The sequence below is a fragment of the Carcharodon carcharias genome, chromosome 16, assembly GCF_017639515.1.
Source record: "Carcharodon carcharias isolate sCarCar2 chromosome 16, sCarCar2.pri, whole genome shotgun sequence".
Lineage (NCBI taxonomy): Eukaryota > Metazoa > Chordata > Chondrichthyes > Lamniformes > Lamnidae > Carcharodon > Carcharodon carcharias.
Genome location: NC_054482.1, coordinates 100,964,044 through 101,224,726, shown reverse-complemented (window position 1 = coordinate 101,224,726; position 260,683 = coordinate 100,964,044). Strand labels below are relative to the sequence as shown.

Genomic DNA, 260,683 nt, shown 5'->3' with positions numbered 1-260,683 from the left:
AGCCATCCCCTTTTTAAAGATGTTACAATTCTCAGTTCACAACTTGAATTAATTACCTTTGTGAATAATGACTTCACTGATACCTTTTTAAGAAGAAAGCCAGAATTCTTAAACAGTATCCTCTTTATTTTAAGCCTGGGTGTGGCAATATTAAATGTACCGCACAAACATGTCCAATACATCATGGTTTGTATAGATGTATAGAGAACTTAAAATGCAGTTTTTAATGTCTTTTAATGCCTGCCTATGGAGTCTGAATTCAGGGGGTATACACAAACTGAAAAATACCAGCTGTAATCTGCATGACCACACTAAAATTTGGAAGGATACCTGTCCCTGTCCCTAATTAATTAATAGATAGCTTTATTGTTCTTCAGGCTAACCCTAAACTTCCAACCATATTCATTGCAGGCAATTTGTCCATACAGATATAAAAGCTTTTCACCCATGTGCAAAGGTTTACTGGCAGCTTTGGACCCTTTCTCTGACCCTTGCTCTTCCTGATATATATTAATGATCTCACGTGGTGTGCAGGGCATGATTTCAAAATTTGCTGATGATATGAAGATTGGAAATGTTGTCAGTTGTGACGGGGATAGTCTTGAACTTCAAAAGGACATAGACATGTTGGTGGATTGGGCAGACAAGTGGAAGATGAAGATCAATGCAGAGAAGTGTGAGGCGATTCATTTTGGCAGGAAAAATATGGTGAGACAGTATAAAATAAAGAGAAAGCCTCTAAAGGAGGTGCAGGAAGGTGTATATGTACATAAGTCATTGAAGATGGCAGGGCATGTTGAGAGAGCAGTTAATAAAGCGTATAGTGTCTTAGACTTTATTAATATGGGCATTGAGTACAAGAGGAAGGAGGTCATGTTGTATAAGACACTAGTTAGGCCTCATCTGGAGTACTGCATCCAGTTCTGGATGCCATACTTGAGGAAGTATATGAAGGCATTGGAGAGAGTACAGAGGAGATTCACAAGAATGATTCCAGGATAAAGAACTGTAGCTATGGGAATAGATTGGAGAGGTTAAGACTGTTTTCCTTGGAGAAAAGAAGGCTGAGAGGAGAGTTGATAGAAGAATGCAAGATACTGAGGAGTATGGACAGGGTAAATAGTAAGAAACTGTTCCCCCTCAAGAGAACATCAAGAACTAGAGGGCACATATTCAAAATAATTGGTAAAAGGAGTAAATGCAGCGTGAGGAATTTTTTTTTCATCTAGAGGGTGGACAGAATTTGGAACAAACTTCCTGATAAGGTGGTGAAGGCAGGTTCGTTTGAGGTATGCAAAAGGGAATTGGATTGCTACCTGAAAAGAGAGAACGTGCAAGTTTACGGGGATAAGACTGGGGAGTGGGACTAGGTGGAATGTTCTTTCAGAGAGCCAGTGTAGACTAAATGGGCTGAATGGCCTCTTTCTGCACTGTCATTATCAGGCCAGTGTGCACATGCAGATTGGCCATCTTGCGTTGGCAGGTGTTACAGTGGGAAAAGAAAGAAAGCTTATATGTACATAGTACCTTTAATGCTGAAAGCACTTTACAGCCAATGACATACCTTATGAAATGTTGTTATGGAAACCTAGCAGCCAATCTGTGCATATCAATGACCCACAAACAACCATGAGATTAATGACCAGGAAATCTGTTTTAGTTATGTCATTTGAGGAATAAATGTTGCACTGGGACAACTGCCCTGCTTTTTGAATGGTGCCATGGGATCTTTTATATCCATCTGAGAGAGAGCAGAAGGCACCTTGGTTTAATGTCTTATCTAAAAGACAGCACCAGCAACAATGCAGTACTTCTTCAGTAATGTACGGAAGTGTCAGCCTAGGTTGTGCATTCAAGTCTCTGGAATAGGTGTTGACCCCACAATCTCTGACTCAGAGATAAGAGTACTACCACTTGAGCCAATAAAAGAATGCATAAGCCCACTTTTACATGTGGGGTTCTGCCTTTCTTCTGTTTGGTACTTCTCACTGATTGCCCGATTGAGAATCAATTCTATTACTTTTACAGAAAACCTTAATTCCTCCCAAATAAAAACTGATTTTCCTAGCTTAGATCTAGCTTGTCAGGAGACTGATGGAGATCTATGGATGACAGTACTCTCAACAATGACCATGTCCAGTCATCACAGCGCAGCAATTTAATTAATAAATCTGGAATTGAAAGCTAGTCTCAGTAATGGTGACCATGAAACTATCATCAATTATCATTAAAAACCCATCTGGTTCACTAATGTCCTTTAGGGAAATAAATTTGCCATTCTTACCCGATCTGGCCTACATGTGACTCCAGACCCTCAGCAATGTGGTTGACTCTTAACTGCTCTCGGAAATGGCCTAGCAAGCCACTCAGTTTAAGGGCAATTATGAATGGGCAACAAATGTTGGCTTTGCCAGTGACACGCACACCCCATGAGAGGATAATTTTTTAAAAAATTAACAAAGCAACTGACTGCTGATCTGTAATGACAAATCAGTAGTTTATGCCTGAAACTGTATTACTAGCTCTGGTTTGGCCTCATGTTGTATTCAATTCTGTTGACCAAGACACAAAGGAGGATGCAGTGCAGAGAAAGGCTAAAATGTTGATCCCTAGTGTCAAAGGACTGCAAATCTGTAAAACACAAAAAGGCTGATATCTCAAAAAAGCCTCAAAAACAACAGCCCCGAATAAAGGTCTATGATTAAGGTCACTGAATAAACTAACTTCCCTCTCAGTGCATTGAATTTCAGGTTATTTCAGAGTTTTAGAATCACACTTCATAATTCAGTATTTTTGTGAAAACTGAAGCCCAATAGCCTCACACATAATAGAATTATAGAATGATACAGTACAGAAGGAGGCCACTTGGACCATCAGGCTTGTGTTGGCTTTTTGAAAGAGCTATCCGTTGTCCTTTTCCCATAGCCCTGCAAACTTTTCTAAGTATTTCTCAAATTCCCTTTTGAAAGTTATAATTGAACCTGCTTCGCCCACCAGATAATGAAGCAGTCTATGCCCACCTGCAGCAAGATCCAGGTAACATCCAGGGTTGAGCTGATAAATTGTAAGTAACGTTCACGCCATCCAAGTACCAGACATTGACCATCTCCAACAAGAGAAAGTCTAACCACCTCCTCTTGATATTCAATGGCATTAACATCATTGAATACCTCACCATCAACATCTTGGGCAGGTGAGGTGGGGGATGCTTACCATTGACCAAAAATGTAACTGGGCCAGGCACGTAAATACTATGGCTGCAAAAGAAGGCAGAGGCTGGGAATTCTGCAGCGAGTGATTCACTCCCTGACTCCCCAAAGCCTTCCCACCATTTAAAAAACACAAATTGAAAGTGTGACAGAATACTATTATCTTGCCTGGATGAGCGCAGCTTCAACAATACTCAAAGAGCTTGACACCATCCAGGACAAAGCAACCCATTTGATCAGCACCCTTCCACCAACCTAAACATTCATAGCCTCCACCAACAGTGCCATGTGGCTTCGGTGTGTCCTGTTACAATCCCCATAGAGACCAATAACTTCTTTAAAAAAAGGAATGCCTACGACACTAATGGAAAGAAAACTGTTGGTCAAGATTTTACTTTTAAAACTTTTACTGAGATAAACCAACTAAAACAAACTGTTACGGACAGGAGGGGGTTTAATTTAAACAGCCCTGATTTCTCCTCACACCACCCACCCAAAAACAGAAGGGTGCTTTGATTTTGATTTCCCCCTTTACAAGTGGTGCTGATTTTCCCCAAGCCCTCAGTTTTGGTGTGATCTAATTTCCATTAACAACTCCACAGTAAACCTGAGCTAGGGTAACCTCAGAGGGGTAGTTTATTTGCACATACTCAAACATGAGAGGTGGGGTTGCAATGTGTATGTTTTTTCCTCTTTGTTCCCTCACCACCTGCCACAGACCCAGTCTAGCAACTATGTCATTTAGGACTCGGCCAGCTCGGTCAGTAGAGGTGCTACTGAGCCACTCTTGATGATGGACATTGAAGTCCCCCACCCAGAGTAAATTCTGCACCCTTGTCACCGTCTGTGCTTCCTCCAAGTGATGGTCAACATGGAGGAGCACTGATTTACATGGTCATCAGCAGGAGGTTTCCTTGCCCATGTTTGACCTGGTGTCATGAGACTTCATGTGGTCCTGAGTCGATGTTGAGGACTCCCAGGGCAACTCCCTCCTGACTGTATACCACTGTGTCGCCACCTCTGCTGGGTCTGTCCTGCCGGTGGGAGAGGTCATACCCTGGGATGGTGATAGTGGAGAATTTTGCAGTCGGCATGCGGGAACGGGCCCGACACACCGATGCATAAAATGACCTGTGATGATGTCAGGTGTGTGACCCAACATCACCACGCGCCATCGCAATATTTTGGAGGGCAGGCGCACTATGACTTCTGAGGCACACCCGCTATTAACTAATGGGCCACTTAAGGCCTTTGAGGCAGAAATACACAGCAATTTTTTGCAGCCCGTGCGAATTTCAGTGCATCACATGGGCGCAACGGGCAGGTGGGTAGGCCACATTTTTAAAAACCTCATCCAAGGGCAGGATAAGAGGGGTGATTGGGTTCACGAATGCGAGTTGTTAGTGATTTACGTTTTAAGCTTACTGCTACTTGCTTGTGTGAACAGGAGAACTTCAAAGATAAAAGCAAAAAATTGCGGATGCTGGAAATTCAAAACAAAAATAAAAATAAAAATACCTGGAAAAACTCAACAGGTCTGGCAGCATCTGCAGGGAGGAACACAGTTAACGTTTCGAGTACGTACAAATCTCTTCAGAGTTGCTTAGACAGGGATAACAGGTTTCAGGTCAGGACTCTGGAGGAAACATAATTCTTGTGGCCATGCAGCTTTCAGACAGCCTTCCCTTACCCTGGGAATGGAGATTGTGCTTTCCACTGGAGGCACCTCCTCTGAGGAGGAGAGAGGACCAGAAGGGGGAGGAGGCCAGGAGTCCGTGTTCAGCCTCCAGGGGAGCCACTTTTGGGAGGACAGGCACAGGCTCAAGGGGCACAGGGCCAACAGGAAGTGCAAGGCGGAAGGGGCCGCAGAAGACGCCACTACCCTGCTGCCAGGGTTTACAGGCGGCAATGCAGCTACCTCAATATGTCTGAGGTTTAGTGCTGAAGGAGGCTCCATCTCTCAAGGGAGACAGTGACCTCCATCTGTCAGATGATAGGCCCTGAGATCAGCTCCAACTGTGTGGGTGGACACCCCATGTCAATGGCATTGAAGGTCACAGCTGCCCTCAATTTCTATGCCTCTGGCTCTTTCCAGGGGTCAGTGAGTGACCTTTGGGTGCAGTCTCCCAATCAGCTGTCCACTGTTGTGTCAAGTTGGTTACAGATGCTCTGTTCAGGTGTGCATTGACTTTCATCCACTACTTCTCAGGTGAGGCCAGCCAGGTGAAGCGAGCCAGAGGCTTTGCAGCGATTATTGGGTTCCCCGGCATCCAGGGTGCAATTCACTGCACACAAATGGCCATCTAGGTGCCAGTGGATGAGCCGGGTGCCTTCATCAACAGGAAGGGAGTCCACTCCATGAACGTGCAGATAGTGTGTGACCATAGGATGCAGATTCTGCAAGTCTGTGCAAGGTACCCAAGCAGCTCCCATGATGCTTACATCCTCAGACACTCCCAGGTGCTGAGGATCTTCAGTGCTCCAGGTAGATGGAATGGCTGCTAGGTGACAAGGGCTATCCCCTCAAAAGGTGGCTCATGACACCCCTCTGCCATCCAAGAACAGAGGCTGAGCAGCGGTACAATTGGAGCCATGCCTCCACAAGGGCCATGGTAGAGAGAACCATCAGTCTTCTCAGGATGTGCTTCCTATGCCTGGATCATTCAGGGGGCGCACTCCAATACCCTCCAGATCGTGTGTCGCTGACAGTGGTTGCATGCTGCGCTCTCCACAATTTGGCGCTGGGAAGGGGGGGGTGCGGTGGCGCAGTGGAGGAAGGAGATGTAGACGCAGATGCTCTGGCTGCAGATGATGTGCCCAGTAGTGAGTCCAAGGACAAGCACGGTCAGGAGAACGCTGAGGAGATAGACACTGACCCAGCCAACCTCCAGGGAGTCAGGGACACCTGGGAGGCTTTGATCCAATGTTTCTTCAGCTAGCCTACCAAAGATGAACCACCACCATATGCCAGTGCTGCAGGCTGTATACTCGATACCTGAGAGCAACATCTGCCTGGTTAGGAACGTTAAATATGTGCCTTGTCAATAAAGCTCAATGACAAACAAGTCACTCATAACATCATGGGTTCCCCCACGCCTGCAGAACTAATGAAGCACCCAGAGGCTTGTTGAGGACTAAAACATTTAATGATTGCATACTTGCATACAGAAATGAATGTGCATTAAAAGGTGTTGAGCAGCACACCTAATGAAAAACAACTGAAACAGGGGGGCAAAAGAAAACCACCAGTGATAAGCCCGCAGTATGCCTAAGGTGATTTACGTTTATGTTTGCGGGTGCTAAGTCTAGGTGCTTCCCCCTCTCTGGCACCAGCATTTGAGACAGCCTGCTTACTCTGCTGTCCTGTTGGCCTTGATGACCTCAGCGGGTGTCCTCTGGCCCGTGGAACCTGTGCTGGCCCCGACTGGGAGGGAGCGGCCAGTGGTACGGCTGGCATCTCCCCAGTTGTTATAGCCTCATCAGTTGCCACAGTTACTGGCAGAGAGATGGAGTAGCTGCTGGCCTCATCCAGAGTGCCCTGAGAGGAGCCCACAGAGACGACAGGCAGCTCGTGCGCCAACGTGAGGTTGCTTCAGACCTCCATGCTCACCATTGATGGATGGGCATCTAGCTGGGCTACTGGGTGCCCAATCCATCTCATACACTGACACTGACCACCTGAAGTCAATGCCACTGTGAGGGCTAGCAGATCCGAGTGCATCCCCAGGAAGCCCTGATTGTTCTCCTGTAGGAGCCTTTCCATGAGAGTCACCATGGTGGAGACATTGCGCTTGGCCATGAGGGTCATTGCATTGCTCGTGCTCCGCATGGACTCCTCCATCACAGAGACCCTGGCATGCATTCCCTCATGTATCTCCGCCAGATCCTCCCGCACACCCTGCTGCCCTTCCAGCATCTGCTGCCTCAGGGATGACTCCAGAGGCACATCATCAGCCATCGACTACGCATGTTCCTGGTCCCCAGCAGTCCTCCGAATGCTGGCACCCTGGGCACTCTCTGCCCCCACTTTCACCTCAAGCAAGTGTGAAGTGCTGTTACCACTGTGCACCGAGACACTAGCCAACGATCTTATCCCCACCGAGGTGCTGGTATTTGCATTGGTGCCTGCCTGGCTGAGAGGGTGTGACGCTGATGCGTTTATATCATCCAGGCCCTCAGGGGTTAGTGGCGGTCCCTCTACTTCCTGAGTATGGGCATACTCTGGAGATGCTGAAAGGAAGAACAAGGACATTTTATTATTTGGAGTTGTTACACTGTTAATGTGTGTGCCTGGCACCGGAATCAGGTGCTCCTCCTTCCATTATCAATGGGCAACACATGTTGGATGCTGAAAGCAATATACAGTCAACAGTGAAATGTTTTCACTCACAGACATTGTGACCTCAGGGCATGGCACTCTTACCTCCCAGTGGCACCCCAACTTCACTGCGGCTGGTAGACCTGGGCGCATGGCACCTCTGCAGCTTGAGAGCCTCCTGCTCGTATCTGGTCAGTATGAATAGGTGGGCCTGCTCTCCACCAGTCCGCATCCATTCAGCATTATTGTGTGCGGTCTCCTCCTGAAAGGGGAGAGGAGCATTGATTAGTCCATCCTGTACCTGCATTGCCATTGCAGCCTGGCCACCCCCACCTGAGGGAAACATTGCAGGGCTCATCCGATTTGTGACCCTGGAGCTGCAATACACTCACTCCAAGCAGCCAGGGTTGATCCCCTTGCCCAGATGCTGCCTCCATCACATTTGTCACTCATACTCTAAGACCTTACAAACAAACAAGCAATACCATCTAGAAGGACAAGGGCAGCAGATGGATGGCTACCCCGCCACCTGGAAGTTCCCTTCCAAGTCACTCAGCCTCCTGACTTTGAAATGTTTTGTGCTCCACCACTGTGCCTTGGTGTAGATCCTGGAGCTCACCCCAAGACAGTACTCTGGGTGTACCTGCACCAATTGCAGGGGATACAGAAGGCAGTTCACCACCACCCTCTCAGGGGCAACTAGGCATGGGCAATAAATGCTGGCCCACCCAGCGAAGGCCACATGCCATGAATGAATGAATGCAATAACAAAATGCTGAGTTGGTGGGCAGGGCCAACCTAACTGCTATGCTAAGTGATCCATGCCAACACGGTACTCACCCTTCCTGCTCGCAAGAGATCATTGAACCGCTTGCGCCATTGCACCCAGGTGCGTCTCACCACATCGTGGGAGCTGACCCTTTCTGCTGCGTCCTCCCAGGCAAGTTTCCTCCTCCCGTCCCTTGGCACAAGGAAGACGCAGTGTGTTGCCACCTGCTCGAGGAGGACAGCAAGGCACTCATCCAAAAATCTCAGGGCACACTGCCCCACCAACCTGCCCTCCCGCCTGGCCTGCTCCCCGAGAGCACTGTTGGACATCCTCCTGTGCGACATCGGTGGCAGTCTTTGGAAGGCTGCCTGCATCGTTTTTAAATAGGCCGCCGGGTCACCATTGGACCCGGCAATCATTGGACTCCTGCTGTTCTCAGGAGCCGCGCTTCAACTGGTCCGCCCGCGTAAAATGGCAGCACGGAGCCAATCACTGCCTGCCCGTGCCCGCGCCCCCTCCCGAATAGCCTGCCCACCATAGGAAAAATTCACCCCATTAGCTGTTATAAGGTATGATTTCATGAGGATGACTAGTTTGTGAGACAGCTCTCCAATTTTGGCACTAGCACCCAAATGTTATTAAAGAGGACCTTGCAGGGTTGACAGGGCTGTGATTGCCATTGTTGTTTCTGGTGCCTAGGTCGATGCTGGGTGGTCCATTTGATTTCATTCCTTTTTTGTGACTTTGTAGCAGTCTGTTATGGCTTGCAGAGTCAACCACGTTGCAGTGGGTCTGGAGTCACATGTAGGCCAGACCAGGTAAAGGCAGCAAATTTCCTTCGCTAGAGGGCATTGTTTTTACAACAATCAGCAATGGTTTCATGGTGATCATCAGGCCTTTAATTCCAGATTTTTATTGAACTCAAATTCTACCATCTGCTGTGTTGGGATTCAAACCCAGGTTCCCAGAGTATTACCTTGGGTCTCTGGGTTACCAGTCCAATGACAATAGCACTATTGCACCACCCCTCCTTATGCAAGACCAAAATCTTTAAAATAACCTCAGACAAATGCAATTTATTTGCCTACAGATCAGTGACTACACATCTAAAGTAATTAATTGGCTGCAAAGCCCTTTGATGTGCGATAATGATGTGAAGGATGTTATATCAAAGTAAGTTTTTTCTTAGGAAATACATATTCGCTTCCACAGTGGAAGTAAAAAAATGATGCAGCAAGCATAGTTATGGATTCCCCAAAAGTAATAGAGCACGTGTATATGCCTTTTTTAACCATAAGTGTCAAATGAAAAAGACACTTAACAAAAGTGAGCCTTTTTAGATGGTGACTTTCCATCTTAATATGCATATCTGAATAGCTTAAATCAATGAACAGGGCTTAAAGTTAGAAAGGATGGTGATGCCTTGCTGAATTGGGGAGTACAGCACGTTCTGGTTTAGCAACTGCAAGCAGTTCATTGCTTTATGGATTTGCTGGAGATGCAGCTGTGCATGCTGCTTTCTCTTGTGTGTGCACAGTGCTCCCATGTTCTCACTTCCTCTCTCTTGCTGCTCCTGCTATCTCTTTCTTGTGCACACTGTGTCTCTTGCATGCATATCTCTCTATCTTGCGTGTTCTCTTGCTTTCCCTCACTCTTGCACATGGATCTCTATCTTGCATGCATGCTTCTTTTGGTCTGTCCAGCACATGCTGCTCTCGCTTGCCCTCTTGTGCATGGGTCTCCCTCTTGTGCACGCTATTCTAGTGTCCTGCTCTCTACCTGTTCTGTGCTGATCTCTTGCATGCATTGTCCCTCTCTCCTTGCATGCTATACTCTTCTTCCTTGCACATGCTTCTCTCTCGGTCTCCTTCTTGATCTATTCACTCTTTCTCATACGAGCGTAGGAGCAGGAGTAGGCCATTCAGCCCCTTGAGGCTGCTCTGTCTTTCAACCAGATCACGGCTGACCATCTACCTCAACGGGCCAACCCCCATATCCCTTGATGTCATTAGTATCTAGAAATCTATCAATCTCTGCCTTGAACATACTCCACGACTGAGCTTCCATTGCCCTCTGGGGCAGAGAATTCCAAAGGTTCATTACCCTCTGAGGAAAGAAATTCCTCCTCATCTTGCCCTTCGTTCTAAGACAGTGTCCCCTGGCTTTAGACAGGGTAGATGTAGAAACATCCTTTCCACATGTACCATGTGTAGCCCTTTAAGAATTTCATAAGCTTCAATGAGAAATTATTCTAAATTATGATAATAATTAAAATAAATTAGTAAATACTGTAGTAAATGCTTTATATAAAGTATATAAGTTTATATGTCAGTGCAGCTCAACCATGTGGAATGTGCATCTTGAGGGATGTGGGAAATCATGCAAGCACAAAGTGCCCTCGATGACTACATCTGTAGGAAGTGTCACCAGTTGCAGAAACTTCAACTCTGAGTTGTGGAGCTTGAGCGGCAGCTGGAGTCACTGTGGTGCATCCACAAGACTGAGTATTATGTGGATAGCACATTTATAGAGGTAATCACACCACAGTTAACAAGTACACAGGCAGAGAGGGAATGGGTGACGGTGAGAGTATCTAAGAGAAACAGGCGCATTGTGCAGGAATCCCCTGAGGCTATCTTGCTCTCTAACTGCTTTTCCATTTTGCATACTGGTGAGTGCAATGGTTCCTCAGAGGACCGTAGCAGGAGCCAAGTCTGTGGCACCACGGGTGGCTCAGCTGCACTGGAGGGGAGGAAGAAGAGTGCAAGTGCTATAATAGTAGGGAATTTCATAGTTCAGAGAGCAGATAGGTATTTCTGCGGCCATAGACGTGACTCCAGGATGGTATGTTGCCTCCCTGGTGCCAGAGTCAAGGATGTCACAGAGTGAAACAGGACATTCTTTTGGGGGAGTGTGTAGTTCACATTGGGACCAATGACATAAGTAGGAAAAGGGATGAGGTCCTGAAAGCAGATTTTAGGGAGTTAGGAAGGGAGTTAAAAAGCAGGACCTCAAGAGCAGTAATCTCAGGATGACTCCCAGTGCCACATGCTAGTGAAAATAAAAATAGGAAGATTGAACAGTTTAACACATGACTGGAGAAATGGAGTAGAAGGGAGGGCTTTAGATTTCTGAGGCTTTGGGATTGGTTCTGGGGCAGGTGGGACCTGTACAGGAAGGACGGGTTTCACTTTAAAAGGACTGGGATAGTGTCCTTGCAGGGAGGTTTGCTATTGCTGTTGGGGAGGGTTTAAACTAGATTGGCAGGGAGATGGGAACCTCAGGGGAAATGGGGGGAGTGCAGAGGAGAAAAACTGGCAGTGGGAAGTAGTGAAATATCAACTGATAATGAGGATATATCAGAGAGTTGCATCAAGGTAGATAGAATACTTGGAGAGTTTGATAGAATTAGAGTAGGCAACAGTGTTATTAGATGAGGTGAGAATAAGAGGGAAATTAAAAAAAGCCTCAATCAGGGCTAATGTTCACATATGTGAATGCATGGAGTGTGATTAATAAGATTGGTGAACTGCAGGCACAGGTTGACAAATGGAATTATGATATTATTGCTATAAAGAGACCTGGCTCAAAGAAGGGCAGGACTGGGTGTTAAATATTCCTGGGTACAAGGTGTTTAGGAGAGACAGGAAGGGAAGAAAAGGAAGGGGAAGTGACAATATTGGTCAAAGATGGCGTAGTACTGGAGAGAGCAGATGTTCCAGAGGGGTCAATGGCAGAATCTTTCTGGCTAGAGGTAAGGAATTGGAAAAGTGCAATAACATAGACTAGTGTAGTATACAGACCACCAACTAGTGGAAGGGACGTGGAGAAACAAATTTGCAAAGAAATTACGGAGAGTTGCAAGAATTATAGAATAATCATAATGGGGGACTTCAGTTATCCAATTATAGCCTGGGATAGGAGTGAGGGTGAGAGTTCCTGGAATGTGTTCAAGGTAATTTTCTACAGCAGTATGTTTCCAGTCCAACGAGATGACATGCAATTTTGGACCTAGTTCTGGGGAATGAGTTGGCCCAAGTGGATCAGATATCAATGGGAGAGCCTCTAGGGGACAGTGGCCATTGTATCATAAGGTTTAGGTTAATCATGGTAAAGGGCAGAGAACAATTCAGTGCAGGGATAATTATTGGGGGAAGCCAACTGTGATGGGATGAAAATGCATCTGAGTCGAGTGAGTTGGAATTTCTGCCAAATGTTGGCAGAAAAGACAGTGGCTGAATAATGGTCTACCTTCAAAGAAAAGCTATTGCAGGCAATGCCAAGGTATATTCCCTTGAACGAGAAAGGTAGGACAAATAAATCCAGAGTGCCCTGGATGACGAGAGAGATAGCGGTAAAGATGAAAAGGAAGAAATGCGCGTGTGGCAGATGTCAGGTAGAAAATACAATGGAGAATCAGGCTGAATATGGAAGGACCAGAGGGGAAGTGAAAAAACTAAGAAGAAAAGCAAAGAAAGAGCATGTAAAAAGGCTGGCAGGGAACATAAAAGCAATCCCAACATATTCTATAAGTATGTAAATAATAAAAGGGTAGTAAAAGAAAGAGTAGGGACAAAAAAGGGACTTGCACGTGGGGGCTGGAGAAATAGTGGAGGTGTTGATGAGTACTTCTGCATCTGTTTTACAAAGGACGAAATTGCTATCCAGGCCGAGGTGATAGAGGAGGTAACTGGTACACTATTAGAACTTACATTCAAGAGGAAAGAGGTGTTGGAAAGGCTATCTTTACTTAAAAGGGATAAGGTACCAGGACTGGATGACATGCTTCCCAAGGGTACAGAGGGAAGTGAGAGTGGAAATTGCAGAGGTACTAGTGATAATCTTCCAGTCTTCCTTAGACACAGAGGAGGTGCCAGAGGACTGGAGAACTGTGAATGTTACAGCTTTGTTCTAAAAGGGCACAAGGATAAAGCTGGCAACTACAGGCCAGTCAGTTTGACCTCAGTGATAGGGAAACTTCTGGAAACTATAGTATGGGATAAAATTAATAATTACTTAGACAAGTGCAGGATAATTAAGGAAAGCCAGGAAGGGAGGTTGGGGTTGTTTCATCAAGGGAAAATCATGTTTAGCTAACTTGCTGGAGTTTTTTGAGGAGGTAACAGAGATGATTGATAAAGGAATGGCTGTTGATGCTGTGTATATGGATTTTCAAAAGGTATTTAATACAGTGCCACACAATAGATTTGTGAGCAAAATTCTAGGTCATGGAATAAAAGTGAAAGTAGGCACTTGGACTATAAATTGGCCGAGTGACAGGAAACAGAGAGTAGTGATAAATGATTGTTTTTCATATTGGAGTAAGGTTTGTGGTGGAGTTCCTCAGGGGTTAGTGTTGGGATCCTTGCTCTTCCTGATTTATATTAATGACCTAGACTGTGGTGTGCAGGGCATGAGTTCAAAATTTGCAGATGATACGAAGATTGGAAATATTGTCAACTCTGATGGGGATAGCCTTGAACTTAAAAAGGACATAGACCTGTTGGTGGATTGGGCAGACAAGTGGCAGATGAAATTCAATGCAGAGAAGTGTGAGGTGATTTGTTCTGGGAGGAAAGACATGGTGAGACAGTATAAAATAAAGGGAGAACCTCTAAAGGAGGTGAAGGAACAAAGGGACCTTGGTGTATACGTAAATAGATCATTGAAGATGGCAGGGCATGTTGAGAGAACAGTTAAAAAAGCATATAGTATCTTAGGCTTTAGTATTATGGGAATTGAGTACAAGAGTAAGGAGGTCATGTTGAACTTGTTTAAGACACTAGTTAGGCCTGTTGGGAGGTTGGGGTTGTTTCCTTGGAGAAAAGAAGGCTGAGAGGAGACTTGATAGAGGTTTTCAAGGTCCTGAGTGGTATGGATAAATAGTGAGAAACTTTTCCCACTCAAGAAAACTAGAGGGCACAGATTCAAAATAATTGGTAAAAGGAGTAAATATGATGTGAGGATTTTTTTTTCATCCAGAGGGTGGCTGGAGTCTGGAACAAACTTCCTGAAAGGGTGGTGGAGGCAGGTTTGATTGAGGTACTCCAAAGGGAATTGGATTGCTACCTGAAAAGAGAGAATGTGTAAGTTTATGGGAATAAGGCAGGGGTGTGGAACTAGGTGGAATGCTCTTTCAGAGAGCCAGTGCAGACTCAATAGGCCAAATGACCTCCTTCTGCATTGTAATGATACTGTGATACTGTGTGAAACATGATTTCCCTTTCAAAAATCTATGTTGACTCTGCCCAAACAGATCATTATTTTCCCTCTTTCCAGCTCTACTTGTCCCACCCCCCTTTAAACCAGTTTATATTTCACCTCTCTTCTAGTTTTACTTAGTTCTGTTGAAGAGTCATGCAGACTTGAAGCATTAGCTGTGTTCCTCTCCGCAGATGCTGCCAGACCTGCTGAGTTTTTCCAGGTATTTTTATTATTATTTTTTCTAAATGTCCAGTTATCACATCCTTTATAATAATTTCTAGTATTTCTCTACTGCCGTGTGAGAATTTTAATATTTTGGGTGTCTGTGCATGTGACTTAAATAAGCTGTGCAAGAGATTGATAGGAGTCAGGTAGTTGGGGAGTTGGAAACATGAAAAGGATAGAGGTGTTAAGTTGGAGGGACAAGTAAATAGTTTAGATCTGACATTTGCATTTTTAAAGTTGAGAGTTTGTTTGAATATCAAAGGGGAGTCAGAAGTACCAAGAAACACGTTTACATCTTGCAGGAGTTCCATACGTAAACAGTAGGGATATTATATTTTATTGACCTGAAAGCAAAGATAAGATAAATATCTTATACTTGGAAGGTTTTGAGTTACAAAGAGGTGTGAGAACAATGGAACTGAGATGAAAGGGGAAAAAAGGTTGCTGTTGTTGTTGAGCTGGAGCTATAGAGATAGCTGGAGCTGTTTGAGCTGTTGAGCTATAGCTGGAGCTCTGGGCTGGAAGAGGATGCAGTTTGAATCACCCATCCAGTCAAGCCAGTAAAATCTTGGGCTGCAGCAAGCTGTTTTATTCAGAAGTGGATTCCACCAGAGCGTGGAAGAGGATAAAGTTCATGCAGTACTCCTTTATTGAAGCTACAGCAGTTTGCCTTGAGTAATATTACTGAATTTCATAGGAAACATTTATAAGGGAGTGTTGCCTGGAAGATGTTTACATGTGTGTTTGACCAAGTAGGGAGTTTTGGGGGGAATGTTTTGTCAGTCTAACCTTATTTGTGTAACTTTAACTTGTGTGCTTAAGTTTTTTTTTATTTTTGTTAATAAAACTTTTACTTTTAATTTTTAAAATCCCAGATATGTTATTGGACCTCTTCCTACTAAGATCAGTATGTCTTCAGAATACAAAAAAAAGTTATGGCCCATAAACTAAGTGCCCCTCTGGGATTTGGTTTGCGCAGCAGTTAACACAGGCTGTGGTCACAACAACTGACATTAGGCTAACAGGTCTGTAGTTCCTTTTTCTCTTTCCACTGTTTCAGAATCTACAGAATTTTCAAGGATGACCACCAATGCATCCACTAACTCTATGGCCAGTTCTTTCAACACTCTGGGATGTCAATCATCAGGTCTCTGGGATTTATCACCTTTCAGTCTCCATTTATAATGGAGAATAGGGAAATGGCAGAGAAGCTAAATAATTACTTTGTGTCTATTTTTACAGAGGAAGATACAAGAAATCTCCCAGAAATAATAATGAACGAAGGGACTAGTGAGAATGAGGAACTGAAGGAAATTTCTGTAACTTTGTAATTTCCGTAAGGCTATGCACCACTCTACGCTACTTTGCTATTTTAATTAACTGCAGATACTACAAAAACATACCACAGCAAAGCTGTTCCTGTAACCAAAACAAAATGGTAAGCACCTGCCCTAATGTGAATTCTATGGGATACCTACACATCAATTAGATATTTGGAACCATGAACCCCGTAGTATAAGGGTATCTGGCATAGCTAGGGTTAATGTGGGAGTGGGAAATAGTACCACCCACAGTGTGGTACAAAGAGGCACATGACCTGAAACTCAAGTCAGTTGTAGACTGGACAGAGACCTTTGTAGAAGCATGGAGTTAGGTCATAGCTTGGGCTATACCCTGTATATGTACATAGTTATGTGCATAAATGGTTGAATATTAACTGTTTATTGGTAACACATTAATATACTTTGATTATTTGATGATTACACATAACAAAAGTACAAACTGATTGTCAATAATTATTAAACCTAAACTTTTCTACAGCTGTCTCTGCCTGTAATGGACCCACATTTGCTCTTGCTAATCTTTTCCTTTTCACATGCCTATAAAAGCTTCTAGTCTGATTTTATGTTTCTCAGTACTTTACATTCATACTCTATTCTTCCTTTATCAATTTATTGGTTCTCCTTTGCAGAATTCTAAAATGCTCCCGATCCTCAGACTTACAACTTCTTTGGCAACTTTATAAGCCTCTTCCTTTGATCTAATACAATGTTTAACTTCCTTCATTAACTAGTTGACGCAGTTTTCCTGATGGGTTTCTATGCCTTAAAGGAAGGTATATTTGTTGTGCTTCTCTTTCTTGCTCTCCATCTCGCTTGCATACGCAATACACTATTCTCTGTCCCACTCTCCCTCTCTTGCACCCAGTACTCGTTTTCCCTCTTGCGAGTGCTGTTCTCTTACTGTCTCCCGCACAAGATGTTCTCCCTCACTCTATCTCTTGCGTGCACACTATCCCGCATACGTTTTCTCTCTCACGCGCACTATTCTGTTCTCTCTCTCTCTGGCACGTGTTCTCTCCTTGCACACTGTTTACTCTCGTCCTCTTGCACGCACTGTTTTCGTGCGCAAGCTCTTCTCTGTCTCTTGAACATGCTGCTCTCCTCCGCACGGTGCTCCCGCACGCGCGCGCTGTTTTCTTCTCCGCCCTCCCTCGTGCACGCGCTGTCCCCTCCTCTCCCCTTTCTATCTCGTGCACGCGCTGCACTCACCCCGCCCCCTTTTATCCCCTCCCCACAATGCTTTGCCAGGCTCGCGGGAAACCAAAATGGCGCCGATGTGAACGGAGCTTTTGGTGAGAGTGAGTGAGTGAGTGAGGAGAAACAGCAGTGGCTTAAAATAGTTGGGGGGGAGGAGGGCAACCGCCCTGAAAGCCGCATGTTTAAAGAAAAACAAAGGAGGATTTCACCACAGTGGCCGAATGAGGTGAGCGCGGCTCTTAATATTATTTTCTTTTGCGTGTTTTGTTTGTTTAAAAAGAAGGATCGCTGGACCCGAGAGCGAGGCCTTTCTGTTCCCGTTTCTGGGGGAAAAGCAGCTCGGCGACGTCTCTTCAGCGGCTCGATTTAATAACCTTCCCAACCTGTTTCGATGCGGTTACCGTAAGCTGATTTTGGTGGCGTAGTTTTCTTCTACTTTGTTTACATTGGCCGACCTCCTTTGTTTGAAATGAGATCTAACAGGTTGTAAGGGCTTCATTTTCTGCCCCTTTAGTCGAGGGGTGGAGGAGGAAGCCACAGGGAGTTTACAGCTCGGAGCTTTTCTTTTTGATAGAAATTGTGGTGGGTTTCCATTTATAGAAGAGACACAATTTGTACTTTTGGAGTTCGTTGGATTGAATTTGGAAAGTGCGAATATTTTATTGACTGAGTTACGGTAATCTTTTAGTAAACTTACGTAAGTGAAATGAAATATAAAATGTAACAGATGCCATTGGGCGATCATTTGATAATATGACCATTTGACAATCTGATAATATTTGGTTCAATTTGTAATATTCGTGAATAGAATGATTGTACTAATTTATTAAACGCTGTCATTTAGCTTCTATATGAGAACCTGCACATATTGCGACAGTGCGTTGTAAGGCGCTAAAGTTGGTTTAGTTTTGATTCTGACATTCATGCAACATTGTGCCGTATTTTTACGTTCTAAGCCAATCCAAAAAACATTATGTTGACTTCTAGTGTCAATATTTTGAGCAAATCGATTTTAAATCTAAGTTCTATTCGAATTGTTAGTTGTTTAATTCATGTGGAGTGAGGCAAAAGACGGGAAATTACAGGCCGATTAGCCTGACCTCGGTCGTTGGTAAGATTTTAGAGTCCATTATTAAGGATGAGATTTCAGAATACTTGGAAGTGCATAGTAAAATAGGGCAAAGTCAGCATGGTTTCATCAAAGGCAGGTCATGCCTGACAAACCTGTTAGAATTCTTTGAGGAGGTAACGAGTAGGTTAGACAAAGGAGAGCCAATGGATGTTATCTACTTGGACTTCCAGAAGGCCTTTGACAAGATGCTGCACAGGAGGCTGCTCAGGAAGATAAGAGCCCATGGTGTTAGAGGCAAGGTACTAGCATGGATAAAAACAAAAATACCTGGAAAAACTCAGCAGGTCTGGCAGCATCGGTGGAGAGGAGCACAATTGATGTTTCGATTTCGCATGATTTCAACAGAACTAATTAAAAATAGAGAAGGGGTGAAATATAAGCTGGTTTAAGGGGGGAGGTGGTTAGGACAAGAAGAGCTAGGTAGAGGGCCAGTGATAGGTGGAGATAACCAACAGATGTCACAGGCAAAAGGACAAAGAGGTGTTGAAGGTATTATCTAAAGGAATGTGCTAATTAAGGGTAGAAAGCAAGACAAGCAAGGTACAGATAGCCCTAGTGGGGGTGGGGTGGGGGGAAGGAATCAAAAAGGCTAAAAGGTAGAGATAAAATAATGGATGGAAATACATTTAAAAATAATGGAAATAGGTGGGGAAAGAAAAATCTGTATAAATTATTGGAAAAAAACAAAAAAGAGGGGGAAAATCAGAAAGGGGGTGGGGATAATCTAAAGTTGTTGAACTCAACATTCAGTCCGGAAGGCTGTAAAGTGCCTAGTCGGAAGATGAGGTGCTATTCCTCCAGTTTGCGTTGAGCTTCACTGGAACAATGCAGCAAGCCAAGGATGGACATGTGGGCATGAGAGCATGGATAGAAGATTGGCTGTCTGGCAGGAGGCAAAGAGTGGGGATAAGGGGGTCCTTCTCAGGATGGTGGCTGGTGACTAGTGGAGTTCTGAAGGGGTCAGTGTTGGGACCACAACTTTTCACTTTATACATTAATGATCTAGATGAAGGAACTGAGGACATCCTGGCTAAGTTTACGGATGATACAAAGATAGGTGGAGGGACAGGTAGTATTGAGGAGGTGGGGAGGCTGCAGAAGGATTTGGACAGGTTAGGAGAATGGGCAAAGAAGTGGCAGATGGAATACAACGTGGGCAAGTGTGAGGTCATGCACTTTGGCAGGAAGAATAGGGGCATAGACTATTTTCTAAATGGGGAGAGAATTCAGAAATCTGGAGTGCAAAGGGATTTGGGAGTCCTAGTCCAGGATTCTCTTAAGGTTAACTTGCAGGTTGAGTCGGTATGTAGGAAGGCAAATGCAATGTTGGCATTTATTTCGAGAGGACTAGAATATAAAAGCAGGGATATGCTGCTGAGGCTTTATAAAGCTCTGGTCAGAACTCATTTAGAATATTGTGAGCAATTTTGGGCCCCGTATGTCAGGAAGGATGTTCTGGCCCTGGAGAGGGTCCAGAAGAGGTTCACGAGAACAATCCCAGGAATGGAAGGCTTAACAAATGAGGAATGTTTGAGGACTCTGGGTCTATACTCGATAGAATTTAGAAGGATATGTTTTTTTTGGGTGGGTGGGTGGGTGGGTGTGTGGGTGGTTGGGGGTGTGGGTGGGTGGGGGGGGTGGGGGGGGGGGTGGGTGGGGGTGGGGTGGGGGGGGGGGGGCGGTGGGGAGAGAGAGATCTGATTGAAAATTACAGAAAGGCCTGGATAGAGTGGACGTGGTGAAGATGTTTCCATTACTAGGAGAGACTAGGACCCGAGGGCACAGCCTCAGAGTAAAGGGAAGACCTTTTAGAACAGAGATGAGGAGAAACTTCTTTAGCCAGAGAGTGGTGAATCTATGGAATTCATTGCCACAGAAGACTGTGGAGGCCAGGTCATTGAGTGTATTTAAGACCGAGATAGATAGGTTCTTGATTGGAAAGAGGATCAAAGGTTACGGGGAGAAGGTGGGAGAATGGGGTTGAGAAACTTATCAGCCATGATTGAATGGCGGAGCAGACTCGATGGGCCGAATGGCCTAATTTCTGCTCCTATGTCTTATGGTCTAATACTTAAACGGGCAAGTAAACTTATGTAGTCTTTTCATTGTTACATTTTGTAAGTTAAAACATATTCTATAGCTACAGCATGGTTATCCAAACTTCAGCAGTGAACATGGCAGTCTGGCTTTCAAAACCTGAAGAACGGAGATAAAAACAGAATTACCTGGAAAAACTCAGCAGGTCTGGCAGCATCGGCGGAGAAGAACGAAGTTGATGTTTCGAGTCCTCATGACCCTTCAAGAAACGTCAACTTTGTTCTTCTCCGCCGATGCTGCTAGACCTGCTGAGTTTTTCCAGGTAATTCTGTTTTTGTTTTGGATTTCCAGCATCCGCAGTTTTTTGTTTTTATCCCTGAAGAACTGAGACCTAATTGGGTTTACACAGTTCATTCTTATTAATCCAAAATTGCTTAGTCTATTTTATTTGATAATTTGGCATTGGAACTGCCAAATTCTCACTCTACATTTCTTAATGCAAATTGTTGGCTAATTTGCAAATATACTGAATTATCAAGAGAAAACTGATAATAGGTTTGTCTGGCACTGCTTCATTAATGAATAAATTCTAAACTAGAAGGCCAAGATCTTAGTATCGATGTTAGATATAAATTGTTAGGTGTATATATTTAAACTTTTTACATGATCTTGAGGCTCTATGTTAGCACCTTTTCAGTTCAAAGACAAAAAAAAAGGACATCTGAATTAATATGAGCGAAGCTATTTCTGTTGGTTAGGAAGGAGTCTAGGACTAGGGTGCGTAGGCTAGAAATTAGAACCAGACTCCTCAGGAGTGAAATTAGGAAATACTTCTTCATAAAAAGGGTGGTAAAAGTTTGGAACTCCACCACTTTTGGTGATTGATGCTAGTTCAATTAATTTTTAACTTGAGATTGGTTAACAAATTCAAAAGTATTAAGGGTTATAGGGCAAAGATGGCATATGAAATGAGGTTCTAGATCAACTGCAAATTCACTGAATGACGGAACAGACTTGAGCCTACTCCTATTCCTATGATCCTAGCTCTCAGACCCATTTAGGCCTCCTGAATTTCCAGATATTTTGTCCCAAATTTTGAATAATAAGATTTAAGCACCTGGCAGTTCCCATGTATAGTTGATTTTCATCTATTGTGTTACTCAGGAGGAAGTTTTGGATATATTTAGTTCCTTGAATAATCTAATTTTTAAAAAGTGTTTCGCCGAGCACTGCAATGCACATATTTCTGGTGCCTTTAAATAGTTAAAATTGGATAACAGTTTGGAACAGAAAATGACATTCTCCATGGCTCTAGTTACAGAGACCATTTGTAATGCTCTTAATTGTTGATCCAAATGAAGATCAGCTAAATCGTGATAATGGATCTAGCATCATATCTGGGATTTTTTGTGTTTTATACTGGGTAGCGTAGATCACTGGGGGAACTGATAATTTTAAATGAAGGATTAATGTATGACACTCTCATTCTCTGTTTTGAGAAGGGGAGAAACTGGCAAGTAAAACTAAAGTCAGTTGTTTTACCTGCTGTTCATTAGACCACGACATACGACAGTGACTAGTACACTCCATACAAAGTACTTCATTGCCTGTGTTTTGGGACATTCCAAGACAGGGTTCAGAATACACGGGGATGCAGATGAATTCACTCTGGAAACCTCTCAAGTAGCTTCCAGAAACTTAATGATGGGGGCGAAACATTCAAGAAAGGTAGCTCCTGTGTATTTTGATCAGAGGAGCAGTGTCTCTCCTATGTTGCTGCTCCAGCTCTCCGAATCACAGGTATCCTCCCTCCTGTTTTTTTCTCTGATCCTGTCCTTTTACCTTGCTGGGGTGTCTGGTTTATTGGGCTGGACCCCACCCTAGACTATGGTCGGTCTTCCCAGCAGCTTGTTGAGCTCCTTGTCATTGTGGGCGGCCAGCGGAGAGAGATGATGTAAGTAGTCTTGTTGTCCCAGGCCATTTTATTTGCCAGCTTCAGGATCTCAATAGCATGGGGTAGATGGGGGCTCCAACCTTGATATGCTCAGCACAAGAGACCCTCACGCACTGCACAGTAGCTAGTGGATGTGGCTAGTGGGAAATTGGAGACCGGCAGTGGAAGAACGGGGTCGGCCTGAGCAGGGTACCAGCCGCTGCCCATCAGGGAGGAGCTGCTGTGGGCTCTGTGTGCTCTCTGTCTTGCATATGTTCCCGTGCCAGTAGAGACTTGGTAGGTCCCAGCTCCAGATCCTGGGGATCCACCTATAACTGTGTTCAGGTCTGGCTCAACTGGGGTAGGTTTGCTCCTTGAGAGTAGCTGACACAGGTAAGCATTCGCCCAGACTTGTAGTGTATGTCTCTAACTCTCCACCCCCGGCCCAATGGGGGAGGAGGTAGAATGTTTTGTGGTTATGTTTATTAAATTCTGTTCAGGAACTTGTTGGAAATGTCAGTTCAAAGTACCAAGGTGTCATAAACCTGAGTTGAGTTGCAAGATGTTATTTATTCTGCGCAGTGAGGAAACACTCAACTAAGTTGTCAGTGAAACTCAATTGGTTTACAAATGAAATTCCTGATTAGATTGCAACATTGAAACTCCTTCCTTCAGTTAAACGTTTTCTATTCTGTTTCTATTTGTGTTTTCTGTTCCACTGTGTCAAATAGTTGAAATTTGAGATGAATCTGACCTTTGTTTTATAATTGTAAATTGGGAGTTTTATTTTGAATCCAAATTTGAGAGAAAGTACCAAAGAACTAAGGAAGAATAGTATTCAGAACTCAACATGTGAAAATGAAAAATGAGCCTACAAAGACCAAAATGTAGCCTCTGAAACTCAAAGTAGCCCTCGAGAAAATCTCAAGAGCTCTCGGCTGGGGAAGGATATTTTGACCCCTGTTCCAAGGCTGTGAAAGACACACATGTTTCTTTTAAATCTTATTTTCAAATTGCTCATTCACTCCTTTTCTCCTCCTAAAGTTTCACAGGCATTGACTACCTTCTTGTCACTTGCCCAAATATTCATGTGAGCCTATTCCAAGTGTTGGGAGGTCATTTAAACATTTGACAGGGAATAATAGCTGAATCCAACCTTGGTTCCCTGGATGTGATGAACATTCCTTCCTCCTAACCCAGGGGGAACCCATCCACTTGTGTCCCTATTGCAGTCATAACTTGGGTTAGCTAACTCAGCATGGCTGAGAAATAAACTGGTATTTGTGATCAGTGCTGTTTTGATTACTTGCTAAACATTGAGCTGTTTGGGTTGGTGGAGGGTGGGATTGTGTTGGTAAAATTTTCTCCCTTGTGGGAAATTGTGTTAATGTGTCTTTCAAATGACCTCAGTGTGACCAAATTTACACTGTTACGCTGGGTATATGGTGACTTTGTACAGATGATTAGTGATTTACAATGGAATATGGTACAAAGATGAATTATTCTGGAATTGCTTAATTTTGAACTTTAAATTCCAGTTGATGATGCTATTTTCCTGATGGACAAAGACACTACGGGAGCAGGTAACTCATCCATCCACAAGCGATCTCCCTCTTGTCAAAACCAGAAGACACCAGTGTCCTCAGTTCAGTTATCACTGCAGGATGGACCAAAAGGCAAAAGACCTGTATGCAAGTTTGAGGAAGGGCAGGATGTCTTAGCCAGGTGGTCAGATGGCTTGTTTTACCTTGGAACAGTCAAAAAGGTAAATAAGTGATTTTATGCTTAACAATTTAATGCAGGGAGTGCATCATTTTGGAACATTGTTGGGTCATGTGGAGTGACTTGAGTGGGTTGTGTAAAATAAATCATTCCTGCATTGAGCAGGACAGTGATTAAGTGTCAAGTCCAATGTGATTGTTTACCTTTGTATTAAACATTTCAATGTTTATTGCAGAAACATTTCAAGTATCACAGGAATTCAGATTGCTGGTAACAATGTCCTGTTGGCAAGCGTTTACATAAAGGGTGGCTGGATATGAAGGAATTTGGGCAATAAAAATCAACTCTCCCCCATATATGTACAAAAATTGGCATGCTCTCTACTCTTTTTCCATTGGATTCAGCTGGTGCTCTCCTTTGGTTTTTACTGCCATCTGCAATCCTGTACTACCATCCAGTCTGCTTCATCATTGTCTGCTTTTCCTATTCTTGGCTATTCTTTATATGATGCTGGTTGTCTCCATTATGTTCTTTGCTGTCAATTATTGTTCTTTTGGCTGCAGTATTTTGAACTTTCTGGATGCCTGAAAGATTTATTGAAAGATTTGCCCTGATGGTTTAAAAAAAATGCTCCTCTTTCATTCATTTAACTCTACCAATAAAGGGACATCTACTTCAATCGTTTGGATCCTAAAGCTCAAAATATTGTAACTGAAGGTATATGTGTAAGAGTAGAAAATAACTCCCCAGGATTTCAAGGACAAAATATTGGGAGGTTGTGGACCATGCACTGATCGTCCCTGCTTTAAAGTATAGTCTCACGATTTCATGACTTGTATTGGCGGTTCTGCCTCAGTTTTGTAAAACATTAACTTGCTCACCCAAGCTTTTATCCATCGATCGAGGATGGTTAACTTGAGTAGAAATATTTTAAATAGCACTATTTTGTGTTGTGAATTTTTGTTTTATTTTTAGTTTTGCTCATCACTAAAAGCAAAAAAAGAGCAGTTTTATATTATTCTTTTCCTTAAGCCTTTAACTAGGGAGTGAGTTGCCCATGCTGTAATTGATGTTCACTGAGCTATGTGTAAAAGTGAAAAGCTGGACTTTTGTCTATGGGGAGAACAGAAGTATAAAAATGAAGATGGTAGCATTGAAATGCAGCAGATTATTTTTGTCTTCAAGAGAGCACATTGGGGAATCTTATGTTAGAAATCTAGTTTTATGGAATCAATTTGCATATTTCTGTCAAAAAAAACTGAAGTTCCTTCTAATTTTGATTAAAGGTGAACAAACAGAAAGAGAGCTGCTTTGTCATCTTTGAAGACAGTTCAAAGTCCTGGGTCTTGTGGAAAGACATACAGACTGGTAATTTTTTTTGAATTTCTTGATGTGACAGACTTGATTGGCTATAGTTTGTGGCGTCTACTGTTTGTGTTTTTGTGTGAACATGTGTTCAAGGATGAGAAGTTTCTGGCTTTTATCAACTGATCTGGCATTTTAATTGTGATCCTCATGTCCATGGAAGCTTGCAAAATTACAGTTGAGCATACAGATGGGACAAGATTAACCCATTAAGGGGAAATTGAAAATCAGTACTTAATTTTCTTTCACAATTTTCTTACTTCAGGAGATAGTGCTTTACAGTAAACTTAGTTACAGCTTAGGCAGTCCCTCAGGATTGAGATGACTTGCTTCCACTCCAATTTGATGTGTTCTGAGATGGCTGATAAGTCTAATGTGTGATCTACAGACTCTGCTGCATATGGAGCAGATTGTGCTTGAAGGGTTGGTGAATAAGGTGTTCGGAGGTATCTGCACCGACGCCTTGCCTTCCCTTCAGCGTGCTCCTGCAGAAGCGTCTTGATGTGTTTGGTGCCTTCCAGAATAAACCTTCTCCATTTCGGTTGATCACAAGCCAGAGACTCCCATGAGTAAGGATGTTTGAGGACATCCCTAAAGCATTTCTGCCGCAACTGATTTCTGAGGAGAATAGTTGTTTCGGGAGCCTAGTGTCAAGTATGCGAATGACATCCCAGCCCGCGGAGCTCGTTCTGAGTGATTAAGTGCCTCGACACAGCGCAACATGGCTTTGGAGAGTATACTGCTCTTGTTACCGCCTCTCTTTTCACTGGATTTGGAGGACCCTGCCAAGGCACCGCTGAGGATACATCTGCAGTGCTTTGAGGTGCCTGCTGAAAGTTGCCCAAGTCTTTGAGCATATAGGAGAGTGGAGATCACTGTTGTCCAATAAACCTTGGTCTCAGGTTGAGATCCTGATCCTCAATACTGTTTTCCAGTCAGCTGAAGGCTGAGCTGGCACATTGGAGGCGATGGTGAATTTTGTCATGAGTGTCTTCCTTCATCAAGAGGAGGGTCTCATGATACAAACAATGTTCCACGTTTTCCAGGAGCTTACTGTTAATCTTAATCTCATAGAGTCATAGAGGTCGAAAGCACAGAAAAAGGCCCTTTGGCCCATCAAATCTGCACCGGTCAAACAAATACCTGACTATTCTAATCCCATTTTCCAGCACTAGGCCCATAATCTTTGTATGCCATGGTATCACAAGTGCTTATCCAAATACCTCAATGTTATGAGGGTATCTGCCTCTATCACCTTTTCAGGCAGTGAGTTCCACATTCCCACCACCCTCTGGGTGAAAAAAACTCTTCCTCACATCCCCTCTAAACCTCCTGCCCCTTACCTTAAATCTATGGCCCTGGTTATTGATCCCTCCATCAAGGGGAAAAGTTCCTTCCTGTCTACCCTATCTATGTCCCTCATAATTTTATACACCTCAATCATGTCCCCCACCTCAATCTCCTGTGCTCCAGGGAAAATAACCCCAGCCTATCCAATCTCCTCATAACGAAAACTCTCCAGCCCAGGCAACATCCTGGTAAATCTCCTCTGCACTCTCTCTACTGCAATCACATCCTTCCTATAATATGGATTCCAGAACTGCGCACAATACTCTCATTGTGGCCTAACCAGTATTTTATACAGTTCCAGCATAACCTCCCTGCTCTTATATTCTATGCCTTGGCTAATAAAGGCAAGTATCCCATATTCCTTCTTAACCACCTTACCTACCTTTCCCGCTACCTAAAGGGACCTGTGGGCGTGCGCACCAAGGTTCCTCTGACCCTCGGTACTTCCCAGGGTCCTACTGTTCATCATGTATTCCCGCACCTTGATTGTCCTGCCTAAGTGCATCTCCTCACTATTTACCACCCCACTAATTTTCGTGTCATATGCAAACTTACTGATCAACCCTCCTAATTTAAGTCTATCGTTTATGTATACCACAAACAGCAAGGGACCCAACTCCGATCCCTGTGGAATCCCCACCGGACACAGGCACCCAGTCACAAAAACACCCCTCCACCATCACCCTCTGCTTCCTGCCACTCAACCAATCTTGGATCCAATTTGCCAAATTGCCTTGGATCCCATGGGCTCTTACCTTCGCTATCAGTCTCCCTTACAGGACCTTAATCAAAGCCTTGCTGAAGTCTACAAGTAGTCTACGTCAAATACATTGCCCTCATCTACACACCTGGTCACCTCTTTGAAAAATTCAATCAAATTGGTTAGACATGACCTCCCCTTAACAAAACCATGCTGACAGTCCTTGATTAATCCCTACCTCTCCAAGTGTAGATTAATTCTGCCCCTCTGAATTGCTTCCAATAGTTTCCCCACCACTGAGGTTAGACTGACTGGCCTGTAGTTCCTTGGTTTATCCCTTCCTCCCTTCTTGAATAACAGTACCACATTGGCTGTCCTCCAGTCCTCTGGCACCTCTCCTGTGACCAGAGAGGTATTGAAAATTATCGCCAGCGTCCTGCTTTCTCCTCCCTTGCCTCACTCAACAGCCTGGGATACATTTCATTTGGGCCTGGAGACTTATCTACTTTTAAGCCTGCCCCAGACCACGTAGAATCTCCTTCCTCCCTTTCTATGCTAATTTCTTTAATTATATCAGTCTTTCTATCTGATTTCCATACCCACGTTGTCCCTCTCACTTGTGAACGCCGACACAAAATATTCATTTAGAACCCTACCTACATCTTCTGGCTCCACACACTATGGCCCTTAATGGGCCCTACTCTTTCCCTAGTTATCCTCTTACTCTTAATGTACTTGTAAAATAACTTTAGATTTTCCTTTATTTTACCTGCCAATGTTTTTTCATGCCCCTCTTTGCTCTCCTGATTTCCTTTTTAAGTCTCCCCACCCCCACACACACATTCTATATGCCTCTAGGGCATCCACTGTTCTGCGCTCTCAGTATCTGCCATAAGCCTCCCTTTTTCTCTTTATCCAATCCTGTATATCTCTCGACATCCAGGGTTCCCTGAATTTGTTGGTCCCACCGTTTGTCTTTACTAGAATATGTTGGCCCTGCACTCTCCCTATTTCCTTCTTGAATGAATCCCACTGCTCTGACGCAGATTTACCTAAATGTAGCCGCTCCCAGTCCTCTGGCCAAATCATATCTGATCTTGTTAAAATCGGCCTTCCCCCAATTTAGAACTCTGATTTCTGGCCCATCCTTGTCCTTTTCCATAATGACCTTGAATCTAACGGAGTTATGATCACTATCTGCAAAATGGTCTCTTACTGATGCCTCTGCCACTTGCCTGGCTTCATTCCCTAAAATTAAGTCCAAAACCACCCCCTCTCTTGTTGGACCTTCTATGTACTGGCTTAAAAAGCTCACTGGGGGAAGATGTTATGCTGCGCGAGCTGGTTGGAAGAGAACTGTAGTTTCCTCAGCGTTTAGCAAAAGGCCCTTTTCTCATGTATTTCAGAGAAGGTGTCGACAATGACCTGAAGCTCAGTTTCTGATTGATTGCACACAAGTTTCACCCGCATACTGAAGTTCAGTGACTAAACTTGGAGTGATTTTGGTTTTGGATTAAAGGCAGCATAGGTTGAACAGTTTCTGTAGCTTATCTCCATAACTGTGGGTACTAGTAGAATTGGCCCATTGAACTGCAGTAGCCTCTTTAATCAATAAACCTACATGAGTAGATTTGTATTTCAATTTCTCTTGCACAACAATTCCTGTAAATCAAGCCCCACTCCCCGTTACTTGGTATTTTGAAATAACAATGTTATATTTGAGTTCTTCATAATGGTCTGATTTATCTTTTAAACAAACAACAGGGTAGGTGGTGGCGTAGTGGCATTTTCACTGGACTAGTAATCCAGAGTCCCAGGGTTATACTTCTTCCTTAACCGAGGTTTTCCACCCACGGTGGTTGACAGGGCTCTCAACTGTGTCTGGCCCATTTCCCGCTCATCCGTCCTCACATCTTCCTCTCCCTCCCAGAACCAAGATAGGGTCCCACTTGTCCTCACTTATCAGCCCACCAACCTCCGCATTCAAATGATCATACTCAGCCATTTTCACCAATTCAAGCATGATGCCACCACCAAACACATCTTCTCTTCAAACCCCCCCAACCACCACCACCCCGGTGGCATTCCGCAGGGATCGTTCCCTCCAGGACATCCTGGTCCACTCCTCCATCACCCCCTACACCTCAACCCCCTCCCACAGCACCTTCCCATGCAACCGCAGAAGGTGCAACACCTGCCCCTTTACTTCCCCCCTCCTCACCGTCCAAGGGCCCAAACACTCCTTTCAAGTGAAGCAGTATTTCACTTGCAATTCCCTCAATTTAGTCTACTGCATTCGCTGCTCCCAATGCAGTTTCCAAACGCAGACTGGGTGACCGCTTTGCGGAACACCTTCTCTCTGACTGCAAGCATGACCCAGACCTCCCTGTCGCTTGCCATTTCAACACACCACCCTGCTCTCATGCCCACATGTCTATCCTTGGCCTGCTGCAATGTTCCAGTGAAGCTCAACGCAAACTGGAGGAACAGCACCTCATCTTCCGACTAGGCACTTTACACACTTCCGGACTGAATATTGAACTCAACAACTTTAGATCATGAACTCTCTCCTCCATCCCCACCCCCTTTCCGATCCCCCTTTTTCCAATTTATATATATTTTTCTTTTCCCACCTATTTCCATTATTTTTAATTGTATTTCCATCCATTGTTTTATCTCTACCTTTTAGACTATTTTGATCCCTTCCCCACCACCCCATCCCCACTAGGGCTATCTGTATCTTGCTCGTCCTGCTTCATACCCTTAATGTCACCATTAGCACATTTCTTAGCTAATATCACCACCATCAACACCTCTTTGTCCTTTTGTCTATGACATCTTTTGGCAATCTCCACCTATCACTGGCCCTCTATCCAGCTTTACCTGTCCCACCCTCCCTTAAACCAGTTTATATTTCACCTCTTTTCTATTTTCCCTTAGTTCTGTTGAAGAGTCATACGGACTCGAAACGTTAACTGTGTTCCTCTCCGCAGATGCTGTCAGACTTGCTGAGTTTTTCCAGGTGTTTTTGTTTTGTAATACTTTGAGGACCTGGATTCGAATCCCACCATTGCAGCTGGTGAAATTTGTATTCATTAAATATCTGGAATTAAAAGCCAAATGAAACCATTGTCGATTGTTGTAAAAACCCACATGTTTCACTAGTGTTGTTTAGGGAAGGAAATCTGCCCTTACCTGGTCTGGCCTACATGTGACTCCAGACCCACAGCAATGTGGTTGACTCTTAGCTGTCCTCTGAAATGGCCTAGCAAGCCACTCAGTTGTTCTAAACTGCTAAAAGGTCTAAAAGGAACCAGACCACCTGACATTGACCTAGGCACTGGAAATGACAATGGCAAACTCAGCCCTGCAGAGTCCTCCTCCGCAGGCTAGTGCCAAAACTGGTAGAACTGTCTACTAGACTAGTCAAGCAACAGCCTGACATAGTCATACTCACAGAATCATTCCTTGCAGACACTGCCCCAGACGCCACCAACACCATCCCTGCCAAGACAGACACAGCAGAGATGGTGGCACAGTAGTGTACAGTCAGGAAGAAATTACCCTGAGAATCTTCAACGTCGACTCCAGGCCCCATGAAACCTCATGGCATCAGCTCCAATATGCTTAAGGAAACCTCATGCTGATTACCACATACCACTGCGCACCTTCCCCCCCACCCCCCGCACACTCTCTCTCTCACACACACACACACACACACACACACACACCTAATGAATAAGTATTCCTCCATGAGAAAGCACTGAGGGTGACAAGGGCACAGAATGTACTTTGGGTGGGGGACTTCCCACTCTAGCACCACTACTAACCAAGCCAGTCAAGTTCTAAAGGGCATAGCTGCTAGACTGGGTCTGCGGCAGGTGGCGAGGGGACCAAAAGAGGGAAAAACATACTTGGCCTCGCCCTTACCAACCTGCCTGTCACAAATTCATCTGTCCGTGAAGATATCAGTAGAAGTGACCACCACACTGTTCTTGTGGAGACGATGTCCCATCTTCACATTGAGGATATCCTCCATCATGTGTGGCACTAACACAATGTTAATTGGGATAGATTTCAAACAGATCTAGCAATGCATGATTGGGCATCTATGAGGCTCTGTGGGCCATCAGCAGCAGCAGAATTGTACTCAACCACAACCTGTAACCTCATGGCCTGGCATATCCCCCCCCACTACCATTACCATCAAGCCAGGGGATCAACCCTAGTTCAATGGAGAGTCCAGGAGGGCATGCCAGGAGCATTACCAGGTATACCTAAAAATGAGGTGTCAACCTGGTGAAGCAACAATGCATTCTGCTTGGCATACAAGTAGTCCTAAGCAGCAAATGATAGACAGAGCTAAGCAATTCCACAACCAATGGATTAGGCTTAAGTTCTGCAGTCCTGCCACATCCAGTCATGAATGATGGTGGGCAATTAAACAATTAACTGGAGGAGGAGGCTCCACAAATATCCCCATCCTCAATAATGAAGGAGTCCAGCCCATCGGTGCAAAAGACAAGGCTGAAGCTTTTGCAACAGTCTCCAGCCAGAAGTGCTAAGCGAATGATCCATCTCATCCTCCGGAGGCCCCCAGCATCACAGTTGCCAATCTTCAGTCAATTCGATTCACTCCACGTGATATCAAGAAACAGCTGAAGGCATTGGATATTGTAAAGGCTATGGGTCTTGACAATATTCCGGCAATAGTACTGAAGACTTGTGCTCCATTCCCCTGGCCGAGCTGTTCCGGTACAGCTCCAATACTGGCATCTACCCAGTGATGTGGAAATTGCCCAGGCATGTTTTGTACACAAAAAGCAGGACAAACCCAACCTGGCCAATTATTGCCTCATCAGTCTATTCAAAATCATGAGTAAAGTGATGGAAGGTGTCATCAACAGTGCTATCAAGTGGCTCTTGCTTCGCAATAACCTGCTCCCGGATGTTCAGTTTGGGTTTCACCAGAGCCACTCAGCTCCTGACCTCATTACAGCCTTGGTTCAAACATGGACAAAAGAGCTGAACTCCCAAGGCAAGGTGAGAGTGACTGCCCTTGACCAAGTATGGCATCAAGGAGCCCTAGCAAAGCTGGAGTCAATAGGAATCGGTGGTGGTGGGGGAGGTGGGAACATCTCTGCTCGTTGGAGTCATACCTAGCACAAAAGAACATGGTTGTGGTTGTTGTGGGTCAATCATCTCCATTCCAGGACATCACTGCAGGAGATCCTTAAAGTAGTGTCCTAGGCCCAACCATCTTCAGCTGCTCCATCAAAGACTTCCCTTCCATCATAAGGTCAGAAGTAGGGATGATCGCTGATGATTGCACCATTTGTGACTCATCATACTGAAGTAGTCCACGCCCAAATGCAGCAAGACCTGGACAATATCCAGGCTTGGGCTGACAAGTGGCAAGTAACATTCCTGCCACAGAAGTGCCAGGTAATGACCATTATCAAACAGAGAATCTAACCACTGCCCCATGACATTCAATGGCATTACCATCGCTGAATTCCCCCAACTGTCAACACCCTGGAGGCTAACATTGGTCTAAAACTGAACTGAACTAGCCACTAATGTGAACTAGCCACAAGAGCAGGCCAGAGGCTAGGGATTCTGTGGCAAGTAACTTGCCTTCTGACTTCCCAAAGCCTATCCGCCCTCTTCAAAACACAAGTCAGAAGCGTGATGGAACACTCTCTTTGCCTGTCAGCTCCAACACTCAAGAAACTTGACACCATCCAGGACAAAGCAGCCTGCTTGATTGGCACCCCAGCCACAAACATTCACTCCCTCCAACACACAGTGGCAGCAGTGTGTACTATCTACAAGATGCACAGCAAGAACCCTCTAATCCTCCTTAGGCAGCACCTTCCAAACCCATGACCTCTACCTCCTAGGACTAGGGCAGTAGATGCATGGTTACACTACCACCTGCAAATTCCCCTCCAAGTCGCACCATCCTGACTTGGAATTATATTGCCATTCCTTCACTGTTGCCGGGTCAAAATCCTGGAACTCCCTCCCTAACAGTACTGTAGGTGTACCTACACATTGTGGACTGCAGATGTTCAAGAAGGCAACCCACCACCACTATTCAACAGCAATTAGGGATGGGCAATAAATGCTGGCTTAGCCAGTGATGCCAACATCTCATGTACGATTTAAAAAAAAAAGTACTGGTCAAGATGGAACAGGTATGAGGCGGGCAGTAAAATTGAATTGCTAGGAGTTTGGGTCGGGGGGGTTGGTGGGTGGGGTTGGTGGTAAGGAGAAATCAACAAGGGTTAGCATGTAATTGCCATACAGTTATATCCATTTTTAATGAGTGCACTGGATAGCAATCAGCAATGGTAGATTCTTTATCACACCCTTCATCTCCATTGTTGAAAGTCACTGACTGATCTTGGCACCCCGTTTCTGTCCTGGCCAGTACTGTCTTATAAGGTTAAAAAAAAAATCAACATTGTTACAAAAAATTCTTGAATATTATATTCTTGGTTTGAATAGTGATTACTGTGTGGAGTTTTACTTTTATGAACATGCCAATTAAGATCAGAAGTAGGACACTCAGCCCCACTCAGCTCCACCATTCAATAAGATCATGGTTGGCCTGAATGTAATCTCAACCCCACATTCTTGCCTACCCCTGATATCCTTTCACCCCCTTGTTAATCAAGAACCTAACTAGCTCTGCCTTTTAAAGATATTCAAAGGCTCTACTTACACCGCATTTTGAGAAAGAGAGTTTCAAAGACATTCAGTCCTCTGAGAGAAAAAAAATTCTCCTCATCTCTGCCATAAATGAGTGATCCATAGTTCTAGGTTCTCCCACAAGAGGAATCATCCTCTCCACATCCCCCCAATCAAGACCCCTCAGGATTTTAAAGGTTTCAGTTGTCTCCTCTTACTCTTCTAAATTCCAGTGGATACAACCCTAACCTGTCCAGCCTTTCCTCATAAGACAACCCGCCCATTCTTAGTTTTCATCTAGTAAACCTTCTCTGAACTGATAATGCATTTACATCTTTCTTTAAATAAGGAGACCAGTACTGTGCACAATACTGCAGATTTGGTCTCACCAATGCCCTGTATAACTGAAGCATAACTTTTATAATCAATTCCCCTCACAATAAATGATAACATACTATTAGCTTTCCTAATTACCTGCTGCACCTGCATACTAACCTTTTGTGATTCATACACTAGGACGCCCAGATCCCCCTGAATCAGAGCTCTGCAATCTCTCACTATTTCGATAATCTTTTTTATTCTTCCTGCCAAAATGAATGATTTCACATTTGCGCACATGATACTGCATTTGCCAGATCTTTGCCAACACGCTGAACCCATCCATGTCACTTTGTAGCCTCCTTACGTCCTCTTCACAATTTACTTTCCTACCTATCTTTGTGTTGTCAGTAAATTTAGCAACCATTCATTCGGTCCCTTTAGAAGAGTTGCTGTGTTTAAACACGGGAAGGAGACAGAAATACTGTCAACACTTCTGCTTAAAATTAAAATTTTTTGTTGGCATGAACTTTATACTTTTGTATTTCACAAATTACTGATCAATTTAAAATTATTCTGTAGCAAAATAAAACCTCCAGTAATCAAGAGTAGTGATTTCAGAGTAGGAAGAATCATCGGCCAAATGAGTCTACTTTTGATAGTTCAATTCCCTCACATGATCAAGTTTAGGAAGTTCATCTCCCTTAAATGATCATATTTTGCAACTATTGCCAGCTGGTTCCCACAGTAATATTGCAAAACATGAAATTTATTGTAGAATTTTAAAATTCATTCTTGTGATGTGAGTGTTGCTGGGAATGCTGATATATTTTGTCTGTCGCTATTTTCCCTTGAGCTGCTGGTGGGCTTTCTTGAATCACTGTAGCCACTTGTGAACACACCCTGACAATGCTGTTAGGTAGGGAATTCCAGCAATTATGAAGGTAAGCATGCCAGTCACTTAACCATTCAGCCCCATTTACTGTGGTTTAGTTGTCTGTACAATATTTTCAGTTCATGCTCCCGTGTCTATATTTAGTGAGTTAGCAATTTTAGTTATGTGAATGAAGGAAATTGCTATCTTGACGTTTGGTACTTATTCCATAGGAGGATGATGAGAAAGCATGAACAGCTGCCACAGCGACTGTGCTTTCTTTTTTCAACCTCAACCACCTGATATTGTCGCAGGGCTAGGTTATACTTCTCGGTCTATGATTTAATACCACCAAAAGCCTTTCAAAGCTTGCCAAATCGTAGCAATTACAGTTCCACATGGCAGTTGTCTGAATGATGGAAAGTAATCTTTATACACATTCTAAAACAAGGGGATGTTTTAAATGTTAAATCCTCCAATGACGAATAATGTCAATAACTGTTTAAACTTATTATTTTTATTTAAATCTCTTGGGGTTGGCATCTAGGCATTTGGGAGGGAGCGCAAATGATAGGCAAGTTGAATAAGGCTGATGGGGCAGCTTTGCTGTAGAAACCTTAAAAGGTGATTATGGAAAAATGGATACAATCCTTTTGATATGTGCTTATGAAGTATATATTTATGTATATATATATTGTGTATTTAACCCCAGGAGCCAGTGGAAGTGGAGAGATGGTTTGTACAATATGCCAAGAGGAGTACTCTGAAGTACCCAATGAAATGGTTATTTGTGACAAGTGTGGACAAGGTAAATTGAAATTTGAAATTACATTTTTCTGAATTTTAAAAGCAGTCTTTAAACAATGAAGTATTACAACACTAATTTCAACAATAGGTTACCATCAGAAATGTCACATGCCTAACATAGACTCCAGTGTGATTGCATCAGATGCCAAGTGGCTGTGTCGCCAGTGTGTCTTTGCTACTACTACAAAGGTATGTATAACAACCTGAAGTATATTCCAAGTACTAGAAACTGGTAAGCAGAACATAGTGTGATGGCATGATGTACTGTGTCTCTCTTATTTAAAGTACTTGCATTTTGAAGGGAGAAAACTGCAAATAGTTTTAGTTAAGATAATGTACTGAAACATTTTACAGCCATAAAATTGTTTTTTTTTATGTTGTAGAGGGGTGGTGCTCTTAAGAAGGGACCAAATGCTAAAGCTCTGCAGGTCATGAAGCAGACGTTGCCGTACCAGTTGGAAGATCTTCAGTGGGATGTAGGCCACAAAACAAATCACGAGCAGTGTTACTGTTACTGTGGAGGCCCTGGAGAGTAAGTTAAAATATTTTATGTGGTTTAGATAAATAAATGGATATTTAGATATTATGTGGTATTAGCCTGGTTAGGCTTTGTAGTCAACTGGGAAAAATTGAAGAAGAATTTTTTTGGAGCTTTGTGAAGGAGAGCCTCCTTTTCTAAGTTTAGCGAATTCAGGGTGCTCAGTTACTCGTTGCCATAAAAATGAGAATGCTAGCCTAAGAAATACTTGCTAAGTGATGTTCTGTGTTACAACAATACATTCCAACAGTGCCTGCACATCAAAAATACTTTGTTGGAAAGTGTTTTTGGATGTCAGGTGGCTGTAAAAAGTATATAAATATAAAAACTATATAAGTGTCAGCTTTTCTTTTTTTTTCTACAACTCTCTAAAGAGAAGAAAAAGGATAGAAAATTTATCTCATTTAAACACAGTAAACTGTTTATCTGGCATTGTACCAGCTGGAATTCTCTACAAACCGAAATTTCTGATGTTCCCCTAAAATGCGTCATCACTACCAACCAGATGCAATTACAAAGTTATCCAGTATCCATACCTGTATACTGTATTTTATACTTTAATTTAAATTTTAGAGGTAAAAAGAATACTGTTCTTTGCTTCCTGAGTATTTGCATATTATTTTGTATATTGGGACTACTTCGCACAAGTATCGCACTGTAATCCATTGGTAATTGGAACTCTTTGTTAACCGGCATTTTTGATTAACTGGCAACACCCATTGCCCACATACGGCAGACAATAAAGATCTTACTGTATATTTAATTGAAAATGCTGTGTGCAACGAACAACTTTTTTTGACAATTTTCTCCTTTCCTCTTTCTGAAAGGTGTTGATCTCTTGCTTGGTACTGCTTTGAATTGAGTTCTTAAACTCACTGTCTCACAAGTGTTTTGCAGCAGTGAAGTAATTTTGAAATATAGTCACTAGTAATATAAGGAAACACAGCAGTCAGTTTGTGCACAGGAAAGTCTTGTAAATGGCAATGAAATTTTTCTTTTATGCAATACTGGTTGAGGAATAAAGGATATCAGAAAAACTCCCCCCTATAGTCTTCAAGTACTGCTCAGTGATTTTTTCTGTCCATCTGAAGTTACTGGCTCGGTTTAACTTCTTAGTAGAAAGACACCACCACTATAGAAATCCACCACCGTCAACATTTTTTCTGAGGGTTAAGTGCCTTTGGAGATCTCTGCTTCCACTACCTTTTGAGGAAAAGTCTTTGAATATTTTTAAGGCAAAGCTAGATAGATTCTTGATTAACCAGAGGGTGAAAGATTATCAGGGGTAGGCAGGAATGTGGGGTTGAGGTTACATTCAGAACAGCTCTGATGTTATTGAATGGTGGAACAGGCTCGAGAGGCCAAGTGGCCTCCTCCTGCCCCTGATTAATATGTTCGTTGTGTATGTAACAGTGCAGCACTGGAGTGTCAACAATGACTTTGTACTTGAGTTGAATTTGAGCTGAGCGAAGGCTGATGATCGAATTTTTAGTGTATCGACTTGTAGGCGTATCTAGAGCTAAGTGGGAAGAACCTCAGCTGCTCCCCATGAATTCATCAGCCCATCCAGTTTCCGTTAGTGAGCAAGGCTGTCCATTCGAGAGATGCACTAGGCCACCACAAACCTGCCTTCAGGTATTGCATTACCAAGTGCAATGCTTAATTATTTCCAAACATCATACAAAGTTTGCATAATTAGCCAGAAGTCCATTCATGGAAAATGTCCAGTGACTTACTGGATGTGTGTGCATAGAAAAAAATGCAAGGAGGGAAAGTTACATAAAGAGAGTGTGTACAGTTCCTGAAAGTAAAATAAATCAATATTTTTGAATGTGGTTTTTGCATTTGGGGTGAAGATGGATACCAATCTAGCCTTACCAGGCAGGATGCGTGGGTTTTCTCAGCGTTGCATGTCAGCATAGTTGTGTGACTGCTGATAGGGTGCATTACTATCTTGAATTAATATAGTAAAGGTGGTTTTTGCCAGCATAATTTGAAGTGCTCAGGCCATGCCTTCACAATTAATTAAATTACTTTTGAAGTGGAGTTATGCATGCACACATGAACATACACATTAGGAGCAGGAGTAGCCATTTGGCACCTCGCCTGCTCTGCCTTTCAACGAGATCATGGCTGACCTGATTGTGGCTTCAACTCCACGTTCCTACCTACCCGTGATATCCTTTGACTCACTTGTTCTTCAAGAATCTATCCATCTCTGCCTTAAAAATATGAGAGCCCATTGTACACACCAAGGTCCCACAAATAGAGAGATCTGTTTTGTTGATTTTTGTTTTAAATCTAATTTAACCAAGACATCTGAGGAACTCTTACACTCATGAATATTGAAATAGAATCTTTCATATGCTCTTGAACATGTAGACATCAGGTAGTTCAACATCACTGATGTGTTAATTAAAGTTACATGCTCAAGCCCTGGAGTGAGGCTTGAATACATGAACTTCTAATTCAGGCTGTGATTCAGAACCATGAAGTCTTACAAATAACTGCTATGGCCTTTGCGAAGGAAGGGAGTAATTGGGCCACAAGGTAAACAGTTGCTGGGCACAACTTGGCCTTTGCTCACTTAGTTCATCGTAACAAAGATATGTTATACAATTAGGCTAGGGAGAGATATATGTTAGCCATGATGATGTAGACAAGAGGGTTAGGCGTCAATATGAATACTCTCTATAGTCAGCAGTTGAATTTTAGTTTCATTGAGCGCATTAGAATAATGACTGCTTGGTTGTGTTACTGGAGGGGCTTCTAGTATTTTTGCAGTAGTACTCCAGCGCTTCAAAAGATTGAGGGGAAAAAAGTAAAATTATTGGCAAGGTCGGGTGTAAAAAGGAAACGCCAATGTATTGTGTAGTTGATCCTTTTCACACTATAACCCTTTCCGATTACCCTATTAAAAATGTTAGTTACCAGATAATAAACAAAGTGCAGCCCAGTATTGAATTACTTCCACCCACAGGGGTATAGTATTGCTTCACTTTCATGATTGAACCTAACCAAATGCATTCCATATGTCCAGTATTCGGTTCAACAGTCCAGAATATTTTAAGACTTGTAAGTATGCTACAGTGTTATTTTTGTCTTTAAGGGAGAACTTTGTCATCATGTTTGACAGTTATGCAATAATCAAATTTATATTCTCATTAAAGCTACTAACTAAACAAGAAGCATTTGATCATTGGCATTTTATGTGACCAACCCTGGCTGTCTCTAAAACCCAACTTTCTCAATTGCTCTTGCAATGTGGCAGCATTCAACTGTTGGGTATGAGGATGCAATGTAAGGTTTCGTAAAAGGCAATCTATGCCTGTGATATTAAGAATGTTTTCAATTTAGGTGTTTGTGAACATCAAGATACACAGCTCGATGCACAGTGTCTGTGGTCCAATTGGTTGGTATGGTGTTATGGATAAGCTCTTTTCCTGGAAGTGTGAAGCAGGGCACTTAATACCTGTGAGCAGTTTTGAAAAGCATATCTTTTTAAAGAAAATTTTTATTTGTTATAATGCTACTATTTTCATTATAGAAAATATTTAAATTTTGTATAAAGATATAATAATCTGCTTTGTTTCTGTTGTTAGCTGGTACCTAAAAATGCTGCAGTGCTGGAGATGTAAACAGTGGTTCCATGAAGCTTGTATACAATGCTTACAGAAGCCTATGCTTTATGGAGACAGGTGAAGTCATATGTTCATGTTTAAAGCAAATCTGTAAATTCTTTTACAACAGCTGTGACTTTTTTTAAACGGGTATCATGGCGCTAGCCCCATGTCCAAATCTGACTACATGCTCACTAGCATCTCTATATTGCATAACTCAATATAGGCAAACAGCTAACTATACAATTGACTTTTTGGTGATCGCCAATTTTTGGATTTCATTTTAAAAGTTGTGACTGACTGCGATGGATTATAATTAGTACATCATGTGGTGTAAAGTTGGAGCGTTGTTAGACTACTGCTTTGAGGTGATCTCTCATCATTTGCCAGAATGCTGACTTGTCATCATGGCAAAACTAAAACCTCACATCAGCAAAAAATGCATAGTTTAGCTGTCATATACTAAAGTCAGTTACTTATCATAAAATCTGAATTATAAATCTTTTTCCTTATTTAGAGGACAAAAATGCATATATGGGTCCAAATTTGCATGATTCAGCAAGAGTTATTTAAGAGGATGACACCAGAAATATGTGGATTATAACAGGAAAGGATTGACAGACTGAGTCTCCTCTCTCAAAAATAGAAGGCAGATGGGTGACCTAAAACTCTGTTTCAAGTGTATGTTAATGTTTAGACTAGATGTGCGGGAGTTATAGGCCACATACTTACCTCTAGCTCTGGCAATTGTGAAATTCTTTTTCTTGTCTGGGCCAACTGAAATGTCATTAAGTAGAGACAAAATGTCTCCAAGTAGGTGGATATATAAGAGAGAGAATCTGTTTGGATAATGTCACATAACCACCAGTTAACCTTTTCAGAAGTCTGAATTTAAGTTTCTGATTCACTACTTTGGTTGTAACAGGTGTGATTGGGGTACTGAGGATGAGTAAACATGAAGTAAATAACTCCATTATGGAGAGGAAAATAATTTTGCTTAACGAAAGAAATAATCTGATTATATAATACCTTTTACAAACTCAAGACATCCCAGAGTGCCTCACAGTCAATAAATAACCACTTAATTTGTTTTAGTGATGTTAGAGTCCTGGAGGCAAGGCCGCTGTTCTTTGAAAAGTGCTATGGGATATTTTATATCCATCTGAGAGAAGGCAAACGGCACCTTAGTTTAACGCCTTGTCCAAAAGACCACATCTCCAAAAGTGCAGCATTTCCTGAGTAATGCACTAAAATGTCAACCTAGCTCAAGTGTTTGAGTGATGCACAACCTATTGACTCAGTATGAGGCAAATGTCCCTTCATAGCTCCATGATAATGCAGCAACCAGAAGGTCCCCATGCACAAGTCGGCCCCTTTGAGTCACGACGCATGGCTTTGCAAATTTTAAAGAGCCCAAATTAATTGCATTAAAAAAAAATAAGGGATATGTAGTTATGAGGGTGACCACTGAGCCAAACCTGATTTTTGTTTGTTTTTGACTCGTAATCCTTGAGCTCAGCTTCAAATTTTTCCTTGTAATGGAAGGGTAGGAAGAATCAGACATGGAAGAATCTGAATGTTTACTTGAATGGGGAAAGACAGCCTCTCCTTCTGGTGGAAGCATTGACTCAAATGAGTTAAGATAATTGGATTGTCTATAATCTTTTATGTGCTCTATGCGATGAGTTGTACGTGGATACAAAAAGGGACATGAAATATAACCTCGGAACTATACACCAGCCCGTTTAATGTCAGTGATAAGGAAAGATATTTCTTTCCTAGAAGTTTTAAAGCACCTGGAGATAGAAAATACAACTAACAATAGCTAGCATGAATTCTGAAATCTTAAGTCATGCTTAACCATCCTCAGAGTAAAGAAGTAGCTGTCATTTGCTTGAATTTTAAAAAGACCTATCACATGTTAGGCTCTCGTCAAAGGTTAGGGTGTGTAGATTGAGACAATTAGCCAATTTGCTATCCATTCAGCTATAAAATAGAAAGCAGAGGGTAGGGGTAAGAGGTAGTCACTCAGACTGGAAGAAGGGGGAAAGTGGCATTCCACAAGGATTTGTGCTAGAACCACTGTTATAATTCGCCATCACAATTTGTAGATGATACCAAACTGGGAGATATAGCTAATAGAGGAAGAATACTCATGATATAAGACAACCAAAGAAAACTTGCAAACTAGGCAGTTAAGCAGCATAGAAAAATGTAAGGTAATGGACTTTTGTAGGGGAATGAGAAAACTGAGTGGGGTAGGTTTTGTTCCAGGTAAAGTTTTAAAATAATATTTTATTGCCCTTTTGCTTCATTAAGTTGGGCAGCCCCTTGTTATTCAATTTGTTTTCCTTGCCATTATTTTTCTTTTCTTGGTGGTTGTTGGGGACATTTAAATCACACCATACAAATGATGTGGATGTGTATCTCTTTAGAGGTGGCTTCCAATAACACTCCAAAATTAACATTTTGGAATAAAAGGATCTAGGGATTTAGATGAACAAATCAGTAAAAGTGGCATCATAGGTCAGCAAAACAGTTAAAAATGCTAACAAAGCACTGGGATTTCTCTAGAGATATAGAATTCAAAAGTAGTAAAATTATTGAACTTGTCAACAATAGGGTCCTCATCAGACTGCACTATGAGTACTGCACAATTCTGTTCTCAACTATAAAGGACATAGAAGCACAGGAGAAAATGCAAAACAAGATTTACAAGAATGGTAGTAGAATTGAAAGGGGATTGGAAAAGATTGAACAGGTTGGGGCTTTCTTTTCAGAAAAAACGACTTGGAGGAGACCGGTTGGAGGTCTTTAAAATAATGAATGGGTTGGACAGGGTGGATGTAGATGGTTAATAAATCCAGTAGGGAATTAAATATTTTTACTCAGAGTGGTTAAAATGTGGAACTCATGACTGCAGGAGATGGTTGAAGCAAAAAGCATAGATGCCCATCAGAAAAATGATTGATGGGTACACGTGAGAAAGGGGAATAGAAAGAAATGTTGAAAAGCTGAGGTGAGGAAAAGGAGTGGGAGGAGACATCTGTTGAGTACACACTCCAACTATTTGTGCTAAATGGTCTGTTATGTGCTTATATTCCAGTAGACATGAGAACTGTGTTTCCAAATTATGCTGCTAAAAATGAAGGGTTTTGTTTTCTCCCCTTTGTCCATTAGGTTCTATTTATTTATTTGTTCCGTTTGCAATTCTGGACCAGAATACCTCAAACGTCTACCTTTACGATGGTAAGGTATTGATTAATTGTTTGGTTTAGGGTTTTAAAACATGTAGTAGTGTTTTGCTCCAGTTTATCTAGTGTTTTCATAAATACTAGTTGACATTGATCGTAATTTCCTTTCATGCTCAGGAGATTAGATACAAACTTCATAAACAATAATACATTGTTCATACGTAATTTCCCTATGTCAGATGCATTTGAAGATCATGCACAAGATCTTCTAATTTACTTATGTCTAAAAATAGAGCTAATTTTCCAACCTAATTAATTATATAAATGATGAGTGTTAAATTACTGTTAGAAAGTACAAGCATTAAGAGTGCCCTAAATAAACTGAGCATTTTTTTTTGTAAATTGAAGTTTAATTCTGCGGTGTTCTGACTTAATTTAACCAATAGTATAATTGGACAAATTTGCATTGCTATTTGTCCAGTTTTCCAATGCACTGTGCATCAGTCCTTGGTTTTCAGTGTGCTGCGATTGGTAAACAAATGAACACTACTGAAGAAATGTGTTGAAAACCTTTTAAGATGTTTGCTCATGCGTGGATCTTAAAATGTATGTTAAACACTTTTTTCTCTCCCAGGGTTGACATAGCACACTTAAGCCTTTATAATCTAAGTGTTATTCATAAAAAGAAGTATTTTGATTCTGAGCTTGAATTGATGAATTACATTAATGAAAATTGGGACAAACTACAACCTGGTAAGGTAAGGTCTAGTTACAGTTTAGCACTGAATGTAATTGGTTAGTGGTGAGCAGAATCATGTTCCAGACTGTTGTTAGTCGCACCATATGATTGTTCAGCAATATTAATACATAATTTGGCCTCAAGTATTCCTTCACATAACTTTTCAGTGTAATTGTGGTTTGGTTTCTTTTGATACTTAATTTTACAATGGTTAAAATTGTTATTGAGCAAATTCAAAGCTGACTTTGTTTGGCTGGCACATGTTGACATTTATTTGTCTTTATTTCAAATATTTGACCTGCAAGTATGTTTATTATTCTGTTGAAGGGTTAATTTTCAGGAATCATACATTAATATAGTAGATTTGTGTTGAAGAATTGATGAACTTGAATTTAGAAATAATTAAAAGCACTTCGATTCACAATTTGTGTTCTAAAATAAATGAAAAATGCTTAATTTAAAGTCATGTATTGATTGTTACACATTAGAACTGGAAAATAATTATAAATTAAAATGTTGATATAAACTTAACATTTTAACTGAATTTACTAATATCAATCATAATTTTATGGGCTGTAACAATGAAACACATAACAAAAGGATGTTGAATTTATCTGTTTTCTTATTTGTTTGCAGCTTGTAGACACTCTAAAATCTGACCGATACGGTTATATTCGTGAAGCCCTAAATGAGAACAAATGCATGTAAGTGAGGTTATATCCCAAATAGAAATAATGGAATTAGCGATGTTTCAGGAGGAGAGAGATTTCTGCTCTTAACCCTGTTCACAAGTAGAGAAGTGGGGCAGGGAGTAGAAATCTGTTCTCAGTTATCAATTTTCATTCTAGCTTGTGTGCAGTCCTACTTGTCCATTACCCCAATTCTTGTTGACTTGTATTTGCACCATGTCCCTCAGCATGTTAAATTCAAAATCCCCATCCTTGTTTCAAATTCAGGTTAATATGGATGCCTTATGACTTGTGCTGCAGAGACTGCAATAACATTCCAAATGTAATCTGATAATTAGAATGGTTACTTCACAGAAAGAGGCCTTTTGGCCAGTTGTCATGAGTAAAGAACTACAATAGATATCGAAAAAGAAGGAAGACATTGAATGAAATAGTGATTAGGGGAAATGATGGGCCTAATAATGATATTTTCTGATTCCATTAAAAATTCTTGTTAGCTCCTGTTAACACATGCATACTTTCTTTATGCAGTTATCTTCTCTCATTGTAAATTTTAGCAAAGTTTTTGACAAGGTCCCATGAGGCAGTCTAGTCAGAAAATTAAAAGATCATGGGATCCAAGGAAAAGTGGCAAGTTGGATCCAAAATTGGCAAGAGGCAAAGGATTTTTAAAATTTTGTTTTTTGGTAATTGGAAAGTTTCTAGTTGGGCTCCATAAGGCTCAATTGTTGCTCATGGCATATATCAATGATTTAGACTTAAGTGTAGGGTGCATGATTAAGAAGTCTGCAGATGATATGAAAATCAACTGTGGTTGATAGTGAGGAAGAAAGCTGTAGACTGCAGAAAAATATCACTGGTCTAGTCAGGTAGGTAGAAAAGTGGCAAAATGGAATTCAATCCAGAGATGTGAGGCACTGGATTTGGAGACGGCAAAGAAGGCAAGGTAATGTAGAGTAAGTGGTACGGTATTGAGTAGTGTAGAGGAGTACAAGGACCTTGGAATGAATGTTAGAGATCCCTGTAGGTAACAGAGCTGGTAGATAAGGTGGCTAAGAAGGTATTTGAGATATTTTCCTTTATTGGCCAAGGCATGGAGTTTAAGAGCAGGGAGAATATGCTAGAACTGTATAAACCACTAGTTCAGTTGCAGCTCGAGTATTGTATACAGTTCTGATCACTGCATTACAGGATGGAAATGATTGCACCAGAGAGGATACAGAGGGGATTTACAAAGATGTTGCTAGGAATTGAGAATTTTAGCTATGAGAAAAGATTGGTTAGGCTGGTATTGTTTTCTTTGGAATAGAGGAGGCTGAGAGCAGATTTATTTGAGCTGTACAAAATTTGAGGGTCCAAGATAGTGAGTTGGAAGGACCTATTTCCTTTTGCAGGGATCAGTAACTGGGGGGGAGGGTGGGGAAAATAGATTTAAAGTAATCAGTAGAAGGCTTAGAGGGGAGCTGAGAGGATAGTGGGGTCTGGAGCTCAGTACCTGAAAGGGTGTTAGAGGCAGAAACTCTCATTGTATTAAAAAACTACTTCGATATGTACTTGAAATGTGGTAACCTATGAGGCTAAGAGCTAGAAAGTAGGATTGGGCTGGAGAGCTCTTTTTCAGCTGGAACGGACATGATGGGCTGAATAGCACCCTTCTGTTCATAGATCTTGGTAAACACTATGGAGTACAATAAGAGGAATGTATACCTTCTCCCTCTGGTGCACAACACAAAAATCTGAATGTCATTGTGTTTTGTTTTATATCTCACTGATCATTTAAAACTAATAATTTACTTAGGTTTATGTCTGGAAAAGAAATAAAGAAGAAGAAACATTTGTTTGGATTGCGAATTCGGGTGCCTCCCATCCCTCCCAATGGTGCAATGAAGGCTGAGGAAAGCACTGAGGAAGTTTCTCATGAATTTAAAATTAAAGGAAGAAAGTCCAGTAAATCCACACCTGTACCTGCACCAGTAGCTGCAAAAAGGTAAAGCACTTCACTATAATTGTTGTCCGTGGTTCTTTCAAGAAAGGTCTGAGACAAACTGATAGCTGTTAGAGGCAGTGAAAGTGCTCTCTGGACCAGCTATTGGGCCATTCTGGGATGCGCAGTGTCAGTAGTGCAAGAAGACCTGACTCTGTAGTTCCAAGTAGTGAGATTCTGCATTATGAAGATTTTAATAAGATAAAATAGGGTGTAAGACTGTAGATGTCTCTGCCACCTAAGATGCCATCCTGAAGTTAAAAGGCTATTGCCTCTTTTAAAATTTGATCCTTTTGTAATTTGGTATATCTTATTACCATTTTCCCCTTCCTTTCTAGTGTAACATTACTGAGTTTGGTCTTACTGCTATCCCAGATTGTATATTTTTAAAATTCTGTCATTTAAGTTATGATTGCATAGATTATTGTACTCCTGCATTTTTAACCTATGACTCAGATCATAGAGTAGTAAACCTTTGGGAAAATTATCCATTTCAAGATGTCTTAAGTAGATCTTGTAATTTCAGAATTAGTGGCCAGTGGTTGCAGAAAAGTAAATCAATAGCAGTGATTTAAGTGATTTTGTGTATTCAATATTAAAGCAAGAAGGCTTGAGAAATGCAAGGAGAAAATTGAGCTGAAACCTAAAAAATAGAGAAGGAAAGCAGCATCCAAGAAAAACAGCTGTTATCAAAATAAATAGGTCCAAACTATTTGGACTCTAGCTTTATGTATAATCGCTAATCTGCTTAATTAACAATTTATGATCACACTGGATCGCCATCTTGTTGTGATCAGGTGAGGAGGGGTCGACTGGCCCTCCTCTTTTCCCTCCTCTCATTTGACTGCAACGGTTTTTTTTGAAGAAGTTAAATTTCCCAATTCAGTAGGTATATAACTGTTTACGCGTTGGTTCTTTTATGATCACAATCAGGTTTTCTTGAGTTTAATAAAAAGCAGTTCGCTTTATTATACTTAAGCCGCTCTAAGTAAAATAATAATTATGCTTTGACAGTGCAAACACTTGAAGATCATGCAAGCACACCAATAGATTAAAGTGGGGAAGGGTAGATTTGTCAACTTAGTGCCCAGAGAAATAAAAGGGGTATACTGTCCATAGTTTGGTGAGTTGGCTGGTTTTGATGGTCCTGATGCTTCTGATTTAAAGATGTAGACTGCCGATTTGGCTATTCTCCTGGTAATGGTACTGCTGGATTGAATTCTTTTAAAAGTTTCTGTCTGTAGCAAGGGTGTCCCTGGATGGTCACGGCCAGTAAATGGTTGAAGCTTGCAAGGTGGGTTGGAGAGAAAAGCAGGAAGGAGGGACCCCGTTCTGTGTTCTCTCATCAGCTTCTTGTCCTCTTACTGCAGAGAAAGTAGATGTTTAAACACACAAAGGATGGGCCTGTCACATGACCAGTGATTCAGACATGGTTGTGACCAGTGTATTATCCCTTGGAACTTATCAGTTCACGTCTGACAACCCTCATACTCAGCCAGTGTCCCATTGTTCAAGTGGTTGGGTTGACCGTATTCCCACGGTAGCTTCCTTTATTCTTTCATGAGATGTAGGCATCTCTGGCAAGGGCAGCATTTGTTGCCCATCCCAAATTGCCCTTGAACCGAGTGGCTTTCCAGGCTGCTTCCGAAGGCATTTAAGCAATGCTTCCCAAACTTTTTCCCACTGTGACCCCATTTCGAGCTTCAAAATTTCTGTGATCTCTCAGTGGGAGCTGAGAGAGGTGGGTGGTTGAGAAACCTGAGAACAAGGCCGTTGTGGGCAGAATTTTTAATTTTCACATTTTTGAAAGCTTAGCTTTTCAGTGTCTTTTTTTTGGAGCAGGAATCAGGCCTCAAAGCATCACCCGCCGTTTTTTTTAAAAAGTGAGGATTTAAAGGGGCTGTTAACATTATCAGAGAGTTCCATTGCAGCTGGCGAGCTCGTGACCCCAAAGATGTGCTGGGACCCCGCCTCCCCACCAGAAGTGCCCACATAAGAATTGCATGGCAATTGCCTGGGAAGCTCAAACTTCCATTGGGCAATTGGCCTGCAATGGGAACCACCTAAAACTCTTACTTAAATCACAAACCTCGGATGGTTTGGACTGTCTTACAGGAATAATTAACCAGAAAAGGCTAGAATTAAAATTACTCCTAACTCCTGGCTAACTGCACTGTAATAGCACTGACCCCCTACTCACTTGGGGCATACTTATTTATCACCTTGTTCTGAAAGAACTCTTTTAGGTTCCATGTGTTTTCCCTTCCTAATAGCACTGTGGGTGTACCTACACCAGTAGCCTGCAGCAATTTAAGAAGATGGCTCACCACCTTCTTAAGGGCAATTAGGGATGCCCATTCCCTGTGAAAGAATACATTTTAAAAAGCCCTCTAAATGTTATGTAACAATTTTGTGTAGATTTTACATTATAATGACTCAATGTATTTTTCTCCCAATAGTGTATTAAATAATGGCATTGGCAAAAAAGGCAAGAAAAGGCCTTCAGTTGAGCCTTCTGAACAATACACAAAGTTGAAGGTCAAGAGATTTTCTGACTCAAATGTAGTAAGTATACTTTTTCCCATTAATGCCCCTCCATTACAGCTTGGCCAATGGCACTAATAAGATGTGAAGAAGTATAATTGAACAAGCAGAAACCATCTTAGTTAAATGATTCGTCACATGATCCTTTACAGATAAGGGTTCATAAGCCATGACTAACTACTTGAGTTGAGATTATTTTGACTGTGGAGGTCACACCTGTGATGTGTCTTCCTGTCTGTACCTGTGTATTTGTAGCAGGGATCAGTGGATACTGATCAAGGGTGGTAATTCTGACAGATTTTTGTGTATGTTCACAACTCAGTATGAGATTAGTTAAATTGGCTAAAAGGAGGAAACCTAGGAATGGAGTCCATATAGCTCAGTGCCGCTGTGTTAATAGTTGATAATTGAATTGAAACAAATTAATTCGTTCAGTGAGATAGAACCAGTTTAAGGAAACTGTGATAAGCAGCACAAATAATATTTTATTTATTTAGATAATTGGTTTGGAGATGATACAAAAATGAACAGCCATTTTATTGTGCATGTATTTGGACTAGGTCATTCAGCAAATATGAAATTATTTTTGAAGACTGCAGTTTGAACCAGCTGAAGCTTACTGCTATGCCCTCTCTGACCAACTTTGGTTGTTATGTATAATGAAGGCATATAAGGGAAGATGGCTGCATGGACACAGAGTTGGCTGGATGACAAGAAACAGAGTCATGGTAAAAGGTTGCCTTTTGGACTGGAGGAAGGTATACAGTATGATTCCCTGGGTGTTAGTAGACTTGGGTGTCCAGGTATTGTGAACTGTGAGGAAGGTATTGATGGGCTTCAAGAGGGCATATACAGGCTAGTGCAATGGGCAGAAAAGTGGCAGATGAAATATAATGCAGAGAAGTGTGAAATGATACATTTTGGTAGGAAGAATGAAGAGAGACAACATAAAATAAAGGGTACAATTCTAAAGGAGATGCAGGATAGGTGGGACCTGGATGTATATGTGCATAAGTCATTGAAGGTGGCAGGATGAGGTTGAAAGTGGTTAATAAAGTAAATGGCGCCGTAGGCTTTATCAATAGAGGCATAGAGCACAAATGCAAGAAAGTGTTGATGAGCCTATTAAAACACTGGTTCAGCCTCAACTGGAGTATAGTGTCCAATTCTGAGTGTCATGTTTTAGGAAGGATATGAAGGCATTAGTGAAGGTTTAAAAAAGATTTACCATTATGGCTCCAGAAATGAGTGTCTTCAGTTACATAAATCAGTTGGAAAATCTGGGCTGGTTCTCCTCAGAAGAGAAGTTTGAGAGGAGATTTGTGTGGTGCTCAAAATCATGAGTGTCTAGACAGATCAAATTTGTTCCTTTTGGTGGAAGGATAGAGAACCAGAGGAAACGGATTTATGGTGATTGGCAAAAGAACCAGAGGTAGCTTAGGTAAAACGTTTTTACATAGTGAGTGCTTAGGATCTGGAAAGCATTGCCTGAGAGTTTGGTGGGGCAGATTCAATCGTCGCTTTCTAAATGAACCTGGATAAGCACCTTAACAGACAATATTTACAGGGCTATGGGAAAGAGTGCAGGGAGAGGGACCAGCTTAATTCCTCATGCCAACTCTCTGCAAGGGCGTGATGGGCCCAATGGCCACCACCTCTGTTATCACCATTCTAATTCATTGTTTGAAAATTCCTAAACCAGTCCTAGCTGGAAAATTTTAGATGAATAATTTTAATGAATCTTTTTTCTATACAGTTCCTTACAAAATATACTAATAGATGATTGCTGTGTGAAATTAGTACTTTACTAAAGTATTAAAGTCTGATATTAGACTTTACTAAAGTCTAATATCAATCATCAAAACTGCATTATCTGCCATTAATCTCATTAAATGAACATTTGCTTATAGTCATGTAAATGTATACACAGAAATGGAAAGATTTTTAATGTTAAACTCATTCCTATCACTGGGAACAAAGGGAGGGTTTTAAAGGGAGAAGAACTTGATTAACAACTGGAACCCTAAATTAAAATTCAGGTCAAGAAGTAGACAAAAGTTTGGAAGGCTAACTTAAGATTTCCTTTCTGAAAGCAGTTAAGTCAAAATATTGAAGTAAGTTGCATTTGCGGCTAACTATTATTCTCATTAGTGTATTGAATTTGATGCCATTTAAAGCCTTGGTGATAGTAATGTGTAATTCACTGTGCCATGGTGTGGTGGGTGTGTTGTACTTTTGTGTAGATCATGAGTTCTTCATTTTGGCTGTGCATCTGAGGGGTAAAGCAGAGACTAGATGTAACCCACAGAATCTCACAGTGCAGAAGAGGCCTTTTGGCTCATCCAGCCTGCTCCTACACATGAGAAACACCTGACCTACCTACCTATTCCCATTTACCAGCACTTGGCCCATAGCCTTGAATGTTATGACGTACCAAGTGCTCATCCAGGTACTTTTTAAAAGATGTGAGGCAACCCGTCTCCACCACCCTCCCAGGCAGCGCATTCCAGACCATCACCACCCTCTGGGTAAAGAAGTTTTTCCTCGCATCCCCCCTAAACCTCCTGCCCCTCACCTTGAACTTAAGCCCCCTCGTGACTGACCCTTCAACTAAGGGGAACAGTTGCTCCCAATCCACCCTGTTCATGCCCCTCATAATCTTGTACACCTCGCCCCTCGGTCTTCTCTGCTCCAATGAAAACAACCCAAGTCTATCCAACCTCTCTTCATAACTTAAATGTTTCATCCCAGGCAACATCCTGGTGAATCTCCTCTGCACCCCTCCAGTGCAATCACATCCTTCCTATAATATGGCGACCAGAACTGCACACAGTACTCCAGCTGTGGCCTCACCAAGGTTCTATACAACTCCAACATGACCTCCCTACATTTGTAATCTGTGCCTCGATTGATAAAGGCAAGTGTCTCATATGCCTTTTTCACCACCCCCTCCGCCTTCAGAGATCTGTGGACACACACGCCAAGGTCTCTCTGTTCCTCAGAACTTCCGAGTGTCATGACAATAATTGAATACTTCCTTGTCAAATTACTCCTTCCAAAATGTACCACCTCACACTTTTCAGGGTTAAATTCCATCTGCCCGTTTGACCATCCCGTCTATATCTTCCTGTAGCCCAAGACACTCCACCTCACTGTTAACCACCCGGCCAATCTTTGTGTCATCTGCAAACTTACTAATCCTACCCCCCACATAGTCATCTATGTCATTTATATAAATGATGAATAATAGGGGATCCAGCACAGATCCCTGTGGTACACGACTGGACACGGGCTTCCATGTCACTAAAGCGTCCTTCTGTCATCACCCTCTGCCTCCTACAACTAAGCCTTTTATTTTTAGTTGTATTTAGAAATGCAGACATTTTTGAGGTTTGTTCTGAAATCTTATTTTTCATTTTCATTACTTCCAGGAAAGTGAGAAAAGCAACCAAAGCCACTGTGACATTCAGGACCAATCTGCAATGCTAGATACGCTTGCCTTGGATCTTCCTGGTCCCAAAAGGTAGTTGATGAGTTTTAAAAATATTTTGTAGAAAAGATATTCTTAACATAATGCTTAATCATTTTGACATGCTTTTACCAGAGTAATAATCATACTGAAGACTGTTAAGTTTATATACAACAATTTAACTTTCAAGTAAGAATATAAAAAATCAGATCATCCCTCAAGCTTGCTCTGCCATTCAGTAAGGTCATGGTTAAACCTCTACATTAATGTCACTTTCTTGTCCTATCTCCAGTTCCCTTTACTCCCTTAGTGCCCAAAAATATATTGATCTCCAATCTTGACTATCCTTGGTGGCTGTGAAAACTCAATTACTTTGAATAGAGAATTCCAATGTTTCAGAGTAATGGAATGCCACCTCATCTCAGTCCTAAATTGCTCACCACTTATCCTGAGGTTATGACACCCCTGGCATTAGACTCTCCAGCCAGGGGAAATAACCTCTGTGTTTACCCTATCAAACCTTCTTCGAAACCCCAGAGAATATTGGCCCATTCTATTCTTGGGCACCCCTCTTGTTTTGGGAATCAATCTAGTGAACCTAAGTCAACTATATCTTTCCTTGGGTAAAGTGACTAAAGCTACACAGTACTTCAGATGTGGTCTCACCAATGCCCCATATAATTGCAGAAGACTTTATTACTGCCATTACCTAGTAATGAAGGCTGAAAAACCATTTCCTTCCTAATTCCTTGCTGTAACTGCATGAATTTTTGATTCATATTCAAGCACGTAAGAATCCCTCTGAATCACATTTGTTCACCTTTTGTTTTTTTTAAAAATTCTGGTTTTCTATTCATCCTGCCAACATAAATAATTTCGCATTTTGCCACATTATACTCCATCTGCTACTTTTTTGCCAAGCCACTTAACTGCACCATATCCTTTTGCAGCCCTTTCCCTCACAGTTTACTTTCCCACCTACCTTTGTATTGTAGGCAAAATTGGATATATTACACTCGGCCCCTTCATTTTAAATCATTGACATTGCTTGAACCTCAGATGTTCGCAATCTATGATCCCTGCAGCACTCCACTAGTTTCACCCTGCATCCTGAGAATTACCTGTTCGTTCCTTCTGTGTTTTTTGTCTGTTAAACAATCTTCAATCCATGCTAATATATTACCTGCAATTCCATGAGCCCTAACCTTGCATAGCACCCTCTAGTATGGCACCTTATCAAAAGCCTCTGAAAATCAAAATATACTACATCCAATGGTGTCTCTTCTCTCTCTCTCTCTCCCCCCCCCCCCCCCCCCCCCCATATGCACCCTCATTGTTACACCCTCAAAAAAACACTAGGTTTGTCAAGCATGATTTTCCTTTCGTAAAACCATGTTGACTCTGATCATGCTCTGTTATTGGATCCTTAATAATGGATTCTAGCTTTTTCCCTCCCAATTGTGTCAGATTAACTGGCCTATAGTTCCCCATTTCCCCCCCCCATTCCTTTCTTGATCAGAAGGGTTACATTTGCTACTTTCCAATCAACAGGGACTATTTAGAATCAAGTGAATTCTGGAAGATCAAAAACAATATATGCACCATCTCTGCAGGCACCTCTTTTAAAACTCATCAGGTCCAGGGGATTTGTCAACTTTTAGTTCCATTAATTTATCCAGTACTTTTTTCTTTAATTACTTCAAATTGCTCTTTCATTAAACACTTGGTTCCCCACAATGTCCTTTTATATTCTTTGTGTCTTCTACTGTGAACACTGACACAATATTTAATGCCTTCTTCATTTCTTTATTTCCCATTATAATTTTTCCTGTTTCAACCTGAGACTCCAGTGTTTACTTTCACTAATCATTTCCTCTTTTTATGCTTATAAACAAATTCTTATTTGTTTTTATATTTCTTGCTAGTTTTTCTTCATTCAATTTCTTGGTTATCCTTTGCTGATTTTTAAAACCTTCCCAATTCTCAGGCTTGCTACGTTATTTGACAACATTGTAAATTTCTCCTTTTAATCCGTAACTTCTCTAGTTAGCCATGCTTGAACCACTCTTCTAATGTTTTTTTTATCAAGAAGTTGTCTATTTGTTAGTTATGAATTATTCATTTTATGTTTGCAATTGCTTACTTACCATCATATCTTTTAATCTAATTTCCTAATCTACTCAATTGACCAGCCCCCCTTAAATGTCTGTATAATTAGCTTTCTTTAAATTTAAGCCCCAATTTTGAACTTAACCACATCACTTTGAAATTTATGAAATTGTTCTTCAAAATATTGTTTTTTTTTTGCATTCTAGGAGGCTTGTTGAGAAAACTGCACAATCCTCTAATACCTCTGATGTAGAATCCACTGGTGCAGCCAGCACCACAGAAACTACCTCAACTAGTCTGTCTAGACAGTCCAGGTGATCAGCCATTACTTTCTTTAAAAAGATCTAATTGTAAGCTGCTGAGTATTTCAGCCCAATCAAAACAAAAACTTAATATTGGTAAAACTGATTGAGATTAGGGTTTAATCCACCTGTAAAACTGTATGCTCTTCACTAGCTGCAATGGTGCCTGGTGTTTTGAGGTTAATGTTGACTATATCATAAGAAATAGATGTCTGAACCACGGATTCACAACTGTTTACAGTTGCTCACATAGCAGGTGAGCCCTATTTTAAAGCAGTTTCTGTAACATTTAAGTTTATTTTTGTTTTATCACTTAAAAATTAATCCATGTTTATTACTTATGGGAAATAGATATTGACTTGTGTTTGGTAATAAAATCTAACACTGCATTGCCTTTAATGAGATGGCAAAGTTTATTTAGTTGATAACTATGTATGGAATGCATATTGCCAATACTTACAATTTCTTTGAGTGTCTCAATTTCTGTGATTTGGAAAAGTTCAAGTGTTTGCACTTTACACAGGGAATTTAAATCTAGCTTTTACATGTTTAAATGCTCTTGCCTCTTGAAAAATCTCTAAATTGCAAGCATTGGTAATACTGGGATTGTTTCACCAGCATTGATTGCGTGGAAGCAGCTGATCTGAGGCATCTTAGGAAAAGTCTGCTTTCTTTACTCAGAACCAACAATAACAGGAGAAATCTCTTAAGAACCCTACATTTTGCTTCCTTTATTAAGCTTATGTATGTACATTACACATTTCTTGCTTTCATGTTTTTGAATTCCTTTGTGCTGCTGGAGAATCTTGTTCGACATACTCTCTGCAATAATGAGTTACTTTGGCTGGCACTTGACAGACTACTGAAATCTAATGTAGGAATGGAAGGTATAATTGACCTGGATTTCATGGCAGTAATTATGTCAAAACTATCAACATTCTATTATTACCCCTCTGAAACCAACAGCAACTTCTGAAATCCACAAATATGCTGTTAAATGTGGAAATCCAAAAACTGGCATCAATGATTCTACTCTTTGCTGTTGAGGTCCCTGTACACACTGCAGCCGCTTAGAATCATTGAACTGATGAGAATTTGCCCTTTCACTCTGTGATATTGCTGTTAAAATCACCAAAAGTTACGCCTTCAGGGCAAACTAAATCATAGCTATTTCTGAAGAATCTCTATGGCCCTGGAAAACTAATTTCATAATTTTATAACGACATATTTTTCCATTCTGATAATTTCAACTTTTTAGTTTTTTAAGTTTGCTTCTATCTTTAAGCATCTTATGTGCCTCAATCGTTTATTTAACTCTGTAAAATTTATTTAATAAGTGAAGGATAAGCAGTACATTTTATTTTCTGGTTTGCTTCTGAGAACATTTCAATGTGGATTGCTTGCCTTGGTGACATCACTGTTGTTGGACTCCTAGAGATCCGCTTGACTTGGTGCCAAATTCAAATTAATGATGGAAGGGTAAAATACAAGCCATGTTGATCTCTAGATCTTTGTGGGCAGCTTTCTTTGAGATCAGTGACAAGGGCCATCGCTTCACCACTGACAGTGAAACCTGAGCCAATCTGATGCCAAAACGGCTTGATCTCAAAACTTTTAATTTGGTTTGTCTCAACAGTAAGTGATAGTGTTCCTTAATCTTGACCTGAAACATGAACTGTGTTTCCCTCCACAGATGCTGCCTGACCTGCTGAGTATTTCCAACATTTTTTGTTTTTATTTAAGATTTCCAGCATCTGCAGTATTTTGTTGTACTCCAGAATGGTCGTATGGTTTATTGCATATTTTATAGAAGCTAAAGTTAAAGCTGCATTTGTAATGAGTATCTCTGTAAAATGTTTATATTGGTATGTAAAGGTTAGATCCAGTTCTATGCTTTACTGGCTGCTTTCTGGAATAGAATTAATTACGTATTTTTATAAAAAACTTAATTTTATAAAATCAAATACTGGGAGTTGAAAGCAAAATATGAATAGTAAAAGCAGAGTACCGCGGATGCTGGAGATCTGAAATAAACAGAGTGGTGGAAAAACTCAGCAGTCTTCAGAGAGAGAAACAGTGTTAAAGTTTCGAGTCCAATATGACTTGTTTCTCTCTCTCCACAGATGTTACCAGACCTGCTGAGTTTTTCCAGCACTTTCTGTTTTTGTATTAGGAAAACGTGCATGCTTGCCACCTCCCTTCACTATATTGTATTAAGTTTCTGAATAGGTTTTGATCAATTCAGTGAATGTCAACTGCATCGAAATTCCTCATTTTTTGTGCTGTCATACCCTAAACTTTTGAAGTGACATGTTTTTTCTACATTTTGAGAATCTGTAAAACTTAATTGAATTATGTTTTATATGTGAAAATATAGGTGCAGTTTTAAAATAGCCCTTCATTTTAACTGTAGAAATGCCCTTTATGAGGAGAGAAATTAGAATTTATAAGCACTAATTTATGGAATAGTTTTTCTGCTGAACAAATAACTTCTATTAGTTTGCAAATTGAACTTGCATTTACATCTTCTCTCAAATCACGAATTTAGAAAATGGATTCTGGCTATTACAAGTTAATTCTGTCGTTAGAAACATTATGACAGACTGTTTTATAGCAGTACCTATGCAGTTAAATTGGATTAAACTTAATGTTCTTGAGATGTAAAATTATTACAGCAATTTTTGTTGAAAATTAGGCTTCTCAATGTTTTTTTTTAGGCCAAGTGTTACTTTTGAAAATTTCAGCTTATGTATCTTTTATTTTGATTTAGTCTCTCTGGTCCAAGAAGGAGAACTCGCACTGGTAGATCTTGGCCATTAACGTTGCAACGTTTGAAAAAAAGACGAGGCCGTGCTTCACCTAGAACCTTTCAGGCCCAGACGTCAGAAAGTGGAAATGATAATGATGAAAAAGATGATTGCCAGTATGAAGGACTTGATACGGAAATCATGAATGATCAGGATATGCACCTGAATCATTTAAAATCATCAATTACTAACTATTTTGGTGCTGCTGGTAGACTTGCCTGTGGTGAAAAGTATCGAATCCTGGCTCGTCGAGTAACTCTGGATGGCAAAGTGCAGTACCTAGTGGAATGGGAAGGAATAACTGCATCTTGATTCCTTGTAATATTCAAGTTTCTTTTAGAAGCTTAGTTTATCTTGTGAACTCTTGAACTTTTGAAGCTGATCTTCAGACAGACATTAAGGTCTTAATGTGTCTCTGCTCCTATGTATTTTTAGTAAATTTTATTCCTATGCAACTGAGATCTTTAAACCCTGGGAGTGGGTAATTTTGAGTGTAAATGTTAATTAGCCATAATCTTCAATATTTTCAGGAACCATTTGCAATATTTTACAGTGACTTTTTCCACTCAGGCTTGATCTAAGAATTTTGGTGCTACTGCTTACAACGGTGTACTTAAACAATACCTGCAGGGATTAATTGATCTGTAGGTCAGTCTGTACCAAAATGAAGTTTGAAGTTATGTAATTTTTTTATATTGTCTGTAGTGTTGGTAGATGTTCTCAGATTTTTATGTTGAATTCACAGGGTGAACAGAGTATTGCCTTTTGATGTAGCTGTACTGTACCTGGCAACTTTGTACCTTAATGATCACATTGATACCTCTGGAATTTTTAAAAATATTATCCAGGATTGTTTTTAAAACTGGCAACTTTTTGTAATGCTAGTGTAAGCAAATTTGTTAGTTATTGCCATGTGTTTCTAAATAATTTGAAATGGGCTGGTTTAGCCAAAGAATAAAGAATTAAATTCACACAGATTTTGAAGTAGAAATTGGGAAGCATATAGTTTTTCAAAGATTCACATTAAATTTACACACAATGTTGACCACCATCTCATTCCACAATCTGCACCGTTTTCCCCCTCTCTTCACTTCTGTTGTTCTGCCTTTTCGTATTTTAGTGAATCACCTTCATTTATTTCCAGGTGTCTAAGGTTCCAGTTCTTATTGGACTGAGATTCCATGGGCACTGGTGCACTGTCAGTTTTGCATCAGAGTTGCTGCCTTCAGCATTGGGACGTGGGTATTGCTAGCTGATTTTGCCCATCATTAGTTTCCCTGTGCTTGAGATGGTGAGCCTTTCTGAACCACTGTAGCCCTTGTGGTGAGTGTGCACCCAGAGTTCCAAGGGATTTCAATTCAGTGAGAGTGATGTATCTAATTCTGGATGGTTGGGAGTGTGGGTGAAACTTGGAGGCAATTATGCTCCCATGCACCTGCTACCCTTGCCTTTCCAGATGCTGGTTGCTCTGGGTTTAGGAGGTGCTTTCAAAGAAGCCCTCATGAGTTGCTGCAGTAGAAAGCAGATATTGCATCTATGGAAAGTGGAGAAATTAGGCTAGTGAAACTAACTCTACTTCATCTGCAAAATATATTTGCATTTCGCTCCCCCTTGTGCAATGCTGCAAGAGATTAACTAGTATTACTTCAAAAATTTGCTCTTGTGGGCTGCTTACCTTGGATGGTGTTGACTTTCATGCAGCTCCATCAAAACAGGCAAATGAAGAGATTCCATCACATGACTTGTTATTTTCAGAAGTTGGCGAGGTTCTGGGTTGTCAGGCAGTGAGCCAAAGGCACAAAATGGTTGGCCTCTGAACTGCACTAGTAGCTATGGAGTTTGTGGCTGATCTGGTTGAGTTTCTGTAAATGGTAACCTCCCAGGACATTAAGACTTCGTAAAAACCAAACTGAACCTCTGTGGTTATTGGTGGGTAAATGCTCTTTGAAAGCATTGTTGATGCCTCCTCCCCTCACTTGGATTTGGAGCAAGTTGACAGGGAAATAATTGGTGAGGGTGGGTAAATATTGTAGTAGTTACACTGGGACAGCTTTATCTGAGGCACAACCAGTGCTGGAACAACGTGCAAATAGGCATTACTCGGGTTTAAATGAATAATGGCAAAATTATAACTGACTAGCACAGGAAAAAGTATACACAGATAAATCAACCTCTGTAGTGCTACCTAATGGCCAGAGCAAGTAACTACATAATTTACAACAACTGTTTACATACAAGATTTCTATTCTAAATGCTTACAAAGATTGTTTCGACTTTGAATTGTTGACATAAAAACATGACCAAAAATTTTGATAAAGTACAGAAGTGCAAGATATGAATTAATATTAGTCAATCTCTTGAGGCATTGTGCAAGGGGGAGTGATGACCAAGTGTGGTCTTCAGATGAAGCAGGGTTAGATGATTGGACTAGAACATGCAGATACTATTCACTCACCAGTGTAAAGCCACCCATTCCATTTTATATACCATTGAACTCTATTGAAGTTTTATGTCATTTGGGAGGCAAAGTGAAGTTTGTTGGGCAATAGTTTTAGTATAGGCTGAGGAGCTGGGTAATACAAAACTTAGATGCCACGGTGCCGCTGGCATTAGGGTGTAATTTATATAGAATGTTTATACATGGGAATACACTAAGGGGTAAATGAAGTGAGAGATCTTGGCGTACAAGTACACAGGTCCCTGAAGGCAGCAGTTCAAGTAGACATGGTTGCAACAAAGGTATATGGAATGCTCTCCTTCATTGGCAGAGGTATAGAATATAAAAGTAAGGATATAATGTTGGAATTGTATAAAACACTAGTGAGGCCACAACTGGAGTATTGTGTGCAGTTCTGGTCACCACATTACAGGAAGGACGTAATAGCTCTGGAGAGAGTGCAGAGGAGGTTTACAAGAATGTTGCCCAGGTTAGAAAAGTGTAGCTATGAGGAGAGATTGGATAGATTGGGGTTATTTTCCTTAGAACAAAGAAGGCTGAGAGGTGACTTGATTAAAGTGCACAAAATTATGAGGGGAATAGATAGAGTGGACAGGGTAAAATTGTTTCTCTTGGTGGAGAATTCTAGAACCAGGGAACATAGATTCAAGATAAGTGGCAGAAGGTGTAGGGGGGACATGAGGAAGAACCTTTTTACGCAGAGGGTAGTGGGTGGCTGGAATTCACTGCCCAAGTTGGTGGTAGAGGCAGAAACTCTAAACTCTTTTAAAAAGTACCTTAAGTGCTGTAAGCTGCAGGGCAATGGGCTGGGTGCAGGAAGGTGAGATTAAAAAGGGCACCTGGGTGTTCTTGGGCTGGCATGATCAAGATGGGCTGAATGGCTTCCTTCTGTGCTGTAACTTTTCTATGGTTCTATATGGGCTGTTTCCATCATAAACATGGACCTAGGATTTTATAATAGAGAACTTCATGCAAATTTTTGATGATGACAAAATAAGGTGTAGAGGAAATCCACACAGGCATAATTATTTTAATAAAAATATAATCGAGGTTAAATCAATGACATAGAGGAATCCTTAGTGGAAAATTGTTTTTCTGGCGAAGCTATGCCATTAAAAGAGAACATGCAGCACTGAAAAAGGCCATTCAGTCCAACCACTTCATTCTTGTTTTCCACTAGACCCTAGTTTCTCAAGTGCATCTATCCTGTTTGCCTCAGCCGTTCCACATTGTCACCACTTTCTGGGAATAGAAATTCATTATTTGTTGGTGACTATCAAGTTTTACTCTACCCTTAAGTGCTCCTCTCCACAGATGCTGCCAGACCTGCTGAGTTTTTCCAGGAATTTTTGTTTTTGTTTTGGATTTCCAGCATCCGCAGTTTTTTGCTTTTATAAATGCAAGCCTCTATTTCTGTCTGTGTTTGGTTACATATGTAATATTTCACTGTTTCACAGCAGGCTACTAATCTATTTTCCCTTGTGTTTTGATAGGCTTGAATAAAGTGGGAACGCTGTATCCTACTCTTAAAACCTTATAATTTTAGAGACTACTAGGCCACCCCTTAGCCTTCTCTTTTCAGGAGAAAGGAGACACAGTCTTGTTCACCCTTTCCGAATAGGTGGAATTTCTGGTACCCTCCTTGTAATTCTTTTTTCAACTTTTCCAGTATCTTTATATCCTTTTTATACTACGGCAGTTCATAGTACTCCAAGTATAGTTTAATCCAGCAAGACTTTTCCTTTTGAAATCCATGTTGACAATACATTATAGTTTTGATTTTTCGATGATTGTTTAACAAATTCTACTTTGCAATTCTATATCTCTAGAGATAAATTCTAGTGCTTAGTTTGCATTTTAAGGTATCAATAACCATTTCTTTTAGTGATTTGTATATTTGTAATCCAAGATCCCTTTGATCCTCTACCTCATTTAAATTATTATTTTCTAAGTAATGTGTGACTTTATTTTCATTAGCCAAATGTGTTGAAATTCATTTGTCAATCATATGCCTGTTCTGCAAGTTTATTAATGTTTTGTAATTTGTTGCAGTCCTCCTTATATTGACCATCTCCAATTTGTTGTCACCCACAAATTTAGTTGCTTTTTATTCCAAAGTTTAAATGGTCAATATAATTTTTTTAAAAAATTGTCTGAGCAATGATCTCTGAGACTCTACTTTCCACCTTCTGCCACTCTGAATAGTGCCCCTTTACCCCTGCTCTTTGCTTTCTGCCTTGAAGCCAGCTGGCTATCCATTCTGCTACTTGTCCTCTAATGTTATTCCTTAATCTATTATGTTGGATTTTATTGACGACCTTTTGGAAATTTAGGTAACTTACATCTTCATTACCCTTGTCTAATCTCTTTTCAAAGAATACAATGCTCAGACAAGACTTTTCCTTATGAAATCCATATTGACTATGCATTATATTTTCAGTTTTTTGATGTTCTATTTACTGCTTTGATAGGGATTCCATTACTTTTCACAGCACTTATGTTGACTAGTCTATAGTTCCCTGAACATATTCTATCTCCCTTCTTAAATATAGATCTTGCATTAACTATCCACCAGCCTTCTGGCATTACATCGTCTAACAAATTATTAAGTACGTGTAATGGTGCCTCTTTCCTAGAATCTTTTAAAATATACTGATCTGTTTGAACCAGGCGTTTTATCCTGAGTTTTATTTTATTCATTTACAGGATGTGAGCTTCGCTGCTGAGGCTGGCATTTATCGCCCATCCCTAATTGTCCTTGAGAAGGTGGGTGAGCTGCCTTCTTGAATCATTGCAGTCCATGTGGCTTAGGTGGTGTTAGGGAGGGATCTCCAGGATTTTGACCCAGTGACAGTGAAGGAACGGTGATATAATTTCAAGTCAGGATAGTGAGTGACTTGGAGGGGAACTTGCAGGTGGTGGTGCTCCCATGTACCTGGTGCCCTTGTCCTTCTAGATTGTAGCAGTCGTGGGTTAGGAAGGTGCTGTCTGAGGAGACTTGGTTTTTGTAGTGCATCTTGTATTTGGTACACGTTACTGTTTGTCGGTGATGGAGGGAGAGAGTGAATGTTTGTGGAATGGGTGCCAATCAAGCTTTGTCCTGGATGGTGTCAAGCTTTTTGAGTGCTGTTGGAAATGCACTCATCCAGACAAATGGAGAGTATTCCACCACATTCCTGACTTGTGCCTTGCGGATGGTGGACAGGCTTTGGGGAGTCAGGAGGTGCGTTACTCGCCACAGGATTCCTAGCCCCTGACCTGCTCTTGCAGCCACAGTATTTATATGGCTAGTCCGGTTCCATTTCTCTTCAATGGTAACCCCCCAGGATGTTGATGGTGGAGTATTTAGTGATTGTAATACCATTGACTAACATGGGGTAATGGTTAGATTTTCTCTTGTTGGAGATAGTCATTACCTGGCATTTGTGTGGCGGTGATGGTGTAGTGGTATTGTTGCTGGACTCCGGGGACCCGGATTCAAATCCCGCCACAGCATTTGGTGGAATTTCAGTTCAATAAAAATTTGGAATTAAAAGTCTAATGATGACCATGAAACCATTGTTGATCGCTGTAAAAACCCATCTAGTTCACTAATGTCCTTTAGGGAAGGAAATCTGTTATCCTTACCTGGTCTGGCCTACATTGTGACTCTTAAATGTCTTCTGAAATGGCCTAGCAAGTTGTTCAGTTGCATCAAACTGCTCCAAAGTTTTAAAAAGGAATGAAACTGCCCAGCATCGACCTAGGCACCGAAAATGACAGCACTAATCTCAGCCCTGTTGCACCTGCAAAGTCCTCCTTACAAATATCTGGGGGCTAGTGCCAAAATTGGGAGACTCTCACAGACTAGACAAGCAACAGTCTGACATAGTCATCCTTATGGAATCATATCTTACAGATAATGTCCCAGACACCACCATCACCATCCCTGGGTAGGGCAGAACAAGCAGAGATGGTGGCACAGTGGTATACAGTTAGGCGGGAGTTGCCCTGGGAGGCCTCAACCTCGACTCCAGACCCCATGAAGTCTCATAGCATCAGGTCAAACATGGGCAAGGAAACCTCCTGCTGACCACATGCCGCCCTCCCTCAGCTGATGAATCAGAGCTCCTCCATATTGAACTCCACTTGGAGGAATCACTGAGGGTGGCAAGGGCACAGTACCCTGGTTGGGGGACCTCAAATGTTCATCACCAAGAGTGGCTCAGTAGCACCACTACTCACCAAGCTGGCAGAGTCCTAAATGACAAAGCTGTTAGACTGGGTCTGCGGCAGATGGTGAGGAAACCAACAAGAGGGAAAAATATACTTGAACTCATTCTCACCCACCTGCCTGCCACAGATGCATCTGTCCAAGACAGTAGAGGTAGGAGTGACCACCACACAGTCGTGGAGATGAAGTCCTGGTGAAGCTATAACAAAGGACTACTTGCATGCCAAACAGCATAAGCAGCAAGTAATAGACAGAGCTAAGCGATTCCACAACCAATGGATCAGATCTAAGCTTTGCAGTCCTGCAGCACCCAGTCATGAATGGTGGTGGACAATTAAACAGTTCACTGGAGGAGAAGGCTCTACAAATATCTGCATCCTCAATGATGGAGGAGCCCAGCACATCAGTGCAAAATATAAGGCTGAAGCATTTGCTACAATCTTCAGCCAGAAGTGCCGAGTGGATGATCCATCTCAGCCTCCTCCAGAGGTCCCCAGCATCACAGATGCCATTCTTCAGCCAATTCGCTTCACTCCTCGTGATATCAAGAAACGCTAACGGAACTGAATACTGCAAAGGCTATGGGCCCTGACAAAATTCTGGCATTAGTACTGAAGACTTGTGCTCCAGAACTTGCTGTACCCTAGCCAAGCTGTTCCAGTACAGCTACAACACTGGCATCTATCCAGCTATGTGTACACCCACCACCCACTCCCCACCCCCACCCCCCCCAACCTTAAACCAGCTTATATTTCACCCCTTCCTTATTCACCTAGTTCTGTCGAAGGGTCATGAGGACTCAAAACGTCAACTCTTTTCTTCTCCGCCGATGCTGCCAGACCTGCTGAGTTTTTCCAGGTAATTCTGTTTTTGTTTTGGATTTCCAGCATCCGCAGTTTTTTATTTTTATTTTTACAGCTATGTGGAAAATTGCCTAGGTATGTCCTGGACACAAAAAGGACAAATCCAATTCAACCAATCACAGCCCCATTAGTCTACTGTCAATCATCAGTAATGTAATGGAAGGGGTCATCAACAGTGCTATCAAGCAGCACTTGCTTAGCAATAATCTGCTCACTGACACCCAATTTGGGATCCGCCAGGGCCACTCAGCGCCTGACCTCATTACAGCCTTGGTTCAAACATGGGCAAAAGAGCTGAACTGCTGAGGTGAGGTGAGACATCACCTTGACATCAAGGCCACATTTGACCGAGTGTGGCATCAAGGAGCCCTGGCAAAACTGGAGTCAATGGGAATCGGGGGAAAACTCTCCGCTGGCTTGAGTCATACCCACACAAAGGAAGATGGTTGTGCTTGTTAGAGGTCAGTCATCTCAGCTCCAGGGCATCACTGCAGGAGTTCCTCAGGATAGCGTCCTCGGCCCAACCATCTACAGCTGCTTCATGAATGACCGTCCTTCCATCATGCGGCCAGAAGTGGGGATGTTCGCTAATGATTGCACAATGTTCATGACTCCTCAGATACAGAAGCCATCCTTGTCCAAATGCAGCAAGGCCTGGACAATATCCAGGTTTGGGCTGGCAAGTGGCAAGTAACATTTGCGCCACACAAATTTCAGGCAATGACCATCTCCAACAAGAGAGAATCCAAGCATCACCCCTTGATATTCAAAGGCATTCCCCCCATCACTGAATCCCCCACTATCATCATCCTGGGGGATTACCATTGACCAGAAACTGAACTGGAGCCATACAAATACTGTGGCTACAAGAGCAGGTCAGAAGCTAGGAATCGTATGGCAAGTAACTCACCTCCAGATTCCCCAAAGTCTGTCCACCATCTACAAGGCATAAGTCAGGAGTGTGATTGAATACTCCCCACTTGCCTGGATGAGTGCAGCTCTCATAGCACTCAAGAAGCTTAATATCGTACAGGACGAAGCAGCCCACTTGATCAACCTTAACCAGGGACAAATGAGATGCATCCAAGGATGCTGAGGCTAGTAAAGGTGGAAATTATGGTGGTACTAGCTTCCAATGTTCCTTAGGAACGGGAGTCGTGCCAGATAACTGGAGAATTGCAAATGTTATACTCCTGTTTGTTAAAGGGTGTAAGGACAAATTCCCCAACTATAGGCCAGTCAGTTTAGTACCAGTGGTGGGAAAGCTTTTAGAAACAATAACCTGAGACAAAATTAGCGGTCACTTGGATAGGTGTGGATTAATTGAGGACTGTCAGCATAGATTTATTAAAGGCCAATGAATGTATCTAACTTGATTAAGTTTTTTGTTGAGGCAATACATTGATGACATTAATGTAGTTGATGTGTAGGTGGACTTTCAAAAGGCATTTGATAAAAGTGTCACAAAAAAGGCTTACCAACAAGGTTGAAACCGATGTAATAAAAATGGCAATAGCATGGATAGTAAACTGGCTGAGTGACAGGAAGCAGAGTAGTGGCGACAGGTTGCTTTTGGACTGGAGAAAGGTCCAGCGGAGTTCCTTAGGGGTTGGTATGAGTAGCACTACTTTTCTTGATATATATTAATCACTTTGCAGGGTGTACAGGTGTAATTTCAAAATCTGGAGCTGACACAAAATTTTGAAGTATTGTGAATCATGAGTAGGATAGTGGTAGAATTTAAGAGTACATGGACTGGCTGGTGAAATGGGCAGATACCTGGCAGATGAAGTTTAATACAGAAAAATGTTAAATAATACATTTTGGCAGTAAAAGTGGAGAGAGACAGTGTAAAATAAAGAGGAAAGTTCTGATGGGAGTGCAGGAATAGAGATCTGCGGGTATATATGGGCAAATTGTTGAATGTAGCAGGGCAGGTTGGAAAAAATGTCTAGAGGGTTATATGGGATTGGGAGCTTTACAAATAGAAGCAGAGAGCGTGTACACAAGGGATCAAGTTACAATAAATCATGTGATCAGCCTCAACTGGAATATTGTGTCCAATTTTTAGAACCACATTTTAGGAAAGATGTGAAGGCAAGTTTTATGAGAATGATTCCAGAGATGAGCATCTTCAGTTGTGTGGATAAGCTGGAGGACCTGGGGTTGGGAAAATTTAATAGAGGTGTTCAAAACCATGAGGTGGTTGGTCTGAGTAGATAGAAGGAAGGGTCAAGAGGCAGAGAACAGATGTAAGGTGATCGATAAAAGGACTGAAGGCAATATGAGGAACAAAGCAGCAGGTGATTAGGATCTGGAATGCCCTGCCTGAGAGTGTGATGGGGTTTCAAAAGGGAATTGGATAAACATTTAAACAAAAAAAAAATGGAAGGTTTGTGATGGATAGGCAACAACAAGTTGAGTTCAAAAAGGGCATGGAGAGCTGCAGACAGTTTAGTTTAAAAGAGAGTGGAGAATAGCGGAAGCTTCAGTTTGAAAAGGTACAGAGGGAGGCAGAGACTTCAGTTTAAAAAGGGTGAGGGGAGCAGCCAGTCTGAGGACAGACCAGGTCCTGAAAAATGTCGAGGTCTGATGCCACAGGGAAACAAGTAAGTGGTTAGTGATTGGTTAGTGACTATTTTGCTCCTTTACCTTTCAAAACTCAGGTAAGTTATTATAATTGTGAGGGTTTATAAGTAAGGTTTATCACCATTGGTAAGGTGTACTAAGCATAGGTAGGGTTGATCAATATTACTAAGATTTATTATTGCTAAGTTTTATTGGTATTAGTAAAGTTTTATCAATATTGGTAAGGTTTATTACCAGTAGTAAAGTGTAATCTCAGTCACAAGGTTATCAGTTAACAAATAGAGAAGTGGCAGGGCTGCTCCAACCTCAAGCGTGCCCACCTTGTGCAATGTGGGGTTTTCAGGACACTTCCCTTGTCCTGGATAATGACTTGTGCAGGAATGATCATCATTTGCAGCAGCTTGAGCTTCAGGTTGTGGAATTTGAGCACAGCTGTTGTCACTGTGGAGAATCCGTGAGATTGAGAGTTATGATAATATGTTTATAGATGTGGTCAGACAGGGAGACAGGGAAGGGGTGACCACCAGACAATCAAAAAGGAACAGGCAGGTAAAGCAGGAGCCCCTGACTGCATCCCACTCTCCAACCAGCCTGATGAGAGTGATTGTTCATCTGGGGAGTACAGCCATAACCAAGTCCATTTCACCGCGGGTGGCTCAGCTGTACGGGGGTTGGGGGGCACAAGGAACTCTGGAAGATCAATAGTGATAGGTGATTCGATAAGAGAATAGAGAGGCATTTCTGTGGCCAAAGACATGAATCCAGTATGGTGTTTTTCCTCCCTGGAGCCAGGGTCAAGGATGTCAGCTGCAGGGAACCCTGAGGGGGAGGGTAAACAGCCAGCAGCCATGGTTCACATCAGTATCAATGACATATCTAGAAGGAGGGATGTTGTCCTGCAGTCTGATTTAGGGAACTAGGTTGAAAATTAGCAAGCAGGACCTGTAAAAAGTAATCTCTGGATTATTCCCAATACCTGCGTAAGAGAATACTGAAATAGGATAAGACAGATAAATGCATGGCTGGAAAGGTGCCCAGGAAGGAGGGCTTTATATTCTTAGGATGTTGGGGCCAGCTCTGTGGGAGATGAGACCTGTACAGGCTGGATGGGTTGCACCTGAACAAAGCTAGGATAGAAAACAAAAATAGAAACACCTGGAAAAACTCAGCAGGTCTGGCAGCATTGGCGGAGAACAAAGTTGATGTTTCAAGTCCTCATGACCCTTCAACAGAACTAAGTAGAAATAGGAAAGGGGTGAAATATAAGCTGGTTTAAGGGGGAGTGGGGGGAAGAAGGGGGGAGGCGTTGTTTGGACAAGCAAGCAGTGATAGGAGCAGATAACCAAAAGATGTCACAGACAAAAGAACAAAGAGGTGTTGAAGGTGGTGATATTATCTAAAAGAATGTGCTAATCAAGATTGGAGAGCAGGACGAGCAAGGTAGCTCTAGTGGGGGTGGGGCGAAATAAACCATTTAAAAATAATGGAAATAGGTGGGAAAAGAAAAATCTATATAAGTTATTGGAAAAACAAAAGGGAGGGGGAAGAAACGGAAAGGGGGTGGGGATGGAGGAGGGAGTTCAAAATCTAAACTTGTTGAACTCAATATTCAGTCGGGAAGGCTGTAAAGTGCCTAGTTGGAAGATGAGGTGCTGTTCCTCCAGTTTGCATTGAGCTTCACTGGAACAATGCAGCAAGCCAAGGACAGACATGTGGGCAAGAGAGCAGGGTGGTCCATACTGAATATTGAGTTCAACAACTTTAGACCTTGAACTCCCTCCTCCATCCCCACCCCCTTTCCATTTCTTCCCCCTCCTTTTTGTTTTTTCCAATAATTTATATAGATTTTTCTTTTCCCACCTATTTCCATTAGTTTTAAATGGTTTATTTCACTCCACCCCCACTAGAGCTACCTTGCTCGTCCTGCTCTCCAATCTTGATTAGCACATTCTTTTAGATAATATCACCACCTTCAACACCTCTTTGTTCTTTTGTCTGTGACATCTTTTGGTTATCTGCTCCTATCACTGCTTGCTTGTCCAAACAACGCCTCCCCACTTCTTCCCCCTGCTCCCCCTTAAACCAGCTTATATTTCACCCCTTTCCTATTTCTACTTAGTTCTGTTGAAGGGTCATGAGGACTCGAAACTTCAACTTTGTTCTTCTCTGCCGATGCTACCAGACCTGCTGACATTTTCCAGGTATTTCTGTTTTTGTTTTGGATTTCCAGCATCCGCAGTTTTTTGTTTTTATTAAAGCGAGGATAGAGTTTCTTACAGGGCTTTTTGCTGTTGTGGATGATTTAACTTACTCGGCAGGGGTGTAGGAGTCAGGGGATAAGATTAGAGAGTAAGGGGCACAGAATACGTATAGAGATAGATAGCACCAGAGGAGGGAATAATAAATTAATAGGTGGGGTCAGAATAAAGGCGACAGTAACAGAGTCTAAATCAGGGTTATTGTGCATGTATGCACATGCATGGAGTGTGGTAAATAAGACTGGTGAGTTACAAGCACAGAATTTCATGTGCAGATATGATGTGGCATTAACAGGCTGGCTCAAAGGAGCACAGGACTGGGTGTTAAATATCCCTATATACAAGGTAATCAGGAAAGAAAGGAAAGGAAGAAAAGGGGGAGGGGATGGTGGTATCGATAAATGAGAGCATTGCTGGAGAAATAGAATCTATCCTTGATCCCTCAGGGGCATCCTATTTGGCTAGAACTCAGGAACAAAAATTACAGTTACATTGCTCAGTGCATCCTATAGGCCACCAACTAGTTGGAATGATGTAGAAGAACAAGTTTGTAAAGAAATCACAGAGAGGTAAAAAAATTATCGAGTACTTAAATTGGGGCACTTTAATTATCTAAATATAGACTGGGAAAGGAACAGCGTAAAGGGCAGAAGGAGGCAAGAGTTCCTAGACTGTGTTCAGGAAAATTTTTTTCAGCATGTTTCCAGTCCAGTGAGGAAGGAGGCATTGCTAGACCTGGTTCTTGGAAATGAGGTGGGCCAATTAGACCAGGAGAACATTTAGGGGACAGTGAACATTTGTTATAAATACATATCTCCAAGAATGATTTTTTTTTTAAATTGGAAGGACATTGAGTTATTTGGATACTTTCTTTGCAACTGACTTATGTTGTTTTTACAACTCACTGGGGATAGTGTGCTATAATCAAGCCCCACTCTTCCCTGAGCTGTGACAATTGTGAAAAAGTTTGATCAAACCACCAGACTGCCCCAATTTTACCCAACTGTTGAATTTAGATTAAAATAATATGAGCACTAAATATTTAAACTTAATAAATTAATAATTTTTGATTGAACAAGCTATCATTAGCCAGTGGCAAAAGAAAGAAATATGAGCAGCTAATTTATAATTCTATAACCTAAACTCTACTCCTTCTTAAATCCCTATACACACACATACAAGACACAAAAGACACACAAAAATATGGATTTAAGGCTGGGATAAAACAGCTCCATAGCAGCACCACTGGAGGACAGGATTCCATAGTTTGATTTTGGTTGATGTCTTCCAAATTCCTTTCAGTTTTTGTTGATGACTTGAGGTGTTCTTCTAACACTTTCAGTATTTAGTTCACTGGTTGAGCACTTGCCTTTCAATGTCTCTAACAGTGATTTTCCCCTTTGCCTATTGACAGGGGTTTTCAGAGAGAGAGCAGGTTATAGAGATAGGAGAAGAAAACACAGCTAGCTATTATTGTGAAATTACTGGAATCCTCCACAGGAGAAGAGTTTTTAAGTCTTGTTCCTTTTAGGTTATGAGCTATTCTGCTGCACTGCTTCTCAAGTAAAACCTGATCACCTGGTCAGGAGCCAATTAAAATGTTGTTGCCAGGCGGCTTCCTTGGTCCAGAACTTCTTTCTGGTACCATCCTGTCTTTCATGGCACACTCTGTTCCAGGACAGCAACATTATATATATCTCTCATCCTGTTCCAGTGGACATGTCTTTCAAACTGTAGCCATTGTAATTTTAATTCACAGTGCAACAGAAAATAAAGAGATATGTTGTTTACAACAGTCCAACAGAAATAAAAAGATACATTGTTTACATGCCTCCACCCTTAAAAAAGATGAAATGCCATTTCAAAAATGCATTTCATCACAAGGCATGTGACATATGGACAACAAAACACGAGATTTACTTTCTTTAATCCTTCCTCCCCCTTTTACAATCTTATACGATCTTCAGCATTTCTTACCCCTTTAACTTATTTTAGTATTTTACACCGGGGACAATGCATCTACGATCACATTATCTTTACCAGCAATGTGAACAATCTTTACATTAAATGGTTGAAACAATAGACTCCATCTAAACAATCTCGCATTTCAAGTTCTAAACTTTTCAATGAATGCCAGTGGATTATGGTCAGTGTAGATTAGTGTTTCTTTGTTACCATGTCAGATATATGCTTCAAAGTGTTGACTTCCTCCTACTCCCCCTGGACCATGACCCCACCTCTGAACATTAAGCCATTGTTTCCAGGACTGTCACTGACCGCATCTCCTCTGGAAATCTTCCCTCCATAGCTTCCAATCTCATAGTCTCCCAACCTCAGACCGCTTCTACCTCCTCCCCAAAATCCACAGACAGGACTGTCCTGGTAGACCGATCATGTCAGCCTTTTCCTGCCCCACGGAACTCATTTCTTCCTATATTGACTCCGTTCTCTCTCCCCTTGTCCCATCTCTTCCCACCTACATCTGCAATTCCTCTGATGCCCTATATCATATCAACAATTTCCAGTTCCCTGGCCCCAACCACCTCCTCTTCACCATGGATGTCCAATCCCTCTATACCTCCATCCCCAACCAGGATGGTCTGAGGGCTCTCCGCTTCTTCCTTGAACAGAGGCCAGAACAATCCCCATCCACCACTGCTCTCCTCCGTCGGGCTGAGCGTGTTCTCTCACTAAACAATTTCTCCTTAAACTCGTCTCACTTCCTCCAAGTAAAAGGTGTGGCTATGGGTACCTGCATGGTCTCCAGTTATGCCTGTCTCTTTATGGGGTATGTGGAACATTCCTTGTTCCAGTCCTACTCAGGTTCCTTCCCACAACTCTTTCTCTTGTACACCGATGACTGTTTTGGTGCCGCTTCATGCTCTTGTCTGGACCTGAAAATTTTTTATTAATTTGGCTTCCAATTTCCACCCCTCCATCACTTTCACATGGTCCATTACTGACACTTCCCTTCCCTTCCTTGACCTTTCTGTCTCAATTTCTGGTGATAGACTGTCCACCAATATTCTTTACAAGCCCACCGACTCCCACAGCTACCTCAACTACAACTCCTCACACCCTGCTTCCTGTAAGGACTCCATCCCATTCTCTCAGTTCCTTTGCCTCTGTCGCATTTGTTCCAATGATACCACTTTCCAAAACAGTGCTTCTGACATGTCTCCCTTCTTCCTTAACTGAGGTTTCCCACCCACAGTGGTTGACAGGGTCCTCAACCGTGTCCGGCCCATCTCCCGCGCATCCGCCCTCAAACCTTCCTCTCCCTCCCAGAAACATGATAAGGTCCCCCTAGTACTCACTTTTCACTCCACCAGCCTCCGCATTCAAAGGATCATCCTTTGCCATTTCCAACAACTCCAGCATGATGCCACCACCAAATACTTCTTCCCTTCACCCCCCTGTCGGCATTCCATAGGGACCGTTCCCTCTGGGATACTCTGGTTCACTCCTCCATCACCCCCAACACCTCAACCTCCTCCCACAGCACCTTCCCATGTAATTGCAGAAGGTGCAACACGTGACCCTTTACTTCCTCCCTCCCCACCGTCCAAGGGCCCAAACATTCCTTTCAAATGAAGCAGTGCTTCACTTGCACTTCCCTCAATTTGGCCTACTGCATTCTCTGCTCCTAATGTGGTCTCCTCTACATTGGAGAGACCAAACGCAGACCAGGTGACTGCTGAAGATCTTCAGTTCTTCAGTCTGTCCGCAAGCATGACCCAGACCTCCCTGTCGCTTGCCATTTCAACACATCACCCTGCCCTCATGCCCGCATATCCATCCTTGGCCTGCTGCAATGTTCCAGTGAAGCTCAACTTAAGCTGGAGGAACAGCATGTCGTCTTCTGACTAGGCACTTTACAGCCTTCCGGACTTAACATTAAATTCAACAACTTCCAACCATGAAATCTCTCCTCCATCCTCACCCCTTTTTGATCCCCTTTTTTCAAATATTTATTTTTTAATTTTTATATATGTTTTTTCCCACCTTTTTTTAATATTATTTTTTAATTTTACTTCCATTTTTATTCAGTGTTTTATCCCCACCTTTTAGCATATTTCGATCTATTTCCCACACCTTCCCCTCCCCCACCCCACCCCCACCTAGGGCCATCTGTCACTTGCTCATCCTGCTTTCTACTCTTAATGTCACCATTAGCACCTCCTTTAGCCAGTATCACACTATCAACACCCCTTCGACCTTTTGTTTATGACATCTTTTGCAATCTCTCCTTTGCCTCCACCTACCGCTGGCCTTCTGTCCAGCTTCACCTGTCCCACCCCCCTTAGACAGTGTATATTTCACCATTTTTACTTCTCTTTAGTTCTGAAGAAGAGTGATACTGACTCAAAACGTTAACTTCCTCTTTCCCTCCACAGATGCTGTCTGACCTGTTGAGTTTTCCAGCACTTTTTGTTTTTATTTCAGATTTCCAGCATCCGCAGTATTTTGCCTTTATTATAACAATGCTAGAGTTTCTTTTTCTACTGTAGGGTACTTCCTCTGATATTGATTTAGTTTCTTGGAAAAGTACCCCACTGGCTTCTCTATCCCTAATTTATCATTTTGTAATAGGACTGCACCTACCTCCAGTTGCTAGCATCAATTACCATTTTAAAAGATTTGGTAAAGTCAGGGGTGGCCAACACTGGTTCATTTATTAAGATTGCCTCAGCTTTTCAAAGGCTGCTTGGCATTCTGCTGACCATACCACTTTTGCCTGTTTTCTTAACAAATTGCTGAGTGGTACAACCATTATGCTGAAGTTAGGCACAAACTTCCTAAGTAACTATATTAGACCTTTTCTTGGTCCTTCCTCTAACTATGAGAACACAGTATCTAACTGCCCCAGTATTGTCGTATTGGCTAGTCGAATTGTAGAAAGCTGGCTTTGGGCACTGTCTACTTCTCCTTCTACCTTGCCCTTATTGTCTCTGACATCCTCCACTACTCCTACCACCTGATACACTTGCTCTGTCTTACCATCTTCTCTGCGATCATATTACTTCAGCATGTTTATGTGACATAAACGTTTTTTCTTCCTCCCTCAGGGGTATCTATCAGATAAGTAACTTTACTAACTCTCCTGATGACCTTGTAGGGGCCACTGAAGTTCACATTCAGGGGTCCGCCCTGCAAAGGTAATAATACCAATACTTCTCCTGCTCGGAACATTCTAGTTGTAGCATGTTTGTCTGCCCATTCTTTCATTTTGGCTTGGGAAATTTTTAACTGCTCTCGTGCTACTTTACATGCTCCTGTGAGTCTTTCTAGAAACATGGACACGTAATCCAACATGGAGGATTCATCTTTCTACTTTAGGAACTTTTCCTTAATCATTTTTAATGGACCTCTTATTTCATGACCATAGATCAACTTGAATGGACTAAATCCAATAGATTCATTCGGAGAAACTCTGGTAGCAAATAGTAAGAAATCTAATCCTTTGTCCCAATGCTTTGGATATTCATGGCATTAGGTCTTAATCGTGGTTTTGAGAGTCTAATGGTATCTCCCTAAAGCTCCCTGTGTCTGTGGATCATAGGCAGTAGGCTTTAGTTGTTTAATACCCAAATTGCTGATTAAGTCCTGGAAAATTTTAGACATGAAGTTAGAACCTTGAACAGATTGTATTTCAATTGGTAGGCCATAACGAGTGAAAAATTGAGTTAACTTTTCCACTACCACCTTAGCTGTAATTGTCCTTAAAGGAATAGCTTCTGGAAATCGAGTTGTTGTATCCATGATTGTAAGGATATACTGATGTCCTGCTTTTGTTTTGGGTAATGGTCCGATACAATCTACTAATACCCCACTGAATGGTTCTTCAAAAATTGGTACGGGTATTAAAGGTGCTGGTTTGATTACATGTTGAGGTTTACCTACTACCTGACATGTATGACACATTTTACAAAATTGCACTACATCTTTATGAAGGCTTGGCCAGCTAAAATGCCTGTTTATCGATGCTTGGGTTTTTCCATATTCCTACATGTCCTGCGATAGGGATTTCATGTGCTACTCGCAATATCTCCTTACGATACTTGGACGGTACCACTATCTAATGGACAACCATCTATTCCTCACCTGCAGACCTGTGAGGGTGTCTCCACTTCCTCATCAGAATTCTGTTTTTAATGTAGTAGCACTCCAGAACTCCTTCTGCCTCAGCTTCAGCGTGAGCTGACTATGCTAACTTGTTTAACTTTGGATCTGCTTTCTGAGCCTCAATAATGAAGATATGCCAAACACTTCCCATGTATTATCCTCATCTTTAAAGAAAATTTTGGCTACTTTAACGTCTGTTTGTGGTATTACTTTGACCCCTGGTGATGGACTTTGTTTAGCTATTGCTCTGGTCACCACACACGATGGTAAAATACCAGGAACCTGTTCATGTAACTGTTTCGTCTCTTTAGCCTCTCTTGAAATTTCTGTAATTATGGGCAAAATTATAACCTTCACGCCTGCCAAATCATTCTCCAGGAGCAAATAAACTCCTGGGTAATTTCTTAACCACTCTTACAACCATCGATCTAGACATCAAATCAGACTCCAATTGCAATTTGTACAATGGAACTGGGTTATACTCTCCACTTATCCCATTTACCAATACTTTAGCTTTCATTGAACTCTCTGGAGGGAAAACTAGGTCCTTCCTAAACAAATGAGTTTAAGTAGCTCCTGTGTCCCTTAATATAGTTATGGGTTTAGTTACATCATTTGATGAAAAAGGGGTTATCTTTCTTTTAGACAAGAACCCTTTATATCTCATCTACCTTATTCACTTCACCTGCATTCACAACAGTGTTTACCTCCAGACCCTTATTTGTAGTTAAAGCTACAATTTGATCTGTGGCATTTCCTTTTTGAGTTCCCTTTTTGGACTCACTCTTATGAACCCCAATAAGTCCCATGGGCTTCCCTCGCAACTTCCAGAATTGTGAACAAATGTGTCCCACTTTATTGCAATGGAAACACTTAGGCCTTTGAGTTTCACCTCCACGCCCGTCAGTATTTTCTTTCCTGATCTGGGGAGGAGATCTCAAGGTATTCCCAGCTATCCATTCTTTACCCCAGCTACTTGCCTTCCTCTCACTCTCCCACTTTCTATCCTTTTCAAATTTATGGGTATGATGAAAAAAAGGTTTAGTTTTATGCATTAGCTCAGAATTGTCAGCCATCTACCCTTTGGTCTTCAACACGGGTTCTTATTACAGAAGGTGGGGAGTTTTTAAATTCTTCCATTAGAATAGTCTCTCTGAGAACTTCATAGGTAGTTTCAACTCTTAATGCTCATATCCACCTGTCAAAACTATGTTCTTTAATCCTTTCAAGTTTAATGTAAGTTTGCCCAAGCTGTTTCTTTAAATTTCAAACTTTTGCCTGAATGGTTCAGGGGCCAACTCATATGCACTCAAAATGGCCTTTTTCACCACATCATAATCCCTAGAAACCTCCTCTGACAGTGAAGCATAAATTTCCTGTGCTCGTCTTGTCAATTTGCTCTGCATGGGCAATGTCCAGTTTTCCTTTGGTTAGTTTATCTGTTTAGCTATCTTCTCAAATGAAATAAAGAATGCTTCAACATCCCTTTCCTCAAACTTTAGAAGAGCTTATACAAATTTAAATGTCTCTCCACTGGGTTCTGATCCTTGTTGTAACACATTGGCCAGAATTTTCCCGTCGGCGATTTGGGGGCGGTGCCCGCTCGCCAATGGGAAAGTGACATGGGATGATGTCGGGAGGACCCCCTGATGTCAACCCGATCCATTTAAATTTTTAGGAAGGCGGGCGGACAGCGAAATCAGCTTTCTGCCCGCTGACCTGTCAATGGCCAATTGAGGCCATTGACAGGATAATTAAGATTATTAAAGGCCCTGCCTGTCCAACCTTAAGGCTGGCGGGCAGGTCAGGAGCCCCAGCGGGCTTCTGAAAAAACATGAACCTTTAATAAAGTTTCAGTGCTTCTTATTAACATGTCCCATATCGTGTGACATTGTCACATGAGGGGGACATGTTAATAATGTCTTTATTTTTCTATTTTTAGAGTTTTTTTAACCTGTCATTAATCTCCCTGAGACAGCACTTAGTCTCAGGGAGCAGTGCGCTCTTTCGTATGTATCCGCAAAAGAGTGCACTTTGACAGTTGGGGAATCCCTCCACCACCCGCCCCCCCCCCCCCCCCCCCCCCCCCCCCCCACCACACGCTTCCCGTCGGGCAGACTACTGGGTGGGCCTTAATTGACCCAGCCACTCAAAATTGCAGTGGGGCCCGTTTCGGCATTGGAGTTCAGCTGCCCGCCCACCCATCAAGAGCTAAATTCTGCCCATTGTATACATTTTAGGCTGACTATGGAAAAGGACAAAGAACTAAGAAAAACAAAGAGTAAGAAAAATTAAATGGGGGAAAGCTAACTTCAATGGGGTAAGAATGGATCTGGGCTGAGTAAATTGAACTCAAGGATTGGCAGGAAAAACGGTAGCTAATGAATGGGCTACCTTCACAGAAGAGATGATTCAGGCACAGTCAAGGTATTTTCCCTCAAAAGGGAAATATAGGACAAAGAAATTCAAAGCTCCCTGGATGTCAAATGAGATAGAAATTAAGATAAAAAAGAAAAAATTGTGCTTATGATGGGTGTCAAGTTGAAAATGCAATTGAAAACCAAACTCAATACAGAAGGTTCAGAGGAGAAATGAAGAAGCAAATAAAAGAGACAAAGAGGGAGTGTGAAAAGAGACTGGGAGCTACCATAAAAGGGAATCCCAAAAGAAGTAACTGGCATACAAATAGTAAAAAGGTGGTAAAAGGAGGGGTACAGCCTGTTAGGGACCAAAAAGAGGATTTACACATGGAGGCAGAGGGCATAGCTGAGGAACAAAATGAATAGTTTGCATGTCTTTACGAAGGAAGAAGATGCTACCAGCAAAAATGGGGTAATTCAGGCACTAGATGAATTTAAAATTGACAAGGAGGGTGTCTTGGATAGGTTATCTTTTCTTAAGGTTTGTAAGGCTCCGGAACCATATGAAATGGATCTAAGGATACTGAGGGAAGTGAGAGTGGAATTTGCAGAGACACTAGCCATAATTTTTCAGTCTTTGTTAGACTCAGGGGTTGTCCCAGATGACTGGAGAATTGCAAATGTTACACCCTTGTTCAAAAAAGGGTGTAAAGATAAGCTCAGCAACTATAGGCCAGTCAGTTACTTTGGTGGTGGGAAAGCTTCTAGAAACGATGACTTGGGACACAATTAATCGTCACAAGGACAAATGCAGGTTAATTAAGGAAAGCCAGTATGGATTTCTTTGAGGAAATTCATGTTTAACTAACTCCTGGAACTGAGTTTTTTGAGGTGTTAACAGAGAGGGTTGATGAGGGCCATGCTGTTGATATCATGCACATTGTTATGATCCCAGCTGATGTTAATACTGGACAAGTCAGATCCCAAAGTGAAACCTGGTTTGATAGATCCTAACTTTTTTTATATAAACTGTGGAAGTAAATTACTGAACAGATTCACAGGAGTCTGCTGATGAACTTTTAATACAAAGAATAAAATATTTATTAAAACAAGAACTATATTACACCAGATAAAAAGCTGGAAAGATCTCAATACAAACACAAGAAGGTGATTCAAATTCCCACTATTCCTTTACTTCAGCAATATCTTTACAGACACATAAGCCAGTGAAGACTTACCACCATCCATGACACAAAGGCTTCTCGCTTGGGACTAGCACAGTTGCAAATGGTTTCCTTCAGTGAATTCCTGAGCATTCACTTGATGCTTCTCACCCAACTCGTATCGCTCCCTGAGACGCTGAAAAACCACAGTATACCCTCACTGTTTCTTCAACTGCAGAGCCAACAAATGAGTTGCCTAAACTCAGTCTTCCAGTAGCACCTTTGCTAAACTGATCACTTTACTGAGTTCTGTGACTGACTATTCAACTACTGTTCCCAATAGCCTTGTAGTCTTTCTCTCTGACACACACTGAACTCTCTTCTGTTTTTTATCTATGCCTGTGTCACTTGACCACTGTCGCTAGGCAACAGTAAAATTATTTTACTTTGCATTTTTCTCACACAATCACAAAACTTTTATTCCCTTGTAGCCTGTCTCTTTAACTTCAGGTGTTGTAAAACCTCATTAAAAGTGTATGTATACAAACAAACCCAAAAAATCTGACCTTTTAGTTCGGCATAAAAGCTCACAAATAACCTAAATGAAACTGAAACCATTTTACCTTTTTTAACACATGCATATATATATTCAACTTAAACATTGTACATTGTTCATAACACCTCCTCACAGAAAAAAAGTGAAAAGGCATCTTTGAGAGGCATTTTCATTTTCTATTAAACAATCCCCTTTGGTCGCTATCTCTATCTTACTTGTACAGACCTTACTTTAGCAGTAACAATGTACTTTCATCATATATACAAGGTAAATTACTTTTTAATAAAATTTATAGTTCACACAAGCCCGTTCTGATCATGACATCCATGTTCCTCCACATTTAAGCTCTTTATAAAGCATCTGCTATGATATTGTTTCTCACTGCTTAATAATCTTTAAATTATTGGTTGTAGCATTAAACTCCAATGAAATACTCTCAGAATCTTGGCATGAAACTTTGCTAAAATGGTTAAAGGATTATGGTCCGTATAAACAATAGTCTCTGCAGAGTTGTTAGATATGTAGATGTTAAAATGTTGTAGCGCCAACACCAAATTCAAAGTTAAAAGCAAGATACTGCAGATGCTGGAAATCTTCTGAAGAAGGGTCTTACGGACTCAAAATGTTAACTCTGTTTCTCTCTCCACAGATGCTACTAGGCCTGCTGAGTTTTTCCAGCATTTTCTGTTTTTGTAACAAACTCAAAGTCTCATTTTTCATGGTTGAATACTTTTGTTGGTAGAATTCAACTTTTGAGAAAAGTAACTAACTGGCTTTTCGATCCCCAACTTGTCTTCTGGTAATAAAACTGCATCTACACCTATGTTACTGGTGTCAACAGCCAGTTTAAATGGCTTAGCATAATTTGACACTCTAAAACATATGCAGTAGTAAGTACAACTTCCAAGCTGTCGAAGGCACTTTGACACTCCTTTGTCTACTCAAATTTCTTGCCTTTCTTTAACAAGCTTTTCAGGGGAGCGACTACAGTGCTGAAATTTGGAACAAACTTCTGATAGAATCTACTCAGCCTATATACTGCAAAATCTCTTGTTTTGTCTTAGGCACTGGAAAATCCAAAATAGTCCTTATTTTGCTTCTCTAGGCCTTGTCCCACAGTGTGGCCCAAATAAATTATTTTTGCTTTGGCAAATTCACTTTTTGCCAAGTTTATGACCAAATTGGATCTTTGTAACCAATTAAACAATTAATTCAAGTGTTTTAAATGTTTCTCCCGCGTTTAGTTGAACACAAACATATCATCAATATACCACACAGATGCATCATCCTTCAACTACCTTGCTGGTTAATCTTTGAAAAGTTGCTGTTGCATTCTTCATTCCAAAAGGAGTGACTTTGCATTGATAAAGACCATCAGAGGTTACAAAAGCTGATATTCCTTTGGCGATATTAATTAATAGAACTTGCCAATATCCCTTTGACAAATCAATTTTTGTAACGAGCATTGCTTGTTCAATCTTCTCAATACAATCTTCTAATCTGGAATTGGATATTAATCCACCTTTGTTACCACATTAACTTTGTAATAATCTATACATAATCGCTGTGCCCCATCTGGTTTCGGCACCATTAGAATAGTTGAGCTTCAGCTACTGTGACTTTGTTCAATAGTGTCATTTTCCATCATGAACTTGATCTCTTCCCTCATTTGGTCTAACTTCTCCTGATTTAGTCTCTAAAGATATTGCTTTATGAGTAATGCATCCCCTACATTAATATCACGCATGGCCAGAGTTGCTTTCCCAGGCCTATTCACACAAATACAATTTATGAGTTTGTATTAGCTTTTGTAAGTAAATTTTCTGAAAGATAGCTTAATATTTACATCTAAATTTTTAAGCACCTCCATATTCCCAATCTAATTACTGGAGGGTTGACCTTAGAATCTTCGATTTCTGATTCATTCTCAGAGTGTTCTGATGTCTTTATTTTACTCCCTACTTCTTTTACCATTGTAAACACAATCCTATCTTGATTATCTTCCCTGTCCTAATATTACTTTAACATATTAACATGACACATTTGCTGACTCTTCCTCCTGTTTGGAGTACTCACCATATAATTTACATCATTGAGTTTCTTTTTGATTTGATAAACGTGTTTCTCATGTGTCAGTGCAGAGTCGATGGGCTGAAGGGCCTCTTCTGCACTGTGTGATTCTGTGATTCTGTGATAAGTACAGTGAACTTTGCTTTTAATGCTTCACCGGTGACAGGTAATAATACTAATGCCTTGTCTCTAGCGACAAAATTTCGAGCTTTGGCATTTTTATCTGCTCTAACTTTCAATGTTCGTTGAGTGATTTTCAAATGCTCTTTGGCCAACTCACACACTTCGGTTAATCTTTCCTGGAAATTTGATACATAGGTCAAAAGTGTAGTCTCTGAGCTTTGGTTTATAAATTTTTCTTCAATTAATTTAAGGGACCCTCTCACCTTATGCCCATATTCAAAAGGACTGAAATCTATTGACTCGGTAGGGACACCCCTATGGCAAACAGTAAAAAGGGAATTCCTTTATCCCAATCATTAGGAACTTCCTGACAATAGGCTTTGATCATGGTCTTTAAAGTTTGATGCCATCTTCCTAATGCTCTTTGTGAATGCTGATGACAAGCTGAAGACTTAAATTGCTTTATTTCAAAATTATTCATTATTTCTTTCAATATTTGTGGTATAAAATTTGAGCTTTGATCTGATCGTATTTCCTTAGGTAATCCATATCTTGTAAAAAATTGAATTTACTCTTCCACTGTCACTTTTGCCATAATGTACCCCAAAAGCACCGCCTCGGGAAATCATGTTGAAATATCCTTAATTGTTAAAAGATATTGATTCCCATTTCTAGTTTTGGATAGGGGCCTTACACAGTCTAATGAGACCCTGCTAAACAGTTCTTCAAAAGCTGGTATCTGAATTAAAGGTGCTGGTTTAATTGTCGATTGGTGTTTCCCCTCTACCTGACATGTATGACATGTCTAGCAGAATTTAACTATAGCTTTATGTAATCCTGGCCAATAAAAATGTTTCATTATTTTAGCCTGTGTTTTCCTAATACCCAAGTGGAATTTTGTGACCTACTTGTAAAATTTTGTAAAGATACTCAGATGGAACCACCACCTGATGAATACTGCCCATTCCTCATCTGCTGATATTTGAGGTAGTCTCTATTACCTCATTAACACTGTGTTTTAAATAATAGTTCTCAGGTATTGATTCTGATTCAGTCTCTGAGTAGGCTGTTTGATACAGATCTTTCAACTCAGGATATGCCTGTAGCATTTCTATTAAAGAAGATGGGCCAAGCATGTTAGCCTCATTTTCTTTACCTTCCTACTTTTTCCTCAGGTTATCAAAAATAGTATCAGATAACTGAATTCCTCATTCATCTTCCTTTTTCATATACTCTTCCTTTTCCTGTCTGATTTTATGGGCCTGGAATCTAGTTAGGAAATAAACCGGAATGTTCCTCCTTTATCACCTGTTTCTTTCACTTCCGCTCGTTGTTTCAACACCCTCAGTGAGCCTAATATTTTTGTGCCAGCCAGGTCATTTCCAAGATAAAATCAATTCCTGCTATAGGCATTTTATGCACTACTCCAACTGTAACTTCTCAATTTACTAAATCATTCTTTAAGCCAACTCTATATAATTGTTATGACATGGCAGATGATGTGTGCTGGGCAGATCAAGTCCATGAGGGAAACTTGATTATGTGGTCACAACTGTTTTGCAATTTATATTTTATTTCAAGATGCATGCCCTGAATTCAGAAATAATAAGTCTACCACAACTTCAGAGGTTTTTTAGAAAACTAAATTAAACATTTATTAACAAAAGAAAAGATTTCAAGCACATACATAGGTCTACAAATTACCACTATAATAACTCCTAAAACCCCTAATTAATTTGGCTCCCAGTTACACCTCTGTTAAGGCAACAGTAAAAACAAAAAGATTTAAACAGGCCCAGGCAAAGCAACACAATACATTGGTTAGGAGAATTCAAAATGAGTTTTCTCAGCTTTGGTTCCTGTAGACAGCAACTTGATGGACAGAGGCTGGAGGCTTTTCACACTTGTTAGATCTTAGAATGCCTCTCCTCTGACACATAGCCTCATCGCCTCTATACATGTTTCTCCCTTTTTAATGCAAATTCCTTTGTTCCTATATATCTCTGGAACTTTACCTTTCTCATAATATAAACCTTTTCATAGTGTTCATATTATCAGTAACTTGGGAAAAATAAACATACTGTTTGGCTTAGCTTCTTCTAGCTAAGTGTAACATCCTACCACCTCTTTGAAATTCAAACTACCCCAATAGCCTTATAGTCTTTCTTATCAGTGAGCTTAGAATTCCTGTCCTCTCTCTCTCTGACACACACTGAACACTCTCTTCTGTCTTTTCTCCATGTCTGTGTCACTAGGCAACAGTAAATTGTTCTCTATTTTGTGTTTTTCTCCCCACAATCACCAAACCTTTAACCCCTTTTAACCTATCTCTTTAACTTCAGGGGTTGTAAAAGCTAATTAAAAATGTATATATACAAACAAACCCCAAACACCTGACCGTTTAGTCAGGAGTCTATCCAGGGTCCCAGGCACAAAGGCTCACAAATAACCTAAATGAAACTGAAACCATTTTACCTTTTTTAATACACACACACACACAAACATATATACATAAAACTTAAAAATTATACATTGTTCATAACAACATGGACTTCCAAAAGGTGTTTGAAACAATGCTACACAACAGACTTGTGAGCAAAGTTATAGCTCATGGAATGAAAAGAACAGTAGCAACATGGATTCATAATTGGCTGAGAAACAGGAAACTGAGAGTAGTGGTCAATGGATGATTTTCATGCTGAAGGAAGGTTTGTATTGGAGTTCACCAGGAGTCAGCTTTGGGACTCTTGCTTTTCTTGATTTATATTAATGATCTAGACCTTGGAGTACAGGGCACAATTTCAAAGTTTATGGATGATACGAAACTTGGAAGCATTGTGAACTGCGTGAAGGATAGTGCAGAAATTTAAAGGGATGTAGACAAGTTGGTGGAATGGGCTGACAAGTGGCAGAGGATGTTCAATGCAGAGAATTGTGATTTGTGAGGGGACTAAGACCTCATACTATATTTAAAAAAAAGATATAGATATCCTCATGGGTATTGCTAAAGTTTAAAAAACTGGAAAAGACCCTTTAAAAAGGCTGAACCTATGTCTGGCTGTGACTCCCGAACAAAATGAACTACCATGGCAGTATGAAAGAAACTTGCCCCTCGTTATCTCTGAAGAGACACTAACACCCCTGCTCTGCCTTGTAGGCCGTGCAGACCAAATTTAAAAATAACTATACAAAGGCCACTTGCATTTCATAACCCAGGTTGGCCAACTGGAGTCTACTCATCTGTTAGAACAAAGGGCTCTGCAACATTCCTTTCAATTTTTAATGGTTGGCTCATTGAACAATCTCAGAGACCCAGGCAAGGGATATATATCCCTTGTCAAAGGCAATGTGGAGAGGTGGGAGTCATGTGGCATGGCCCTCTAGTTTGTGAAACCAGTTATATTGCTTTGTGGAACTGCAAGCTCAGTCTGCTGTTTACCATCCCACAAGCAGCCTCACAGAAAAGGGGCTCTGCCCAAGTTTGGACAACTGGCCCCTATCTATGCTGCTACTACTGGGAATTCTGTACCGTTGCCTACAAGACTGATTAATCTCTGCATGCCTATCTCATTATGTGAAATCGACACCGCTGGAAAAGTGAGTTATATGGCATCGGTTTTCAGCCCACTGACCTCTGTAAAGCGACACTTCATTGGACTTTGATTTAGGACTCTGGAACCCATGTGAAACACTATTTAATTCCTCTGTGGTCTTGGCACTGTAAATCTTCCTTTTCTCCATTCTGCTTTGACGTATGACTGCAAAGCTTCTTCTGCTTTTTCAGTGCATGCAAAAAACCTAAACTTTTGAGTTCATCCTGTCTCGAGTTTGCTGTGGGGTTATTAATAGAAAACAGAAGCGATTCATTTTGGTAGGAAGAGCATGGTGAGACAATATAAAATAAAGGGTACAGACCTAATGGGGGTGGAGGAGCAGAGGGACCTGGCTGAACATGTGCATAAATCATTGAATGTAGCAGGACAGGTTGAGAGACCAGTTAATAAAACTTGCCCTAATTGCCCTTATTTAGAGGGCATATAAGAGTCAACCACATTGCTGTGGGTCCAGAGTCACATGTAGACCAGACCAGGTAAGGGCAGCAGATTTCCTTCTCTAAAGGAGACTAGTGAACCAGATGGGTTTTTACAACAATCAGCAATGGTTTCATGGTCATCATTGGTGAGTTTAAATTCCACCCTCTGCTGTGGTGGGATTCAAATCTGGGTCCCCAGAGCATTACCCTGGTATCCTGGGTTTTATTAATAGGGGCAGAGACTACAAGAGCAAGGAAGTTATGTTAATTAGTATAAGTCACTAGTTCGGCCTCAGTTAGCTAGAGTATTGCTTCCAGTTCTGTGTGCTGCACTTTAAAGAGGGTGCAGAAAAGATTAATGAGAATGGTTCTAGGGATGAGGAACTTAGGTTATTGGAGATAGACTGGAGAAGTTAGGACTGTTTTACTTGGAGAAGAGATGGCTGAGAAGGGATTTGATGGTGGTATTCAAAATCATGAGGGGTCTGGACAGAGTAAATAGGGAGAAACTGTTCCCACTCATGAAAGAATTGAGGACAAGACGGCACAGATTTAAAATAATTGGTAAAAGATGCAAAAGTAATATGAAAAGAAACTATTTTAGACAAGTGATTAGGGTCAGGAGTGACTGCCTGAGAGTGGAGTGGAGGCAGATTCAATTCAAGCTTTCAAAAGAGAATTAGCCTGTTATCAGTAAAGGAAGAACATGCAGTATTACAGGGAAAATGGGGATTTTTAAAAAAATTCATTCATGAGATGTGGATGTTACTAGCTAGGACAGCATTTATTGCCCACCCCTAATTGCCCTTGTTCAGAGGGCAAATAAGAGTCAACCACATTGCTATAGGTCCAGAGTCACATGTAGACCAGACCAGGTAAGGGCAGCAGATTTTCTTCTCTAAAGATTAGTGAACCAGATTTTTTTTTACAACAATTAGCAATGGTCATCATTGGTGAGTTCAAATTCCACCATCTGCTGTGGTGGGATTCAAACCTGGGTCCCCAGAGACTGGGTCTCTGGATTACTAGTCCAGTGACAATACTACTAGGCCACTGCCTCCCCAGGTGAGTTGCTCATTATGAGGGCTGGAGCAGACATGATGGGTCAGATTGCCTCCTTCTATGCTGTCGCAATTTTGTGAACTGAAACAAAAACAAAAATAGCTGTAAAAACTCAGCAGGTCTGACAGCATCTGCGGAGAGGAACACATTTGACGTTTTGAGTCCGAATGACTCATCAGAACTGAGGAAATGGAGAAATGAAGTGAAATATAAGCTGGTAGAGGGGCGTGGGACAGGTAGAGCTGAATAGAGGGCCAGATAGGTGGAGGCAAGGAAGAGATTGCCAAAGATGTCATAGACAAAAGGACAAAGGGGTGTTGACGGTGGTGATATTATCTAAGGAATGTACAAATGGGGACGTTAAGGGTAGCAAGCAGGACAAGCAAGTGGCAGTTGGCCCTAGTGGGGGTGGGGTGGGGGGAAGGGATCAGAATGGGCTAAAAGGTGGAGATAAAACAATAGATGGAAATAAATTTAAAAATAGGTGGGAAAAGAAAAATATATTAAAAATGATAAATTATTGGAAAAAGTGGGATCGGAAAGGGGTTGGGGATGGAGGAGAGAGTTCATGATCTGAAGTTGTTGAACTCAATATTCAGTCCGGAAGGCTGTAAAGTGCCTAGTCGGAAGATGAGGTGCTGTTCCTCCAGTTTGCGTTGAGCTTCACTGGAACAATGCAGCAAGCCAAGGACAGACATGTGGGCATGAGAGCAGGGTGGTGTGTTGAAATGGCAAGCGACAGGGAGGTCTGGGTCATGCTTGCGGACAGACCGAAGGTGTATGAAGAGTCATACGGACTCGAAATGTCAACTGTGTCGCTCTCCGCAGATGCTGTCAGACCTGCTGAGTTTTTCCGGCCGTTTTTGTTTCAGATTTCCAGCATCCGCAGTATTTTGACTTTATTTTGTGAACTGAGTTGCCCTGCCAACGATGGAGTGGCCCCCATAATTCTATGGTGAGCTCAGTACGATAGGGAAAGTGACTTTTGAGTATTTCTCTATCTTTGAACCCTTTATTGAGGGCACTCTCGCACGGCCCTCTGAACAGTTGTGGCGTCCACATTGTCCAACGCGTGCGCTTTCTGGCGTATCCCCTGGAGCCCAACCCGCGCCGCCCCGCCCCGCCCCACGCCGCCGCCATCTCGTTAACGGTCGTCCGCGGCCCCGCCTGAATTCGGCGAAAGCGCGCGCGATTGTGGGCGGGAAGGGGAGGGCCACGCTGACCAATCGGAAAGGAGGGATGGGGCCCACTTTGTCCAATCAGAAGGGAGGGGTGGCCCAAGACTGCCCAATTAGAAGTCGTTGCGCGCTGAGCTCAAAACGCAGCTTTCAGGCGAGTGGCAACAGCACTGAGTGGGAAGATGGCGGCGATTTGGTCATGTTGTTTTCGTGCTATGACACAAGCGTTGCATGTGTGGCCTTAAAACTGGTAATTACCGGCTTTATTTTCCTCGTGGTAAATTGCTGTGCTGGTTAGGTTAGTGCTGCAGGTAAATGCACTGAGGTAGCGGGTTTGTTGTGTTGATTAAACGCAAAATTTCCGCGGGTGCTGGAAATCTAGAACAGAAACAAAAATATCTGGAGAAACTCAGCAGGTTTGACAGCATCTGCGGAATCTTCTGATGAAGAGTCATACGGATTCGAAACGTGAACTGTGTCCCTCTCCGCAGATGCTGTCAGACCTGCTGAGTTTTTCCAGGTATTTTTGTTTTTGTTTTTGTTGTGTTGCTTCCCGTCTGACTCCCATTCACAAAACCAACCCGGGTTGATTTAGGTAATAAAGGTTCTGCGATATTTACATTGACAGTTGCTTTATGAATTCTAACTTTTTTTTTCAAACTCCGAGATTTGCTAATAATTACGTAAGTCTGAGTTATGTGCTCAGTTCAGCTTTTTGCGTCTTAGCCGGTTTTAATAACTTGAATAGCTGGCTAATTTCTCTTTGCTATTTATTCAATACTGCATTTTCATACGCAGAATTGTAACAGCATCTTGGAAATTGTTCTGCGGATGATTTCGTTGCTGAATTTAAGTAGTGAAGTTTTGAGGTTGATTATGGGTAAATAGAGGTAGCCATGGTTACTTGGTAGACACAATCATGGTTGGGAATAGACTAAGGTTTACAGGAATAAAACTCAGATAAATTCTCGTGGGTTTATGGATGTCAAATGGCTCTTGATATTAAATCACAGTCTGTTACTTTATACCACATTATTTTCACAATTTAAAAAATATCTGTAGCAAGTAGCATTGACCAGGAACTGGGAGATGCTTGCACAAAATATGTTTAGGTTATATTAGTGGTCTATGTACCTTTGATTTTTGTTGAATATTTTACTATATTTTAATTATTTTGTATTTTAATTTATATTTTTCATAAACTTTATAATTTAGTTACTAAATTTTCTATTCCATGTCAAAATAATTTTAAGAACTTAACCTTCATAAACCTTTTGGTGGGCCTTCATCAGGAAATCCTAAATATTTTCATTTTAAAATTAGATCTCTATCAATTTGGAAGGGCCCTCGTTGAGGAAATTGAATGTCACTGAAAAATTGTAAAGTACCTATAGCAGGTTTCTACAGGGTGAGAAAAATCAAATACAAAAGATGAGATTTTTTTTACAGTATTAAGTATGCCATACTAAATGGACCTGTGCTTTTCTTTAAGCATATTCATAGGAACAGGTCATTCATCCCGTTGAATCAATTCTGGCATTCAGTTAGATCAATGCTGATCTGCATTGAAATTACATCCACCCACTTCTGTCATCCTTAATTCCTTGCCTAACAAAAATCTATCAATGCTGATCTGTATTTTAATTACATCCACCCACCTTGGTTCTGTCATCCTTAATTCCTTGCCCATCAAAAATCTTATCAATCTCACTTCTTGAACTTTAAATTCACCAATTTCAACAGCTCTTTGTGGGAAGAGGTCTCTGGATTACCAATGCTTTTTGCATGAAGAAATATTTTTTGACATTACCCCTGAACAGCCTGGCTCTCATTTTAATGTTATGCCCCCATGTATTGGACCCCCGTACCAAAGGAAATATTTTCTCTCTCTTTATCCTTCTTTCTTTCTATTAATTCCTTTGATCATGAATTAGAAACCCTAATCTTCTTCTTGGGAATACAAGACAGGTCTATACGACCTGTCCTCATTATTTAAGCTGCTCGGTTAATTTGCCTTATTTTAAGACATCTTCTGTCACAGTATAATTTCACTAAGTTTGTACTGTTAATATATGTAAGATGTACAAAAATCATTTTAACTAACATGTTATGTATAAATAGATGTTGGATATGCTGGCCTAAAAGTAATTCTTTTGTGCAGTAGCAGCTACCATAAAGTGTCTTAATTAATTAGCTACTTTTATGGAATGTACTTATAATCATTGTGGAATTCACAAAAGGATATAATGGAATTTGTTCTAAAGTGAATTATAAGAAATTGAGAGCCTGCTCAGATGTTTTGAACTCAATTTCAGTTGTCAGGTTAATGGAAAAATAGTGGAGTCTTATGGTTTCAAAGTTCCATCACTGTGTCATAGAGAAAATGTGACCACATTAATTTGGTTGTTGGGTAGGTTGTCATGACTATGAAGAGACCAGTTCTAATGGTAGATTTAAATTGTCTGCATTATTGTGGGATTAAATGGAAATGTTTGTGAAGTAGTAGTGGAACTTCACTTTAAAATAAAATTTAATATATGAGATTTTATAGATGTCAGGTTGGCTCAGTTACAAGAAAAGTCACCAAGTTGGAAGTTTGTCTTCAAGCCACATGTAGGGATTTGAGCTCATAATTTGGCTTTACAATTTACTGCAGTGTTCAGGGCGAATTGTAGAAAGTGCTGTTCTTTAGATCTGCTCACGTGAAAGGATAGAGCAGGGTACTTTCTAAATGGTGAAAAAAGCTAGAAATGGTGGAGGCTCAAGAAACTTGGGGGTTTAGGTACACAGATCATTTAAAATGTCACGAACAAAAAATAATCAAAAAGGCTTTTATGCTGGCCTTTATCTCAAGAGAAATAGAATACAGGATATGGGGTAGAGGACATACTTCAGCCATACTAAACCCTGGTTAGATCACACCTGGAGCACAGAGCAGTCTGGTGTTATGACCAGGATGGGAGGACTGTGCATATTATCTATCCCACAATTCGGCAACCTGTACCATTAATTTAAAAGTTTAATTTTTTCACCAAAATGGCCAATTGTTTACCTTCAGTACTGGTACCCAGAATAAGAGAATTTAACCAGGCTTCTTTCAATAAACTCAGAACGATTGTTTATTATAAAACAAAACTTTTTTAACAAATTGCAAGAACTAGTTAACACACAATTGTGCTCTGGAAGTATAACTATCTATCTCTGTCTTTTTTAAAAAAAAAAGTCCCCCAGCACTTACACGCACAAACAGACAAAGGGAAAACAGTTAGTCTCTCTCTCTGCAGAGATGGGCTTGAGAAGGCAGGCGTAATAAAATAAAGTTCGCAGGGTTTCAACACTTGATCTGGAATTCCCTTGCGTGAAGATGGGGGTCAATGATGGAAGTCTGGAAGTTCTCACCAACAGAACTCGGTGTGGAGAAGAATATGTATGGCTGGATCAATTCTTCCTGTCTCAGTTTTTCAGGTCCAAAAATGCATACACTGTACACTTAGGTGAGGATTATCAGGCTACAGGTTGATAACTACGCACAATTTCAAGTAAGGCAGAGAGAGAGCCAGTTAGGTAGCCTTCCTTTCTCGGCTTATTCCTCAGTAAGACTGAGTTGAAACCCATAGGTTAAAAACTTAAAGCTTTCTTCTGCCATATGATTTCCAGTAAAAAACCTATAGCCTTTGTCTTCCAGTTTGCTTTGCCCCCATTATTTAAAGTGTTGCAGTTCAAAACGAACAACCAGCCCTTTCTCAAGTACAATGCAGATCAGGTGATTTATTGGAAGAGACCTGCTTGTTGACCCTTTCAAAAAAAAACTCCATGTCAGCATCCAAATGTCCAGATATTGCTACACCCTTCCATATTTTAAAAGAAAAATTCAATTTTGAAAGATATTATTCTAACACTGGACACCATGCTTGGGAAGTATAAATTGACCTTGGAGGGATTGCAGTGTAGATATTCTAGAATTATACCTAGACGTGAAGAGAGATTAAAGAAATTGGGTTGTAATCCCTGGAATATAGAATATAGAGGGTGATTTGATCAAAGTTTCACCGCATTAAATGGAGCACATAGGGTAAATTAAGAAAAGCTGTTCCTGCTAGTTGGGAAGGCTAGGACTGGAGGCAAAGTCAAAAAATTAGTGCCAGGCCTTTTGGCTATGAAGTTAAGAAGCATTTCTTCATGTAAAGGATGGTAGAATTTTGGATGTAAGTGCTTAATCGGAAGATGCAGTGTTGCTCCTCAAGCTTGGTGTCAAAACAATAGATGAGAATGCTGTTCCTTAAGCTTATGTTGAGCTGTTAGTGACTCCATATATAAAAATAAAGTACATGACTTAACCCACATACCATATCTTGTAATTAGGCATACAACACAAAATATTTAGTTATGAAAAAGGCCTTTCAGCATGTTAGTTTAATCATGCTGTAATGGCACTAGCCCCTCCCCAACACTTGCCCACCCCTGTTTAATAATTCCAGTGTTTTGGTATCTATTACTGTATGTATAAATCTATTCCATCAGTTAATCATCCTTTGCCTGAAAGAGAATATTCTGTTATCAGTTTTGAATCTGTGTCCCACATCTTAAGACCAGATTTAACTTAAAGTAACAGCCAGCGATTTTCTTTCTATTCCCTTGAATATTATTACCTCTACAAATATCACTTTTCAGAGGCCTCCTTTACAGGTAGGTATGCCTAATTTTTCTTAGTAATAAATGCAGAAAATGCTGGAAATGCTCAGCAGGTTTGGCAGGATCTGTGGGGACAGAAACAAGCTTAATGTTTCAGACTTGTGACTTTTCATCAGAATTTTATTTCAAACTTCCAGCATCTGCAGTATTGTGGTTTTGTCTAAATTCTTTCAGTGTTTCCTCATGACTGTACTCCTTGACATTGTCTTTGGTCCCTGGTACAAACTCTGCTTCCTACCCGTTGTTTCTGCCCCTTTCCCTGGCAGCTTTCTGAGGCTGAACCAGACAGTTTGCAACAACCTTGGTGTCATTTGATATTAAGTTAAGCTTCTGATCATATATCTACATCATCACTAAGATTGCCCATTTCCACTTCCGTAACATCTGTGACTTTGTTCCTACCTCCAAAGGTACCTCATTGTTACCTTTAGTGAAGTTATCTACTTTGACAGGAAGAGTAGAAATGCCGAATAGTTCATAAATGATGAGACGCTGGGAAACTTTCGTATTTAGAGGGACCTTGGTGTCTTTGTGCACTAAACATAGAAGGTGAACATATAGGTAAAGCAAGGAATTAGGAATGCAAATGGTGTGTTACCTTTTTATTACGAAGGGATTTGGGTGTAAGAGTAAAAAAGTGTAGCTACAAACCACACCAGGAATATTGTGTGCAGTTTGTTCTCCTTAATCAAAGCAAGATGACTTGCCCTAGAGGGAGCGCAGCAAACTCCCTCTCATTCCTGGGATGAGGGAATTGCCCTATGAGGAGAGATTGCGTGGTCTGTGCCTATGTTCCCTAGAACTTAGAAGGATAAGAAGTGATCTAATTGAAACATGCAAGATTATTAATAGGGTTGACAGGTAGATGCTTAGTGAATGTTTCCTTTAGCTAGGGAATCTAGAATTAGTTATTAATTATAGAATTAGAAATAACTCACTGGTGATTTAGGACTGAGATGAAGAAAAATTTCTTTACCCAGAGGGTTGTGAATCTTTGGAATTCTCTATCTCAGAGAGCTGTGGAAGCTCAGTTGTTGAGTATATTCAGGACAGAGATTGATAAATGTTGCAATACTAAGGAAGTTGGGATATTATTAATGCGGGAAGCTGGCGATGAGGTCCAAGATAAGCCATGGCCCTTTTGAATGGCGGAGCAGGCTCAAAATGGTCTACTCCTACCCCTTATCTTATGTTTTGACGACTATTCCAATGCACTGCTGGCCTATCTCCCATGTCCTATCATTCATAAAGTTGAGAGAATCCTCTGCTGCCCCATCCTAACTTGCCCTAAGTCCACTTCACCCATCACTGCTGTGCTTGTTGACTCACTTTGGCTCTGGTTAAGTAGTCCATCAGTTTTAAAATTCTCATTCTTGTTTTCACATTCCTCCATGTTTTTTCATGTTCCTTCTCTGTAATCTTCTCTGTAATCTTCTCTAGCTCTATGGCCCTCTAAAATACCTGCTCCTCTCTAATTCTGGCCTCTCGCACATCCCCCACCATTTTAATCGCTTCATCATTGGTGGGTGTCCCTTTAGCTGCCATGATCTTAAACTCTAGAATTCCCTCCCAAAACCTCTCTGCCTCTCTACCTCGCTATCCTCCTTTAACATTCCTTAAAACCTACTTCCTGTGAAGTGCCTTGGGATGTTTTTATTACATTAAAGGCACTTCACAAGTCGAATTGTTGTTGGGAGCAAACCAGTATTGGAGAATTTTTGAGGATGCTTGGCTGAAAGAGCGTGGTGAAGTAAGTGAGCAAGACCATGCAGGGATTTGAAAGTGACATTTATAAAATAATTTCAGAGGCAGAGTAAGCCTGCAGAGCTTGGTAAGGATGGGCCCAATTTTAATTTGAAGTGAAATGGTTTTGAACGAGTTAAAATCAGGCCTGATGTTTCAATTTGAGTAGGTGAAAGTTGGTGATTTGTAGGGTGGAGAATGAAATGTGTGATATTGTAAATTGTTTTTGGAGGTGAGGAGGAGGCTATTGGAAATATCAAGCCTTAAGATAATAAAGCCATACATCAGGATTTCAGTAACTGTGGAGGACAGTTGAAGGCAGAGACATGTGATATTTTGGAAGAGAAAGAACTTGATCATGAAAGCACATTTCAAAAACAGTTGATGTTAAAATTGAACTTGAAACTCCGTGCTATTAAATAAAACCTCAGTGTATAGCAATCCCTGTATATCCTTAAAACATTTTATGGAGTGAATTTCCAGTGGGAAAACTCATGTGCATAATCATTTGTCAATTAGGTAATTAGACATTACAATTGCTTCAAACCAGATCCCATCTGAGGTGCAAATTGAGTTTTCTATTTACAGTAAAATTACTGCATGCCCCAATGTTCAATAGCCTACAAAAAAAACATTAACAGCTGAACCCTTAGTTATTTAGCAACTATTGCATGCAGTCAGTTTCCATATGGACTATGTAGCAAGCACTGTCTGCCTTGTTCTTGAGTTTATTCAACCACTGATTCAGCCAAGTCCTTTCAAAGGGAGAAAGTGATTGTCCACTGCAGGTTGAACATTGCTGGATTGATCTTGCTCTGAAGGATGAGCTGGGGGAGCAAATATTGAGCCCTTCTGCAGTAATCATTGTGCTGTACTAAGTACTGGAAATCCTTAAGTCCACTTAAAAATGCATTTAATGTTGTGTAGGCTATACTGCTTGATATAGTTTAAACCCTTTTCCCAAAGCTTGCTAAATGATCATGATTACATGTCAGTTTCTGTAGCTGTTGGAGTCCCTTATGAATGAAATGTCTTTATTGATCACCATATGTATGCAGGTAACCTCCCACTTCCCTTGCTATTTGTGGTAAATGGTTATTATAAAATACATGATTACCTACCTAATTCTTCCATCATTTCCAAAGGAGATTAAATATTATATTGTCATTGTGTGCAGGCTAAACTACATGGCCAGATGTCGTCTTAGGCAGTCATTCGGGATCAGGGATAACGTGCTTCCATTCTGGTTTGATGGGTTCTGAAATGCCTGATAAGCCCAGTGCACAATCTGCAGACTCTGCCACATGTGGGGCAGGTGGTATTTGAAGGGTTGGGTAGATGGGTTGTTTGCGGGTTTCGCTCCCTCTGAAGCCTTGACTTTGCCTCTGCGTGTTCCTTGATGTCTACGTGTTCCTTGATGTACTCCGTGCCTTCTTATATGAGTCTTTCCATTTTGGTCAATCATAAGCCAGGGTCTTCCACTGGTCTTCCATTTTTTTTTATTCATTTATGGTACGTGGGCTAGGCCAGCATTTATTGCCCTTTCTCAGAGGGCATTTGAGAGTCAACCACATTGCTGTGGGTCTGGGGTCGCATGTAGGCCAGACCAGATAAGGACAGCAGATTTCCTCCTAAAGGGCGTTAATGAACCAGATGGGATTTTACGACAAGTGGCAATGGTTTCATGGGCATCGTGATACTTTTAATTCCAGGTTTTTATTGAATTCAAATTTCACCATCTGCTGTGGTGGGATTCGAACATTACCCTGGGTCTCTGGAATACCAGTCCAGTGAAAATACCACTAGTTGAGGTGAGAGTGACTGCCCTTGACATTAAAACAGCATTTGACTGAGTGTGGCATCAAGGAGCCCTACCAAAAGTGGAGTCAATGGGAATCGGGCAAAACTCTCCACTGGTTGGAATCATACCGTGGAACAAAGGAAGATGGTTGTGGTTGTTGGAGATCAGTCATCTCAGCTCCAGGACATCACTGCAGGAGTTCCTCAGGGTAGTGTCCTCGGCCCAACCATCTTCAGCTGCTTCATCAATGACCTTCCTTCCATCATAAAGTTAGAAATAGGGATATTTGCTGATGATTGCACGATGCTCAGCACCATTTGCAACTCCTCAGATACTGAAGCAGCCCATGTCCAAATGCAGCAAGATCTGGACAATATCCAGGCTTGGGCTGAGAAGTGGCAAGTAATATTCATGCCACGCAAATGTTAGGCAATGACCATCTCTGACAAGAAAGGATCCAACCATCGCCCCTTGATGTAATGACATTACCATCACTGAATCCCCCACTATCAACATCCTAGCGGGTTACCATTGACCAGAAACTGAACTGGACTAGCCATACAAATACTGTGGCTACAAGAGCAGGTCAGAGGCTAGGAATTGTGATGAGTAACTCACCTCCTGACTCCCCAAAGCCTGTCCACCATCTACAGGGTACAAGTCAGGAATGTAATGGAATACTCCACTTGCCTGGATGAGTGCAGCTCCCACAACACTGAAGAAGCTGGACACCACCCAGGACAAAGCAGTCTGCTTGATTGGCACCACATCCACAGACATTCACTCCCTCCACCACCAACACACAGTCACAGCAGTGTGTACAATCTACAAAATGCTCTGCAGGAATTCACCAAGGTTCCTTAGGCAGCACTTTTCAAACCCACAACCTTCTAGAAGGACAAGGGCAGCAGAGAGATGGGAACACCACCACCTGGAGGTTCCCCTCCAAGTCACTCACCATCCTGACTTGAAAATATGTTGCCATTCCTTCATTGTCGCTGGGTCATAATCCTGGAACTGCCTTCCTAACAGCACTGTGGGTGTATCTACACCACATGGACTGCAGCAGTTCAAGAAGGCAGCTCACCACCTTCTTAAGGGCAATTAGGGATGGGCAATAAATGCTGGCCCAGCCAGCAGAGTCTACATCCCTTGAATGAATGAAAACAAAAGGCCACAGCCTCCCCCATGAGTCAGAAGGTATGTGTGACCCCTTCAGGGATGCTTTGAAGATATCCCACTGTCCTCCTGGGAGTCTCTTGCCGTAACCAACTTCCGAGTAGAGCAGTTGTTTTGGGAGTCTGGTGTCAAGCATACAACAGTGTCCCGCCTAATGAAATTGATTTTGAGTGATTAGTACCTCAAAGCAAGTTAGCTTTGGAGAGAATACTGCTGTTGACTGCCTTTCTGATTTGGAGGATCTTGTGAAGGCACCACTGGTGGTACTTCTCCAGTGCATGGAGGTGCCTGCTGTAGGCTGTCAAGTCTCTGAAGCATGTCGAGATGCAGGGTCACTGCTGCCTGGTAAACCATGACCTTAGTCTCGGGTTTGAGATCCTGCTCCTCAGATACTCCTTTCCTCAGTTGGCCGAAGGATGAGCTGGCCCTTTGGAAGCGATGATGAATTTCTCATCTATGTCTGCCTTCATCAAGAGGAGGCTTCCAAGATATGGAAAATGATTCACAATTTTCAGGATCTTCCCGTTGATCTTAATCTGCAATGTGGGGTGAAGTGTTTTGCTGTGGAAGCTGATTGGAAGAGGACCTTAGTTCTTCATGTATTTAGTGAAAGGCCGATTTTCTCATTTGCATTGGGGAAGGAGTTGACAATGACCGAGAGCTCAGTTTCTGAGTGAGTGTGCACACAGTATCGTCTGCACACTGAAGCTATGTGAATGAGGGTGAAGTGATTTTTGGTTTTGGATTGAAGGTGGCGTGGATTGAATGCTTTCCTGTCTTCTGTAGGTTATCTCCATGCATATGGAAAATTTACTAGAGGTAAGATGCATTATTGCAAGGAGGAGAATGAAGAAGAGAGTTGTTGCAATTACACAGCCTTGTTTGACCCCAGTTTTGACTGAGATATGGTGTGTGGTGGTTCCATTGGTGAGGATCATGGCTTGCGTGTCATTGTAGAGTAGGCAGAGGATGGTGACAAATTTCTGAGGGCAGCCAAATTTGAGGAGGATACTCTATAAGCTTTCATGGTTGACAGAGTCAAAGGCTTTTATGAGGTTGAAAAAGGCGGTGTACAGTAGTTGGTGCTGTTTCTTGCACTTTTCTTGAATTTACTGCAGTGAAGATAATGTTTGCTGTGCCTCTCGATGGACAAAGACTGCACTGTGACTCTGGAAGGAATTCCTCAGCCACTGGGAGGAGGCAGTAGAGGAGAGTCCTTGCGATGATCTTTCTTGTGGCAGAGAGCTGGGAGATCTCTCTGTAATTATTACATCTAACTTCTTGAATATAATCATGATCACGGAGTCCCTGAGATCCCCCGGCATATGCTCCTCTTCCTAGATGAGGGATATGTGCTTGTGCAACCATGCCATCTTTGTGTTCAAATCCCTCCATAGCCACGCCACTCTCTCTTTGTAAAGAAAGACTTGCATTTATATAGCACATTTAACAACCATGGGACCTTCCTAAGTGCTTTACAGCCAATTAACTACCTTTCAGATGTAATTTTTGTAATATAAGAAACACAGCAGAGAATAAAAGCAAAATACTCTGGATGCTGGAGATCTGAAATAAAAATAGAAAGCGCTGGAAAAACTCAACAGGCCTGGCAGCACCTGTGGAGAGAGAAACAGTTAACATTTCGAGTCTGTAGGACTCTTCTCCGGAACTGGAACTTTGGAATTCTCATAGAGAATTTTTTTAAGTGATGTTTGTTACCCAATTAACTCTCATGTTCTTGGATGCCATGTGATCTTTTATGCTCATGAGAGACAAAGTCTCTGTTCAATCACACCTCTGACAAATCAGCATTGCAGTGAGGTGTCAGACTAGATTTATATGCTAAATTGTTTGAGTGGGATTTGAACCCACAACCTTCAGATTCGGAGGAGAGAGTGCTACCACTAACTTCCTCCAGCCCTATAACTCTTTGGAGGAACTCTGTGTTCCTCTTATTTTATTCTCTTGTACAGCTTCAGCATATGTCTCCTTTTTAAGGTGCTCCTAACTCTTTGACCTATCATCATATTTCCTTTTGTGGTTTGGTGCCAAATTTTGTGATAATTCTGGGTGTGATAATATTGTGGTTGTGATAACAGACCAGTAACCAGTTGGCCATGAGTTGAAATTCTAAATAGTGAACTTGAATTCTATAAATATGGTCATTTGTGAAGTAGCAATGGAAAAAATGACGATCGAAAACTGGCAGATTGTCATTAAAAACCCATGACTTTATTCATATCCTTTGAAGAGAATGTACTATCTTTATCATCTTTTGTCTCCTTGTAATTATGGAGCAAGCCACTCAGTTGTTCTAAAGTGGCCCACTGCAACCTTCTCAGGGTAACTTAGGATGGCCTGCCCAAGCCCAGAGAATATTTATTTTTTAAATTGCCTAAACCTTGCCAGTAGAACACAGCACTATGCTAACATTTTTAACATTAAACATAGCTGCATTTTAGCCAATGAAAAATTTCAATGGTTAAGTATGCATCTGAAACTTCAACTGAAAATGCTGAAAGTGTATATTTACAAATGTCTTTTCAAACTAGACTCGTGCCTGGAGAGGGTATTTTGAACTTTAAACGGTTAAGGGGAAGTATTTTTCATATGTATTGCTTATGGTGGGAACAATTTGAGGTAAGGAATTGTCCAAGAAGCCTATTTAATACAATATTGAAGTATATTGATGCTTTTTGTGTAGTGCATGGTGCCATTAGGAATCTATTATTTGACCAGTAACAGCATAAATTTAAATGTACAGAACTACAGCATATGTTTAGGGGAACAGTAGTGTAAGTGTTTAGTGTAATCATAACGTATTGATTTGTCACTCCATTGTTGTTTGAGGGATCTTGCTGTGCAAAAATTGGTTGCTGCATTTGATGACTGTAAAGTGCCTTGGAATGTCCTACTATGAAAGGTGCTAAATAAATGGAACCTATTTCTGTCTTTATTATTGCTTTTGTTTTGGGTTGATAATGGTACTACCATTTAATCCTTCAAAAAATTGCCAGTTGAATTTTGGTTTAATCAGGAGTTAATAGATATCCTATCCAGATGTTGTTCTGATTTAATTATTAATGCCTCCATTGTGAATTAACAAAATCAGTTGTAAATTGCCATTTTCTAAGTAGTTTGAACGCTTGCTTTTGTAGTGTGGCTAACATCTTCATGACGGACATTGATGCTTTGTTACCAAAGGGACAAGTGGATGGATAATTTGATAACTTTGAGGAAGAGGCTAATGAAGACTGAAAGAAGTTTACAAAGCCCAAGGACAGACTTTAGCAGGTCAGAATTTGAATAACAACTGTTGTCTCTGCAATTATCATAGAATCAGATAGTTACAGCACAAAAGCAGGAATTCTTGAAGTGAGCCTTCTAGTGCTTTCATATAAGTAGGTATTGGACAGTGAGAATCAATTCTCAACTCCAGCACATGGATTTTGTTGGAGGAGTGATTGATGCTACTGAGCTTAAGAAAACATCTCTTAACATCCTTCTGCATTAAATTCCATTTGCTAATTCTTGGTCCATTTACATAAGTTAGTTGATTAAAGTCCATTTGAATGCCTTCAATCATACTTGCACTGGGCACCTGAACTTCATTATTTTACAAAATCATGTGCCTTTCTCCATAAGACAGAGAAACTCAGTTTCATGATATCCTCTAGTCAAAGCCATGTGACTTTCTGTGCGACTGTAGTGTGTCATTCCTTATTGTGCTCCTTGATAGGTTTGAGATGGTTGACCAGGCCATCCTCTGCCACCGATGAACTGCAACCACGAGGAAGCAATGTGCAAGTCACAACTTTGCCAGCACACCTCCTACAATGACATCTCCTGTGCTCACATAGTCATCTCTGGTGGGCCCATGTTTACCTTCCTGGTCCCTTCATCTAGGTATTACTCCTTGGCAGAATTTTTGGCAAATATAGGGACAACTTTGACAGGTACTTTCATCCTCCAGCTTTACAATTATGCTAGAACCCTTGATTCCAAGAATGTCACCATGATGTCTGCTTGCATTTCTGTCAGCAATCCATAGATGGACCAAAATCTTTTTGTAGTTAAGCAGTGGCAAGACTGAATGAATCTATTGCATTAACTCCCTTTTTTAAAAAAAATTCTACACAATAAGCCACTAACAAACCTGGCATCTCAAAACTGGGAATACACGGAGGTGCTATAGGCCATCAGCAGCAGCAGAATTGTATTCACCCACAATGCATGATATCATGACCTGTCATATTCTCACTCTACGATTACCAGGGGACCAACCGTGGTTCAGTGAAGAGTTCAGGAGAGCATGCCAGGAGCAGCACCATGTATACCTGAAGTTGCAGCGTAGGGATGTATGCATTCTACACAGCTGAAGAAGCACGCTAGCGATAGATGGAGCTGTCCCACAACCAACATATCCAATCAAAGCTCTGTGGTACTGCCAAATCCAATTATGAATGGTAGTGGACAGTCAGTAACTAATGAACCTCTCCATCCTCAAGGAACTGAGCATGTGAATGCAAAAGACAAAGAGCATAGGGTTTTGGAGCTTAAGGGGCAGCTGGAGTCACCACGGAGCAACAGGGATGCTGAGAATTTCCTGGACCATATGTTCCAGGAGGTGCCACCCCATCCGTAGTAAGAATTCCAAGATAGTAGATGGGTGGCTATCTGCAAGGGTAGAAAGAGGCAGAAAGTGCAGGAATCTTCGGGTGTGTGTCACTCTTAAATTAGTCCTCTGCATTTGAGGCAACTGGGAGTGAAGACCCCTTGAAGGAGCGCAGTCCAGATCGTGGCACCAATGAGCAAGGGACTTCCCTGGATGGAACAACAAAGGGTAGAAATTCAGTTGTTATAGGAGATTCCATAGCTTGGGGGACTGATAGATTTTTCCGTAACTGTCATTATGTGACCCACTTGTGTGCTATCTCCCTGGTGTCAGGGTAGAGGACATCAGAGTGGGTGCAAGGAGTATGTGAGGAAGAGCTTTTTTTAGGCAGCAAATGGTAGTGGCTTGGCACTTGCTACCTACCTGTATGGTGGAAGCTGAGGCAGTCAATTATTTCAAAAGGAAATTAGATGGCCACTTGAAGGAAATAAGCTTGCAGGACTATGGGAATAGAGCAGGTGAATGGGACTGATTGGCTTTTTTCTCTGCTGTAATGACTATCTGACTATGACAAGGATGAAATATTTGGCATTTTTGGCTGAAGATGGCTAGAAATGGATGGATGATCCCATATCTGCTTCCTCCTGAGGTCACAAGTGAATTTTCACTCCACCTGATACCAAGAAGTGTTTAAGTACACTGGATACATCAAAAGCTTGGTCCATGTTCTTGGACCCCAAGAACATCCTGGCTGTGGTGCTGAAGACTGGTGCTCCAGAACTAGCTGTGCCCCTAGCTAAGCTGTTCTAGTACAGCTACTGCACGCATCTACCTGACAGGACATACCACTATCCATCAAAGGGACAAAATCAGTTGGGCCAATTACTTCCCTATCAGTCTACTCGATCATCAGCAAAGGGATGGAAAGTGTCGTCAAGCAGCACCTACTTGGCAATAAACTGCCCACCAGTGATCAATTCTGCCAGGGCCCACTTGCCTTCTGACTTCATTACAGCCTTAGTCCAAACATGGACAAAAGAACTGAATTCCAGAAGTGAGGTAAGAGTGGCTTCCCTTGACACCAATGCAGCATTTGACCATTGCATGGCATCAAGAAACCTAGCAAAATTGAAGTCAATGGGAATCGAGGAAAAGTTTTCATTGGCTGGAGTCATACCGCGCACAAAGAAAGATGGTTGTGATTGAAGGCCAATCATTTCAACTCCAGGGCATCACAGCTGGAGCTCCTAGGCCCAACCATCTTCTTCAATGGCGTTCCTTCCATCATATGGTCGAAGTGGGGATGATCGCTGATGACTGTACAGTGTTCATTTCCATTCACAACTTTCGGACAATGAAGCAGCCTGTACCCACTTTTAGCAAGACCTGGACAATGTTTTAGGCTTGGACTCATAAGCGGCAAGTAACATTCATGTCACCCAAGTGCTAGGATATGATCATCTCCAAAGAGAGAACCTAACCATCTCCCCTTGAAGTTCGATGTCATTACCATTGCTGAGTCCCTTGCCATCAACATCCTAGGGTTACCATTGACCTGAAACTCAACTGGACCAAGCCCACAAATGCTGGGACTAGAAGAACAGTAAAGTATAACTCATCAAAAAGTCCATTTTCATTCTACCCTCCTCACCTATCACCACTTAAGTTTCATTGGCTTCTGTCCTTTAGGTGATCAGTTTCAAACTCCTTATTGTCATCTTCAGGTCAACCTTGTTGTAAAATTTGCTAAGCCAGGATTCTAATAAGGAAGAGTTGAAGGCATTTCAGGATATTTACTTAAAAACTAGTTTATTCGCACTATTTACAGTATGTACAAGTGGGTTACAGGGAATGCACGTCTCCCCTCAGAGCTACCTGTCTGCTGCCTAGAGTACCTAGCACATGACTTTCTGATGTCAGTGTTCCATCATCATGTACCTTATAGATTAGCATATCCATTCTGCTAACCCTTTATACTACTGCCCTGATGCCTCATTTCTCCTTAGCCTTGCTCATGCTGGAGTTTTATAACCCTGCCTGTACCTTCTATTTCAAATCTGGTGTACTGCATGATCCTCCTTTCCCACTTCTTGCTCTACCTTCTAAAACACAGTTTTCTGACATTCTACCACCATACTCGAGTCACAGAATTCCCATGTTGGTATATAGCCTTCACCGTCTTCCTAACCTTCCTCTTGTGAAGGACTTTGGTACAGTATCAGTTTATTTTACTGTACTACCTAGCAATAACATTAGAGTAGGTGTAAAAGTGTCTTATAATACAGTATTAAAGTGAAAATACCCTTGCGCATTTCAGTGCTTTTATAAATATAAGTTTTATTCCAAGCCTGAATGTATAATTAAACTTAGAATGGTTTTCATTTTTCTCTCAGTGCTCGTTTAAGTGACCAGTCTGATGACTCTTCTCAGCAGGGTTATTTCCCCGCTTTGACCATGGAAGACCTCTTTCAACCTGATCCAGTAGTTCCTGCGATGAGCAATCGTCATTTGGCAACTGCTGAAAGAATACTACCTCAAAAAAGTGTTTTCAGCAACATAAGTCCAACCAGCAGTTTTGGAGGCAGGGTAAATGTTTAGCTTCTGATTAGTGTGTTTATATCTTGGATAATCTTCAATTGGCAACAGTAACTGTCAGTGTGTTATTTATTTGTGCAGCTATTATGAGCTCTGGAGTCTTCCCCCTGTGGTTGCTGCCAACTGCTATTTGAAGTTAAATATATAACTGTCCCTTCAACATGAGACGCCAGGAAATTCTTCCTTCTACATTAATTTTATGCAGTTCTCTGATGTCTTTTAAGATTTGGACTGGTTTGACACTGAGTCATACAGTTAAGGAGTTGCAGACCTCTTTGAGTCTGTAATAACTTAAATGATTTTAGTTAGGATGACAGTAGGAGTGCTGTAATTCAGTGGTTTTCAAACATTTTCTGTAAAACTGGCAAATATTCTCTTTCAAAAGTTAAGACAGATATATCAGATATTTGATGGGATGCTGTTGAGATATTAGTGTTTGTTCAGGGCAAAACAATAAGAATAATGATTATGGTAAACCAACAAATATAGAAATGTGTTTCATTGCTGATTATTTTTCTAATACTTGCTGTTTGTTTTTAAGCGTGATACATGGCAAGTTGGGTGAGATACTGGAGAACTCTTATTCCATCAAAAGTGATTGTCTTCAGGAGGGTGCGGGTGGAAAATTGTGAATAATGCCACATTTCAACACACATTTGTGCTTTTAGACATCCCAGTTGCCAGCTACATCTGCCATTGAGCAGGAAAATGAACAACTATGGAAAAAGCTCAGTACACTTCGAGAGGACAATGCTCGTTTGGTTTCCCAGAATCACAGTTTAGTGCGTGAGGTTGAAAGTATACAAGTGGAGTTGACTCAGTCAAAAGTTAAAGTGAGTATTCCAAATGTGTGTGTGTATATATGCATAACGACTGGATTCATATTCAGACAATCTCAAAAACCTTTATTTATACAGTAACCCTGAAGATTGCACTATAGACACTGCAGTTGATGGCATAATGGAGTGGGGGGTTGGTGGGGGATGCACGTGAGCAGTAATATATGGAAATGGAATAATGAATTATGCTTGAAATAATCCCGTAATTTATGCACATCAGTTGACCACCTTGTACACTGTAACCTTTCTAAGCTGAAACTTTGAAATCTGGAAACACCAGTTGTCCGGAATTTCTTTGAGCACACGTGCAACTTCAGGACTGGCCACATTGTTAATGGCATTAAATGTACGATAAAATCTTCGGAGCTTTCCAGGCATTACTTTTAATGGCCCTTGTCAAGTACGAGTGCCTCTAACGGATCCAAACAGGAGGATGAGAGAAGATAGAAGAGGATGCAATCAAAGAGGTATGTTTCAAGGAGGTTTCCAGGATGGGCAGAGATACATTTCTCAATAATCAGCCGCTCTTTCTCACCCCACACACATGCACTGACCAAAAACTTGAACTGGACTGGCCAGATACAAACTGTGCTGTAAGAGCTGGTCAGAGGATGGGTATTCTGATTCAGGTAACTCTCCTCTCCCCAAAGCCTGTCCACTATTTACAAGATATAGGTAAGGAATATGATGGAATATTCCCCACTTGACTGGATGAATGTGGCTCCGACAACACTTGAAGCTCAACACCATCCAGGACAAAGCAGCCCATATGATTGGCATGCCATCTACAACATTCACTCCCTCTGACACACACTCTGCGCCATCCATAAGATGCACTGCAGCAACTCCGTTGACAGCATCTTCCAAACCCGCGACATCTACATCTAGAAGGACGAGAGCAGCAAATGCAGGTGATGGTATTCCAATGCAAGTTACCCTCCAAGCCACGCGTCATCCTAACTTGGAACTACATCAGCGTTCCATGAATGTTGCCCTGGAATCTCATCCTAACAGCACTGTGGGTGCACCTGCACTGGATGGATTACTGTGGTTCGAGAAGGCTGCTCACCACCACTTCTCGAGGGTAACTTTCCAGTGACTTCTGCATACCATGAAATAATTTTAAAAAACATGTTTATATATAGTAATCAACCCTCTCCCTACACACATAGTGATCAGCTCCTCTCCCCATACATGTGTGCACACAAACAATAATCAGGCCCCCTCCCCAAATTTTGGTTTGGTTGCCAGTGCCTGTGATCCACAGTCACTAACCAAGTGTTTTCTAATGTCAAAGGTGCAATACTTTGGAAACATAGAAAATACAGTTTTTGAATAAATAAAACAATTTTTATCACCACTTTATAATGTTTGTCTCAGGTACTTATTTGTATCTGGTTCACAGACTTGTGGCTAGACGTTCCAACATTATCCAAAACCCAGGAACGCCTTGGTCTCAAGCATTCTGGGCGAGAAAGTTTGCTGCGCGTGTACTTTCGGAATAAAATAGTTGTCAGAGTTAGAGCAAATTTACTTTTGTTAATGCAGATGAGACTATTATTGAAGGGTGCTAGGTATCTTGCATAGGTTTTCTGTTAATAATATTACAGAAATAGGCTCTTCATGCCAACTGGCCCATGCCAGTGTTTAGGCTCCACAAGAGCCTCCTCCCATCTAACCTTATTAACATGACCTTCACTTCCTTTCTCCTTCGTGTTTGTGCAGCTTCCCCTTAAATTCCTGTGATGCAACAGTGACTACTCTTCAAAAGTATGTAATCACCTGCAAATCACCACCACTTTCTGTAAACAGAAAGGTGTTTTGATTTGTTTCCCTCTTTAAAAGTGGTGGCATATTTTCCCAACCCCTTGGTTTTTTTGTGCGATCCAAGTTCACACTCAAAATGCGGGAAGGAGGGTTCACACCATCACCTCCGCACTCAGACAGTGAAGAGCGGGGTAGAGAAAAATAGGTTTCACAGTACAGAAACCACAGAGAAAATAAATATTGGTTTACATGAGTTCAGAGTCCAGAATCAAAGTCCAATGAAGTATTCCTTCACAGTGGTTGGTGGACTGTAAACCAGTGCTGTATAATTTCACTTTTCCGGTGGTGTTGACTTCACAAGATTAAATGGGCACGCAGAGATGAATCAGCCTTGTAGGCGATGGTACAGAAGTTCTGACAGAAGCAGTCTAGATGGGACCAGGTGTTTAACCTGGGTAGAGGTCATTTTTTGTGGCTGCTAGTCAGATGTTAATGAGCAGTCTGAGCTATTCAGCCCAGAAAGGCAATATTAAGTTGTTCCACAAGCCAGATGCCTAGGTCACATGACACCACCCCACTAGGCCTTCAACAAGGGCAAAAACAGAATTACCTGGAAAAACTCAGCAGGTCTGGCAGCATCGGCGGAGAAGAAAAGAGTTGACGTTTCGAGTCCTCATGACCCTTCGACCGAACTGATTCAACAAGGGCTGTGTATCCATTGTCAAGAATTCGGCTGGGTCTCAAAGACTGCTAAACGTTTTGGTTATTGAGTTGAAAGGAATATTTGAGGGGCCTTTGCCTTAGCAACCCTGCGTCTCCTGCTGCCAAGCTAGGTTATCAAATGCAAATAGCCTTTGTATAGCTCTCTTTAAATTTGGGCTGTGCATTCTCCAGATGATCATTAGTGGCTTCTCTGAGATAACGAGGTGAGTTTCCCTGAAATTGCAAAGTGGCTTCTTTTGTTCTGGGATCACAGACCGACATAGGTTCAGCCATTTTAAGGATCTTGTTCAGCTAAGTTCCAGTTTTAAAATTTAGAAATAGAAACGGGTATAAGAGTATATTTTAAAAAATGTACAGTGAGGTCTTAGTCCATCACAGTAGTACTCTCATCTCGTTGCAAGGCGGGTTCAAGTCCCACTCGAGTTTAAGCATAAAAATCGAGGCTGACACTCCAATGCAGAAATGAGGAGTGTTGCACTGTCTTAGATGACAGTGATCTTTCGGGTGAGGTTTGTTAAACTATGACCCCATCTGCCTGCTGAGGTGGATGTGAAAGATCCCATTTGAAGGAGAGCAGAGGAGTTAGCTCTGGTGTGTTCTGGCCAATATTTATCCCTCAGTCAACATCACAAACCGATTGTAAAAAGGACACAATATTGCTGTTTGTGGGAGTTTGCTGTGTGCAAATTGGCTGCTGTGTTTCCTACATTACAAAAGTGACAATGCCTCAAAAGTATTTCACTGGCTGTAAAGTACTTTGAGACTTCCACTGGTCATGAAAAGTGCTATATAAATGCAAGTAAACCCAAATAGATGAAAACCCAAATCGATGGTGTAGCTATGGGATCCCCTCTAGGTCTAGTGCTCGCTAACATTTTTGTTGGTTTTCACGAGAAATGCATTTTTGATGGAAAATAGTCCTAACCTCCTACCCTGTGCATATTTCCGATACATGGATAATATGTTTGTGATCTATGAACCTGCAGCCGCCTGTGAGGATTTCCTCACATAATTTAATATGCTTCATCCCAAGTTCAAATTCCCTTTTGAGCTGGAGCACTCTAATGCTTCCTTTCCTCAATGTGCTAGTTGAGAAATCAGCTAACGGGTTCTCCACTACTGTCTACTGCAAGCCTATCTTCACCGGTCAGTATACATGTTGGGATTCGTATAGCTTCATGTGCCACAAGATTGGTCTTATCAGCAATCTTGTAAATAGGGCCCTAGCTGTTCACTCATTTTGTAAGCTTGACGCAGAAATAGAGCACATCGAAGCTATCCTGAAGGACAATCGCTATGCTGATCAGATCACTATTTGTTTGTATCTTGCAAATTGGCAAATGGGCCAAAGGCCTGGAAAATGCCTGGTCTAACTCAAATTACCTTGGAAAGGCAAAGTATTTAAAAAATTTGAACAACAGTTTAAGCAAACCGTTTCATGCTGCTACGGTGCAGTGGCTGTGTGAGTGGTATTTTCCACTGACAGGATAATGTCGTTAGTCCAAAAAAGGCATTCTGCCTACCACACAACTGAGCAATGTCATGTATGAATTTCGGTGCCTGTGCCAGTTACATAGGCCATATGTCCCAACGATTGGCTGAGCAAATCAAACAGCATGTTTCTCCAGTTGTTTGTAATAATCAGAATATGACCAGCCCACGTTTGCAAAACCCAAAACAAAACGTCTACTGTTAGATGTGATTCCGCAATTTGGCAGCATTTTCTGAATAATCCTGAGTGCGCTAATAGCTACTCTAACAAACAATTTAAGATAACCAGTTGATCTTGTAACGTGGCTTATTTACATTTGCTAGAAGTGTCATACGTTCAAACGCAGGGGCCTGTTCTCTTCAAACAAAAGGAATATGTTCAAGCCTTGTGCCTTTTTTTGAATTAACTGGGAGCTTGCGGAACCAATAGTTCCCTAGTGCTTTCTCCATGGCAACACATCAGCCAATCGGAGTTGACTTGTCAACCATTCAGCACCCTTTAGTCCTGTAGTATAAATTTTTGTGATGGTTTGAAATTTGGCATTCTTGCATTTGTCCTGATGAGTGCAAGACAAAAAGCTTTGGCAATATGTCTCTCTTTTCAGCAATATTCAATTATATTTAAGACTCTTGGTGGGATTTAAATTCAATTAATTAAATTTGCAATTAAAAGCTAGTCTCAGTAATGAAACCATGAAACTATCACCGATTGTTGTAAAAACCCACCTGGTTCACTAATGCCCTTTTTAGGGAAGGAAATCTGCTGCCCTTACCTGGTCTGGTCTACATGTGACTCCAGACTCTCAGCAGTGTGGTTGACTCTTAACTGCTCTCTGAAATGTTCATTTCAAGGGCAATTAGGGATGGATAACAAATGCTGGCCTTTCTAGCAATGCCCATATCCCATGCAAGAATAAATAAAAGCTTTGGATTCTCCCACAAGGGGAAACACTTGTATACCTACTCTGTGAATCCTTTTTCATAATTTTCCATCAGCTCAACCCTCAGCCTTCTCTTTTCTCAAGAAAAGAGCTGCAGCCTGTTAAATCTTTGCTGATTAGATATAACCATTCTATCAGCCACGTAAATACTTTTCTCACCTTCTCTAGCACCTGTATATCTTTTTTATAATGTGGAGACCAGAACTGTGCACAGTATTCAAACGTGGTCTAACCAAGATAGCCTACAATTTAAACTCTTAAACTAGTGCTTTTCACTCCTATTGCTTTAGAGAGGAACCCCGGTGTTTTTTTTAATGGCCTTATTAACTTGCATCACCACTTTGATTTGTCTATCTGCTCCCCAGGATCCCTTTTCTCCTTTTACCCCATTTAGACACTCATCTACCCAAGAGTATGTGGTCTCCTTGTTCTTCCTACCGAAATGCATCATCTCATGTTTGCCCATATTGAAATTCATTTGCAAATTACACATCTGTTCTGCAAATTTATTTGTCCTGTATTTTCACTGTCTTCCTCAATATTAAAAATTATGGTCACTTGTCATTTTCCTGCAGTGTATTTTCTGAAAATTTAAATTTTTTAATTCAAGTATATACGTTTTATATCCTTTGATTTTAATGAGTTTTTACAGAACTCAGATTGACCTAAGTCTGTGTGATGCCTAGTAGCATTTTCAAAGATAGCATATTTTTTGTTTAGAATGTCACAGTAAAGGATTAAATGGGAGAGAAATTGATTTGGATAAAAATTGATTTAAAAAAAAAAACAAGGTACCTATTAGATTGACTGTTCTCAAAGCAGAAAAATCACCTGGTTCACATGAAATGAATCCTAGGTTGCTGATGGAAGTGAGCATGGAAATAGTGGAGTGTCTAGGCATTTTCATTAGATTTGGGAGTGATGCTAGAGGACTGGAGGGATGCAAATGTTACATTCCTGTTCAAACAAATGGAGAGAGGGATAAACCCATGCCAATCAGCCTAATGTGGTGATGGAAAAACTTTTAGGGACAATAATACTGGAGCACATTAATTATCACTTGTTGCCAACATGGGCTAATAAATAACAGCACAGATTTGTTTAAAGTAAATCATGTCTGACAAATTTGATAGAGTTCTTTGATGAAGTAATGAAGAGTCTTTGAATATTCTTCCTCAAAAGATGGTGGAGGCAGAATCTTTGAATATTTTTAAGGCAGAGGTAGATATATTCTTAATAAGCAAGGGGGTGAAAGATTATCGGGGGTAGGCAGGAATGTTGAGTTGAGGTTAAAATCACATCAGCCATGATCTTATTGAATGGCGGAGTAGGATCAAGGGCCGAGTGGCCTACCCCTTGTATGTATGTATGTATATATGTATGTATGAGCCTCCTGGAAAGGGTCGATGAAGGCCATGCTGTTGATGATGTGTGCATGATTTCAAAAGGCATTTGGTAAAGTGCCACATAATACACTAGGTAGCAAAATTTAAAGCCCATGGGATTAAAGGGGTGGTGGCAGTATGGATATGAAATTGGTTTAAGAGCCAGAAAGTAGAGAATAATGGCAAACAGTTTTTCAGATTGGAGGGAAAGTGTGCAGAGGTGTCCCCCGGGGGTCAGTGTTGGGACCACAGGTCTTTTTGATTCATAAGCACTTGGGTATATAGTCCATCATTTCAAAGTTTGCAAGTGACATGAAACTCTGGAATGTAGTAAACAGTAAGAAGGATAGTGACAGATTTCAGGAGAACGCAGATAGACTGGTAAAATAAGAAAGCCCATGAAATATAATGCAGAGAAGTATGAAGTGATACATTTGGTAGGAGGAATGAGAGGCAATATAAACTAGGTGATACAAATTTAAAGGGTTATTTAGCAGTACTGAGTATTGCTGAAAAAAGAAACATGCTATTGGAGCTTTTTGTCTTATACTCATCAATACAGATTCGCAGGAATACAAAATCTCAAAGACGACAACAATTTATGCTGCATGAGAAGAGAATGCTGATTGGTTGAGAAGTAGACTGATTAGTAGAGGCATTGCCATGGAGAATGCACCAGGGAACAGTTAAATTCAGTTTAAATTCAAACCAGACAGGTCAACTCTGGTCAAGACATTGACATGGGGAATGAACCAGGAAATGGCTGTTCCTCCAGGCTTTTGTTTAGTTGAGAAAAGCGCAATGTGTGGACATGTTCTTGCTGCTTGCAAAGGACAGGGCCCTGTGTGAATATATGTAGCTTCTTGCATGCATAAGTAAGCTGATGCTGACTATCTTAAATTGGTTGTCAGTGTAATTCTTAGCACAATAAGGAATGTTCAGTAAGTAATGTCCAATGTTGGGCACTTCTGGATTTTACAGGCACAGGCTGGTTGAGTATGGTCAGCACTTTGCCCGTTGTAAACAGCCGAAGGGAATGCTGTTTGATACGATCCACTGCTTGTTAGGATGTATGGCCTAGATACCTGGCATCACATGGACACTTAAATTCTAACACTGCATTGTTCATTTGCTTTATAAGCAGATTGTCTTTTTGGCTTGATGGCAGCATCCTGTTAGTGAAGAATACCACTTGTGTTGCCACTGCATCATAGTAGGGTGCTGGAACAGAGAGACCTGGGAATTTGCATACATATACCTTTTGAAGGACAAGTTGATAAAGCTGTTAACAAATCATACACGATCCTTGGCTTTTTAAGTAGAGGCATAGAGTACAAAAGGTGGGAAGCTATTCTAAACCTTTATAAAACACTGGTTAGGTCACAGTTAGTGTGTTGCTCCAAACCTGGGCACCAAACTTTTTAGAAGGATGTTGAAGCTTTGGAGAGGTTGAAGAGGAGATTTACCAGACTGATACCAGGGATGAGGGACTTCAGCTCTGTGGATAGTGCAGAGAAGTTGGGATTGTTCTCCTTAGGACAGAGAAGGTTAAGGAGAGATTTAATAACGGTATTCAAGATTTTAATGGGGTTTTGATAAATTACGTTGGGGGGGGAACTGTTTCCAATGGCAGAATGTAAGTTAAGAGGACATAGACTTAAGGTAATTGGTAAAAGTCTCAGAGGGTGGATAAGAAGAATATTTTTTATGCAGTGAGTTATGATGATCTGGAATGCACTGTTTGAAAGGATAGCGGGTACAGATTCAATAGGAATTGTATAAATAATTGAAGGCAACAAAAATTGCAGGGGATGAAGAGCAGGCAGTGGAGTTAATTGAATATCTCCTCCAGAGAGCTGGCATGAGCATGATGGATGGAGTGGCCTCATTCTGTGCTGTATAATTCTATGATTGAACGTTTGTACATTTAAAAGTGTCCTGTTGCTGACCACCTATTTCCCTTTTGGTGTTTGCAAAGAAAACAAATATATGAATAAATTTGTATGCCTGATACACTCTTTATGCAAAGCCCAATATGAGTTGAGTTCCAAGTTTCTGCAGACCTGGGAATTGGTTCATTGGTTTGCTCATGGATCTTCAAGACTTTCAGGGCTGCTGTTTTATATGTAGCTGATTTCTTTCCTCCTTTATCCACTGGAGCCTAACCCTTGTCCTCTACCGCTGTATTGGACGCTGCAATGTGGAAAAAGCTTGATGGTCCTTTTAAAGCACACAATGATATTGGGAAGAGGAGTAAATTATACTCTTCAGCTGAATTTTCTGAAAAGGAAGTCAGCTTTCGCTCACATGCTTAGGATCCTGAAAGTGCACATATCTTTTATGTGAGTAAGTGAGTTTGTGTTGTCATTAGGATTACAAATGATGTGTGCTTCTAGGTGTAAAAAAATTTTTGCTATGTCCTCTTGAACTTTGTAAAATATTTAGTAGCGTTACGATCCCTGTAGAGACCGATAACTTTAAAAAAAAATTTCCCAGCGATCGACAGAAAGAAACCAAAGGACAAGACTTCAAGACTTTTACTAAAACAAACATACTAAATTGAACTTAAATCAAACAATAGTTAACAGACAACTAATACATTGAACTAATGAAAAGGCACTTTCACGTTAACTAATGTAATTGGGGTATGTCTTAACTAACGCATTTGAGAGATGTCCTGCAACTTTGGATGTGCACCATACTTCTGGCAGATACATTACATAACAAGATCCACTCCCAAGGGTACTCTTAGCTTTGCAGCAGGCTCACTTCACCTGGTACGCCAGGTTGAATTTTTCGATGCCCTTCAAAAATTGTCCCACTTGACCTGAGTAAACCAAATTCCACCAGCATGGTCCACCTCGGTGACTCCTTGTTCCTTAAATCTTCAAACGTTCCATCAGTTCCATCACCTTTTCGAACAGAGGGCCAGCTCTCGCCATCATCTCCTGCTTGGTAGGTGACACAAACAGTCGTTTCTTGCTCTTCACAGCAGCTGTATTCTCTCTTTTATCATCTTTCCCCTGGTGCGCTCCATATGCTGCCAGTGGGCCCTCGCCACTCTCTGGTGCGTGCGGCCCACCCCTGCACTCCGCTCTCTCTTGTGGTGCACCCCACCCCTTGCCCCTCTCTGGCGCATGGGCCCTCCTCCCTGGCGTGTCGTCGGGCCCACCTGCCTGCCCTGCGCGCACCCCCCCCCCCCCCCCCCCCCCCCCCCCCCCCACACCTCACCCCACAACCTCCAGCACTAACCCCCCTCTACTCTAAACCATTGAGATAAACTACTTGTGGTGGCATTAACTTGAAGAGCTGAATTGTAAGTATCATTTAAGAAGTGCTTGATAACATTCAAATCTAATTGGTTTCACTGCAATTTCTACTACTGTGTACATTTAACCATAATTTTGCAGCATATTGATACAAGTTGCCTAACAATGCCTAGGGGCTAACTTAAAATTGTTATGACTGATAGCTGTTGTACATTTTAGTTCACCTTAAAATAACCTGCGCTGAAAATACCCTATTCTTGTGATATAACTTTTTTTTTGTTCAAAGGCCCTGCATCTTCAGGTGGTCATGAACACTGCTCCTTGACCAAGGACTAAACCAGTTTAATATGCTTTCCAATGTAAACTTTGATAACACAGGAATTTAGGAAGTTTACACTGGTGTATTTGTCTTGATGTATGTAAATGGGAACAATGCTTTCTTGGACAACCTGCTGGACCCATATTATTTGGGAAAAGAGCACTCATTGAGGCAGGTGAAAATATTTTCCCGAGGAGGGGTGGTGGTGTTCAATTCATTTACTAGTTTTAATCTGTGCCAAAGATCAATGCCAAAAATTGATTTTTAAAAATATTTTACTTGCAGTTTTGTCGCCTTGAACCATCTATTAATGAAAAGGCACATCATATTTCTCAGCTAAATGAAGATATCTTGGGTTTAGAAGCAGAAGTAGCGGCCCAAGAGAAAGCACTCAGGTAATTTGCATAGCAATGGTGCAGTTTTTTCTTAGATTTTACAGGTTTTAGTTTTGCTTTCAATATTCTCTCAGTTATAGCAGTGCTGATTGCTTTACAGGAGTATACCTGTATTATGGAGTAGCACTCTCGCCTGAGTCAAAAGTTAGAGGTTCAAGGCTCAAGTACGTAATGGTGAGGGATCCTTGCATTGTTGGAGGTGCAGACTTTCAGATGGGATATTAAATGAAGCCCCATCATCTTTCAGTTGAACATGAATGACAACCTTGCACTAGTCAAAGTGGAGGACAAGGTTCTCCTGGTATCCTGGCCAACATTCTTTTCTGCACCAACAACTGATTGAACTGGTCATTCAGCTCATTTACAGTTTGAGACTTTGCTCTGTGCATATAGACTGTTTTCAAAAGTTATCAATGATTGTGAAGTATCTGATGAAACCCAGAGGATGTGATGAGGCACCACATAAATAGAGTCATTAGATCTACAGCACAGAAAAAGGCCCTTCGGCCCATCTGCACCAGTCAAACAAGTACCTAACTATTCTAGTCCCATTTCCAGCACTAGGCCCATAGCCTTGTATACCATAGCATCGCAAGTGCACATCCAAATACCTCTTAAATGTTACCAGGGTTTCTGCCTCTACCACCCTTTCAGGCAGTGAGTTCCAGATTCCCACCACCCTCTGGGTGAAAAAATTCTTCCTCACGTCCCCTCTAAGCCTCCTGCTTTACTTTAAATCTGTGCCCCCTAGTTATTGATCCCTCTGCCAAGGGGAAAAGTTCCTTCCTGTCTACCCTATCAATGCCCCTCAATCTCCTCTGCTCCAGGAAAATAACCCCAGTCTATCCAATCTCTCCTCATAACTAAAACTCTCCAGCCAGGCAACATCCTGGTAAATCTCCTCTGCACTCTCTAGTGCAATCACATCCTTCTTATAAATGCAGATTCCAGAACTGCACACAATACTCTAGCTGTGGCCTAACCAGTGTTTTATACAGTTCCAGCATAACCTCCCTGTTCTTATATTCTATGCCTCGGCTAATAAAGGCAAGTATCCCATATGCTTTCTTAACTACCTTATCTCCCTGTCCCGCTACCTTAAGGGACTGTGGACATGCACACCAAGGTCCCTCTGATCCTCGGTACTTCCCAGAGTCCTACCATTCATCGTCTATTCCTGTGCCTTGTTTGTCCTGCCCAAGTGCAGTGAATGTTCTTTCTTTAAGCGAAGTGATTCAAAAATTAATTTCCAAATATTGACTGCCCTAATCTAATTTTAATTTTTGAAAGATCAATTTTTTTCCATCCGTATTGTGTGGTGTTAATTGTATAAGTTATGGTTAAGTGTACACAGGTTGTGGGCAGGGGGGTGGTGGGGGACACACGGGACAACGCTCATGGGATAATTACTTGTGCACAATGTGTCTACCGCCATGGGTCATCAGCAGCTTTACTGGTCCCACCCCAGGAAATTCGGCCAGTGCTCCTGCTCATGCCGAGTCTGTGCGAACATTGCCTGATCCAGAAATATGGCCTCAACATGTACAGCCAGTGCTTCGGACAATACGCTAAAGACATCAGCTTCTTCAAGCTGGACTGAATTACAAAAGGAGCAAGGGTGCATTCTAATGTAGTGTGAAATAGAAATGCAGCATGTGTTGAACAACTTTCTACTGCCTTCACCTGCAAGAAACAAATTTGTGATGCTCCATTTTTGTAAATAAAATTAAATTGTCATTAGTGCTCAAAAAAAAGAGATACTTACTGACACTTGTGGTGAGCTGTAGAGTTAGGAGCTATACATTTGTAATGTCTCACTTAGTAAGTCAATCTAAAACTGAGTAATGATTGATTTCGGGTTGTCTCCTTCACCAGCTAGCTGTATGAAGTTTAACAAGGGAGTGTATTTTGGTAGTTTAAAATCAATTATATCTGTTGTAAACATGTGTATTTTGCCATGGAATTAGCAACTTCTCATTGGTATTTTACACAAAAATGGTTCTGGTATTGTTTTGTTGTTTCTTACTAAGAGTTGCAGAAGAAAAATTGGAGGAAAGTCAATGGATGGTAGCTGAGAAGGACAAGCTCCTGGAAAAGTTGTCTGATGAGTGCAGAAGAGTGAAGAATGAGCTTTATGAGCAAAGTAGACGAGGAAAGAGGTAATATTCAACTGTGAAATATGTCTCCTGGTAAGAATAACATTTGTTTTGATGAGATCCTTCCAGGAGTTCATTGAAATTTGACAAATGGAGAAGCTGGTTCACATTGCCAATTTTTTATTGGTATAATATGGAAGTTGTTAAAATTTATGTTTACATGGAATAAGAGATCAAAGCGAATTCTACATTTATGGTGAAGTTCAGATGCCTGGGTATGGAACTGCCAAACGTATTTTGAGTAAGTTTCGACATTTGAATTTTGATGGGTGCTTTGGTTGTTGTGGAAAATTAGCATAATCCAGTTTCTTAGGAACAATTTAGAAAAATCCAAGCCTGAAAATGAAGGAGGACACTTCAGAGGGATGTATATGAAATTAATGGGAGATGAGTGAAGCTTAAAAGAATTGGTGATTTTCTGGAAAATGGGTGCATCTAAAGAAATTAGATTTAAAAAAAAAAATCGTTGTTTTCCATCTAAATCAAATTTTCAAATGTTTTCCAGCTAAATCATGAGGCATAGTGCTGTGCATGATATTTATGGCAGAGGAGACCCAGAGGCTTTGTTACTTTAGCCATAGAACACTTGAAGTGAAAAGTAGTGTGGGGCTTTTCCACTTATCTTTCGCATACTTTTTATAAATGGAGGAAAGAGTTCAGAATTCAGGAGTGGATAAGAGATCTGGGCATCCAATTAGTCAGCATTTACTTGGGGAGTTGACTGGACAACATTAATTGGAAATCTATAAGATTGGCAGATTGTAATGACGCCTGGAATTCAGAAATCTAGTCGCACAATATGCCCCTCATTTGGATAGGGAACCTTGGATTGTTTATAAAAAGCTTAAAAAATTGGCCAAATCTCCCGAGGAGTGGCAATCACTGTCGGATTGCCACTGCATTCCTATTTTCTTATCTTTCACTGGGGCTTCTGAAATCCAAATACACCACATCCACTGGTCCTCCCTTAACTATTCTACTAATTACATCCTCAAAAAACTCCAGTAGATTAGTCAAGCATCATTTCCTTTTCATAAACCCTTGCTGACTTTGTCTAATCCTGTTAATGCTTTCCAAGTGATCTGTTACCATGTCTTTTACAATAGACTCTAGCATTTTCCCCACTACTGATGTTAGGCTAACTGGTCTGTAATTCTGTTTTTTTTCTCTCCCTCCTTTTATAAATAGTGGGGTTACATTTTCCACCCTCCAATCTGTAGGAGCTGCTCCAAAGTCTATAGAATTTTGGAAGATGACCACCAATGCATCCAATAGTTCCAGGGCCACCGCCTTTAGTACTCTGGGATGTAGATTATCAGGCCCTGGGGATTTTTTAGCCTTTAACCCCATTAATTTCTTTTGCACCTTTTTTCAATTCCTCCCTCTCACTAGACCCTTGGTTCCCTAACATTTCTAGGAAATTATTTGTGTCCTCTTTTGTGAAGACAGAACCAAAATATGTTCAATTTTTCTGCCATTTCTTTGTTCCCCATTATAGTTTCCCCCGTTTCTGACTGTATGTGAGCTACATTCGTCTTTGCTTTCTCTTCACATATTTATAGAAGCTTTTACAGTCAGTTTTTATTTTCCTTACAAGTTTATTCTCATACTCCATTTTCCCCTTCTTGATTAATCTTTTTGTCCACTTTTGCTGAATTCTAAACTGCTCCCAATCCTCAGATTTCCTGCTTATTCTGGTAATTTTATATGTCTTCTCTTTGGATCTAATATTACAACTAATTTCTTTTGTAAGCCATGGTTGAGCCTCCTTTCCTGTTTTATTTTTGCACCAGACAGGAATGAATAATTGTTGTAATTTATGCATATGTTCTTTAAATATTAGCCATTGCCCATCCACTGTCAACCCTTTTAGTACGGTTCCCCAATCCATCATTGCCAACTCATGCCTCATACCCTCATAGTTCCCTTTGTTCAGATTCAGGATCCTAGTTTCGGATCTTCACACTCCATCCTAATAAACATTTCTATAATTTTTATGGTCGCTGTTCCTCAAGGGACCCTGCACAACAAGATTGTATTACTTGGCTTGGCACCCCCCAACTGTAGATCTTACATTTCCCCCCTTGGAAAGGGGAATATCCTTAGGACAGAATTTTCCGGGCCTGCCGGCCGTCAAGACTGTCCGATCCCGTCGAAAGTCAATGGACTTTTGGCTGGCCTGCCGCATTCCCTGCAGTGGGTCCCACCAAGGGCAGGACTGGAAAATTCTGGCATTTTTTTGTAGGAATGCTGCTAATTTCTGAGCTCTTAGCATTTAAGTATATATAATTAAAGCAATAGATTATATGTGGACTTAGATTTCCCAGCTCTCCATTGCCTGTATCCATCTTGTGGGTAACTCTTGCTAAGTATTATTTCTCCCTAGCCTTCATTTGTCACAATCCAAAATTCTTTTTACTTTACTTCAATATTATTCCCTCTGATACTTGCCTTCCTAATTGTCTTAAAGTTAGTTTCTTTGTGGAATGTGTGTCAGTGCCTTGATCACTTAAAAATGTTTTCTTGCTCTTCAGGCCATATTAACCAATTCATGTCACCCGCTTTGTCAAATAGCTGAGCAAGCCTGGGACCTGTTCTTCAGTGCAGCTGCATGTAGTCTCGTATGTCAGTTACTTCACAAGTTACAAATCACTTTTGCATACTCACACCGGTGTTCCAATTCCTTCTTTAATCTTCTGTTTGAATTTAACATAATTCTTCCTGACTTTCCAGTAATCTTCTCAAAAGATCAAAGGAGATCCCTGTCTAAAGATCTTTGCTTATCTCCTCCTGAATGGTCTCAAATGTCTCGGGTGGTGGCCAGATTATTGAATTTGATTCTCTTAAAGTTCATAGGCAAAGACACCAATGTCTCCAAGAGAAACCTGTCGCCTTATTCATCTCATTTACACTTTCCTATTGCTAGAACATGCATCAATTCCAGATTTATATATTCCATTGAACTACACCCAAAGTGAGTTATTCCAATTCCCATTTGATGTTGTGTCCTTTTTCTGTAACTCTATCTCTTATTCTATGTGGGGCAGCCCATTCATTGCCATTGTATCTCTTCCAGGAGATTTGGAGAAACTTTTACAGTCCAATAACATGTTTTCATAATATCTTTAAATATTCCCATTTGATTTCAAGCATTTTGCTTGTTTGTTCTTTCACTTAATCAACATTTTATTTTCTCAAAGGTAACCCACTAGATCAGACTTGTTCAAGGGCTGGCCCACGAGGCAGTTTGATCAGCCCGCCACACCGATGGACTTAGTTGGGCCTCCGGTAGGGCCCAGATCTAGCATGTGGAGGGGTGAGAGGGCAAGTCATGGGCTGACAGACAGTCATCTGTTCTGGGGTGCACCACGGCAGTACATGGGCATGCATTGACTTTTGGTGGCCTGCAAAAACAAGGGCAGAGGTCTCACTGAATCAGTGCTCAATCAGGCTGTGAAGGTAAGGTGATAAATTAGTCTTCTCATCTACAGCTTGTTCACAGAGATTCAGGTGTGTGTTGTTTGGAGTAACACGTGGTTCCCCCCAAGCGAAAAGGTTGGACAAGCCTGCACGAGATTGTGCCTGCCTTTTTTTTTTATTTTAAAATTATCCCAAATTCAAATAGCAGCGTTGTTGGCTGACAGATTTTGTTAGTGTTCAATTTATTTCTTTCAAAAAACAAACTACATTTTTTTGATACTGAGAAACCACCTAGACTGTTTTTCCATCAGCTTTTCTTTTGAAAAATTAGAATCTGTTTATCTCTTTAAATGTCAGGTAAATTTCCTTTTTGAATGCTTGAAATAGCAACTCCAGTCTAGTTATTTAACAATTCCAATTTCAGAAATAGGCTTGGTGGTTTTGCATCAGAGACAAAAGCGTTTGCAGTAAGTTTGGAGGTAATTCCCATGTCTCCCATACCCAAACACTTTGTCTTGAAAGATAACAAAGAGTAGCAAATAGCCTGAATGGAAAAGGCCAAGTCTCAGAAAGGTAAAGTCTTTTTGTTGTGCTTTAATTCTCAAAACAGCTGGAAACCATCATCACCTGTTTTTTAAAAAACACAAACAACCGATTGTGGCGCTGGCCAAGAGCCCAATGGGTTAATATATCTGTAAATTCATATCTGTAACCTTAGAAACTTCAAATCTAATAATGCCCAATATATATTTATTGGGTGCAGAGCCCCTACACCGCAAAAACTCATGGCTTACTCCTGACCATTGTGCATTGGATACCAATACAATGAACCACCTGGAAAAGCTAATTTATTTTATTCATACCTGAATACAAAACAGAGCTGTTACTCAGCAATTTGATTCTTCAAATAGCTCAGGTCATTGGTTTTAAAATTTTTTTATAGGGATATAATAATCCGAAGGTTCTGAGATGAATTTAAAAAAAAAAACAGCTGTCAGCCTAAAGAGTTAACTCCGTGGCTTGTTTTGGATGGTTTGGTGGGGGGGGTGGGGTGCAGAGAAAATTTCGCATGCGCTTGTGTCACTTTATGTAATTTTTTTAAAAAAAAGCTTCCCCAATCAGAAATCAAACTCCATTTTAAACTTGTTTTGTTAAATCCTTTCGTTGTCTCCAATTTCCCCCAAATTTAAGGTTAAATTCCAATTATTTCAAAACGTTGTTAGTGTTTTGTAAGAGACTACAGCTTCTTAAAATAAGTGAACACTACAGCCTCAGACTCTGGAAGAGGAACTGAATCCTTCCCGTCTCTTTTGTTTACCCCAGCCTTCCTTTAAAACAATTTTCAATTTCTGATATTTGCTGTTTAATCAAATTTGGAAGAAATAGTCAGTAAAACATGTTTTTAGTTTGAATTTTGTCAGTTCAGTTAACTCATATGATTTTGAAAAGTTCAAATTGGATTGCTGCCAAACTCCAGACTTATCTTTATATTTTGGGAACAACCAGGCCTTCACAGTTCTATACTAGCAGTTTGTAATTTTTTTTTAAAACAAAACCTGATAGTAGTTTAAAGTTAGTAAAATGTGTCGTTTGAATTTTAAATATTTCAGCTTCTTCCTCAAACCCAATTTTTCTGAATCTTTAATGTTTGCGAACAACACCCTGCTTTAGCAATAACTTGACTCAGATGTATGGTATACTCTCAGCTGCATAAAATTACTGCTTCATAGGGTCGGCATAAGAATCGGGAGTGACAAAGGGCTGGAGTCTGTGAATACTCTCAGGCTTTTTATGGGGAATTGTTTGGTGCAAACTAGGACCTTGTGCATGTCCATGTCCATCTCTTGTTTTGATTCTAAGGAGCCTGCAGCTAGGATCTGTTTAAAATCATTGCTTTCTAACTGCTTTGGAACCCTCCTGATCCCTTTTTAACTCTGGAAAAAAAAAAGATTCACGTTTCTTCTCCAGAGCCACTTCAACCCCCGTGGGTTCCAGTGTTTGGTCTAATTTTTTTCACCCTGTATAATGTACCCTGTTGTGTGTCTCCTGTTCGCAGCAGAACTGATCAAACGGGTCGATCCTTTTTTAAACTTACTGACCTGTTCTCTTAACTCCTTATACTTTTTATTCAGCTGTAAGGCAAACACATGTACACCCTAGACCAGCTTATTCTGGAACTTTTTCAACTTCACCTTTCCTTTCTGAACCTTTTTAGAAACTTTATCAAAAATATACTTGTAATCTCTCGTTCCAAGCTCACTTATTTTCTCAGTCAGACACTCTCAGTTGTTTCCCAGCACATGCCACTGTGACTCCTGGCTTCATTTAATAACTACACTATACGTTTAACTACAATCTAAGACTGTTGCTTCTCAAATCCCAAGCTAATCTCAACTACTGTGGATCCCACTCCTGACACCAATTGTAAAATTTTGGGAGTTCGGGGCCACAGACATCTAAATAAGCAGTCGACTAGTTACAAGTAATTTCAAGATTGATTGTTAAGTTGATTAAGAAACAACAGTTTAAATATAGTACATTAACTAATTAGACAGAAAAAAAGTATACAACCCGTAATAGCTTTTGATAACAGCATTCTGCCCTCTAGCTGAAGTGTTTGGAAAATCTTCCCTTGATCTCTCGATCTTCCTCCTCCTCTGGTCCATCATCCATCTGAAGAAGGCAGCTGCCCAATGAGCACTGCTTCCTCACCAGCGCCTCTAGGTACTCAAAATGTCAGGGTGTTTACCATCCCCTTTGTTTGTCACCTTGCTTGAGGTCAGTTTTTAGATTGTCATGTTGAGGGTCATATCATGGCCCTTTCTAAACAATTGCATAGATAAGGGGTTACAGACACCATCAGTTTAGGAACATCAACGTGGCAGCCTGAACGTAAAGTGTTTGGAAATCCTCTTTCCAGAAAGAGAATCAGTCTGCTTAGCTAATCCCATAAAATGCAGAAAATACCCACTTACTAAAGACGCCAATTTCTTACTGGATATTCAGGCCCAGTAGGGAGTTGGGAGGGTGGTGTGGTGGGGGGGTGTCAGTGTTATAGTAATCCAGGAGTTGGAACTGTTTTCTGAAGTCTCCTCCTTTAACTTTAGAGCTTTTTGGAGGGTTCCAGACACAGGGGAATAGCCCTTTGGAAGTCCAAACTTCCTGGGCAATTCCAGCGTATTCAGCGCATTGGAGCTTCTGAGTGCTCTCATCAGTGCGTTTTGGTTGTGCATCTGTGGTACAGCCATCCAGAAATTGGAAGTTCTGGGTCATGGAGAACAAGTGTTAGTGATTAAGTCAAGTTGGTAGATTAAGGATGGAGAAATCTCACGTGGGGTTGTGCAAAATTACTTTAAATTTGCTTTAGCATATGTGATAAGGTTATAGTAAACCCAGTGATGTATAGCTCTTGTTATGTTTTTGTTACAGAAAAAGTCTGAGGGAGTGTGATGAGAAATTTATTTTTTATATTTATTTTTGGGATTATGTTGCTGTTCTGTGTGAGTAAAGAAGCAGCGTGTGTGTGCTTCTGTCTCTGTCTTTCTCGACCTCCCTGACTGACCTCTCCCCTGCCCTTGTTTGAGTGGAAGTATTTGAGAAGTCGTGAGGTATACTTTTACTTATGTGACAACAATTCCTTGATTTGGGTAGTAATACTGGATTTTTATGGTTAAAATCAATAAAGGGTTGTTGCTAAGAAGGTTTTGTGTACTTTTGACCAAGCATTTTTTTGGGGCTTGTCCTGTTAAACTGCTTTAACTGTGTGTAAATTTAATATTGTGTGCTTAAGTTTATTTTTAATAAATCTTTTCATTTCAAAAATTCTATGGGCGTTATTGGAGTTCTAAGCTTTTGAGGTCAGCAGCTTTTCCTCCTCATTTTCACGATTTACAAAAAAAAGTTTATGATCAGTGAGACAGACTTTACTTAGGGGTCTGGCTTGCTCAACAATAGCATCTGCTGTGATTATAACAGGGAGCTAGAAAGTCTAAAGACTAGTCGACATATGGGTGATGATTGTTAGAGAGGAGGAACTCTGATGTAGAAGTTGCTAGCTACTGTTTTAGACCCTACAAAGTTGGTGGGGGTGGAGAATTGGTATATATTAATATGTTAAGTATCTTTTTATTCATCAATGATTCCAAAAATAAAAACAAACTAGCAATGATTCCATCATTGATGATATTTTGGGGAATTTTTTTTTTTTAGATAGTTTGAGCTGTCAGGGTTGCTGCTAGGTTTGTTAACCTTGCTTACATTCACCATTTACATAATAAATGTTTCATGTAAGCCAAAGATTAAATGCTACCAGTCGAATTTGTATGGAAGGAAGCTTTCAAGGTGTTGTGCTGAGCTGCACAAACCAAGATTGTCCCATTTTGACCTCTTGAGTTGTGCTGTGTTAGTCAATCTTCAAGATATTACAGGCGGCCTCAGTACACTGAAATCAAGAGTTGTAATACAGGTCAGGGTTTCCGCTCCAATGATTCTCCAGAATGAATGACTGAATAAATAAAGGTGTGGATGTATGACCAGAACAAATTGGACTGAGCTGTGATACACTTTGTGAGACAAAAACAGAATTACCTGGAAAAACTCAGCAGGTCTGGCAGCATCGGTGGAGAAGAAAAGAGTTGACGTTTCGAGTCCTCATGACCCTTCAACAGAACTGGGTGAATCCAAGGAGAGGGGTGAAATACAAGCTGGTTTAAGGTGGAGGGGGGGGGTGTGAAGAGAGAAATGGAGGGGGTTGGTGTAGTTGTAGGGACAAGCAAGCAATGATAGGAGCAGATAATCAAAAGATGTCACAGACAAAAGAACAAAAGAACACAGGTGTTGAAGTTGGTGATATTATCTAAACGAATGTGCTAATTAAGAATGATGGTAGGGCACTCAAGGTAGCTCTAGTGGGGGTGGGGGGGCATAAAAGATTTAAAAATAATGGAAATAGGTGGGAAAAGAAAAATCTATATAAATTATTGGAAAAAACATAAGGAAGGGGGAAGAAACAAAGGGGGTGGGAATGGAGGAGGGAGTTCAAGATCTAAAGTTGTTAATTTCAATATTGAATATTGAATTCAACAACTTTAGATCTTGAACTCCCTCCTCCATCCCCACCCCTTTCTGTTTCTTCTTCCTTCCTTTTTTTTCCAATAATTTATATAGATTTTTCTTTCCTCACCTACTTCCATTATTTTTAAATCTTTTATGCACCCCCACCCCCACTAGAGCTGTACCTTGAATGCCCTACCATCCATTCTTAATTAGCACATTCGTTTAGATAATATCACCAACTTCAACACCTATGTGTTCTTTTGTTCTGTTGTCTGTGACATCTTTTGATGATCTGCTTCTATCACTGCTTGTTTGTCCCTACAACCACACCAACCCCCTCCACTTCTCTCTCTCTCTCGCTCTCTCTCTCTCTCCGTCCCCCCCCCCAAACACACACCTTAAACCAGCTTATATTTCAATTCTTTCTTGGACTCGATCTCAAGTTCTGTTGAAGGGTCATGAGGACTCGAAACGTCAACTCTTTTCTTCTCCGCCGATGCTGCCAGACCTGCTGAGTTTTTCCAGGTAATTCTGTTTTTGTTTTGGATTTCCAGCATCCGCAGTTTTTTTGTTTTTATACACTTTATGAGGTTGGCCTATTGATGTTTGTTGTTTTCAAATAAAGAATGGAACAGAATTCAAATAATGGCTACTGCTTTTACAAGAGGATGAAGGGTATAGAAAGAAAATTTTGATGGGAGAAATACAAATATGTTTCCCAGAAAATTTTTGATTTGCTTCAACTCCAGTCATATTTTTACTTTTGTTCCAGGATTTAAAACTGCAACAAATTATCTGTGTTTTGTTGAAAAAGTAGCATTTATGTTCTTCAGGAATATGCTGAAGGTATTGAAGGTGACATAAATACAGCAATTGGAGCAACTTATTTTTATTTTAAATAGAGCTGAACAACAAAGAAATGAAGCCCTCTATAATGCCGAGGAACTTTCTGCAACTTTCAAACAGTACAAAGACAAGACGAAAGAAAAAATTGCAATGGTGAGGCAGGATGTACCTTAGTTTTTCAGTGTAAGTATAAAATAGCCAGAAATGTTTAATTTGTTTATTTTTTATATTATAGTTTCAAGCTAATGAAGAAGATTTGCACAGCCGTCTGGATCACTATGACAAGGACAGAACACAGTTATTTGAGAAATGTACTATCTTAGAAAAAGAGTTGGAAAGCAAGAATGAGGAAATCAGGTTAACCCTTAATCATTCTTAAATGTATTTACCTAAGCAGAAAAACATTAGTTTATTACTTTAAAAAAAGCATTTTTTTCTTCTCCATTTTCCCTCTTTTTTTCGATACTTGATTGCTCTTCTGAATATGGTGACACTTGCATACAGTTCCAATGATCATGGCAGAAGCTCCCTTAGTATCTCATTAAACTGGCTGACCTTCACATGTGTATAGAGAATGAATGTCCAAAGCTTTCTGACAGTTGGACCATCACAGCTGATCCCAGTCCTTTCCCATTCAAACATCTACGTGCTAACGTATACTATATAGCATGGTCACTGAAGGCTAGGTTGGAAGATGAAAACTACCAATTCTGATGATTTTTTTTCATGGTTTTCTTTTCCTTCTCCCTCCCTAGCCTATGAAAGTTTCACCGATTGTAACCCTCATTATTTTTACCCCCAGCCCCTCTCATCAGTGAACCAACACAGGTCAGTGATCTGGGGCTTTCTTTGACTTTGCGACTTATTTAAGAACATAAGAAATAGGTTTTTTTTTGGCGTATCTTCACACTTTTTTTCCCCTTTGGGGCATGGTGAGGAGGTGGTAGAAGGATTCCTGGGTTGATTATCAGCCCATTGAACCGCTCTCATGAATGGTCCTCCCGTGGCCAACAAGTCCTGGTGTGGAGCTTGAATCTAGAGCTTCTGGCCCAAAGGTAGGGACGCAACCGCTGTGCCACAAGACCTGCTGTAAAAGTAGAATGATATACTACTATTATGAAGCTGATGAGTCTGATATGAATCTGGATCATCTAGAAATGAAGAAAACAATGCACAACACACTACACCAGAAATAGACAGACAGTACCAAGCACTTCCATGAGCATAGTACATACAGACGCACACAATCTACATGTGCTACTCCACCATACTGTCCCAGGTCCAACCATTTCTGACTGATTCCTTCCATCATAAGGCTGGAATCAGCAATGTTTGCTAATGATTACATATTCAGCTCCATTCATAATTCCTTGCACGCGGACATGGATTGCTTCAAGATATGGACGATATCCAGGCTTGATAAATGACAAGTAATAGTTGTGCCACACAAGTGCCAGAAAATGACCAACTCCAACAAGGGAAAGTCTAATTGCCTCCTTTTGACATTCAGTGATATTACTGGCTTCAAATTTCCATACCATCAATACCCTGCAGGTCACCATTGACCAGAAACTTAAATGAACCAGCCACATAAATGTGGCTACAAGAACAGGTTGGAGATTGAGTATCTTGCGGCAAGTGACTCAGCTCTTGATTTGCCAAAGCCTTTCCACCATCTACAAGGCACAAGTCAGGAGGTGATGGAAAACTCTTCTTGCCTGGTTGAGTGCGGATCCAACAATACTCAAGAAACTCAACACAATCCAGAACAAAAGAATCCTCTTGATTGGGACCCCATCCATCACTTTAAACACTCTTATTAAACAAATAAAAATAGTAGGGGTAGACAATTTGGCCCTTTTAGCCTGCTGTGCCACTCAATAAGGTTATGACTGATCTTCTACCTCAACTCCATCTTCTGCACTATCCTTATATTTCTTGGTTCCCATAGTATCTAAACATCTGTAGGTCTCAGCCTTGAATATGCTCTATGAGTATGACTAAGCATCCATCGCTGTGAGCTAAAAAATTTCAAAAATTCGCAACATTTTGAGTGAAGAAATTTCTCCTCATCTCAGTCCTAAATGTTTGATCCTTCAATTTGGAGATTGTGACCCCTAGTTCTAAGACACAACAGCCAGGAAAAACATTCTCTCAGCATCTACCCAGTGAAGTCCTTTAAGAATTATATGTTTCAATGAGATTACCTCTAATTCTTATAAACTCTAGGAAATATATCAGTAGACCTACTCTCCTCAATTTCTCCTCATAGGACAATTCCTTCACCCCAGGAATCAGCCTGGCATTCCTTTGTTGTCTCCCTCTAAGGCAAGTATGGCCTTTCTTGGTTAAGGAGACCAAAACTACACAGTCCTCCAGATGTGGTCACACCAAAGTCTCATATAATTACAGCAAGACATCTTTATGTTATTCTCCAATCTTTGTGATAAAGGCTAACATTTGTTTTTCTAATTGTTTGCTGTACCTGCATGGTAATTTCATATGAATCGTGTACGAGTACACCCAGATCCCTCTGAAAGCCAATATTTCCCAATTCCTCTCCATTTAACTAATCTTCTGCTTTTCTATCTTTCCTGCCAAAGCGGATAACTTCACACTTTGCCACGATCTGTCATGTTTTGGCCTACTCGCTTCACCTGTCTATATTCCTTCGTAGCCTCTTTATGTCCTTCTTATGGCCTACTTCTCTGTCTAAGTTGTTTTTGTTAGTGACCTTGGATATGTTATATTCAGTCCCCCTCATCTAAGTAAATGATATAGATTGGAAATAATTGAGGCCCAAGCACTGACACTTGCATTACCCTACTAGTTATAGCCTCCCAACCCAAAGATGACCAGTTCATTCCTGCTCTTTTCTGTCTGCTAATCAATTTTAATTCATGCAGATAAATTACCATCAATCCCAGGAGCCCTGGGATTGGTGGTAATTTTGTCATAACTTCCTGTGGTGCTTCACCAAATGCTTTTTGAAAATCCAAATACATTATATCCATTCATTCTCCCTTATCTACCCTTTTGAGGTTAGTTACTACTTCAAAAATGGGAACAGATTGGTTAAGCAGCATTTCCTTTTCCTAAATCTGTTTTGACTCTGCCCAATCATATTAAGATTTTCTAAGTGCCCTGATAATAACGTCACTAATAGTAGGATTTTCAGAATTTTTTGATTTTCTTCTGTGGTGAAGACATAAAAAGTATTCATTAAATGCCTCTGCTATTTCCTTACTCCCTAATAAACATTCTCCTGTCTCTGCTTGTAAGGGACCCTTACTTACTTTTATTAATCTGTCTTTTTTATATGCCTATTCACAGAATCACAGTGCAGAAGAGGCCCTTTGTCCCATCGAGTCTGCACCGACACGTGAGAAGCACCTGACCCACCTACCTACCTAATCCCATTTACCAGCACTTGGCCCTTGGCCTTGAATGTTATGACGTGCCAAGTGCTCATCCAAGTACTTTTTAAAGGTTGTGAGGCAACCCGCCTCCACCACCCTCCCAGGCAGTGCATTCCAGACCGTCGCCACCCTCTGGATAAAAAAGTTTTTCTTCATATCCCCCCCCAAACCTCCTGCCCCTCACCTTGAACTTATGTCCCCTTGTGACTGACCCTTCAACTAAGGGGAACAGCTACTCCCTATCCACCCTGTCCAGGCCCCTCATAATCTTGTACACCTTGATCAGGTCACCCCTCAGTCTTCTCTGCTCCAACGGAAACAACCCAAGTCTATCCAACCTCTCTTCAAAACTTAAATGTTTCATCCCAGGCAACATCCTGGTGAATTTCCTCTGCACCCCCTCCAGTGCAATCACATCCTTCCTATAATGTGGCAACCAGAACTGCACACGGGACTCCAGCTATGGCCTCACCAAGGTTCTATACAAGTCCAACATGACCTCCCTACTTTTGTAATCTATTGCTTTCTCCTTTGTGTGCTTCCTGGCTTTCCCTTAAATACATCTGATGAGATACCTGCCATTTTGCAATTCTCCTCAAGATAAATTTCTGCCCCTTGAGATAAAACACACACATAGTGAAATTGGTCTGAAGTGACAGTGAATCTCCAACCCACCCTCCACCTATTCAATGACATCAGTGGGAAAGAAAATTAGGAGGGTGTAAAGTTGTGCCTCCTCCCATCCTCACCATCCCTGTCCCCCACCCCCACCAATTTGCTCGTGTTCACACTATTGCCTGTAGAAACATTTACAATCTTCTGTCTTTTGCTAATTTACTCTTCTTTATATCAATTTCTGGGTCATTTTTTGCAAATTCCTCCCAGCCCACAGGTTGCTACATTTTTTGCAAAATTATAACCCTCTTCCTTTTACAACAATACCTTGCATTAAAGGTACTATATAAATATAAGAAAACTCCCCAAGGCACTTCACAGAAGCAATATAAAACAAAATATGACACCGAGTCTTCTCAGGAGGTCAGAAAAGGGGTAGGTTTTAAACAGCGTATTGAAGGAAGGAAGTGAAATAAGGAGAGAATTCCAGAGCTTAGGGTCTAGACAGCTGAAGGCATGGATCCCGTGGTGGTTCAGTTAAAAACGGGATGCTCGAGGCCAAGATTAGATGTGCAGAAACTCAGGGTTGTGGGGCTGTAGGAGACTACAGAGTTGACTAGGGGGTGAAGCCATGGAATGATTTGAAAACAAAGCTGGGAATTTAAAAATCAAGGCATAGCTTGACCAAGAGCCAAGATAGGTCAGCAAGTGCAAGGGTGATAGGGAAAATGGGACTTTCCCATTACTTTTAACTACCTTTAACTCTTCTTGGTAGCTATGGTTACATCAGTTTTCCTGTGGGGATTTTTAATTCTTTAATGGAATGTATATTTGTTGTGTTTTATGAATTATTTTCTCAGATGTTTACCATTGCTCATCTACTGTCATATCTTCCAATATAGTTTTCCATTCTGCTTTAGGCAATTCATGCCTTTCTAGCTATCTAGTTTGCTTTAACATTTAAAACCCTGTTTCCGATATAACTAAGCTTTCAAACTCAGTATAAAATTCCGTAACTGTTCTCCAGAAGCTCCTTTACTGCAAGTTTATAAGGAACCTTGTCTCATTTCACATTAATAGACATAAACTAGCCTGGACCCTAGTTGATTCCTCCACGTACTGATCTAGAAAGCCATCTTGAATGTATTCCATGAACTTGTCCTCCAAATGATAATTGCAAGTTTGGTTTGCCTGATCCACATGACTTAGATTAAATCAATTTATTTCTATCTTCTATTAATTCATCTATTATACCTGATGTCATTCTGGACGTCCTAGGAACATGACATTATTGTTAAATAATTAATTAATAACAGAAATTTACTGGACCACATAAATACTGTGGCTACAAGAGCAGGTCAGAAGCTTTGAATTCTATAGGGAGCAACTTGCCCCTGATTCCCCAAAGCCTAACCACCATTTAAAAGGCACAAGTCAGGAATGTGATGGAATACTCTGCATTCACCTGGATTCATGCAGCTCCGAAACACTCAAGAACCTGGACACCATCCAGGACAAAACAGCCTGCTTGATTTTCACCTCATCCAGCACCTTAAAAAAAATTCACTCCCTGGATCAGTGTGTACCATCTGCAAGATGCACTGCAGCAACTTGTCAAGACTCCCTTGACGGCACCTTTCAGACCCACGACCTTTACCACCTAAAATGACAAGGGCAGCAGATGCATGGGAACACCACCTCCTGCAAGTTCCCCTCAATCCACACACCATCCTGACTTGGAACCATATTGCTGTTCCTTCGCGGTCACTAGATCAGAATCCTGGAAATCCCTTAACAGCACTGTTGACATACCTGCACCAGATGGACTGCAATGGTTCAAGAATCAGCTCACCACTACTTTCTCAAAGGCCTATAGGGATGGACAATGAATGGTGGCTTTGCCAGTGCCACTCTCATCCCATGAACTAATTAAAACAGTACAAATAAGTGTACAGTGGTATAGAAATGCATGTGAGCAATTGCCATATACACCAGTAATCATTTTTATTTCTTTTTTGTTTGTAGAGTAGTAGTGGGACAATCTTGCGATGTGAAGTTGGTTCAGAAGGATCTGGAGGCTAAAAATACAGGATTGTTTTCAATATTGTCTGACTCCAAAGAAAAGATTAAGATGTTAGAAAATGAACTAGCTGATAAAGAGGCCATTTTGAAAGACACAGATGCCTTGAGGGTAGAAAATGCAGGTCTAAGATTACTTACCACTTCCCAAAGTGAAAAATTGCTTCAGCTCAATAAAGAACTAGAGGTCACCAAGTTGGAGATGAAGAACTTGGAGTCAGTTCTACAACTGCAACAGATAGAAAATAAAGAGGTAAAGATTAAATGTTTATACATCAGCGGGACACCAAACTTGTATACACTGTTTTTCACAAAATAGCCTTGGAGTAACTTCCTCGGAGTGGCAATCAGCGTTAGATTGCCACTCTGTGCCCAATTATTTACTCTAAATTTCTTTCATGCCTGTCTCGCCCAACCTTCTGTCTCAGGCCGGGCGAGATGCAGGCAGTGCAGCTGTCCTCGAGGCCTCTTGGTGGGCGGAGTGGAGGGTTCCCTGGGGTGTGGGGGGGAGTCCCCTGGGTGGGGTGATCAGTCTGTGTCTTTACATTAGTTACTCAGAAGTTAGAAGAGGATTTACTTATTGTAACTTTTCCTGGTTAACTATTTGTGTAATTCAGCCAGAACCATCCGAAGTTTGCGATTTAAATTGCATTTTTGGATGGTTCCCAGCATAGGGCAACTGCCCAGAGGTAGTTTGCGCTCCTGGGCTATTGCCGTGCAAACCCTTACCTGTGAAGCTCTGAGAGGGATTCCCCAGTGCAACTTTGGGGTGCGTGCCCCCCCATCCCCACCCCCAGTCCAATACTGGGGAGCTCGGACGTTACGGCCCATTGGCCCTGCTTATCTTGTTGAGTGGCCATTAAAGGTCCCAGTCCACTGTTTGAATATGAGCGGGTGTTTTACCCAGTACCTTGGTTAATTTTTATCCTTCAACCAACATCATTAAAGCAGGTTATCTGATCATTTTAAAAATTGTTTTGTATGGGAATTTCCTGTGTGCTGTACATTGCTATTGAGCAGTTTGGAATTTGAAAAGTGCAATATGAATACAAGTTCATTGCCCTCTCTCCCTCCCATTTTCCTGCTTTGTCATTCACTGATTTCAATTCAGAGATACTTCCAGTAAGCTCACCTTAAAATTACAAAGATTTTTGTTGTCACCTCTTTGAGGAATGATGAGGTAATGAATAGGGGCTCTCAGGCTATGTCATCTACTTTCCAAGATCTCCTTCCCTTTGCAATTCTGGGCATCCCATTGTTTTGCTCTTAGGTAGCTTCCATCAGCTGTAACAGATGAAAAAATCATTGAATCCTTTCAGATAAATGGTGCTTGTTAAAACATAAAACCTAACTTTTCTTAATTATTTTATAGTAAGGAAGATAACTGTTTATTTATTGATTGATCATCAAGTGTTTTGCATATTAAGATTTTCTAATATATTTAAATTTGAAGATTTGTGATGAATTACATTCATAGATCCATTTTTAGCAATATGCAAGACCATATAGTAAATAGTGAGTTTGCAAACCTTGAGTTTGGAATAGGAGAAAATCAGTCGGGGTTGCTAATTAGTATTCTAATGGATGAAACAAGCTGTAGAATGATGACAGTTTGAGGATGAAGCTGCTTTTGTAATAATTTGTTGCTTAAAGTAAATGTTATAAATCTGACCAGATACTTAGAATTGGAGGTCTATGCATTTAATCTTATTCCCCTGCTTCTGTATTGCAGATAGATAGTGGAGTATCTGGTACAGGACTGACGAATTCAAGTTCCATGAGTGCCTTTTCTTCTACCAGGAAGGAGAATGGGTTGAAGGATTCCAAATTAAATGCTGATTCAAATGATTCATTGTTTACAGACCTCAGGTATTTTTTTAAAAGAACTGTTAGTTTGTTTGTACGAGATGGAATAAGTAAGAAAGCAAGAAATGATCTTGGATTGAAAGAAGTGGATTCATATGGGTGGAGGTAAGAAATAACAAGCGGAAGAAGACACTGGTAGGAGTAGTCTATAGGCCCCCTAACAGTAGCTATGCTGTAGGACAGAGAATAAATCAGGAAATAATGAGGGCATGTAAAAAAAGCAGTATATTAATCATGGGTGACTTTAATCTTCATGTAGATTGGGAAAATCAAATTGCCAGAGGTAGTCACGAGCAAAAATTCATAGTGTATTCAGGACAGTTTCCTAGAACAATATGTCCTGCATCCAACCAGGGATCAGGCTATTTTGGATCTAATGTGTAATGAGGCAGAGTAAATGATCTCAGAGTAAAAGATCCCTTAGGAAACAGTGACCATAGCATGGTGGAATTTAGCAGTCAGTTTGAGAGTGAGAAACTTAGTTTGGAATCAACTGTGATAAACTTAAATAAGGGTAATTACAAAGGAATGAAGGCAGAATTGGCTGGAGTGGATTGCAAAAGGAGTTTAGCAGAAAAGACAGTTGATGAACAGTGGCAGACATTTAAGAAAATAGTTCATGACTCACAACAAAGATATATCCCAGTGAGAAAGAAGGATGCTCGGAATGGGATAAACCAACCATGGTTAACCAAGGAAGTTAAGGATAGTATCAAAGTGAAAGAAAAAGCATACAATGTGACAAAGATTAGTGGTAAGCCAGAGGATTGGGAAAGTTTGAAAAACCAACAGAAGATGACCAAAAAAATAATAAAGAGGGAGAAAAAAACTTTGAGGGTAAACTGGCAAGTAATATAAAAATGGATAGTAATGGCTTCTTTAAATATATTAAAAGGAAGAGAGAGGCCAAAGTCAAGATAGGCCCCTTAGAGAATACGGCTGGGGAAATAATAATGGAGAACCAGAAAATGGCAGAGGAGTTGAATGATTACTTTGCATCAGTCTTCATGGTAGAAGACACTAAAAGCATACCAAAAATACTAAATAATCAAGGGGTAAAAGGAGGGGAGCGATAAATACAATAACTATCACTAGAGAAAAAGTACTAGGGAAGCTAATGGAGATAAAGGCCGATAAGTCACCCGGATCTGATGGGTTGCATCTCAGGATATTAAAGGAAATAGCTGCAGAGATAGTGGATGAACTGGTGGTAATCTTCCAAGAAACCTTAGATCTTAGATTCTTGGAAAAGTCCCAGAGGATTGGAAAACTGCCAATGTAACACCCTTATTCAAAAAGGGAGGGAGACAAAAAACAGGTAACTATAGACCAGTTAGCTTAACATCTGTCATTGGGAAAATGTTGAAGTCTATTATAAAGGATGTATATTATGCATTTCTAAGTGCTCTGATATTAATCAAGCAGAGTCAGCATGGCTTCATGAAGGGGAAATCATGCCTGACAAATTTATTAGAATTCTTTGAGGAGGTAACAAGTAGGATATATAAAGGGGAACCAGTAGATGTAATATATTTGGATTTCCAAAAGGCATTCGATAAGGTACCACACGTAAGACTACTTAATAAGAGCCCATGGTGTTGGGGGTAATATATTAGCATGGATAGAGGACTGGCTAATGGAAGACAGAGAGGTGGCAGGGGACATTTTCAGGATGGCAACCTGTAACTAGTGGGGGTGCCACAGGGATCAGTGCTGGAGCGACAATTATTTACAATATATATTGAAGACTTGGATGAGGGAAATGAATGTACTGTTGCCAAGTTTGCAGATGACACAAAAATAGGTGGGAAGGCAAGTGGTGAGGATGACATAGAGTCTACAGAGGGATATAGAAAGTATAAATGAGTGGGCAAAAACATGGCAGATGGAATAAAATGTGGGAAAGTGCGAGGTTATGCACTTTGGCAGGAAGAATAGAGGAGCTGAATATTACTTAAATGGAGAAAGACTGACGAAAGCTGCAGCACAGAGGGATTTGGGGGACCTTGTGCATGAATCCCAAAAAGCCAGCATACAAATTCAGCAGGTAACAGGGACGGCAAATGGAATGTTGGCCTTTATTTCAAAGGGAATGGAGTATAAAAATAGGGAAGCCTTGCTAAATCTATACAATGTACTAGTTAGACCACACCTAAAATACTGTGAACAGTTTTGGTTCCCTTACTGAGGAAGGATATACTGACACTGGAGGCAGTCCAGAGAAGGTTCACTAGGTTGATCCCGGGCTTGGAGGGATTATCTTATGAGGAGAGGTTGAGTAGGTTGGTCCTGTACGCATTGGAGTTTAGAAGAATGAGAGGCAACCTTTTGAAACATATAAGATTCTTAGGGAGCTTGACAGGGTAGATGCTGAGAGGTTGTTTCTCCTTGTGGGAGAGTCTAGGACCAGAGGGCATAATCTCAGAGTAAGGGGTCACCCATTTAAGACAGAGATGAGGAGGAATTTCTTCTCAGAGGGTGGTGAATCTGTGGAATTCTTTACCGCAGAGGGCTGTAGAGGCTGAGTCGTTAATTATATTCAAGGCTGAGATAGGCAGATTTTTAATCAGTAAGGGAATCAAGGGTTACGGGGAAAAGGCAGGAAAGTGGAGTAGAGGATTATCAGATCAGCGATGATCTCATTGAATGGCAGAGCAGGCTCCATGGGCTGAATGGCCTACTTCTGCTCCTACGTCTTATGGTATTTTTTAACTGCCTTGATTAATGCAACATCGTTTACAAATTTTGAAGTTGATCTTTAAAGAGCATCTTCAAGAATGGATGTACACTAGATTCTTTCATTCTTGTGTGCTCTTCCCAAAGGCAGATTCTTGGCTCATTGTCTGGTGATGCTTCAACCTGAGCTGTTTTCTTGGGAGTTTTTTGTCAGTGGTGATTTGCTGATTGCTTTCCACTCTCAGTGCCAGGGTGAGGAGGCAGGTCCTAAGTCCAGTTCAGCTGGAACAGGAATTGAACCTGTGCTGTTGGCATTATTCTGAACCATACACTAGCCAGCTAGCCAACTGAACTAACTAGCCCTCTGTGGTACACTAGATCTATGTTTTTATTTTAACTTATGACATCAGTTCTGTTTTAAAAAGATATTTTATTAGAGGGTGAAATTTTAACCTGTTTTAACTCCACTTGTAGCTTCATCACAAACAAGGGCTTCCAGGATTTATGTATGTTAATATGTACTGATTAATTCTATAGCCAAAGCTTTTTTTGGGACAGTCTTTCCCACTGACTTGCTATGTAATCAGACATTTAAAAAAAGTGTCAGCTTTCCCTGTTGGAACTTAAAAGTGAACAGAGAAGACTTTGATCTGCTAGTAAAGTTTTGAATTCACCCAGGTTGGGATGACAAAGTTACAGACTCGAGCAACTTTTTCCTTTTCATGATGAACGTGTATCTGAAAGTGTATATCAAGTGTACCCTACCTGGAAAGGCACATGGTTCCTCCTACTCTGTCCAACAATGTGTCTTACCTTGAACTTTTAAGGAGGACTCTAAGAATATCCAACCTTTTGAAGTTAGAAATTGCCTAGATGTAACAAAAGCAATGAGCGGGCTGCATAAAATGATACAATAACATAAACTCTTGCACACAAAAAAAAAGGCAAGAATCCAAACACGCAAGTGCGATGCTTGTAAGTAAAGCCCACGTGGGTACTGTAGTGTCATAGTTTTGTTACTGGATTAATAATCAGGAGGCCTGGATGAAAAATCCAAAGAACGTGAGTTTAAATCCCTGTGTGGCAGTTTGTGAATTTGAATTCAGTTTTTCTAAAATGTGGAAATAAGAGCTGGTGTCAATTAAGGTGACCATGGGGCTGTGAAATTGTCGTAAAAACCTAATTGGTTCATGAATGCCTTTTTTAAGGGAAAGAAACCCACCACCCCTGTGGTCATATAGTTCAGATCTATTTGTGACTCCAGTCCCACAACATCAAAGTTCACTCTTAATTGTTCTCTGAAGTGGCTAGCTAGCCATGTGTTTGAGGCAGCCTGGGATGGACAATAATATTGTCCTTGTCAGCAACAGGCACATCCAGCGATTGAATGAAGGACGCAGGCAGAGTAAAATCCCCTATGTTCATACAAAAAGCGAACTCCGTTTCTTCCTCTTAAACTTGTCAAATCCAGAGACCAATTTTTATGGCTGCGTAGTTGATTGTGAAGAGCTGCTGACTCCAGAATGATATCAGTGGTTTGGTTGAGTGGGTGGAAAATGGAATTCAATTCAGACAAGTGTGAAGTAATGCATTCTTTATTCTTTCATGGGACTTTGGCATGACTGGCAAGGCTAACCCTCAACTCATTTAAAAGATACATGGATCTACACCTGAAGTGCTGTAACCTGCACAGCTGTGGACCAGGTGCTGGAAGGTGGGATTAGAATGGGCGGCTAGATTTTATTTTTTGGCTGGTGCAGACATGACGGACTGAATGGCCTCTTTCTGTGCTGTAATCTTTCCCTGGTTCTATGGTCCCAAGACAGTAAACAGCAGGAGCTGGCGAATCAGATCAAAGAAACTATGGGTCGTATTCGTCTGTGGGCAGCACTGCCAGAATTGTCCACTGTGGACATTCTGAAGCCACCTTTGAGATCTGCCTGAGCAATAGTGATGATTTGTGTCACACAGTTTGGTGAAGTGGACTGAAGCCCACCTGAAGCTGGATTGAGCCTTCCACATAGAACCCTAGTAACTGGCAGAATTGTGATCCTTGCTTTACTAACTGCAGCTGAATCCCAATACTATTGTCTAGAGAGAAAAATACTGTGCTCTATGCTATTGCACCACCTAGTGTCCAAAGCACAAGCTTTCTGTGGATAATGGAGAAAAGTAACTGGACCCTTCCTGGAAACCAAACAAAGAGCACAGGAGGATATATAGGAAGGGTAGAATGTCATTCCAGGTCAAAGCAATGTTCAGAACAATTACTGGTTCTAATTTCTCCAGTATAATCCCCTCACCGCCACTGCACCCACCTACGCAAGTAAGTGCCACAAAGCATAGCATTTTTACTGGTTGTGAGATGTGCTGTGGCTTTTTTATATCTTTGTTCATGGGACGTGGGTGTCGCTGGCTAGGCCAGCATTTATTGCCCATCCCTAACTGCCCTTGTGAAGATGGTGGTGAACTGCCTTCTTGTGTCACTGCAATCCATGAGTTGTAGGAACACCCACAGTGCTGTTAGGAAGGGAGTTCCAGGATTTTGACCCAAAGACAGAGATGGTGTGTGACTTGAAGGGTAACTTGCAGGTGGTGGTGTTAAAGCCAGCCTGCATCTATTAATGCAACCTTTCAGCCTTGCACTTCAAATGAAATGGAAGCTGATAGCTTCAAAGATCAAGCAAGGAGTCTGGCACTGAGGACTTGGCTGCAGTACTGGATAAAAGTTCAGTGACATTGCATGAGTAGTTAAGGTCAATGAATGCATCTGCAGTGCCATTTCCTACTCACCGGACCACCAACCTCGCACTGCTCAGTGCACCACACCTCCGTCATGCACCAATTGGCAATCAGGATTCATGCCTAACCCTCACACACTTACCACTGCTGGAAACCTCAAGCCCACATTTTGTCACTTTAACATGTGCCAGTCATTGCTGAATAGCTGGAAACATCACCTAATGCAACACGTTCACTGACATTCTTCCCACTCTCTTGTGGGGCAAGGTGATGTATAACAGGCAAAGAGCTGGCTGGGACAGGCATAGCTGCATCTCCTGTTCCCCTTGGAGGAGATGGTATTTATAAGGTCCAAAATGGCAGTTTGGGTGCCATATCAGCAACGGAAGCTGACTCATGTCATTAACTGCCAACACTGCATGCTTCCAGCCCGCACTAATGTTCTTCCTAACGACGATCAGTGCAAGCTACGTTGGAGGTTGTCAGAAGCAGAACTTTGCAATTTCTATCACCTCAGGGCTCCTGTAGTGCCAAAAACATAGAGCTGAATTTTGTGACTGTCTTCTCTACATTGAACCTTTTCTTTTAAAATGTATTCATTCACACAATATCGGGGTCACAGATAAAGCTAGCATTTACTACCCATCCCTATTTTCCCACAGAAGGTGGTGGTGAGCTGCCTTCTTGATTTCCTGTAGTCCATGTGGTGAAGTTACTACCACAGTATTGTTTGGGTTAAAATCCTAGAACTCCCTATGACAATGAAGAAACAGCAACATATGTCTAAGTCAGGATGGTGTGTGACTTGGGGAATTTGGAGATGGTGATGTTTCTTTATGCCTGTTGCCTTTGCCCTTTATATTTGGTGATGAGCATGGAGTTTTCAAAAGGTGTTGAAGAACCCTTGGTGAGTGCTTTAGCGCATCTTGTAGATGTTATACACTGCAGCAAAAGTGCTTGTGGAAGGAGTGAATTTAGCTCAAATCAAGCAGAATGCTTTGTCGTGACTGATTTTTGAGCTTGTTGAATCTTGTTGGAGCTGCATTCATCCAGGCGATTGGAGAGTATTTCATCACAATTCTGTAGATGTTGGAAAGACTTTGGGAAATCTGGGGGTGAGTCACACATCACAAAATACTCCGCTTCTGACCTGCTCTTGTAGCCACAGTATTTATATAGCTGGTCCAATAGTTTCTGGTCAATGGTAACTCCCAGGAGGTTGATGGTGAGGGATTCGATGATGGTCAAGGGGAGGCAATTACATTCTCTTTTGTTGGCAATGGTCATTGCCTGGCATTTGTGCGACACAAATGTTACTTGCCACTCTTGAATCTAAGCCTGAGTGTTGTTCAGGTCTTGCTTCCTGTGGGCACAAACTGCTTGAGTATCTGAAGAATTGCAAATAGTATTAAACACTCTGCAATTATCAGCAAACATCCCCAGTTCTGATCAGATGGAAGGAAGGTTATTAATGAAGCAGCTGATGATGGCTGGACCTGGGAAACTAGCCTGAGAATCTCCTGCAGATGTCCTAGGGTTGAGACATTGGCCTCCAACAACCATAACCATGTTTCTTTGTGTTAGGTATGACTACAGCCAGTGGAGAGTTTCCCCCTGATCCTGTTGGCTTCGATTTTGCCAGGCCACCTTGATGCTACACTCAGCCAAATGCTGCCTTGATGTCAAAGGCAGTTGCTCTCATCTCACCTCCGGAATTTAGCTATTTTGTCCATAATTGGAGCAAGACTGTAGAGCGGTCCTGGTAGAACCCAAACTGAGCACCAGTGAGCAGATTAATTAGAGACTAAGTGCTGCTTGATAACATTGACCACAACTTCCATGACTGAAAATAGACTCATAGAACAGTAATTTTAAAGAACTCCCTGGTCACCCCTCTGAATCTTTTTTTCTCAAGGAAAGAGCTCCATTCTGCTCAGTCTTTCCTTTATAATTGTTACCCTCTCAGTTAAGGCATCATCTTTGTAAATCTTTGCGATTTCTCCCGTGTTTCTATATCCTTGTTGTAATATGACAACCAGAGCAAGTGTACGATACACTAACTGTGGCCTCACCAAGGTTTTATATATTTAATGTAACTTCTTTGTTTCTGTTGCTCCAGTAATGAATCCCAGTGATTTATTTTCACTTTTATGGTTTTGTTAATCTGCATTGTTAGCTTTTCTGATTTTTGTACATCACTATCCGTAGATCTCTTTCACTTCCAATCCATTTGGAATTCTTTTCCAAGAAGGAGGCCTCTTTATCCTGCATGCCAAACTGGACCACTCTACACTTGCCCATATAGAAATGCATTTGCTACCTGCATGCCCATTTAGCAAACTTCAGTGTCTTGTGGTATTTTGTCAGTCTTCCTCCTTATAAATGATATTCCCCTATTTGGTGTGGTTGCAGTATTTGATATTGTACTCTTGATTCCAGAGTCTAGATCATTTATGTAAGTGGTGAACAATAATGGTTTTAGCACTGATCGCTGTGGAACACCACCATCATTATTTGCAAGCCTAAGTAACAAATTTTAAACCCTACTGTTTTCTGCTTTCTAGCCAGTTTGCTATCCATTCAGCTAGTTGTCCCCTAACTCCACATGCTCTAACATTTAATCATGAGTCCACTATGTTATTTTAAAAATTTGTGTATGAATCCAACGAAGAATGATATTTACTTGTCTACTGTGCTGTACAATATGTTTTATGATAGCTTGCAAGTACAGACCTGGTCAAGGATTTTTTATTTTTTAAAATGTCATAGTTTATAGCTTTGATGGACTAAAGTTCTTCTCCTTTAGCATTAAACTAGCCATGAAAGATGCTGAAATTCAAAAACTGAAATTCTTAAAGCAAGAATGTGGTGACACTTCAGGCAGAAATTGCGAATTGTTGGATAGAACCAGCCCAGAGCTAATATCAGACAGAAATAAGAAAGGTAAGTTGGCACTTGTTTGAGATGGAGCAGAGAATAAATATGAAAGTAACAATCTAACCATAGCACAATAGTAAAGATTTTGAGCTTGTAGGTTTTGTCAGAATAGATGTCAAAATATATTGGCCCAGACCTTCCATTTCCTGGTGGGAGTCAGGGCTTGGAGGGGGTTGTTCTGGAAGGTGCATTGGGGGACCTGTCGGAAATCCCGATGCAAGAACAGCACGGGAGATTCCCAGCAAGTTTCAACTACCAACGGGCAATTTCCCAACGCCTGGAACCATCTGAAAGTCTGATTTTAAATTGGAGACTTCGGATGGTTCAGACTCTCTTAGCAGAATAGTTGCCCAGAAAAAGTTAGAAGGATTGAACCTACTTCTAACGCCTGGATAACTATACTGACCCCAACACACCCTCCCACGGGTCCCTCTGACTACACCCCGCAGGCTCCCCAACTACCTTCCCATTGCTCCCTGAATGACCCGACTAACCCTCGACCCACCCCTGCCCCCGACTACGCCCCAGACCCCCCACCCTCCAACTACCTCCGCCCACATCTGAGCACTTGACTGCCCTCCAGTTACACCCCCCAACTAAATCCCCAGTACCATCCCACTAACCCCTCTGACTATCCGATTCCTCACACCTACCTACTTCTTTTCTCTCTCCCCCCCCACCTTGTTTGATTACTCTAAACCCTCATCATTTTACCTTCTCTCCTATCAAAGTGGCTGAGACTTTTAAACTTACCACCTTTGGCAGGTATTGCTGTAAAAATGGGGATGGCTTCACTTCCCCTAATGATCCTGCACTGCACTGAAGGGACTCCCAGAGCAGCTATGCTGCACTTTCTCAGCAGGCCGGAGTGGAAGTCATTGAGGTCTTGTGGCATAGTGGTAGCGTCCCTACTTCTGGGCCAGAAGCACCAGATTCAAGTCCCACTTCAGGACTCGATGGCCGTGGAAGCTGCATTCAGAACCTGGCCAAATGGGTTGATTATCAGCCTGTAAATCGTTCCATTCTGCCTGATGGAAGGTGGTTGAGAGCAGGAGAGTTTCCTCGTCGGCCAACTGCAGAAGGCTTTGGCAAATCGCTGCAGTACTTTGCCAAGCATAATCATGGACCTATCCAATGGAAGTCCATGGTTGTCGATTCCCTCTTAGGGCTTTGTACCTGAAGGAGGAGGACTGTCTTTATCCTTCTGTAAGTGATGAATTAGCTATTTCATCCCATATTTCATCAATTATAACACCACTTGTTTGAAGAGTGTGTCTTCAGGAAGGCACTGAAGGAAAATTGCCAAGTCTTGGAAATAAAGACTGTTTAGATGGCAATTGAAGGAGGCTCATTTTTTTCCTTTTCATTTAAAAAGTAGTTTTACTTTAAAAACAAATTAGAAACATAAGAACATAAGAAATAGGAACAGGAGTAGACCATTCAGCCCCTCGAGCCTGCTCCGCCATTCAATAAGGTGATGGCTAATCTGCTTGTGTTTCGAATCCCACATTCCCATTTACCCCCAATAACCTTTGATTCCTTTGCCTAACAAGAATCTATCTATCTCTGCCTTAAAAATATTCAATAACCCCGCCTCCACCGCCTTCTGAGGCAGAGAGTTCCTGTTGCACAACCATCTGAGAGAAAAAAGTTCTCCTCATTTCAGTCCTAAAAGGGTGACCCCTAATTTTAAAACAGTGCCCCCTAGCTCTGGACTCACCCACAAGAGGAAACATCCTTTCCATGTCCACCTTGTCAAGGCCGTTCAGGATCTTGTATACTTCAATCAAATCACCCCTCACTCTTCTGAACTTCAGAGGAAACAAGCCCTGTCTGTCCAGCCTTTCCTCATGAGACAACCCAGTCGTTCCGGATATCAACCTAGTAAACCACCTCTGAACCACCTGTAACGTATTTACATCCTTCCTTAAATAAGACCAGAACTGCACACAGTATTCGAGGTGCAGTCTCACCAAAGCCCTGTATAACTGAAGCGTAACATCTTTACTTTTATGTTCAATTCCTCTTGTAATAAAGGATAGCACTCCATTAACCTTAATTACTTGCTGTACCTGTAAGTTAACTTTTTGTAACTCATGTACTAGAACACATAGATCCCCCTGCACCTCAGAATTATGCAGCTGTTGTCCATTTAACTAATACTCTTTTTTATTCTTCCTGCCAAAGTGAACAACTTCACATTTTCCCACATTAAACTCAATTTGCCAGATCTTTGCCCACCCACTCAACCTGTATCTGTCTGCAACCTCCTCATGTCCTCTTCAAAACCTACTTTCCTACCAATCTTTGTGTCATTTGCAAATTTAGCTACCATGCCTCCACTCCCCTCATCTAAGTCATTGATGTGACTTGTAAAAAGTTGAGGCCCCAGCACAAACCCCTGTGGGACTCTGTTCGTCATATCCAGCCAATCCGAAAATGACCCATTTATACATACTGTTTTCTGCCAACCAGCCAATCTTCTATCCATGCTAATATGTTACCTCCAACACCATGTGCTTTTATTTTTTGTAATAACCATTGACGTGGCACCTTATCAAATGCTTTCTGGAAATCCAAGTACAATATGCCTACAGGCTCCCCTTTATCCACCATGCATGTTACTCCTTCAAAAACCTCCAATAAATTGGTTAAACATTATTTTCCTTCCACAAAACCATGATGACTCTTCCTGATGGCACTTAGAAGAGTTCAAGGCACAGCTATGACCTCCTCCTTAATGATCGATCCTAACAACTTCCCCATGATAGATGTCAAATTAACCGGCCTATAGATTCCAGTTTTCTGCTTCCTTCCCTTCTTGAATAGAGGGATTATATTTGCTACTTTCCAGTCTGATGGAACCTTTCCAGAATCAAGCGAATTTTGGAAAATTAACACCAGTGCATCGACTACCACCTTAGCCACCTCTTTTAAGATTCTAGGATGTAGTCCATCAGGACCTGGAGACTTGCCAGCCCACAGCTCCATCAATTTGCTCAGCACTGTTTCCCTAGTGATTTCAATTTCACCAAGTCCCTCTCTTCCATTCACCTCCTGATTTGCAGCTATTACTGGAATGTTTTTTGTATCCTCCATAGTGAACACAGAAGCAAAACATTTGTTCATTTCTTCCACCATTTCCTTATTATCTACTGTTAACTGCCCACTGTCACTCTCTAGAGGACCAACACTCACTTTAATTTTTTCCTTTTTAAATACCTGTAGAAGCTTTTGCTATCCATTTTTACATTTCTAGCTAGCTTTTTCTCATACTCTAATTTCTTTCTCCTGGTTAACCTTTGTGTCATTCTCTGTCCTTTTATATTCTGACCAATCACCTGTCCTGCCACTCATCTTTGTGGAGTTGTATGCTTTTTCTTTTAGTTTGATGCTTTCCTTAATTTCTTTAGTTAACCACAGATGGTAAGATGTGACTAGTGCAGAAATCTTTGCCAAGGATTTAAACAATTGTTCAGTCTGTACCTAGGGAAGATTTGTCTCTTCTTCTACTGAAATCTTTTGAGTGCTATTTCTACAGTACCATAATCCTGATTCCTGTTTGTGAAAATGACAAGAAATGATGGAAGATTGAAGATTTATAACTTGTCCAGTGTTGCCTTATTTATGAGATTTCAAGCACAGAGGTCAACCAGATAATATTTGCTTTAATCCTTTGCAAAGGGATTTTACATCAGCACAAACACATCAAATGAATTTTGCAGTGCTGATCAGTACAGCTGGCATAAAATACAATAATCAGAAGGTGGTTGTTTTTTGGATGTGACCAAGCTTCTGTTACTATAGGCTGACACCATGGTAATGCAACATCCAGAGAAAATGAAAAATCTCTTTGATCTAAATTCTGATTTCTCTAGATGGGAGATAACTGTTTTCAGAGACATGTTAGCATGCTCAATTTTGTCTTGATGATCATTTGTTCACACTTGGTAACAAGTGATCAAAAAGTGATCAGGAGCCCTCCCTGCTCCTCCCCAGCTCCATCATGCTGAGATCTCCCCTACTACAGTGTTGAGATCAACTAACTCAGCACTTCTTCTTTACATTCTTTTGAAACAAAAGCTCTTGAGCATTGTTACTGATGATACTTTATTGGGTTTGTAAAATGACTTTTTTTTCTTTTGCTATTTCTGATGATTTGTCAGATGCCGGCAAGTCCCTGGACCAGCACTTAGAAGAGCGATGTAGACAAATAGAAGTTGAGAAGCTGCAGGCAGAATTATTAGAGGCAGAGGCTACAATCTCAACGTTACAGACTCGGATGACTGAGCAGATAAATAATTTTCAGCAGATACAAGAACAACTGTCGGAAAAAAGCAAATGCATTGGAAAGGTGGAAGAGGAGGTGCGTAAATTACACATCCAGATAGAGTCCACAACTCCATTTTAGTACATAGATTTTCTTTTCTTGCCTTGTCCAAATGGACGTTTCTGCTTTGTGGGGTTAATTTATCATGAGAGGTGTCATAGGTGAATGACATGTCCTTGTTTTGATTGTTATGCATGAACTTTCTTGCGTGGACTTGGAAATTAAGGAGGAGTGCTGATTGAGTTGGCTCCCTCCTCCCCACCCCCCTCCACTCTCGAGTAATGGTAATGACATGTCTACTGTTCTGACTGACATCAGCTTTCCCGATTATTGGAGATTGAACCTAGAGGACCTTTGATCAGTATAAACCAGTTCAAGAGTACTTTTGATGCATTTTATCTACTTAGCAATTGTGGGATTTGCTTACCAGTTGTGCTGATTTATTAGTGCTCTGATTCTGAGTTTCATTGTTGACATATAAGTATGGGTAATTCAGATTTTAAAAAATAATGATTACTTGATGATAAATGGCAATATATATATTATTTTGTGGTGATAGTAGTATTAGCAGTGCCACTACCACCACTCTTGGTTCTTTTGTAATCAGTTTGCAACTTTAAAAAAAATGTTTGGCCGAAAGTACATACTTTTGAATTGTCTGTATTTCTAGACTGTTAAGACTTGGATGAGTTATTAGGTGTAAATTACAATGCTGAGATTGTAGAACTATACATTTAAATCACGAACAATCAGCTTCAATAATTTTTGAATGCACAGAAAAATCAACTACATAGGGCAACCAAAAGAAATGCTAAAAGCTTTTTAGAATGTTAATTTCCCTGTTTTTCTTCCATGTCTATAAAAAGTAGCATTAACATTCCAAGGCATAGCTAACCAGAGACCTGTTTTCAACAACTGTTTCAGTAAGTTTATAAATCTTTCATAAAAAAAGATCTGCGTTTGAATGTTCCTGAGCAAGCTGATATTTGAAGCATAATGGTAGTGTTAAGTGACAAACTTGTTAGAATAACTCAACAACTCTCTGGCTTAACTGTTATTATGATTGTCTTAGATTTTCCTTGTGCTCAGCATCAAAGACAGTGTGCGTAAGTGATCCCCTGTTCCCTTCAAAGCAGTGTACCTTCTATATCTGGCAACATAGTGAGTCTAGGGATTTTCCGACCCCAAGGTAGCAGGACCTGTCATGGAGATTCAGCAGCCCAGTCAAAAGTCCATTGACTTTTGGTGGGACTGGACAATCCTGATGGCGGATGGGGCTGGAAAATCCCGCCCTAGGAATTGAAATGCAAACCTGATTTGTTGATACTTTGCGAGCCCAAGTGGTAAAGTGAATGATCAGTTGTTTGCTAAGGCTATAAACTACAGAGCATATATTTATCGAAAGTAACAGGTAAGCACAACAATTTGCTTTATTTTAACAGCACTTTTAACTTTCACTTCTTGCTTAATTATAAAATAAGAAAATCCATAATGCTTTGCTGATATTTAATTCAACTCTGGCTCCATGGGCAGAACTTTGTATATTGGATTGCATAGGGGGCAAGAAAGACCATGGGCTTTAGATCAATAGACTCAAAACTGGTGAACTAGGAGTATCCTCCCTGGGATGCACCTTTTTGAAATTCTATCACAAATAAAATATAATGTACATTATACATCTTGTTTTCAAGATTTCACAGGAATTAAAACGCCCGAAGAATTTCACCTTTCTGTGTGTGCACCTCCTCATGAGTTAGCAGATTCAAATGGAGTAGATTGTCTTCCCAGGATCAACTGAATTGAATTTTGAACACACTGAGAGACCTTTACTCTTCTCTACAACAAGTTTGTTAGTTGACTACTTTTACAGCAAAGCCAGTGGCTTATGTTAAAGAGACCAGTTACATCACGTATTTACATGTTACTGCAGTCATTGAAATATAGTCTCTAGACATACAGTACGGAAGTAGATTTTCCTTTCATTTTATCCATTTGTTTTCGGTAGCAACACTTAGAGTGACTGTCTGTCTGTTTCTTGGATCCTGTGGAAAGGATGTAACTATGATTGTCAGCTTTCTGGAACTTGCCAGACAAGTTGATAAATAACCTATTGTATCTGGATGTACGTTAATTACATGTTGTTTTTAAATTTTCTGGCTGCCAGGATTTCCTTCACCTTGCTAGGAAGATATCTACCACTCTGGCTTCATAAAAATATGTATAATTAAACATAAAATATTACATTTATCTGGTTCCCTTACTGACAGAAATGTATTTAGGAAACACAGGATCCCTTGTGAAGAGGGTTCTGTATCATTTTAAATGAGTACATTTGTACATAGAAAATTCTATGAGATACATGCTTATTTAATGGCCAGAGTCAGAATGAGCCATTGAAATGTCAAAACGACCACTAACTATATTTTATTAATTATACTAAGCATTTAATAAAGTTCAACAGTCATCTCATGAAAATGCTGGAAAACATTAACATTGACAAGAAAGAAGCAATAAAGAGGGGTTTAAAAAAGGCTGTGTCCTGTCACCAGACTGTTCCTCCCTATACAGTGAATGCATTCTTAGAGGAATTGAAACGATGGATGATATAAAGGTAGGAGGGAGAGTCATCAATGACATCTGCTATGTCATCGACACTGTACTTACAGCACCAAATGAATTCTTGTAAAGATTATTCAACACTGTCATAAAGGAAAGTGGTAGGTAGATACAGGCTTACACTTGACTGCAAGAAAATGTACACTATGGTAATGACAAAGAGAGGACATTCCAGTGTGCAGCATCACAGTAATTGGAAGCAAATTAGAACACGTCATTCAATTCAACTATCTAGGAAACACAGTAATATCCAATGTCAAAAGCAGTACTGAAACCTGAAAAAGGATTGGACAAGCCAAAAGTGTTTTTAAGTAACATTCTAAGAAATGTCAGCTTGGGTCTTGAAATGAGAATCGACGTACTAAAATGTTATGCCTGGTCAGTAATGGAGTATGGATGTGAAGTGTGCAGCATTGGGAAAGAGGAAGAAAAGAAAATCAACAGCTTTGGAATGTGGTGCTTGAAAAGGATTCTAAGAGTAAAGTGGGTGGAGAAAAGAACTCATGAAGTTTTGAATGAGGCTGGAAGAACAAGAGAACTCTTAAATTATATCATAAGAAGAAAAATGGAGTTCTTTGGACATGTTATCCATGCAGAAGGATTGGGGCCCCTTATCACCACTGGAAGGATTAAGGGAAGAAGAGCAAGAGGCCGAACAGTGAAGGAAGCAGCTGGACAACATTAAAAATTGGGTTGAACTAGAATGCCAACAATGAAGTCATCCACTGTTTCTATGATCAGAAATTTGGAAGACCATGGTCACCTGAGACATTCATGGCACTTGGAAAACAGTAAACATGTCATCAATGTCTCTTTGTTCTCTCCACAAAGACTGCCTGTTTCCACCTCCATAATATCACTCTCCTGCCCATACCTCAGCCTATCTGCTACTGAAACGCTCATCCATGCCTTTGTCATTTTCAGTCTCTTGACTGTTCCTGTGCTACACTGGCCATCCCCTGTCCATGCACTTCTTCAGCTCATGCAAAACCCTGCTGCCTATATTTTGTCCTGTACCAAGCCCTGCCCACCCTGATCCCTGTATTTTCTGACCTACATTAGCTCCTGACCTCTCAAAGCCTTAAATTTAAAACTTTGCTCCTCCATATTTAAAATCTTTCATAGCCTTGCTCCTTCTTGTTTCTGTGATCTCCTTCAATACTGCAGCTGCCCCTGGAACACACTCTTCATAGTAGCTAGTTAGTTAGATCACAGCTGAAATATTGTGAGCAGTTCTGGGCACCATACCTTAAGAAAGATATCTTGGAGGGAAAGTAGTGCAGATTTACCAGAATGATAACTTGACTCCAAGCAAGAAATTATGAGGCGAGGTTCCATGAACTAAGGTTCTATTCCCTGAAATTTAGCAGGTAGAGAAGTAATTTGATCAAAGTTTTCAACGTATCAAGGGAACCGATAGGGTACATAGAAACTACCTAAACAATTAGAGCCAGACTTTTCAGGAAGACTAGAAAACACTTCTGCACACAAAGGATGGTAGAACTTTGGAACTCTCTTCTGCAAATGACGATTGATGCTTCATCAGTTGTTAAGTTTATAACTGAGATTGAGACATTTTAGTTAACCAAAGATTAACAAAGGGATCTAGGGCAAACGTGGGATATGGAGTTGAGTCGCAGATCAGCCATGATCTCATTGAATTAACAGAGCAGGCTCAAGGGTCAAAATGATCAACCCCTATATCTCTATGGATTATAGATAACTCCATTGTAATTTTTATATCATGCTTAAGTTTCTTATTTCACTAGAAACTTACATTTGTCTTTGACTGGCACCTCAAGTTTTGTGCTACTTGTGATGGAATTAATGGTTTTAAAACCTGTAGTTTTTAAGACAGACCCTAACTGAAAAGGGGAAACTGATCCTTCCATTTCTTAAGGAAACTAAGACTGAAATTGAGCTTGGAAACCAAAACTCCTGGAAAGACTGAAACTGGTTGAAATCTAATAGAAGGACACAGAGTCATCAGAGCTCTGATGATGATTCCAGTGCAGTACAGGCAGGCTGGAGAAGACAGAGGTGAGATACAGAAAGACAGGTAAAGCAAAGATATGGTTGCTGCAGCTGGTTCTGTTACTTGAAGATAGCATTGATAGATCTACGCCATCCAGACCGTCGTAAGCAGGGTTGAGGAGATGTGTCATTAGTGGTGACTGCCATTTGTGGTGAGGACCGTGCCTGTGGAACTTGGCTTGGTTGTGTGCTGCTGTCAGCTGGGGATCAGGCTGAAGTCCTAGAAGGGGAGCTGAAATTCTTCGCGAGGAACAGAAGTTTTGAAGGACTTAACTGAACTTGATGACTTGGAAATATATTATCGTTACTTCATTGTCGCTGGGCCAAAATCCTGGAACTCCCTCCCTAACTGCACTGTGGGTGTACCTACACCACATGGACTGCAGAAGTTCAAGAAGGCAGCTCACCACCACTTTCTCAAGGCCAGTTAGGGATGGGTGATAAATGCTGGCACAGCCAGCGAAGCCCACATCCCATGAATGAATTTAAAATAAAAGTATTGAGTGGACCGCTAAGCCAATTTCTAGGATCTGCCTTTGTTATATCTGCCACTTAATGTGTAATTTATAATTTATAATTGACTGAAAATTGCCTGCTAGTTTATGTTTAACTTATGTTGATTCTGGGTTTGAAAAGTATAGATTGCCACGTAAGATAGTGTTTAGTGTTTGCTTTGTTTGGCTCTTGCATTGTAAAACATCTGTTTTAAACCATGGATCTTGTGGCTATATTCTTTGAGTAGTTAACTGGGATTTGGATTTCTTTTTTAAAAATACATTACTGGTCTCAAACGAGATCATATTAGTCTGAATTAAAAGGTTTCCATGTTATTGAAATTGCAGTCATAGAGTTATAACGGCAGAGAAGGTGGCCATTTGGCTTATCCAGTCCATGCTGTCTCTGTACAGCAATCCAGTCAGTCCAATTCCCTCCACTGTATCCTGTCACCCTGCAAGTTTATTTCCCTGAAGGACCCAGCAAATTACCTTTTGAAATCATTGTCTCTGCTCCCACTATCCCCTTAGGTAGCGTGTCATGTCATTACCCCTGGCTGTGTAACTAACTTCTTCCTCCCATTGCCTCCTGAAACAACATCTCCTTAAAGATCACCTTCTTGTTTTGTTACGGTTTTTCATATCAGTCTTTGATTCAATTTTTACCTTGGCTAGATCTCCTATCATCCAATTGAAGTTAGCCCTCTTCCAATTCAGAGGTTCTACTTTAGATTGTTCCTTGCTCTCTCCCATTATTAATCTGAACCTTATGATACGATGATCACTGTTACTCAAGTGTCCCTTCACAGAGACTTGGTCCACTTGGCCCATTTGACTGAGTTTCAAGAGAGAAAAATCAAAGTGGCATTACAGGAAAGCCATAAGTTGATTGGAAGGTGAGCTGCTGTTAGGGAGTGTCGGTAAATAACTAGGTTAGTACACTGCTATGAAGGTACAAGTGTAAACAGCTGGATATTAGAAAAATGTAAAAATATTTCAAATACCCTTAAGTACCTTCTAATTAATTAAGAGATAGGTAGGAAGCTGGTGAGTCTACTGTTTTATTTTTAAGTGATAAGGTCTATTGTATTACTAATGTTTAAACTAGTATGGTAAGTCGTGGTGAGAAGAGGTATTAATTAATTAAATTAATAAAATTTATTAGTTAAATTAAACAAAAAATAAGGATGGCAAGGCATGTGTTGCAGCCGCAGCTTGTGGGTACTCTGGACACCAATGTGATCCACAGCAACCATGTCTGCAATAAGTGTCTACGGCTCGAATGAGTTGGAGGCCATGCTATAGGCACTGCGATGCGTGAGGGAGGGGGAAAGTTGCCTCAATACTTTGTGCCATAAGGCAGTCGCACCTCTTAGGATACGGCCTTCTGATTTGCTCAATTGTCAGGGTTAGAATGGGGTGTGACTGCAATGAGGAAGGTATGGGGATCAAGGAAGCAGAAGTGGAGAAGCCTCAGCTCATGCAATTGCCCAACAGGTTTGAGGTCCTTTCAGCTTATATGGATGAGAGCAGAGGCTGCAGGGTGGTTGAGCAAACTGACTATGGCGCTGTGGTATAGGAAGCCATTCAAGCAGGGGGAGTAAATAGGAACATAGTGGTAGGAGGGGGCAGTATAGTCAGGGAGGTAGACACAGTTTTTTGTAGCTGAGAGTGAGAATCCAGAAGGTCATGTTGCCTGCCCAGTGCCAGGGTTTGGGACATCTCCTTGAGGCTGGAGAGGAACTTGCAGTGGAAGGAGGAGGATCCACTTGTCGTGCTCCATGTAGGTACTAATGACTGAGGGAGTCTGGGCAACTAGGGGCTACATTTATAGGGAAGATCTCAAAGGTAATGACCTCTGAGAACAAGAAATTGGTGTAGGATAAATAAGATTGGGGAGTTCAATGCATGGCTCAAAGATTTGTATGTGAAGGATGGGTTTCAATTCATGGGGCACTGGCAGCAGTTCTAGGGGAAGTGGGAGCTGTACCGTTGGGATGGTTGGGATGGAACCGTGCTGGGATCGGTGTTCTGGTGAGTCGTAGAACTAGGGTGGTAGAGAGGACTTTAACCTATGTAATAGATGGGGTGGGTGGCAGGGATCACATGAGGGAAGATGTGGTAAATTAAAAGGAAAGGACAATCAATAGAGCAAGGTCACAAGGGTAATGAAAATCAGTGTGGGGCAGGAAGGGACAGAGCGTACAAACATAAGAGTGCACCAGCTGATAAGGCCAGAGTTTGCAAAAAGATAGAACTAAAGGCTCTGATTCTGAATGTGCATAGCATTTATAACAAATCAAATGAATTGTCAGCACAAATAGAAATAAATATAGTAATAAAGAGATGAAAGCCATTTCAAGAGACATGGGCACACGGTGACCAAGGCTGGGACCTGAATATTCAAAGGGACATGACATTTTGAAGGACAGGAAGCTAGGAAAAGGTAGTGGGTAACTCTGTTAATTAAAGGTGACATTAGTACAATTGGGAGAGATTACCTTAGTTCTAAGGATCAAGATGTAGAATCAGTTGGGTAGAGTTAAGAAATAGCAAAGGTAAGAAGTCACTTGTGGGAGTGGTTTATAGGTCCCCTAACAATAACTACACTGTAGGATGGAAAATAAAGGAAGAAATAATGGGGGCTTTTGTGACAAGTTCTGCAGCAATCATGGGTGATACTTTTAATACTTTTGGGGAATATTGTGTTATTCTGTAAAGAATGTATGTGTGCGTAAATGATTTAATTAACCTAGCAAGGTTACTAGGAGACAGTTTGTCTGGAGGTTCTTAAACATGAAAAGGATAGCAGTGTTAGGTTTCAGGTATAAGTGAATAGGTTAGATCTAATATTTACATTTTTAGATAAGTTGAGAGTTTGTTTGAATACTAAAGGGAAGTCAGAGGTGGAAATAAACATGTTTGCATCTTGCAGGGGTTCCATAGGTAAACAGAAGATGGGATATTATATTTTATTGACCCGAAAACAAAGACAAAATAGAAGCATGAAAGACTTTATATTTGAAAGAATTTGAGTTTCAAAGAGGTGTGAGAACAATTGAACCTGAGATGAAAGGGAAAAAATGTATTTTAGAGTTACTGTAGAGAGCCTAGGGTAGCTATGGGCTGTTAGCTGTAGCTGGAGCTGAGCTGGGAGAAGATGCAGCTTGAACCAGCCATCCTGTCAAGCCAGAAAAGTCTTGGATTGCAACAAGTAGTTCTGAAGTCTTGGATTTCCATAGCAGAGTGGAAGAGGTCATGTGGTATGCCTTTATTGAAGCTACAGCAGTTTGACTTGGGCAATATTACTGGATTTTTATATTTAAACACCTATTTTTTAAATTTGTTCATGGGATGTGGGATAAGGGGGTTGCTCATTTAAGACAGATGAAGAGAAATTTTTTGCTCTGAGGGTTGAGTGTCTTTAGAACTCTCCCTCAAAAGGTGGTGGAAGCAGGGTCTTTGAATATTTTTTAAGGCAGAGCTTGATAGATCTTTGATTAACAAGGAGGGGAAAGGTTATTGGGAGTGGGCAGGAATGTGGGTTGAAGTTACATTCAGATCAGCCTTGATCTGATTGAATGACAGAGCAGGCTCGAGGGACGGAGTGGCTGACTCCTGCTCCTAATTTGTATCCTCAGATGTTAACATTAGTTACCCAAATATTAATTGGGATAAAGTCCCCTCAACATCACCACTCTCTATTCCCTGCAAATCTCTCTGATTTCTCTATAGATTGGCTCCTCTATCTCCTATCTAATATGGTACTACTTTCTTCTTTAGTACTATCCAACACTTGCTCCTTAATACACCTTTATTCCTCTTTTCTGCTTCTAAACACCAGTGTTCACCCCCCTGCGAAATTAGTTTAAACTCGCCATTATACCCATATGATTGAACTTCCCTGTGAGGACATTGATCCCACTCCTGCTGAGATGCAATCCATCCCCTTTGAATACCTGCCTTTGAATTCTGCTTCAGATCTGGTCTCAATGCTCAAGAATTTGAAGCCCTCATATCTGCACCGTGCTTTACACCGTGCTTTTGATCTTTTATCTTCTATGTCTACTTTCACTACTTCATCGCTCTTGGATTATTCCAGAGATTACTACATTGAAGGCCCTGCTTTTTATGTTCTCCCTAGCTCCTGAAAATGTGACCATAGAGAGGTCAGGTATTGAGATCCTATGTTGTTGGTATTGAAGTGTACCATGACTTCTGGCTTACGCTGTTTCCTGTGCAGAATATTCTGCACCCTGTCCGTGATGTCCTCTATCCTGGTACCAGGGAGGCAACACATCATGCAGGACTCATGATGATGGTTAGAGAAAGGCCTGTATATCCCCCTAACTATAGAATCTCCTACAACAATTTCATTTCTACTCTTTGCTATTTTGCCCCTTTCCCCTCTTCCCCCATGCTGTCCTTGCCCCATTGGTGCCATGGTCTGGGCTGCACTTCTTCAAGGTGCTGCCACGCCCAGCAGTCTCCGACCCTGAGTACTGGCTTGAGAGTGGCACACAGCCAGAAGACTTCTGCACTTACTGCTTCTTCCTACACTTCCTACTGGCCGCCCACCTGCTCTCCTGAACCCTTTTTGCTGGTGGGGTGACCATCTCCTAAAACATATGATCCAGGAAATTCTCATTCTTCCTGATGTTCCGCAGCGACTCCAACTGTCCCTCAAGCTCAGAAACTCGGGGCTCAAGCTCAAGCAATGGGAAACACTTCTTTACACGTGGTCCAAGACATGAAGTCCTGAAGTTCCTATATGGGGCAGGAATTGCAAGCAACAAGTTTTAGCTGCTCATCCATGATCTTAAAATAAAACTCTATTCCCTCTTTTAAAATTTAGTTACTATCTTGTATAACCCTTAATTTCTGTTAATGCCTCGAGACCTGCTCTGCTAGTACTCGTTATTAATTCACTACTGTTAAGCTTACCCCAATTGAAAATGTCATTTTCCTGGCTCCTAGTTCAAATCAATGCCCTTGTTCAGAGAAAAGTAAGAGTATTACTTACCTGCTTTCCAAAGATATCACACTTTGATTTTTTTTCTTTCCCTTGGATCTGAGCAATCCACTCCATCTAGCTCTATTTTTCCCTGCTGTTCAGCTCTCGCTCCTGGTCTCAGGTCTTCTCTGCCACCACTTTATTTATCCCTGCGGGTCTCACTCAGTTTCTCGCTCTTGGTCTCAGATTTCCTCAGTTACATGTTCCTTTTTTCTCAGTCACAAAATTGTTGATAATTTTATTAGAGTAGTAGTTAGGAATTTTGGAAGCACACGATGCGGAACTTAATTATTTTTGTGATTATATTTGGATCCTCAGAAGTTTGGAAATAATTATTTTTACAATTGAAACAAATGTTAAGTCAGCCATAACCAAAGCCTGATGCTTCAGTAACCTGTTATGCAGTAAGTCTTTATCTATGGACTTGAATGCCTTTTGATCAGGGACCAAGCTGGTCAGTTATCAATCCTTGACTTGGTGCTAAAAATGTAATGTTCTTCTAAAGGAGAAAGTAGCAACCTGTGTTATATTCCAAAAAGCCATGTGGTAAAGGATATAATTAGAGGCAATCTTTACATATTTATAAGCATTTCTTTACAGAAATACACATTACAAACATACACCTTCTAACTCCAACCATCGCTTCCTATTTATAGGAGCATAAGTGAAATCCCAGCTAATGCTCACTGCCTGCACACAATTAAATATAGTTAACAAGCTATAATAAAATTGTTGTGTGAATAAACTACATATAAGGCTCCCGTGATGATTTTTTTTAACCCTGTTTCTGATTATAAAATAACGATAATTGTTTGACTCTATGCTCCCTAGTTAGAAACCTCACCCATTGTGCATGCATATTGGAAATTCAGGAATCTACAATTTTCTGACCACTTAAAAAAACGTTCAGATAATTGTGTGCAGCAGTGTGTGAATTTTTAGTCTTGTCAAAAGTGGCACATCAGTTTAAAAGGAATACAAGTAAAGGGAGGGTGTGTCTGAGTACAAAGCCAAATTTAAATTAAATTATCTGGAAAACGGACTTGGTCATCTAGCTATTGTATTCATATCCTATGACAAATTGATTATTTCAGAATACTTTAATATACCCTTACCCATCTGTTTGACAGCTGAGGAAAACAAAATCGCAGCTTTCCACAGTGGAGAAACAGTTGGAGGAGAAAACCATTGCTTACACAACCAATGCAGTAAAAGCAGTTGAACATGAACAAGACATTGCGGTAAAATTGGGATAATAATTAAATAACAAATAATGAGTAATATTGACATGGATTTTCAAATAATTTTTCAACAACAGTGAAATGCAGTGACTTAATTCCTATGTGAGATGTGACAACTTTTTAAACTTCAGAAAAAGTCCTGTGAAATCTGATTTGTAAAATCATAATATCTTGGCTGTAATGCAGAGATCCATGCTTACTGAAAATTAGACTTTTTCTTTAAAAAAAACATACATTTTTGAATTTTTACCATGTTTTGCTATAATCCAAAAAATGTATTTTCAGCAATCCCAATATTTAAACATTGAATTGAATTGAGTTCCCTTAACATTTTGCTGTTGTGCCTTGGAAGGACTACATTTCACATAGAGCTTGGAAAATCAAAAATTTAGTAGTTCTGTCAGCCAAATGAGTGAACATTTTTAATTTCTGGAAGCCACTTCAATTATGTTTTCATATCATATATATAATCATATCAAAATATACTTTGCATTTTCTTGTAAAATTTCAAGAATACATTTCCTTCTTGGAATTATTAGCATTACTCAACAATGTGGAAAATTGTCCAGTTATGTTATGTTCACAGAAGTAGGAAAATCCAATCCAACCCCACCAATTAATAGCCCATCCCAGTCATTAGCAAAATGATGAAAGGAATTGTCAACAGTGCTATGAAGCAGCACTTATAATAATCTGCCTACTGGTACTCAGTTTGAATTTCATTGAGTCCCCTGCCATCAACATCTTTGGTGGGGGAGAGAGTCAGCAGAAACTCAGCAGGATTAGCCACAAATACTGTAACTACCAGTGCGGGTCAGAGTATTCTGGAGTGTGGGGCTCACCTTCTCACTCCCTGAAGTCTTTCTATCAACTAGAAGTCAAGAGTGTAATTCAATGCTCTCCACTTGCCTGGATGGTTGCATGTGCACCAACAATCAAAAAATGTAATGCTATCCAGGACAAGGCAGTTTGCTTGATTGGCATCACTATCCTAAATTTCATCCCCTCCGCTGTGGCTGTATAGGGTGCACTATAACCACAACCTTTTGCTCCTCCCAAACCTATAAGCTCTGTTAGCTAGAAGGACAATGGCAGATGGTGTATGGGAACACTACACCTCCAAATTCAATTTGCACTCAGCCATGACTTGGTTCACATATTGATGATCCTTCAATATTGATGGGCCAAAATCCTCTAACTCCATACTAACAGCATTGTGGGCACGCCTCCATCATGGTTCAAGAAGGCCACCACCACCATTTGTGAACTAAGGATGGTCAATTAAATGTTGACCTCGTCAGGTATGCCTGCAACCTAATAATGAATTAAACAAAAAAGGGCTTTGGCTAAAAATAGACACCAAATACATTATTTTGAAGTGCTAAACGTGGAACAATTTTATATTCAAACATGATGAGATGCCTTTACTGATTTGAAAACAAAAGCTAGAAATGATTTTCTGAGGTGGATTATCCCTGGTCAGTTAAGTAAATATACAAATCGTGATTAGAAAATATGTCTTTCACTTTTCCTCCTTCCCTTCAATTGCATGATTTGTATGTGAAACATTCGAAGAACAATGTTACGTTTCTTGTATAGAAAATTAAAAGATATGTTCAATAATGCCCACAATTTTGATATTTTTAACTGCTGTTTCCCTTTAAAATACTAGGAAAGGAATGAAGAAATTATCAAATTGGAAAAATTCATTGAGGAGCAACATCAGGAAAATATCGTTGCACGTGAACATATCAAGAAGATTCAAACTGAACAGTGTCATGAACTCGAGAAACAGATTGAAATTGTAAGCTTATGTTCTAACTGTGTTATCTGCACTCCAACAACTAGAATTCTTTTGTAACTGGAATTTCTAATAGCTTTCTAAAAAGCTGGTCACTTTTGGTTTTCAGATAATATGCTCTTTTAAAAAAAACTAATAAAAATAATAGATTGTAAATCTGCAGAAGTTGTTCTTAGGCTTTACATTGAAATTATTAAATTATTCGATCAGGTTTGGTTTTTGTACCTGAAAAAGATTATACTGCTTGGAGCAACTGTCAGTGAAACTGACAGCTCAAATTATTATTTTTTAAAAGCCGGTCTGAAAATCATGGTGTCAGTGGTGGCGGTTTTGCTGGGGCCCTTGACTGGCCAGCTGCTTCCCCTCTCCCCTCAACCTCCCAAACACAGAGCAGAACCTTGTCTTGTGTCTAGAGTAATATAACTCCCCATTAACCGGCATTTTTGATTGATCAGCAGCACCCATTTTCCAAGCATGCTGGATAACAAAGATTTTACTGTAATTACTTAGTTATATGCAGATAATTGTCGCTAGCATGGTCAGACAGTTTGATTCCTAAGCTTTCTAATGTTGATATGTGGGAATTTTAAAAATAAAAAAAGACTTATTTTTAGATTGAGAACTGTAAAATTGAGAATTGAGGCTGTACTCGTTGAAGGAATGCTGCTCTTAAAATGCCCACTAGGAGTTGTCTGAGGACAATGATGCCTTTTTTATAGTTACAGGCCATGATTTCTGTTTTCATTTCAAAGGAGCTGATGTGGCTAATACTCATTTGCAGTCTTTAACTGTATGCTTCTCTCTTCCTTTAATAGCTACTCTTTTTCTGTAAATCTGATTGCAACAATAATCATAAACTATTGCCATGTCAAAATGTAGAATAGAAAAAAAATTGTATTAACTTAAAATACTTAGAATTTAAGACATTAGCAAGTCTGTTTAAAGAAAAGAGAAATGTTAGTTTCTTCTATGTTGGAAAAACTGAACCCGTTGAAGTTGCTGTTGCTGTCATTGAAGAGTCCCATGAATTGCTGATAAATGAGTCAGCAGTTGTTAGTGTCTCCATCAGACAAGGGTTCTGCTTTGCAAACCACTACAGTTAAGTACTATGTATGTGTTAGGAATGCACTGGTGTACCATCCCATAATTGCCCATCTAATGTGGCCTATACAAGTAAACTATGTTCATTTTTGCTTATCCATTTTCTCAAAAATGCTTTAAAGCACTTTTGAAGGTGTGTAAATTCTGAAACTTCTTTTTGTGAGCATCTGAAACCTATATCCGCATATATTTTCAGACAGTTTGAACATGCCTTTGCAGTACCTAATTTGTAGACTGTAACAGAATCCACAATGAGGCATATTTTATTTTAGAAGGTGTGGCTGTACTTCTGAAAATTATCACAGGCTTTAGTTGTACTCTGCTGCTTGGGTAACAAGTTTTGCATTGTCCATCATAGTGATTCCAATTTATTTCAGTCCTCTGCAGGCAACAGTGCAGTTTGGTAGGATAGCAAAGGTTCATTTGCTTGTGCTGCCTATCAATGTTGCTGTGATGATACTAATATCTGTGTGATGTAAGATTTTTTTGCTGATTGTCAGGGTGCTATTTACCTGCAGTGTCCAATTTTTGACAGAGCTGTATGTCTAATGAACTTGTAATGCCATATGGGATCACCCTTGAAAGTGCCATTGATCAACTTTTTTGCTACAGCTATTACATTTATCCATACAGAACAGTCGTTTACACATCATGCTGAAACCCAAGCTTCATTTAATTGTTTTTCCTAGTCTTAGCTACTTGCGGTGATTAGTGCAGTTATCATTCTTCCTTTCATGCTAGTCTTAACTTGTATTTTTATACTGGCAAAGTCCTCTTCTCATCTCATTGAAATGATCTGTCGTTCTGATTCCATTTCCTCAGCTGCTTTTTAAGCTTGAACTCAGCAGTATAACTCAGGCATCTTTCTTTTTTGTAAATCCATTAAACTGTAATCTATTGATTCTGTTCTGCAATTTACTGCAGGTTTTGTAAGATAATGGGGATGTAGGTAATCTTTTTTCTTGAAGTGAAATTAATGAGCGGTTGGAGTTTACAGCCATAAAAATATGGTACCTGTATTTTAAACATTTTTCAATTTGTTCTTCAATTTTTTATCAGTTCCTTACATTTGTCCAGCAATAAAGAAGTTCTGTATGTTCATACTTTGCTCCCCTGTAGGTTAACAATTTTTCCTAAAATTATCCTAGTTGAATTTCAGGAACCACCTTAGAATTTTTTAAGTCGGACAGTGTTTATGAACCATTGCTCCATCCTCTTGTTCCCTGCCCTCTTTGACAGCTTTCGCCAGCACAAGATAAGGGTGCAGGTAGCAACCACTTCTTGCAATCTGGCCAGCTCCATTGTGGGAATCGCCCTCCTGCAATTTTCGTAGACCTTTTCCATAACTCCTGGTTCACAGCCCCTCAGAAGAGCTGTGTACCATTGGGAACCATTTAAAAGGTTAGTTCAAAGGTCTTGCCCGTTCCCCTTGCATGTCCACTTACCTAGTATGCATTATGTACAGAACCAATGAGCCATATAATAACAATGGCAAGTATTGACATACTTAGGAGAAAAAACATTCATTCAGAAGTCTGCTGTGATAAAAAAAAAATTGCTGTTCTTAGAACTCTATAAAAGTATCAATTAGACAGACCATTATAGTATCAATAACAGAAGTTTTATCTAATTTTAATCCTCTTAATCTTGTCCAAATAAACATACTTACATTGACAAAAGAGATCAAAGAAAGAATAACTTATTATAACCTCAAAGATTTCACTCAACCAAAGTAAACACTCCACTTCCGGTTGTCAAAACAGACCCTTGCTGAGCTAATGCGTTTGTGTGCCTTGGAGTTCGGTCAAGCATTTGTAATGAACCCAAGTGGAGAATATGTCTAGCTATCTGTTTCTGCCAATACAATTCCCATGAAAGACACACATAAATGCAAGTATTTTCTTTTTTGTTAAGCTTGAAAGTCAACTGGAAGAGAAACAGCAACAGTTGAGAAAACAAAAGCAAACAATATCAACTGTTCACGAAGAGATCTATGCCAAGCAAAGCAAAATTGAATCATTGGAATTCTTACTAGAGGAAGCCAGACAGGCAAGCTTTAAAAATAAAATTTTAATGGTTCTTGTTTAACTATTTCAATTAATTGGGGATTGCACAGATATTAACTTTATAAAAAGATTTAGCATATGTCCATGTTTTTAAAGCATTTAAAGTGTTATGATGTGAATTATGTCCAGCTGAATTGCTGGTGAGTCTGAAATAGCTTTTATTTGAAGTGACACTTTCCTTACTCATGGTTATGTATTGTTAAAGTTCTGAATTATGCCTTTTAACTTACATCTATGCTAGGATTTCTTTTACAGAAGTCCTCTGAAAACTAACTTCACATAGAAACATAGAAACTAGGAGCAGGAGCCTGCTCAGTTATTCAATATGATCATGGCTGATCCTCTAACTCAATGCCATATTCCTGCTTTCTCTCCATACCCCTCGATGCCACTAATATCCAAAAAATTATCAGTTTCTTTTTTGAATATACTTGGTGACCCAGTCTCCACAGCCTTCTGTGGTAGAGAATTCCACAGGTTGACCACCCTCTGAGTGAAGAAATTTTTCCTCATCTCAGTCCTAACTGACCTGCCCCATATCCTGAGAATGTGGCCCCTGGTTCTAGACTCCCCAGCCAGGGGGAACATCTAGCCCTGTTAGAATTTTATACGTTTCAATCAGGTTCCTTCTTGTTCTTCTAAACTCTAGTGAATACAGGCCCAGTTGAACCAATCTCTTCTCATATGACAGTCACTGGTATCAGCCTAGTGAACCTTTGCTGCACTCCCTCTATGGCAAGTATATCCTTTCTCAGGTAGGGAGACCAACACTGCACGCAGAATTCCAGGTATGGTCTCACCAAGGCCTTGTATAACTGCAGTAAGACACCCCTACTTCTGAACTCAAATCCTCTTGCAATGAAGGCCAACATACCATTTGTCTTCCTAATTGTTTGCTACACCTGCCTGTTTACTTCCATTGATTGGTGTACAAGAATGTGCTTTGTACATCCACATTTCCCAATATATCACCATTTAAATAACATTTTTCCTTTTTTTTCACACCAAAATGTATAACTTCACTTTTATCCACGTTATACTGCATCTGCCATGTGTTTGTCCATACACACAACATCCTCCTCACAACTCACAACCCTGCCCAGTTTTGTGTCATCAGCAAACTTGGAAATATTGCATTTGGTTTCCTGTGCAATGAAGTGTAACAACCCAAATCAGCATATCCAGCACCAAAAAATTAAAGCACTAGAAAAACTGCTGGCCATACTGCTCTTGCATAATAAAAATTGTATATTGGTGTTACCATGGTAATGGGGGATTCAGCGATGATAATGCTTCCATGGCTTTATGAACATAGAAAAACATCAGACTGATAAAGACCAGCTGGTCCTTCCTGCCTGTCCCGTACAGTTGTGATGACTTGGAAAAATGGAAACGTAGGAAAAAGACTAAGCCATTCTGCCCCTCAAGCCACCATCAATGAGATCATAACTGATCAGTATCTCTACTCTATTTAGCTGCCTAATCCAAATGCTCTGGATATGGGCATTGCTGGCAACACCAGTAATTGTTGCCCATCCCTAATTGCCCATGAGGAAGGTAGTGGTGAGTCACCTTCTTGAACTACTGCAGTCAATCTGGTGCAGATATGCCCACAGTGCTGTAAGGAAGGGAGTTCCAGGATTTTGGTGTAATGACGGTGAAGAAATGGTGATATAATTCCAAATCAGGATGGCGTGGTTTGGCGGGAAACTTGTAGCTGGTGGTGTTCCCATACATTTGCTGCCCTTGTCCTTCTAGGTGGTAGAGGTCACGGGTTTAGAAGGTGCTGTCAAAAGAGGTTTGGTGAGTGCTGTAGTTGCATTATGTATATTTTCACATTCCTGCCATTGTGTGTCTGGTGGAGGGATTGAATGTTGGATGGGGTGCTGATCAAATAGGCTGCTTTGTCCTGGATGGTACCAAGCTCTTTGAGTGTTGCTGGAGCCACAATCATCTAGGCAAGTGAAGAGTATTCCATCACCCCTCCTGACTTGTGTCTTACAGATGGCGAACATACTTTGGGAGTACAGGAGGTATTTCTGTGGCTAGCCCAGTTCAATCTCTGATCAATGGTAACTCCCAGGATGTTGGTGGTGGGGGATTCAGCAATGATAATGCTATTGAATGGAGATGGTTAGATTCTTTCTTGATGGGGATAGTCATTGCCTGGCATTTGTGTGACACGAATGTTACTTGCCAGTAAGCAGCCCAGTTGAAATCCTTCATCCTTGGAACCATTCTCCTAAATCCTTTCTGCAGCCTTTCCAAAGCTTTTACAACCTTCATGAATCGCAGTGCCCAGAATTGGACACAATACTCCCGTTGAGGCCAAATCAGTGTTTTATAAAGGCCCTTCATAACTTTTTTGCTTTTGTAACCTCTGCCTCTCTTTATGAAGCCCAGGATCCCATGTGCCTTTTTAACCTCATTACCAACTTGACCTGCCACCTTCAACAGATGTCTCTGTTCCTGCAACCCCTTTAGAATTGTTATTTTTTTTATTGTCTTTCCTAATTCTTCCTACCAAGATGTCTCACTTTACACTTCTCTGAATTAAGTTTCATCTGCTATGGGCCTGCTCATTCCACCAACCTGTCCAAGTCCTTTTGAGGTTTATCACTATCCTCCTCACAGTTCACAATACTTTTAATTACACGCAGCCTTTCTAAAACTGCCACTTCATGAATTTTTAGCCCATCGAGTACATCAACTACCTTGTCTTTCATTATCATTTCAGTAGCATCTTCCTTGGTAAATACAGATGCAACATACTTATGTAGTACCTCAGTATGCCTTCTGAACCAAGTTCTTTTTGTAGTTATTGAGTCTCCTCCATAGCCCTAATACCTAATAAATCTTTGTGTCAGTCACAAACCTGGGAATATTTTCCATTGCACTGCTAAACCTACGACTGTCTTGTTTCATTGTAAAGCAGCAGTTATGCTAACTTACTTGAAGAGTTCTGATTACAGACCTCTAATAATCACAAATACTTCCAAATCATTATGCTTGTGTTGCACGTCGCAACAGCCATGTTTTTATGGCTAAGGAGAATTTGTTGACCTGATAGCTAATTCATCTAAGGAGACCAGCCAATTTATGACTTACTCAGAAGTATCGCACAGATATGTAAATTGATCTATTCACAGCATGAAATCAGAGAAGAAGCTTCTGTTCATAATATGGTCAAAAGTTTAAAAGGAAATTTGGATTAGCAACAGAACTAAATGTTTATGTGAATTTTCCGACACTTGGTTATTTTTCTTATTTCTTACCTGAGTAAAACTCTTGTCCTTAGCAGGTTTGTAATGTTGACGTTATCTATTCTATGCCATCATAGTTTTTAACATGTTTTATTTATATTTCTAGGAGACAAAGAAACAAAAGGAAAGAAGTGATACTGCATTAAAAGCCTTACAAAATCAAACAGAAGAAGAAACTTCCAAAGTCTGTAAACTTTAGCTTTTACTCTTAATTTAACATCTCTATTTTGTACATAGTAAATGGATTTTAAAAAAGTATTAATTAGTAACTTCAAATTGGGTGACCATTTCATGAAATTTGTGCGTTTCAAAGTCAGTAATGTTTATTAGCAAGTTTTCAGATCTTTTACATTTTCACTGTTTTATTGATTAAACACAGGTTAAAGAGTTGGAAACTGCATTGGTGATTTGCAAGGAAGAGCTGAAAGTGCAGTTGCAGCAAGTTGAAGATAACAGGGAACAGCAAGAAAAACAGCTAAGAAAGAAGTCTGAAGAGGTAAATTATGCTAGTATTATGTATTGCTATCAAAGTTGAATATTCTTTTTGCCAGACTTATGTTTAATTCACTTCAGGACTCCAGAACGTGTTTGTGTTTATTTTCAGAGTAAAACTGGCTATTTTCTTTCTTCAGCTTGCCGAAAATCTGAAATATGTATTAGATTAAACAGTTAATTCTAACTGGCAGACGAAAAGCCAAATTTAAATATTGTTTTTCATTTCCAATTATTTTTATGGATGGTTCCAAATGAGTCATTGTACCAAATGGCAATTGTATAAAATAATGTGCACAATTTTTCCTAAAGCTGACTCATAATTCATGCATTTGAGTATGTAGTGTAATATTTATGAACAAAGAAGATGCTATCCACATATTGTCTATTATTTATCTATTCAATACTGTTTTGTAAAAGCTCTTCTCTCACTTTCATCTGTCTTACTCATTTGGTATCTTGCCCAGAAGATAATTTATAGTTTCCTTCCACAAGAGCCAATTATCCTCTCTCAAGTCCAAAAAAAAATTGACAGTGACAGAAAATAACACAAGGGATTGGTTGGAAAAGAGGAATGGGGTGAGGAAAGTGTTCTGAACTTTAATTTTATATTATAAATTTATATAATGTGTCTTATTATCTCTTCTGACTGTTCCACCAACCATAAGCCTTTGAGAAGAATCAAATTCACCAAATATAGCCAGAAGTAATCTGGATTTAGGAGCTGAGGGAACAACATCAAAATTAACTGGCACCAGATGGAGGGAGGTATGGAAATTGCAATGACCATAAGAGGCTGTGGAAAGGTAGAGTAGTGGGATGGAATGATAGGCAGAGGAAGGCAGTAGTTCATTGCAGAAAAATATGAGGTAATACATTTGGATGCAAAATTAGGGAAAAGAAATACGCCTTATATTGTTAATATTCTACATTGAGTACCTGAGCTTTGAGATATAAAGTTCCTTAAAGATGACAAGGAGATAAAGACATCCATAGCTTTGCAAATAAACAGGCTACAAAAGTAAGGAGGGAATGTTAACTTGTATAAGGCCTTAGGCCGTAGTTGGAGTATTGTGTCTGTTTTTGGACAACCTGTTATTGCAACAATGTAAAAAAATTAAGATTTAATGGGACCTACAGGAATTGGGGTTTAAGTTGCAATATAAAATACTTCAGATGTTGGGACTTTTAAGTTTTACTGGAGCTCAGAAGGTCTCAAGGGATCACTTGACAAGCTAGCTTCTTGATTATGAAAGATTACTTAACTAATGCAAATTATGAATTATTTTCATTGTTTGTTGAAGTGAGAATGAGGGTTCACAGTTTTGGGCTAATCATCAAAAAGAATTAATATTGAAATTATAAAAAGATTTCTTTACGCTGTGGATATTTAGCATGTGGATTTCTGTAATGAAAAGTTGTTGAAGCAAATTAGTTTTAAGAGAATTAGAAGAAGAGTATTAAATTCTGCATAGAAAACAATGAGGAGAGTGGCTTTAGATTGGGGGATTCATGAAGAAAAGCAGTGCTGAATTGATGAGGTGAAAGGTATGTTTTTTATTTGTAACTGTATCGGTCTATGATTGTAGAGGTTGGGCGCTAAAGACTAGCATAAGTGCACAATTAATCAGGACACTATCAAGAATTCTTGAATTTTATTTTTGGAAGGTACATTGCCTGCAGAAAGAGGTAAAGCTATCTACAATCAATCTGAAGGAAACAAATGAGCAGAATATGCAACTCCAACAGACCTTGGCACAGTATCAACAAATGCTGCAGCAGGGGACAGCTAGAATTGGAGAGCTGGAAGACCATCAGGCACTGATAGAGAGACAGGTGATTATTTTCAATGTGTACATTTCCATCTTTTTTGTAGCATAATCTGTTTGATATAACCTGATATCCTACCTTTTCCTTGGGAGGGGACTTTCAATTTTTTTTGCAAGACGAGAGCATGAAAAGGCACTTGTTCATTAATGGAAGCATTAAATCCCAGCTCCAGCAAAACAATACCTTCCAGTCCTTGGAATCACGTCCTACTGGGATAGACACCTGCTGTGAACTCTGCCCTGTTGATTGTACAGTTACTACCTATACTAAATGAAAAGGGAAGATAAAGGTTAATATTAGGCCCCATGATTGTATAGACAGAGTTGGAGTTATGAATGTAGTGAGGAGGGCATAGTTTCTGGTTGTGCCCATATTTTAATTCTTGCTGACAAAGAACACTGCACAATATCCAGAATGCCAAAAACGTGAATGAACCTGATTGAGAAAATATTCTGGAACCTCCTGATTTTGAACGCCAACGTGGTCAATTTTCTACGTTCCAATTAATTTCAGTGTGTCTGATCTCACTGAGTATGGTGGCAGGGGTACCCCGACCCTCCTCTGATCTCATGAAGAAATTTTTTGAACTGAGGTTCCACTTCTTTGGTTACTGATTATGACAATCAGCTATTGCTGCATAATTTGTATGTCAAACATTTGAACTATACCAGGCACTGAAGATGCAAGTATGGCAGTATTTACCAATACTGCTGCCAATGCATAATATCAGTTTCTTAATTGTGTTCACAACCCGAGCCATCCATCCATCCGACCCATTAGAGTTCTTTGTGAAAGCGACATATGATGGTGGTGCGATAGATGGTCAGGGGGTTGAGGGTGGAAAATGTACTGGAATAGTACATGGACCTTCTGAAAGTCTTTGACAGGTTAGCACAGAGGAGACCATTGGAGCAGTTAGAACGAGGGGAGGGTAGAAAATTGGATGGCAGAATGGAAGAAGCAAGGAATAGGAGTTAAGGGCAGTTTCTTGGAGTGATTGGAAGTAGGTAACAGTGTTCCACAGAGATCCGTTTAGGGTAGCTTCTGTTTACTGTGTACAGTCATAATTTGGATATGGGACTAGATAAAGTGGTGTCCGAATTTACAGACAAGATTAAAACTGTAAATAATTATAAAGATGAAAGAAAGCTACCAGGGGATATTGATTCCAATCATGGTTAACCAAGGAAGTTAAGGATGGTACTGAATTGAAAGAAAAAGCATACAATGTTGCAAAGATTAGTGGTAAACCAGAGGATTGGGAATGTTTTAAAAGCCAACAAAAGATGACCAAAAATAATAAAAAGGGAGAAAATAAACTTTGAAGGTAAACTAGCAAGTAATATAAAAATGGACAGTAAGAGCTTCTTTAAATATATAAAAAGGAAGAGAGAGGCCAAAGTGAACATAGGCCTGTTAGAGAATGAGGCTGGGGAAATAATAATGGGGAACCAGAAAATGGCAGAGGAGTTGAATAAATACTTTGCTTCAGTCTTCATGGTAGAAGACACTAATAGCATTCCAAAAATACTAAATAATCAAGGAGCAAAAGTGGGGGAGGAAATAAATACAATAACTATCACTAGAGAAAAAGTACTAGGGAAACTAATGGAGATAAAGGCTGATAAGTCCCCTGGAACCTGATGGGTTGCATCCTAAGATATTAAAGAAAGTAGCTACACAGATAGTGGGTGTTGTAATCTTCCAAAAATCCTTAGATATTGGGAAAGTCCCAGATGATTGGAAAACTGCCAATGTAACGCCCTTATTCAGGAAGAGAGGGAGACAAAAAACAGTTAACTGTAGGCCAGTTAACTTAACATTTGCCATTGGGAAAATGTTAGAGTCTATTATAAAAGATGTAATAGCAGAGCATTTAGAGTCAGGTAGAGTCAGCATGGCTTCATGAAGGGGAAATCATGCATGATAGATTTATTAGAATTCTTTGAGGAGGTAACAAGCAGGATAGATAAAAGGGAACCAGCAGATGTAATATATTTGGATTTCCAAAAGGCTTTCAATAAGGTACAGCATATAAGGCTACTTAATAAAATAAGAACCCATGTTGTTGGGATAGTGTATTAGCGTGGATGGAGGATTGGCTCACTAATAGAAGACAGAGAGTTAGGATAAGGGGGGCATTTACAGGATGGCAACCTGTAACTAGTGAGATGCCACAGGGATCAGTGCTGGGGCCACAGTTATTTACAATATATATTAATGACTTGGATGAGGGAAGTGAATGCACCATCACCAAGTTTGCGGATGACACAAAAATAGGTGGGAAGACAAGTGGTGAGGATGACACAGTCTACAGAGGGATATAGACAGGTTAATTGAGTGGACAAAAATTTGACAGATGGAACATTATTTGGGAAAATGTGAGGTTATGCATTTTGGCAGAAAGAATAGAGGAACTAAATATTATTTAATTGGAGAAAGACTGCAGAAAGCTGCAGTCCAGAGGGATTTGGGAGTTGTCGTGCATGAATCACAAAAAGCTAACATACAAGTTCAGCAGGTTATAGGGAAGCAAATGGAATGTTGGCCTTTATTTCAAAGGGAATGGAGTATAAAAATAGGGAAGTCTTGCTAAAACTGTACAATGCACTAGTTAGACCACACTTAGAATACTGTGAACAGTTTTGGTCCTCTTATCTATGGAAAGATATATTAGCATTGGAGGCAGTCCAGAGAAGGTCCACTAGGTTGATCCTGGGGATGGAGGGATTTTCTTAAGAGGAGTGGTTGCGTAAGTAGGGCCTGTACTCATTGGAGTATTGAAGAATGAGAGGTGACCTTATTGAAACATATAAGATTCTTAGGGGGCTTGACAGGGTAGATGCTGAGAGGTTGTTTCTCCTTGTGGGAGAGTCTAGGACCAGAGGGAATAATCTCAGAGTAAGGGGTCGCCCATTTAAGACAGAGATGAGGAGGAATTTCTTCTCTCAGAGAGTAGTGAATCTGTGGAATTCTTTACCGCAGAGGGCTGTAGAGGCTGGGTCATTAAGTATATTCAAGACTGAGATAGGCAGATTTTTAATCAGTAGGGGAATCAAGGGTTATGGGGAAAAGGCAGGAAAGTGGAGTAGAGGATTATCAGATCAGCCATGATCACATTGAATGGCAGAGTAGACTTGATGGGCCGAATGGCCTACTTCTGCTTCTACGTCTTATGGTCTTATAAAGGGATATTCGTATGTTGCACAGATTTACTAGGATGTTGCCTGGTGTGAGCAAATGATGTGAAAATTTTGAGGCTGTTTTTCATAAATGTGTTTAAGTTATGCAGGAATGGGCTGAAGTTGTACAAATAGATTGCTGCTGGTATTTATGGGGTCTAGAATGAGGAGAGGCTATATAAGATCAAATGTAAGAGATTTAGGGCAGAGGTTTATGAGGCTAGTGATTGAAGCAGAGACTGTGTCAAAATTTATGAACAGGACTAGATAGATGGTTGCTGGAAGAGGGAATTAAGTGTTGTCAGAACAGGGTAGACACTTGAACTGAGGATTACTCCTTGTATAGAAGCTAAACGCTGACTTGGACAGGTTGGACCAAAAGGCTGTTATACATGTAGATCCTTCTATACCTCAATAACATGACGTTCCATGTTTATTATGCATGCAATCTGAATAGTAAAAGTTTTTAATGCTTATTTACATTTTAATGAAATAGCAACTGAATTTTTTGATCCATTTTGTTGTCCTACTTGTGGATTTATTAAAATTAAACTTTCAACTATTGTTGCTGATTGATTAATCAGTAGAAATTGTAAATCATCTTGATTTAGTAATGACAAAATCTCCCATTATAAGGGATAACAAAATATGTTCTCGGTTATTCATTGGTTCATTGACTATGAACCTGCTCTGCAGTTATTTGGTTGAGTACTTTGTAAGAGGATTAATATATGACAATCTTAGTAATAGCTCTATTGATGCTTCATCCTTTAATACTGGAATAAAGTACTGTAATATTTGTGAAACAGGTTTCTCAATTGGAGCAAGAATTGTTTAAACAAAAGATGGCGTTTACAGATGAGCTCTCAAAAGCAGAAGACAAACTTTTGAAGGCTTACCATGGCCAGGATTCCAAGCACCAGCAGGTGGTTGAACTTGCCAGTGCTTTGAAGTAAGTTTTGTGCAGAGGGGATTAAGGTCTGTCAAAAATAAATGTTCAAATTGTTTAGCCCTTTTTATTTTTTCCCCAGTGTGGAAAGGACAAGGTTGAGTTTTTAAATAAATACTCTCATACTATTTTTATGTATTAATTTCTGAATTATTAAATAAAACCCTTATTTTGGTAGTTTTCGGCACCATTTCGGAAAAACTAGAAGGGACAGTGGCTTAGCAAATTTGACCTTTCATTACAGACCCCTATGTTCGCATTCAGTTTAGACTGAAAATTTCACCCATCAGAGTAAGAGTCTTGTAGGAAGTAGGTTTGGGGCAGCTTCAGTCCTATTCCTGAGGACATTGACCCACAGCACTGACATGTAGGGTTAGATTTGGCAGCCATTCAGTGAAAAGTAGAAAATCTAGTTCAAATTTAGGATTCCCAGTCCATGGGATGGATAATGTGGGAAATAGGAAAATCATCATTAATGCAATATGTGGGTTATTTTGAGGTTTCAGTGGTTTAATCTGCATTTGATTTATTCTGCAATTGATGTCGAAGATTTTTATATTGCAATAAATTGTACATTAGCGGAATGGAGTTGTGTCTCTCCAACAGCCTATCTTAGATATTAACTGAGTAAGATTCAAACTGGAAGAGTTGACTGTGAAGTCTTATATCTGGTCAAATGTATTTAACATTTTAACACATTAATGGTATATGTTTAAAAACAAAAAACTGCGGATGCTGGAAATCCAAAACAAAAACAGAATTACCTGGAAAAACTCAGCAGGTCTGGCAGCATCGGCGGAGAAGAAAAGAGTTGACGTTTCGAGTCCTCATGACCCTTCAACAGAACTAGGTGAATCCAAGGAAGGGGTGAAATATAAGCTGGTTTAAGGTGTGTGTGTGTGTGTGGTTGGGGTGGAGGGGTGGTGTTTGGGTGGGGGGAGAGAAGTGGAGGGGGGGTGGTGTGGTTGTAGGGACAAACAAGCAGTGATAGAAGCAGATCATCAAAAGATGTCACAGACAACAGAACAAAAGAACACATAGGTGTTGAAGTTGGTGATATTATCTAAACGAATGTGCTAATTAAGAATGGATGGTAGGGCACTCAAGGTATAGCTCTAGTGGGGGTGGGGGGAGCATAAAAAATTTAAAAATATTTAAAAATAATGGAAATAGGTGGGAAAAGAAAAATCTATATAATTTATTGGAAAAAACAAAAGGAAGGGGGAAGAAACAGAAAGGGGGTGGGGATGGAGGAGGGAGCTCAAGACCTAAAGTTGTTGAATTCAATATTCAGTCCGGAAGGCTGTAAAGTGCCTAGTCGGAAGATGAGGTGTTGTTCCTCCAGTTTGCGTTGGGCTTCACTGGAACAATGCAGCAAGCCAAGGACAGACATGTGGGCAAGAGAGCAGGGTGGAGTGTTAAAATGGCAAGCGACAGGGAGGTTTGGGTCATTCTTGCGGACAGACCGCAGGTGTTCTGCAAAGCGGTCGCCCAGTTTACGTTTGGTCTCTCCAATGTAGAGGAGACCACATTGGGAGCAACGAATGCAGTAGACTAAGTTGGGGGAAATGCAAGTGAAATGTTGCTTCACTTGAAAGGAGTGTTTGGGCCCTTGGACGGTGAGGAGAGAGGAAGTGAAGGGGCAGGTGTTACATCTTTTGCGTGGGCATGGGGTGGTGTCATAGGAGGGGGTTGAGGAGTAGGGGGTGATGGAGGAGTGGACCAGGATGTCCCGGAGGGAACGATCCCTATGGAATGCTGACGGGGGTGGTGAAGGGAAGATGTGTTTGGTGGTGGCATCATGCTGGAGTTGGCGGAAATGGCGGAGGATGATCCTTTGAATGCGGAGGCTGGTGGGGTGATAAGTGAGGACAAGGGGGACTCTATCATATTTCTGGGAGGGAGGAGAAGGCATGAGGGCGGATGCGCGGGAGATGGGTCGGACACGGTTGAGGGCCCTGTCAACGAATGTGGGTGGAAAACCTTGGTTAAGGAAGAAGGAGGACATGTCAGAGGAACTGTTTTTGAAGGTAGCGTCATCGGAACAGATGCGACGGAGGTGAAGGAACTGAGAGAATGGGATGGAGTCCTTACAGGAAGTGGGGTGTGAGGAGCTGTAGTCGAGGTAGCTGTGGGAGTCGGTAGGTTTGTAATGGATGTTGGTGGACAGTCTATCACCAGGGATTGAGACAGAAAGGTCAAGGAAGGGAAGGGAAGTGTCAGAGATGGACCACGTGAAAATGATGGAGGGGTGGAGATTGGAAGCAAAATTAATAAATTTTTCCAAGTCCCGACGAGAGCATGAAGCAGCACCGAAGTAATCATCGATGTACCAGAGAAAGAGTTGTGGGAGGGGGCCGGAGTAGTACTGGAACAAGGAATGTTCCACATACCCCATAAAGAGACAGGCATAGCTGGGGCCCATGCGGGGGCCCATGCGGGTACCCATAGCCACACCTTTTATTTGGAGGAAGTGAGAGGAGTTGAAGGAGAAATTGTTCAGTGTGAGAACAAGTTCAGCCAGACGGAGGAGAGTAGTGGTGGATGGGGATTGTTCGGGCCTCTGTTCGAGGAAGAAGCTAAGGGCCCTCAGACCATCCTGGTGGGGGATGGAGGTGTAGAGGGATTGGACGTCCATGGTGAAGAGGAAGCAGTTGGGGCCAGGGAACTGGAAATTGTTGATGTGATGTAAGGTGTCAGAGGAATCACGGATGTAGGTGGGAAGGGACTGGACAAGGGGAGAGAGAAGGGAGTCAAGATAACGAGAAATGAGTTCTGTGGGGCAGGAGCAAGCTGACACGATCGGTCTACCGGGACAGTTCTGTTTGTGGATTTTGGATAGGTCCCCCCGTGTCGGCATTCCGTAGGGATCGTTCCCTCCGGGACATCCTGGTCCACTCCTCCATCACCCCCTACTCCTCAACCCCCTCCTATGGCACCACCCCATGCCCACGCAAAAGATGTAACACCTGCCCCTTCACTTCCTCTCTCCTCACCGTCCAAGGGCCCAAACACTCCTTTCAAGTGAAGCAACATTTCACTTGCATTTCCCCCAACTTAGTCTACTGCATTCGTTGCTCCCAATGTGGTCTCCTCTACATTGGAGAGACCAAAGGTAAACTGGGCGACCGCTTTGCAGAACACCTGCGGTCTGTCCGCAAGAATGACCCAAACCTCCCTGTCGCTTGCCATTTTAACACTCCACCCTGCTCTCTTGCGCACATGTCTGTCCTTGGCTTGCTGCATTGTTCCAGTGAAGCCTAACGCAAACTGGAGGAACAACACCTCATCTTCCGACTAGGCACTTTACAGCCTTCCGGACTGAATATTGAATTCAACAACTTTAGGTCTTGAGCTCCCTCCTCCATCCCCACCACCTTTCTGTTTCTTCCCCCTTCCTTTTGTTTTTTCCAATAAATTATATAGATTTTTCTTTTCCCACCTATTTCCATTATTTTTAAATATTTTTAAATCTTTTATGCTCCCCCTACCCTGACTAGAGCTATACCTTGAGTGCCCTACCATCCATTCTTAATTAGCACATTCGTTAGATAATATCACCAACTTTAACACCTATGTGTTCTTTTGTTCTGTTGTCTGTGACATCTTTTGATGATCTGCTTCTATCACTGCTTGTTTGTCCCTACAACCACACCACCCCGCCTCCACTTCTCTCCCCCCACCCAAACACCACCCCCCACCCCACACACACACACACACACACACACACACACCTTAAACCAGCTTATATTTCACCCCTTCCTTGGATTCACCTAGTTCTGTTGAAGGGTCATGAAGACTCGAAACATCAACTCTTTTCTTCTCCGCCGATGCTGCCAGACCTGCTAAATGGTATATGTTTTCCTGATGTAAACGCATTATTAAGGCCGGAATTTTATGTGCCATGATCAGGTGCATGGCTGACCCAAGCTAGCGTGAAATCGTGCGAGAAAACATCGGGCGGGCATCTCTACGTTACGCCTTATCATGGTCAGCACGCGTGCAGGAATCGGAAGTCTCCCACTGACAATTGAAGTTCCATTAAGCTAATTAAAGCCCCAATCAACTGGGATTTTTAGTTGCCCATGCGCTTTTATGTTTGGTACACGGGCTGATCAGCCAGGCGGCCTTCACATTTTTGCATCATTCTGAATCCAGGGCTGGACAAAATGCCCAGCAGATGTTTAAAGTTTGAGAAGTTAGGACTATTGCTGTCAGTTGTTTGTAGTTGCATTAAACCTTGTGCATTTTCTGTGAGCAAATACCCTTTGAACAATGCTACAGCTTCCTGAGGCAGCTCCACAGTAGTTATCAATCTTCAGGGAGCTCGTTGTAAACTGCCCACAGGCAGCCTCACTTGTCTTGGTGCCCGCCTTCTTCCAGCAAACACCCCCCCCCCCCCCCACCTCTAAACCCTCCCAAACAGCAGCACTGAGTGTATCTCTGTGCATGTCTCACGCTTGATGCCAGTTAATTGACCAGATTCCACGTCCACTTCCGGGCCTTCTGATTGCACACACCCAACAGGTGCAAAATTTAGGGCCATGTTTCTTTTGGCTGTAATGATGCTGTATAGTGCAGTAATAGCTCTTTGGTAAGTTTTAATCTAAGTTGTTCGGTCACAAGTCAGTGATGTAAAAATAAAATGCAACACAGAAGGAGTTCATTCATCTCATCATATCTGAACTGGCTCTTTGATACAGTTATCCAATTAGTGCCAATCCCCTGCTCTTTTTCCATAGGCCTGTATTTTTTTCCATTCAAGTATTCATCCAATTCTCTTTCGAATGTTATAGAATCTGCTTCCACCACCTTTTTCAGGTAGTGGATTCCATATCATCATAGCTCGCTGTGTTAAAATTGTTTCCTTATGCACCTCTTAAATCTGTTCCCTCTGGTCACCAATCTTTCTATCAGTGGAAATAGTTTCTCCTTATTTACCCTTACCAAAACCATTCATGGTTCTGAAAATTTCTGTGAAATCTCCTCTTAACTTTCTCTATTCTCAGGAGAACAACCTAGCTTCTCCAGTCTCCCTACATAACTGAAGTCCCTCATCCCAAGCATTCTAATAAATCTCTTCTATCTCTTCTCTAGTGTTTGACAGCCTTCCTAAAACCTGCCCAGAATTGAACACGATATTCCAGTTGAAGCCTAACCAATGTTTTATAAAAGTTTAGCATAACTTTTTCTTTTGTCTATTAACTAAAGCTAATGATCCCATGGGCAGGATCTTCCAGTCAGTGAGTGGGGGCGGGGCCGCTCGCCTACGTGGGTTGACGTTGGGTAGAACCCCCGTGTCATTTCCATTTTCAGGCTGGTGGGAGCACAGCCGAATCAGCTGCGTGTCCGCTGACCTGTCAACGGCCTACTAAGGCCATTGAAAAAGTCATTAATATCATTAACGGACCTGCCCACCCAACCTTAAAGTTGGCGGGCAGACCGGGAGCCCTGGTGGGCTTAAGGTAAAGCATGAAACCTCATCCATGGGCGGGATGAGGTTTCATGAGGGCTTTTAAATATTTAATAAAGGTTTCGGTAAAAGTTATGGACATGTCCCAACTCATGTGACAGTGTCAAGGCAATCTTGCTATCATTTGTTTAACATTTTTTAATTTGGAACCGATCTTCCTGATGCAGCTCATTTTAATTTTATGAATTTATGAACAGGACTAGATAGATGGTTGCTGGAAGAGGGAATTAAGTGTTGTCAGAACAGGGCAGACACTTGAACTGAGGATTACTCCTTGCATAGAAGCTAAACACTGACTTGGACAGGTTGGACCAAAAGGCTGTTATACATGTAGATCCTTCTATACATCAATAACATGACATTCCATGTTTATTATACATGCAATATATAATAATAAATAATAAGCCTCAGGAAGATCAGTGTGCTCCTTTATAATAGTTTGTGTGTTCATCCTGCTCCCTTGTAACACTTGCAATCCTCCTGTCCTCTGGTACCACCCCGTGCCCAAGAAGGATTGGAAGTGTGTGGCCAGAGCCTCCGCAATTTCCAAACATACCTCCCTCAACAACCTAGGATACATTCCATCCAGATCTGGTGACTTTTCTACTTTGAGGATCATGATTTATATCGCCATCTTTTCCCACCAGCGCTTCATGGCCAACATTATCCTCCCCCCTGTTGGGGGGGGGCGCTGGGGGAAGGGCATGGGCGGGTGGGCCTCCGATCGGTGTCCCCAGTCAAGGGCGCACTGCCATTTTATGTGGGCGGGCCAATTAAGGCCCGCCCAAGTGGCATCCACCAGGAAGCGCTGTGCCCTTCCTGTGCGGGGGGTTGGGGGGCAGGGGGGGTGATTCCCTCAGGTGGGAGTGTGTTCTTTTGCGCATACTCGTGAAAGAGCGCACAGATCTGCCTGAGGCAAAGTGCTGCCTCAGGGAGATCGGCTCCATTGTAAAAGTTGAATTTCAGGTATTTAAAAATTTTCCCAGCCTTATCCCCTCATGTGACATTGTCACATGAGTTGGGACATGTGCATAACTTCTATTGAAACATTCGTTAAAATTTTAAAAACCCTCATAAAACCTCATCCCGCCCGTGGATGATGTTTCATGCTTTTCCCGAGGCCTGCCTGGGCTCTCGGCCTGCCTGCCAACCTTAAAGATTGGACAGGCAGGTCCATCAGTCAGGTTAATGAGTTTTTTAATGGCCTTAATGGGCTGTTGACAGTTTGGCGGGAGCACAGCCGATATGGCCGTGCACCTGCTGAACTGAAAATCTAAATGATGCGGGGTGACGTTGGGACATACACCCGATGTATCTCCGTGTCATTTTACGTGTCGACGAGCAGGCCCCGCCCCCTCTCGCTGACCGGGAAAAACCTGCCCCATGATATTTATCAAGGCAAAATAATGTGGATGCTGGAAATCTGAAATAAAAACATTTAATGCTGGAAACACTCGTTACAGGAGGCAACAAATGAATGAAATGCTGCTTGGCCTGATGAGTGTTTCCAGCATTTCTATTTCTATTTCATGATTTTATTTTTATATATAGCTTTGGAGGTTAAATTGAATGAAGAGCACAGGGTCAATTTTGTGTGGAGTATACATCATGATTTGGGCCTCATTTAAACTTCAGTGGTGGGCCTCTGGCACTAATTGTACTACTTGCTGCCAGCTTGACATTTGGGAGTTTGGAAAATCTGGTGGGCCTTCTACTTCTTAAAATCAGTCTGCACCTCTTAAAAGAGGAGGTGAGGTTTTCATCAGGGGCCTGTAGAAATTATGGATTGGATAAAGTTCCCCTACCAGTGGGTTTGAAGGCAGGGAGGATGGAGGTGGCATGTTACGTCCACCTTGCCTGCCTGCCGCACCCCTTCACAATTTTACCAGTGGTGGGAGGAAGCACATTGGGCAGCCCGCCCATACACCTGTGGGCCAACTGAGGCCCTTAACCTCATCCTGTTGCCATTGGGATTTAACCACATCAAGCACCCAGACAGCTTTCCTTGTTGAGTGGAAGGGTGGATGGAGGGGCAAGGTGTGAAGCTCCCTCCATGTGGGTCCATCAGAGGGCTCCCCACTCAAAGGTGTAAATCTCCTAGCTACCCATCCCCCAGCTTTTCTACACCCCCCCCCCGGTTCTCCACCATCGTCACCTGAGACCCCAGACTCATCTGCCATTCTGGATCCAGTGGCAGTGGTTACTGTTTCTGGTACGGTGCTGTTACTTCCGATTGCTGAAGGGCACAGGTTCCCCTTCAATGCAATTGATGAACAATTGGATGTTTAATTCCTGCGGGGCAGCCGTTGGATTTGTTCACACCTATCCCCCTGCCGATCTTTTAGCTGAGGGGGTCGGGACTATGGTGCCCAATTAAATCCAGCTGTGTATTTCTGAAGCTATGTGCACAGAGCAGGAAGCTCTAATTTTTGAGTACTACCAGGGAGCTGCTTCAACAAGTGAGGGCCAGGAAGGAAAACCTGTTACCCTCAGATGGCAGACGCCATCCATGTCAACTCAGTAACAGGCGTAGAGAGAAGTGGTTGAGCAGGTACCAGCAATATTATTCCCAGAACCCGGCTGCATTGCTGGAAAAACAATCATAATGTGGCAGCCCTGGTAAGGGTAAGCTCCCCCACATCTCCTTTGCTCTGATGAAGCGTAACATAAATAGATTCTAAGGTTCTATTAGAAGAAGAGCAAGGGAGAAAGAACTAGTGCATTCATCCCTATGTCCAGGCCACTAGTTATCCCTCTACCATCATGATAAATTATCTGGCTATTATTTCAATGCTGTTTGTGGGATTTTGTGGTGTGCATATTAGTTGCCATTTTACAACAGTGACTGCACTTCAAAAGTACTTCATTGACTTTAAAGCTATTGGAACACATTGAAGTCATGAAAGGTGCTATACAAATGCAAATGGTTTCCTTTATTAAGTTAATATTTAATAACATTTTAAAAGTGTGATTCTAGCTTCACTTTTCATTTGGGAAATAAGCTTCTGTTTTAATTTTGTTCAAAAAGTAAAACTCATTTGTGCCTTTAGGGTCTCATGACTTTCTTTTTTAACATATAAATAGCCTAAAACTTTCTAAATATCTTACTCTTGGGTATGCATTGTACATTTGACTATCTATTGAAAACTTCCAGAACTTTATATCTGGGTACTGCATATGATTTGTCATTAAGAGCTGTGATATCTTTCAGGTATCAGTATCTGCATCAGTCTGTTTGTTTTTGTGATCAGTTCACAGTCTCATCTGTTTTTTACTCAGAGAAATAAAGACTGAGATGGATAAGTGCAAAGGTGAAACTACTGCACTGGAAAAAGAACTTCTTCAACAAAGACGCGATAGTGCAAGCAAGGATATTCAGCTTAGCCAGCTGGAAACGACTCTGCGTACTACGCAGGTAGAATTGAACAAGAAGTCTGACGAAGGTAGTAAAAATCATTTTTGTATTGTGTGCGTGAGTGCTTTGATTTGTTCTAGTTAAACAGTTTTTCTGATCAAAAGGCAAATTTTAAAATGTCTGATTTTTCTATATGCAGTAACAAATTTTTTAAAACTTGAGAGACTTATGAAATTGATTATTTAAGGCCATTTCAGAAAATATGAAATAAAAGCTTTCTACTGAATGCCATATGTAGTTCTGATTATCCTCTCACATTGCATTGCACTATTTGAACTTTTGTTTCTTATTGTGGTGCGATTCATGATGTGAGTTCATAAGTGGTTCAATAGACTGATAACCAGCCTGGGAATCCTTCCACCACTGTTCCCCAAAGGGAAAAAATGCGTGTGTGTAGATATGCTTAATAAAAAACACCTTGAACTCATATGAAAGAAAATTGAGATTTTCATCTGTGAAGTATTTCAGCATATCAAATAAATATTTCTAAGTGGTTCATATACAATTGAAGTGCAATGACATTTGTGAACAGTTCAATGCTAAACAAAGCTTAATTTTTTCTTTTACATAATATTTTGTAAAATTAATTCCCTGGTAGTGCTTGATCTGGAGGAAAATCTGCACCGGATTGAGACAGACCGAAGCAGTGCTGTGCAGGAAACTCAAAAGATGGAAACACAGTTGCAGAATGCACGTGGTGAATTACAAGATGCTTTAAATCAACTTAAGGAGCTACGAGAAATACTTCAAAAGGCTCAGAACAGCTTGGAAGAAAAAAATGACACTATTGAAGAACTCGCAAATGAACTTCGGTGAGTTATTTCATCCACAGGAACAAAGAAATGAACTGTACTGAATTGATGCAATGGAAAAATAGATTTGGGTCAATTTATTTAATATTCCAATCAGTTTCTTTCTTTGATTTCTGATCTTTAAATGTCACATTGATCAAATATATTGCAAGGTATCAGCTTTGTATTTTGCCATTTACAGAGTTTAATTTATAAGGGCTGTCTTGTTATATATGGCACCATTTGAAAAATGTTCAAAATTCAAAACAACCCTCATTTGAAACTATGAAGGATGAAGTTTGTCAAAATTATCTGCAACGGTTTTGTCAAAATGAATTGGACCTGTGTGATAGCTTTGAGAAACTCCAATTGTTAAATGGCGCATTTGCAGTATTTAAAGCTCCCCTTTTTAGCTGTTAGTTTAACATATTTTAACATTTCTGATGTGGAAATATTTTATTTCTTTATCTGCATTTGATTGTAATGTCTTGATTAAATGTAAAAAATTCTTCTTTGTATAAAACTGCTTCAGCCTAATTTCTAACTTTATTTGTACATTTCATCAGTGTGATTATCCAATCAAACCGAAAGCAGTAGAAATCCCCTTCCTTTTACCTTTAGCATATGCACCATTTTCTGCCATACAGTTTCATAGGTGTCAACCAATAGCCCTTCAGCTTGTTGGTTTGAGGGCTGTGTCTACATATATCCTGTATATCTAAGACAGAAGTGAGAGTTGAGAAGGCTGTGATGTGTTCAATGCATTGTATTATCCCTATCTAAATTATTGTAAGAAAATTATTACCTGGTAGATGACATAACTAATTTTAGTACATTTGGGGTCCACTATTTCAGGTCTCCTTTCCTCTTGGAGCTGCTATGCTGACATCAACAAAGTAACTCTCTGCAGATTAGGAAAAATATAAAAAGGCAAATGTGTTACTCTGGAAGGTGGCAGCAGGAAGACTGAAATTAACTTAATCCATTTAGGAGTGGTTTTTGTTCAGTTTTCAATATACCTTTAATATTAGACTCACCTATATATTAAGAGTTTCTCTTTTGCATTATTTCAATACTTATACTGTTTACATCCTCTAACATGAGAATTTGCACAATTATTTTTCGTATGAGATTATTTTCCATCCACTGCAGCAATAGATTGCTTAATTGCGTACAGTAACAAGTAAGTGCAAGAGTAGGTCATACAGCCTGTTGAGCGAGCCTGTTCCATCACTTAACAAGATAATAGCTGATCCTTTACCTCAATTCCACTTTCCCTCCTGATCCCCATGTCTCTTGATTCCCTTAGACCTGAATTTTTCAGATGGCGGGGTCTCACTTCCTGCCATCCAAAGAGTTCCCCGCTAACTCTGAGTGCCTCACACCCATATCACGCACGAATGAGCATTAAGTGGCTGCAGGCGGGACTTCCGCCTCTTACTTGGGAGGAAGCCCCACTTTAGAGTGCTGCCGGCCAATCTTATTAGCCTGCAGCTCTCCTGTCCCTGCAGTGACAAGAGCTGCAGTGGACTGAAGACGAAATGCATGAGGATGCCTGAGACTAAGTCTGGGCACTAGAAGCCAAGGCAGGTTCAAGGGGTCCCATGGTGGGGGCGGGGATGTTTATGGGGGTACAACGGGTCCCTGGGGGCGGTGGGAAGGACAAGAGGCCACCAGATCTTAAGGCTGGGGTGGATGGGGGGTGGGAGGGTGGGGGGGGGGCACCCGACTTCAGAAGGGGGCTTATGATGGAGGCATAGCCTCCATACCCCCCCACCCACCTTGAGATCTTGTCCATTGAATTTCTGGCTTCCCCCATGGAAGGTCAATCCTCTCGCCAGCCTAAAAATTGAGGCTGAGGATGAAGCAGCCCTTAAGTGGCCAATAATTGGCTACTTAAGTGCCTTAATTGGGTCATGGGCAAGCTTCCTGTTTAATTCCTTGCCTGCCCCAGCGTGAAATCACTGCGTGGTCGGGGCGGGAACCCAGAGGGAATCCCATCCCTTCAATTTTCTCCCTACTTAAAAACCCACTGGTGGGGGAGCATAAAATTCTGGCCTTTAATATACCCCAATGACTGAGAATTCAAAGCCCCCTCGGGTAGAGAATTCCAAAAATTCACAATCTTCTGAAGAAATTCTCCTCATCCCAGTCTGAAATGGCCACGCCTAATTGCCCTTGAGAAGATGGCAGTGAGTCGCCTTCTTGAAACACCACAGTCCTTATGGTATAGGTGTACCCAAAGGTGCTGTTAAGTAGAGTTCCAGCATTTTGACCCAACAACAATGATGGAACAGAATCTATTTCCAAGTCAAAATGGTGTGTGGCTTGGAGGAGGATCTTGCTAGTGGTGGTGTTCTCATGCATCTGCTGCCCTTGACCTTCTAGATGGTAGAGCTCATAGGTTTGGAAGGTGCTGTTGAAGAAGCCTTGATGAGTTGTTAAACTGCACCTTGTAGATGGTACACAATACAGCCAAGGTGGAGGGAGCAGATGTTTAAGGTGGTGAATGGGATGCCAGTCGAGTGGGCTGCTTGGTCTGAATGGTGTTGAGCTTCTTAAATGATGTTGGAGTTGCACTGATTCAGGCAAGTGGGAATTATTCCACCACATTCCTGACTTGCAACCTGTGAATGAGGAAAGGCTTTGGAGGGTCAGGAGGTGAGATACTCGCCACAGTATATCCACCCTCAAGACCAGCTGCTTCCACTGCTGCTGTATTTTTACATGAAACCAAACTTTATTCTATATAAGTAATATAAATCACGCACTTTGGTTTTGTATGACTCCTATTAAAGCTTGTTTTCTAGTAAATGCTTAAATCACATGCAGCTTAATAAACAAGACAAGGAATCTCTTCAAACCTTGTTTTGAAAAAGAAATAGTTACCTTGTCACTTAGACTCTCTTTTGGGATTGAAACATTCATCCTCTCAGGACAAGGGGAAGAAGAAAATAATATGAGAACTTCTTTTGTGCTGTTAAAAAGCTTTTTGATCTAAGTTGGAATGTCCATGAGTGAATATCCTATTATGTGGGTATTTGGATATTTTTGGAAGATAATTTATTATTTTAATTATTTTAAATTTACAAATGTATACTTCTACTGGAGGAAAGAAATGATGCTAGTTTCCCTTATGTTGCCCTGTTTTAACTTAATAATGAAAATCAGCACTTGGTAAATGGGAGCATACAGTAGTTGCACAAATAGGAATATGGCATTTCAAAATTGTTAATTTAACTTGTTTGCACTTAAAAGGTGGAATTTAATTTTTTGATTCTTCTAAGATCGGTCACGATTTTTGTGGTCCCCAAGTGAATGATATCAATGCTGAAGCACAGTATGAGTTTTCACTCTGAAGACCTATGGATAGAAATTTGACTTCAGCAGTAGCAGAAATAGGCAATAGTAATTGATTGCCTGTTTAGCAAGCCAACTCTGTTTTCATTGAAGATCTGACGCAGTGTAAAATGGGGTCCAGATTTGATAAGCACCCATTTTGCGCTGCCATCAAAATAAAGTTTCAACACCTATCCTGCCCCCAGCTCCTGTGCCCTCCACCGCACCACCTCCATTTTATGTCTGTACAAAGAACGTCTGGTGTAGCAAAGTTTCTTAATCAAGTATTTTAATCCAGCCTCAAAACAGAGGTATTTTAAAAACATAGAAAATAGGAGCAGAAGTAGGTCATTTGGCCCTTTGAGTCTTCTCCGCAATTCAATATGATCAATGCTGATCCTTTTATCTCAAAGTCACACTCCCACTCTCTCCCATAGCCTTGGATGCCTTTTAGAGTCTAGAAATCTATTTCCTCCTTAAATATATTCAGTGACTTGGCCTCCACAGCCTACTGTAGTAGAGAATTCCACAGGTTTACCACCCTCTGAGTGAAGATGTTTCTCCTCATCTCGGTCCTAAATGGCCTACCCCCATATCCTGAGACCGTGACCCCTTGTTCTAGATCCCTCAGCCAGAGGAAATATCATCCCTGCATCCAGACTGTCCAGCCCAGTCAGAATTTTTTACGTTTCAATGAGATCCCTCTCATTCTTCCAAACTCCAGTGGACACAGGCCTAGTTGATCCGATCTCTCCTCATACGACAATCCTGCCATTCCCAGGAATCAGTCTGGCGGACCTTTGCTGCATTTCCTCTATGGCAAGTATATCCTTTCTTAGGTAAGGAGACCAAAACTGCACACTCCAGTTGTGGTCTCACCAAGACCCTGTACAGCTGCATTAAGACATCCTTGTTCCTGTACTCAATTCTTTTCGCAATGAAGGCCAACATACCATTTTATTGCACTGTTGTTTACAGTTTTCCCACCTAAGTTGTTTCTTATGGTCGCTGAGCAATATTACTAATTAACTGGTGACCAGTTCTGCTTTATCAACTCGATTCATGAGGAATTGGATTGAAATTGCTCCAACTTGTTTTATGTAGGACCTTCTATTTATAACTGAATCTAACAGAGGTTAATGTAATTGTTCAATCACTCACACAAAGCACACCTTACATTGGAGAACGTATCATGATTTTCTTTACTATAAATTGACTTTGTTCAATCCTAAATAACTTATTAATGTGGAAAATGTTTTGAATTCCACATTGAGGGGCTTCTCATTTTGCTTTCACTGGATAGATGAAAGTTTAATTGAAACAAGTATTATAGTTTCTGCAATTAGAAACTGATGGGAATTTTTCCACCAGCATTCGTTAATGCAGTATTGTTGCAGCCCTGTGTTTTAGTTTTTAAGAATTGGACCGGCCTATCACTTGCAGAGCAATGTAACAATCAGTTTTAAGTGATAGGAGTAAGTTTCCATGCCAATAGCCTATAGGTGTATACTTTAAATTTATACTTTCAAAAGAAAGAATTTGCAGGGTAGTAGGGGAAGAACAGAAGAGTAGGACCAGTTGATAGATCTGGTACAAGCCAAATGGCCTCCTCTGTGCTATATGATTCTAGTTGATGAGATGATGGGTTGTGTTGGTATAGTGCGTTCTGTTCACTATGCAGCTAGGTACAGAACAGCATGGAAGTTTAAGTTTCCATAGCTGACTGTAACCTCATTCTGTTACTGAAAGGATAGGCAAGCTGAAGGTAATGGGTGAAGTGGTCGGCTGCCTTCAGTTATTTATTGAAACTGTGCTGCTCATGTTTATTCTGTTGTGTAAGGGTTAAAAATAACCCAAGCTATTACAAATCGCTTTTTGTATAGCCCACATGGATTCTATTTAATGTGCTTCTAAGTTTAACTCTGACTTGAAAATAATTATACTGTATTTGAAAACCATATAAAAGGCAGCAGACCCTGCAGGAATTGGCATTGCACATTAGGCAGCTAATTTTTTCCAAATGTCTACAGAATTGAAAACTTAATTTGGAAAATTTATCTGAAGTGGTAAACAAGTCGATATGTTTAAAAATCTTTTTGTTTTCTCTAAGTTTAAAATGAGAAAGCTATTTAGACAGCATGGAACCCTTTTTATCTTGTCATAAATATTTATTGTAGATGTCATGTTCTTGACCATTCATGCTTATTAGAGGAAAAGAGAAATGCTTTCCACTCCTAATTTCTTTCAGTATTCCATGTTTTCTGGTATCTTGTGACCTGGTACATGTGGTAATTATTTGGAGCAGTTTTTTGTTGGGTACTTTAGTTCAGGGCAGTTGGAAGGAATTGATAATCTCCCTGGAGACCATCTTAAAGCTTTTACGAATAATGATGTATGATTTTTTTTTAAGCTTGTTGCTAGTACTGGACCTTCTTTACTAGTTCTTTCACTGGAAAATCTCCCGAATGAACCCAGAACATTTAATGTGTTTCTTTTTAGCCTTGAAGTTAGACTTTTAGGATACTTAACTCAAGTAGACAGCAGGTTATGATAAGGGGGCAGGCAAGTGGTTTTGCTATCACTACGACCCACTTATAATTTGCACATTCATTGCACTTTTACTGCAAAACTGCAATACTTGAGCAACTAATCATGCTACATCTGTTTGGTGTAGAAACTTGGGATATGTTGTACTACACCAAATCAAGTTGCCCTAATAATAGTATAATCTCAACAATGAGCAATTGTTGCAATGGACAATTTAACTATCTTCCATTGTCCGTAGGTACTGTGAACGCTTAAAATCTTTGGTAAATAGCAGCATTGTAATACTTTGGATGGAGGAATGCAAAATTGAGTCTGATTTGGTGTTTGTGACTATTGAACCATTTAGCTAAGGCAATCATGATTAGTTTCCTTGTAGTGAGTTCTTCATGATCCTTTTAAGACTGCTTTACAAAAGCACATAATTTTTGCACACTTTTACAATTTTTTTTTCTCCAATAGGCAATATAAAAGTGAATTACAAGAGAGAAATGTGAAAATCATTGATATGGACCAAGCACTCAAAGATAGGCAATGGGAGCTCCAACAGAGGGCAGCTCAGGTATCTTGTGAAACAAATGATTTTGAATCAGTGTATGGTATTCAGTACTTTGCCTATTGTTTTATTTATTCAGTTGAAACTTAATATATAATTTCCATGTCTACTCACGCCTGTTTTTTCTCTTGGTTTTCTTTTCGGAGCCAATTTTAGGTTGCTTTGAGGCCAGTACTCAGCTATTTGTCCCGTTATATTTTGTTTGATTATTTTACCAGATGTGAAAAATATTTCAAATGTCAAATGAGAACTTGTAGGGGCAGTATTTGAGAATAACTGGGGATATTTTGGTGGATTCCTTAAGGGAATTGGCATGACAGTTTTGAAGGAGTTGGGAACTTTGCCAGATGAAAGACAGGTTGATGATGTTGAATTAGCCTCTTAAAAATTAGGAAATCTGAAGTCAGCTGATAATATCTAAGCAATTAATCTAGATTGAGCCATGTCTGCAGTGCAGGAATTGAGGATCAGCATTGATATAAAGGATTATAATTTTTCATGTGGCTGTTAATGATTCAGGTGGATTGCTGGTCTATTAATTGACAACTGATTATCTGGAATTTTTAGGAAACTAAGAATCTAATACAATTTCAAGTTTACCTTCAGGAAAAATTTTAACAACCTAACTACAGTATCTTATTAGGGATACTTAACATTGCAGAGAAACTCCCTTCCTTCAATAAATTATCCTAGTTTGACAGATACTCTGATCGTATAGAGAATGAATTCTTCTCTTTAGAAGAATGCTCCCATTATTAAAGCATCAACATGAATTTTATCCAGGATTAAAGTTTTAGCTGCAAATTTCCTTTTGCTGTACAGGAATTTCTAGTTCAAATAGAATATAAAATTATGAAGCTTAATACCAGATTAGTTGCTTACGCATATCTTTTATTCCACAGCTTACACAATTGGATATGAACGTACATGAGCACAAAACTGAGATGGAGCAGAAAGTTATCTGTTTACAAAGTTCTTTGGAGAAATCTGAGTTGAACATTAAGGAGCGCACTAAACAGGTTTGATGTCCCTCTTTTTAAACATAATAAGTTTAACTTTGTCTTTAACTTAGCTGATCTTGAATTTTAATGGTGGCACAGTAAAATAGTACACTAGATCCTCTGCCTCAGCTATGTCACTGGAAAAACAAGAACACACGTCACTGCAGACTCGATGGGCCGAAGGGCCTCTTATGCACTGTGTGATTCAAGACTTTTCATTAAGGGAGGCACCTCTAAGCAGTGAGAGAGAGATTACTGTGTTGCCAGCAATCTTTTTTTGAAAAAAAACTCAATCTTTTTTCCCATTGTGTTTCTGTTACTGCTTTGTAGTTAGTTCCATGGTGACTATCATGCTTCAATAGTTTTTTGGAATGCAAATTATATTTTTATAAAGAGACAGCCTAGGGAGCAATGAATCTATTCTGGTTACTCTGCAACATTTGCCAGGATGAGTTTGGGGTTTGTTGATAGGTCAGATTTGCCTGGCTTTTCATTGAATTTTGTAATATCTTGTTTTCTTAAGAAATCACACATTTTCTGTGAAGGTTGCTCACCAACACATTCTCAAGAGCAATTAGGATGGCCAATAAATGCTGGCCTAGTCATTGATGCCACACCCTGTGAAGGAATAAAAAAAAATCCTTGAAGGGTGACCAAAGGAAGCTGCAATCTTGATCTGTGACTTAAGTTTTGTTATTCTGTGAATGAGCCACCTAGAAGCGAATTAAAATTGTTTTGGATGCACAATAGACTGCTGATTGTTGGATTGGAAGTCAGTCTGTTTACGCCTCAATCTCTCTGTTTGTATCTAGGTTTTGTTAATGAACTGATAGATGTAGGGAAGAACCATATTTAACTTTGGAGCCTAAGGATAAATATTTGGGAGAAGACTGGTGATGTTTAGGTGGATTTTTTTGAAGGGATTGATAATTGCAATTCTAAAGGAGTTGGGGGCAGTGCCCCTCGAGTGGCAGGTCGATAATTTTAACTAGCAGTTGGTGATCTGGGATGAGAGGATAGCAAGGGATTTTATGAATGAGATGAAGGGAAGTTGCAGAGAATAGAAAGTATGAGGGCACAGATGGTTGAAAGGCAGATGGGAGGGCATAGAATGAGGATTTAGGGATCAGTTTTAGAGACAGTTGCGATGGAAGTGGTCTTGATTTTGGATACACCAAGATCCATGAATCCCTCATGTTCTGTTTTTTTAGGTGATAGTGAGGGATAGACAATATAAGGATGCAATATGTAGTAGGGAAAAGGACTTGGAAATTGTTTCTGCCATGTAGGATGGTTTCAGAGAAGGCAACAGTTTTGGCCAGAGAAGAGGGGGGATGGTACAACTTGAAGTAGTTCGTTTAATCTGATGGAGGGCAGTCAGACAAGTTGAATACCAACACATTCATTCTTAACAGCCAGATGACTTGAAAATAACTACATGACTATTATTTTAGGACCTGTGATAGGGATGGTAGACAGTACAGGTTCTAAGTGGATGATGACGTCTAAGGAAAAATTATTTTGGAGATAATCAATAGAAGAGTCCATGTTACCACAAGTAGAAGAGCATTTCAGAGTTAAATTGGACATTAGAGAAAGAGCTTGGGGTCGTTGGTCAATTAGTCAACCCAATTTAGTGGGGCTGCTACTGGTATGAAAGCTAAATGGTAGAGTATGTCCTTGATTTTATTAAAGCACAAAGAAGTATATGTCCCTAAAATCAAAAGTAGAGAATATATCAAGACTAAGCTAAGGTGGCTGGCTGATCATGTGCAAAGGCAAATAAGAGTTGAACAAAAACGCTTTTATAAATTAAAAGAATGTAATTCCCAGGATAACAATGATGTATTTATATAGCACCTTGAAAGTAGTTAAGTGTCCAAGGGGCTTCTTGGGTGTGTTATGAAACAAAATTTGACAGTGAGCTACGTAAGGAGGTGTTCAACAGGTGACCAAAAGTTTGGTCCCAGATGTAACTTTCAGGAGCATCTTAAAAGAGGAAAAGGAATATAGGGAGGGAATTCCAGGGTTTAGAGCCTTAGAAGGCACAATGGACAGATTAAAATTGGGTACGCTTAAGAAGACAGAATTGGAAAAGCACAGGTATGTCACAGATAGAGAGATAGAGAGATGTGACGCAATGGAGGGATTTGCAAACGAAGATGAGAATTTAAAAATTGAGTTCTGCTTGACTGTGAGCTAATGTATATCAGTGAACACAGGAAAGCTAGGTGAATGGGAGGGTGCAAGCTTGGACACAGGTCACACAGAGTTATGAATGACCTCAAGTTTACCAAGGATAGAATGTGGGAGGCCAGCCAGGAATATTCAAGCCTAGAGGTAACAAAGGCATAAGTTAGGGTTTCAGTAGCAGATGAGCCATGGCAAGGGAGATGTCAGGCGATGTTACAGAGGTTACGGGAAAAATAGCGTAGTGCTAATACTGAATTAGTAATCCAGAGGTCTGGAATCATGCTCTGGAGACATTAGTTCACATCACATCATGGCAGCTGGGGGAATTTGAATTCAATTCATTAAATAAATCTGGAATAAAAAGCTACTCTCAGTAATGATGACCATGAAACTCCCCAGATTGTCAAAGTCCTTCAGATATGGAAATGTGCTATCCTGTTCTGGCCTATATGTGACTTCTATGTGGATGACCCTTAGGTGCCTTCTGAAATGACCTAGCATGTCACTCAGTTGTATCAAAGAGCTACAGAAAAGTTGAATAAAACCAGACCGAACACCCGGCATCAATCTAGGCTACAAACTACCACAGCACAACCAGCCCAATTCACCTTGCCTTACTAAGTTCTGCTCACTAACATCTGGGGGCTTGTACCAAGCTTGGGAGAGCTGTCCCACAGACTAATCGAGCAACATCCTGACTTAGTCATACTCATAGAATCATATCTTACAGCCAATGTCCCAGACTCCTCCATCGCAATCCTTTGGTATATCCTGCCAGTATCATAGGTCTACAAGAGATGGCAGCACAGTGGTATATATTTGAGAGGAAATGTCACTGGGAGTCCTCAACATTAACCAGACCCCATGGAGTTTCAAGACATCAGCTCAAACATGAGAAAGGAAACCGCCTGCTGATCACCACCTACTACCTTCCTTCAGCTAATGAATTAGTTCTCCTCCATGTTGAACACCACTTGGAAGAAGCACTGAGGATGATAAGGTCACAGAATGTACTTTAGATGGAGCACTTTATTGTCTTTCACCAAGAATAGCTCAATAGCACTACTATTGACCGAGCTGGCCTAGTCCCGAAGGACATATCTAATTGGCTGGGCCTGCGCCAGGTGGTGAGAGAGCCAGCAAGAGGGAAAAACCTATCTGACCTCTTCCTTACCAATCTACCTGTTGCAGATGCATCTGTCAGTGACAGTATTGGTAGGAGTGACCATTGGACGGTCCTTGTGGAGACGAGGTCCCTCTTTCACACTGAGGACCCCCTTCATTGTGTTGCGTGGCACTACCACTGTGCTAAATGGGTTAGATTCAGAATAGACCCAGGGGCTTAAAACTGGGCATCCATGTGGGCCAACAATAGGAGCAGAATTATATTCAACCACAATCTGTAACCTCAAGGCCTGGCATATATACCATTTCCATCAAGTCATGGTTCAATGAGGAGTGTAGGAATGCAGGGAGCAACATCAGGCATACCTAAAAATGAGGTGCCAACCTGGAGAAGCTACAACTCCGGACAAATGGATGCTAAACAGCCTAAGCAGCATGCGATAGTCCAAGCTAAGTGATCCCACAGCCAACGCAGTCATGGATGGTGGTGGACAATTCAACAACTAACCACAGCAGGATGCTTAATGAATAGCACCGTCCTCAATGATGACAGAGTCCAGTACTTACTCAACAATAATCTGCTGATAGTCACTTCAGATTCCATCAGGACCACTCTCAGAGGTCATACCTAGCACAAAAGGAAGATAGTTGTGGTTGCTGGAGGGCAATCATCTCAGTCCTAGGACATTGCTGCAGGAGCTCCTTAGAGCAGTGTCCTTGGCCCAGTCATCTTCAGCTGCTTCATCAACAAATGATATTTCTTCCATCATAAAGTCAGAAATGGGAATGTTCACTAATGATAACACAGTGTTCACCTCCATTTGCAACTCCTCAGATAATGAAGCAGTGTGTGCCCACATGCAGCAAGACCTGGACAACATTCAGGCCTGACTGTGGCAAGTAACATTTGTGACCTACAAGTGTAGGAAATGGTCATCTGCAACAAGAGAGGACCTAACCATCACCCTTGACATTCAGTTGATAACCATTGCTGAATCCCCACCATTATGTGTGCTCCAGAATTTGCCATGCCCCTAGCTGAGCTGTTCCAGTACAGCTGCAACACTGGCATCTATCCTGCAATGTGGAAAATTGTCCAGGTATGTCTGTACACAAATAGGACAAATGCAGCCCAGACAATTACCGCCCCATCAGTCTATTCTCTATCCGCAAATGATGGAAGGAGTCATCAACAGTGCTATCAAGTGGCACTTGCTTAGCAATAACCTGCTCACTTGATGCTCAGTTTGGGTTCCACTAGGGCCACTCAGTTCCTGACCTCATTACAGCCTTGGTTCAGACATGGACAACATACAAACATATATACGAACATACGAATTAGGAGCAGGAGCAGGCCACTCGGCCCCTCAAACTTGCTCTGCCATTCAATAAGATCATGGCTGATTTGAGTGTAACCTCAACCCCACATTCCTACCTACCCTTGAAAACCTTTCACCCCCTTGCTGATCAAGAATCTTTCTAGCTCTGCCTTAAAAAAAAATTCAAAGACTCTGCTTCCACTGCCTTTTGAGGAAGAGAGTTCCAAAGACACTTAACCCTCTGAGAGAAAAAAATCCTTCTCATCTCTTAAATGAGCGACCTCTTATTTTTAAACAGTCACCCCTAGGATTCCTAGCCTCTCATCTGCTCTTGTAGCCACAGTATTTTTATGGCTAGTCTTGTTCTTTCTAGTCAATCGTAACCCCCAGATAGTGAGGCATTCAGTAATGGTAATGCCATTGAATGTCATGGGGCAATGATTTAGATTCTCTTTTTGGAGATGGTCATTGCCTGGCACTTGTCAGCCCAAGCCTGGATATCGTTCAGATCCTGCTGCATTTGGACATGGACTGCTTTAGTATCTGAGGCGTCGCGAATGGTGCTGAACATTGTGTAATCATCAGCAAACATCCCCACTTCTGACCTTATGCTGGAAGGAAGGTCATTGATGAAGCAGCTGAAGATGGTTGGACTGAGGACATTACCTTGAGGAACTCCTGCGGTGACGTCCTGGAACTGAGATAATTGACTACCACAACCGTCTTCCTTTGTGCTTGGTATGGCTTCAACGAGTGGAGAGTTTTCCCTCTGATTTCCATTGACTCTCGTTTTGCTAGGGCTCCTTGATGCCACTATCAGTCAAATGTTGCCTTGATATCAAGGGCAGATCACTCTCACCTCAGCTCTGGAGTTCAGCTCTTTTTGTCCATGTTTGAGCCAAGGCTGTAAAGAGGTCAGAAGCTGAGTAACCCTGTTGGAATGCAAACTGAGCATCAGGTGAGCAGGTTATTGCTAATTAAGCACCACTTGATAGCACTGTTGATGACCCCTTCCATTACTGATGATGGAAAGTAGACTGATGGGGCTGGAATTGGCCAGGTTGGATTTGCCCTGCTTTTTGTGTACAGGACATATCCACATAGCCAGGTAGATGCCAGTGTTGTAGCTGTACTGGAACAGTTTGGCTTGGGATGCGGCAAGTTCTGGAGCACAAGTCTTTAGCACTACTGCTGGAATATTGTCAGGCCCCATAGCCTTTGCAGTATCCAGTGCCTTCAGCTTTTTCTTGATATCACGCGGAGTGAATCGAATTAGCTGAAGATTGGCATCTGTGATGCTGGGGACCTCTGGAGGAGGCTGAGATGGATCATCCCTCGGCATTTCTGGCTGAACATTGTAGCGAATGCCTCAACCTTATATTTTGCACTGATATGCTGGGCGCCTCCATCATTGAGGATGGGGATATTTGTGGAACCGCCTCCACCAATGAGTTGTTTAATTGTCCACCAGCATTCATGACTCCATGAGGCAGGACTGCAGAGCTCAGATCTGATCCGTTAGTTGTGGAATTGCTTAGCTCTGTCTATCACTTGCAGTTTATGCTGTTTGGCATGCAAGTAGTTCTGGTTGTAGCTTCACCAGGTTGACACCTCATTTTTTAGGTATGCCTAGTGCTACTCCAGGCATGCCCTCCTGCACTCTTCATTGAACCAGGCTTAATCCTCTGGCTTGATGATAATGGTGGAGTGGGGGATATGCCAGGCCATGAGGTGACAGGTTGTGGTTGAGTACAATTCTGCTGCTGCTGATGGCCCACAGCACCTCATGGATGCCCAATCTTGTGTTGCTAGATCTGTTCGAAATCGATCCCATTTAGCACAGTGCTAATGCCACGCAACACGATGGAGCGTATCCTCAATGTCAAGATGGGACTTCTCCACAATGACTGTGCAGTGGTCACTCCTACCAATACTGTCATGCATCTGCGGCAGGCAGATTGGTGAGGATGAGGTCAAGTATATTTTTCCCTCTTGGTTCCCTCATCACCTGCCACAGACTCACCTAGCAGCTGTGTCCTTTAGGAGTCAGCAAACTTGGCCTGTGGCGGTGCTACCGAGCCACTCTTGATGATGGACAGTGAAGTCCCCCTACCCAGAGTACATTCTGCACCCTTGCCACCCTCAGTGCTTCCTCATCAGCAGGGTGTTTCTTTGCCCATGTTTGACCTGATGTCATGAGACTTCATGGGGACCCGTGTCGATGATTAGGACTCCCAGGACAACTCCCTCTTGACTGTATACCACTGTGCCGCCACCTCTACTGGGTCTTTCCTGCCAGTGGGTCAGGACATACCTAAGGATGGCGATGGTGGTGTCTGGGACATGATCTGTAAGGTATGATTCTGTGAGTTTGACAAGGTCAGGCTCTTGTTTGGCTAGTCTGTGAGATGGTTCTCCCAATTTTAGCACAAGTCCCTGGATGCTAGCAAGGAGCACTTTGTAGGGTAGATGGGGCTGGGTTTGCCGTTGTATTTTACGGTGCCTAGGTTGATGCTGGGTGGTCCGTCTGGTTTCATTCCTTTTCACTGGCTTTTTAACAGTTTGACACGACTGAGTGGCTTGCTAGGCCATTTTAGAGGGCATTTAAAAGTCAACCACATTACTGTGGATCTGGAGTCACATGTAGGCCAGACCAGGTGAGGACAACAGATTTTCTTCCCTAAATGAACCAGATGGGTTTTCACGACAATTGACAATGGTTTCATGGTCATCATTGGACGTTTTTAATTCCAGATCTTTTTAAAATTCAAATTCCACCATCTGCTGTGGCAGGATTCGAACTCTGGCTCCCAGAGCATTACCTGGAGTCTCTGGATGCTATAAATGATTACCTAGTCAGTGAATGTGTTATAAGTAGTATTAAACTTACCTTCTGGAATAGAAAGTCATGTTTTACTAATTTGATTGAATTTTTTAAAGCAGTATTAAAGTTAGTGGATGAGGGAATCTTGACCTTGACGACTTGGATTTTCAGGAAGCATTTGATAAGATACCTCGCATTGCATTGCTCTACAAAACATCCTGAACAAACAGTGGGAAGCTGCTGCAGTGATGAAGAATTCGCTGCATGTGTGTAGACCAGGCTTGTCCAACCTTTTTGTGTGAGGGGCCATATTTTAATTTTTTTCTCACTCTATACAAATTTTGGAAAGCTAATGTTTGGTGCAGTGTTAAGCATGAATTTCAATAAAATGCGGTATGAAGAAAAGAAACAATTTGCTGAGCAAAAATAAAGCAATGTCAAAGCAATAAATTGATGATTTAAAAACAAAGTAATTAATAAAGATAACTAAGCGAGAGAGAGGGTCAAATTGTGTTTGCCTGGCACACTCAGAGTCTCAGGGTGCTTACTTTTTCACCTTCACCCATACCCATTGTGTGAATTGATGCAAGTGTGTTGTGTGGAGGTGAGGGTGAGAGTGAACCCTGAGATTGGGAGAGAGCCAGACACACACACACACACTCTCTCACATCCACACACATATTCATTCACTCACTCACTCTCTCTCTCTCTCACACACACCCCCCCCCACACACACACACACACACACACACACACACACGCACACACTAACTCACTCACATTCTCTCTCTCTCTTTCACACACCCACATCCACACACACTCGCACTCTCTCTCTCTCACTCATTCTTTCTCACACTCACACTCACTCTTTCTTATTCAGCCACATAGACACACGCACTCAACTCATGCGCACACGCACACTCATTCACTCCTTCATTCTCACTTACTCTTGCTCACACACACACTCATTCTCTCTCTCTCTTAGACACACATGCACTCACACGGTCTTATTCACATATACTCTCACTCACATGCACTCATGCATGCACTCACTCTCAAATGCATGCACTGTCTCATATGCACGCACTCACACACCCTCACTCTCTCTCACACACCCACACATTTTTTCTCTCTCCCTCTCTCTATCTCTCACACATTCTCGATCGTGCACTCACTCGCTCGTGCGCCCCCGTCTCCCCGTTCAGTAGTCATGCGGTAGTAGAAACAGCCTGTGATTGGTGAAGCTGCTCCTTGCAGAATCTTCAACTTCACTTATAGGCAATTTGAATACCTGGTCTGTGGGCCTGATGGTGGCCCGCAGGTCCCATATTTTACAAGCCTGATATAGACGGAATGTTGTTATAAGTTGTTACAGTAACAGGAGTATGGTGCCCAGCCCCTTGATCCTGTTCCACCATTTAGTTATGTCATGGCTGATCTCGATCTTAACTCCAAGCACCCACTTTTGTACCATAACCCTTAATGAATACTGTTGTCCAACAAAATTCTGTAAATCTTAGTCTTGAAACTTTCAACTGATGAACTCTACTGCCTTTTGCAGGAGAGAGTTCCAGATTTCCACTCCCCTTTACAATGACTGTGGATTTGCTTGGACACCAGTGGTGCCTACAGGGATTTTCACTCTTTACTGTAATTATTAATGATCTAGATGAAGATGCTGTGGAATGATCCACATTTTTATCTCTGATGCAAAGATTTGTGCAATAGTTAGGATGGTAGAACAGCTTAAACCACAAGCAGCCCTTGTGTGTTGGGGCCCTCATTTGGCAAATGGTATTTAACTGGGACAAGTACAGTTTTGTGTGTGTGGGTGGAACTATTGCTAAAAGTAGATAAAGTCTTTCCAGCTTTCACTCCATACTCCTGAGTGGCAGCCACCAAGATTATTTGAAATGAGCAAAGGGCCAACAAAGGTCTGGCAGATTATGTATGGTTCATATGGCAACAGAAAACAGGCTCCATTTCTATACCCCCAATTTCTCTACAAGTGTGCTTCAACAAAATTAGATAGATATCATTCAGATAGCAAAGTGGTTGCACAATTTACCTGTAACTGTTCTCTATATGGATACTATAGATATCAGGAGATCCTTTGTACAGCTTTACTCAGTCTAGAATTTTAGCTTTCACTTGAGGAAATTGTTAATACAGAGTATGTAGTTAAATATTCAATATTGTATGCTTGAACAGCTAAAATTATTTTTTTAGAACATTGGAAAGGAAGAATCAGAAAGGCCATATCTATATTGCTAATATGTCACTTTTTAGTAGACAAAAGCAAAATTTTATGCCCAAGTACTTCTTTTTTTTGCTCCCTTGGTTGAATACAAATGCCAGTTCAGCATTTCCTGATTTAAGGAACATGGCTGAGCAGTAAGTATGTCTCTTTCGATCTGAATCTCTGTGGTACCCAAATTACCTATTCACATTGCCTCTTGACAATGAAACTAACTCTAACGTCACTTTGTATGGCTAGGTGGAAACTTTGGATGAAAAACTACAGCTCATACAAGAAGAGTTATGTGAAAAAGACTTTAAGCTGCTACAAAGAGAACAACAAATAAATCAGATGAGAAGTGAAGTTGAAGGAAAGGATATACAGATCAAGGAATACGAGCAGGTAAATATAACCAAGTATAGTTCAGCAACAGAAACTTACACAGATAAGTAGCTTCTTTAATGTGGAATGTGGGAAAGCTTGGCTGACTAGAGTTGATTACTGAAACGGGGGTTAAAGCCACAGAAAAACTTAACGATGTGCCCAAGAACTTTAAATTTGGGGTGGTGGGGGACTGGGAGCCAAATTAGTTTGGCACTAATGGGGTAATAGGAAAGGCACTTGGTATAGGATAGAATACAAGCAGCAGAGTTTTTGGAGCTGTACATTATGGACGGTGACGAATGGAAGACCAGTAAAGAGAACATTGGCGTAATCAAATGTGGAGGTGTTCGTAGTGGGGCGTTTTGCCAGTGCTGTTTGGAGGGCTTTGAGCTAACTTGGTAGGGGTGTGGGAACTAGGAGAGACGATTAGAGGGGAATACCAGGGTGTACAAAATACAGGGAGTGACAGATAGCACAAGTATAGAAAATAGTAAGTTAGGTGGAGTCGGAGTAAGGGAGAAAGTTATGAAATCTAAATCAGGGTTACTGTGCATGTATGTGAATGCATGGAGTATAGTAAATAAGATTGTGGAGTTACAAGCACCAATTGCTCTTTAGAAATATGATATTGTTGTGATAACAGAGACCTGGCTCAAGGAAGGGCAGGGCTGGGTGTTAAATATTCCTGGGTACAAGGTGTTCAGAAAAGATAAGAAAGGAAGAAAAGGAGGAGAGGTGGCAGTATTGGTTAAGGAGAGCATTGCAGTGCTGGAGAAAGAGGATGCCCCACAGCGTTCAAGGACTGAATCAATTTGGCTAGAGCTAAGATGCAAAAAGGATGCAATTATATTGCTCAGTGTAATCTATAGACCGCCAACTAGAGGGAAGGATGTAGAGGAACAAATCTGCAAGGAAATTACAAAGAGACACAAACATTATAGAATAGTTATAATGGGGGACTTTAATTACCTAAATGTAGACTGGGACAGTGGTAGTATAAAGGGCAGAGAGGGACAAGAGTTCTTAGATTGTGTTCAGGAGGATTTTCTACATGTCCAGTCCAACAAGAGGCACTGTTTGACCTGGTTCTTGGAAATGAGGTGGGCCAAGTAGATCACGTATCAATGGGGGAACATTTAGGAGACAGTGATCATTGTATTGTAAGGTTTAGGATGATGGCAGAAAAGGACAATGTGCAATCCAGAGTAAGAATAATTAACTGGGGGAGAGCCCACTTCAATGGGGCAAGAACTGAGCTGGGCTGGCTACACTGGAACCAAAGCTTGGTGTGAAAAACTGTAGCTGAACAATGGGCTACCTTTAAAGAAGAAATGGTTCAGGCACAGTCACCAGAAGAGTCCAAAATTAATCAGGAAGAAGTGTTAGATAAACTGTTGGTACTTAAAGTTGACAAGGCACCGGGTGGAAATTGCAGAGGCACTGATCATCATCTTTCAGTCTTCCTTAGACTTAGGGGAGGTGCCAGAGGACTGGAGAAGTGCAAAAATTACTCCCTTGCTTAAAAAGGTTGTAAGGATAAGCCCAACGATTACAGACCAGTCAGTTTAAATGCAGTGGCAAGATTCTAGAGACAGTTATTTGGGATAAAATTAGTAGTCACGTGGCAAAATGTGGGTTGATTAGGAAGAGCCAGCATGGATTTCTAAAGGGGAAGTCATGTTTAAGTAACTTGCTGGAGGTTTTTTAAGAGGTAACAGAGGGTAGATTAGGATAATGTTGTTGACGTGGTGTACACGGACTTTCAAAAGGCATTTGATACAGTGTCACACAGCAGACTTGTGAAAAAAGTTTTGGTCGTGGAATAAAAGGGGCAGTAGTGATGTAAATACAAAATTGGCTGAGTAATAGGAAACAGGATAATGGTCAATGGATATTTTTCAGGCTGGAGGAAGATTTGTAGTGGAGTTCTCCAGGGGCTGGTATTGGGACCCTTGCTTTTTCTGATATATATTAATGATCTAGATCTTTGTATGCAGGGAACAATTTCAAAGTTTGTGGATGATATGAAACTTGGAATCATTGTAAATTGTGAGGAGGAGAGGTGTAGAACTTCAAAAGGACATAGACAAGTTGGTGGAATGGGTAGATAGGTGGCAGAAATTTAATGTGGAAAAGTGTGAGGTGATGCATTTTGGTAGGAAGAACATGGAGAGAAAATATAAAATAAGGGGTACAATTCTTAATGGTGTGCAGGAGCAGAGGCACCTGGATATATACGTGCATAGATCATTGAAGGTGGCAGGACAGGTGGAGAGAGCAGTTAATAAAGCATACAATGTTTACACAGGCTTTAGTAATAGGGGCATAGGGCATATGAGCAAAGAGGTTATGCTCATCTTATATAAGACCCTAGTTAGACCTCAGCTGGAGTATTGTGTACCGTTCTGGGCACCACACTATAGGAAGGATATGAACCCATTGGAGAGAGTGCAGTAGAGGTTTACAAGAATGGTTCCTGGGATGAGAAACTTCAGTTATGAAGATAGATTGGGAAAGTTGGGATTGTATTCCTTGGAGAGGAGAAGATTAAGAGGAGATTTGATAGAGGTATTCAAAGTCACGAGGGGACTGGATAGAGTAGATAGGGAGAAACTGTTCCCACTCGTAAAAGGACAGAGAACAAAAGGATACAGATTTAAAGTGATATACAAACAAAGCAAATGTGATGTGAGAAAAAGTGAGTAGTTCGATCTGGAATGCACTGCCTGGAATTGTTGTGGAAGCAGGTTCAATCGAGGCATTCAAGAAGGCATTAAAATGATTATTTGAATAGGCAATGGAGAAAATGCAGGAGAATGGCACTAAGTCATAATGCTCATTTAGAGAGCTGGTGTAGACACGATGTGCCAAATGGCCCCATTCTGTGCCATAGCAATTCTGTGATTTGGTGACAAGGCATGTTATTTTAAAATTCTACTTGTGCCTTCTTACTTCAATCAGTTTTGAAGGGAAGGCAATATAAACTAAGACAATTTCATTTTTTTTTCTTTTTTAATTCATTTATGGGATGTGGGTGTTGCTGGCTAGGCCAGCATTTATTGCCCATTCCTAATTCCCCTTGAGAAAGTGGTGGTGAGCTGCCTTCTTGATCTGCTGCAGTCCCTGTGGTGTAGGTACACCCACAGTGCTGTTAGAGAGGGAGTTCCAGGATTTTGACCCAGCGGCAGTGAAGCAACGGTGGATGCGGTATTTCCAGGTCAGGATGGTGAGTGGCTTTGAGGGGAATTTGCAGATGGTGATGTTCCCATGTATCTGCTGCCCTTGTCCTTCTAGATGGTAGTGGTTGTGGGTTTGGAAGGTGCTGCCTAAGGAGCCTTGGTGAGGTTCTGCAGTGCATCTTGTAGATGGTACACACTACTGCCACTGGTCGTCTTTGGTGGAGGGGGTGGATGTTTGTGGAAGAGGTGCCAATCAACCGGGCTGCTTTGTCCTGGATGGCGTTAAGCTTCTTGAGTGTTGTTGGAGATGCACTCATCCTGGCACCATTGTGAATCATTGTCCTATATTCTCCCTTTATCAAGCAATGTGGGATTTTCAAATTTGAATATGTCCTTTGAGCTATTTAAATGAGTAACTTGTATACCTTATTAAATGTAGAAAAACACCCAATGTACTTGGCAGAGGCAAAATGAGAAAAAAAGTTGGATGTTGAGTCAAAGGAGATTTTCAGAGGGGTGTCCAGAAATTTAGTTAAAGAGGTGGGCTTTGGTAGGGACTTAAAGGAGGTGAGAGGGATAGGAATTCCAGAGAATGGAACTTTTGCAACTGAAGGCATGGCTGTCAGGAGTGTCCTGGAGGAATAGATAGGAACTTAGGAGCAGGAGTGGGCCATTCAGCCTATTGAGCCTGCTCCACCATTCAATATGATCACGGCTGATCATCCACTTCAATGCTGTTTTCCCACACTATCCCCATATCCCTTTATGTCATTGGTATTAGAAATCTGTCAGCCTGTCATAGGATGAAAGCGCAAGGACAGAATTGGAGGAATGGAAGGCTTATTTAAGGCTGGGGAAGATTAAGGGTTAGGCCAGAAATGACCTTAAACACAAAATGTGAATTCTAACTTGGAGACTTTTGGAGATGGTGTTAGGCCAGCATGCACAGAGATGATTGATGAATGGGAGGTGGTGGGGGTAGGGTATGGACAGCAATTATAGATGAGCTGGTTAGCCTGGGTGTGGGTAGTGGAGGATGGGAGACAGGCCAGGAGAGCATTAGAATTGTCGAATCTGAAGGTGACAAAACATGGCTGAGGGTTTGATTAGAAGGCTGAGATAATAGTGAAGGCCGGTGATGTTTTGAAGGTGCATGTAGTTTTTTTTTGTTACGATATGGGGTCAGAAGTTCGGCTTAGGGTCGAATGAGATACAATGGTTGCAAACAATCTAGTTCAGTCTAAGACACTGGGGAGTGAGATGGAGTTGATCGCAAGACTATAAGGTTTGTGGTAGGAGCTGAAACTGTAGCCTTTGATTTTCCCACTGTTTAACTGGAAGAAATTGCAGTTTATTCAAAACTACTAAAGAGATGTAGTCTGACAACACAGAGACAGTGGAGGGGAGTGGTGTTGAGGTGCAGTTGGGTAACATCAACATATATGAGGAAAATTGCCCCACGTCTGGGGATGATGTCACTAAGAGATAGCATGTAAAGAAGATATAGGAGGGTTCCAGGAGTAACGGTGCGAACAGGAAGAGAGATTGCTGAAGATGCTCTGGTTACACTCAGATAAGCATGGCTGGAACAAAGTGAAGGTAGTCCTACTGAGCTGTGGAGAGGTGTTGGAGTAGGGTTTTGTGATCAAAGGTATCAAAAGCAGCATAGAAGTTATGCAGCATCAGAAGGATAATGCATCACAAACATAGAGGATGTAATTTGTGACTAATTCAGGCTATTTGGTGCTGTGACAGAGGTGAAAACCTTGAGGTTCACACATGGAGTTGCAAGAAAGATTGGCAAAGTTTTGGGAGGCAACAATGCTGATGGACCTTGGAAAGAGAGATTGAAGATGAGATGATTGTTTGGAAGGACAGACATATATAAGGAGTGGAGTGATAATGGTTTTGCAAAGGAGGGAAAGCAATATCTGAGGATTGCAGACCACTTGCAATGTCAGCCAGCATGGAGGGCAGGAAGGGAGGTTGAGTGGTCAGTACATACGAACAACGAATTAGGCACAGGAGTAGGCCATTTGGCCCCTCAAGCCTGCTGTGACATTCGATAAGATCATGGCTGATCTGATTGTGGCCTCAATTCCACATTCCTACCTACCCCCAATAACCTTTGACTCCCTTGTTAGTCAAGAATCCATCTATCTCAACTTTAAAAATATTCAATCATCCTGCCTTCACTGCTGTCTGGGGAAGAGACTTCCAAAGACTCATGACTCTCTGAGAGAGAAAATTTCTTCTCATTTCTATCTTAAATGGGAGACCCCTTACTTTTAAACTGTGTTCCGTGGTTCTAATCTCCCCCACACAAGGAAACATCCTTTCTGCATCCATTCTATCAAGTCCCCTCAGGATCTTATATGTTTCAATAAGATCACCTCTCATTCTTCTAAATTCCAATGGATACAGGCCAGCCTGCCCAAGCTTTCCTTGTAAGCTAACCACCCCCACCCTCCCCAACCCAGGTATCGGTCAATTGAACCTTCTATGAGCTGCTTATTACACATTTATATCCTTCCTTAAATAAGACCAAAACTATACACAGTACACCAGATGTGGTCTCCCGAATGCACCCTGTACAACTGTAGCAAAACGTGCTTACGTTTATTACCTTTGCAATAAACGACAACTTTCCATTTGCCTTCCTAATCACTTGCTGTACCTGCTTACTAACTTTTTGTGATTCCACAACAAAGGTTACTACGCAAATTAAGAGCTCATGGTGCAGAAGGTAACATATTAACATGGATAGAGGATTGGTTAGCTAACAGGAAACAGAGAGTAGGCATAAATGGTTCATTTTTGGGATGGCTAGATGTGATGAATGGAGTGCCGCAGGGATCAGTGCCAGGACACTCAGATCCCTCTGTACCTTAAGGGTTCTGCAATATCTCTTCATTTAAATAATATGCTACTTTTCTATTCTTCCTGCCAAAGTAGACAAGTTCACATTTTCCCACATTATACTCCATCTGCCAAATTTTTGCCCGCTCACCAAATCCATGCCCTTTTGCAGACTTATGTTGTCTTCACAACTTATTTTCCTACCCATCATCAACAAATTCAGCAACCATATATTTGGTCCCTTCATCGAAGTCATTGCTAAAAATTGTAAGTAATTAAGGCCCAGCACTGATTCCTGAAGCACTCCATTTATCACATCTAGCCATCCCAAAAATGAACCATTTATGCCTACTCTGTTTCCTGTTAGCTTACCAATCCTCTATCCATGTTACTATGTTACTTACTGTACCATGAGCTCTTATTTTGCATAGTAACCTTTGTTGTGGCATCTTGTCAAGTGCCTTCTGGAAATATAAGTACAGCACATCCACAGGTTCCCTTTTATCCACATTTTTTACTTCCTCAAAGAAATCCAGTAAATTAATTGTTTAGTGGTAAGGGGGTCAAGAGTGTAGGAGGTGTACGCTATAGGAGAGATGAACTCAGAGAGAGGACTTAAGGGAAATCGGAAGAGAAATTGGAGAAATACATGGGCTCAGGACAAGAAGGAAGATTGGGAGAGAAGTTTGGGAAGCAAAGGGTAAAGGGGGTAACAACAGAGGCGGCTGAATGGATGGTATCAATCCTGATGTCAAAATGTTCATGATGTTAGGAAATCGAGATAATAGGTTACATTGGTGTTTGTGGGTGTTAGGAATAAGTTTTAGCTTTAATGTTTCAGTTTGATTTGTATTTCTTTATCTGTGTGTTTAGAAAAGGTCAAGTTGAGTTTTAGTTTCACTTTAAAAGGTGCCTGCATTTCTAATGAGAGTTTACGACTGTAAGAAATTAAGCAAACTGAAGAGTAGAAAAACTGGGCTGTTGTCCCACACACAAGAAACTAGAAACAGCAGCTTGATTTGGAAACTGTTTAGGTTCAGTTGGTTTTGAAGACATCTGGCAGGCAGAAGCAGCCTCGAAGGGACAGATAGCCAGTCCCAAGGTAAAGTTTGTTAAAAGTAGCTGCCAGAGAGAGACTGGAGCAAAAGGGACAGGCACAGAAGAAAGTTCCAAGCAGACCTTCCAGTCAAAGGAAGGACAGGAACCTGGAAAAGGTCCTGATAAGTGAGGGGCAGAGAAAGGCTCCAAGCTTAGAGATAAAGGCTTGTGAGAAACCAGAAGGTCAAAGAGACAACTGAAGGTCTGTAACTCTTTGCTATGAGCATATGAAGCAGGAGTGTACTGTTGACAGTTGAGTCAATGAGAGAGAGTGCGTGGAAGAAAGCTTGAAAGCATATGCTGACCCAGGGGAGAGCTGCATCAGAAGGAGGGTTCAAAACCCTAGAGGTGAACCTTGCGGAGGGCATCTGAGAGAAAGCATCAGTTTGGGAGAAGATTCCAAGGTGAGTTCTTGGAGAGTGGAGATTTGAACCCTCATGTGAAAGACCAATTGGCTCATGGTGTGACAAGCATCTGGGGGAAGTTGAGGAGAGATCCATAGCATCTGGTTGAGGTGACATCTTTCACTAGGTTTCAGAGTATGGTGTGTCTGACCACCGCTTGCCTATTGGTTTACATGGACGGTGTACTTACTATGGACATTAGAGTATAAGACGGCTTTTGTAACTTGTGTTATCCTTACAAATCTGTAACTATCTGTAAAGATAGAGTTATGGATGAAGAAGTCAGGATGGTGAGTGACCTGGAGGGGAACTTCCAGGTGGTGATGTTCCCATCTATCTGCTGCCCTTGTCCTTGTAGATGGTCATGGTCGTGGGTTTGAAAGAAGCTGTCGAAGGAGCCTTGGTGAAGTCCTGCAATGCCTCTTGTAGATGGTAGTGGAGGGAGTGAATGTTTGTGAATGTGGTTCCAATCAAGCGGGCTGTTTTTTTTCTGGATGGTGTCAAGTTTCTTGAGTGTTGTGGGAGTTGCACTCATCCAGGCAAGTGGGGAGGATTCCATCACACTCCTGACTAGTGCCTTGTAGATGGTGGACAGGCTTTGGGGAGTCAGGAGATGAGTTACTCGTCACAGGGTTCCTAGCCTCTGACCTGGTCTTGTAGCCACAGCATTTATATGACAAGTCCAGTTCAGGTTCTGGTCAATGGTAACCCCGAGGATGTTGATAGTGGGGGATTCAGTGATGGTAATGTCATTGAACATCAAGGGGTGATGGTTGAATTCTCTCTTGTTGGAGATGGTCATTCAGTATCTGAGGAGTCATGAATAGTGCTGAACATGGTGCAATCATCTGCGAACATCTCCACTTCTGACCTTATGATGGAAGGAAGGTCATTGACGAAGCAGCTGAAGATGGTTGGGCTGAGGATACTAGCCTGAGGAACTCTTGCAGTGATGTTCTTGGGCTGAGATGATTGACCTCCAATAACCATAACCATCTTCCTTTGTGCTAGGTATGACTTCAACCAGTGGAAAGCTTTCCCTCTGATTCCCATTGACTCCAGTTTTGCTAGGGCTCCTTGATGCCACATTCGGTCAAATGCTGCCTTGAGGTTAAGGGCAGTCACTCTCACCTCACCTCAGGAGTTCAGCTCTTTTGTCCATGTTTGAACCAATGCTGTAATGAAGTCAGGAGCTGGGTGGTCCTGGTGGAACTCAAACTTGGCATCAGTGAGCAGGTTATTGCTGAGCAAGTGCCGCTTGATGACCCCTTTCATTTAATGATCATTGAGAGTAGACTGTTGGTGCGGTAATTGGCTGGGTTGGATTTGTCCTGCTTTTTGTATACAGGAGGTACCTGGGCAATTTTCCACAAAGTCGGGTAGATGTCAGTGTTGTATTTGTAGTGAAACAGCTTGGCTAAGGGTGCGGCGAGTTCTGGAGCAAAAGTCTTCAGTACTATTGCCAGAATATTGTCAGGGCACCTGGTGTCTTCAGCCATTTCTTGATATCACATGGAGTGGAGTGGAACTAGCTGAAGACTGGCATCAGTGATGCTGGAGACCTCTGGAGGAAGTCGAGGTGGATCATCCAGTCGACACTTCTGGCTGAAGAACGTAGCAAATGCTTCAGCCGTATCTTTTGCACTGACGTGCTGGCTTCTCCACCATTGAGGATGGGGATATTTGTGGAGTCGTCTCCTCTAGTGAGTTGTTTAATTGCCCACCACCATTCACGACTGGATGTGGCAGGACTGCAGAGCTTAGATTTGGTCCGTTGGTTTTAGGATCGCTTAGCCATGTCTATCACTTGCTGCTTATGCTGCTTGGCATGCAAGTAGCCTTGTGTTATAGCTTTACCAAGTTGTTACCTCATTTTTAGGTATGTCTGGTGTTGCTCCTGGCATGCCGTCCTGCACTCTTCATTGAACCAGGGTTGATCCCCTGGCTTGATGGTAATGGTGGGGTGGGGGATATGTTGGGCCATGAGGTTACAGATTGTGTTCGAGTAGAATCCTACTGCTGCTAATGGCCCACAGTGCCTCATGGATGCCCAATCTTGAGTTGCTGGATCTGTTCGAAATCTATCCCATTTAGCAAGGTGGTAGTGCCACACAACACAATGGAGGTTATCCTCAGTGTCAAGGCGGGACTTCATCTCCACAAAGACTGTGCAGTGGTCACTCCTACCGTCACAGTCATGGACAGATGCATCTGTGGTAGGTAAGTTGGTGAGGATGAGGTCAAGTATGTTTTTCCCCTCTTGGTTCCCTCACCACCTGCCACAGACCCAGTCTAGCAGCTGTGTCATTTAGGACTCGGCCACCTCAGTCAGTAGTGGTGCTAGCGAGCTTTCTTGGTGATGGACATTGAGGTCCACACCCAGAGTACATTCTGCCCCCTTGCCACCCTCAGTGCTTCCTCCAAGTATGTTCCATATGGAGGAGCACTGATTCATCAGCTGAGGGAGGGAGGTATGCGGTAACCAGCAGGAGGTTTCCTTGCCCATGTTTGACCTGATGCCATGAGACTTCATGGGGTTCAGAGTTCATGTTGAGGACCCCCAAGGTAACTCCATCCTGACTGTATACCGCTGTGCCGCCACGTCTGCTGGGCCTATCCTCCCGGACGGACAGGACATACCCAAGGATGGTGGTGTTTGTTCATTAGCTGACTCTGGTGACTCTGTTCAGTAGCCCCTCTCCACGTGTCTAAACAAACAAATAAAAGTTAGGATCTAGCAAGCTGGGTTCCACCCTGGGATCAGGCTTGTGCAGTGGTAACCTCAGCTGGGATCATAACAATGAGATCCTTGCACTTGTTATTGGAGGCGAGGATGGGGAAGGTAGAGGAGAAGTTGCTAAGGAGATGGTTGTTAATGGAGAATAAAAACCTAGGATTATATTTGCCCCCCAGGATATCTTTAAGGAAGTGAGTAGTTTTGGCAGAGTGGTTCCTGATAGTGCTTGATATGGTGCAACTAAATTTGGTAAGAGTGACCAAATATTGAGCTGTACTCAAATCTGCATCCTTTTGATTAGAGATAGTGAAGCTGGGGTTCATTCTAGCAAGAACAATGGGATAGGAGAATCCTGCTTCTGTTAGGAACAAACATGAGCACCAAAGTTGATGTAAGACGGTGATTGAGCAGATTGATGACAACATTGTGATAAATGTAGGGCTATAGGATAAATAGCTTGAAGTTTGAATTGGAAGTTGTAAGTAATTATGGAGAGTTTTTCTAGCGGTGAAATTAAGAATAAGTGAGGCTGCAAGAACATTGAGAGATATGGGTGGTGATGGATACAGCAGTGTGTTCAGAAATGGTATGTCATTGATCAAGGCTATGTGAGGTGGCGAGGTTGAAGGGGTTGCAATCCATGTCAATATCAACTTGTATGAAGGGAGAGGTTTATGTCATTTCACTTGCACGGATGAGAGCAAGATGAATTGAGAAGGAGTTGGAAATCATAGAAAAATTACTCAGGGAGTGAAGTTTAATAATGAGTTGACAGTCTGGGAGCCATCTTCCTATGATACCTCTAAATTGCTTCTTATGCTTTAAGAAACTGAAGCGTGCATATGAAAGGAACACTGTTTATTCATCAAAAGAGTACTCAAATTTCTCTGATTATTCTCTTTGCTTAAGCTCTGATGAGTACAGTACAACCACAAGACAAATTAACCAACTTCCTTTTATTGTGTTTTGTTGTAGAACACCTAGTAGTTTTCTTTTAAATCTATGGAACACTTTTTTTTTAAAGAAAAAATGTAATGTTATTCTTGGATATGCTTTCTACTTATAACTTTCTGCTCGTTGGTTTGATTGACATTTGTTCAGATGCTGAAAAATAAGGATCAGTGTATTGTAAAGCAACATAAGGAGGCATTGGATGAAAGTCAACAAGTACGCTTAGCTCGTGAACAAATGCAGCACTCTTATCTGGAATTGAGAGAGACTCAGCAACGGTTAACACAGGCACAAAGAGAGGTAGACCGTCTCTCTATTGAACTGGATGAAACTGTTCAACTATCTCAAGAAAAGGTAACCGTTAAAAGTGGGCAACTGCAGCAGTTGAACAAGACATACAGCTTCATGTTGCATTACATAGGAGGGAACTGACTGGTGGTACACAATGGAACAGCACCCTTTCAATCTAGGTATTTGGGTTTGAATCAGTCTCAAAAAGATAGAATTAAATTTTCCCTAAAAAAGATGGTAAGGAATATTCAGTAGAGCTAATCCTACCAAACCCTGGATTTCCCTTTCATTCATTAATCGTCTCTCAATCTGAAGTCACCGTGAGGTATGAGGAAGCTAAAATATTGTACTTGTTCAGTCGAGGATTCTGTTCTGAGGTTGGAGAGAAGACACATTGCTCAACCCATATAAAGAGAGTTTTATATCTAATTCATGCTATACCTGGTCTGAGAATATCTGATGTAATGCCAGGAAAGACTTTACAAGAACTGATCGACAAGTTGCACCAAAAATAGAGATTTTTAACTGACCTTGTGGTGAACCTTGTGTAAAAACTAGAATTTCACATGCAGACTTTCCAAATCTTTTGGTCAGCTCAAACTTCTGTATTTAACCCTGGGAAATAAAGTCCTTGATGAAGATTTGGTCCTTATTTATTGTTTTGTAGTTTTAAGTTGAAGTTCATGATAATTTTACATTTCAATACTAATCCTTCCCATTTAGAATAATAGAATGGATACAGCACAGAAGGTGGCCATTCAGCCCCTCAAGTCTGTGCTAGCTCTCTGCAAGAGCTATTTAACTAGACCCACTCCCCATCCTTTCCCTGTAGCCCTGCAATTTTTTTTTTCCTTTCAGGTGCTTAGCCAGTTCCCTTTTGAAAGCCACAATTGAATCTGCCCCTACCACACTCTCAGGCAACGCATTCCAGATCCTAACCACTCACTGTGTAAAAACAGGAAAGCTTTTCCCTCATGTCACTTTTGGTTCTTTTGCCAATAGCTTTAAATCTATGCCTTCTGGTTCTCGACCCTTCCAGCAGTGGGAATAGATTTTAGACTTCTCGTGATTTTGAACACATCTATCAAATCTCCTCTCAATCTCTTTTCTGAGGAGAGCGACCCTAACTTTCCCAGTCTATCCATGTAACCGAAGTACCTCATCCTTGGAACTATTCTTGTAAATCTTTTGTGCATCCTCTATAAAGCCTCCAGATCCTTCCCAAAGTGCCGTGTTCAGAATTGGACACAGTATTTCAGTGGAGGCCAAACCAGTGCTTTATAAAGGTTCAACATCACTTCCTTGCTTTTGCATTCCATGCGTTATAAAACTCAGGATCCTAAATCCTTTTTAACCACAATCTCATCCACTCGTGCCATCTTCAGTGATTTGTGTACCTATACCCCTAGGTCTCTCCATTTATTTACCCCTTAGAACCACATCTCATTCTTCCCACTAAAGCATTCCACTTCACAATTCTGTGTTAAATTTCACCAGTCCTTCCATGTCCTCTTGAAGTCTCTCACTATCTCACCACAATTCATTGTACTTCCAAGGTCTACATTCTCTGCAGATTTTGAAGCTGTGCCCTGTACACCAAAGTCTGAGTCATTAATATATTAAGAAAAGCAGTGATCCTGGGTACTGACCCATAGGTAATACCAGTATACTTTCCTCCTGTCCAAAAAGCAAACATTCATTACTATTCCTCTCGCTCAGCCAATTTCATAGCCAGGCTGCACTGTCCATTTTATTCCCTGGATTTCAACTTTGCTGGCAAGTTTATTATGTAGTACCCTATTTAACACCTTTTCGAAGTCCATATACACTGTATCAATTGCATTACCCTCATCAATGCCCTCTGTTATCTCAAAATACTCAATCAAGTTATTTACCTTTAATAAATCAATGCTGCCTTTCCTTAATTAATCTACACTTGTCCAAGTGACTGTTAATCTTGTCCAAGATTACCCTGATTAAATGCTTTAGCACCACTGATGATAAACTAACTGACCTGTTGCTGCTGGATTATCCTTGCAGCCCTTTTATGAACAAGAGTGTAACATGTACAATTCCCTAGTCCTATGGCACCACCCCCATATCTAAGGAGAAGGACTGGAAATTATGATCAGTTCCTCCACAATTTCCACACTCAACCTCCCTATCTGGTCCTGGTACCATTATCAACTTTTAAGTATAGCCAACCATTCTAGAACCTCCTTTATAAATTTTTAGCCTATCTAGATCTCAACTCTCACCTCTTTCACTGACTTTGGCAGCATCATCTTCCTTGGTTAAGACAGATGCAAAGTGCTCATTTAGCAACTCAGCCATGCCCTCTGCCTTCATGCTCCTTTTTGATCCCTAATCAGCAACACACTTCCACTCCTCATTATTATTTTTATGTTTACATATCTGCAGAAGACTTTTGGAATCCATTGATGTTAGTCTCTTCTCATCCTTTTTCACTTTCTCTCTAAATTTTATGGGCAGAATTTTGCTGTCGGTGAGCAGGGGGCGGGGCCTGCTTGCTGCCATGGGATGACGTTGGGCGGAACCCCCGATGTCATCCCGGTCCGTTTAAATTTTCAGGAAGGCGGGGGTACAGCAAAATCAGCTGCGGGCCCGCTGACCTGTCAATGGCTAATTGAGGCCATTGACAGGATCATTAAAACAATTAAAGGACCTGCCCGTCCAGCCTTAAGGTTGGCGGGCAGGCCAGCAGCCCCAGCTGCTAATAGATAAAGCATGAAACCTCATCCAGCGGCAGGATGAGGTTTCATGTAGGTTTTTAAACATTTTAATGAAGTTATTATGTTAATTATGAATATGTCCCATCTCGTGAGTGGGACATGTTAGGGAATTTTTTTTTCTCTTTTTAGTATTTTTATAAGTGTCAGCGATCTCCCTGAGGCAGCACTTTGCCTCAGGGAAATGTGTGCTCTATTGTGTGCATGCACGAAAGAGCACACTCTCGCTTTTGGGGAATCCCCCTGCCCGCACAGGAATTGCATAGCGCTTCCCGCCGGACGTCACGCTGGGCGGCCCACGTAAAATGGCGGCGGGGCTCACTTCTCCGGCTGGAATCGGCTCCCCGCCTGCCCGACAGGCAGAAAATTCTGCCCTATATATTCAGTCCAGTTCTCACTTGTATTATCAATCTGACATTTGTCATAAGCACCCTTTTATTTGCTTCATCTTACTGCCAGTTGTTATTCAGGGAGCTGTGGCTTTGGTTGTGCTGCTTTCCTCCTTCATGGGAATGTACTAGACTGTATCTGAACTATTTCCTCTATAAAGGCAGACAATTGTTCCACTACAGCTTTGCCTGCCAATCTTTGACTGGAATAAATCCATTCTCAACCCACTGAAACTGGCCCACCTCGAATAAAGTATTTTTACTCTAGATTGCTCCTTGTCCTTTTCCACAGTTAATCTAAAAACTTAAATATTCCCCTACTGACAGTTGATCCACTGGATCCACTTTATTCCCCAGAACCAGTTTCAGCAATGCCTCTCTCCTCATTGGGCTGGAAATGCACTGATAAAGAAAATTCTCTAGAACACATTTCAAGATACAATACCCTTTCTGCCATTTGTAATATTCTGCCATCTGTATCAGGAAAATTGAAGTTCCCCCATTCAGTATTAGAATAATTGAGGGAATTCAAATTGAGGGAATGAAATGTTTCACTGAGCAATTTCATTGGAAATTAAAACACTTTTATTAAATTAAAACTTTTGGTACCTAGTCATTTTGACATTCAGCTTTGGTATAGCAGATCTGTTAGCAAGTTGGGTTCTCACCAGTATCCCAGTGGTGTGTGCCAATTTTTATCATCTTTTAAAATTGTTTTCCTTCCTCTCCTTTTACAAAGAGTTAACTGCACCATTGAGGTATAGTTCCATGAGCTGCACCACTGCTCAAGTTCCCATTATTCATTTTGATCTGGATGGTGCCAGAAGGCTATTTTACCATGGAAGGCATCTCCAGTGAGCTTAATTCTCACCTGATGTCCATGATGTGCACCTTCAGTGGGGGTCATTGCATAAGAGATACGAGTGGGAACCTTGAGTGATTGATATTAATCGACCAATGTGTGTGATGATGCTTTGGAACACTTGCAACATTTTTGTGTAAGGTCAACAAAAGGCTCATTGAAACTCTTAGTATCTCATTCTCATTTCTGATAACTTGATTATCTTTATTTACTGTCTGTAGGAAGCTTGTGTTGCTCACCTTGCAGAAGAATTGGGTGCTGCTCAAGCTCGAGAAACCAAATTAGAAATCAGGACGCAGGCAGAGACAAAGAAGTTAAAAGAATTGGTTAAACACTTGAAGAATGCTCATCAGAAAGAAGTAGGAGTCAATTTATTTAGTGAGAAATGTTGGAACCTTGTTACTATGGTGGGACTCTTATCAATTTAAAAACCTTATTGTTTGTTTAAACATACAACAAAGCAATAGATGTGTGTCTACCTTTGCATCATTTTGATCCAATTAAGTATTTTGATATATAATTTCTAATCTGAAGGCCTTTGAGCATTGGACTATACCATAGCTTTCTGGTCTTCATATTTGCTGACGGAAGGATTCTGAGAATGCTTTGCCTCTTCTCACTTCTCAATAGGAAGTTCTGTCCGATGCACAGCAATTTCTAGATGCTGCAGCTAAGGCTGGAAATCATGGTATTGAGGGAATTATAGGTACAAACCTGAATCTTGTTAACAGTGTGCTACTATTGCAGTACGGTGTACTGCCTTTCTATTGGTGTCCTCTTGACCTGACTATTACTTTCATTAGTCTTTACCAGCTAATATGTAATCCTGCCCAAATGCTAGTTAGATATTAATGGAGTCTGCAATAGACTGAATATTTTGTGATTGGTAGGTAATTGTTGAAGCTGAGTTTAATCAAGAAGCAGAAGTATTCTAGTGAAAAGGAGTGGATGCTAAGAACATATTCATTCATCTCATAACAATTTTTATTTTTTCGCCTTTTATCTATTACATACATGGTTTCTCACTGAGTAATGGCCTGGTATATCTTTCACTGTTACCATCAAATCAGGGGATCAACCCTGGTTCAATGTTGGAGACCATACCAGGACCAGTGCCAGGTATACCTAAAAATGAGATGCCAACCAGGTGAAGCTATAACACAGGACTGTATGAATGCTAGACAGTGCAAGCAGCATGCGATAGACAGAGCTAAGCAATCCCAAAGCCAGTGGAGCAGATCAAAGCTGTACAGTCCTGCCACATCCAATTGTAAACTAACAACTGTTGGCTGGAGTCATACAAATAACTTAAGATACCTGAAGTTAACTAATAGATCTGTGATTTTCTGCTTCAGACTTTCTGCCCTTTTTAAATATAGGCATCACATGGATCTTGTTCCAGTCTATGGGGACAATCCCAGGCCTAAAAGCTGTTGAATATATTAACAAGTTTTTCATGGAACACCACTCTCATTTCCTTGAATAACCTCAATTGAATGCTGTAAGGCTCCTATCAAAGATCACCTATTTTACCCACATCCACTTTCAATTTTAGCATTCATGGTGTACCGATATTGGTGACAGAGGATCATCAGTAACTATTTAAAATATTTGCCATATCCTTCAGTTATCCGATACAGCCTAACTGATCATCAGCCCCCGCTGGCTTCCTCAATCCTGTGAGATGCACTCTTCAGCAAAGCAAAGGTGTAACTGCCTCTGCCTATTCCCAAACTGAACTGCCGGCTTCTGTGAGCAAACACACACAGATAAATTAAACAAAGGAACCTTCTAATCTTACATCGCAACCGTACGTGCTTTGGGATGATGCAAACTGAACTGCAAACAAATTATTTTACCTTCCATACAACTCTGATTCTGTAACCGATATGAATATTTTCTTTCTCTAATGGAGTTTTAGGACCCTCTTTTACTAGCTTTTAGCTTATTTTATGGTGATGACAATAGACATCCTGGCTCTACCAAGAGGTCCAAAAATGGGTCGTTCATTGTTCAAATGTTTACATCTCTCCCTCTGACCTTGTAAGATAAGCATTGAGTAGCTTTTAACTGTAATTAATTCCCAGTTTGTTTGAATTTCATTCACTTCAGGATTATTATCAGTTTCTCAATCAGGAATTTCCATTTATCTTTACATTTAATACTTTAATCTCTTAAAACTAAATTTTATATACTAAAACATTTGAAGTATGAATGAGATATTCACAACAATGTCTAATAATAAATACTGGCGAATATATTTCAGAGAGAGCTCACTTCTAATCTGTTTGACCTGGGACAAAGGACAGGTTCTAAGACACCAAGAACTAAACTTTAAAAGTGTGTATTTATTTTTGTTACAGATCGCTATGCTTAAAGAAAGCAGTGCACAGTCATTGCCACCTATTGCGGAGATCCCTACTACCCAAAAATCAAGTGACCAGTTGCTACAGTTAACGCAGGATCTAGAAAATGCTCAGGAGCATATCCTTCATCTTGAGTCAGAACTTAAGACTCAAAGGGAGATGATAAGTGCTGCAGAAGAAGGCCTAATAATTAAGGTAGGATTTTTGTTTTGGAACATTTGACTAGACAAAAGTTATCTTTCAGCAACAATTTGATGCCAGAATATTAAAAAAAAAATCCCTCGGTATAAAAAAATGCCTCAAAACACTCCACAGGTAGTGATCTGGAAGACAGAAGCTAAGGTAGAAAAGGTGAGATTTTGATGGCTGATCAAAAGCTTGATAAAAGATTTTGTGAAGGCCTTTAAAAACGGCAGGAGAGGGAACTCCAGGGAGTAGGACACTAGCAGCTCAAAGCAATGCAGCATAAGACAGGGGATTGTAAGTTTGAGAATTGAAGCAGGAATTTTTCCCCGACCATTCAAAGAATATAACCTCACCGCTTTGAATGCATTTTCATTTGCTGTCTATTCCATTAAAAATGTCAGCAGTTTAGGTGAACTGATTCATTTTTGTCTTTTTTTTGCAAAACTTCTAACATAAGGTGTTATCATAGAAAGGGAACTATGATGTTTAGTATTACACGGTGATGTTTTCTTTTCCATTTCTAAATGTAGGAATCTGAAATAGCAAGACTACAAGTCAAAATTTCTGGATTTGAAAGAGCTATGGGTAAACAGCAACTCCCTTCTCAAAATGAATCCAATAATAGAAAAGACTGCACACCGCAACTCAAGAGTTTTTACCCTTTGGCCAGAAGCATGAATAGACCTATTAGTGCTAATGATATGTATGGCACTGACATTGGTTCAGCGTTACATTCCCTGAATTATTCTAACAGGATTCGTGAAATACTCGAGCAGTCTTTCATTGTCCAGAATATCGGCGTAGTAGAAACTGAAGATGCTTCCTGTGCAGGGAAACCAGAGAGTGCTGCTTTATTCAGTCCATCTCCAAAAGCAGAAGGTGAAGAAGATTTGGAGCTCGCTAATCTGACTAGTAATAGTAACATGGAAACTTTAAGTGGAATGTTAAATCATCTAATTGCCATGGAACAAAGTAATACTAAGCTGGGATCCCCACTTGACCAGTCACCAGGCTTGTCTAATGAACAGATTAAATCAAAAATGGATGAATGTTCAACTGGAATGCACAGAATTTCAAATCAGGTCTGTGTTGTACGTTTGTTAAGTAACAAATCTATTTGCTAATTGATTTAATTCTAAGATGTCGCAACTTGTAAGATTAGAGTCTTTATATGATGAGATTTCAATAATTAAGACATGATCATGTTACAGCACATTCACACTGTCTGTACTACTGCTGGTATTGCTGAATATTTGTAACGTTCACAACAACTTCACTCTTTTGCAAACTATTGCAGTTAATTAGCACACACAGAATGATATAGCTCAAATGGAGGCCATTTGTCCTATTGTATATGTGCTAGCACTTTGAAAGAGCTATCCAATTAGTTCCACTTCCCTGTTCGTTCACCCTACAAATTTCTCCTTTTCAAGTGTATTTCCAATTCCCCTTTGGAAGTTACTATTGAATTTACCTGCGCCACCATTTTAGGTAGTGCATTCCAAATCCTTGCAATTTACTGTGTTTTAAAGTAAAAGAAATCTAATTTCCAGCCTGGATTTTTTGCCAATTATCTTCAGTCTGTTTCTTTTGGTTACTGACTCACCAGCCAGTTGAAACAGAGTAGTTGAGAAGAAACTATCAAAACCCCCATAATTTTGAATGCCTCTCTTTAAAGTTCTCTGCTCTAAAGAGAACAATTCCACCTTCTCTTGTCTCTCCACAAGTTCCTCATTCCTGGTTCCATTCTAGTAAATTTCCTTTCCACTCCAAGACCTTGACACCTTCTCTAAAGTGTGTTGCTTAGAATTGGATGCAATACTCCAGCTGAGGCCTAACCAATGATTTTTAAAGTTTAGCATAACTTTGGAACATTGGAACAGGAGTAGACCATTTAGTCCATCAAATCTGTTCTGCTGCCATTCAGTGAGAACATAGCTGATCTGTGACCTAACTTCATATCCTTGCTCCATATTCCTTAATATGTTTGGTTAATAAAAATCTGTTAATCTCAGATTTAAAATTAACAATTGCACGGACATTAATTGCTGTTTGCAGAAGAGGATCCAAACTTGTACCACCCTTTGTATGTAGAAGTGTTTCCTAATTTCAAACCTGAAAAGTCTTACTTCAATTTTTTAGACAATTCCCCTTCCACCTAGAATCCCTAACCAGCAGAAATAGTTTCTCTATTTACCCTATCTATTCTCTTTAATGGGTGATTTGATTGTAGTTTAACACTCTACATTCCAGGGAATACAATTCTAGTTTGTGTAACCTCTCTTTGTAATTTAGATAATGGAGTGCTTCCTTGCCTTTTTATTCTGTACCCCTAGTTCTAATGCCTGGGACCCCATGTGCTTCTTGTAACAGCTTATCAACCTGTCCTGCCACCTTTAAAAAGAATTGTGTTTGTGAATTCCTAGGCCTTTCTGTTACTGCAGCCCCTTTAAAACTGTCCCATTTAATTTACACTGCCTCTCTTAATTTTCCTTCCAAAATGCATCACTTCACACTTCTGCATTAAACTTCTACCACGGGCTGAATTTTCTGCCTGTCGGGCAGGTGGGCCCAACTCAATCTCTGGCAGGCAGGGAGCCGATCCCCGCCGGAGAAGTGGACCCCGCTGCCATTTTACGTGAGCGGGCCAATTAAGACCCGCCCAGCGTGACGTCCGGCGGGAAGCGCTATGCGCTCCCTGTGCAGGCGGGGGGATTCCCCAAAAGCGAGAGTGTGCTCTTTCACGCATGCGCACGAAAGAGCGCACATCTCCCTGAGGCAAAGTGTTGCCTCAGGGAGATCGCGTACACTTTGAAAAAAATTAAAAATAGAGAAAAAAAATTCCCTAACATGTCCCCCTCATGTGACAATGTCACATGAGATGGGACATGTTCATAATTTACAGAATTTTATTAATTTTTGAAACCCTGCATGAAACCATCCCGCCGCTGGATGAGGTTTCATGTTTTAGCTATTAGCCGCCGGGGCTCTTGGCCTGCCCGCCAACTTTAAGGTTGGACAGGCAGATCCTTTAATTGTTTAAATGATCCTGTCAATGGCCTCAAATGGCCATTGACAGGTCGGTGGGCCCACAGCTGATTTTGCTGTGCCCCCGTCTTCCTGAATATTTAAATGGGGCGGGACAAGGTCAGGGGTTCAGCCAAACGTCATCCCGCGTCACTTTATGCGCGGTGAGCGGGCCCCGCTCCCTGCCGCTGACTGCAAAGTTCTGCCCCATGTGTCTGGCCATTTTACTAATCTTTCTTTGCCCTCCTGAAGTTTGCTACTATCTTCACCATTTAGTATAACGGGTCTATCATGTGGCACTTTCACCTTCAGAAAGTCCAATGCAATCGACCTTCATCAACCCTCTCAATTATTTAATTGTAAAAACTCAATAAAGTTTGTCAGGCACTATTTTCTTTTAACAAATTCATGTCAGCTGTCATTTATCAACTCTTGTTCTAGGTGATAATTTTGTCCCAGATTTATGGTTCCTGGGAGTTTTCCTACCACTGACATGAGGCTGATAAGCTTGCAGTCAGTTGCCAGATTAATATATTTTATAAATAAAAAGTTGACTTTGATACTTACTTATGGATATCATTTGTACTCCACATACTAGCAGTATAACTCAGTGAATTGGATTCTTTCTATGGAAGGAATCTTCTCAATTGGTCTCAACAATATCTCATTAAGTATGGCGATGTGAGCCATCCCCACGTTATTGCCAGGCTTGCTATAGGACACCATTGGCAACTTCACTAAGGTGGAAAAGTGCTCGACTGGTTGAAGATCATCAGCAGAGTGACCATTGTACTGACTGGTGCTCATTGTACTTAATGTGACTCAGTTGATAGCACCCTCGCCTCTGAGTTGCAAGGTTCAGGGTTCAAGTCCCACTTCAGGACATGAGCACAAAAATCAAGGCTGACAATCCAGTGCAGTACTGAGGGAGTGCTGCACTGATGGAGGGTCTCATCTTTCAGATGAGACATTGAACTCTCACCCCATCTTCCCTCTGAGGTGGACATAAAAGATCCCATGGCACTATTTCAAAGAAGAGCAGGGAGGTTATCCCCAGTGTTCTGGCCAATATTTATCCCTCAACCAACATCACAAAAAACAGATTATCTGATCATTATCGCATTGCTGTTTTTGAGAGCTTGCTGTGTGCAAGCATGTTTCCTACATTACTGCAGTGACTACATTTCAAAAGTACTTCATTGACACTTGAAGAAAATAAAAACTTGTATTATATAGCACTTCTCGTGACTACCAAAGCGTTTCACAACCAATGAAGTACTTTTGAAGTGTAGTCACTATTGTAATGTAAAACGCTATATAAATTCAAGTCCTTCTTTTGGCAGATTAACTATTGTATTAACTGCTGTTCAGCATACTTGCATGTTCCACTATAGTACAAGAATGTTTTATTGCCACACTGTGCAGGATTCAGAATGATTTTGGGAGTTTTGGGTCACTCTTTATCTCCTGCTGGCTAAATGTGTGTGGCGGGTGGATTGAGAGCTGAATTCATGGCTTCTGTGGCTGATGTCGCTCGACATGTGTTTTAGGGAGCTAGTCAAATAATTTCAGTATTTTGTGAGGGAAACATGGGATAGAGATGATAACTTCCCTTTTGTGTTGTGCTTCATGGATTTCTGATTTTTGTGGGTGGTGGTTGAGGTGGCTACTTTCATACAGAAACTATTGTCAAGATATGAAAGTAGGAATTATGACTTTTCAATTACAGATTAGCTAAGGTTTTTTTTATAAGCACTACTAAAAGCTGCTACTAATAATTGGAAATGGTTTCTCCTCTTATGCTGTTTGAACAACTTCAGATCGTGTTTGAAATTATTGTCCACATTAAGGTAAATTAAACCACAACAGCAGAGCAGCTATAGGCCAGAAGCGATGGACATCTGCTGGAGTAAAAAATCCAACATTTTAAAGTGTTGAGGAATATTTTTGTAATGACCTTTACTTAAAGAGACACTGTGGAATATTTTGAACAAGAGGCTTTCCCCCGGCTTTGTTATTGCAATACCAAGGTTGTTTTCTTTATAATCTTCTTTATAAACCTGTTTTCCAAGTGTAGCAGTGTCCTGGTTGCTGTGTGTGTTGTTGCTGCCTCTATTAGAAATTATTTTTCTTTTTGACCTTTGTAATATTTTGCTAATTTTTGCTTTTATCTTTCTAACAGGACAGTGCCCACTGTAATCTTACAGATGCTGATTTAAATGTGCAAAGTCATGCTTCTGTGCCATTGAAATAACTATAAAAAGTTATTTGCTTCATCTTCAGCAGTGGTAGGTAATAACATGATAGATGTGTATGTTTCTTCAGTGTGTAAGTTTCAAATGTCATTTTAAATTGTTTACATACCAGCTTTTTGTGAGACAGATGCAGACTTGTTACAACATTAGCCAGCATTCCCTCTGGAGACAAGGCTGGAGGGCTGGTAAAATAGTGGTGGAAAGTGTCTGGGAAGCCTGCATCTTCCCACCACCAGGGGATATTTTGAAAGGCAGGAATGGCAGAGGCACAGCTGCCCACCTTTTGTCAGCAGGTGGCCAATTAATGTAATTGACTGGCCTATTAATGGGTATTTTATGCCCCTGCTGACATTTTGCCCGCATCTGAACATCACTCCGCTTTCTGGGGAAACCGGTATACATCAAGATGGTCTCCTAGCAGATCCCAGGCGGAGGTGGTGGGGGCTTCCTTCCAGGATGCTTGACAGCCCACAGAGAGGCTCCCAATGGCTGCTTACATGGCACCAACGCTACCGTTGGAGGATTCACCCCACCGACTGCTGAGGCCTGTCTGCCTAGCCCAAACACATTAAGAAAGTTTCTTCCCCACCCTTCGAGGATGAGCCATTATGGAAGCCTCTCCATCCCCTTGCAGTGACCACCTGTGTTGATGATATTGCTGAACTGCCAGCCCTTTGATTGGGAAGCAGCTCCAAGAGGCAGGGCCCCATCCTTAATGAAACACTGGCCCCGGTGACAGCCTCTTAATTGGCTGCCACCAGTAAAATCCCCCTTTGCAGTCTTGCTGTTCGCCCACAAGAGCTTAGAACCTGCATTTGGTCCCGAAGGTGGAATCTATATCCATTGTTTAGTTCCATAACTTAAACAGCCCACCAACCATATCCCATGGCCAAGTTTTTATGATGTAATAACTGATCCTGCATCAGTTTCAGCAACTGTATTCTCACACCTAAGAAAATAAAGAATGGTCAATAATCTGATTTTCCTGGATCCTAAGACCAGGGCCGGAATTTTCTGGTCCTGCCAGCAGTGGGATTCATGGCAGGCAAGTGTGAAAAATTCAGAATGTGGCCCAAAGTCTGAATTCTGCCTGCAGGGGAAAAAGGTCGGAATTTTTCCTTTAGCACCTTCATGGCGGGCTGATGGTTGTCCAGCTTTTGCGCTGATCCTTGTTGGCAGCTCATTTGCATGCATTAGCATGTTATGAATACTCATTATAAACGCATGTTGCCAGAATTCCTTTCTCCCTCCAAATTTCATGCCACCCCAGTGGGAAATTAGACCGGTCAGAATCATGACCGGATATAGGTGGTGTGCAGCTGTCCACCTTCACTTAGCTTGTGACTTTGAGGTGAGTGCAACGTTCAAAGACTACCTGCAACAGCACTGCTCCGAGTCATCAGTAATGCCAAAGCTGCTGTGCAAGGTGAGACTGGTTGGGGTGTCTAGATTGGATGCCTCAGGTGTCTAATTGGGCTGCTGATGGTGGGTTCTGTGCTTCTCCAGGAGGGCTGCACCTAGTGTATGTGCTGTGGGTCTCAGGTAGGGCTGCACTCTACCAACAGAAATCAGCATGGGGATCGGGGGGAGGGGAAGGTGGTTGACAGAGACATGAGGGTTGGGGAGTCGGGGGTGGGGGAAGCTGGAGATGGCAAACAGAGGGATGGAGGAGTTGAAGCCCAACATGGAAAGGGTGAACGCAGACAGAGCAGGGGGGCATTGGGTGGTCTTTGTATGGCATGAGTGGAAGAGAGTACACACAGACTCTAGAGTAAGGAATGGTTGGGGGAGGGGGATTAGTATAGCACACACGCTTATTACTGGGTGGGGGAGGTGGAAGGCTTGCACAAGAGGAAAGGGTAACACAGAGACTCATGGAGTGGGGGAGGGAAATGGTGTTGTGGTCAGTCCTGAAGGAACAGGAGGTGCTGAGTGACAGACAATCATAGTCTTGGGACTGAGTTTGGGTTGAGAGATTAAAGGCAGTCCTGGGGCTTCGCAGGCTATGCTACAGGGCTATGTATGGCACGCACCTCATGGTCCCGTTCCAGGGAGGGCAAGGCTTGTGTGCACAAGGGAGGTCAGACACAGCTTGGTGTTAGGTCATTGTCTCACACTCTGTGGTCCTGGGAGTGGCTGGCTTGGTACTGGGCTGCAGATTGTCATGGTCAGAGAAGGCATCTGGAGCCAGTAAATGGAGAAAATGTAATGAAGTGATGGAGGGGGAATACGCAAAGCTCTCGTTGGAGGGGTCGCCTCTAAGTGACCGTGCACACAGCCTCAAGATGGGGAAGGGTGAGATCCACATGGGGAATAGGGCATCCACAGTGATAGGTTCAAGAGGGAGGACAGGAATGTCCACAACAATAACTATTGGCTCCAGGGTTACTGGGCAAGGCTGGAGAGTTACCGGAGGGAGATTTACTTGAACATCGTGAGGTTCCAGGATGATTGAAGTGAACAGTGACAGGGAGAGGGTCGAAGCTGGCCTCAAAATAGAAGTGCAGCACCACCATCTTGAGACCCCAAATCAATGATGCAGTTTGAAAATGAAACTGGAAAAAAATCTCTGCAGGAGGGGTCTGAGGCAGTGTGGGAGGAGTGCACGGCTGGACTCTTGAGACCCATTCAGGGGGCACTGTCAGAATTATTAGATTCTCAACATTGAGATGAAAGGGCATTTTATAGAACTCATGAACACTTGATTGAGAACTGAGAGTTTGAACCACTTAAGTAATCGTGTGTTTTTATGTGAGATAGCAATAGTCAATGTGTTCACATTACAGGATTTAAACATCAAGAATGTGAGAAGGCAAGAGGCATCCAGCCATTAAGTGAGCACAGCTCACTTTTGTTTTTGCCTTCCACAATTCACCATCTGTTTAGTACTAGTTGATTTATCTGCCGAGTCAAGATCACAATTAGCTCTCCGGCAAATGAGATTAGGGGACTGGAAAATATTTGGACCATGGTGTGCATGTGTAATTCAGGCCTCACTGTATTAGAGCCAGGCCTTTCAGGTTTTAAGTTAGAAAACACTACAACGTTTTGTGTGGAGAAGTTGTTTGGAACACTCTTGCACAAATGGCAATTGATCCTGGTTCAACTGTTAATTTTAAATCTGAGATTGATATATCTCTTAAAAGATATTAAGGGATATGAGGCACAGGCAGGTATGTGGAGCTCGGTCACAGATCAGCCTTGATCTCATTGAATGGCAGGACTGGCTTGAGGGATTAAATGCCTACTACTGTTTCTATGTTCCAATTCATGATAGAAATAGCTTTTTGTAAACTTGTCATAATGTAGTTATGCCCTCATGATAGAATGGTGCTTCAGCTTCAATGTTACAAACCTTTCAAACTTATCTATCACTTTCTACCTTTATAAAGCCTCATTAAAGCTATTAGATCGACAATGGTCTAATTGAATAGCATCACAGGCTCAGTGCTGAAGGGCCTACGCTTGGGTTCATATTCCCTAATTCCTCATCTAACACTCATGTGGTGTCTGTTTCCTTCTATGGTTGTCCTTTGGATTTTGTGGTATGTTAAAAGCTTTGAATATTTCAGAGCGCCTATTTTAATTTTGATTACAATAAACCGCTTTCATTTGATGCTGGAGTGTGGTGACACTTCTGGGATGCTAATGAAAGGTACAACAAGCAGTTAAATAAAAAATAGGGATGGGGTAGAAAATTCCTTGTGGTTGGAGCCACTTTATACTAAGTGAAGCATTCAACATGACATGCAATGGTTTTATGTACTTGTTTTCATAAAGCGGCAGATCAGCATAATTTGTAAGTTTGATTTGTTCACTCTCATGAAAGATTTCTCAATGGTCTTTGTTCCAAGATGTACTTATTATCAAATGTGAACTATTTTTTTTCTCTCTTCTCCCAAATCCCTTCCTCCTCAAATTACAAGTGGGCTCAAGATTTATATTGAATTACACTTTGGAGCAAACTATGTACTGGATACCAGTTCCTCTTTATTAATTTAAATGTCCAGTGTAAGAAATTTTATGAAATCCAAAGCAGTTCAGAAACTTCAAAGGTTCAAGAAAGCTTAACTAATTTATTTTGTGGATTATACATGTAGCTGTCACTTTTTTATTTATCTTCAATTTTTTGTTATATAGCTGAACTTACTGAACAAGAGCAGTCATGTGAATAACATCAGCTAAAAGATGAAGATAGAGTTTGGGACCAGTGATCAGTAAGCTCACTACCTAGTAGTACTAGTATAAAGTGTACAGTTATGATTGTAAAGCAGTGACATGGCCTTTATTCCAAAAGAAGCTTTGAAAATAAAGATTGCCTAATTTCATACTGTCATGCTGGAATTTATTGTGCAAGTGGGTGTTGAAAAATTCATTTTTTTTATTGTTAATAAACATTTTGTCTAGAGAAATAAAACAAATGTATTTTATTGAAATATTTAATTTTTTCTATGTAAAATAAATGCTCCTTTATGTACTGCTATGTTTATTTTCATCTTTTAAAAAAAATGTATATTCAAGTCTATTCTTGACTGCCGTGTTCCCATGAATGTTTGAGCTACAGCTACATATACGGAGGTAATTCAAATAGCAGGAAATTGCACACAACAGCAATATAATCTCACTGTTTACTGCTAAAGGATGAAATATTGAGAGTTCCATTTATATGAATTTTATTGATTCTAATTTGTGACTAGCAGCCTGATGAATGCACTGTGTGCTGTGCATGGTGTAACCTCATAAAGGTCTATTTGGGTCAGGTAGCTGATTACAAACTCTTCCTTTGAGGGTGTAAAATATTTAGAGCATGGCAGCCAGTTTTACAGTAGAAGTAACCTGGATGCAAACTGATGCCCACACTCTCCATCAACACACTGTGGGGGGTTGGTGGTGTAGAGTGGAGTGGGGGGGTGATGTGATGTAAAAACAAGTAAGAAAACTAACATGAAAAATGGAACAGAGTGGATGTCCCAGATAATGTATTTGTGCATGGAGATTTCTCAATTTCAAACACTCAATCAGGTGCCTCCCCAGCGACAGAGAATATAGGGGAGTCAATATGCCCTCTATTGTGTGCTTTTTATATGTAATGTAAGGGGAACGTGCTGTCTGTGATTTTTTTTCTGCTCCAAGGAAGGGGGAAAGTATATTTCCCCATTTTATGTTTGCAGCATCAAGTGCCATTCCCTGCTTAAGAGGACAGACAAGTGCTTTAAGCTCACTAGTACCATCCTGTTTATGTCAAAGGAATCCTATATAGGGATAAAATTGAATGTAGTTTCTTTTATTTTTTAAAATTTGTTACATTCTGCTGAACTGAGATTCTGAACACTGTCATAGGGAAAATGCTAGAATCTGTTATTAAGGAGGTTATAGCAGGGCACTTAGAAAATCTTAATGCACTTAGAGTCAACATGGTTTTGTGAAAGGAAGTCATGTTTGACTAATTTATTTGAGTTATTTGAAGAAGGAGGAAGTAACAAGTGACGTGGATAAAGGGGCACCTGTAGATATGGTGTATTTGGATTTTCAAAAGGCATTTGATAAGGTGCCAAATCAAAGGTTACTACACAAAATAAGAGCTCATGGTGTAGGGGGTAACATATTATCATGGATAGAGGATTGGTTGGCTAACAGAAATCAGAGAGTAAATAACAGATTCTATCATGTTGGAGTTGGCAAGCTGTAACTGGTGGAGTGCCTCGAGGCACAGCGTTGGGGCCTCAAATACTGGATTTACAATCTTTATAAATAATTTGGATCAAGGGACCAAATATATGGTTGCTAAATTTGCTGATGAAACAAAGATAGGTAGGAAAGTAAATTGAGAGGAGTTTACACAAGGATTTGGATAGGTTAAGTGAGTGGGCAAAAAATTGGCAGGTGTAGTATCATGTGGTAAAATGTGAACTTGTCCACTAAAGAATAGAAAGGAAATATTATTTAAATGGGGAAAGATTGCAAATTTTGGTGCAAAGGGACCTGGGTGTCCTGGTACATTAATCACAAAGTTAGTATGCATGTACAGCAGGTGATTAGGAAGGCAAATGGGATGTTGGCATTTATTGCAAGGAGAATGTAATATAAAGATAGGGAAGTTATGCTACAATTGTATAGGGCGTTGCTGAGACCACATCTGGAATACTGTATACAGTTTATGGCTCCTTACTTGGTAAAGGCTTTTTCTTTTTGCTTATTTGTTAATGGGATGCAGGCATCACTGACTAGACCAGCATTTATTGCCCATCGCTAATTCCTCTTGGGAAGGTAGTAATGAGCCACCACATTGAACCGCTGCAGCCCATGTATTGTAGGAACACCCACAGTGCAGTTAGGAAGGGAGTTCCACAATTTTGACCTAGCGATCATGAAGTAACGGCATTATAGTTCCAAGTTAGGATGATCTGTCGCTTGGAGAGGAACTTGAAGGTGGTGGTGTTCCCATGCCTTTGTCCTTCTAGGTGGTAGAGGTGGTGTGTTTGGAAGGTGCTGTGTAAGGAGCCTTGGTGAGTTGCTGCATTGCATCTTGTAGATGGTATGTACTACTGCCACTGTGCATTGGTGATAGAGGGAGTGAATGTTGAAGGTGGTGGATGGGGTGCCAATCAAGCAGATATAATTGCATTAGAGGTAATTCAGAGAAGGTTCACTCGACTGATTCCTGGGATGAGGGGGTTATTTTATGAGGACAGGAGTTTAGAAGAATGAGAGGCAATCTTATTGAAATGTTTAAGATCCTGAGGGGACTTGACAGGGTGGATGCTGAGAGGATGTTTCCCCTTTTCGGGAGAGACTAGAGCCACAGGACACAGTTTGAAAATAAGGGGGTTCTCATTTAAGATGGAGATGAGGAGAAAAATTTTGCTCTCAGAGGAGTGTTGGTTTGTGGAATTCTCTTCCCCAGAGAGCAGTAGAGGAAGGGTCACTGAATATTTTTAAGGCTCAGTTAGATGGATTTTGATTGACAAGGGAGTCAGTCAAAGGATATTGTGGGTAGACAGGAAAGTACAGTTCAGGCCACAATCAAATCAGCCATGATCTTATCAAATGCCGGAGTAGGTTCAAGTTTCTGAATAGCCTGATCCTGCTCTGAACTTTCTGAATTGGGATTATTCATCAGAAAATTGTGTGACCTCTGTCATCATTAGGGAACTTAATATTCAGCAGACCTTCTGCTGGCTGTATTTGATGTTCAAAAAAGAAATCACGATGTTAAAATACTTTGGTTCTTTAGACTTATGTCCAAGTCCAAACAGCAATCATAATCTTCCAATACGAAAGATGGCATATAGAATTTACAACTAATTGTCTACAGTTAAACTTTTGATGTAAAATACATGCATAAAATAAAATTTAAAATTGTGAAAGAGAAATATGGCACAGTCAGTGGTTAAATTTGCTATCTAGTATAGTACTGAGCCATGTACATCAGAAGGAACCCAGAACTGAATCCTGGTCCTTGCGAAATTAATTGAACTGTACCTGAGTGCAGTACCATTGACTTTGCTGTCTCTAGGCAATAAAGGGCATTAATTTCAAGTGGGATTCTTGCTCTTTTGTGCTTTTCACTAATGCATAAATTATTGGATATCTCTAGAGCTGGGATTGGGCCTGGTTCTAGAGTTGTGTGAAACCTTTTAGTTAGGCTATCGTGCCACATTAATTGAGGTATAATTCCAGTGTAGTGACAGAGCTGGCTTAAATAGTGCTTGGGGCCAGCTAGAACCTTCCAAATGCTTTCCAAATTTACACAGAGCTGATTTGAATGTTTTGAGGACATGGACATGTCCATCCTGAATAAATTTGAAAATTAACAGCTGGGATTGGCATTTAGTGTATGAACTTAAGCTGCCTAAGACTAAAGTAAGAATTTTAATTAGTACATTTTTGTATGGCACAGAATTGTAGTCAATTCTTCTTGCTGGTCTACTGCAAATTGTTCAATTGTCTAGCTTAGAAGAGAAATACTGTTATTGCTACAGTGTTCAAAGTTCTACTGAAGGGGGAAGTGAAAGTGTTAAAAACTAAATGCAATGGACATAGAGATAGCTTTTGATAAACCACAAGTCATAGTCTGGACAAGAGTCAAGGTCTGTGTATGTACATTGAATAGGAGTGGATAATATAATCATGTACGAGTGTCTCGAAGATAATAGGATAGAACTAACAAACTAATTGTGTGTGTAAATGATTGGGTCTTGTAATGAGGCTAAAACATATAGACATTGATCATTGGTGCATGCAAATAGAGTAAGATAAGAGAAAAGTATAACTGCAAGAAAATGTAACCATTCGGGTGGGGAGCTTTTACCCATCTTGTATGGATACAGTCTCCCCTGCACGCTTGAATAAAACCAATGAAAGAAGCTCGAGTCTCGTGTGGTCGCTGTGGGATTGGAAGGTGCTTGAACTCCCTTTCAGTGGTGCAGTCGGCAGGATTCTCCTGAACTTCTGTGAAGCCGGAACAATGATCTGGTGAATATATGTCATTTGAAAAATACTCTCCGGTTGTTCGCATCAGACTAGAACGGAGGTCTAACAGGGTGGATCTGAACTTTAGACCAAAGACTAAAGTGGATGGGGGACGATTGGGTCCTGGGTGCACGAGGAAAGTGGGATAATTGAGTCCTGGGGGACGACTGGATCCCTGTTAGACATGCGATTATGGCCGAGAAAACCGAACTCGAGTTTGTGGCGGAATTGGGAGGTGAGGGAGGAGGCATAAAAAGCTGATCAGCAAAATGAAAAAACAAGGTGGGCAGCCGAGCGATTCACAACACTCTTAAGGAGTGGTGGAAAGCTCAGACAAGTGATAAAACCGACAAAACTATAGTACTTCTTTGAGTCTGTATCTGCAACAAGCTAAACTAATATAGAAATATCTTGGTCGAGTTGTGCCGGTCGCAGCAGCAGATCAATTTCTCCCACGGGCCAATAACAGAGAATGGGAATATGTAGAAGGATGATTGGGGCCCAAAAGGACCCTTCCGAATTTTTTATAACTTAATGAATTGATCTACGTTACAAGAGCTGTTCGTGCTGAAGAGAGAGAGAAAGGGGGGTGGGGTTAATAAGCAGTGACAGGCAGGAACAGAGGAAATGTGAGCTTCAGTCAGTTTGATTGTCCCTATAGGTGGAGCCTCCAAGATCCCTTTATTCCCCCCACAGCTACTTGATGTTTCGTTTAAAGTATGAGAGTTTTAAGTCATTAAGTTATAGGAATATAAATACATATCTTTATATATGTTTGTGTGCAAGGAAGCATTTGTATGTGAACTTTAATGTGTTTTCTTCCCTAAATTGTCATTTGTGTGTGTAGCTTAGCACTTTAGAATCAAAAACCCAGTACTAGATTAAAGGAAAAGCATCCTCCAACATTCCAAAGTTTTGAGTATAAGGTTTGAGTTGAGATTCCTGGCAAAAATCGCAATTTGAAGGTATTGTAAAGATAAAAAAAGGGCTTATCTTTGTTTGAGATGAATCAACCTTTGTACCACCCCCTTGCAGACTGGTAGAGGGTAACCCTTATCACCAGCTTCCAAGCTGATTTGGGATTGATATGTATAAGTTACATTAGCTCTTATGAGGTAATTATGACAGGTGATACATGTGCACTTGTAGAAATGAAAATGGGAAGTAAATGGAGGCATTACACACAGTTAAAGGTATATGACGAATCACCAAGCAGTAAACCGGACAACAGGAGTCGATGTTGATGTCTCCACAGGTCTACGATCCCGGTGGTGGGCCTGTCAGTACTGGCATGGCAGGCACCGACTGTTGACGTTGACAACGACATCTGCCTCCACCCTGGAGGACAATAAGTACTATTCCCCCGAGGAGGAATTGGGGAATGGATAACGTAGCCCAACACCTGGATTACGGATCAAGTCACTACACGAACAGATCAAACAAACAATTGGAAACCGGACCCCACATGTGACAACACAAAAGGTTGTAAGAGTAATTTACGTTTATCAGCACCAGGGCAGCCGGTCCGGTCTGGCTAACACCACTCGACTGTACCAAAAGGAACTTCATGGGGTGGAGGTACCTACCCTAGGGCAAGGACAATGATAAAATAGCAAATGCACTCTTGAGGATTCACCCCAGCAGGATACACTCGCCCAGTAATATCTTGCTAAGCATAAGCACAGACATGAGCAGCAGAGTGACAATAACTGGGATCTATAACAATATGACTGGACTGGGTTGGTGGTATGGGGGATGTAGAATGCATGCACCCCCTACCAGTTTTTCGCCAATAAGCATTTGGATGAATCAGGAGATTAATATGATCGCCGGATGGACAGACCTACCTCCCTTCATTTGGGAATTCGGTCCTGAGGGATAATACTGTCAAGAAACATGTAAACATGTAATAGATAGGTATAATTGTTATGGTAAGCAATGTTTTAAACTGAATACTTGTGGATATCAAAAACCAACCCGCTGCCTTAAGATGACAAACCCCCCCCCCCCCCCCCCAAGATGGAATAGTTAGGATCGGGAAGGTCAAACCCCTGTTGCATGACGTCACTATGGTATCCCTAGAGGTGACGTACAACCTCACAGGTTTAGCAACGGTCTTACAGGGACCATGTAACAATCACTGAAACTTGATTAAGTGGGCTAAGTATTGGTTAGAACAGATCATTGGAGGTTACAAAGCCCAAATTACCCCGGGGGCAAGAAAGCAGGGAAGATGGATAAGGAGCCTGTTGGGGATATAGGAGGTCTCTTTGGAAGTGCGAATTCAGTATTAAACTCTGCTCAGTTCTATGAACTAAATAATTATGCATCACAAATAGCTACCGAAGCAACCAAAGGACTGCGCTATAACGCATATGGGGCAGAATATGCTTTAACAGCTATTAGTATACAAGGGGAGGAGCTGTTGGAAACCCTGGACATCTCCACACAAGGGCTCATTGACGTTGCCGACTCTCAAAGTCAGGGAAGGGCGTGCGACATGTTGGCATTACAGCCTTCCGGACTGAATATTGAGTTCAACAATTTTAGATCTTGAACTCCCTCCTTCATCCCCACCCCCTTTCCGTTTCTTCCCTCTCCTTTTTGTTTTTCCAATAATTTGTTTAGATTTTTCTTTTCCCACCTATTTCCATTATTGTTAAATAATTTTTATGCCCTTTTAGTGTTATTTTGCCCCACCCCGACTAGAGCTATCTGTACCATGCTTGTCCTGCTATCCACTCTTAATTAGCGCATTCTTTTAGACAATATCACCACCTTCAACACCTCTTTGTTCTTTTGTCTGTGACATCTCCTCCTATCACTGCTTGCTTGTCCCAACAACCACCCCCCCCCCTCCCCGCCCCACCAAACCAGCTTCTATTTCACCCCTCTCCTATTTTAGTTCTGTTGAAGGTTCATGAGGACTCGAAACATCAACTGTACTCTTCTCCGCCGATGCTGCCAGACCTGCTGAGTTTTTCCAGGTATTTCTGTTTCTGGTTTTGTTTTAGAGAACAGGCCATCCTAGACTGGGTATTGTGTAATGAGAAAGGAACAATTGGCAATCTAGTTGTGTGAGGCCTGTTGGGGATGAGCAACCTTAAAAGATAGAATTCTTCATCAAGATGGAGAGTGACGTAGTTGATTCTGGGACTTGGGCTCTGAATCTTAATAAAGGAAACTACAATGGTATGAGGCACGAGTTCACTATGATGGATTGGGAAACGTTACTTAAAGGGATGACGGTGGATAGGCAATGACAAACATTCAAAGAGCGCATGGGTGAACTGTAACAATTGTTTATTCCTGTCTGGCGCAAAAGTAAAACAGGAAATGTGGCCAAACCACGGCTCACAAGTGAAATTAGAGCTAGTGTTAGATCCAAGGAAGTTTTTTAAATTTCTGGCTAGCTTTCTCTCATACTCTAATTTTCCCCTCCTTGTTAATCTTTTAGTCATCCTTTGTTGTTCCTTATACTCTATCCAGTCTTCTGGCCTTCCACCTATCTTCGCACTATTTCTCCTCCCCCAGCCACCCATGTCCTTTTTCCCGCATCACCTTCAACCTCCCCACCGTCACCCTTCAGCCCAATACCTTCTCTTTCCAGGATGTCCAGGTGAACATACACATTCCCTTCCTTCCAGAGTATCCCACCCATGTTCACACTGACTTCCCTGACCACCTCCTTCCCACATCCCGTGTCCATGTCTACCTCCATGTCCCAACTAACAACCCTCGCTGCTGCTTCATCCGACACCACTGAACCCTCAACCTCCCACCCGACCGGCTCCCTCTGCCCCTTGTTATCTTAACCATCCCCTCCTATTACACCCACCCTGAGTTCGCACCCCCGGAGTCAGAAGTGGACTCCATCGACCTCTCCCTGTGAATATGTTCACCTGGACATCTGCCCCCCACACCCATCTGGATGAGGCTCCACCCACCATGTGATGCACGTGTTCCTCCAGATGATAGAGGCCTCCATCAGCATCCTCTCGTTGGATGTCCGCAAGCTAAGCAAGGCCCTAAAGGTAAGTTCTGACTTATGGGCACCACTCATTTTCAAATGGGTTTGAGGCCAGCGCAATTTCCTGTTGGTGTGACACAAGATTGGAAGGCGTGAGGAGATTCTGGCGAGCAGCTGTTTTAACGATCATTCATGAGATGTTAATGAATGCTAATGTCGTTCACGCAACTAGTCAGCGGGATAGTCAGAGTGTATTTAAGACCGAGATAGATAGGTTCTTGATTGGTAAGGGGATCAAAGGTTACGGGGAGAAGGTGGAAGAATGGGGTTGAGAAACTTATCAGCCGTGATTGAATGGTGGAGCAGACTCGATGGGCCGAATGGCCTAATTTCTGCTCCTATGTCTTATGGTCTTATAACCAACAGGCTATTAACCTGCCATTGGGAGAATCGCAAACAGTTTTTACGCCAGTGGGTTTCTGATGTTTTGACTCCCATGGGATTCTCCGCTCCTGCCCGCCTCAAAACCCGCTGCGGGAGGGATGAAAAAATTCCACTCATCTTTAAGTATCGTTTTTCCTTTACCTGCACTTTAATCTTTGTAATTGTATTTAAGATAATAACTTTATCACTTTTACTCAAGTAACTTTCAGCAGTGATTTTGTAATAAACTAACTGTCATTTTATTTAGGCCTAAAGCTTGTCTGCTGGGTTATTTTAATTGAACCCACTCGTAAATTAAAGTGGGGGCTACATAATACACACACAAGTTCTTAGCTTACAGACCACTTTGAGGAAATGCCTTTTATGTGTCCTTGATGACTGGGATCTCTTCTCCGGGATTGTTTCCATTGCAAAACAAGCCAAAACCAAAGTTGCACTAAAAGCTTGGTTTTAATCCAATGTGAAAAGATCCAACTTTTGATTGCAAAGAAATTGGAAGTAGAAGGGAAATACCAGAGTTCAAATTTTTGGAAACCAAACCAGAAGTTACCAGCACACTTTGTTTTATAAAAAAGTATTAACAATATATGAAAATGGCAACTTTTGATGCACAAGAGCTTATCAGTCAGGAGGGTTTGAATAGGCAAAAGTCAGCATCCTTGGACATGGAGCAACTAAGAGCCATTACTAAGCAGGTAGGATTTAAGATCCTCAGTAAGGCAAAGCGACAGGAATTCCTGAAAATGCTGGCTGAGCATTTTGAATTCAGTCCAGAGTCAGAACAGGCAGCAGAAGCTGATTCAGAAACATTAGCCAAAATAGAGCTGGAAAAGCTGATATTGGAGCTAGAATTTAAGGAAAAAGAGACAAGAGCACCAAGTTCAGAGATAAAGGGAACAGTTAGGTAAGCTCAAAAGGAAAGGGAAGAAAGACTAGCTCAAGAAAGGGGGCTAGAATTTCAGGAAAGAGAGAAAGAAATACAAGACCAAAAAGAAAAAGAAGTGTAATTTCCATCTACAGAAGTTGGAATTGGAGCTGCAAGTGCAGAGAGATAGAGACCTAAGGCAGCTTGAAGCTGCTAGGGTCTCATTCTTCCTAATGACAGCCAAAATCCCCTTAACCCCGAAACAGGTCTCAAATCATTAAAATTCTCCAAATTTATCTGCAAATTTGAAGAGGGAGATGTAGAATCCTTCTGTACTGCTTTCAAAAAAGTAGCAGATCAGCTACATTTACCCCAGGAAGTGTAGACACTGATGGTCCAGGGTCAGCTAACAGGAAAAGCCTAATAGATCTTCTCCACACTGGCCCCTGAAGTGACTGCTGATTACAAATAGACAAAGGATGCAATCTGAGTGCCTATGAACTCGTGCCAGAGGCATATCATTGACAATTCCAAAATTCCCATAAAGTACCTATATAAGTATATCTGGAAGTAATGTGTAATTACAGATATAATTACATTTCAGATCTTAAAGGCAACTGTTTAAAGGTACATTTCTGTCTTCAAACCTTTACATTGAGTTTAAAAATCTTTTTCATAATGGAAGTATGGACAGACAACATGACACCTTACTGTTATAAAAACAAAAAAACTGCGGATGCTGGAAATCCAAAACAAAAACAGAATTACCTGGAAAAACTCAGCAGGTCTGGCAGCATCGGCGGAGAAGAAAAGAGTTGACATTTCGAGTCCTCATGACCCTTCAACAGAACTCAAAGAAACAGAACTTCAACAGAGTTCTGTTGAAGCGTCATGAGGACTCGAAACGTCAACTCTTCTTCACCGATGCTGCCAGACCTGCTGAGTTATTCCAGGTAATTCTGTTATTTTTTTTGACACCTTACTGTATTAGTTCAAATCTTATCTCTAAGACTTATCTCTAGAGCTAGCCACAAAGAGTCATTAAATTCAAACGATTCCTCCAGGGATGTCCATTGTATCCTCTAAAAGGATACAAACCCCTGGCTTCTGAGAGAGCAGGACACAGGAAGGGACTTTAAAGGATCTCAACATAATTCTTTCCTAACAGAAAAGCAAAATACTATGGATGCTGGAAATCTGGAACAAAAACAAAAATAGCTGGAGAAACTCAGTAGGTCTGACAGCATCTGCGGAGAGGAATACAGTTAATGTTTCAAGTCTGTATGACTCTTCATCAGAACTAAAGGAATATAGAAATGAGGTGAAATATAAGCTGGTTGAGGGGGGTGGGACAGGTAGAGCTAGATAGAGAGCCAGTGATAGGTGAAGGCAAAGAAGAGATTGCCAAAGATGTCGTAGACTAAAGGACAAAGGAGTGTTGATGGTGTTGATATTATCTAAGGAATGAGCTAATGGGGACATTAAGGATAGAAAGCAGGACAAGCAAGTGACAGATGGCCCTAGTGGTGTTGGGGTGGGGGGAAGGGATCGAAATAGGCTAAAGGTGGAGATAAAATAATAGATGGAAATTATTTTTAAAATAGTAGAAGTAGGTGGGAAAATAAAAATATATTGAAAAAATATATTTAAAAAATATAAGTTATTGGAAAAAGGGGGATCGGAAAGGGGGTGGGGATGGAGGAGAGAGTTCATGATCTAAAATTGTTGAACTCAATATTCAGTCCAGAAGGCTGTCAAGTGCCTAGTCGGAAGATGAGGTGCTGTTCCTCCAGTTTGCGTTGAGCTTCACTGGAACATTGCAGCAGGCCAAGGACAGACATGTGGGCATGAGAGCAGGGTGGAGTGTTAAAATGGCAAGCGACAGGGAGGTCTGGGTCATGCTTGTGGACAGACCGAAGGTGTTCTGCAAAGCGGTCACCCAGTCTCCAATGTAGAGACCAAATGCAAAATTCTTTGCCTGGTGGAGCAGTGATTCGTGAAAATTAACATAGCAGACATTTTGTTCTTGGTTGATGAAGAAAGGCTGGGAAAACCATGCCCTGAATTTTTCCCGTGTCGGGCGGGCTCGGTGGTGGCGGCCGCAGAACAGACCGCTGCCCGCAAACGGCTCCGCACCGCCATTTTACACGGGCAGGCCAATGAAGGGCTGAGTGCAACCTGTGCAGGTGGGGGGAGGAGTGAGATTTGGGTGCAGCGCTCTTTCGCGCACTAAGCTGCCTCGGAGATTGAAGCGCGTTTGAAAAAAATAAATACAAGCAATAAAAATTTAATGAAACGTCCCCTCATGTGACTGTGTCACATGAGATGGGATATGTTTCTATTTTTCATAAAAATTTTTTATTCAATTTGTCAAAGTTTTAAGAAACTTCATCCTGCTTGGCCTTTTCGCCTGCCCGCCAACCGTTAGGTTGGATGGGCAGCGTAAATTTAAAATTAATCAGTTTCTTAATGGCCTTAATAGGCCTTTTAATTATTGGTGGGCACGCAGCCGACTCTGGCGCACACCCGCCGAACGAAACAGCGCAATAACGCTTGGCCCCACACACAATGTCATCACGAGTCATTTTACCTGCCAGCATGTTGGGCCCGGCCCTGTATGCCGACTGTAAAATCCTGGCCCATCTGCGCAGAACTCCCGGGAGAGACGTCATCAGAGGGGTTTTCTCTCTGTCACTGGGAGTCAAAGAGGAAAGTATTAAGAAATCAACTGCTGCTCTGCCATAAGAGTCCAGACAATCTGCAAGTACCGTGACCACCGGACTAATGAGGAACAAGAAGCCTTCTCTCTCTTGGAAAACCTGCTGAGCCCACCTGAAAAAGGCAAACACCAACTATCCGACTGCAGAAGCCATTGCACCTTCACTTCAGAAAGAAGTAATTCCAGCAACTGGCCTGCAATGATATCTCACAGAGACCGATTTGAAATCTCATCTTTAAGTATCTTTTTTCCTTTACCGTATTTTAATCTTTGTATCTGTATTTTATCACTTTTATATAAGTAACTTTAAGCAATAGTTTGTAATAAACTTACCTTTATCTTAGTTAAGACTAAAGCTTGTCTGCTGCGTTATTTTTAAATTGAACTATTCATAAATAAGAAAGCTACTTACACACAGACAGATTCTTAGCTCACAGACCACGTTGGGGAAATGCATTTTATGTGGCCCTGACAACAAGATTCCAAATGAAACAACCCACGATATTCTTAAAAAATGTCAATTCACCCTATCACCAAGTCAACAGATCCTTTAAAAATTCCAAGATCCTGGTCCGGATCTGCACCTTAACCAAAAGCTAATCAGTTCTTTTTTGGACCATACCCTATCTGTGTACCAGATTTCATTGAAATCCGTCCATTAGTTTTTGAGATATTGGGTGGAATTTTCTGTGCCCGCTGGCAGTGGGCGTGTTAGTTGGCAGGCGCAGACAACATGGCGCGATCTGGTTAACGACGACGGGAAGGCAGATTGCAATCGTCCACTTAGCCCGCCACCGTTTCTGGCCAATGGTTGGCGGGGAGCTCATTGTAATACATCAGCATCTCGTTAAAAGGCCATCCTGCCAGGCTCTTGGAACCCTGCCGTATCACCCATCCACGTCGGCGGGAAAGCACACCAACGTGTTTCACAGCAGCACGCAGGCAACCTGCTCTTGCCAGCCTTCACTTTGGGGGAACTGAGGCGAGTGAACAGCAGCGTTCTCCACAGCTCGCCTGTTGTTTACAGGCCTCAGGGGTGCCGGGAGGCCTGGGTGAAGTGCTGCCCCGCCTCGGAGGTGACTGTACTTGGGGTGGGGGTGTCTGGGGACAACTTCTGCCCCCCACCCCAAGGAGGTGACTATTTTCAGGGTGGGGGGGTGCTGGTGTCCAGGGGCAACTGCTTGCCCCCCTGCAGGAGGTGACTATTTTCGGGGTTGGGGGGTTGGTGTCCGGAGGCAACTGCCGCCCTGGCGTTGGATCCCACGCACAAGCAATCGAGGTGGGGGGTAGGGTAGGCCAAGGAAGTAACCACAACTGACCATCCCTCTGCAACTGAGACAGTTCAGGTGCAGCCACAGTGATATGATTGGGGTTGGGCTCCTAGCCTGTCCGCCCATGTAAGCAATGTGGAGGCACTAATGTGCCACCAAGTCCTCCAGCCCTTACCCCACCACCCCGGCACAGACTGTGCGTCTTTGACCACTTTACTGGACCGTGCAGCAGTTGGACTGCACACGTTGTACAATCTCCTCACCAATCCTGGCCATGGGGCAGTCACTGCTGGAGGCGCTCACAGCCCCTTGCAATCTCAGCATCCGGGTTTGGACAAATGTCCCCCATGCTGCAGGCTGACAGGGCAGCCATGCAGCGCACTCATCTGTGGCCATTCAAGAGGTGACCAGCACTTCCCAGGAAGCGTTGAGGGGTGGTCACAAGGGGCCAGGAAAGGATGCTAAGTACAGCCACGATAACCACCTCTCTCTCTCTTTCATGCTGCAGGAGGACTGTGTCAGGGTCATGGATCCTGGTGACTTAGCTGTATGCCTGATGGCCGACAGAGACCGTAGAAGATGGAGGAGAGAGTAACTGAAGCTCCTGGCTGCGCAAAGGCAGGAGCAGAAACTTCAGGAAGAAGAGGCTGCTGTGGCTCTTGCACATGCTGCCCAGGAGTGACAGCGAGCTGTGGCTGGTTGGTGCCCAGCGACACCCAGGGCCTATAGACGCTCCCTGTCATTCCTGCACATGACCAAGAACCAGGGCCGCTGAAGACTGTGCATGTCTAGGCACCTAGTCGTTCATATCTGCCAATTACTGAAGCTTTTGGCGCCATGGAGGGTGTCCACCTCCAGTAGCTGTGAAAGTGACCGTGGCGCTCAATTTCTAGGCTAGTGGCGCCTTTTAGGGCTGCACAGGTGACCTCTGTGGGATTTCACAAGCTGCCACCCACAAATGCATCCATGAGGTCATGGATGCCATCTTCTCGTGGGCACACAACTTTGTGTATTTCGCCCGGGACCAGGACAGCCAGGATGCAAGGGCCATTGGGTTCGCCAAGATCTCGGGATTCCCACAGGTGTAGGGTGCAATCGACTGCACCCGTGTGGTGCTCAGGTCTCCGTCGCTATGCTCAGTGCACTTCATCAACAACAAGGGCTTCCACTCGCTCAATGTGCAGCTGGTATGTGACCACCAGAAACGCATCCTGCAGGTGTGTGCACGGTTTCCATGGAGTGTGCTTGACGCCTACATCTCTAGTCATTCACAGATCCCTGCAGTCTTCCAGGGCCCACGGAGGCTGCAAGATTGGCTCCTCGGGGACAAGGGCTACCCGCAGAAGCCATGGCTGCTGATACTCATGCGATGGCCTCAGACTGCAGCAGAGCGACAGTATAACGAAGCTCATGCTGCAGCTCGCACCTTGGTGGAGCAGACCATCTGAAAGTGCAGTTCCTCCATCATGCCTTGCAATCTTTGGAGTGCAGCGGACATCCCTTCCTGATGTTCCGGAGCTTGCCTTTGCAGCTCTGGCAACTGTGACATGACCGAGTCCAGAGGCTCATCAACGGACTCGGACTCAGCAAATTTCTGGCCTTCAGCATTCCTCCAAGTGCCAGACACCTGGGAAGCCCCTGCCACTGCCTGCAATGGATCAGACTATGCACTGTACTCACCAATATGGGATCCTGTGCCTATTCTAGAGCTAGGTCCCACAGAGGTGTGTGTGTAGGACGTGGGTGAGCACTTCAAGGAGGGTGCCTTCAGATTCCCCTTTGGAGGTTTCTTCGGGACTTGATTGGAAACCCTGGGTCATGGACTCTGTTGGCTGTTTGGCCGATGTGCCTGTGAAATCAAGGAGTTAATTAGTGCATGGCAGTGGCCTGTGAAAGAGGACACATCACTCACAGCATGGTTATCTGAAGAATGTTGCACTGCTGGACCCTCACTTGGTAAAGCAGCGCTGACCTCCCCATCAGCACAGGACCAGTCCCGGTCATCGCCAGCCAGCTGGATGGCTCTGTTTTCAAAGTTCATGAGGAAGTTGATTTCGGGCATTCCGCCACCAGATTGTGACCTCTCCCTTTTGTTGTGTGTCAGTTTATTCTGCATGGATAGAGATGGAGAAAGTCGAAGGAGGACAACTGCCAGGCCAGATTATTGATGTGCCTGGCCTTTGCAAGTGGTAAGTGGTCCCACGGACAGACTGAAGACAATGAGGATGTGTGTGAGAGAGTGAGTGGTGATGTCCCTTGAACTGGCAGTGATTGAGGGCCCTGTGGATGTGTGATGGGTTTGTGAGTGTGTGAGTTGAGAGTGATGAGAAAAGTGACTTACTGTGATGGAATGGAGGAGATCATTCATCCTCTTGCGGCACTGGGTGGCTGTCTTCTTCTGAAGGGCGTTGTCACTGCCTCCCAAGCTGGATTGGTCACATTGCTGCCCATCCTGCAACCAGAGTGGGGTTACAGGACATCCCGATGGGCCTCCACAGCATCCAGCATTCGCTTGAGGGGCCCATCATCAAACCAGGGGGCGGGGCTACGGACTTTGTTCCTTTGCTGGCCACGTCTCTCAGGCAGCGGTGGTGAGCTGCTAGTGATGAGCGATGTGCTAGCGGCTGCCTTTTAAACCTGGTTTAATAATGGCCCCCTCAAGTGACTGCTGGATGCTGTGGAGGCCTGTTGGGATGTCCTGTAACCCCATTCTGGCTGCAGGATGGGCAGCAATGTGACCAATCCAGCTTGGGAGGCAGTGACAACGCCTTTCAGAAGAGGACAGCCACTCAGTGCCGCAAGAGGGTGAATGATCTCCTCCGTTCTATCACAGTAAGTAAGAAAGATTGGCCGGGTGGTTAACAATGAGCTTGAGTGTCTTGGGCTACAGGAAGATATAGATGGATGGCCAAATGGGCAGATAAGTGGCAGATGGAATTTAACCCTGAAAAGTGTGAGGTGATTCACTTTGGAAGGAGTAATTTGACAAGGAAGTATTCAATGAACGGCATGGCACTCGGAAGTTCTGAGGAACAAAGGGACCTTAGTGTGTGTGTCCATAGATCTCTGAAGGCGGAGGGGGGTGGTGGGGGACAGGTTAGTGGGGTGGTGAAAAAGGCATATGAGGCACTTGCCTTTATCAATCGAGGCATAGATTACAAAAGTAGGGAGGTCATGTTGGAGTTGTATAGAACCTTGGTGAGGCCACAGCTGGAGTACTGTGTGCAGTTCTGGTCGTCACATTTTCAGAAGGATGTGATTGCACAGGAGGGGGTGCAGAGGAGATTCACCAGGATGTTGCCTGGGATGAAACATTTAAGTTATGAAGAGAGATTGGATAGACTTGGGTTGTTTTCGTTGGAGCAGAGAAGACTGAGGGGCGACCTGATCGAGGTGTACAAGGTTATGAGGGGCATGGACAGGGTGGATAGGGAGCAGCTGTTCCCCTTAGTTGAAGGGTCAGTCACAAGAGGACATAAGTTCAAGGTGAGGGGCAGGAGGTTTAGGAGGGATGTGAAGGAAACCTTTTTTGCCCAGAGGGCGGTGACGGTCTGGAATGCACTGCCTGGGAGGGTGGTGGAAGCGGGTTGCCTCACATCCTTTAAAAAATACCTGGATGAGCACTTGGCAAATCATAACATTCAAGGCTAAGGGCCAAGTGCTGGTAAATGGGATTAGGTAGGTAGGTCAGGTGTTTCTCACATGTCGGTGCAGACTCGATGGGTTGAAGGGCCTCTTCTGCACTCTGTGATTCTGTGATGGCAGCAGGTGTGATGTAACAGTGGGGTGATGGTGGGAAGGCGAATGAGAGCCCGCCTGCTATGAAAATGGCATGTTTCCAGGGAATGCATAAATAATGAGGCAGATTTGGGACAATACGGCGTGAAAACCGCGTTTTACCTCCCTGCTACTGCACTTAGTGCAAACCTATGAAAATTCCACCCATTGTTTACAAACAGACTATAATGGTGGGGGTGGGGGGGGGTGGTGGATCATTAACTCTCCACCTACTTACAGGGCAAAGGTAATTTGGAAGGCAAATGGAATGTTGACTTTTACTGCAAAGGAGATGGAGAATAAACGTGTAGGGAGATCTTGCTACAGCTGGTGTAGGGCATTAGTGAGACTTCACCTGGAGTGCTGTATACAGTTTTGGTCTCCTTACTTGAGGGGGGACATATTGCACTAGAATCAATTCAGAGAAGGTTCACTAGGCTGATTCTTGGGATTAAGAGATGATCTTATGAGGAAAGGTTGAGCAGGTTAGGCCAGTACTCATTGGAGTTTAGAAAAATGGGAGGTGATCTTATTGAAACATATAAGAATCTGAAGGGGCTTGACAGGGTACCTGCTGGGAGGATGTTTCATCCTATGGAGAATCTAGAACTAGGGGACACAGTTTAAAAAGGGGGTGGCCCATTTAAGGCAGAGATGAGGAGTAATTTCTCTCAGAGGGTTGTTAGTCTTTGGAATTCACTTCCACAGGGAACATTGGTGGCTTGGTCATTGAATATATTCAGGGCTGAGTTAGTCAGGTTTTTATCTACAATGGAGTCAAAGGATGGCAGGCAGGAAAGTGGAGTTAAGATCACAATCAGATCAGCCACAATCTTATTGAATGGTGGAGCAGGCTCAATAAGCGATTGGCCTGCTCCAGCTCCTAATTTTTATGATGTGAACTTTTTGCAGTGGTTTTGTCCTTTTAGTCTTAAGTGAACTTCATATGTAAGACATTTGTACAAAGCCATTGTGGATTTTGCTTTTTTTCAAACTAGAAAATTACAGGTTATAGAAAGGTGGAACAGAAAGAATGAGACTGGAGCTGTAGGAACATCTAAGGTGAAACACAAGAAATATTAACAAAGTTAAAGATTGATGCACAGTGGCTTATTGTCACCTTGAATTAAATATTGATCTGCAATACAAGGTAATGAATGGTTTATTAAAGCAGCTAGAACTGTTTATGATAATCTTTAAAGTGTTATTCACTCTGTTTAATTTTAAGGCTAGAAGTTTTCATTTGTCGGGTGCGTGTGATTGGTGGGCCCAGGAGTGGACGGGAAATGGGCCCCTGACTGCGATTGGCCCCTGACCACAGTTTCACACTGGCTGGCCAATTGATGGGCAGCCAGCATGAAACGCGTGTCAAGAAAGGCTCAGCACTGCCGCTGGGGGCGGGAAGAGGGTGGGCACCGACATCACCGCGGGTGCTGGTGAGCACTTCCGGTGAGTTCCCTGAAGGCAGACAGCTGCCCCGGGGTGCTGCAGACCTCCACAGAATAAACGAAACAACAAAAATGCTGCAAAATATGTCCATGCAGCAACATCAAGCGCCTGAAAGCATACCTCATAAAAAGGCAGTCCCTAGATATCTCTCTTCATTGCTCTGGATCGAGGTTTGACCAAAAATGCAAAGGTCACCTGGCCGATTGGCCCGTCCACCAACCGTAGGAGTGGACGGGTCACGAAAAATCGCTTTCAATTGCCTCCTCAGTCGGCTTAATTGCCCGCTTAATTGTTGGTGGGCGCACTTATGACTGCTGCGCACGCGCGCCCACCTGCCTGAAGATTGCTCATGTGCGGGGTGACGCCGGGATTCTGGCTCGGCTTCGTCTCGTGCTACTTCACGTCCATTCGGGACAATTGCGCGTCCGCCCGCGAGGCATAAAATTCTGCCCTAAGATACCCAAGCTGGCCATTTGTTTTGCTAAGACAAAACCTATTATTGTAGTAATAAATGGTAGAAAGTGTAATATAACCTGACTACTAAAATAAGCAATTTAACATTTCTGCTGAGAGAATGCCAAAGTCCCATCTTTGATTTTTGAAGATACATCTCAGATTTTTAAAAATAGTTGGTCTCTAATTGAATATTGGCGTTAAAGGCCACTGTAAGCCAACTGAAGTTTGAAGATGGACTACTCATATTATGGATACAAAGAGATCAATTCCTGAGTGATTTTGATGTGTCACACCAGGAAACGATGCCTCTGGAAGTCTTAGATTTGTGGCACCTAAAGAACGAACATACCTTTTGTACAAGAACAAAGTTTTATTGAACATTCATGGAGGTGACTCACAGGGTTTAACTCTGGTAAATTATTTTCGATTTTGGCATTCAGCATTTTCTTTCTTATTGGATCCCAAAACTCACTAATAATGATTGGATGCTGTTAACATTCCAATAAGCTTTATTTAACTAAAACTGTAGTACACATGTAAAAGGTATTAAATAGTTAACACTTCTCAATTTTTTGCAGTGGTTCCATGCCCATCAAATTGCTCAATAATTGCTTCACACCCAAACTTACCCTCGGGCTTCAAAGTGTAAACTAAAATCTGCTACTAGTTAAACGTTTTAAATGTTACAAAAATACATTTTTTCTGACTTAGGGCATTGTTTTGCAAGTTTTTGCTCCCCAAATGCAGCCTCAGTAGCGGGGAGGACAGTAATAGAGAAAATTATAATGCTTTCATTTTTTGTGGTCTCTTTTCAGCACTTTCTATCAAACATTTTCACCCCTCCCTGGCTGCTGGTGTACCTTGAGGACCTCCTGGCCCACTGCGGGAACATGGGACTGGATTTAATGCAGCCCATCGCAGAGGGAACCATGGTGGCTGTGCTCAATTAACCATGGGGGAGACCTCCCTGGGAGGTTATTCACTATCAGCCACTTTGTGCCCGATCATTGGGCGAGGGGCAGCCATTGATTGCCCCGTCAGCCCGACAAAATCCCGGCCATGATCTCTCTCCCCTTCTGTCCCTCTATGACTAAGGGCCCTAGCACCATATCGGTAAAACTGGGAGCCCTCTCTGCACCGGTGTTCCATCTCCCTTATGTAGAATTGCAACAAAAGTATTCAGCAAGCAGCCTTCTGTGATTTTGTATGAATTGGCTTTAAGAGCTGGAGGCTAGCTGGAACACTTGCTCACCTCACATGCTGTTGGACCCCCCTGTTGACCCTGCAGCCAGTCAGCCAGCAGTGTGGGTCATGCTATGATGAACACTATAATTGTAATAAGGGGGCAGGACAAAGTTTGCATGCTGCCTGTCTCAAGAGGAACAGATGACATTTTAGCCGCTATGTTTCAATAAAGATAAAAACAAAAAAACTGCGGATGCTGGAAATAAAGCCTGTCCTATGCATTGTACAGAGGACAGCACTAGTTTCCTTCGCAGATTCTCTATATAACAAAAGAAGAAATTAGAGTAATTTTCACTCATTTGCACAACATTGCCCAGACAAACTAATAAGTTAGAAAGCCTGTTCTTTAATATTTTGCGATGGGGTATAATATGAAAAAAAATGTGAAGATAAAACAGGGAATATGGTTTTATTTACTCATCTTCCTTTTTACTAAACTCTGAAGAGGGAAGTATTCCTTTATAAAGAAACAAGCTTGAAGTTGCTATAGTGCATTTAAGTGCACAGTGGTTAAAGAAACATGCTCATATTCTGATGAATATCAAAGCCTAATTGCTGATGCTCCTTTTTTACGTCTGCCTTTGTTCGTGGCTGCCTTTGTTCATTGCCATGTTACTTTTATTTCCCTTTTTCTGATGCACTTCCCCTGATAGACACCTCACCCCAGGCCAGTACTGTGGGAATGACAGTCTTCTGCCTTGGCTGCTCAGCTGTAAGCAGCTGCGAGAAGTAGCGTGATCAAAATTATGATTCATGTTGATTTTTTTTAAGCAACTATGATGTTCCGTACCTCAGATTAGTTGCTGCATTCAAAAGCATAAATATTCCAGCATCTCACTTTATGGAAATTATTGATCCAACTCTATGCAGTAGCACAATGAGGGCTTCCATCATCATGAAAGTGCGTTATATCATGTGCCTTTTTATTATTAATACTGAATTGACAGAGAAATGTAAGTTAATGTGTGTAATTTATAATGAAATTGCTTCAGCATCGGGTTAAGAATGTTTCAACCATCTGGGACACTAGTTAATATAACCCATCTTTGTCATTCAATGCAGCAATTTTTGGAACTCAGTGCTCCAATTTTATTCTCCACCCATATCAAGTTATTCAGAGGCAGAAATGGTCATAACAAGATGAATAAGAAGCAAACCTTTAATAATCTCAGTGCCGGAGCTAATTACAGACAGTCTCAATGTGTTTTTTTTGTCTGATAAAGTATTACAAGCTGCTGTAAAACTTGAGATTCCCACATACTATGCATTTCTGTGGTTACAGGTGTTGCCGTAATGCTCTTTTTAGTACTTCTCTTGGATTCCAGATTGCTTCTGTATAAACTACTTCCCCAGTCCTTCAGTAACTGGTTGAATCATCCAGACCAAGAAGGTACTAAGTCAAACACTACAGCTCCTCACACCCCGCTTCCTGTAAGGACTCCATCCCATTCTCTCAGTTCCTTCGCCTCTGTCGCATCTGTTCTGATGATGCCACTTTCAAAAACAGTTCCTCTGACATGTCTTCCTTCTTCCTTAACCAAGGTTTTCCACCTACGGTGGTTCACAGGGCCCTCAACCGTGTCCGCCCCATGTCCCGCGCATCCGCCCTCACACCTTCCTCTCCCTCCCAGAAACATGATAGGGTCCCCCTTGTCCTCACTTATCACCCCACCAGCCTCTGCATTCAAAGGAACATCCTTCGCCTTTTCCACCAACTCCAGCATGATGCCACCACCAAACACATCTTCCCTTCACCCCCACTGGAGGCATTCCGCAGAGATTGTTCCCTCCAGGACACCCTGGTCCACTCCTCCATCACCCCCTACACCTCAACCCCCTCCCACGGCACCTTCCCATGCAACCGCAGAAGGTGCAACACCTGCCCCTTTACTTCCCCTCTCCTCACCGTTCAAGGGCCCAAACACTCCTTTCAAGTGAAGCAGCATTTCACTTGCACTTCCCTCAATTTAGTCTACTGCATTCGTTGCTCCCAATGTGGTTTCCTCTACATTGGAGAGACCAAATGCAGACTGGGTGACCGCTTTGCAAAGCACCTTCGGTCTGTCCACAAGCATGACCCAAACCTCCCTGTCGCTTGCCATTTCAATACCCTGCTCTCATGCCCACATGTCCATCCTTGGCTTGCTGCATTGTTCCAGTGAAGCTCAATGCAAACTGGAGGAACAGCACCTCATCTTCCGACTAGGCAATTTACAGCCTTCCAGACTAATATTGAATTCAACAATTTTAGAACGTGAACTCTCTCCTCCATCCCCACCCCCTTTCCGATTCCCCCCCTTTTTTCCCAATAATTTATATAGATTTTTCTTTTCCCATCTATTTCCATTATTTTTAAATGTATTTCCATCCATTGTTTTATCTCTACCTTTTAGCCTTTTTTGATTCCTTCCCCCCACCCCAACTAGGGCTATCTGTACCTTGCTTGTCCTGCTTTCTACCCTTAATTAGCACATTCCTCAGATAATATCACCACTTTCAACACCTCTTTGTCCTTTTGTCTGTGACATCATTTGGTTATCTCCACCTATCATTGGCCCTCTATCCAGCTCTACTTGTCCCACCGCCCCCCCCCCCCCCCCCCCCCCCCACCGAACCAGCTTATATTTCACCTCCCTTCTATTTTTACTTAGTTCTGTTGAAGGGTCATTTGGACTTGAAATGTTAACTATGTTCCTCTCCACAGATGCTGTCAGACCTGCTGAGTTTTTCCAGGTATTTATATTTTGGTTCAAGAAGGTACTAAGTTGGCTCCCTAGCAGTAAGCTTTGGTCTGATTTTTTGCAAAGATGGAGGGGGTCTCCAGCTTAGCCAAAATGGTGCCGTAACCCTGTTTCCAGAAGCCCCGTCCCCAAACCCAGCACTCAACATTTTCGCCATAGTAGGGGGTGCGGGGGTAGGGTGGGTTGCAGTTTGTACATCCACTCATGGAGGCAGCTGCACATGGAAAAGTAAAATCAAATTTTTATCAGTGGGATGTCCGAAATGTGACTTGTGGACTTTGCACTTTTCAAGAGAAGGTCTATACCTACTGGAGTTCTATGGAGGGGTAAGGCCTCTTTTTGGATAAGTCCATGGGCACCTTTGGGAGAGGTCAAGTCCCCTTTGGGAGAGGTCAAGTGCCTTTGGCATTGCTAAAAGTGGACATCAATGTGCATAAAAAGTGGATAAACTCATTGGAACAGTCAAGCTATTGAGGCATTGCAATCCTCTTGGAACTGTCAAGCTGTTAAGGCATTTAAATCTCCTGTCCTTAAAATCAAAAAAAATACAGTCTGTCATTTTTAAAATATAGTGTTTGCTATTTCACTCTGTCTGTTGACATAAGTCTGAGGGTTATCATTATAGGATTGTGCTATATGACTAATTCCACACCTATCATTATCACAGTAAAGTGCCTGTCAATTCACAGTTTGATTGACAGCTCCAAGTGGTTATAAAGTATTTGATATGGAGCTATGAATACAAATGCTTGTTTTTATAATGGGTTAAGTAGTTGAAGGAATTTAAATGTAGTGAATGGATTCTCATCAATGAGAGTTTTTTTAAATAGTGAAGTCAGCAATAGACACTTTTATTTCATCTCAGCATGGGTTCTGAATCTGCCCATAGTGGATATTGGGTGAGTAGACATGGAGGGTGTAAGGCAAAGGGTGCTGGGTGGGGAGCATGGGTTGGCATGAGTTGGCAATAGGGACTAATTTGGGCCAGGCGGTAGGTAGAGGGGCATAGGTTAGCATGGAGAGTATGAAGGGTTATGGGGCTTGGGTAGGCACATGAGGTGGCATGGGTTGACATAGATGGGGCAAGAGGAGTGCATAGGAGGTGAGGGTCGGAGGGCTGTTTTTTGTTTTCTTGTTCTTTACAGCTAGGATAAAGTGTTGGAGGACTGAGGCTGGCTTTTTAAATAGTTCACCTCCGCATCCAGGAGCCTTGTGGCTGCCTCTGCACTATTTTTGGGGTCAGTGCGCCCAACTTCCAGTAACACCATCTCCACACCTCCCCCCCCAACCCTGGAAAGAAAGTCAGACCATCCAGAGCATTGTCTTCACCTGCACTCCTGACTCGGGAGCAAAAGTGCAGGCCAATAACTGACTTCACGTTTACTAAATTGGGAAAACTAAGGATACCTACTCCTGATTGCTTTCAGCCGTTCTATTGAAAATGAATATTGTAGATGTCTGACATGGTAAGATTTGACCTCTGCTATGACCACCCTACAGGCGAATATGTTATGACATGGCAGATGATGTGTGCCAAGTAGACCAAATCCACAAGGGAAACTTGGTTGCACTATCACAGCGGTTTTGCAATTTGTATTTACTACGAGAAGATGTGTGAACTGGATTCAGAAGTAATGAGTCCACCTTTAGAGATTTTTAAAAAATTGAATTAAAATATTTATTAACAAAATAAAAGATTTCAATCACATACATAAGATTAAAATTACTTACTACTATAACAAATCCTAAAATTCCTAATTGACCTGACTCCTAGTTACATACCCCCTTTAAGGCAACAGTCCAAAATAGATTTTAGATTTAAACAGAACCAGAAAGTTTACACAGTACCCACTTGAAAGTGGAATTCTAGATGGCTTCCCCACCTTCAGTTACTTTACATAGCAGACCTATGCACAAGTGGCTCGAGGCTTCTTGAAGGCTGTTTCACACACTCCTGTTAGATCTTAGATGGCCTTCCTTACATAGCCTTTCATTCTCCTTTATATAAGTTTCTCCCTCTTTAATATGTACATTCTATTGTTCCATATGTCTTTGAAACTGATCTTCCTCATGTATATAAAAACTTTCATGTTGCCAATATATTGTCAGTAACCTTTGGGAAAAATAAACATACTCCTTAGCCTTGTTTACCTGGTTAGTTCTAAACATGCTAAGACCCCTTTAAAATCCAAACAATACTTTCATTTATCTAAAAATGCAAATCCCCATCACACCTTACATGCTAAGCCAGCATCCATGTTTACTCATTAGCATGTCAAGCATATTTCTGCACCTAGCTTCTTTTGATGATTTCAAGCTTGCTGTCTACTCGACTCCGAATGTAATTAAATCACACAGGCAAAACCACCTAGACATACACCCATAAACCTACTTTACAATAACCCAGAAAAATATTCTGAAAATTATTATACTTTCATCACAAATAGCTGACACTCAGTAACCAACTCAAAATGAGCATGGTAGCTCAAAGCATTCAGTACTCATGGAACTAAAATCCAGCAAGGAATCATTGCTTCAGAAATGAACGATGGGAGGAAAATATATTGTGTGTAAAACATTTGTTTTAAGCAACAGAGCCCAGGTGTGGCCTGTTGTAGAGTTTTCTACCTACTGAAGGTTCATCACATTTTAGTAAAATATTTGAAGATTAGGTGTTCTCGTTTGCTAATTTTCTCTTGTCAAAATGGTGACTCGTATTCGACTATGGTCTGAATTTGGGATCTTCCTTTCCATATGACTCAAAAGCAATGTTGCATTTTGATACTGAACCTTGGACAAAGCTGCTTTTGAATGTTTAGCTGATTTTCATTTCCTCCCTTTCATCTTGCCAACTCTTTGCAATCATTCCTTTTATTTGAAAAGGCGGTGATGGAATTGAGTAAGGCATTGAAATTTGCTTTAGCTTTTAGATTTTGCAAGCAAATTTTATTATAGGCAAGAGTTTTAAATAAATATAAATCTTGCATTCGGGGATACCTTGTGTAAGTGCCTCACTTATTTCCTGCAACACTTTTCCTGTCACACTTGCTTTATAAAGCCACTATTATTATAAATAGCATTTCTGAATGTGATACAATAGGAGGTCTACTGGAATGTTTTTGATCAACTGCCTTCGAGGTCATTTGAACACCTTAGTTACTATTGTGGTTATAGTATGTGCATCTGGAATTGGTGAACACCCTTTTGGTAATCTGATAGTTCTTCAAATTCCCTGGCTTCCTTTTCGGCATGTAAACACACACACACACACACACACAGATTTTACTGAAAGTTGTCACTGTTTCACCTTAATGATGTTCTGGTTTTGTCTACTGTATGCTATAGGATATCTTAGAGATAAAAACATTATTTATTAGATGTAGAATACATTTCTGGCACAAGTCTTTATTTCAATCAGCAAGTATGTTTTCTTTGCCAAGAATGCCATGTCACTGAACATCTAAACTTGGTTTTATTGCTCCAGACGTAAAACTGTCCCATAGCTGGTGCATAGCATGTTGCCCACATTGCACTAAATTATTGTATGGCTTTTCTTCCTGTATCAACATTGCACTTTGGGAGAATCAGAGATTATCCTGCTCGATGATCTATCTTTAAAAAACAGAACATGCAGTTTATTTGATGATGCAAATCTTTGGATGAGATGCTGTGCACATTGTGATCATGTGTCAGTCAATCAAAGTTTTAATTTTCATTATTGTGTTCCCATATCTGCCTAGAGTCAAAGAATCAACACCTATTCACCTGATTAAGAGTAGATTAAGAGTAAGAGGTCACCCTTTTAAGATGGAGATGAGGAGATTTTATTTCTCTCTGCCAGGGTTGTTAGCCTGTGAAATTCTCTTCCCCAGAGCACAATGGAGGCTGCGTTAGACAGATTTTTGATACACAAGGGAGTCAAGGGTTAGGGGGATAAGATAGGAAAGTGGAGTCAAGACCACAATCAGATGAGCCATGATCTTAGCGAATGGCAGAGCAAGCTCGAAGGGCTGAATGGCCTACTCCTGCTCTTGTGTTCCTAGTTTGTTATATAAAAACACAATATTGGGCACTCCTAATCATGTTTTCCCACCTTTTCAGTAGTTCTTTTATGCTGTAATGTGTAAATTCCTTGTGCATTTATCTTAATGTTTTATCATTATGCTAATAGTTTTCTGCAGCTCAAAAATAAAACTACAGGAGGTCCCTGAGCTCTGTCTAATGCCATGCCAGACAGAATTTCTCTGGAACAGTGTGTATGTGTGTGTGTATGCGTGTGTGTGTATGTGTGTGTGTGTTGTCTTTGTGTGTGTGTGTGTGTGTGTCCATTGGGAAGTGGAGACCGGATTTCTCAGTGGCTTGATCTGAAGATTCTTAAACATGGTCTTAGGTTTTTGCTAATATTGCCTGTCTGGTTTACCAAAAAAAAAAATTCCTGGCAAAAAAAACATTTTTCAGTAATGCATGGTTAAGATATGAATCACTGCTAATAAGTACCTATTATACATAATAGGCAGAATTTTTCACTTGGCGTGTAGGCACGGGCCCGACACGCTCGAGTGTGAAATAGCACACGATGACGTCGGGTGAGCATCCTGACACACTCATTGCGCACTCGAGCGATATTTCGCCCGTCCGTCAACAATTAGGAGGGCTATTAAGCCCATTAACGGCGCAATTAGCAAGGAATTTTTGCTGCCCGTCCAAACTTACAGTTGGCGGGCGGGTGAATCAGCCAGGCGGCCTTTGCATTTTTCAGGAAACCTCACCCAGGGGCGGGATGAGGTTTCCGTCATTAAATATATATAAACAAATAAAAATGTTTGGACAGAATTTTCATGTTGTATATGTTCAGTTGAGTGTTTCTGATGCGTGGGCATTGTTTCCCGGTTTTTAGAATCTCTATTTTTTAGATTTAGATTTTTCAGCTTCCTGAGGCAGCTCTCTGTCTTTAGGGAGATTTCATTCCAGGCTCCTCCGTGCCCGCATTGCCCTTCTCCCACCCCCAACCCAAGCAGCTCTGATCGTGTCAGCACGTGCTTCACACTGGATGGCCGTTAATTGGTCAGCCAGAGTGAAATTGCGGTCAGGGGCCGATCGTGGTTCACACTCCATTTCCCAACCGATCCCGGGCCCACCGAGTGTGCCCACCCGTCTGGTGTGCTGAAAATTCAGGCCAATATCTCTCTAACAGGCAAGTATACGTTTGTGGCTTGTTTTCAGGGCTGGCTCTGCAGCCTAAATTATATGTGCACCTCATGCAAAGATGGGTGAAAATTTGAGATTAACCTCTTAAAGTGCATGTTCAGAATGCAAAACCCAGCCTAGTGAGATATTTAATTTTTAAAAATTAGCGTTATGCATGCAAAATCTTGCTGACATTTTTGTATATCGAGATAATTTTGTTGTGAAATCTAATTCCCAATTTGAACTCTCCCTTGCTTTTAAGGTACTGGGAGCTACAGAATTAAAAACTTCTCTCTACTGATGGCTCCTACTTAACAGTAAACTGTAAATGAGTAAACTTCGCAACTTTCCTGGTCACTTAATATGAAATTTTGACTGCTTACCTAGCTGCTTCATAAGTTCACTATTGCTGAAAAAAGAGACATCCTGTCAAAGCTTTTCATCTTGCACTCAACAGGATGGATTTGCAAGAATACAAATCTTAAAGGGAACAACAATTTATACTTATTTATTCCCTTTGAGATTTGGTATTCTTGCGAATCTGTGCTGATGAGTGCAAAACAAAAAGCTTTGACAACCTGCCTCTTTTTTTTTAGTAATACTTCAGTTCTGTGCTAACAAGCGACTATAAGTTCATTATGTTTCTACAAAAGACTTGCTCTGTAATTTAACCCTTCCTTTCCTTGAAAATGCTTTTGATTGTTTTGGTTATTAGCAACTACATAGTTGAATAAATTGCAAGTCCATGCAATAAGGGTTTAGACAAAATAAGCTAGGGCAGAATTTTACATCCTGTGGGTAGGCACACACCCAACCTGATTCGACGTAAAATAGCACACGATGGCATTGGGTGAGTATCCTGATGTCATCGCGCATTTGCGTGATATTTTGCTCGGCAGACGCACCCAGATGCTGGAGCCGTGCCCACCGTTAATTAACAGGCCACTTAAGGCCATAAACAGTCCAACTGATGGAGATTTTTTTGTTACCCGTACGATGGGCGTGAAATCACACGGGCAAAACGGGCAGGCAGTCAGCTGACATTTTCAAAAACCTCATCCAAGGGTGGGATAAAAAAGGTGAGCAGCATTGCCAGTGCGAGCAGTGAGGAGTTTTGTTGATAGTTTGCTGCTGGTGACTTATTGGTACTTGGCAGCCTCATCTCTGTTCGGGGCTTCATTCTGAGCATTTCCAGGCTTCGTTTCAGGACTCATTGTTGTCTGCCAGGCACCCGGAGGATTCAGACCGTGTGGACCCTTCCAGATATCAGACAGCCTTCCCTTACACCGGTAATGGGGATTGTGCTCTTTGGTGGCGGCACCTCCTCTAAGGATGAAGAGAGGGGCAGAAGGAGAGGAGGCCAGGTGTCCCTATGCAGCTTCCAGGGGAGGGACCTGTGAGAGGAGATACATAGGCACAAGGGACACAGGGGCAGTAGGAAGTCCAAGGCAGAAGGGACTGCAGAAGATGCCACTATCCTGCTGCCAGGGTTTACAGGCGGTGATACAGCTACCTCAATATGTCCGAGGTGCAATGCCGAAGGAGGCTCTGCCTCTCAAGGGAGAGCGTGACCTCCATTTGTCAGATGATTGGGCCGAGATCAGCTCCAACTGTGTGGGTGGACACCCCATGCCAGTGGCATTGAAGGTCCCAGTGGCCCTCAACTTCTGTGCCTCCGGCTCTTTCCAGGGCTCAGTGCGGGATCTGTGTGGAGTCTCTCAATCAGCTGTCCACAGAAGCTCTGTTCAGGCAGGTACTGACCATTATTCTTTACCATATGGATGAGGCCAGCCAGGCTGAGCGAGCCAGAGGCTTTGCAGCGATTGCTGGGATCCCCCACATCCAGGGTGCCATCGACTGCACACATGTGGCCAGCAAGGCATGGGTGCCTTCATCAACAGGAAGGGATTCCACTCCATGAACGTGCAGATAGTGTGTAACCACAGGATGCAGATTCTGCAAGTCTGTGCAAGGTACCCTGGCAGCTCCCATGACGCATACATTCTGAGACACTCCCAGGTGCCGAAGCTCTTCAGTGCTCCAGCCCGGCTGGATGGATGGCTGCTGGGTGACGAGGGCTATCCATTGAAGAGGTGGCTCATGATGCCTCTCCTCCACCCAAGAACAGAGGCAAGGAAGCATTACAATAGGAGTCATGCCTCCACAACGGCGGTGGTAGAGAGGACTATAGGTCTTCTTAAGATGCGCTTCCGATGCCTGGATCATTCAGGGGGTGCATTACAATACCTCCCAGAGCAGGTATCACTGATGCTGCGCTCTCCACAGTCTGGCACTGGCAAGGGGGA

The 260,683-nt window shown here is 41.5% G+C and overlaps 2 protein-coding genes and 1 pseudogene across 6 annotated transcripts; all 3 read left to right on the top strand.

The window, feature by feature from the left end:
* Positions 1-17,302: 17,302 nt before the first annotated feature.
* mtf2 (metal response element binding transcription factor 2) lies at positions 17,303-59,171 on the top strand. Of its 2 annotated transcripts, XM_041208384.1 has the most exons (15): positions 17,303-17,491; positions 23,906-24,132; positions 25,376-25,457; positions 36,105-36,200; positions 36,288-36,388; positions 36,583-36,731; positions 40,340-40,435; positions 43,538-43,606; positions 44,186-44,309; positions 44,927-44,994; positions 46,778-46,966; positions 49,423-49,528; positions 52,939-53,030; positions 55,292-55,399; positions 58,158-59,171. In XM_041208384.1, exons 2-15 carry the CDS (start codon positions 23,926-23,928, stop codon positions 58,504-58,506), a joined length of 1,836 nt encoding a protein of 611 aa, XP_041064318.1. In that variant the 5' UTR covers positions 17,303-17,491; positions 23,906-23,925; the 3' UTR covers positions 58,507-59,171. The 2 variants fall into 2 exon arrangements, with proteins under 2 accessions (XP_041064318.1, XP_041064319.1); XM_041208385.1 differs by lacking the exon at positions 55,292-55,399.
* Positions 59,172-89,412: 30,241 nt separating this feature from the next.
* ccdc18 (coiled-coil domain containing 18) lies at positions 89,413-230,304 on the top strand. Of its 4 annotated transcripts, none has more exons than XM_041208706.1 (31): positions 89,413-89,496; positions 101,866-101,955; positions 105,670-105,862; positions 106,540-106,704; positions 116,891-117,000; positions 119,031-119,159; positions 128,534-128,630; positions 128,713-128,834; positions 134,537-134,843; positions 136,323-136,459; positions 144,681-144,817; positions 148,978-149,177; positions 160,430-160,540; positions 162,213-162,344; positions 165,357-165,491; positions 168,878-168,955; positions 169,151-169,267; positions 169,759-169,842; positions 170,932-171,099; positions 175,085-175,227; positions 183,977-184,140; positions 184,711-184,924; positions 191,249-191,348; positions 192,245-192,361; positions 202,302-202,445; positions 213,806-214,009; positions 218,169-218,306; positions 220,311-220,508; positions 221,030-221,581; positions 225,709-225,814; positions 229,922-230,304. In XM_041208706.1, exons 2-30 carry the CDS (start codon positions 101,876-101,878, stop codon positions 225,778-225,780), a joined length of 4,548 nt encoding a protein of 1,515 aa, XP_041064640.1. In that variant the 5' UTR covers positions 89,413-89,496; positions 101,866-101,875; the 3' UTR covers positions 225,781-225,814; positions 229,922-230,304. The 4 variants fall into 4 exon arrangements, with proteins under 4 accessions (XP_041064640.1, XP_041064639.1, XP_041064641.1 ...); XM_041208705.1 differs by having other exon boundaries at positions 101,820-101,955; XM_041208707.1 differs by lacking the exons at positions 89,413-89,496; positions 169,759-169,842 and having other exon boundaries at positions 101,825-101,955.
* LOC121289347 lies at positions 118,434-118,600 on the top strand (annotated as a pseudogene).
* Positions 230,305-260,683: the final 30,379 nt, after the last annotated feature.

Coding starts and splice junctions, on each gene's coding strand:
- mtf2 (XM_041208384.1), top strand. CDS start 23,926: ATGGACAAAGACACTACGGGAGCAGGTAACTCATCCATCCACAAGCGA. Junction 44,995..46,777: donor CTAAATGAGAACAAATGCAT/GTAAGTGAGGTT, acceptor TAATTTACTTAG/GTTTATGTCTGGAAAAGAAA. Junction 55,400..58,157: donor AGTCTGTCTAGACAGTCCAG/GTGATCAGCCAT, acceptor ATTTTGATTTAG/TCTCTCTGGTCCAAGAAGGA.
- ccdc18 (XM_041208705.1), top strand. CDS start 101,849: ATGCTTTGTTACCAAAGGGACAAGTGGATGGATAATTTGATAACTTTG. Junction 169,268..169,758: donor TAAGAAAGAAGTCTGAAGAG/GTAAATTATGCT, acceptor TCCTTCCACAAG/AGCCAATTATCCTCTCTCAA. Junction 214,010..218,168: donor TTCAACTATCTCAAGAAAAG/GTAACCGTTAAA, acceptor TACTGTCTGTAG/GAAGCTTGTGTTGCTCACCT.